Here is a 232371-nt window from a genome sequence, read left to right on the forward strand (position 1 = left end):
CAAAAGTACAGTTTTTGACAGATTTGTGGTTATGCAAAGATAAGACCTTTATGCTCTCTGTCGTTTTACAACCCCTGTAAAGTAAAAACATCCCAAAACAATATTTAATGTGATTCCTCTGTGATAATAACCAACCTTTGAACACAGTAAGGAACTGTATTTCACCTTGAACTGTTGTTTCAGCAACAGTGAGACTGATAATCAAAACTGCTTCAGTTTATAACAAATCTGCTACAGTCACAATGTATATACAAAATATTTATTGTGTTATATATACAAAATATAAATGTGTTATATAATATTTATATAAAGTTTCTGTTAATAAAATGAAAATTATGCTCATGGAAATGTTCACTGAGCAGTAATATTCATATTAATTTATTGCAAAAGAAATGGAGAACTCTTAGCTGCAGAGCTCGGGTATATAAAATTAGGATTATATCAAATTAGATCTATACCCCATTTTGGGAAAAAAACATGTCATATAGGCTATGACATATCTATCATAGCTTGAGCTGCTCTCTTTTTTCTTTTTTCTTTTTTGAACTACAAGGTGGTCCACAAGCTCTAGCCTGGTCAAGGTCAATCTTGACCCCACCATAGTGCAACTAATCCATTATCTAGCCTGGACTGACCTCATGTCTCTGCGATTGCAAATATATCATCAGGAAATCTCCAGGCTTTTGAATTACATGATTCATGGTAGTTTATTATTAATGACACAGAAAAAATATGTAAGCATGAACACATCCGCTATGGTGATATCAGTCAAATGGAAACATTTTCAGAATGACAAAGACAGTAAGAATGACTGTTACAGTTGTTTTTTCTGATATTTAACAGGCAATCAATTATGAAACCTATTTGTTCCATACGTCCTGCTATTGTGAACTCGCACAATAGTAAATTAGTCTGGGATTAAACCAATAGGCCTACTTTTTGTTAGATAGCAGACGTTTCGTCGTTGCTCCAAACAATTGGCCAAAAAGTGGGTCCAGCCTATATATCACAACCTATTATGGTGGTAATATATACGATATGGATAAATGTTATGTAGGCCTATTGATTTTTGTGCTGAATATGTGGTCATTATACTATATCCTACCCTAACAAACTGAAAGCCTGATCTGGGATTTGCGCGCACACGCGTTGCTGATGCAGGTGCACGCAATGAAGAAAGCGATAGGTTGGTTTGGTGACTCAATGCACTGCACAGCGACGCCCTCTGCTGGTCGATTTGCTGCACGAGCGACTCACTCTGAATTAAAAGGTATCGCTGGACGAACACATTTTAATGACACATTTTCGGACATATGTGGCACAAAACGTTTTTTCCCTTTCACTCTCTTTTTTTTAAACGAAATGAATACTCATACCCAACCAGCATTCGTTATAAATAATCAGCACCATTACAGAAAGACCTCTAGAGGGCAGTATTCACTAGGTAATGTACTGTTTGTTTGCGTCGTGTCTACCAGCTGAAGACGAATCACTAGACTGAATAACACCACATTTCTGTTCATTTATGTGAATTAGTTGTAGTGATTGAAACAAATGAGCAATGTTTGTTTAGAATAAAGCCTCTGCATGCCTACTAAAATATTATATACCATAGCCCTGCTAAAGAAAGCCTCCTGTGCAGGGGCGTAAATCACGGGGGGGACGGGGGGGACAGGACCCCCCCAATCTGAGGGCTGGCCCCCCCTAAAAACCATGCTGAGTATTGTAAATAATATAATGATATATACTTAAAATAAATGTGTAAGTAGTAAAACAATAAAAAAGCAAACGGGACAAAAAATGCGTTTAAGTTTAGAAACATTTTGAGTCCCCCCTCCCCCTTGCCCCACAGTGGTTTGATCCACCGCGCACCTCAACTAACGATACATAGAACATAAAAAACTACCACAAGTTTGGGGAGAGAACAAAGCTCTTCAGACAGCAGTTGTGAAACTCCAGTAAGCTGTCAATGCTATATTATTAACTTTAAACATCAGATGAAGTGACTCTTTTCTCTTTAATACAGATTAGGCAAAACCCTGTTAGCATCACTTGCCCACCGCGGCACCGCCCCGGGCCACCGTTGTTTTCATTTTTATAGTAATAAAATAATTTTGTTTAGTTAGAGAACAGACACAACAATTAAAAACTAAACGTGTCTGCATACAGCACGAGCCCAACGAGAGTCAGATTTCATTCATCACTAGAGCAAACAGCTGACAGACAAGATGATCGCGGAAGTTTTGGTTTCAAAGCGAAATGTAAAAGTGCCTATTTAAGGGAGTGTGTCATTGTACTGTTTTCTTGCTGTGTTTTTCATTAAGAATAATAGACTAATGAACCCATAATTCAAGCAACCCACCCTCGAATTGGCGCTAATTCTAAACCTAAAGTATATGCGCACGGCGCTCTGTCAGATCTGTGTTGGGTTTTGCTCAATATGATAATAAGTGGCAGATCAGACTTGCTGCAGTTGAATATCTAAAGATCTGAATATCATAGTATAAAATACTATGTGGAGGATGCAAGATAATTTTAAATAATATGACTGTGTGGTGAACCTTACTCATATTTAAACAACTATTGCTTTGTGTTGTTGGTCAGATAAAATGACAGAGAAAAGAAAAACGCACATTAGATCATTTTTCAGTGCACCAAAACGCCAAATAAGCACAATTATTTTTATTTTTTTATTTTTTGTGGTACACATATCCTTACAAGTACGATTTTGGCTATATTATTTGTGTCCCCTTCAAAAATTGCTCTTGAGAAATTTCATGTTTATCGTCCCCCCCTACTGTTAGATAAAATTTACGCCCCTGCTCCTGTGGTCTGCCAGAACATACAATTTTAAGATGGTTGGCTTTAGTCAAGAAATCACACTCTCTTAGTTTGGCCAGGCTATTTATTAATTTATTTGTTAGTATTTTATCATCATGTTATGTGAGTCTGTTGAAAGCCTGAGTCTCCAATGAGGTGGAGGTTTTGAAATGATTCAGCTGAGTGAGATCTCGTCTGGCTGTCTTATAAGGAAGAATGTTTTATCTGAGGAGAAAATGCTACCAGTGGGACAGATTTACAACTTTCCTGCTGGGAACTTGAAAATAACAAAATGTGTGTCCCAAATGGTTTGGGGACAGTGCTCAAAATAGTTGAAATTATGAATCATATGTTTTCTCACTTTTTTATTTCCACGAGGAGAATTAGGTCATGATGCTGTTCATATAATATTGCTACATAGTATATTTATTGGGACCTCAAAACAAGTTTGAAAGATTTTATTGGAACTATGTGCTATTTTTTTATAAGTCATTCCACAATGTTTGTTCAGAGCGCCCAGTGCAGTCATTCCCTATATCTAATAAGAAGTCTTGTTGAAGTGCTTGAGCAGTTTTGAGTCTAGAGTTCTCATAGCGCTGTAAATATGGCAAGCCATTTTGACTTTTATTAATTCCCAGGATTTAAATTCTTGATATCAACAATTGTATTTCAACGAGTAAAAATCTGTAATTGTATTTCACTATAGTGAAATGTCACCATAGGCCATTCAGCAAGCCGTTTTGACTTTTATTCATTCATGAATTCTTGATATCAACAATTACATTTTTACTAGTTAAAATGCAAATGATTGATATCAACAATTGAATTTCAACAACAACCCCAAATCAGAAAAAGTTGGGACAGTATGGAAAACGCAAATTAAAAAAAAGAAGTGATTTCTAAATTTACTTGTATTTCATTGCAGACAATATGAACACAAAATATTTCATGTTTTGTCTGGTCAACTTCATGTCATCTGTAAATATGCATCCTTTCCTTTCATTCAGACCTGCAACTTTTTTTTTTTTCAAAAAAAGTTGGGACAGGAGCAATTTAGGGCTAGTAATGAGGTAAAATGGTTCAATAATGATGTGATTTGAAACAGGTGATGTCAACAGGTGATTGTAATTATGATTTGGTACAAAAGCAGCATCCAAGAAAGGTCTAATTCTCTAGGAGCAAAGATGGGTCGAGGATCGCCAGTTTGCCAACAAATACGTGAGAAAATTATTGAAATGTTTAAAAACAATGTTCCTCAAAGAAAGATAGGAAGAGATTTGGATATTTCACATTCAACAGTGCATAACATAATTAAAAGATTCAAGGAATCTGGAGGAATTTCAGTGCGTAAAGGACAAGGGTGCAAGCCTAAGCTGAACAACCGTGATCTCCGATCCCGCAGGCGGCACTGCATCAAGAATCGTCATTCATCTATAAGCGATATCACCACATGGGCTCAGGACTACTTTGGCAAACTTTTGTCAAGTACCACAATATGTAGTTACATCCACAAATGCCAGTTAAAACTGTACTGTGCCAAAAGGAAGCCCTATGTTAACAGTGTCCAGAAGCGCCGTCGACTTCTCTGGGCTCTGAGGCATCTGGGATGGACCATCACACAGTGGAAACGTGTACTGTGGTCAGATGAATCAGTATTTGAGGTATTTTTTGGGAGGAATGGACGCCGTGTGCTCCGGACCAAAGAAGAAAAAGGATCATCCAGACTGTTACCAGCAACAAGTCCAAAAGCCAGGGTCTGTCATGGTATGGGGTTGTGTCAGTGCCCTTGGCAAAGGTAACTTGCACTTCTGTGAAGGCACCATTAATGCTGAAAAGTACATAGAGATTTTGGAGCATGATATGTTGCCTTCAAGAAGACATCTTTTCCAGGGACGTCCATGCCTATTTCAACAAGACAATGCAAAACCACATTCTGCACACATTACAAAGTCCTGGCTGCGGAGGAAGAGGGTACGGGTACTTGACTGGCCTGCCTGCAGTCCCGACCTGTCTCCAATAGAGAATGTGTGGCGCATTTTGAAGCGCAAAATGCGACAACGAAGACCCCGTACTGTTGCCCACCTTAAGACTTGTTTGCAGGAAGAATGGGACAAAATTACACCTGAAACACTTCATCACTTGGTGTCTTCAGTCCCTAAACGTCTTTTAAGTGTTGTGAAAAGGAATGGCAACATTACAAAGCGGTAAATGCTTTACTGTCCCAACTTTTTTTTAAATGTGTTGCAGGTCTGAATGACAGGAAAGGATGCATATTTACAAATGACATGTTGACCAGACAAAACATGAAATATTTTGTGTTCATATTGTCTGCAATGAAATACAAGTCAAAGTAAATTTAGAAATCACTTCTTTTTTTTTTTTTTTGCGTTTTCCATACTGTCCCAACTTTTTCTGATTTGGGGTTGTAGTAAAAACTCTAATTATTGAAATCAGTAATTGTGTAATCACTAGTAATCTAGTGAAATGTCACCATTGAAATTAAATTCTTGATATTAACAATTCAATTCCTGATATCAACAATTTGCATTTCTGATATCAAGAATTTAATTGTTGATATCAAGAATTTAATTCCTGAAATCAATATAGTTTCAGATATCTAAAATGGCTTTTTTACTATTATTCATGATATAAGAAATTAACATTGTCGTTGATATCAAGAATTCAATTCCTGATATCAAGAATTGAATTTGAATGGCAGCCTATAGGGACATTTCACTGGTGAAAATACAATTACTGATATCCAGATTTAGAGTTTTTACTAGTTAAAATTCAATTGTTGATATCAATAATGCATATCCTGTGAATGAATAAACGTTAAAATGACTTGCCATACTGCCATTCAAATTGAATTGTTGATATCAAGAATTCAATTGTTGATATCAATATAGTTTCAGATATCTAAAATGGCTTTTACTAGTAAACTTAACTAGTCTTACAATCATATTCATGACATCAGAAATTAACATTGTTAGTAGCAACTGAATTGTTGATATCAAGAATTGAATTTGAATGGCAGCCTATGGTGACATTTCACTTGTGAAAATACAATTACTGGTATCAAGAATTGTTTTTACTAGTTTACTAGTGATGTCAAGAATTCAAATCCTGTGAATGAAAAAAAGTCAAAAAGATCAGATTTTTCTGAATTGTTACAATGTCAGAATTCTTGACATATAATAAATAGTTTATTTTTAATCATCGGAGCCCTGTGGGGACAAAAGGAATGTACTTTGATCTGAAGGCCAAAGTCTAAGATAACTATTTTTAAGACAAATAGTCGGTGCGATTTTGTCAGAACTCTTTGACCCTGCCCTGGGGCGTCAGGGGAGTTTATTAACATATTTGGGGCTATTTGTATTTTCAGTGCTACCTTACTGGAAAAAGGTGGGCAAAAGCTATAATCTGTGGTAAATTAAGTCCACTCCATTGTCTCAGCTATAGGTGAGAGGTACAGATGTGGTTCCCCCCAACCCTGTTCCTGCTATTCCCTGCTCTCCCTCACAGAACACATGCAGCGTGGGAAGTGCGAGCAGAGGGGAAGACCACTCCATTAATGGGAATTGTACAGAGGAAGGTATGATAGGATTTCAAGTCATTCGGTTTTGTCACTGATTGCAGGAATGAGTTTTGGCAGACTCCCAAAGGCCCCGACATACCACCTCTGTTTTAGTGATTAATGAAGCTTCTTGCCACCGGGGGGCTATTTTCCTTGGGAAGGGACTCTGGCAGGGATTTACACATTGTTGAACAAGAAAAGCAAAATGGTCCCACTAGTAGAGAGCCTTTAATTAGATGCATGATGTTTTTCCTCAGAGATAATTTTAGCAGATGCCATTATAAGCTATGACCTACAAATTCACAATCCCATATTATACTAGGAAGGGATCAAACAAATCCTGGTAACAGGCTTTTATAGTTCTGGTATAGTTTATGACATTCAGTGTCTTTGTATACACTACCGTTCAAAAGTTTGGGGTCGGTAAGATTTTTTACACGTTTCTCACAATAAAACAGTAAGATTGTGAAATGTTGTTACAGTTTTAAATAACTGTTTTCTATTTGAATACCAAATTTTCAACGGAGAGAGAGAAGCATGTGAATGACCACTGCAGTCGGTGCGAAACTGTACGTTTATCTGCTTCTTGAACAGCGCCATTATTACCTCGCTAGTGAGAAATTTCATTTCTGAAATGTCAACTATTTTACTGATAAAATTGTCAGAGCAGGGCTAACAACACGTTTATGTGTGAGTGTGTGTCTGTACTGTTTGTGTGTGCATTTGAGTGGGTGAGAGAAAGAGAGTATGTGCTTTCTATACATAATAAAACGTAATTTTGTGGCAAAAACATAGACATAAATTGTCAGTGTCGTAGTGGGTTCTGATTCTTTTGCTGTTGTAGAAGGCTGGAAGGGCCTTTGAAATAACTGAAATCATTTGACGAAATTAAGACCTGCCTAGAACTATCATGTAGGAAGACACATCATGGCTATCTTCTGGGACCCAGGAATAGACTTTTGTCCTCTGTAGTGGACCTTATATTTAAGGGAATTTCTCTGACATCATACATGCCACAGTTTTTAGTCTGGATGTCCTGTAAAAAGCACATTCAGGCCTTTTCAGAGATACCAAATGTTTGGAGATTTCACCATAACAACAACAACAACTTCTCCTTTGTCTTTAAAATGACTGACATCAATTTGGTGATCAAATTTAGCACTGATATTTTCTAAATAATTACTGATCTTTTAAATCTGACATTTCAATTTCAGAAATCAACATCTCAGGAAAATGTTATGGGGTTTCTAATCAAAATATGACTGTTACAAAAAAGAGCATTGATTTCATACATGTTCACTGTAGAGGACACCGGGTTTATCAGGCATTTTGGGAGACACAACAAGTGAATAGGGAAAGAAATTATACTGAACAATTATAAATGCAACACTTTTGTTTTTGCCCCCATTTTTCATGTGCTGAACTCAAAGATCTAAGACTTTTACTATGTACACAAAAGGCCTATTTCTCTCAAATATTGTTCACAAATCTGTGTTAGTGGGCACTTCTCCTTTGCCGAGATAATCCATCCACCTCACAGGTGTGGCTTATCAAGATGCTGATTAGAGAGCATGATTATTGCACAGGTGTGCCTTAGGCTGGCCACAATAAAAGGCCACTCTAAAATGTGCAGTTTTAACACACAGCACAATGCCACAGATGTCGCAAGTTTTGAGGGAATGTGCAATTGGCATGCTGACTGTAGGAATGTCCACCAGAGCTGTTACCCAAAGGCGTTTCAGAGAATTTGGCCGTACGTCCAACCGCCTTACAACCGCAGACCACGTGTAACCACACCAGCCCAGGACCTCCACATCCAGCATCTTCTCCTCCAAGATCGTCTGAGACCAGCCACCCGGACAGCTGCTGCAACAATCGGTTTGCATAACCAAAGAATTGTTGCACAAACTGTCAGAAACCGTCTCAGAGAAGCTCATCTGCATGCTCGTCGTCCTCATCGGGGTTTCGACCTGACTGCAGTTGGACATCGAACTGCAAATGCACATTCGATGGCGTCTGGCACTTTGGAGAGGTGTTCTCTTCATGGATGAATCCCGTTTTTCACTATGCAGGGCAGGAATTGCCTGCGTGTATGGCGTTGTGTGGGTGAGCGGTTTGCCGAAGTCAACATTGTGGATCGAGTGGCCCATGGTGGCGGTGGGGTTATGGTATGGGCAGGCATATGTTATGGACAACGAACACAAGTGCATTTCATTGATTCATTTTGAATGCACAGAGATACCGTGATTCATCCACGACCATCACCTCATGTTGCATCATGATAATGCACAGCCCCATGTTGCAAGGATTTGTACACAAATCCTGGAAGCTGAAAACATCCCAGTTCTTGCATGGCCAGCATACTCACCGGACATGTCACCCATTGAGCATGTTTGGGATGCTCTGGATCGGCGTATACGACGGCGTGTTCCAGTTCCTGCCAATATCCAGCAACTTTGCTCAGCCACTGAAAAGGAGTGGACCAACATTCCACAGGCCACAATCAACAACCTGATCAACTCTATGTGAACGAGATGTGTTGCACTGCGTGAGGCAAATGGTGGTCACACCAGATACTGACTGAGTGGCCTTTTATTGTGGCCAGTCTAAGGCACACCTGTGCAATAATCATGCTCTCTAATCAGCATCTTGATATGCCACACCTGTGAGGTGGATGGATTATCTCAGCAAAGGAGAAGTGCCCACTAACACAGATTTAGATTAGTGAACAATAATGAACAAAACTGAAAGTTCAGCTCATGAAAAATTAGAAACATTGTACAGTGTATAGATACATTACCTACCCATTTATGGTCATTTTACCCACATATTGCATGCAAGTAAAATGGTACATCAACTCATTCCATTATATCTTTCACAACAGTTGAGAATCATCTTTATACAACATTTGTATAAAAAATCCTGAAACCTAAAAATTGATTGAATGAAAAAAACGAAATGTTTTTGCCTATACATGTAATTTCATGTATTTTTATCAAACAACCGAGTCCTGGTGTCCACTAGCATAAAATATCATCTTTTTTTTAATTTTTTTTATACTTTTTCCCCATTTGTTTCTTATGTTCTACAATGTAATGAGACGAAGAAATACTAAATAAATAAAAATCCCCCGTTTTAGGATATTCCAGGGTGACAATGAAAAGATTCATCAGGCTCAAATTGTGACAGAATGGTTGGTATGGAACATGAAGAATCTTTTTCACACATGAATTGGCACCCAAAGACTTTCAATGAATTTAAGATGAAATAAGAGGTGCCAAATCATGTGTGAAAACCTTGACATTGTCATCCTGGAATATGGCCATCATTTGTCTTTCTACATGGCTGTTTAAGAAATGAAAAGCTTCACCTGTTGCCAAACATATAACATGCTAGAAACATCATAATCATTGCAATAATCCAATCATAGACTCTTAAGCATTTGCCTATTTAAATCCAAACAGTGACCTTTTTTGGCCCAAATATATTTATGTATATGTATATGTATATATATATATATATATATATATATATATATATATATGTATATATATATATATATGTATATATATATATATATATATATGTATATATATATATATATATATATGTATATGTATATATATATATATATATATATGTATATATATATATATATATATATGTATATATATATATATATATATATATATGTATATATATATATATATATATGTATATATATATATATATATATGTATATATGTATATATATATATATATATATATGTATATATATATATATATATATGTATATATATATATATATATATATATGTATATATGTATATATATATATATATATATATATATATATATATATATATATATATATATATATAATTACACACACACACACACACACACATATATATAATCAGCACACAATGTATATACAAAATACTACTTAATTAAATGTGTTATATAATAACATGTTTCTATGTTAATAAAATGGAAATTATGCTCATGGAAATTATCACTGAGCAGTAATATTCATATTAATTTATTGCAAAGGAAATTGAGAACTCTTAGCTGCAGGAGACGGTATACTTCCTGTGAGTGTGGAAAAATATGAGGTGTGCGTGAATGTCGCGCTTGTGCTTGCAGCCAGATTATGATGACCCCTAACCCTCCCAACATCCTTCCCTTGTTTGTTTATAGTTTATATTCCTGAATAAGTTTACATGTCTCACAGCCTTCATTAACACACCACCAATCCACAATCAATAAAGTGAGCGTACTGTAAACACTGTACATCTCCACTGTGACAAGCAGAAACAGCTACAACATTCACCACTGGCATTTTAGTGCCAAAGCTGGGGGGCACTGTTGGCCCTTAGGAAGTTTAGTGTTTGGAGTCCTGTTGTGATGGGAATGATGGAGAAGCCCTTCCTTTTCTTGCTCACAGAGGTATTGTCCTGGTGACAGACAGACTGCCGTCACCTCGCCCCGCTCAGGAAATGGTGTCTCTGTGGCCAAGAAGCAGGCGGAAGAACACAGCCTAACCATCTCCACCAACAATCTTAGAATAGTTAGCAAAAACTTACTGGAAATACGTATAGACAAGACCGATTGGAAATTATGCTTAAGGAAGAAAACTACTATAGTGTCATTGAATTATTTCTGTGCATCTTTATTTATTAGATATATTAGCCATAAAATACAGGCATGTACTAGTACAAATGCAATCATGACTCTGAAAATGTGCTATATATAAATATATAGATCTTTATTTATGCTTGGTTAATATTAAAATACAGTTATAATACAAAAAATATATATATGTAGAAAATATCAGTGCATACAATTTTACTTCACAAATATCAGTCAACATAACATCATTATTGAAAGCATCATTTGGCAGTATATACATTTCATTATTTGGAAGACAGTTCATCAGCTAGGAATGTAATACTGGGACTTAAAAACAATAATTGTTAGCAATAATGGGTCTAACCACTTTTACAACTGTCAGTATAATCTGGTTTAACCAATACAATGATTTCCATCCCACAGTGTTGGTTTACTACTTGCATACAGACATTAAGAAGTTAATACTGATAGGACCTACATGTGTGCACATGCTTCTACTATAATTATCCATGTCCATTTATATAGTGGCTAGCCTGTTGAAAACATTATAGCCTGCCCTGCAAGCTTTAGTAGTATTTTAGCACAAAAAAACGACTGAATTAGTAACAGAACACCTTCCTCTGTTAATAGCTGCACAACATATTACGTGCTGTTATGTATACAGTAGTGTAAACAACATAAATATGGAAAGTACACAATGCAGTGTAACTATTGTTGAACAGAGCAGGGCCGTTTTATTGTGGTCCACATTTGATCAATAATTAACAGAATGTTTCCTATTAAATGTGCATGAATAATTGACTTGCTAAGGCTTTTGAAGCCCCTTTCACAGTGATAGACTGGATGTTAGGCCCCCATGAGCCATTCTGTCCTGTTATATGTAAGAAGCTTGACTAATTTCTTTAGAAAGAACCTGAATGAACGCTATGATCTTCTGCCAGATAAAAATACTATATGCGGGAACATAAGTGATTCATTTTAGCTTCATTGGGCAAGACTCAGGAAAACGGCCCTCAGACTGGCGCGACAGAACATGGAAACACAATGTGCATCCTAAGTGTTGATGATCAATGTGTCCTGCAATTTGAGATCGAGTTCTGGGAAAGAAAGACCGCACATTCAATTATTCATGATCTGTGGTCTTTGTTTGACAGTTTGTCTGACAGTTGCGTGAAATGCCAGTCAAATCTGTTCTAAAGAAAATATTTATTATCCTAAAAAAAGAAAAGAATGAGCTTTAGTGAGCTCTGAAATAATAATTTGAGCAAAATAAAAATACAATATCACATAACCAAAATTCCAGTTTTCATTTCAATAAAATATTTACCTAGAAATAAAATACGGATTGCCTTTGTCCTCTCCTTCTAACCACTGAACAAATGATTTCATAATTAGCCACCATTCTGTATGAGGAATGCCATTTCACTGGGAAAAACAGTGCCGTTATTGTAATAATAATGTTCACAGTAGACAGCAGGAATACCTGAGGCGGTCCGTTGCTGTATCTCAGACTGCCACAGTGATATGAGTGGCAGTCCACTGTACTCATGGACTCATACACTCCCTTGAAAAGGTGCACAGAAAGAGGAAATGGGGGGAAACTCTGAATGAGCATTCCAATATCAGAATAAAGTAATACAAAAATAGATAGAATGTGCACCCGAACAATCAGACTTCTGGTGGCATACAAGTGCAGACGGTGGCTACTCAGACGGGTGGTGTGGAGTAACGGACCACATAGTTATAGTCTGGAGGTGGGCTATGACATTCCAGCTCTGGGTCAAGAGACGAGTCCTCCAGACTCAGGTCTAGAGAGGGAACAAGCGCTGGGTATTTCTCCTTTTCACCCTCCAGCAGAACGGACTCCTTGCTTTTGCTCTTCATCCTGTGGGAGAAGCAAATGGGTTTTAATGTACCCAAATTGAAACGAGCATTTGAGATAGTTTTGTTGTGCTGTGTATGTAAACTTTGCTCTGTGTGTTGCTATGGGTTTCAATAACGTCTTCATCCGGGGTCATTGGGTCAGACACCCTGGAGGGAGTCTTTTAGTCTAAAGGGGTGATCATTAGCAGTAAATATCTATACGAAATAGATTGGCATGTATTGGGGTCTGTACACAGTGTGAAGCAGAGCTGTCAGTGCCAAGCACTCCACATATGTGCATACTAAATGTGGGAGTACCAGGTGGAATCCAGAGGCACAATGTGGAGGGAGACTCTTGGACAGCAGTAAATCTGTAGAAGGTCAAAGGTGACAATGATTGAGTGGGTCCTTGGCAGGGGCCGCCTCTTTACAATATATACATCATTCTCTACATACACTGAGTGGTTCTTTTTTTCCCATGGCTGTGACCATGGCAACCTGTGCATGGCTTCGCCAGCTGGTTGCAGGCTGTGCCCAGCTTTCTATCATATCGGGCTAGGATGTGGACGGCATTGGACATGGCAGGACGGGGGAGTGCTGACAGAGGCGAGACAGAGTGTTTTTAATGAAAACCTGTTGATTTTGTTCATTTGCAGTCAATCTTGGCTCATCAATCATAGAAAGAGACAAATCTTCCCTGCTGCTGTATTTATGTTGTAGGGGAGGTAGGGATGTGGTGTTATTCAAACTTATTACACAGTTCTCTGGAACAATCAATTCTGATTGGACGATCGCAGCATTCAACAGTCTGATACCTCATAATATTCGCTGATGTCCAGAGAAATGCTGTATATCAGTCCACTCATCTGAATAAAACTGGCACAACTTTTATGTTTCTCATTTCACACTATAGACTAGTGAAAATTAACTTTAGTATAAATATTACTGTGTTACAGTATTCATCTTGTTACTACAGTAGGCTGAAGGTTTTGTACATTTTAGTGGACATTTTTTTCTTTAAGCAGAAGCTTTAAGATAATATAATTATTAGGTAAGATTATAAAATAATAGCTCCTTGTCAAGGTTTTTTTTGTGACACTGACATTTTGACTTGGCATCATCAAAATCTCGTATTCACCAACTCAATAATATTATGACATTTTACAATTTAAAATAGTTTTTCTATTTTAATATATATATATATATATATCATTTGTGTATTGCTGTGATGGAAAAAAAATGTTTTACTGTCTCTTTAGTCCTTGCTGAATAAAAGTATGCATTTCTTTAAAATATAAAATAATATATATATACACATTACTGACCAAAAACTTTTATATAGATTTTAGATTATAGATGGTATAGATTTATTTTTAACATGATAAAGTAAGATCCTTTTTTAGATGAAGATCATATAATATAGCCTTGGCATTGTGGTGTTACCACTACCCAAGTACCCATATCTAATGCCGATCGCATGTTTAGACTGAACACTTCTGAACAGCATGGACAATTGGTTAACCACTTTGCCTCTCCAGGTCTGAGTCATAAACCTCCAATCAGTAAGAGATTACCACTGTTTGTCTAACCGCAATTGGTGGTGCAAACTGTTGCCCTCAAATATTAGGATGCTGTATAGTCTATGAGTCCCTGAATGCAATTTAGTGGATAACCTTTGTAGATTAACCCTGGCCTTTGCCACATTGGAAGACCATAAACGGCGTCTCAGATCTCAAACGGTTAAACAAAACCAAGGCTAATCCAGCCCAATGGCTTTCCATTAATAACTTAAAAGCCCCCCTTCGCTTTAGTTTTCAGCACCATTTGCCCTGGGGCCCTTTTATGAACAAGTCATGTTGTCTCAGACCCCAGCACACTTTAGTCTGTAGTTAATAAATTATTAGGCTGGTCGAGGACGAGAACTGACAACGTTTTAATCATCTATTTTTTTCATCAGTCAGTCAATATATTTAAGCTTTATACATTCTGTAGCAAAAATACCAGGACCCTAAAGGGAATATATTTCAGTTCCTAACACTACCAAGCACTCATTCTTTCAAATACTTCCTCAAATAAAATAAAGGCATAATTCAATGCGTATTATTGTTTAAAATGGCAAAATGCCATATCTGTTTCAGCGATGGAGTCAGAGGCCATTACAGCCCAGGCGGTACAAACAAAGATGCTAGTCACCAGACCTTACAGCCAGCTTTAACAAGTCACACGCCCAGCCCTGCTTTTGTTGTCTGGCTGTTGAGATTGTCACCTTAGGCAATATCTCTCCACTGTGCCATTGTTTGAGAGACTCTCGTGCAGGCACGTCTCTCAAAGTAAAGGGGTAGTGACTGGAGTCGTGTGGAGCTTGGGGGAGAAACTGTATGACAATTGTGTCATCTACATTCCAGCCCAGTGGGAGGGTCTCCAGGGCATACGCCGGCAGTCCTACCCATTCCTGTGGTTCTGGATGTGGCCAGGCAAAAGGTCTAAACAGGACTGAATGTACTGTACTCACGCTCGGGCCATGAAACTCCGCGGTCGGGCCAGTGACTCAAGGCGCTTCAGTGTCTTCAGGTCATCTGAAGATAGACCTATCCCACTGTCTGACTGCCCACCCTGTGAACAACCAAACATGACTTAACCACAGACACTATATTTTTTGCATTGTTTCGTAATGTGCAAATGAAGTGCCGTTTCTTAAGTGCGAAAAACAAGCTCTTCACCTCGTGGATCTTGTTGGTTCCATTCTCCAGGATTACTTCATCAAAGGTCTTCACACTTGCTGGGCGGACCTTGATGTTCCTGAAAGTATCAAATACTCCACATAAGAGAGTGGTGTGCGGTGGTGTTTTAAAATGAGGAAGCAAAGTCCTCACATTTTATATATATATATATATATATATATATATATATATATATATATATATATATATATATATATATATATATATATATATATATATATATATATATATATATATAACAAAAGTATTCATAGATACTAGGGTTTAAAAACTGTTGAAGTTGAAGTATCAACCTAAGCTTTTTACTCAAGTAAAAGTGTAAAAGTACTGGTTTCAAAGTATAAAAGTAAAAGTAATGTAAGGAAAAAATGCCATTAAGGAAAAAAGCTTAGGCCGTGCCACAGGGGTGGCATATAGTGAACTACCCCAACTCCTCAAAGAAACATTTCTCTAAAGGCCATAATGACTATAATGTTATATTAAAATGTTAATGTTGAAAAATTTGGGATGCACTAGGCTACCTGTTTCAGCTGCATATGCCAATTGAAAATGAACGCATTTTAGTACAATGAAAATACATTAAAGAACCATATATGTGTACTACTGAGCATTATCGTGTTTCATGGAGCGGAAGATATGATGACTAGTTGCCTATAAGTATCGTAATGGTGCAAAAAGTCAAGCTTCAGAGGCATGTTATCAATAACCTTTATTGGAATGCAAATGTACATCCAAGCTTAGCTGCAGGAATCTATGGGGGCAATGGACAAGAAAATAGGTGTACCCACTCGGAATGGTATATGTTTATACTTCTCATCCAACCACAATCAAATTCACTATCCGGATGGCGCTATTTATCTGGATAGTTTTTTTTGTTTTTTTGAATGATGACAAGCCGGAATGAAATCGGAGTAATGAGGCTATTTTTAAGTAGAACGTACAGATAATTGCGTGAAAATGTAAGGAGTAGAAGTAAAAAGTTGGCTGAAAAATAATGACTCTGGTAAAGTATAGATACCCAAAATTTCTACTTAAGTAAGGTAAAAAAGTATTTGCACTTCGTTACTTGACACGATTTTTACACTAACTATGTAATGTTCTATTTATTAAAACCAAGTGTAAATTTAATCAAGTTAGTGTTTGTATTCCAAAATAATAACTAAAGGGAGTAACAATTTAAACAATATATATTATTTGTGAAGTAATATTCAGCTTTTCTTTTTAATAGTCAAACTTATTTTCAGCAGTCATCAAGCTCTGTAAACACCGTCTGTCACAGACACGAAGATATAACTTCAGTTTCCCCAAGCTGATTGCTCAATAGAAACCCCGTAGTCATCATGAGAATGCGGTGAAATCTAAGTGACTGAGGGGTTTACTTACTTTTTAATTAGTCTTCCCATAACGGCATCATTTGCTTCATTCAGGCTGATTCGAGAATGAGCACGAAAACAAGAGGCGGGATTTATCGCACAAACCATAACTAATTATAACCAATCACAGCGTGATGGAGGCATTGCCTCCTCTCACGTGACTTTCCCCCATTCATTGGATCAGAGGAGGCACCTGCGGGTGTCACTGTTGGGCAGTGTTACTTCATTAAAACGAGCGACTTTTACATGTCACATTTTGTAAAATTAGCCTTGTTTTATTTTTGTAATATCGATTATTTTTGAGGAGACACTGCCTCCCTTGCCTCCTCGGAGGAAACGGCATAAGATCAGCACAGAAAGTTTCTCATGACATCATGTCTGGTAGATTCAAACAAATATATACTAGAATAATAGGGCGGTGTTCGGTATCACAGTTTCCAAGTAGAAGCTCAATACTGTGTTGAATAAAATACTTTTTAACAAAATTTTACGCAGCAGGGTAAATAGCTCTGTAGCATTAGGGATAACAGGGATAGCACCATTTCAATATTATTCTCTACAAATATACTTGAAGGACCCATGGAAACAAAAGAGTTAGATAAATATTATCTTAAGTAGGCATAAATCCTGAAACTGCATTTGTGGTACAAGAGGAAATTCCTTGAGGGGCCCTTAATGCTGCGAGGACTGTTCCTTATCAAGAAACAATTAGTGCTTTCCTTCACCCTTAAAACATTCAAATGAAGGCCATTGGGATGAAGTGTGGGAGCATGTTTGGTTGGAACAGGAAAATGTGCTGTACGGAAACCAGAAAATGGCAGAACTTTATCTACAAAATGCACATTTCTAAAAAGCTTAACATAGTCCTCATGAATAATGACATGCAGACTGTTTTTTAACAACAGAAATACAAATACAGGTCAGTCTGAGCATAACTGCTAAACGGATAAGATAGAGGTATCTTACCAAGCCATCCCAGAGTCTCTAAGAGAGACAGGTCTGGAGGAGGTCTCCTTTGTGGGACTTGGGTTTGAGGGGTCTGCTTTGGTCAACAGGGCTGTGTTGATTGGAATGTAATGCTTTCCCTCCTAAGAGATACAAAGTGTTTAAAAATGCAGCTCATTTTAAAACTGTGACATCACCCTGCATATGGTATTATAGGATTCTGGAGGAAACTGTACATAAATCTGCAGGGGAATGTGTGAATATGTTTTATGGAGATGATGTTATTAGGGACAGTCCAGGCAGTACACTAAGCTTGATTCCTTATGTGAGAGAGAGGCCGTTTGGATGGCTTCCAATTCAGATGGCTTAGAATATGTTTTGATCTCAGTGCTGTGCCTTTTACTGAGACCAAATCTTCTCTTCAAGCCATATTTTAAATCAAATCCATTCCTTACCTTTTCTTTTTGAACTAAGAAAAATGTATCAGAACATACTGTACTCAGAGTACACATAGAGTTTTACATTTGTTTTTGCTTGGATATCATGTTGATTAGTACAGGCATTGAATTTCACAATTTCAGCATTTAAATGTGCTTGGTCTATGAGATACAATTTGTATAATTTTCTAATTGAGAATACGGGATGTGCGTATGTAAATATCATATTTTCAAGTTTAGGTTTTTATTTGATGCACTACTTTTATTTTTGAAAGAAATTATATGCATTAAATTGATCTAAAGTGACAGTTAAGACACTTATAATGTTACAAACTGCAACATTGATAATAAGAAGAAATGATTCTTGAGCACCAAATCAGCATATTAGAATGATTCCTGAAGGATCATGTGACACTGAAGACTGGATTAATAAATAAATTACATTTTAAAATAAATTAAAGTAGAAAATGGTTCTTTTAAATTGCAATAATATTGCAGAATATTACGTTTTTTCTGTATTTGTGATCAAATAAATGCAGCACTGGAGAGCATAAAATATTTTTTTCAAAAACATAAAATCTTACCGTCACTCTGAATCACATTAATAACGTATTAATCTTTAATCTGTGACTAACTGTTAAAAGCTGGCATGGTTTTCCTGTGTAATGGTAGTGCATCTCCCATAAAAACCCTTGTGGTTTTGCTGTGGTCAGTCTTTAAACTTTTAAAAACAGTTTGTAGGAAAGACATACAAGGATAATAAAGTGAATGAGATTGTACCTGCTGCACACTAGCCTGGAGCAGATCTCCTAGCCTCTCTACCAGTTCCATGAATGTGGGCCTCTGGGATGGTTCTCCATGCCAACAGTCTAACATGGTTTGATATCTATGAAGAGAAACATGCACATGTTAAAGAGCTTCCTTTGAACTTTGTGTTCAATACGTCATCATCATAAATTGCAATTCTTCAGCAGCTACACAAACCCTCATGAATTACGCCCTTTGCCTTGACCTCTAGGTTAGTCTGCAAATCCGGCTTTATCCAATTATTTACACTCATCAATAATATTCTGTGCGTGACACGAGGAGTGAGGCTGAGTGTTTTCATTGCACCGTTCTCAGGGTGAGAGTTTGTGTTGAGAGGAACTTCCTCCTGCTTTACACGAGCTGTCAGCATCTCTCCCCACAAGGGACGTCTGGGGTCCTTTATTGGATTTTGCAGTGGTCTGTAATGGTGAAGTTTATCTGAAGGCTAAGGTTCAGTTGTGAAACACTGCGGCGTCAATGCACCAACCCGCCATTTGAGTAAATGATCACTGGCGATGATTGAGTTGTATCCTGTTTATACTGTGGTGTTGCACTCACAGGTCCTTATATAAATAAAGTCTGTTAACCATGAAACTCTCTGATCTCATCTGATTAGCACGACATTCGGCAATTTGGAGTATGGAAAAATTATTGTACTAGTCGATGACTCATTACTTCCTTACACTAATCACCATATATATTCATCAGGGTTTGAATTCGGTAGTCATCAGAGAGGTGGTATTCTTCTCGTGGGCTGCGTAGGAGATTAGCAGGAGGAAGCAGGACTTCTAAAATGGTTATTTTAATGAATCCAGATGGAGCGACTCCTTAAACTAACAGGAAGTCCAGAAAATTGGTGAATAGTGGTTCCTCTGAAATCAACGATACAACAGGATGTTCTATATCCCATCGAGCTGTGCTCAAACTATGGCATACTTTTCATGGAGATCAATGGGAAATACATTAATGAAAGCCAATGGCGTTTAGCTCAATGTATTGAATAGTTATGAGCCTGTGGGATAGTGGGGAACCAGTTCATCATTAAATGGGTGAATCAGTCTGGACGGATGATCTGGACAAACTCCTGAATTCTGAATTACATTCCTTTTCATCGTTCACAATAGAGAAGGTTGATTCAGGGTCAGGAATAAAGTAAAGTTTAACCTGAGAATAGTACATAACTTGATCAACATATCTGCTCTCTTGAAGAGCAGTGTTATCTGTGCTACCTCCTTCAAAACAACATTCAGGTGATACAGCATATTAAATTGACCCTTATCTGGAATGTTAGTTGACATGTTCTTTGAAGCTAAATGGACTTGGCACCAGAATGGCTGTATTTATGAGTGCTGCATTCAATTCAGGTCTGAGGTCTGGCCTGCATTTTGTAGGTCATCTCCAATCGCCATCTATCATGACCTCTTGTTATGTTCAATTAGCCAGACTTGGCGTGTGTGATTGCAAATTTGAGACTATTAAAAGTAAGTGCTCTGTTCAGGTTTCCACATGTTTAAGACGGAGGGTATAATACAGTTACAGAATATCAGGTATGAAAAATGACCATCCTGAAAGAGCCCGTAGTTTTAAAACAAAGATTGAGTGGAGCACTTCGTCGACAGCAGTAGGGGTTCTTATTGAGAACAGGCAGGGAATATTCTGTCTCAGATTGAGGGGATTCAGTTCTCTGCACCCATTTATAAGCAACACTAATCTGAAGTTGTCCACTTCACTTCCTTACCACATTTAAAACTGATACCATGACCCCTTCTCTCATATCTTGTTACATCTGAAAACTTTCTGATTTTGGTTTGGCTTACTCTCTAACCCTGTAACCACAATGGGAGTATCTTGACGGTGGGTTTGCCTGTCTGAAGCCCAGGGGTCCTGCCACTGTGTTTGGCCACCCCATGCTGCCTAGGTAGACCGAAGCCTTTAATGTGAGCTTGAGTTTCAGCTGCATTGGTGTAAGTTAGTAATGGATACCTAACACACATCAACTGCACTATAAACTATCTGCCAATCAGAAGCTGCTCCTTTTATTCTGCTCAGCGAATAATTGATCTGTTTCCATTTAAGGCTTCAGTCTCGTGTCAAAGCAATGAAATTAGATATTTCTGCTCTTTTCAACTGTATCGATAGGAAAGGATTTTTCTTCCCCAGAGTGCAGGTTCAGCTAATAACCCTGAAGAGTTTTGTAGGAATAAAGTCACTTCAAGTGTGTATAAAAGTCCAGGCGTCACACAGAAGGAATTTACTTAGAGAGATTTCATAAAATAAATACCTTAAAAGATGTATACGTTGGGTATAGTGGCATGTGCCAGAACAGATAACAGACATGCAAATAATATAATTAATATAATATAATATAATTAATTAATAGATATTTGATATGTTTATACTACATTCATTTAATAGTTTACCTAACATATTGAACATTTCTCACAACAAACACATTGTATTTGTGGCACTAATACTTGAAGTAATAACAATCGCATGCATAGTTAACAAATCCTTTTCACATTAGGACTGTCGGACAATAGTGACATTAGCAGAGCTATTCTTACATTTCAGAGGAGGAGTATTCAGGAGCTTTCATCCTGGTGCCCTCCTTCAGTCGGCAGCAGAATTCCTCATCAATGTGTAAGCCAGGGTAAGGGGAGGCACCTGGGGAGAAGAAAGAGAATAATGGGGTTATCAAGACTTTTCCATGAAATAGAGCTCGGGCCACTTCAAAGGGCCTGACAAGAAACTCACTAAACTGTGAAGTGGGTTGGGAGAGATCAATGGAAAGACCTTGGCATAATCGGCATTAGTGGGGCTGATGAGGACAGTCAACTAAACTTGGAAACTCTATGCAAAGCCGTTTTCTCAAAAACCACTAAATTATTGAGACAGTGTGAATTTGCAGACTGTTGGGACCTTGCTGCACACTTGCAAAAACCATGATTCATGAAACAATATTTTCATTTACTTGACTGAAATCCTTTGAATAATATCTGATAACCACTAAAATATGCAGATCATAACAATGAATCTCAGAAAGGGTCAATCTTTCATTAAACTATGATCTAAACCCCCTTCTGACATAGATTAGGTAGTCATTAAAAACAAATAAATTAACTGCACTCGAAATATCCTGCAACTTTGTAAATATAGTGCTGCAGATGTGGAGTGCCTAGAAAAACAGGGACAAGAAATTCAAATCCACAATACAAAACGTGAGAGTGTACTTTGGGTGCGGTGCAAACTTTTCTCCCATGGACACTATCAAGTAGCAATAATAATTTTTCTAAACTTTTCGTGTTAGTCTATTTGACACCAACTTAAGTCATTGCAGCTCAGTGGTAGTGACAGCTCAGAGTCCTATTCCTTAAATATCCCTGATAATTTATGATTTAAATTGTGTTTTCCTAAATGTTGCTTTATTTCATCGTGTGAAATGACGACCCACTATTTTCCCATCGGGTGAATTTACATTTGGGGATTTTTACTGTGTTCATTCAATATGCATTTCAAACTTAGGATAACAGGCAATTGAGCGCAGACAGGTAAACTTATAACATAAATAATTATTCAAGATTATGCCCCATTTTTGATTTCTGCATTATTACTGGCCAAATAAGCACAAGTACATGTAATGAACAATTTGATATTACATTTTTAATAGTGGTTATATAGTAGATATAAATATATATATAAATAATGTATAAATACATATATGAATGGTGACATTAAAATGGTTGGCTAAGCGCCTTTAACGACAAAGGGGCCACAGCTACTCTGTACAATATACCATTAAAGGTTATAGTACATTTGTGGGAGCAGACATTTACATTAAATGCTGCCTGGTAACTGTGGGTTTACATTCCTGCTTGGGAATGAAACCCGATCAAATGGAAGATGATTCTTCTGTTTTACGACCTCTATTTATTATTTAAAAACACAGTGTTGAAGTTCACAGATGTTGTTGCACTCGTGGAATGAAAATTGTTTTTTTTTTCAAGCTGACAACGCAATCCATTTTGTTCCCAAAGGAAAATTTAACAGCAGCTGACAGTTATTGCCCTCTACATCTGGAGGAGGTTGATAGCGCAGGGCACCTCATGAGCAGCCTGGTTTATGCCAGGTGTCTTTGATTGAGGACCCTTGAGTTCGTTTTATTTCCATTTGCATGGAGCACAGCATGTGCTGAGCGGCCTTCCTACTCCATGTGTTTAACTTGGTGGGTGCTGAATCCTGTCTGAGATTTTTGCTTTGGTGTAAAATGCACCGAACCAGTAAAGCAAACAAACAAAGTCTAAGAAACGTCTCTATAGAAGAAAGGAAGGGGAAAAATACACTTTGCTTCATGGAAAACCTCAGAGCAGAAAGCATTGTTCCAAGAACTGACGGCCTGAATTCATAAAAGCTTAATTTATTCTTTGATTGTTTCATAATCGAATCTCCCCAAAATATTAAATCAAGATAGTGATTTAAGGGGTTAAGGAGTTCAGGGGTCATTGTTTGTGATAACAGTCAAAAAGCAAAACAAAAGATTAGAAAGTATTTTAAACTATTCTAATTGCTACAGGTTCCTGAACTGTTGCAACAGTGCTGTGTGTGTCTCAAATGAATGGATGAATAAAGAGGATGTGAGTTATACTCTTAGGACAGCAATGCTATTTACCAAGGGAGAAGATCTCCCACATGAGCACTCCAAAAGACCACACGTCACTCTGAGTAGTATAGATCTTGTCAAATATCGCCTCTGGTGCCATCCACTTTAAGGGAAGTCTAGCCTGGGAAAAGATAAGCAGACCATGTTAGCGCCACTCTCACCTGTAAAGGAACGACTCACAATATTATTTCACATTCAAAAACGTGCAGCTTATAAAATGCTGTCTATTTGATTATACAATCTGTGTGACGTCTTGGCTCAAACTCGACCACAAGAAAACATCCTTTGACCAGAATAATATTATCAGGGCTTATAAAATGACTAACAGCACGCCAAAGACTCTTGGCATTAACAGAATTATTTTATCCTTTTCCAGATGAACATTCACAGTGTCAGTGGTTTTTGGACTGTTATCATTTGTGTCCATCACACTAAGTAGATTTGAAACACTGTGTGCATTATACAGACTCACAGCACCATGTATCCGTGGCCGATATGAAGTAATTGGATAATATTGCACACTTACGTCTCCTTTACGGACATAGTCTGGGTCCTTGTATACATCTCTTGCAAGTCCAAAATCACAAATCTTCACAACGTTGTTTTCAGACAACAGGATGTTTCGTGCGGCCAGATCACGGTGAATACACTTGGAGAAATAAAAGAGAGATCCTGTTAGATTATGTTCTACATACTTTATCAGTTTATTGTAATAGCAGGATATAACTATATGTGCTTTAAACTCTCTTGACCAGAGAAACGGGCTGTAGTGAAGATGCGTTTTGTGTCTTATTTGAACCATGTGTGGCATTGCGCTGTCAGATGGAGCAAATGATGGAAAGCTGTGATAATGTAAAACACGTGGAACTGCCATCGGGGAAACTCTGACCTGAGGTGAGATTAAACCACATACGCTAAACCGCATCTTTAGTATGTGGCAATTAATCTCATCTGCGAGATGTGTGTAAATGAGTGTGTTGGATCAATAAAGTAATTTGGGTTCTGGATTTTTGGACAAATCTTTTCAAAGAGTTGCCAAAATAAGGAGATTGATTACTACAATAAAACAAAAAGCCAAAGAATTATTTCAAAAGGAAATTTGTTTTAAAATGATCTGCCACAACAAACTAAGAATACAATGATTCGTTGCAAAGGTTAGAGCTACGGAATGAAATCCTGAGTAGAGAAAGCGTTACTCTTACTTTTCTCGAAGCCAAGAACTCCATGCCTTTAGCCACTTGAAAACTGTAGCAAATCAAGTCTTCCAATGTGAGCACTTTCTTATACAAATCCTCTTGCTCTGCAAGACAAGGGTAAAAGGCTATTAGCAGCTAAATCAAAACCATTGTTTTGTTATGCAATAAAGAACTAGAATTTCTAAGAATTTCTTCTACTACAAGTGTGTGCTGTATATCAAGTTTGATGTTCTCTTAATCTATTAATAACAGGTTTTTAAAGTCATAATTCTCCTGTTTACTACAGACACATCCGATAGGAAGACAATGAAACATGACTGCTTTTTTTAGAGCAGACTGCAACGTGCAGTTTGTCAATGATACTCAAGTGAGGGGCTTGTGGGTGGGTCATCCACCTGAGTAAACAGTTTATCAAACCAGAAATAACCGGCATGGGACAGCACGACCCAGTGTACCCACAGCGGATTAGTTCTGGTCTTTCGGCAGGAAATTAGAAAAAGCTCTGCGCACAGTAGGTGACAGTGGCTTGTGCAAAATATCAGTTGTATTTATGAATCCCTGAGGAAGCCACCTATCAGACTGAGGGGGAAAAAACAATCAGCGGAGCCTTGAGAGAAGAGAGGGTGGGGTGGAGGTGAGGCAGGGGTTGAGAGGGAGGAGGGGAGAGGGGAAGGAAGACACTCAGCCGTTACCTTCCTCCTCTTCCTCCGAGTCGCAGTAGCTCTTATCTTCAATGAAGCCGGAGCTGGCTGAACTTCCGGTGCTGGCCACGCTCTCCAACCTGCGCTTGATGAGCTCGCTCAGATCACACCCGGAGCTGGAACGCAGAGCCTTACCATCCTGAGACTGTGGATGTTATCATCACATGCTCCGGTCAATATCATGCATAATCATGTCAAATCACTGCGTAAATGAACAAGAGACAATACTGCTTACCTTGTAAACCACAAAGTCACCCCTCTTACTTCTCAAGTAGTTGGAAAGATTTCCATATTTGCAGAATTCCACGATTATCATTAGCGGACCTGAGCGTACACCAAATAAATGTAAAAACAGAGAAAAAGTCGCCATGGCTGAATTCTCTCGGTCAACTTCCTCTTACCTCCACGCTTTGTGCAGGCTCCAAGCAGATTGACCACATTAAGATGATGACCAATATGGATCAGAATCTTCAGTTCAGACATTAAAGCTTTCCACTCGTTATTTGTAGCTCCCGCTGTTGAGTGAAGAGGAAGAGGATAAGAGGAAAAAACGAATCAATGGAATGTCTTACATGGTCAGAAAGGATTTTTGTTTGAAATGTTAGGAAAATGTATGATTATGTGATCTCAAGCATGCTGTTGTATTTCCGGTCTCCTGTTCAAAGGCTGACGTTTCAATTACTGTTACTGTTGTTTCAAATGGATAAGAGATTTTTTATTAATGTCTTGACATAGTTGTCATTTTTGAAAATGAGTTTGAGCAGCACTTTGATAATCAGGATAAATATCAAGTTCACACACAGAAATCATTGGAAAGTATAAAATGAATGTTCAAAGCCTGTCATTGTGTTTAAAGGAACCTTAAACAGACAACATAATGCGCACCATAAATTATAGAGCACAGATCAACATCTGGAGGCAACATTGTTATAAACCTTCTAAAGTATTTGAACAGGAGAAAGAGCTCTTTTCCAGGTTCTCAGTAGTTTGTGCATCATTCTAGGGAAATATGTGGTCAGGAACATTATCCTGGTGACCTTTGGAGGTCATGGAGTCAGATGGGGAGGCTGTTGTTTTAACACGTCAGGTTTCCTGTGGTTTAGACCCATCAAAGTGACACAGGAGAGCTATGTTCAACGTTGAGCAGTAATTCGTACATGATTTATACCAAAGACACCTCACAGAGTCTTTTACTGAGAGGAATATTGGCGCTGCTTGTTTCAAAGTATGAGAAGCCAGCATGAAAAGTATTCATGATGTCAAACTGAGGACAGACACATTTTTCCTTTGCATTTTAGACATTTCAAGTTTTGGGTGATAAAAGCATACAAATAATGAAACAGTGTCTGCTTATCTAACAGGGTCATCATACTCTGGAAATAAAATGTGTGTAGGCTTCAGATTTAACCATTTAAAGGGATTCAAATAAAGGGGAACTGCTTTTTATTAAGAACTGACCTGTGGTGCATGAGGCGGCATCAGTCCTGCCTCTCATTCTATGATTAATGCGCAGGGAAGATTCATTTCGAGTGGCAATGTGTATCGACAGATCTATCATCATCAAGAACAGACAAAACACCACCACCAGAGCAGCGCTCATCACTCTACAAGAACGCACCATCACCAAACAAACGCTATACAAACAGTTGACCAAACGGGGAGAGTTTAGACAAATACAACTACAGGGCGAATACAGTCCTGCTAGACCAAAATATTTGTCTTACTTCAATGCATGAGAGTAATTCCGTGTGTTGATTCAAAATTGTTGCGTTATAGTTGACATTTTGGAAAGTGGCAATAGAACAATAACAAACATTAACCAATTACAGAAGGTGAACCGTGTTGGTTCTGGTTCAGAGCGATCTAAGAAACATCTGTTCAGGGGTCATTGCTAAACGCTACGTGAGTATTTGCACATTCAGTTCACTTACGTATGCTTTTGTCCAAGGTTTCATATCTGTGGACAATCACATAAATGCAGCATGCAATACCCTGAACAGCTGCTAATTATATTCATATGAACTCAAGAAACATGCACGAAAACCGAAAGATCCACATGGACAGGCTTCTGTTTTCAATCTCTGATTCACATTTGCATTCAATATATGGGATCGATGTATTCAATACTGCCATAAAAAGGCTAAGCATATCTGTTTAAAAGAGCAAATTTGTGATGTAATAAAACTTACAGGAATGTTGATTATATTCAACTAAGTACTTTCTGTTCTTGTACTGCATTTATGTTGATCTGATAGCATTATACAATGGGGTCTAAAAGTCTGAAACCACAATCAAAATCTGGGAATTAAAATAAACAGAGAGTTTAAAGCTAAAAAATGTAAAACAAAGAAATGCTATGGTGGTCTAGTCTATTTAGAAGTCATTCATCGAATAAGTAAATGATGTAAACGGTTAGATGTTTTTGTTTCCATTGAAGCACAAGATGCTTTTTGGATCACTCTCAAATCATGCCGAAGAACATGATCATAAGGTTTTAAGTTTATGATAACTCATTTATGATTTATAGTTTATAAAGACTTTTCGAGCCCACTAAAACACGTTACAGTTACCTTTCAGCATTTTCACAGCCACTGTTTTGCAAGTAGAAATCTTGTCGATGCCAAATGCAGAGGCCTCTACAACTTTTCCAAATGCTCCATGCCCCAAAGTTTTACCTGTCAGAGAGCGAGAGAGAGAGAGAGAGAGAGAGAGAGAGAGAGAGAGAGAGTGTCTACATGAGCTTGCTGTGTCCAAGGGGATCATAAATCAGGCAGGATGCCCTGTCAAGAAAGATGTGAGGCTGTAATTAAAACAGCCTGCTGAGGCTGACCCTCCAATGAGAATTCATGGAGCAGTTAAGACTGAACGACAGAAGCGGCTCACTAATATATAAAGGCATATTTTCTTTTCAAATCTTACACAACCCTGATGCCCACCATTCTAACAAAATAGGCCTGAGGATTAAGGAAATAAAAGAGAAGTAATGTTATTTGTTCAAAAGCATTTTAAGAGAAGAAAGTGAACTCATGAGCTCTAAAAGAGCAACCTCTGAGTTAGGTATGAATCGAATTTAATCTTGTTTACATCACATGCTTTGCTTTAATAGAAAAAACTGTTTTGGTTTACAAAAGAGAATGAAATGGATCTTTTAACAAACCAAGTCTGAGGCGGTCTCTAGGGAACTCCCATTTGTTGCTGTCATAGGGCAGACGATCACACTGCTCATCAAGGGGCATCTGGTCGGGGTCCATGATGATGGACAGGTACCCCGTCTTTAAATCTGCTGAACTTGGCTGGTGAAATAATTAAATATTTCTTAAATCAGAATAAATCAGAATTTCTAACTTTTTTTTTGGCTATGTAGCTGCATGACTGTTTGGGCCCTGATTAGATCATTTCACACACATTAGATCATTAAGAGTTTTGAGAGAAGACCATGAGTATGTGTTTGTCATAGAGTAACATAAATAAATCAGTTGAGCAAATCAAGACTGTAGGTAACTGTACATAAGCATTAGTGTGGACTGAAGCACATTAATACATTCTCAGAGTAAACATACCGTTCAAACTTTGGAGTCACTAAGATTTATACTTTTAACAAAATAATACTTTTATTTAGCAATGATACATAAAATTGACAGCTTAGACACTTATAATGGTTCTAAAGTCTTTGATTTTCAATAAAAGTTCTTTTGAACTTTCTATTCACCAAAGAATCCTGAAAAAATGTATTGTGGTTTCCACAAAATATTAAGCAACACAGCTAATAATAATGTTTCTTGAGCACCGAATCAGCATGAATGATCATGTGACACTGAAAACTAGAGTAAATTGCCATCACAGGAATAAATTACATTTTAAAATATATTCAAATAGAAAACAGTTATTTTAATTGTGACACTATTTCACAATATTGCAATATTTACAGTGTCCTTATTACACGTTACATGTACTTACTATAGTAAAAATGGTAAAAATATGCATAATTACATGCAACTAACCCTTAACCAAACCCTTTTCCAAATACTAACCCTATAGTAAGTGCATGTAGAATAATACTCAGTACTCAGTAACAAGGACAGCTTACATAAAAAGTGTAACCTAAAGTCCTTACTTTTCTTAATTTACGGATAAAGAGAATGAGCATTATCCACAGGAATGTTGCTGCTGCTCCAGTAGACACCAAGATGATCACTTCAATATTTGGCTTACCATCTTCTCCTGTGTGCAGAAACGGCATGTTTTCAATGAGAGAACCATCTGTACCACATTCATCACAAATCTTTGTCTAATAAATATAACCAATGGTATTTGTACATATAATCATGTTTTTAATGATATTTCTACATAATCACATACCAAGTATACCAAATACAAAACCACATTTCACAAAATATAAACTGGATTTGTCATGCAGTGCTGCTTTTTGCATTTCCCCTGAATTTGAGTCATTTCCATTTCTCATTTTTTCTGACAAATTGTGCACAAACAATGCAGTGTGCTTTCACATGTAGTGTATAAAGTGTTTCACTGGATAGGGTCTGGTTCAGTCATTCTCATTTATCATGTGCTCACTGAGTGGTTCCAAAACTGTTCAAAAGGTTGATTTCCAAAAGAGAAAGGAGAAAGAATTCAAAGCACACTCTGCTCTCCTTGAATGAATGTGTTTGGCTTGGGTTTGTTGGATCATGTCAAGCCCATGTTCTTTTCTTGTAAGAGGATATAGATTGTAACAGAATTTCACTATTGAAAGAGGGACAAGAATTGTTTTGGAAAGGATCTTCTTATTTTATCATTACACTTTCCTTAAAACCCTCTACTTCTTCAAAGAGATGTCTCTTCGATCATTAATACATGTCCTCAAAGACTATGTAGAGGTCAACTCCCTAGTGAGAGGACCCTGACTTTAACTCCCAGACCCCCATCAAAATCTGGAATTTGCATGGCATTCCTGGCAGCCTTAGTGTGTCGTTCTCATTTGATAGTTATTCAAAGTTCGGCCAAAAAAGGCTATTTGTCCTGTTTACATTACTATGGAAACTTTGAGAAACTTATCGGTGCTTTTGAGATTAATCTTTACAATGTCTGACTGGAAGTGAAAGTCCTGGCTAAAATAGGACAATCTTTATGGTTACTGTGCCCCATTTACAGTCAACTGCACAATTTACACCCATATAATATGAATGATGAAGAAAAGAATTAAAGGCAGACAAAGAGTTGGTCATCATCTAAGAACTCACCCACTACAGTAATGACCGCACTGGTTTTTGCTTCCCCTCCAGCATTGCTGGCACGACATTCATAAATGCCCTCATCATCCTTCTTCACCCGCTCAATGATCAGAGTGCCGTCAACTTTTAGAGTGATTCCTGAAAGCATCATATAGAAAGATGAATTAAAAACATACACCATAAAATACAGAACAGTTCCAGGTCTGATAGGAGGATCGCTTATCAATGCACACAACTTCTTTTAGTGCATTCTCACCTGGTCCTTCTGTGACAGGAGTCTCGTCTTTGTACCATGTGATATAGGGTGTCGGCACACCATAAGCCAAACAGGCCAGTGTCAGGGTGCTGCTGCTGTTCACATCCTGATTGGTCAGATTCTGCATCAGCCTGGGCCTTTTCCTCTCTGTGTCAGACACAGTACACATCACACTTCTATATCATTTTTTGATTGTAGATATCAATGTAAGCAATTCATGCATTAGAGTGAATTGCATGAAAACGTCCAAGATATTTCACCTCATTATTCTCATTACACTTTTATCAGCAGTCTACTTTAAAGCAAAAAACTCCCATTCTCAATACTGGAATACATACAAAAATTATATATTAATGTAATATATGTGCAAAACCTAAAGGACAAATTTAATATTTAAATTCTGAAGCACTTTTGTGAAGTACATCAGTACATTAAAGTATTTGTTTGTGATTAATTTAATTTACGCTAATTAATTAAAAAAATTGTGGCTGGACAGGATGATTTTCATTATTGTAGTAATGAGAATGAGATGTTTTCAAATTATAGTAATTGTGGGGTAAAATGTGTTTCATTGTCATGAAAACCATTTCAACAATAATTCCCAATAATAATGTTTATTTCTTAATTGTTTTATTATCAATTTGTATTTGATTGTTTATGTATTTATATATATAAAAAAATGGATTGTATTGCATTGCATTTACACTAATTAAGTATTTTGACAACAACAACAATAGTAGTAGTAGTAGTAGTACTAGTAATAATACTTTCCTATTGTATTATTTTTATTTTGCAGTGAAATGCAACCCAGATGCTTCTTCCTGAGATTTACGCATCAGTGCCATTTGATTCTTACTGATCAGTAACAGAAGCTGAATCTTATATATTACATAATAAGATGTAGGCTGGTTCTTACACAAAGACATAAAGATCTCTTGGTGCTTAGCAGATGAAACTCACCATCGATAGTTAAAACAGATGTTGTATTGACCAGTGTGTTGGAGTTCATGTTTAAAGCCTGGCATTCATAACCCAGTGTGTGGTTTCTGGAGACGTTGGGCAGCTTGATGGACAAAGATATGGTGTAGGGCTCGATCTGAAGAGTGGTTTCGCCTTTGGGCACCATGTGGCCCAGTGGATCATACCAGTTTAACCTATCGTAGAGATATCTTGTGCCTCTGCAGGTCAATGTAATGTCATCTCCTGCAACAGCTGTCGAGGGCTCAATCTCAAATGGCTGTGGGTGATCTAGTGAAGATAAAAGAAAAAAAGAATGACTCGCTTAAAGATTGTCACGATGCATGTTTTTATGCATAATCTATAAAAAACTCATAAAACATATGCCTCATAAGGGACCTGAAACTACGCTTTAGATGCACTGTTGAAAGACATCGTTGTACTCTGGCCCACACTACAAACACAAAACTGCACAGTGCCATGCCAGGAATGTCAAATTTGCAGTTATTTCCTGTTTCATCACTCCTAATTGGAAGCACGTTGTTGGCGAATGGCGACAGAGATGGCTGACCTGAAGCATTACAATAAGAACCAGGCTAAGGCCGGCCTCCAGGAAGCTGGTGAAACGCTTGTTTATTCACAGCAATATACGTCCCACCAGAGGAGACAGCTGTTATTACCATTTCATCCCTCTGACCAGCATTCCTGCGCACAAAGTCATGTTCACCTCTTGCATAGCACAGCATATTCTCTGGGGTTTTTTGTTCTTTTCTGGAGACGTGCCACTTGACATCCTCCATTTTATCTTCTGTCTCCATTTTTATTGTACAGTTCTGATTTTTCACGCTTCCCCAATCTCGGCTGCTGTTCATTCCAGATAATTTTTTTCTCATCATTCTAATCTAGGCAGCTCTGAATAGTCTGACAGCCGACACACTCTTCAGTACGTAACTTAGTAAATGGGTTTCTCACTTCAGAAACATTTGACCCTGGTCAGCAACATATAAAACTGATTCATTATAAAACAGAGATTGGCATTCCAGTACCATAGTCCATTCCAGAGTATGTGAGAGGAGCGGAAGCAGAACAGGGAGCGGAGATGCATGTTTTTGCCTAGAGGAGCTTTTTTTTCACTGCAAAATCGCTTCAATACTGCTCTTTCATAAGTATAACACATGTTAACAGCCCAGAATGCAGTAACAAGTCAGCCAGAATTCAACATTGAATAAAACACAGTATTAATAGACTATGAGCAAATAAAGAATAAAGATGGCATTTGGGAAATATTATTAGATAATTTAAAAATACAAAATGTGCTATGAAAATGAATGAGATTGATTATTGTGAGGACAACCAAAAAGTTTGTTTTAGAACTTAAAAATGTGTCAAGAAAGAAATAAAAAATGTCTTTCTATATGAAAAAAAAAAAAATCTAAACCTGGGTATTCTCAGAAATTTCGAAGTAGAATTTCTAATTTCACTAAATGCAAAATGGCCGACTTACCATCCACATAGAAAGGGATTCTCATGGTCCGGTTCCCAAGTGCATTCCTTGCTGTACACAAGTAGATCCCTGACACATTAGCTGTTTTCACCAGCAGGGTGCTTATAGTCTATGGGAGTGGACAAAGATCATAAATATTGAAACAAAATATTCTTTTAACAGGAATAACACAATATCATGTAACTCACTACTGACAACCTATAACGTTAAACTGAGATATTTATTTCCTAAAAGCAGGTGGGTCATAGGGCTCATTTACAACTGGACCTTTTGACACTCCTCAGCCTCACACATTGAGTAGACTACATCTGGCGTTTTGAGGCCAAATGCAGAGCTGAGAGTACAGCACAGAAGGTGTGCCTGTGTTCATTTCCTGATACACGTTTAAAATGCCGGGCTTAATCTTGTCATCATTCAAGTGGAACTCATTAATAGCCTATGTAGACATAATAATAATGCAGATTTTTGGCAAAAGACTAGATTCCAGAGCTCTGTTTTCAGTTTCAAACAGCATCTGTTTTCCTGGCCGTCACATCAAAGGTATGAAACATTCAGGGTGCATTTCTGGAGCAACATACCTATTTTTTCAGTTTACTTCCTGGGGTTCACAGACTGTTAATAAGACTTATTTGAAACTTAAGAAGCACCTTGGCTCTGAACAACAGGTATTTTATTTATTTTTTCTGTATAATTTGTAAAGAAAGAGATAGAACAGTCATCATTTTTACAAGGTTAGGATTTCTTTTGTACACAACATTACGCTGCTGGACAGACAGAAATGAGGTGTGGAGCTTGGTTAATGTAAATCTGTGGACTTGTTGTAGTGCAATGGCATGCCGTTGTTTAGTCTTACATGCAGCTGATTTTTATTGGCACATTGCACTAAAATATACCTGAGAAACTGGGCATGTTTCCACTCTATTTCCATTACTAATCCAGTTTACCTTGGCAATGAAATAGCACTCTGATGTACTTAAACTGATCTGCATGCATACTTTCCAATGCAAACACACTATTCTATGTTAATTAAAATCATTACAGGAAGAACATTATTCACACAATGTTATGGATAAACTGATGACCTGGATAAATCTGATGATCTAGTCAGAAATTCAGAGTGACCTTCCTACTTTGTCTTTTAACTGCTGTGACGGACCGTTCTCATTTTATGGTTACAAGGCACCATCTGAAATGGACTCTTACCAGCCTGTTATTCACAGAGCACTGAGAGCAGGGAAATTTATATGAGGTGACAGAAAGGAATTCACCCTAAACAAATCCCACCCTTTTAAACGGGGCCTTGTTATCACTGAAAGCTGTGCTTCACCCCTGCAAAGCATCATCTATTTGTCACAAGAGCCTGCAAATGCAGCAAACTTAAAAATGTACACCTATTCCATAGTGAGAACCAAACTCCTTGCACAAGGGAGGGCAGGCATGATTGGTTTTAAATGACATTCCTACTGTGAGAATTTACTGAGTCACAAAAATCTTGCTGTAAAGAAATATAGATTTCTACATTTTGGTAGTAACTAGAAATCCTTCATAGCTTATAGCTGATGGTTTGCATTGAGACTTATTGCTTGACCTCACTGTATAGTCACACTGAAGTGTAGAGGAATGCTACAAATAAAAAAACCTGCGCTTCATTAAGTTTTGGGTGAGTGGGTTTGGTAATAAGGCCTCCTGGAGTGCTTTTCATAATGTCTGCAGTGTTCACTGTAACATTTGGCAGCACAAGCAAAGAATGACAAAGTGACAGAGCTCTGACAAGTGACAAGCTCTGACTAAGCAAACAACTAGTGATACTCTAGCAGTCTGGATGAATCCCTGAGGTCATCCAGTCAAATTAAAACAGGGCCTTGGTGAACTGTATTGTGTTCCTTAGCTCTCTGTGGTTTTTCCCACACATTTTTATGTGACGTCAACACATTCGAGGGACCACAATCGCTGCCCTGTACATATATATAGCATTTAAAGTCATCTTATGCACTAGAAAACAGGCTTGAAACAATCAACATTCAATGCATGACTAGTCCTGGGAGAAAGTTCTGTTTATGAGGACTTTACTGGCATCAGTGCGCTCAGTAAGATGGACTGATATATCAGTATAAACTTAGTCCTGAGGCACCACTCAAAGCAGCAGCTGCCCTGTTTACTGGCCTCTGTTCTCCACTGAAGGTGACTGAAGCGTGACATAATTTACAGCAGAGCTAAATGAGCCTCAGCTATTAGTTCTATTAGGGGAGAACACACACATGGTCATTCACACACATTGAATGTCATTCCTCACAAATCTATTAGCACTTCAGTCAAATAGACTACTGATGCAGATTGAAACTGTCTGGAAACAATGCAGATTGTCGCTTTTATTTGTGGTTTTTATTATATTGGGAGCTATTTTCTCAAAATGATTTCTAAAAGGGCAATTTGGTGATGTGAATGTTCAATAGACTTTATGAGGTCTAAATGGAAGACAGATGTATGCAGTACATCAGATTTTGATTCTCTCCTTTCACTTTTAAATCAGCATTTTTGCAAGAGCATATAAACTGCAGTATTTTGAGGTCTTTTATTTTGGCCCAAAATGAAGCCGATAGAGTCATTAATCTGGATTAGCATTATATAAATCCTTGACTTGCAGGCCTTTAAATTAATATATTTCCAGTGAACTATTCGATCTACTATCAGATTGCACATTTTTAACTAACAAAAGTTTTTACATTTTTTAAAGGCAGACTCAGTATTTTTTATTTTGGCAATATGGCAGACATTTGGACAGTATGACTGATATGAGTAGTTTCTGGTTACTGATTCCACTGTGCGCCATTCTGAGAGCAATAACAGAAGTTGTTTACCAAGATAAAATAAGTAACATTTTGTCTGGTCATGTCATCTCAACATGACAGCAGATATGACACGACCTCTCCATGTAAAATTAAACACCTTTTCTTATTAGGATACTGAATCTCATGAAATATAAACATAATTTTAACATATTTTTCAAAAATATGATTCATTTCTTTATATTTAAAGCTTAATTAATGAGGGGAAATACCGAATGCATTTGTAAAGGCAAAAACCTTTTAAAAATAAATTACAAAATTGCACATAATACCCACCCTGTTTTTACTTTTTATTATTTCAACCTTGGTGTTGATGTCCTTATTCAGATTATGAGGATAATGGTTGTGTGATTCAGTGGCATCGTCAACAGGAAGAGGATCAGTGTAAAGTTTGCACCTATCAGACAAAAAACAACAACAACAAACACTTAGTGAAATCATATTTGTGAACCAGTAATTATATTATGAAATATTTCTGATACGTTAATGTCAGAAACTGCTCTGGAGTTTGCAGAGGAAGCTTTTGCCTTGTGACATCAAAGCAGGATGTACACAAGGAAATACCAAGGCTTACGGACATGGGATTTCAGTGAAGACCCTCTACTTTTAGTGAGAAACAGAAAACGGGTCTTCCTTTAAAAAATAATATGCATCTGTTGGGCAAATGAACTCTTTAGCCAATTTCTTTCAGATACGTTTATCTTTTGCCATTGACCGGTTTTCATGGACCCTGATGAATGTGTGTTTCTTTTATCTGTATTTGAGGACCATGTATCAAGTCATGTGTTTTATGTCTTTAAGCCACAGGAGACCAAAGACCTGTTTTGCATCAATCTGAGTGGAGGAACAATCGGATTAATGAGAGTCGAGGTCGGAGAGGAAACCGCAGCGTGACAGGAAGGGCTGAGTCATGCGTCACCGTTCAAAGGAAACACCCCCACTTTCTGGACGGCTGAGATAAGGCTGATCCCAGACCACCACGGTCAACAAGGAACAACTGATAACTTCTCACCTTCATGAGCGCAGTAATGAGAATTCAAACGATGGACCCTTCCAGCAAAACACTGATTTATGGACACTTAATGCCCATGTGCACATCGCAACTAAGTTGTGATCATATAGGGATTCTTTCCCACAACTCCCAAATCTTGCAGGGTGAACATGGCCACATTTTTCTTTTGGTCACTGCTCAAAAAAAATTATACATTTTACTGTTAAAATAAAAGAGGAATGGGTTTGTCATTTCTTCCAACTAGGGCATTTCAATTACCCTCCAATGTACCTCGCTCATTAGCTTTTGAAAATCAAGTCTACTCACTATCTATATTATGAGCTGTTGTGTTCTGCCATCACTGATTATATTTAAAATAGCCAAAATGGTATTTTGGCACTGTGGTACAAAGCCTGAAGTATTTTGTAACAAATTTGGCAGCACTTTGACAAATAATTACATTCAATTACTAGAAACTCTTATGACACACCAACTTCAGGAGACATCCGTAGCATTCATAAAGGTTCACTAAAAGGCTGGCATTTACACTGGGATACTCTTGCTTTCAACACAATGTAAGCTTGGGGAATGAGACCAATAAATTGTCCTCACATTTACAGAGCAGTGACTGCAAAATGTAGCTCTGGGGCTATTTTTCATCAATAAGCATACTTTATTTTGGACCAATGTCAAGGAAACGGATGCAGTTCATTTGAATAATGAAAGCTGTGGGTAAAGGCCAACATTCATCGTTGATGCTAACATCTCAGCAAGAGAAGAGATCTGCTCTGCAGGAGGGTGACAACTGTTTATGGAGCAATTTGTGGAAATAACAAGAAATATAGCCTATATTTCTCCTTTGACATTATGAATGGGACCTGAATGTGGAATTACTAATCAGAAGACCTGTTGATTCAAAGCATATCTGAATATGTGCATTTTTGTGTATTATTGACTTACTCTGTAAGACCAAGGCTGGGGTCACACGGCTGCCAAAACCAGGTAATGTTTGGCATGGGAATCCCAAATGCAGTGCAGGTGAGCTTGTGCTCCTGGCCATATATGTAAGTTTGGGGGCCCGCTAGAGCAACGTCCTCCTCATAGATCTTTGGCTTGACTGTGTGCATATGGACACAGAACATTAGTCATTTAAATGGTCAGTCCCAGAAAAGAATACAGATCATTTGCAGATCACTGGCTAATGTTAAAAAACTTTCACCTCATAACTCCAATATGGAAGAGTAAGAATATTCAAGTTCAAGTAAACTTCAATAAGAGAAGCTTATATTGCCTTTATAGACCTCACTGAAGTGCATCTGTGTTCATGAAGGAGAAAAACAGCATGTTTGAAGATTTAGCGTCAGGCGGATTTCAGCATTTGATGAATGATGACTAAAATAGTTTCTTAATTGCAACCAGAAATGTCTCAATTCTGTTTCCGTTGCTTTTGACCTTGGTTTTGCTTTTGGGTCTGTGATGATGTAATTTACTTCAGTTCAGGTCGAGGGCAGAGAAGCATTAAAATAAATATTTTATATTAGGCCAGAATAGGTTATTATACTTGTGTACATTGAGGGATGGAAGGTTTCCAAAATTTCAGGGTAAATCTGGGCAGCACATTACTATAATCTCAGCTCTGACAGCACATTCCAGAGCTCTTGGAAGAGAAGAGCACATACTTTTTTTTTAAACAATGCCCAATGCAATCAACAATTTGCTGAATCTGTTTGGCTTCACTCACATGTAAAAGCCATTTGATTCTTTAACTTCTATTTTGATTCCTAAGTTAATAAAATAATGAGATTTCCTTCAAACAATGTAGACATTTAAATCTATATGCCAAAGTATAAATAATATAAAAACAAAACAAAACCACAAATGAATAGTTGACAGCTAAAATTTCAATAATCTCATTAAAGTGATACTGCCCAAAAATGATCCCATAATTTACTCACCCTCAAGCCATCCTAGGTGTATATGTCATTCTATGTATATGTATATTCATACAATCGGAGTTATATTAAAAAAGCTTTATAATGGCTTCAAACCCAAAATTTGAAGACCAAAAAAGTGCATCCATCCATTATAAAAGTAATCCACACGGCTCCAGGGGGTTAATAAAGGCCTTCTGAAGCAAATAGATGGGTTTTTGTAAGAAAAATATCCATATTTAACACGTTATTAAGTAAAATATCTAGCTTCTGGCGGACTGCCTTCCGTATACAACTTACAAAGAAAATGTAGCATCTTTCGCAGTTCAAAATGCTTATCATTGTGCCAGTTATGTTTTTTTTTTATATAAAAAGGCGGTCTGCCGGAAGCTAGATGTTTTATTTTATAACATGTTATATATGGATATTTTCCTTACTAAACCCATTGATTCGCTTCAGACGGTCTTTATCGTCTGAAAGAAGAATGTCATAAACATTCATAAACAGTACAGACATGTGTCTGTTGGATATTTTTATCAGGGATTTTTATGTTTATGTATCTCACCCCTCTTTGGTTCAATATTGTTTGAAGTAGAGAAAACCATCAGATGTGCATTACCTCTGACTTCCAGCTTGTAGCTGAGGTTTCTGTAGAGACCCTTTTCCTGGTTTGACAGTGCGATAGTGAAGATCCCAGCATCCTTCTGCCTCACTTGTTTTATGGTAAGGTTGTAGCCCACAGTCTCATAACATGTAGAATTTTCTGAAATAGCAACTCCATCTTTGTACCTATACAAATCGGCAGCAGAAATAATAACTCAACTAACCAATACAATAATCGTACACTTGATCCATTACTAGTAGGATGCATTTAGTTGGTTATGACACATTACATTCTTCTTATGGCTTTTGAGTCACATCTCTTAGTTTTAAAATGCAAAGCATGAATTTACCACAACACTCTGTCAGGTGCAGGCAGGGCATTGACCCGTGGCTCAAACTGCACCTTTCTACCCTCTATAGCAGAGATGAATTTGCGTTTATTGTGGGTCACATTGAGGAATGGATGTTCTGTAGAGACAAACAGAGAAAAAAATCCATTAAATGAATTCAAACTGTTCAACAAAAGCATGAGAGTGTTAAGATAGTGGCACAACATCACATCCTCACCATATACAGTAACTTTAGTTGAAACATGAAGCCTTTTCTCTTCATTTGATGCTATACACACATAGGTGCCCTTGTCCTCCATTGTCACATTAGGCACGAATAATGCTTTAGTCATTACGATGATTTTGCCAGGTGGGTCCCTTGTCTTTTTCACTTGGTGAGTGCGATTGATCTAAAAACACAGACGGGAAGTTCAGAGGATTTCAGGCCAAAATTTAACATAACGCCAATTCAAATCAGGTAGTTGATCCGAATGTGTACAGTATTAATCAATTACCGCGTCTTTAGGTAAAACTCAAAAATATTTAGCAGGGCTCCTAATAACTCACCCTATTCTTATGGAACTGCCACTCAAATTCAATTCTGCCATTGTAAGTGGTCTCTGCAGAGCAGTTGAGGACCAGGGAGTCACCAACCAGTACTTTTGGCCGTTCTGGTTCGATGCCAATGTTTTTTAGCTCCAACGCTAGGCACAGAGAACAGGACATGAATCTAGGTTATGTCATGAAAAAAAGCTTTTGTAATTTTCAATGAATGATTTTCAAAAGGTAATTGTGTAACTGGGATTTTCTCCTTAGCTACCTTTGAGTTATGCATTTTAGCAATTAAAATGACTCACTTTGCCTTACGAGGAGGTAGAGTGATGAAAATTCTGTGTTATCCACCCTGGTCACACATGTAATCAGTTGGTAGCTGTCATAAGGTCTCAAGGGGATCTTGAAACCTATCTTTGGATCCCACTTCACCTCACTTTTTATATGATCTGCCATGGGATTCATCTGGAGAGCAAGAAGGGAGGATTTATTTAAAAGGCTATCTTTAAAAATAAGTGAAGGTCCTTTCTGTGAATGAAGGAAACAAGTTGTGTGAAGCTTTTACGGCCCATGATTAGTAGCCCATCCAGTAATGAGCAAAACAGGGCTAAGTTTGTCTGTGAGAAAATGATCATAGTTGAGCTGTGTACCCCGTTTAATTTCTTTTGTTTGTTCGTGGTCCAAATGACCTGCTAGGAAAGAAGGGAAGGAAGGAAACAGGAAGGACGAATGCCACAGATCTTCCAATGGCAGGAAGGTCACATAACTATCTGTGCCATCTGGCTTAGAAGTGTTTATCCATAGGACTGTGAGAAATAACCATAGACCCACTACATGAAAAAAAAACCCTACTGTTTAAGTTCGCAGCCAATGCAGTTTGCAGGACAGAATCTACTGGTTTCATGACTTGGAAGAGTAAGAATATTCAAGTTTACGCAAACTTTAACAAGAGGCTGCTTGCATGTATACATAAAATAAAATGTGGTGGTGGTCCATCAGATGTAACATAGAGAACTAAAGAAAAAATTATATAAAATTAAATAAATAATACAATTAAATAAAAGACAAAAGTTGGCTCTTTAGTCTTTTTTGGTTAGCTGGAACAGTTTTTTCCAACCTGGTCTTTATGGACCTAAAGCGTAATTTTTTTTTATTTATAGCCTGAGTTTCTATTCTGAGCGAAAAACAACAGTCTAACACTACCTTCCTGTTCTTACAGGAAGCAGACAGAGAGACTCCTCAGGCCTCCTTGAGCTTCCCTGAGTCTATGGCACACTGTCTCTATCTATATACGCATGCTCAGGGCTTAAATGGGTGTGAGAAATTCTAAGACGCCCATGGTCCAATGCATTCTTCAATGTCAGAACATACAAAACATCCTCTATTTTTCACGTCAAGGCTTTTGAGGCATGGAAAACCAGGTAAAACATTCACCTCCACCACATTTGGCCGTAAATTATGTGTGAATATATTTACATTCAGTGGGTTCAAAAACAGTGGCGCTAACATAAAATACTCACAGTATCAAGGATAACATGTTGGCTTGGGGACGTTGTCCTGCAGGGGACCACAAAAAAGGGTTCGTTCCGATACGCAAAAAGTGGGTTTGGTGAACTGTAAGCCTCCACAAAAGGATGATTGTGATCTGTGATTTAAAAATAAGCATGAAATAATACAGTAAGCACAAAATAATAACACTTTGTTTCACAGAAAGCTAATTAACCAATCACAAATACAATAATTCATCAATGCATGATCTTTATGAATTTCAATGCCTTTTTAAAAAAAAGCATTTACTCTTTTATTAATTAATTCTTGGACTTCTTCAGGCAATGTCAAGAGGAGCAATGAAATATCCCAGATAAAGTCAAAACAAAAAGTTTTCTTTTGAAACAGCAAACTGCCAAACAGACTGCTGGATGAAGACACAGAAACAGCTTGGCAGGAGGGGATGTTACTGTACAGCTATGCTGTGAGATTGTGTGATTAAAAAAACAAGATCTTGTGTGTGTTGACAGTGTTCATGTAATAAAATATGTTTTTTTTTAAAATAAACTTATCTCACATAAACAGTGGAATCACATAGTGAGATGAACCATGGGACTATCAGGTACTAAATTGGCTATATATGCAGCAGGCTGAAGTGGAAGAGGTCTGCTAAACAAAACAGCTGGTGAGCCAGAGACTTGGTGAGCTTTGTTGTCATTTTTACAGCTAAAGTTATCTCTGTCTTTTGCTATAGATAAAATGCAGATCAGATCCTTACACTACCATTCAAAAATTTGGGGTCAGTATGATTTATTTTTTATTTTTGAAAGAAGTCTTATGCTCACCAAGGCTGAATTGATTTGACCAAAAGAATACAGTAAATATATTATTATTATTATTTTACAATAAGAAATAACTTATTTACAATTGTAATATATTTCAAAATTTTATTTATTCCTGTAATGGCAAAGCTGAATTTTCAGCGGCCATTACTCCAGTCACCAGTGTCCATCAGAAATCTACATTTCTTCTTCTTATTATTATTAATGTTGAAATCAGTTGTGCAGCTTTATATTTTTGTGGAAACCATGAATCTTTTTTTTGCAGGATTATTTGATGAACAGAAAGTTCACCAGAACCAGTGTTGGGGAAAGTTACTTTGAAAAGTAATGCATTACAATATTGCGTTACTCCCTTAAAAACGAATTAAGTAACTTAGTTACTTTTTAAGAAAAGTAATGTGTTACGTTACTTTTGCATTACTTTTTCTCACCTGGGCTGGACTTGTTTTTTGTTGGCTTTTTAATAACAAAAAAGTTCTATTTTTGTGCAAATGTAAAGACCTCTTCATACCAAAATTTAAATAATAAGCCTCAGGCTGAGGTAAAAATGCTAATTCACGCATTAACAGTAGAGGGCGCAGCTCTGCTCTGCTGTGCTGCCATTCTGGATAATGGAAGAATAGGACGCAGGAGAAAAAAGTTACTTTACTAGTTACTTGAAAAAGTAATCTTATTACGTAACTCAAGTTACTTGTAATGTGTTACCCCCAACACTGAACAGAACAGCATTAATTTAAAAAAACTTTTGAACAGTAGTGTATCTTTTTGTGGCACATTCATAAAACTCTTCACTATCGCACTTGCTTAAAATGTTAACAGCTTAAACAGTTGTCGTTAGGCACAGGAAGACTCTAAGCATGATATAATATAAAGCCTTTCTTTTTGTGTCACTGATTTTCTATTTCCTAGTCTTAAGACAGTTTGGTTTTGTCTTGCAGATACGGTCCAGTCCTCTGTGATTCAATCCTTCTAAGTGAGTGCAGTCATAGCTGCATAGTTACTAGCTCCATTGCCTAGCTAACAGGTTTATGGCTTTGTTGTAGTTTTGGTGAGGTTTATAATGATGTGGGGGTTCTCATTACTTCATTTCTTTTTTAATCTAATGCTTTTCTAATGGCTTGGAGTATTTCCAGGTCTTGTTTCACACAGAAGACCTCAAATTTGTCTGCTGGCAAATAATTGGAAGCAAAGTGCCAAGTTTCTTGGTTCATCCAGTAGGGATCGGTCCATTTGTAACCAAAAACAGTGAAGTACATGTGTTAATTATGCCAAATAAATAGCTCTTTGGTCTGTTTATCCAAAGATAAGCTGTATTTTATGAAACCGTTTTTTTTTTTTTTTTTTTTACAATCTCTTGATCTATGATAAAATAATAGTAAGTATTCGTAATCTTACCTTTAACAAAAACATATGTGGACACCTCATGATCGCTGGACTTTTGGTGACTGCATGTGTAAAAGCCAGTATCGCTGTGCCTCAGGTTGTGTATGACCAGCTTGCTGCAGTGCTTGTGCATTCTCTCCTCACAAGACTCAATGCGTACCGATGACACATTTCTGTTAGCCAGCCTCCAGTCCAGCGAAGTTGATCCTCTATTGTAAGTCACACCATATAAACAAAACATCACCAACAATAAGTACAATTATTGTCCTTAATTATTGCTAAATCAAATAATCATTGTGTAGAGTGTCTGCTGCTATTTTAGCTATTCATCATAACATATATTACAAAACTTAAAAACAAAATCAGGAAAATTATACCACAAATGGATGGCATACAAACACATCCTGCAGCCTCTTTCAGTTTACTGTGAAATTACAAACATAATCCTAACAGTAATTCAACTACATCAACTGCAGATTTTTTTTACTGGCATCCTGAACTTTAGAATTATGCATAAGGAGGGTTTATACCAAAGAACCCAAGTATCCTTCATCGACTGATGCTTCTGCTGTTCCTGATCACATCTGTCTAAAAGGTTTCAAGAGTTCTTACTGAATGACTGAAAATGACTCTTGAGAGCACGTCAGATTCCTCAAACATATTCCCAGGATATTCAACTAGGTTCAGTTCAGTTTTAAACATTCAGTTAGTGTCCAACTTTCACATGGGAACAGGTATTTATTGGATGAAGTGTCCAAATGTCAAGTTTCAAACAGTGTTTGTTTACAGTGGGGCACATTAAAAGGATCCCAGTGGAGAATCAGACATATCTCACATACCACTGTTGCCTCTAGACTGATGGGTCATGCAACTTCACTCTTAAATCTCTGTCTAGAGCCAAAGACAGTATCAGCTTTTTGCTCACATGACCTTGTAGGGAAGCATTACATTAGTTAAGCTTCTTTAGGGTCAGCATTCCAGGCATGACTGCAATAGCATGAAATGCTCTGTTAAAGTCTAAAGGATGTGTATGTTTCAGAACCCCTGGTCCACTTTTCGTTCTGCAACAATTGGATACGATGGATGGCTGTTTTGGCCTATACTGATTTTCTGAGAGCCTCTCATCCCATGTTAAAGCAAAGCAAACGAATTTAGATTTGAAGAGTGATGGTGTGAGATTAGTTTGGATACATACCAGCTGCCACTCAAGTTCTTTAACAGTATTAAAGGAATAGTTCACCCAAAAATGAAAATAAACATATATATATATATATATATATATATATATATATATATATATATATATATATATATATATATATATATATATATATATATATATATATATATATATATATATATATATATATATATATATATATATATATATATATATGTCAAAGGTTTCCAGTGTTGTTTGGTTACCACTGTTCTTCAAAATATTATTTTATGTTCCACAGAAGAACATAAAATTGTCTTTTTGGGTGAACAGCATGTTGAGATTTGGATACTGGGCTTCAGTATGAGATTTTGGTGTTGACCAGGTTTCTTAACTAAACTAAACAGCAAAACTTACCTGATTAGTTTCACCAAAAAGACCATGATGGTTAATTTAGATAGTTAATTAGATTCACTGCACATTTCAAGTTACACATCCACAAGAGGCGCTATAAGTAATATGTTTTTCTCCAATGAAAAATTCTTTCTCTATTAGCAAAAGTGTAATGTCCAGTGACTAGCCCTACATAGCATGAAAATGAATTTAACATACCCTGAATTGAAATTAACATATTAAACCCTATCCTTAACCTACATATGTGCGATAAAAAAGTATTTGCTGAAAGAACCATGTCATTTTAGCTTTCTTCTAGGAGGTTTTGAGCTCTTTTGTGGAGCGTCTTGACTCATGTTACATGGGACTTGTACCCGTGTGCTCCACATCGCAAGTACAACAATGTAGAGTACCACTACCAGGTGAGCTACCGAGCAAGTTTACTACATCAAAAGGAACCATGCATCTTTATTAATGGATAAGCTGCCCTTGTAAACATAATTTGAGTGAAAGGGGGTGGGGGGGTGTTCATTTAATCTGGAAACTGCAGATGTATACAGGTACATCACCTATGGACAAAACATATGACCCACTAGTCAGATCAGCAATAAACCAGTACTAGTCCCTGTAAAAAGCTTGGACCAGCATGGGAATTAACATTGGTGTAAGCTGGTAAGCTGGTTTTCAAAAGGCTAACTGAAATTTTTTTTAGTTTTATATTATTTTGAATTGAGTTTAATTTATTCTGTCTGAATATTGGAATGCTTACTGGTATACTATAATATCAATACAATGTACATATTTTCTGGATGAGTAGTGTTCAAAGAAAAAAATTTAATTAAAATTAAAAATCTATAATTTTAGATGCAGAGAACATTCTGTGTATGTTTGTGTGAGATGGGACAGCAGATGGGCACAGTACCTGCAGATGAGCGTGAGTGTGCCACCAACATGCTGAAGGTGTGTGTCTCCGGCAGGAAGCAGCTGTGGATCAGGCAGACGAGATCCCTCTACCATCCCTACAGAAAACACAATACAGCACAACACACAGTCAATCAGAGACACGCTAACATCACAAGTAAATCACACACAAAGCATGGTGGCAACTTTTTTTAAGAGCATTCCAGTGTGATTTGGAGACTCTGATTCAGAATGTTATGCAACAGCCTTTCCGCTTCCATGTGGAGCTCCAGAATCAAGCTCAGTGCAGTCAAGTCTGTGCTGGACAGGTTTAAGCTGGCAGAGATGTGGAAACAGTGTGTCTGAGCATGTGTACACATTCTAGACAAGAGGAGGGAGGCCAGATGAACAGCTGTGCCCCCCACAGAGGGGTCACCTCTGTCAGCATGTGTGTGAGAGAACAAGGCAGACCCAGATGAATCAGATGTCCTTAAACACATCCTTCACATCAGTCAGTACTCTCTTTCAGTCCTCTGCATAATGCCACCTCTTTATACTCTGATGAAGAGCTTCATTTAACTCAGATCTCTTGAGATCTCTTCAGTGTGCTATTATTACAGTGAAGGTTCACTGCTGGTCTGAGGCCAGGTAAAGCTGATGATAGGAGCCATGAGTACGCTGCGGACAGGAAGTGGTATCATTCCCTCTGCTGCCCAGGACGGGTGACAGTCGTCTCATAAGTGATTTCCTTCTTTTGAACCTACTCCCTGACCGCTTTGTGCTGTGGCATTGTAATGCAGGTTATTTGTGTTGCCAGGCAAAACAGTTTTGTTTTGATTTTCCATTTTTTGAGTCTTCTGGGAAACCTCGCCTGACAAAAAGACCAAGTTAGGGTCTTTTGGTCCAGGCTGGTTTATGCTGGTCTAACTAGTGGACCAGCACAGCAATGTGGCAGCTTAAAAAACAAAGTGCTCATGCGTGAGACACACAAAAAAAGCAGATGTCTTTGAGGATATCTTGACTTTCAGTGCCTCAACACACAAGCGTCACTTTTTAAGTTGCCAAATTAAAAGTGGTGCGTACATCGCATAATAGTTTTGGTAAGTATTTGAGTAAGAATCTTATGTAGAACAGTCAGATTTTAATTTAAGATTTAGGATCGGAAAGTTTTGTAATACAGCATCAGCATCCCAAACACAAGCAGATCTTTTTAAAAGATTTGTGTTTCAATCAGGATGATAATGGCATTATATTCTTCTCATCTACACCCAAATTACTTACTTCATCTCAGATAAAACAGATTTACTAATAAAAACTGACAGTCATGTGCTCGTACCCATACCATGAAGTCATTATCAGTACATTATCTGATAGATAGCAAAATTTAGTTTTTATAAATGGCTTAAAACACAACTGTATTCCCGGAATGAACTTACCACACCAACACTGCCACTTAATATGAACTTCCTCTCAGTACAACATCATTGTCATTTCACAGTCTAAGGTTAGTTAAGGGGAGTGGATGTAGCAAGAGCTTTTCACGCAAAGTATACACCTCTATCAGCTTGATATTACCCCTCTGCCCAGACGAGACATAACCAGAAATAACCACAGTTGATACACACAGTTGAAATAACCTCCCCTATGATGACTCTCTTCTTCTTCTGCTTTTTTTTTTTTTTTTACACATCTGTTCTGTAGATATTTAGACATTTACACATGAAATAAAACACATAAAAAATGTCTTTGCTGTGATGTTGGTGTCTTTCATGAATCCTGACATAGATTCTAGACATGAGATTAAATGGAGTCAAAGACAGTAACTTTATGAAGGTCCACCTCCCGTCTCAGACACAATCCATCATGAAATGTGGACAAAATGTACAACATATGTTTTATGAGTCATCATCAGTCATTCTCGTCAGGATGTTTTTAGAAACAATGTACATCTTAATCTGTAACATCACAGTTGCAAGAAGATGCTGCTTCCACTGTACTGAAAGAGAGATATTAGTCAGAGTGGGTCTAACTGGTTTTCACCGCTCTGAAATGTGCGTTTACCACACAGAAGCTTTGGTCTGATGCCAAATATGTTTTTATGAGAATTATTAATTCCCGCTGACATCCACATATTCTTATTTTCCCTCGAAGCCTCATTCACAGATGTACGCCTGCACACAAACATGTATGGTGAATCACATCCTATAAAACCCAACAACTCTCGCTGTCTTCACAGCTGCCCTGTTCAGCAGGGGGCCCCAGCAGCCCACTTAAGAAGAACACTTTCTCATAAAAACCTCTTGTCTCTGTCCCTGTACACCCACGTATTCCCACAGCACACAGACCCCCACCTGCCCCTGATGTCTGCCCAGTGCTGACCTCAGTGCGACACTTTGCCCCCCTCTCCGACAGCTGTGTACTGCATTCCTACAGCACAGAGACTGAAAAATGCCAAAAATGAGGCTTGTTGTGGTGCTTCAAGAGGCCTGCGACCTGGTTTCCATTAAAGCCTATTAAAAATAAAAGACAACCATGGAAGCATGGGAAAAAAAACACAGCACTGATGCTACGTGGGTTGCCATATTCAACATGATTAGCCTACGTGCCTCTCGGGTGAACAAATAAAAGACATGTCACTGTCACAAGGCTGTGTTCCTCCTGACCTCCCACAATCCGTCAATCATGGCATCCTAATAGATGTTTGTGGTTTATTGAGGGAGAACAAGAGAATCTTCAAGTCCAAATGAGTAGAGGAACCTTCACAAAGATGATTGGTTTAAATGTTGAGTGTGAGATGGGAGGCACATATCACTCGAAATTAAATCAAAATGACGTGTGGGTTTTCCATGGAAAGCAGACTTCTGAAGCACTATAAAAAAAAAAATTACATTTAACTGTTCAGCAACCAAAATGTGTCATTGGTCCCTGGTTAATGTTACAAAACTGGAACTTTTTTTATACAGATGTAATTCAATTTACTTGTGTACTGTCTTTTATAGAGAGGAAATCCTGTCGCTGCCCAGTAAGCGTTGGTCATAATATGCGGAATTCCCTACTCTGTGGCTGGTACAAGACTGCCTGTGCTTCCCGTCCACCCATGTGATGTACAGTGCCAGTAAAGCGGTCTCTGAGGACAGGGCAGGGGGAATCTTTTTTGGGCTTACACAACAATAGTAATTCATTAATCCTTTAACCTTGCTGCAATATCCATTGTGATTTAAAAGCTTTACAAGCAACGAAGGCTTCTTGATACATAAAAAGAACGTCAGACAATAGTAGCATGTCCATGGGCACAGAACCGAACATCAGGCAACCGTTGAACGTGACCAATCGCACATTCATTTCTTTCCTGTCTTTTTCGGAAGAAGACAAAGCACTCTTTTGGGACATGTAAAAGTCCATAAGAAATGTCTATACAAGTCTATTTAAGCTGACTATGAGTTTTGACAAAAACAATGTTTTGTAACTGTTTTGTTCTGTGACTGTCATCCATGTTTATATCATAAATCATGTAATATGTCAGCTAGTCCTTACTGCCAAAATAAAACTAGACAGATCAGGACTTGTATTGTTTATTTTGCAGTAATAACTGTCCAGCTGTATGTTGTACCAATACAAAATTACACAAATGACCAAGTATTTCAGACAGCCGTGTAATACAATGCTATAATTTGTCTGCTTATAAATTGACTATAATTCGTGGTCAGACAAAGGTGATTATTCTGCCTCTATTACAAAGCTTTTACATAATGTTATTTGATGATTAATTATCATTGGTACAGACTGTCACACAAACAAGAGTAAAACAAATTCACATCCAAAAAGCAGACTCAAAAGTAAACTCTTCACAAAACTAAAGACCACCCACTAAAAAAAATTGCTACTACACCTCCAACTGTGCTGCCTGCCTTCTCATTCATTGAAGTGTTCTCTTATTGCAAGTCCCTCTGCTACAACTACTGCTCCCTGCCAAGCTGCTAGGTTAAGACAACAGCAATGGAGAATGCAGATTTTATTAGTTCCTGAATTGGTCTTTGGAAGGTGGAGTGAAAAACCCAACACACGTACACACAACATGTATGAAAAAAACAAGATGTTTAATTAAACAAGCAACATCTGGCTAGGCTGAGTGGTAATTCTGGTCATATTTGGCTTAATATTGAAGAAATAGAATATGACAAACCCTAGAAATAGTCTCCATAAGTGGATTTGAATCCCATAAGCTCCCACAATATGTTCTGGAGCTCAGGGGATTTTGCTGTTCCTAATGGAGATTCTCCTTGAAATTGCAATATAACACAACATGGGCAGCTATCACATTTGTGTGTCAAAGGGAAAAGACAACTTGGATGAAATACCCAATGACAAAAACACATGGAACAATAATGTCTCCAAAGCACACTGCCTGAAGTTCTTTGGTTGTCTTACTAATTCTGACAAGTTTGAGAGTAGAGAAACATATCAACTGTTTCATGAGGTTTGGCATGCAAGAAAGCATGTAAGGAAGAAAGCGAGAAGTCTGTGCACAGTCTATACACGTGCCCCACCCCACCGCTGTGGGATGAGTGGATGAGCTTGAATTGCACTTGGCTGACCCCTACCTACTGTATTCCTCCAAACGTGCACTGCTGCTGAACGGGTCTTCCTAAGCTTGGAAAATAAAATATAATCCAGGGAAAAAACTCACTTTAAGCAAGTTTAAACCAGGCACAAAAAAAGTGCCTGTAGTGCTAGTACATGTTCAGTTATTCTGCCACCAATATTCATAGTTTACAGTATTTACACTGCCTGTGTAAAAGCTCTGCGTAGCAAGGTGTAAGTAGTAGTTTTGATTCTGAACCTATTTTGACTGTATAGTGCACCGAACTAGCGCAGAAAAATAATTCAAAATGCACTATTAAAGGGATAGTTCATCCAAAAATGAAAATCAGCCCATGATTTACTTACCCTCAAGTCATCCTAGATGTATGACATTCTTCTTTCAGACGAATATGAATGTCCTGACTAATCGAAGCATTATAATGGCAGCCCAAAAAAGTGCATCCATCCATTATAAAAGTAATCAATACCACTCCGAGTGGTTAATAATGGCGTTATACTTTCTTCGTAAATTGAATACGGAATGTGGTCTGGCGGAAGCTCGATATTTTACTTTATATAGTGAACTATACCTTTAACATATTTCACTGTTCGACAATGTTGGTCAATGCCAGCCTTGATTCACACACTGTGCAGCTACAGTTTAGGTTTTAGATTAATTATCATTTAGATTCAAATGTGGTTCACTTTCCTTGTGCGAAAACAAAGACTGATATATCCTTGCTTGCAATCACATCATTCTCTATAAGGCACAGCTGATTGGTTCCTGCTGTATCGATAGCCAATGAGCTTACTGCTCAACCTTCACATACTTGGTCAGCATTTGCTGTAGCAGTTGCAGTGCGCCTTCAGAAACCCTCCACCTTTCCCAGCTCTACCTGTATAAATTTGCTATGGGTAATTTGTTATATCGTACAGCAGCAGCACGTCTTACTTGCTAGCAGCAGCGTATTGTGTATGTATTGGCAGTTTGCTATTATTTGCAAGCAATAATAGCAGCAGCATTGCAGATCTATTCCGATCAAACATATAGATATTGTCAAATCCATTACCATGTTAAACACTTTGTGATAGGTCTCAATGGCCAACAATTTATGGTCATTACAAGACTTTTATTTAGACCCATATATCTGTAATGCAGCATGACTACTTTCAGTCTGAAAGCAGAAAGTGAGCCTGAATTGCAGTTACTGTATGCTTTGCTTATGTGCTTATACATGCAATGTGAAATAATTTGTCATGCCAGTTATCAAATCTCTTTTTACTGTAAAGTTATGTAAAAGGAGCCAGCACGAGTGCGCTAGGATGTATTCAGTGTGCTCTGGAAAGTAATGATGAGGGTTCTCAGATGTGTAAAATTCCTGGAGTATTTTCACCTTTAAATGGTCCAGCAAATTTTGAAAACAGAGCCCTGGGCAATATCTGGATCGTTTCAAGATGTGTTATATCTACACAGTGGCATTATTGAATATTTATCTTGCTTAAAACAGACTTTCTTCTCATTCCTGTAAGTAACTTCTAACAGCCTAGTTAAGATGTGTTTCACTTCTCTAAACGTGTAAAGTCCAATTTATAGATTGAAATACGAGGTGAGTCAGAGCCACAAGTCAAACTCAGCACTAGAGTTTGACTAGTGACTTTGACTCACCTCATTTTATGCACTGTAATAGTTTAAATTTGATGGACTAGAAGGTTGAATCATTAACACTTAAGAAATGAAATGGATTTATTCACACAATTGAGCAAACAAAATGTGTGACTCAACCATCTGAAATGTAATAATCACAATGCACCACCACAAATCAGTTAACATGACAATGGCAACAGCTCATGTCTTCATGCCCTATTTCTGACTAATGGATTAACCATACACCCCTGACATATAAAATATAATGGCATGCTCTTCCGCTCCACCATTGTCTTGAGATGGGGCGACTGACACACATTTGGAGTAGAGGAGCAAGCAAGAAGTCTGGGGGAAGGAATCTTTACTCAGGTAGCGTGTCACATTTCCGTGACCTCTACTGCCAGAACAATTCCAGGGTGCCTCCTGCCTCTCCATCCGCTTCCTTCATGTGTCTTTCCCACGCTCGGCGTGAAGACAGCGAAGGAAATCTACTTGGAGACCTTGTAGACAAAGCTTGAAGACCCAAAAGTCATGGGGGGAGCAGTATTTCCTCTGTTTGGATCAGAGTAAGAGCTTGCTGTTTGTTTGGACAGCAAGAGGAAGACCTGTATCTGTAGTGCACAACTGCTATGTCACAATGAACAATGGCATCCACCTTTTACTATCCATCTTATTATAAGGAGGAGCAGCCAGAAAACCAAGTAGCCAAGAGTCAACAATATATTTTCTCATGTAAACACATATTCTCTTCTCAAACTCAACAACACTGGAACTGGAGATGTGCCCAAACTACCCATTCACAATAAAACACACACCTGATATTTCCATCACAATGTGCTCGTTCTTTGAATAACGCAACTAGTCCCAAATAATGGAAGAATGCAAAAAGTATACTCACTGACCTACTGTTTTTCCATAATAGCTGTGGACCATTTAACCAATTTGACCATATGATTGGGGTCCCCGCAAATGAGTTAATGTCAGTAAAACGATTTAAGCCCCAGCAAGGATAAAGCATCTCCTGCGTGTTAACTTCAGTTAACTGATGGTCGAGTCTCAAAACCCAGCTGCCTACCTATAGACAAAATTTGGGAACCCCAAACCGGTTCTTACGGTGCATTATTTAGCACATATGACCTCCAAAATGCTACACCAAAAGATCTATATGAAGGCAGCTTGTTAGGTTTTGAGAAATTATATAGACTACCTTATTTTAATAACTCATCATATGTTGATTCAATGATGAAAACTGTTTTCATACGTGTATCAACTTATTTGTCCCTATCTATTTAATGTCTTTCAATAAATGCAATTTCTACTAGATTACTTGCATTTGCAGAGTTTCTTAGTTCTCTTTAACCATAATTAAAGTCAAAATAGTTTAAAAAGTGCAATGAACTCATGGCTGCAGGTCAATGACATTTAAGTTTAAATAATAGACCATACTTTAATGAAGAAAGTTCTCATTTTGTAATATATCTTCTAAAATTAACTTTCAAATAACATCAAAACAAGCCATAAACCTAAATATTATTTCAATACCATAGGTGATGTAGTCTCATTTTCATCTTGCACAACAACTTTGAAATGTTTTCATCCGCATTTGTTTTTTATCCATTTACTTTTCATTAGGATGAGAACTGAACTTCAAACCGCATCTGTAAGTTACAACAGCAGCCCAAAGACAGCAAGAAATGATCGTGTGCAGCTTCAACTAAAGCGCAGTAAAAATGACAAAAAGCGCACACTTACCACTTGAGAAGAAATTAAAAAGCAGCTGAAAAGTGATGATGCCTTTGACTGAAGGTTGAACAGAAGTCATTTCGTCCGATAAAATAACTTTCCGAAAGATATTCCGTACTGTCACTTTATATTTGATGTGGTCGTAGGCTATAGTCCACCTGGACTGAAATGTCTCTTGATGTAGGCTAGAGTTATATGTGTATAGTTCCCGTTGATATGACAGAGTCAGAGATTGTTCTTTCAGTGATGGCTGTGTAATGAAAACACGTCTCGTAGTCTCTCAGTGACTGTAAAGGTATCCTATCGCATGGTACTGCGCCTGCCCCGGTACAAACACGAATGGAGCAACTCCAAACTACTCCCGAGGGCAGGTGCGACGTTTGCAATTCCTTCCTAAAACCGAGTGAATGAAAATGTCAAAAACTAGACTCTATAAAGAAGGTTTAACAATAATATAACTAATGCCAACCGACTGATAAACCATCCCACTGCCTTTGGCTTTTCTGCTGGGGTTTCCTCTCGAAGGCTTTATATGAGTGAAGCAAGGACGGAAGGACGCAACGTCACCATAGTAACTCTGCAGCGATACTCCTAGTGCACGCGCACCTTCCTGCCTCAACTTAAAATATAATGGGTTAATGATATCGATTAAGATATTCTGTATTGTATATTAAGTAAATTCATAAAATATATATTTCATCTCAGTGAAAGGTCCCACCCAATGGCTCTATGAATGTCAAGATGCTTTACTATTTCAACTACATTATTTTAAACCAAACTCTATCGACCAGGGAGTACCTAAAATATCTAGGTGCAAAGGTAAACAGGCATTGTCTGATAACATATCAGACAAAATACCTTGCAACAACATTTACAGGGTTTATTTTTAACTTCAGAAACAGGACGTGCAGCTAATTTTATATCAGAGTAAATAATCACGGGGCTTCTTTTCACCTTCCAACACCCCATGGTGAGTGGATGCACCACAGACTGTTTGTCTATTTGATGTTACACATGAGGACACACTCCCCGCAACGTATGGCAACACATTGTCCATTCATGTCCTTCCATCTGTATATCACTTCGAATGGATGGCCAATCCGTTAGAACAGAAATTAAAAAGTCTTGTGTCAGAATACAGTACATTCTAATACAGTTTGTTACTGGTGAGGTATAATGTTAATGAGACGTGGTTTTCTTCCTTCAATATTGATTGGAGGATGATGTGATTATAAAGGACACTGATAAAGCGAAGGGAGCTGTTAAAGCTACTTTTGATGAGGTGTGATGTCATTTATATTTCAGAAATAATTTTATTCTGCTTTATTTTATATTTAAAATATGATTTATTATTGTTAATATGTAATTAAAATGTAAATACCTGTATTTTTTAATTAAAATATATATGGAGGCCAGCTAGTAGTTGATGTGCGAGTAAACCTCACTCCTGACGCTAGAGGTTGCAGCCTTTAGCCCCCTTTGTTAGAGCGTGGAGCGGGCGTTTCGAACAGGAGGGGTATATATATATAACAGGAGGGGTATATATATATATATATATATATATATATATATATATATATATATATATATATATATATATATATATATATATATATATATATATATATATATATATATATATATATATATATATATATATATATCCCTCCTGTTATATATATACATATATATTATAATAATCTTTTCAATAAGTAGGCCTACTGAGGAAAATCTACTAGGCCAAGACATTTCTGGTGATGTTTTCTAGTTTGGCAGCAGAGATCTGATTTAGGTATTTCTTGAATCTACTACAAAAATAATATTTAGCAACTAATGAATTTTCTACCCAAGTAGAACTGTGGGACGAAGTATTTTTAAATCTGGCACGAATGTGTAAATATGTCTGTTTATTATGATTTTAATATTATTTATGTAGCAGACTTTAGGAAATCGTGTGTGCATCTCTCTGACCACATGTCATAAGGATCATGTTTGTTTTTTCTTTCTCCTGTGCAATCAGGCCTCCAGGACTGATCACACATTTCCCTCAGGCCAGCACGGTGGCTAGATAAGACTCAGGCAGAAACAATTGCTGGAAGCCACGCACTGAGAGGAGTGGGCTTTTAAGACATCTTATTTTTGAATCTAGTGCAGTGAACACAATAAGAGACTTCACAACCGATTCTGTGTGCGCAGCTTGAGCTCTTTCCTTCAGCTCAACAATGACCTCCCCTGTTAAAACAAAAAACCCAGCATTATCATCAATGCATGTTTTCTTTGGGGGGAATGAGGTTCTAACTACCAAAAGGTGATGAATATCATGCTTAAACAATGCTATTATACCATAAAGTCCAAACCTTTCAACAGGACAGAGTTGAGATTTCTAAATATATAGCAGCATGTACGCTTGAAAAGAGTAGTTCTTCAGTCATCTGAAATTTGAGAAGCATTTCCCTATGTTATATATTATTCGATTTTATTAAATAGCTTTATTGTTAGCAATGACAAGCTTTGATTTACCACGCCAATAAAATTGCTTTAAATCTGAATATGAAATATTTGAATGAGAGGTGAATTATACATACTCGTGTGTGAGACACCACCTTGTGGTCATACAGCAGAATTACATACTATTGGGGGACCTCGCGCGCGTTTTGGCGGTGGACGGTCGCGAGAGGCGCTTTGATTCTGTCAGTCACACAGAAACTACTGACAAAATCGTTTTATATTACGTTACTCGTCGTGTGTACACAAATACATAAAACTGACCGTATTATGGAGGAGTTTGCAGTCGACGTAAAAAGTAAGAATAGCTTATATTGTGTGGTAATAGGAAGATGGGTGGTAACGTTAGTTAGCCTATCTAACGTTATTATGCAGGTTTAAAAAATAATGAATCTCTTATTTTTAGTCATGTTAGTGTCCTTTGTTTGAATTATTTCAGCTTACCTTCTCATGAAGTGATTTAACACATTATGTGAAGCTGTTTAAATTGACTCGGTGTCTTTCACAGACCTGTCAGAGAAACTTCTCCACAGACAGATCGATTCAAATTCAGATGAGGTGATTGAGGCGCTCTATAAAGAAATTTTAACTCTAGATGGAGCAGCAAAACTACAGGATTCGCAGGTTTGCAAAACCAATCTCTTTTGGAATCTACGGAAGCCCTTAGAGATCATGTGTTACTGTTTTTTCTGTCTTGTATTATCCACTATCATGTCTTAATTTTCTCGACATTGCGTTTTTTTCTTCTTCTCTTTTTATGTAAGCAAATAGCTTCCATAGAAATCTAATAACTATGCTTAGATATTTAATTAAAAAATATATATATTTATTTGTAGTTGGGGGAAATCGCCATACAGTTGTGGAACTGGGCTGTGACCAAACATGTTGGCTCAACTATTACAGAAGAGCAAAAGGCCAAAGGTCTGTCTGTCTATTAGTAGTCTATAATTCTGTCTGTCTATTAATGCATCTGGGTGTCTGTCAATCAGTTGGTCTGTTTTCTGTCACTGATATTATTTACTCCCTAACATACTAAGACATTTAAAAAAAAAAAAGTGTATCTACAGATGTTTTCACAGTCAATTATTTGATACACAGTGCGTCATGTGGCATGCAGACTTCAGTATTCATGTGGGCCTGATAACCCATCAGAGAATATTGTTCGCAGGCAGATACTGGTTAGTCACTCACTATTTCCAGCCGTTTAATTTATATAGTTTATAATAATTTAAGCCAGTGATGAAGGGGTTCATGTCAAGGCATTGTAGATATGTTCATTTCCATTCTTTGTGCATGTTCCTGCCATATTTTATTGTATATCTATATCACCAAATATCTGAAATCTATGTTCCTCAGATGGCCAGTAAAACAGGGAGAACATGGCTTGATTGTAAACAACCCAAACTTGCTGATTTTTTTTTAAACATGGCTGTCAATGTACGTATGATGGCAAAGAAAAAATAGACACTACATGTATGCCAAAAATATAGTCATTGGATATTGGAACATTAAAAATACCCATAATATTGTTCACATTCATAGTGACTCTAAGAACAAGAAACAAAGAATATGCTACTTTTACAGAGCCTGGAGACTCTTTACAGCAGACTTACTTCCTATGGAGACTGTGCAGGAGATATAAACACACCAAAGGGAGACATAGAGAAAGACTTGCTGCGGGTTTTGTCTTATCAAGCTGAATCTGTGAGCAGAGATTGCTTAGCATGTGCAGTGACTATGAAGCCTAAAATTAATGTCTAGGTTTAGGGCAATTTTTCTTTACAATTTACACAAATATGTTTACCTATTTTTTTTTCTTTCTCAAATATAAGTTATCTTGTGTGTATTCTGTGTAGGCAGTTTCTCAAGAGCAACATCAGGAGGCAGTGTCGTGCATTCATCGATGTAAAGAAATGCTTCTCCGTCTCCCTAAAGAGGTGGACAAACTGTTGTCGTCAGCATGTTTAGTGGTTTATTCTGATTTAAGAGAGAGATTATTTAGAAAATACAGACTATAAAAAGGAAATAAAAACACTTTTTGTGAAATCTCCTTTAGACTGGCTATCTCTCTCTCATCTGTTACAACTTTGGGGTCAACACTTACAGTCAGGGAAAGCATGAAGAGAGCACGTTTTGGCTTAGGTAGGGATCTCTAATATACATTATCGTTCAAAAGTTTGGGATTGGTATGATTTTTTAAATATTTTGTAAAGAACTGAAGTATAAACCATATAAATACAGTGAAAAAAGAATAATATTGTGAAATATTACTACAATTTAAAATAACTCATGTGATGGCAAGCCAGAATTTTCAGCAGACTTCAGTGTAAGTATTAATTGACACAAAAAAATCTTACTGACCCCAAACTTTTATAATACTACAATATAATTAGTATTAATGTCATTGAAGTAGTGTAAAAGTATTTACAGTATTACAACATTTTTCCATGTTTTATAAGATTTCTTTCCACTTAACATGTATACTTATTCTGCATTTCAGCCAAAGTTATGATATAGGCAAGATGAATGTGAAATACTCACCAGGATCAGAGATGCAAGTAAGAAATGTTAGTCAAAACTAGTGCTGTGCAATCGATTAATCGCATACAAAATATTTGTGTTGTGTTTACATAATATATGTGTGTGTATAATTATTATGTATATATAAATACACACACATTCATGTATATATTTAAGGAAAAATATGTTATATTTATATATAAAATATTTATTTTTATATATAAGAATTATTATTTAAATATATATACATGCAAATATGTCTTAAATATATACATGAAGAATTGTGTATTTATATATACACATAATAATTACACACACACATATATTATGTAAACACAAACATTTATTTTGGATGCGATTAATCGATTGCACAGCACTAGTAAAAACCAATATACGCTGGGGTCAAAAAATCCACTAATGAAAATGTTGAATTTAGAATCATATTTACTCATTATTAATTATGTTTCAGTATTGTAAATTGAGTTTAAAAATGTTTAACTTACTAACTTATTCACAAACATTCACAGTTAATGTCCAAAACCTTTAACTGTCTGCTTATTTTTCAATATTTAAATTGAAATTTTCAGCGTGGTCTTTTTTTGTATTAACTGAATGCATTGTAATCTTATTTCCCATTCCTCCAGGCCAAAGTCTTGAGACTTCTTGCAACAGTTTATTTGGAGTGGGACTGTCAGAAGTACATGGAGAAAGCTATTCATGCCGTGAGCTTGGCTAATAAGGTAAAGCATTCTTAGTGCAACCAGATCTTGTCAAAGTAGACAACATTCGGCCATACTGTTTTTACATTTAGCCTGTTATTTTTTCTTTTCAGGAGCATATGCAGTTGTCAGGCCTCTACCTGAAGATCCGCATCTTAGTGAAAAGCTGTAGCCCGGATGATGCAGTAAAATCTGGTGAGCCCAGTTACTCTGTTGAAATCAGTTTGTGGATGGTATTTTTTCCACCCCACAAATGTTTCCCTTCCTTTCCCACGTCCCATCAGGGCTGTCAGAGCTACTGGACTGTGAGGTTCCACTGGAAGTGTGCTTGAGCACAGTAAAATTGCTTGTGGACGAGAAGAGGTATGATCTCTCATCTTTCTAAACACCAAAAAATCATCTTGAAATCTGTGCTTCAAAGACCAGGCATTACTTGAACATGTTGTTTTAGGGAAGCTCTGGCCTTTGACTTCCTAAAGAGGGTGTGTCAGCACTTTGAGTCGTCTCCTGAACTGGGCTCTGCTCTGCTTATGCATATAGAGCTGCTGCTGCAGCGGGACAAAGAACTGCTGGCCAAGCAGAAGATCGAAGATGCTATCACTGGTACTCAAAACTCATTATTTGAATGAGTAGTTTTCATTCTATGTTTGTCACCATAATGTGTTTCATGTTGTTATATTAAACAATTCTTACTGTTTACTTACTGTTTTCTAGGACATTACACTGGAAAACAACTAGAACCCCAGACTCTATCAACGCTCCACCTTCTGCTGTGGGATAGAGCTTCAAAACACTTTGAAGTATTACATAAACTTTTACATGTTAAATATGTAAACCTCCCCTCTCCCCGTGCAGTTCTTTATTTACTTTGCTTTGTTAAAATGGGATTTTGTATATAATGAATACATTCAAATAACTAGAACACTATTATCTCCATTTAAAGCATTTTACCATACAGTAACATTGAAAGTTTGGGGTCAGTAAAATATTTTTAAATGTTTTTAAAATAAGTCTCTTATGCTCACCAAGGCTGCATTTCTTCTATTATCAATGATGAAAACAGTTTTGCTGCTTAATATTTTTGTGGAAACCATGATACATGCTTTTTTATACAAGTCTTACTGAATCCAAACTTTTTTGTTAGTGTGTATAAAAAGATTTTTCCTCACAATCAGTATAAACTGAACTTTATACAGAAGAAAACTGAAGAACTTGAATGTGCGAGGCTTCCAGTGTCATTTGCTTGCAGTTATTTTACCTGCACAAAAACTGTCCATTATGCTGCTTCATATTTCAAACTTTTAAACGCAAATAGTTTTGCCATTTATTGCTTTTTTTGTTCTTATAGTTAGCGGCTAATGATTCTGAAGTCTCGCACATTCAAAGGAAATAGCTTACTTCTGTGCTATAAAAAATAAGGTGGATAGTACTGTATGGTTCCACCGTGAATCAAGTAGTTGTGAGTTCTGTGAAACAGCTGTCATGTTTGTTGTCTTCTTTCATAGGCCAAGAACTATTCTGAAGCTCTGGAGTGGTATAACTACTCTATGAGTTTCTACAAATCTGGTGAGTTGGATCAAAACCTCGCTAAACTGCATAGAAACCGATCCTCCTGTTTCCTGCACCTGCAACAACTTGACAAGGTAGTTGGCAAAATAATTAAGGACATCTCCTTACATGCACACAAGTCTGTGTACGGTCCTTTTACTACATGTTTGTTGTAAAAGTTAAAATCTTTTTGAAGGCCAAAGAGGCTGTAGAAGAGGCAGCAAGGATTGATCCAAACAACATTTTCACACAGTTCAACATCTACAAAATCGCTGTCCTGATGAACAATGCAGAGAAAGGTAATGGGGATGATGAAAAGTTCTTCAGTCTCAGGTGTCTCACAGTAAAATTCCCAGGGTTCAAATTATTAACACTTAAAATATCAGGGAGCTTTACAATTGTGATTTCCAGGCATGGAAAGGTTATGTCAATTAATACAATTAAAAATTCTTGTAGTTAATTGATCTGGTACATACTGACGACTTTGTACATGTGTAGAATGTTTTTTGTACAATAATACATATATATATATACAGTGGGGAGAACAAGTATTGGAAACACTGCCGATTTTGCAGGTTAGCCCACTTACAAAGCATGTAGAAGTCTGTAATTTTTATCATAGGTACTCTTCAACTGTGAGTGACGGAATCTAAAACAAAAATCCAGAAAATCACATTGTATGATTTTTAAGTAATTAATTAGCATTTTATTGCATGACAAGTATTTGATACATCAGAAAAGCAGAACTTAATATTTGGTACAGAAACCTTTGTTTGCAATTACAGAGATCATACGTTTCCTGTAGTTCTTGACCAGGTTTGCACACACTGCAGCAGGGATTTTGGCCAAAAATACAGACCATATTTGGGTCTGTATTTCATATTTCATACAGACCTTCTCCAGATCCTTCAGGTTTCGGGGCTGTCACTGGGCAATACGGACTTTCAGCTCCCTCCAAAGATTTTCTATTAGGTTCAGGTCTGGAGATTGGCTAGGCCACTCCAGGACCTTGAGATGCTTCTTACGGAGCCACTCCTTGGTTGCCCTGGCTGTGTGTTTCGGGTCGTTGTCATGCTGGAAGACTCAGCCACGACCCATCTTCAATGCTCTTACTGAGGAAAAGAGATTGTTGGCCAAGATCTCGTAATTCATGGCCCCATCCATCCTCCCCTCAATATGGTGCTGTCGTCCTGTCCCCTTTGCAAAAAAGCATCCCCAAAGAAGGATGTTTCCACCTCCATGCTTCACGGTTGGGATGGTGTTCTTGGGGTTCATCCTTCTTCTTCCTCCAAACAGCAAGTGGAGTTTAAACCAAAAAGCTCTATTTTTGTCTCATCTGACCATATGACCTTCTCCCATTCCTCCTCTGGATCATCCAGATGGTCATTGGCAAACTTCAGACGAGCCTGGACATGCGCTGGCTTGAGCAGGGGGACCTTGCGTGCGCTGCATGATTTTAATCCATGACGGCGTAGTGTGTTACTAATGGTTTTCTTTGAGACTGTGGTCCCAGCTCTCTTCAGGTCATTGACCAAGTCCTGCCACGTAGTTCTGGGCTGATCCCTCACCTTCCTCATGATCATTGATGCCCCACAAGGTGAGATCTTGCATGATGCCCCAGACCGAGGGAGATTGACCGTCATCTTGAACTTCTTCCATTTTCTAATAATTGCGCCAACAGTTGTTGCCTTCTCCCAAAGCTGCTTGCCTATTGTCCTGTAGCCCATCCCAGCCTTCTGCAGGTCTACAATTGTATCCCTGATGTCCTTACACAGCTCTCTGGTCTTGGCCATTGTGGAGAGGTTGGAGTCTGTTTGATTGAGTGTGTGGACAGGTGTCTTTTATACAGGTAACGAGTTCAAACAGGTAAAGTTAATACAGGTAATGAGTGGAGAACAGGAGGGCTTCTTAAAGAAAAACTAACAGGTCTGTGAGAGCTGGAATTCTTACTGGTTGGTAGGTGATCAAATACTTATGTCATGCAATAAAATGCAAATGAATTATTTAAAAATCATACAATGTGATTTTCTGGATTTTTGTGTTAGATTCCGTCTCTCACAGTTGAAGTGTACCTATGATAAAAATTACACCTCTACATGCTTTGTAAGTAGGAAAACCAGCAAAATCGGCAGTGTATCCAATACTTGTTCTCCCCACTGTATATATAACAATTTAAATGTATGAACTCCAAGGATTGGTACCCTACACGTCTGTCCATTTTTTATTTCAAACAAATGCTGCTCTTTTGATTTTATATTAATCAAAGAATCATGAAAAATCATGGTTTCAAACAAATATGAAGCAACACAACTGTTTTCAACATTTATAATAATAATAAAAGTTTGTTGAGCAGCAAATCATCTTATTAGAATGATTTCTGAAGGATCATGTGACACTAAAAACTGGAGTAATGATGTTTTGCCATAACAGTAAAAAATTACATTTCAAAAGATATTCAAATAGAAAATCCCACCCACCCCAAACATTTGAACAGTAGTGCATCAAAGGAAATCATCCCCAGAAATCACTATAAAATTATTTTTAAAAACAGATCTTTTGATATGAATGCCTGTCTGTTATGTGTGTGAATAAGCCGCTGTGGCTCTGAGAGAGATTGGCGCTCTGGCTCAGACTCCAGTCACCAATGAGGACAGACTGCTAGTGACTGAGAACGCTGCAGCGAACCTCCTCGGCCTGGCAGCGCAGGTCGCCCTCGAGGTGGGTTATACCAGATGCGTGTGACTTTTCTCTCACTATTATTCCTGTATATTCCTCCAAAATAATGGTTCAAGGCAGCAGTTTCTGTGTATTTGGGGAGGGTAATATGCCACGTAATTGTTGGTACCTCGGATGTACTTCAGCAGTGATTTTTCACCACAGCATGAGCAACAGGAAACAGCCATCAAAGCCCTAGAGAGTCTGTGTGAACACTCGCAAGATGTTGCGCAAATCCTCACTGCCTTGAGGTCAGTCACACATTCACTGTGAGCTTGTATCAGTGAGCACAACTATCAAGAAACATAATTTCTTCCCTAGGTGTTTAGTACGACTTGTTCTTTCAACAATGGAAAACATCAGTGAGGAAAACAGGTTAGTAGATCAATGGTGCAGAATTCTGACATTCAGTAAAATCTGCGTCTCTATAAGTCACTCACTTATCTGTTATTAAAACAGGATTGCCAACTTGGATACCCTCTTGTCGTACCTAAAGACAGGTATGTTTAACCATAATCTTTCTTTACACTCTGTTATTTTTCTCTGCTTTGATTTATGAATATTGTATTTACAGCTCTTCAGAAAGTATCACAAATCAGCCATAATCAAGGCCAGGGAGCAGATGAAGCCAACTGGTTTCGGAGAATCGGTGCTTATTCTTAAACCTCCTACTGTTGAGACACATTTACCTATTTGGTGGTTCTGTTTGATGGTTGTGCATGTGTTGTCTGTATAACTCTCAGCGTGGAACTCAGCCCTGCAGTGCGAGCACAGTCCTATGAGGATGAGGGATTTCTTTCTTCTCTGCTTCCAGGTAAGTTCAAGTACAGTTTCTCTTAGAAGACGAATCCACATGCTGATGCTGCAGCTTTAGTTGGGTGTAGCTAAAGTGAGATGTCTGATTTGCTGTCTGGCTGGGCAGCTGTCACAGATGTGCGCCCCAGACCGAGCTGGGTTGATGGGGCAGAAGACGTGTCTGCTGATGGCTGCTGCCGCCTCTCTGGAGATCTGCAGGAGCTCTGATCACACTGAGCAGCAGGTGGATCACACTTTCATTTTTAGCAGTTCATCATTTTTACCTGACTAAACATTAACCAGTAGGTAAGATGCTTTTTAAGGACATGATGGAGAATGAAGTCTGAAACTTAACACTACACAAATTCAGAATATGGACTGAAGTTGTATGTTAACATGCATGATAATATCAAAGGGTTAGTTCACCCAAAAATGAAAATTCTGTCATTAATTACTTACCCTCATGTTGTTCGACACCTGTAAAACCTCTGTTCATCTTCGGAACACAAATGAAGATATTTTAGTTGAAATCCAATGGCTCAGAAAGGCCTCCATTGGCACAATGCACTGTACACTCTCAAGACCCATAAAAGGTACTAAAGACGTCGTTACAAAGTCCATCTCACTACAGTGGTTCTACAATAACTTTATGAAGCGACGAGAATAGTTTTTGTGCGCAAAAAAACCTAAATAACGACTTATATAATGATGACCGATTTCAAAACACTGCATCATGAAGCTTCGAAGCGTTATGAATCAGTGAGTCGATTCAGCGGTTCGCCAAAGTCACGTGATTTCAGCAGTTTGACACACGATCCGAATCATGATTCGACTCACTGATTCATAACGCTTTGAAGCTTCATTATGCAGTGTTTTGATATCGGTCATCATGATATAAGTCGTTATTTAGGGTTTTTTTGCGCACAAAAACTATTCTTGTCGCTTTATAAAGTTATTGTAGAACCACTGTAGTGAGATGGACTTTGTAACGACGTCTTTAGAACCTTTTATGGGTCTTGAGAGTGTACAGTGCATTGTGCCAATGGAGGCCTTTCTGAGCCATTGGATTTCAACTAAAATATCTTCATTTGTGTTCCGAAGATGATCGGAGGTCTTACAGGTGTCGAACGACATGAGGGTAAGTAATTAATGACAGAATTTTCATTTTTGGGTGAACTAACCTTTTAAGGGTTTGGAAGCTTCTAAGTGAAATTTCTCTTTAATTGGCTTTTGCTTTTTTGGAGTAGTTTAACTTTAAAATGAAAATTAGCCCATGATTTACTAACCCTCAAGCCATAGGTGTATATATAAAATTTTATTTCTGATGAACACAATCAGAGTTATTTTAATAAATATCCTGACGCTTCCAAGCTTTATTATGGCAGTGACGGGTCCATTGAGTTATAAATATATTATTCTTACAAAACCCCATCGATTTGCTTCAGAAGGCCTTTATTAACCCCCGGAGCCGTGTGGAGTACGTTTATCATGGATGAATGAGCTTCAAACTCAATGGACCCCATCATTGCCATTATAAAGCTTGGAAGCATCAGGATATAAATATATTTATATATATATTTTTTTTAAGATTTATTTTTGCCTTTGTTGTGACAGGACAGTTAGTTGACAGGAAGCGAAGTTGGAGAGAGAGAGCGAGAGGGGGATGGGATCGGGATCAGGAAAGGTCCACGAGCCGGTACTCGAACTCGGGATGCCCAAAGCGCAAATGCACTATATGACGGCTCGTTGTCCACGAGGCGATTGTCGCCAACAGGATATTTATTAATATAACTCCGATTCTGTTCATCAGAAAGAAGAAAGTCATATACACCTAGGATGGCTTGAGGGTACATCATAGGGTAATTTTCATTTTAAAGTGAACTACTCCTTTAAGCTACTAACCCTCCACTAGGGTTAAACATTGTCCACAACAATATTCAAAGGACCTAGTTTCTATAAATAAAATGTAAGGGTGACAGTTTTAGTCGTAGTTTTTGGAGCTGAATATACTTGAAGGGTCCCACTCTTTTTAACCAGTGAATTATCTAGTTTTTCATGACATGATAAGGACTGGGAAAATAAGGATTTTTAAAAATATATTTTTTTACTCACGGTTTCTACCCAGTGGATTTATTCATTAATATGATTTTTTCCCCAGGTTTATAAATCACACTTTTAAAATTAGGCTAACGGGTATATTCTTTTATTTGATTCTTCTAAGAAAATAAAAACAGTTTTCGAGTAGGTGGATTAAAATATATTCGAATATTTTTAGTTGCTCTAGCTGATTTTAATGTTTAACTTTTTTTTTCCATAAATCTTGCAGCCCCCTTGGAATTGTTCTAGGGGGCGGGGCTGCAAAATTAAAATAGTTTTATATTATATTTAATATGTACATAAAAATAATACTCTTGATTATTTGAATATATTGACAGCTCTAGATTTTGTTCATGAAAACAAGCACTTTTGATATCATTTCAAGCAGAAACAGAAGAGCATTATGGGATACGGGAGTTGAAAAGCAATATGTTCTCCGATTGTTACCAATGCTAACCAGCAGAGGGCGCAGTGTATAATATCTGCTGTGCTTTCAGACTGAGCTGCTGACCCAGACTCTAGAGCACATCCAGCTCTGTAAAGAGATCTGGACGACCATCAAGGCATCAGGTGTCACATTTACTATTTTTAATCTTTTTAATCTTTTACAAAAGCTGTACCCGTTTTTCCAGAATAACAAGGTAACAACGTAAAAATGTTGGTACTTTTTTTTCCTTAATTAGGCACTTCCCCTCAAGACAAAACCGACACATTATTGCTGCTCTATGAGTTTGAAGCCCGGGCCAAATTAAATGATGCCAAGCTTGAATCTGTGCTCGAATCAGTTTTGGAACTGGATCACATTGAGACCAAGCTGTTAGAAATGATCGCAGGTCAGCTTCTCAAACCATAACCCCCTTTTTTTAAATAATTACATATTCAAATCACGTATGGGCGGTGATATTCTGACTGCATGTACAATACCTTCCAAAAGTTTGGGGTCAGTAAGTTTTTGTTTTTTTTTCTTAAGAAATTAATACTTGTATTCAGCAAGGATACATTAAATTGATACAAACTTTTATTATGATACAAAATGCTGTTCTTTCAAACTTTCTATTCATCAAAGAATCCTGAAAAAATGCATCGCAGTTTCCACAAAAATATGAAGCAGCACAAATGTTTTCAACAATGATAATAATACAAAATGTTTCTTGAGCATCAAATCAGCATTTTAGAATGATTTCTGAAGGGTCATGTGACACTGAACTGCTTGAAAATTCAGCTTTCCCATCACAGGAATAAATTACATTTTAAAATATATTGTAATAGAAAACAGTAATTTTAATTTGTAATAACATTTCACAAATTTACTGTGTTGTGATCAAATAAATGCAGCCTCGGTGAGCAGAATAGACTTCTTTCAAAAACATTAAAAAAAAATTCCGACCCCAAACTATGGAACGGTGTAGAACAAAAAGACAATAAAGCTCTGATGGTCCTGTACTTTGTGTCTGCAGTCCTGGCTATGGAGCCACCAGCCCATTTCCCCGTTCTGTGTAAGAAGGCACTGAGGATCGCCCTGTCTCTACACAGGAAACAACCACAGGTCGACCTCACACGCTGCAGGTCAGACTAGCTGAGTGTTTGTTACTTGTTACCTAACTTCTAGATAACAAAAAACATCAAATGGTTCCTCATGTGACACACACCGTATACATATTTGTGTCTTTGTTACAGTAACTGTTTACACAGCCTGATTCAGCTGACCCTGCCGAGCGGTGTGTCCGAGGTGCAGCCCTGCGTGTTGGAGGAAGTGTGGAGCTACTATGAGCAAGCTCTTTCCATCATAGCCACCGCAGTGAGTCGTTACGTTGACTCAGCAGCCGTCACATACGACCCGCTGCAGCTCAGCCCTGCAATTATCCCCATCTTTGAAAGAATCTCCTGTTTCTGTCAATGGGTTTTTAGTTATGCCTCAGTTAGCAGATGCTCCATTCACCAGCCTCTTCCTGCCAATTTGGATGCCAATTTGAAAATCTCGCCTGTATCCTTTATCTTGGACTAGTGATGCAGAAAACTTGCATAAGCAATTCTAAATGTGTGACCTTCACGACACCAATATAAGATTGCATTATATAATTTTGCTGCTATTAATGTAGCGTTTAAACTTAAATATCGGATTCGTCACAATCAGACAAGTCTTCTCATCTCACACAGCCCGAGGACTTTCCGGAGCTGGAGATCCTGTGGCTACTGACCCGAGCGTGGAATACGGGAATCCTGCTGTACAGTCTGGCCCAATACCCAGAGGCAGAGAGGTGGTGCGGGCTGGGAATGAGCTTCCTGCGGCACCTGGGCTCTCTGCAGGACAGCTATCAGACTCAGGTAACGCAGTAGGAGGCGGATGGGCCGCTCAACAGCTGTTTGAGCACTTGAACCAAGATGACGGATGTCATTTTCATTCTCTTCTTGCCTCAAGTCGGGGGTTTTTATCACCTCAGTTGGAGGTTTAACTCGGGTAGCAGGGGTCGTTAAAGCAGCATACGGGATAGGGAGGTTTAGTTCAGCTAGTTCAGTTTAAACGTGTCATTCGGCAATAATTGATTCAGCATCCGAGTTCCAGGAATTCACAAGATAATATTCATTTAAAACCTTTTGTTCATGTCGTTTGGTAAAAGAAAACGCAGCAAGGTGTGAATAAAATACATGAAATGTGACTCCCCAGATGGCGGGTCTGTACAGTGAGGTGTTGGACAGGCTGGATAAAGCAAAGAAGAATCTCATTATTGAGGAATGAATGATGGCAGCTTCAGTCGCAGATGGAGATCTCAGGTCTAACGGCACGTGTTTAATATGTAGCGTGAATTTCTGTGCATGTTTTTGACTACAAGCTAAGAGATGTACAATGCATCTGATGGTTTGTTCGTTCAGTTATGAAACGGTTCAAAAAATAGAATTTCTCGTATTCATTTAATCTGAAATATTTGTCTTTTGGGCAGTATTATTTTATGACCTGTCATTCGGTTATCTGTTTGAGCTGTCCTTGGTTGACTAGTTCAAGTCAAGACATCTGCATTGTGATACAAAAACAAATAAAAATGCATGCATTGAAATCGTAACAGAGTCACATAGTTTATTTCCAAACAAATAAACTCTTGTCCAGTCCAAAAAAAAGAAAGAAATAAAACTAAACAAAACAAAATTTGAATAATTGGTAGGACTGTGTTCCCTCCTGACCAGGATATAAAAGAGCGGTGTCCTTTTCCTTGTGTCCTGATAGGTTGAACCACCTGTAATCATGGGGAGGACACTACTGTACAATCAAAGGGTTCATTTTTGCAAGCACTTACTGCACAGGTGTGCTGTCACATCAAAAACTCATCACTCAAAAAGACAAACCAGACCCCCTTTCCCTCCCCATTTCACGCTCATGCCTTCCGGAGCAGAGACCCTCATTAGTGCCCCAGAGCTGCTCTGATTCAATCCACTTCATTAGAAATATAGTACAATGAATTAAAATTCTTTGGGCTTCACCTACACGGCTGACCAGCATCAGCCGCTTTTCTGCTAGTCACCTCGGAGGACCAGATCTATGCTAAATGAGTAATTTATGCTCCTGGTTTACTTTAATATCACTCTACGGGTTGCTGTCCGCATGTCTTTTTATATATATATATTTTTATATATATATTTTTACATTTGTTTTTCATCTATACACTCAGACAAGTTCCACAAGATATCACAAGTAGACAGGCCGTATTGTAGGGAAGCTGGTTCCCAACTCGCTAAAAAAAAAAAAAATTGTTCTGATAGGCAGCTGTAGATATTTTTTTTCTATAGAGAAATACCAACGTTACGGCACATTTGTATGGAAATTAATCTCAGAATAAATTCAAAGTTTACTTACCTGACATTTGTGATTTATAAAACATGTTTGTCCCAGTTGTATCACACATGCATGAAGCACAAGTGAGGGGGGATATTTACACTTTACAGCTATCATACCCAATAAAACAGTCTGTAAGCAGTTTATAAATGGCTCTGTTCCCTTCGATTATTCCCTGAACTCTGGTTTTGACACAGGTATGACAGCTGGCAGGTGAGCACACCCGTTTAGAAAATGAGAGTGGGCCCAGGAACATCCCTCGCTTTCCGCGGGATCCAGACTTCTCAATACAAAAAGAAAGAATCGCCTTCTCGAGGGAGTGAAGAGATCGAAGGAAGTACTGTACTTCTGTATCCTTGAGCACCGTCCCATTCCGTCACGATCCCGTTCTCGCCGGCTGAACCCAAGGGCAACCACAGACATAGCGCTTACAAAGTATTTCAAATAAAAAAAAGGACTAAATATTTAGAATACACAAGTATAATATATCAGCATGTCTGGGTGTTCAGTTAGAGAAGAGGAAATCATCCCTTCCAGTTCAAACTTGCTCTACTCGATCACAACATGATTTTGTCGCCTTAAAAAAAAAAAACTAAAAAAAAAAGTAGTTATCCATCAGATTCCTGAGCTCACCAAGCTCGCCCCAGCACAAGGCTCAACACAGTGGAGTAAACATCAGCCCGGAAATGAAGAAGAAGGAAAAAAAATCGTTTAAAAGCTGTCATAGCAAAGAACAGATTTAATCAAACCATCGTCGAGTTCTGGGGAAAACGGTCAACTTCAGGCTCCACTAACGCTTTAATATCAAGAAGGACATCCAATACAATTATTGTCTTGATTCTACCCGTTTTAAGGCTGCGATCCAGGGCAGCTAACAGGACAGTACCTTGTTACCGTTCAGTCTGAAGAGAATATAGTCATGGAAGGCAGAGGAAGTGCAAGTGGGCTGTCTGCTTTTCAACAACTCCAATGGCGGCCAAAATTGGATTTCGCTTAAGACAAAAGAAGATTCGCAAACAAGGATTTCACAGAGGTAAGACACTTAAGTCTATTGCACTCACAAGTTAGGCCTCCAATAGGACGATGGGAAACTCACAAATAGCACTAAAATGGAGTCTCCCGCTAAGCACTGGTAGGTTGAATGGTGTCATTCCCCCCACGATTGACAGGGATTTTACAGAAGCGTTTATTCATCGTAAGGCAGTTTGGTGCTCTGCAGAGAGCCCAGTTACACCTCTCTACCCCCATCTTTAATACAGAGCAGCAGAAACCACAAGAAAGAAACAACACAAAAACCCAAAGACAAGTAAATGAAATCTAACAGCCCTCCAAGTAGACAATTCTAGTGAAGTGTAAAATGTGTACCGTATCATTTTGTATTATGTAATAAAATCTCTCCGCAGGATTTTTATTTTCCATTTGATGTCGGTAATATAAATGTATAGACTCGAACCCCATTTTCCATTTTGTTCTGTCTCCGACCGCGTCGCCATACAAATGGCCAGGCAGCCGATCGAATAAAGCGAGCTGGTTTGTGAGTACTGAAGATCACCGTCAGTTTTGAAGTTTCTCCGCTTAACATGAGCAGTGACGGTACCATCAGCAGGCTTGATCTGTATCTAGTCCTTGTAGAAAACCTTGCACGGCATCCGCCAATGTCTTTTTCAATGAAACCGAATGAACATGTACAAGGTTTCCGATCATGTCACCATCTCCGACTCCCCGGATCCCCATTCTCGCTTCGTTAAGACATTCTCATCATCATCGTTAAGTCCGTCCGTCCGTCCGAAACTCATGAAAGGATTCGCTCAGGTTTCCCTTTTTTGTTTTACATGACAAAAAATTTCTTTAGGAATGGCATTTCCAATCTTGAATGGAATTGCTGAGAAACTCATGCAGGGGTGTGCACAGTCACAGTAATGATGATAAGACGTTTTTCATTTGAGGGTAACATAATGATGACATTAAAACTTGATATGAAACATATCAGTGAAAGGGAAGGAAAGGTGTCAGGTGGAAGTGGGTGTAGGGGGTCAGGCGGGGGGAGGGGCTCCATGGAGTCGGCAAGCTCAGAGCTTCTCTGCGGATGGGATCCAGATGTAAGGGCCTGACTGCTCCTCGATGATCAGCTTGATTTTATTATAGATCTCATCTAGTGAGTCACCCTGGACTATGGCTGTAGAGAGACAGAGAGCAATAATCATACTACTGTACACATAACTCTTGTTAAACAGTAACAGAGGGGCTGTACTAAAAGATTTGAGTACAGAGAAATCACATGATGGTGGTGGTGGAGGGGTTACCTGTGAAATACTCTCCAAACTCTTGTTCAAGCTTCATTGCCTTATCAAAGACTTTATTGGCTTGCTCATACGTCTGCCTCTTATTCATCTCCCTGTTAAACACAAAGATGTGCATAACTTATTTCACAATGCACAAGCACACACTGCAGTTCAGAATGGTGATGAAATATTATAGTTAAATGATGTATTCAATGATAAGACAAAATTATGATAAACTACCATTCAGAAGTCTGGAGTCAGTAATTTTTTTTCTGTTTTTTTTCAAGGGTGTCAATTTGATAAATACAGTAAAAACTAATATTGGATTACAATGTAAAAATACCTTCCTATTTAAACATTTTAAAATGTAATTTATTCCTGTGATATCAAAGCTGAATTTTCAGCTTCATTACTCCAGTCATTCTAATATGCTGATTTGCTGCTCAAAAACATTTCTTATTATTGTCAATGCTGTTTTTTAGGATTCTTTGATGAAAGTTCAAAAGAACCGCATTTATTCGGAAATCTTAATGGAAATCTTTACCATTATAAATAGGCTAGTGATGCACCAAAATGAAAATTCTGGGACAGAAAAGAAAATTCAAAAATGGCCGAAAACCAAAAATGACTTTTTCTCCCTCTTTTTACCAACCAGAAACCTCAACTGAGTCCGACTAGAGCCAACACACCAAAAAAAACTACTCCGACTGACGCTCAAAAACAGACAGTCGACTAGGTGTGCCCTAGCCTTTAGACAGTGGCTGTAATAATTTGCTTTCAAGACTAAAAAATAATAGACATCAAAAATAATGAAGACATCACTATCAGGTTAAGTAACAATATAACACATATGTAATACAGTGCATATATTTAGCAAAATGCTGCTCTCTGAATACATTTTTTCTAGTGAGTCATTGACTAACTAATGAGACATTGAGGGTGCGTTTACTCAACAATGATGTACTAAAAGCGGAAACGTTTTTTCTTTCCTTGGAAATGTTTGTCCATCGCATAACACCATCTTCAACCAATAACGGAAAAGTTTGTGTAAACAGCACCTGAATGGCTCTCTTGAGGTAAATGTAACATGGAACATACTGTGTTTTATTTGTAAAACATATTGAGATTACATGATGCATTTCAGTAAGTCGTTCTACATCTTTCAACTTATATTCTGATGTTCATTCATGTTTATTTAGTGCTATAACTAGAGGTAAAGAAAGAGATGATCGGTTTACTTCTGCTTGATAATGTTGCTTAAACTACTGCAAGTAGTTTCGTTACGCCGTGTTTATTTTTTATTTATTTTTAAAACCATGGAATTTGAGTCTTTGAGTTGAGACTTTGTTTAATATTGAAACTAACAAAGTACACAGCTTATATTGCAATTATTGGATGGCAGGCGCTACAAATGTTTAGTGAAGTTTTGTTCATGCATCAAAAGAAATAGCTTCAACTAAAAGGTTGATCTTGAGTTTTAATAATCCATATCAGTTTTGATTAAAATTGAGAAATCAATATTGTCAACCCAACCCTAAAAGACATTTCCTTACTGACCCTAAACTTTTGAATGGTAGTCTATACACATCATTTACGAAATCATACTTACATTAGGGCCTCCACAGATTTTGGCTTGATGAAAATGGCGATTGGATAGAGCTGTGCTTGCTGCAGTCGCTTTATGGCATTCCCAGACACATCCAGGATACAGTGTTTCCCCTACAAGAGGATTAAAGAAACCCTTTCATCATGTGTCACACTTTCACTGCACACAATAATTGCCACAGTGAAAATATTTAAGGATTAAACAGGAGTTCAGATCCTCTGGCATGTTTACACTAGGAAGTCACTGACCCTTTCAGCCACTGCCCGGACAGACAGGATGCTTGTCCCGTACAGATTCTCATTGAACTGGCCAGCCTCTATAAATTTGTTGTCCTGAATGTCCTTCTCCATTTGCTCCCTTGAACCCACAAAGTGGTAGTCCTGCCCGTCCATCTCATTCTCTCGCCGAGGGCGTGTTGTATCTGAGGAATCGGGCATATGTATTTACTTTCACAAGTATTGCCAAAATATTTCATGATGTTTTGCATGTAGCCAGTGTGGCCTTTTCTTATTATACTCACGTGGAACACAGGATCCAAACTTGTGAGGAAACTCCGAGATCAAGTCATCGTTTACTCTGTCCTTCATTGGACCCAGGATAATCACAGGCCTTGTGTAATGGACTGAAAGGAAAGCCAAATCAATGTTGGTCAAAAATTTCCAGCCTTGAGAATAATTTCTGGCTTTATGGAGGACATGTCATGGAGCAGCATTTTCCCATTCTCTTTTTAAATACAAGTGTTCTATGTACATAAAGCTTCTTTCCCCAGTCCACCCAGACCATTATGAAAACTAAACTACAAAGTAAACACGAGTCATTCAGAAATCGATCACTTTAACAGATGACGTACACATTTGTCTTTCACCTATTACCTACTGTTTATTCAACACCTTGACCCACCGTAATGACAGACAGTTTAAACTATGGCACATATACTTCTCGTTACTGCCACAACAAACACACTCAGGGCCAGATTTACTAACAGCTTGTGTCAGCACAAACGCTCTTTTTAAAAAAACTACTGTCAGGACTTACTAGATACGCAGTGAAAAGTTTGCGCTGAGAAGGTGTGGACACAGTTCATTTTTGTGGCTGACCTTATTGCATATGCATTTGTAGGAATTTCCCTTTCAGATGCAACATTTATGGGAGGAGAGTATTAAAACGAATGATGCAAGGTGATTTACTAAGCTTTGCACTAGTCAGTTTTCTGATATTTGCGGCATTATTTAATGCCCAAAAAAATGTCTTAAAACAGACGCTAATTTGCACTGCTCATGGTAGATTGTGTTGGTCATTATGGAAATGATCCGGCTGTGTCTGTGTTCTTTAATTTAAGCTTCGTCAGTAGATCATGCGCAGAACTTTCCACTCCCATCTGCGCTTTTTTGGAATTGCGCTTTCAAGCTAATTTGTCCTATTTGGTAAATCTGGCCCCATAGTATGTTTACATGTACATTTTTTTGAAACAATAATGTCTTCTTTTTTTTAACATGAGGGAAATTTTGTATGTAACTTTTGTATTATATTTTTGTACAGAGAAATGGACAATGTAGCTTGGCCACACGAAAACAAGATTATAACTGCACATGTAAAGCAGTGACTAATCCAGAAAAACATTACTGTTGGAATTTGGTGTGTTGTCATGTGAGTAGTGTAAACTAGGATTAAGGGTCAGAGTGAGACTGTGAAATGGTCATGTAAAACTAAATTAGAACCATTTCAAATATAAATGGAAAAGGGCAGAATGTTGTTTATGAATACTTACTCTCCTGTCGAATCACTGGCTCATATGATAGAATTGTGTCTTCCTGACCCTCTGCATAATGAGAAATTACAATTATCCATATGAAACAAGGTATCTATCAATTTTTGTTCAAGCACTAAAAGGTTAATGGCATGACACTGATCAAATGGAATGCTGCACCTTGGCAGAATATACTGGGACAGATTTAATACAGTAAGTAATGAAAAGCATAAGCTAATGGATGTTTAGAGCCACTTACTGGAGCTGCTTTCGCTGTCACTGGTGTTGGATGTCAAGCACTCTGTGGATATAAGATGAGGGAGGTTTAGAAATGTCACAATGCACACTTTAACCCATATGTAAGATTAATACTATATCCAGCACAGCTCAGGATGAAACTATACACCCCCCACCCCGTACCATCATGCCAAGAATAGAAAAGGCTGAGTGCAGAGAGGAAAACAAACAGAGAGAACTTTTGGGCACTTAAATGGCTGGCGTTTCCTTAGAAGGGAAATGGTAGGATGAGGCAGCAATAGGAAATTAAGTATTTCCTTTTCCTAAGACCCCAGTGATCTTAGATTCTGTGCTGAGCGTTTCCTATGACCTTGCCAGTGTTCAGTTCATCAGACAGTGATACTGCTCATCATGCCAAGGTAAACAAGCCAGTATTGGGTTCCTTACAAGAATCAAATAACAAACATCCCTTAGATACCGTGACAACATGATAGTGCTGGGATACTTAAAACATTAAACACACACTCATCCTACCCAGTATGAGCTGGCTCTTAAGACACTATGGGTCCCGAAGTCGTCTGCCATAGATTCACTCTCCCTTTAGTGTATCATATGGCAAACAGATCTTTGATTTAAGAATATTTTTGTGTCAATGATTTATGCGTTTAAAGTAGTGCTGTCAATCGATTCAATTTTTTTAACTAATTAAATCACATTTTTCTGTAATTAATAGTGATTAAGCATACCAACATCAACATTTTTTAAATATTTGTTTATTGTAAAAATTTCACAATTAATCTCCAAATTAATGTAGAAACAACTAAGACAGTAGCCTATGTTTTAAATATTTGTTTAAAGGCAAAATGATCAGAAATTGAATAAAGCTATCAGACACTTCACAGTCTTCACTGCATAAATTATATATTAAATGTAGATGAATCCTTATTAAAGCTACACATGTTATTCAGTCAAGGGCAGTGAGTGATTTTCTCTTGTTCTTTGATTAACATTAATGATTGACATCACTGCAGCAGGTTTATTAGGCTGCTGTCACTTTAAGACCTACTCACATGCTCAAAGCATCCCATTTTTTAACAACTCTATGTTCTTTTAAGACTTCATTTAAAGGATTAGTTCACCCCAAAATGAAAATTTTCAGATAATTTACTCACCCCCCTCTCATCCAAGATGTTCATGTCTTTCTTTCTTCAGTCGAAAAAGAAATTAAGAATTTTGAAGAAAACATTCCTGGATTTTTCATCATATAATGATTTTCAGTTGCAACCAAAATACTGAAGGTCCAAGTAAATGCAGTTTCAAAGCGCTACGATGGGCTCCAGAGCTCTGCGTGATCCCAGATGAGGAATAGGGTCTTATCTAGCGAAACGATCGCTCATTTTCAAAATTTTTTTAAAATGAATATACTTTTTAACCTAAATTGTTCATCTTGTGCAGCTCTGCGAGGTGCTAAGGATGAAGTAATCACGTCGGAACAGTCGTAGACGTAGGCAGAAGTACCGCCCCTGTTTACAAAGCACTCGTGTGTAGACTAATACAAACGTCCTTTACAAAAAAAAAAGGTAAAACAACGATATATCCCTAATTTTGAAGTTGAAAATTTAGTGTTTTTGGTAAAGGGTGTTTGGATAAGACCATATTCTCATCTGGGATCACGCAGAGCCTCTGAAGCCCATCGAAGCGCTTTGGAACTGCATTTATCTGGACCTTCAGTATTTTGGTTGCAACTGAAAAGCATTATATGATGAAAAACCCTGGAATGTTTTATTCAAAATACTTAATTTCTTTTCGACTGAAGAAAGAAAGACATGAACATCTTGGATGAGTAAATGATCAGGAAATGTTCTAATTTCTTAACTAATTTAAGACTGCTTGCGAGGATACTCAACAAAACTATGCATTTTGGGATAATTGTGTTTTTGTCCGTTGATGCGCTATCTGAAGCAGATTTCTGAGCGCAGTGTGTGTCACACAGACAGGAGACTCACAGATGCGCGTCAGTACCATACTGTATTGTCTTATCGTGCTTGAATGGTTTAAAAGCATTTGCAAGAATAAGAGCGTGATCATATAATGTAATGCTAGCCAAAGGTTGATAGAAAGAAACGGATGCTGTGTTAGTTGCGTTTAAATATTTTTAACAGGTTAAACTGAAAAAATTAATTGCATGCATAAACACGTTAATTTTGACAGCCCTAGTTTAAAGTCAATATGACATCAAAATGTATTTTACTTGAATTTACTTGTCTTTGTAATCTTTCAAAATGTAATTTTAAAAGTTTCTTTTTCCACTGATATCACTTAAGCCATACAGATCATTCGATTATGTTAACCAATAGATAATACCTATTAAAGCATGATTTTATCAAACTCACATTAGGTCTGGCCCCATAATGGTTTGTTACACCCACTTTTCACCTTCTAATCTATACTTCATAGATATAAATCAAGTACTACACTTTTAGTTGCAAAACATCCTGTTTTACTTGGAAATGCATCACTAAAATGAGTTGCAAACAGCAAATAACATTCCATTTTGAAAAAGTGGCAGATGATTCTTAAGGCAGAGAGGAGATTGAGTGAGAAAGACAGAGGGAGGAACAGAAAGTAAGAATAAAATGTGTGTGTGTGGTGTGTGGCACAGCCAGTTCAGTTAGCTCAGGGAACAGCTGCTTGACAAAAGGAACCACACACTTACTCAAACTCTTTGATCCATAAAAGTCATCGCTTAACCCTGGGAAGTCCTGAGCGTCCCGACAGGTGAAAGCAAGAACAAAGAGAGAGAGCAGAAAGGAAGAAGAAAGAGGTTAGTGAGAGGCTAGTAGAAGAGAGGTGTTGCCCTCTCGAGGGATGAAGGAATACTAACATCACCTTGCTGTGCGCTGAAAGATCTGGGTTGTCCGTTTGTAATTTAAAGCACAGGGGATTTCCATGCAGTCACGGTAACAAAATTTTAAGTCCAAATGCTGAAGGGAGCAGTTCTAAACAGCTCTGACACAGATGGATGTTTGAGCACAGCATTTGAGTGTTAGTGCATCCTCACACCTGTGAGAAGTGCTGAGGTCCCCCTCAGAGCAAGACAAAGGTCAGAGAGGCCCCGATTGACTCTGTTTTCTCACAGAAAGGTCAAGAGCCAATCAGAAGCCGTCTCCAGGGTGAGTGACAGTGACAGGATGAAGCATGAAGGACAGCATCAGAGCCTTTGTCATACGCTCATACTCACGTTCGGTCTCCACCAACTCCTGCACTATATTCTCCTTGCTCTTGTAAAACGGGAACTTGCGCGATAGGTTGAAGCTTTTTTTGCGCTTCACTTTGACTGGCTGCGTGGAGATGAGCCGATGGTAGGGAATGGGGATGAGGAATGAAACAAACACAAAAAAACAGAATGGGTTTCAATGTAATTCACAACACACATGCAAAAATAAAACCAAAGACGACATGTGGTTGCACAAACAATGTAAGTGGGGATAATGAATGTAAACGTAGCTCGGATGCAAAGCTACATTCAGAAAAAAGGTCTTTTTTAAATAAAGTTTTAACTCTGAATGTAACAAAAGGAATACACAAATGAACAATAAAAGAGAAAATCTGCAGCTAGAGATGCACCGGTCGACTGGCCATAAATCGGAAACGGACTTCTTTTTTTTTTCTCTATTCCAGACATGCACTCAAACTGCATTTCCAAAATGTCATTCATGTGGAAATATTACAAAGTCTGTAAACAGGACGTTAACACAGGCCAGACACGCTGAAGACGGATGCAAAGACAACACAGACACACCAACAGAGCAAATACTGTAACAGGCACAGCAAACTCACTGTCCGCAATGGCCAAAATATTGCATGAAAAATATAACTATTGAATTGGGGGTGGGGCGGGGGTTATTTGAATGTATCTTTGAATGGAACTGACTGTCTTTAGAAAAGTTTTGATGGCATTTTCTTTTCCTCTACCTCCATATAAAAGTAGTGTTTTTAAGCGCAGCGCTGCTTTGTGTTCAGCGGTACCCAAAGAAACCGCTGCTGTTACATAAGCGCCACCTACTGTCAGAGAGTGAATTTGAATTCAGTCTATTTGCTGTTTTTGTTTTATGCAAGTGACTTGTGTAGCATAATTTAACAAATCTAGAGTCAGACCATTCTGTTTTTGCTTTAAATCTTGAAATTATACAATCTAATTCAAATCAAAACAACTGCTCATGCTACATGGGAGTAGCATCTTTGTTTGGATTGTGATTAAAATGCAGTGGTTGCCTCTAATTTCAAAAGGCCAGTTTATCTGTTATTGAGCAAATAAAAAACAAATAAATTAGAATTGGCCCTGAAAAATCATGATCGGTGCATCACTAATTGCTGCAGAAAATCATGGGTAAAAAAAAGTAAAAGTGAAGTGTGTAATTTTAAAATACTTTTGTAAAAATGCGTTTTTGCCTCACTATTTAATGTGCAAACTATACTACCATTCACATATTTGGGGTCAGAAAGATTTTTTTTCTTTTTGATAAAAGCCACATATGCTCACCATGGCTGCATTTATTTGATTGAAAAATACAGTAAAAATAGTAATATTATTAAATATTATCACAACTTTAAAAAAAAACTGTTGTCTCTTTGAATACATTTTAAAATGTAGATTATTTCTGTGATGGCAAAATTGAATTTTTAGCAGCCATTACTCCAGTCTTTAGTTTCACATGATCCTTCAGAAATCATTCTAATATGCCGATTTGGTGCTCAGGAAACATTTCGTATTATTATCAATGTTGAAAACACTTGTGCTGCTTAATATTTTTGTAGAAACGTTTTCAAGATTCTTTGATGAATAGAAAGTTCAAAAGAACAGCTTTAATTTGAAATAGAAATATTTTGTAACATTATAAATGTCTTTACTGTCTTTATCTTATTGACCCCAAACCTTTGAACGGTAGTGTATAAGTACGGCATTTGTTGGTGCACACTGTGCACGTTCAAAACATTGCTGTTTGTTTGAGCATTCCGACCAGTCCATTACACACTTCACCCTCAAAAGGTCAGTTCACCCAAAAATTAAAATTTGGTCATTTACTTACCCGTATGTCGTTCATTCTGCCAAACATCTCCTTTTGTGTTCCATGAAAAAGAAAATCATACAAGTTTGGACAACATGAAGGTAAATAAATGACAATTGTCATTTTTGGGTGAACTATCCCTTTAGGTTATAATGAAAAGAGTGGGCATCTAAACATAAAAGTGTTTCTCAGTCCTGGGTCTGGATGGTCCCCAACAGCCAATTCAGGTTATGGAGTACTCTACTAATGAGCAGAGCAGTAGAATCAGGTGTGTGGTGAGGGAAACATCAGAAATGTGAAGTGTTGGGGGGCCTCCAGGACCAGGATTGAGGAGCATTGATCATACAATCACAGCTGATTATGATGGCACAGTGCATGTTTGTCACTGTGACGCCTTTGTTCGTGTGTCACTGTGAGATGCTCAGTAACAGGAGCCTCCAGGATACTGTGAGAAGCCACCAATTCCCACACTCAGGGGAAGTGGGGCAGCTCCCATGAGTCCTTCACAGAAGGAGGAGGACGACGATTTACTCACCCTGTTGGACTCGATCATGCCCGTCCTTGCATGGAACTTGACTGTTTTTAACCGTGCACGCTCTTTCTTTTCCACCCTGTGGATCAAAAAATAAAAATGTGTGATTGGCAGTGAACACAGTCCATTACTACAGGGGAAATGTTGTAATGTTATCTTGGCTTGTTGGCAGTACTGTACCTTTTCTTGCTTGGTATGACCCCAATTTGCTCACTCTCCCCATGGGGTGTAACCAGCCGTGCCTGCCACCACTCATCATCGGAGGCATTGATGACATGCAGGATGTCCCCATAGGAGAAACTCAGACCCTGGCTAGGGAGGCAACTGTCCCTGGTCCTGTCATAGTCAAAAAGAGCCCTGGGAAAAACAAATGAAACAATTCGACATCAGCAGTGTGCTAGTAGAGTGGATGCTCAGGTTTCATTGTAAAACATCTGTTGTGTTTGAGTAAATGGTGGGCGTGGGGATACACATACACCACTGGACATCTGCACCTTTTTTGTTGATAAAATTAGTTTAGCAGATGCTTCCTCATTGAAAGCAACTTACAGTAGACTTCTTACTAAAGACATAGAACCATTTGAGAAATATTTCGCGAGAATTTTTTTTAAATTATTTTAACAACTACTATTGAAAGATTTGGGGTCAGTACGAGGTTGTATTTATTTGCTCAAAAATACAGTAAAAATAGTAATATTGTTAAGCTAATACAATTTAAATTAAATTACTCCAGTCTTCAGTGTCACATGATCCTTCAGAAATCATTCTAATATGCTGATTTGCCGCTCCACAAACATTTCTTATTGTCAATGTTGAAAACAGTTGTGCTGCTTCTTCTTTTTGTGGAAATCGTGATACATTTGTGACCCGTGCTGGCAAAATGATTTGCAATGAGCAAATTTTCACAAATGAGTTATTGTTATTTTCACATTCTCTATTTAAAAAACCCCATCAAAATTATGTATGATTTGATTGAATTGGACAAAAAAAAAATGACAGAGCTACAACTGTTTGAAGTCGATAGAGTCAGCAAAGTCAATTTTGAGAAACATCGATTCCACAACACAATTCACCTAGCAACGATAATAGGGATGTCAATCTACACAAAATCTTTGTTTAAATTAATGATTAATTAATCGATTAATCATTAGCCTTAACACTGCAATACAGCAGTGGCATATAGCCGACAGCATCACAGGGTGTGCAAATGCTGCTCAAAACACCATGAGAGAAGGATTGAATGAGAAGGATTATTAATCTAAATAAAGGGCTATAGCAGGGGTTTTCAAATTGTGTGAATGTGAGCCTCCCCTTAGAGTAGGTAAGGACAGCCGAGCCCCCCCTTCCCCAAAATCCTGTCCGCCTCTTCTAACCCACACACGCCTCGGCAGTAAATGCCATCTTCTGTGTGTTCCTGGCAATGATGAGTTTCAATAACAACTAATAAAATGTAAATATTTTTTCATATTGTATTTTATTTCCTTTTTTTTTTAAGAAGTGCATTCATAAATCTTTGCAACAGCAAATAACTTCCAACTTTATGCAGGCCTATTTGAGGCTACTTTTAAAAATCACAGAACATCAGTAGGCCTAACCATAAGTCAACAAAACATGCTTAACATGTGAATGTTACAAGTGTGAAACTTGTGTCTGGGTCTTAAAGGGATAGTTCACTTTAAAATGAAAATTCTGTCATCATATACTCACCCTCAATTTGTTTCAAGCCTGTATGAATTTCTTCTGCTGCACACAAAGCAAGATATTTTGAAGAATGTCAGTAACCAAACAGTTAACTGGTCCCATTGACTTCCATAGTAAGAAAAAATATATATACTATGGAGGTCAATGGGACCAGTTAACTGTTTGGTTACTGACATTCTTCAAAATATCTTGCTTTGTGTTTAGCAGAAGAAAGAAATTCATACAGGCTTGAAACAAATTGAGGGTGAGTATATGATGACAGAATTTTCATTTTAAAGTGAACTATCTCTTTAAGCGCACATTTTAATGCACATCTTCTCGAACAAAATCAGCACAATGGACAGCTATCTGATCAATGAACGACAACGCTTTTTGTTCACAGCGCATAACACATAACAGTCAACTGCATTGAAGGCATGTTCAAAAAGATTTGCATTAGGCTACAATGTTTTTTGGCTAAAATTATTTATAATCATACATTCAGATTTAAACAATAAACAAAATGCACCATTCACGTCATTTGCACGTGTCATTCACGTCATTTGAATTTTAATTTTGAACTTTGAATAACCGCCCATATCAGTGGGAACAATGAGGACGCGCTTTTGACGCGCAGAGGTGTTCGATGCGGGGCTGCACTGCAGAGAGAAATAAACGCAAGTCGTCCTCCACCAGCAGCCTTGATCTGTATTTATTTTTAATCATGGTCAGTGCGGAAAACCCACACTCACACAAGTAAGTGGAGGTGAAGGGGATTAGGACTTGCATAGCCTTAGTGGAGATCTGAGGGAACTCGCTCTCCACAGACAACCAGAAACGCGTGATCGGCATTTAGTCTCTGCTTCAAGTCCCCATTCGAGCTGAATAAAATAAAAATTTAAAATAAAAAAGTTCGATTTCGTGCATTGATTTGTATTAGGCCTACACTAGTCTTTTCTGTCTGTGTCAGCTGCAAAAATTAAGTTGAAGATCGCCATCTCCGTATTGAAGAAGCCAAGCCTACAGAGAGAAATGCACATCATGGATTACATTGAGTAACGTTAGCTAGCCTATTTCTTTTCGTTTTGAATAGTTTCGTTTAAAGAAATGTAAAGCTTTCTTAAATATTCTATGAGGCATAAAATGAGTTTCGATTAATTTATAATAAAAAATTAAAGAGATATGAGATATGAATTTATGATGCTCTCCAGTTCACGCGTGCAATGCAATTGATCGCGGATATATTTGCTTCTTATTTATTAAATCCAGGCAATTTGTTGAATAAACATTTATTAAAATTAAGATACAATTTATACAAAACGAAATTCACTTTAAACTAAAGAAAGTCTTTCTACAAAACGAAACTTAATGAAGTGGTCATGTCTGACCCACTCCATGTCCCCGATGTATCCTATCTTACTCATGGTGTTCAGTTTTCATAATCAACATATAGATGGAAAAAAATAACATATAATATTTTAACATATGAAACTAAATGCGCTTATTTAATGGCTACAACACATAGGCTATTAGGCACATTCAAGTTAATTCTCCAATTAATTTTAAAATGATTGAAAAAAATAAACATAGCCTACCCCTTAAAAAAATAATTGTATTGCAGTTTTTTGAGCACCTGTGCACACGTTGAGCCAGAAGGAGCCATTGCTTAATCTGTCAGCATTACTACTTGTCAGTAATCAGTCAACTCGTTTGTACCACGACGCGAGTATCCCGCGTAGCTTTTACCCAGTATACCGCGACGCGAGTATATGGTTTATTTTTATTTTTTCTTCACGTCGCGCCTCCCCTGTGGCTCTTTGGCGCCCCCCATGGGAGGCGCGCCTCACCTATTGAAAACCGCTGGGCTATAGTATTGTAAAATGAGTTGATGTGACTGATCATTTAATTAAATTGCTTATTTAATAATCAAATATAACAACTAATACAATATGTCACCAATGCCACCTCAGATGCGTGCTGGTCAGAATGTGTGAATGCGCTCTTCCTGAAACAATGCACTGAACATGGCAACTAAACCCAATGAATTCACAACGATGTATTAAAATAGTGGTGTTCTCATTAATGTTATGTAATATGACAGTCCCAATCATAGTTATTATTAATTGTGCATTGCTGTTTGAGCTGTGCGCGCTGAATGAACACATTGAAGCTATTTGCTAGCGCGTTATTTAACTCAAAGACACGCATCCTATATGAGATTAAATCAGATATATACAAAATAATATTACAAATTATATCTGCACAAAATGAGGCGAATGTACAAGTGAACTTGAACTAAGTTCCGTGCGAGTTAGAATGCGTGACTCGTGTTTTGCACGCGCTCTTCCTGGAGCAACGTGATGAAACAGGCAACTAAACAAAAATAATTCACTATGTTTTACAACAATATTGCTTTTTTCCTTGTGTCCGTTTCGTGGTTCAGCGGCACGCATGTGCATGGCCCTGCTTAATCAACGGTCGATAAGTTTATTATATGATAAGTGTATTATTGACAATTAATCGATTAATCAATGACATCCCTAAACCCTACCTTAAAATCCCTAGTAATAACACCACATTTGACACAGCAAGTCAACACCAAATATCTTATATATACATTATTACAAAAAAATCTTATATATATATATATATATATATATATATATATATATATATATATATATATATATATATATATATATATATATATATATATATATATATATATATATATATATATATATATATATACACACATACAACCATGATACCACAATTGTTTGATTAACATTAATGAGACAGACAGCCTATATATTAAGAACTACTGTAACGCACAGATATAAAATAATTTAACACATCAAAAACACGTTTTCCCCCAACAGTTAACCAAACGTTCATTTAAGACATAACAGATAATGTTTGCGTGAATACTCGCCAAGACAAATATTTTGAAATACTGTAATTCTGTGTATGTGTGTATATCGGGATCTCACGCGGTCTGAGGCGTCTTGGTGTGTACGAGGAGCTACTCATCTCAGAAAACGTACAAGTAAAGATACTTTTAGATGTTTAAATGCTATTTGGAGCATTGGGATCGCTAGACAAGGGCTTGATGAAAAAAATTGTGTGATTAATTACTTTTGCAAGTAGCTTGAAATTATCCTGTGCACGTTATGACTCCTTTTGCCAGCCCGGGTCACATTTTTTCAGGATTCTTAGAAGTATAGGAAGTACAAAAGAACTGCTTTTATTTTAAATAAAAATATTTTGTAACATTATAAGTGTATTTGCAATCATTTTTAATAAATGTATTCCTTGTTGAATAAAAGGACTCCTTTTTAAAAAAAAGCCTTTTTTAAAACTAAACTTTTAAACAAATTGTAACATATTTTATTAAATGTATATTAACTAAGGTAAAAATGTAATGTTTAAAACAACAACTTTTACATGCCAATGGTGAGCAACCTACAAATGTCACTTTTTTGTCCTCCAAACTTTTAATTTTCCAAATTAGGTATATCTATTGGGCAAATGGTACGTCACATAATTAATATTTATGAGCCAATATTTATAATAGTCCCCCTATTTTTCATATTGTTGCTTGCTATGTCCTTCACAGTCAGTCCCCCTGGATCAATCTGTTGTTAAGCACTCAAGGCCACAGTTGTGATAGAGGATCCCAGTATCATCATGAGAGGGAAACCAGATGGCAGATGACGTTGAGTATAGAAACACAGTCAGGCATTGTGTTCAAAGCTGAATGTCTTTACCTTGTCAGACAGGTAAATCCAAATGAAAGGAGAAAAACCAGTGGAGCAGGCCTTCCTGTTTCTCAACATACCTCTCTCCTAGGAAACACTAATTATAAGCCCACTGAGACACACAAACACATAGTTTGCTTTGCTGCACAGCTAAATCGAGGACAACATCAAGACTCTGTTTTAAGATAAAACAGTGCAGGGTGGGATCAGTGTTGACTGACATGCCTGTACCATTTTGACACATTATCTCATCTCTGCATTAACAGGAATGTGAAAATGCCTTGAGATCTCACACTTATCATTAACACGTCCGGTCAGCTGACTCCAAAACACAGCAGCTGAATGCTTCGTTAAGCACAGCTCACTTAAGGTGTAAGTTACCATTAGAAGTAAGCCACATATTCATTCGGCAGACTATATTTAATACACACTAGGCATGTGCCGGTATCAAATTTTCATGTTGCGATTAATTGCTGAAGCTTTTATCACGGTATACGGTATTATCACGATATTGAAATAAGTTGCAAAAAAAGTGTTGTCATACTACAACAGGTTAAATCACTTTCTTATAACAAAAGAACCAAACATTTAAATACAATAAAGCAATACACAAAAATGTATAAAGTAAATAAATATTTAACAGATTAAAGTGCAAAAGAATTATAAAGAACAATAGGTATGCTGAAATGTACATTTAACATAGATTAATACATGCTTTAGAAGTATTTTTCATTGTCAGCTTGTTAATGAAGGAACTAATGTTAAATACTGGAGCCTTGTAAAGTGTGTGATTGAACAACAGTCAGAACATATTCAAACAATATCTAGGGCATGTAATTTAGTCCAGATTAAAATATAAAATGCAAGTTTGAAAATGAATAGCCTTAAGTCTTTAAGTATTATGTATTAGGTTATGTGATTACTGGGGAAACGACTGCATTTCTGCTGTTGCGTCAGAGCCCTCTGCTGTCAAAGAATGAATGTGCACTTCAGGGCGTCTCCTCATTCCGCCATGTGCTCGGCTCATGCACGGTCTATGGTAAATGGTAAATGGTAAATGGTAATGGTAAATGGACTGCATTTATATAGCGCTTTTAACAGACCAATGGCCATCCAAAGCGCTTTGAATTTATTTATTTGGTCTATTTATATCATTGCACGTTCCTCTTGGTCTATTTACATCAGTGCGCGTTCCTCTTTGACGTGTTGTTCATTTTAAACGGTTGATGGGTAAAGTATTCTTAAAATTCATTCTAAAAATCGGAATAATTCGTAATAAATAATTATTCACGGTATTTTGAAGTGCCCACGATAACTATATTGTGCATGTTCATTATTGCGGTATATTGTATTACCGTTTACCGGCACATGTCTAATACACACATAATCAGACTGTCACAATTTCTATTGAAAATATCAAAACCACACATAATTTTTAATACGAGATCTTGCTACTAAAGCGGACCATGATGCAATTACACGTCCAAAAACATTAGTGCCCTTTCACCTCTTTTCATTAAAAAAAAACTATTCAATTTCTTTTAAAGCTGCAGTCCGTAACTTTTTCTGGTTAAAAATTATCCTAAATCAATTTTAGCAAGTACACAACAAGCCAGTATTCAAAACTATCTCCTTACCTTAGCCCCATTCACAACGGTAAATTTATAATAATGTGTTGTAATTAGAGTGGTATGGAGTCCGTCTAGTAGTAGTAACGCACGTGAGCATGTATACCGCATGTTCTTCAGCGGATCATTTATAGCCTTTTCTCACAGCAGCTGGAGTAATTAAATGTATAATTTTGATGGCGGATTGTAATCCAGAAAGGCCCAAATGACAGTGACAACTGGAGATTCACTCGTAGTCAAAAGCAAAATATTAGTCTGTATGGAAATCTATGGTCATTGAAATCTACAGGTAACGCTAATAGACACTAAATACACGTAGTCATGCAATGCTAATGCTGTTAACATTAACAATTTGAGAACAAGGTATAACAATAATAATAATTTGCAGGGTTTGATGTTATATGAGCGATCGTTAGATTTAAACACCATTGGTAGCACGATTTATTGTAATGTTTTGTTCCCAAAAGTGGCAGACTTGCTTACTTGTTCAGATGACATTGTCCGGTGAAAATTCTTATTTAGGTTATATTTACAGTATCCACAGGTGCTGTGTCTGACAGCAAAGCCGCACATACTCCTCAAAACAATAGATTCATCCACTCTGAGGAGCCGCGCTGGCGCACAACTCGCGTACAGATGATAACTCCGCAAATAACTGAAATTGCAGGTTTCAAACAGAGATGGCAACAGAGGCAAAACCGATACTTGCGATTTTTACATGTATCGGCCGATACAAGGCTGCTGCGTTCGCCGATATTTTTTCCCCTGCATTATTTACAGACAGGCGTCCACAGGCAGCTCTCACCATCTTCAAACTGTCTTGCTCTCCCTCCCTCCCTCGCGCATATTAATCAAAATCAATTGAGAATTGACACGATGGTAAAAGGTCGAAAGACTGAAGTTTCACGTGGAGCATTGGGAGATTTTTTTTCCTGAATCACCGCTGGTGTTGCTCTACAAGACATTAAATTAAGTGCACCTACACTCTAAAAATTGCTGGGTTAAAAATAACCCAAGTTGGGTTGAAAATGGACTAACCCATCAATTGGGTTGTTTTAAGCAAACATTTAACCCAACCACTGGGTCAAAACAACCCAATTGCTGGGTTAGTCCATATTCAACACAACTTGGGTTATTTTTAACCTAGCATTTTTTAGAGTGTAACCATTAAATGACTAGGTTGTAAATAGTATTAAAATTAAGTACAGTACAGTCAGTGTGCACTTTATTATGCTGCTTGCTTGTTGATACTGTGTGCAATAGTGTAATTATTTTATTTATGCTTAAATATTTATTTTCAGAATTTATTTTCACCACTGAACTCTTTTTTTTCTTGTTCTACCTCACCTGTTTTTACTATTTGTTAAAAATGTTTTTTTTTTAGTTCAATAAATGTTCCTTTTTTAAATTGTTATCATCATGATCATCGTGTCATTTTTATGATGTAAATTGAGGGAGCAAAAGCAGTATCGGCTACAAATATCAGCTCAAGAAAATCGGCAGCCCGTATCGGTCATCGGCTAAGGCCGATGAAAAAAAAATCGGTATCGGCACTAAAAAATCCATATCGGTCGACCCCTAGTTGAAATTGCCATGAAGTATTTTGAAATCCCAATTCTTTATTTCATATCTATATTATGGAACTAAATATTCGGATTTTAATAATAAAACAAACAATCTAATATTTTAAAGGACACTCTTTGGAAGAAAATACTGCAACAACATGCTTTTTGTATATTTAAATAAGATTCCTGCATTTCTCAACTAGTGGTTTGGGCCAAACCGAATTGCTCCAGTTCTCTCGTCCTGATGGATGACTTCACCCAACAATTAGTTTCAGTACTTTTATCAGATGTTCAATTGCATTCAAACCCAGGCTCATAAGCAGCCTTTCCACTGCCCACAACATTCAGACACGACTGTCGGAATTCGCCACCTAGGGACTGTCATAATGAACTTTCATTATGATCTTATGCGGCAACACTGGGAAGCTTGTTCTCACTGCTTCATAAGTCTGGTGATGCTCACAAAGTTGTGTCCCCCGAAACAGGTAGTGTTTTACCTACACTGACTTATATTTCTGACCGCAATATTTTTTTTGCATCTCCAGTAAAGGAGTGCAACAGCAAGAGCCTTTATCCTCCAAACATTTACCATGGTGGAATGAATGAATAAATGAATGAATGCAAACAATAAACAGCTATGCATATAGATTAAATCATCCGCCAATACATTTGGAGGGAACATATGGAGACATTAAAAATAATAAAATATAAATATTAAATAAAATAATTTATGACTCCTCAATAACCATGCATTTTTAAAAGTGTCAAGTGTTTCTGATAAAGTATTAATACATGAATACATTTTCACCTTGTGTACAGTGATTTGATTGAAATTCATCACATTTGGTCAGCATATTGTCTATTCAATACAAAGCTCAAATCGGATATGAAAATTTCGTATTCACAGATGATCGGGACCCCATGCAGCCCCTGTCCGAATCTCTTTTTTAAATGAATGTCTTCCACTTGTTGCGTACAGTGGAAAGGCAGCTAGAGAAGGCCACGACCTGTGACTGAAGAATAAATCGCTAACACCAGGGCCAGTGTTGCCACAGTTACTTTGAAAAAGTAACTTAGTTACTTTACAGATTACTTGATTTTAAAAGTAACTAAGTTACTTTACAGATTACTTGATTTTAAAAGTAACTAAGTTAGATTACAAGTTACCTTATTAGTTACATTCATCAGTTGCCGACAACACCTCTGCAGCCTCAACATAAAAATGACAACCGTTTTTGCCAACACTAAACATAAAACATGTTACACTATACTAAACATAAAACACTAAACATAAAACCCTAAACATGTTAATGAAAAGGTACAAATTATTTTGTTTTTATTAAATACATTTATGAAAAACAATTTATATTTAATTTTTAATTTATATTTATATATGAATGTAAATAATTATATGGGCCTACACAAATAATATAAAATTACAAGATTTATATTTTATTGTAAACGTAATGTGCAGCTCTGTAAAGGGACAACAAATATATGATCGATCCGTGAGAACAATATATTTTTTAATAATCTTTAAGTGCACAAAACTATGAAAATATATGAAACGCTTCAAAACAGAGCGGCAACAAAGCGCTTATGCGCATCCCGGGTGCAGAATGATGCGCTTAAAGCAACATGGAATCAGTGTGTGCAGTGCAGCGCGAGTGCACATTGAAAAGTCCACGGCATAAAGAGAAGATGAGCGTCGAGCCCACAAATCCTAGTCTACTATGTAGCCTATCGGTCCAAACATTCACTGATTATTTGTTTCTTCACAGTTTTTAATTCCGGTTATTGTGCGTGTGAGGCTAATTAATAGTCCTTGTGTTGTCACCTGAGTAGCGAGCACAACATCTTTCAGAAACCGCAAGATAAACTCCAGGAAGATAAATTATTTTATCAACATATCAAGTATTATAACGGGAATATATCATATGGAGTGAGCTTTACCGTGCTGCTGCTGACTGGAACCGAACGACGCGCAGTTTGAATGCTGAACGGAGAATGACAGAGCAGCGGAGGAAAGACATTCAGCTATGGAATGGCTTTAGATGACTTTGTAGGCTACTAGCAAATAATAATATACTAATAATGATTGCTGAAGGATAATGTGACAACTATATATTTCTGATGATTATTTAATTATCACGACATGCCTAATCTGAACAAGTGACTGCCTGTCTTGAGTTTTGTCGACAGACGGAGCGGCCGCCTCGTAATTCTCTATGCAGGAAAAACCCTGCTGAGACTAAACAAGAAAGCAAAAATATATATTTTTACTAAGGAAAATGACAAAAAAAAAGTAACTCACAGTGACTTGGATAAGTTACTTTAATCTGATTACTGGTTTGGAAATAGTAACGCGTTAGATTACTCGTTACTGGAAAAAGTGGTCAAATTAGAGTAGTAACGCGTTACTGGCATCACTGACCAGGGCTAAACTTTCTGCTCCACAATGACTTGATAGATCTCTGATTTGATGGTGCCATTCAAAGATTCAAGGTACCCAGTGCCAGAGACAGCATCACAGACACCAAAACAAGAGTCTTCTGGCATTTTCTGCCATAGAGATATTTTCATTCAGACAGTTACATGTGCTTGGACTCTAAACTGTTGCACCTTGAGCTAGATGTCGGCTTGGATCGGTTTTGTAGATTCTCTTGGTTCTCCCTCTACCCATTTGCACAATCTTTCGTTGTTCTTAAATTAATTTTCCTCTCATTGCCATATCCAGGGACACTGGTTACAGTCCCATGGACTCTAAACTTCTTTATAATATAATACAGTATGCCTCAAAACAGCAGAGCAAGCACTTGTCTTCATTTAAACTGACTGAATGAGTATGGAATACGTACAATAATGTTGAAAACACTGGTAAAACTTTTTAGGGTAATTTTATCAATACAAATATTTCCGACGGTTACTGATAATATTATAAGATGTCTTTGCACTACAAAAATGTAGTTCACTGATTTAAGTCTCACTGCAAACAAAATGCATGTGTTGATGACAAAGATACATCATTTAACACTTTTTAGAAATAAATGATGCATTATTGGAATTTAATGCCAGACAGCTGATACTCAAATTCAAACATGCCTTGATTATTTGAACTAGAATTTTACACCAAACATTTTGAATGGACTACTATGGCTCTTTGATCGAAATGAAGGTTGCTCTGATTGGAAAAGCACTGAAAAAAAATATAATAAGTATCAGTACAACTGAATGAAGGAATCTGAGGATGAAGAAGATACCTGACGTAGAGGGAGCGTTTCTCACTGGTGCGGAGGGAGCCGGAGCCAGAGCTCATGCTGCTGTTCATCATTTGCTCCCTCAAGTCGTGGATCTTGGACTCAAAACGACTGTATTCTGGAAAGAGATAAGGCACACAATCCGTCAGCAACACCTATATTTACAGTAATATTCAGGGCTTTGTTCCAGGTTTTATGAGTGGAAGTGCTTGTAGAGCAGGGCAGAGAAGGAAAGCTCAGCAGCTTATTGAGAACTGATTAATGACCCGGAGAACAGATGGATATTAATCATGTGTAGCTATAAGCTAATATCTCCTGCCAGATAATTAATTATGCATATTAATTAAGTAGAACATGCACTATTCAGTATAACGGAATGAAAGCCTCCAACAAACGTCGGACTGTAATCATTTTTCATAGTGAACAAGGCTTTCGTTTCTGAAGCAGCACTGAAGCATGATGGCTGATTGTATAGTGGCCTTTTAATTAAACGTGCACACCTCTGCTGCAGTGTGGTCGGGCAACTCACAAGCTTAGCAACCGGATCACACGGACATGCAAACAGCGAAATGCATGGGCAAACAAGGATAACATAGCCGAGGAAAGACTATTGTTTTCTTAGCACTGGGATTTACCTTGGAAGTCTAATATAGATCATCCATAACAAAGACTTCATGATTTTCAACCTGCTCCGTAACCTTGTATCCGAGGTAGGGCTGTAATCAACCAAAGAAAATCTTGGTCGACTGAAGTCCTGAAATTTTCGACTAAAAATCGACTAAAAATGACGTTAGGGAAAAAAACGTTAAATTAATTAGCTGCGCACTGTGCGCAGTACTTGGTAGCCTTGTTGTCTGCATAAATTAATTATAAATAAACATAAAAAACTAGTAGGCTATTTGCAGTATATTAAATAGTTTTTGAGCTGATTATTTTGCACTGAAATGAGTCTGACACACGAGTCTGTGTCAGCTCTGACAGCGGTGCATCACGTGCACCTGCGCAATATCATAGCCTATGATTTCCCAAAATATAGTACTATTGTCAGCTAGATATCATCACAATAACTTTTGAGGAATATGCAACATAATTTAGACAATTGTTTTTGTCATATGTATTATAATAACTGACAGACAGTACAATTTCAGCCGCACTGTGCAGCTCGAACAGGAGCTGAGCTCAGCTTCGCGGCTGAGACACGAATAGACTATTAACTTAAAGTTTTTACTCTTAAACACAAAAGGCACGTCCACTTTAATAAAAAAATGAATATTTATTAAACAAGCCAGATCAAGAGCAGAAAAAACGCTCTCACAATTAAATAAATAATATAAGTTACAGAAAACTAGCCTTCTTCAATCTGTCTCTCTTCTCCAGTGGGTTGGGCTAATCCAAAAGTGAAAACAATGGGGGTGTTTTGAAGACAGACTGTTACCTGTGAAACAGGGGTGCTCTGAAAACACCCCCATTAGCAATTAGTGCTTTCCACCTGATGAAATGAACGCGGCGCGGCAAAACTGATGAAATGAACGCGGCAAAACTGATGAAATGAACGCTGCAAAACGGACAGTACAGATCCACTTTTGCGGCACGACTGAAGCGTGGTGTTGTGACGCTGTATGTTGATGGGCGTTCCTCAAGTTTACCGCTATGGGTGTGCGTTTGAGCCAGCGGGGAATGAAAAACAAAGGACGGGCGAGAGACTTCTCTTCGCCAGTTGGTTGGGCTAATCCAAAAGAAGTGAAAACAATGGGGGTGTTCTGAAGGCAGACTGATACCAGTGAAACAGGGGTGCTCTGAAAACACCCCCATTAGCAATTAGTGCTTTCCACCTGATTAAATGAACGCGGCGCAGCAAAACTGATTAAATGAACGCGGCAAAAACTAATTAAATGAACGCTGAAAAAAAATCGACCAATCAAAATTTTGGTCGAGCCAGAACGTATCGACCAATAATCGACTAATCGACTGGGAGATTACAGCCCTAATCCGAGGATCAAAAGACAACCTTCCAAATCTGAGCTTCCAAAAAAACAGAACCTGAGGCAGGAATTTCAATTTTATGAGAACATGAGAACTTGAAAACTCATAACGGTATTAACTCCAAGTCTAAAGTTCAATGCAAAGCCGAAACTTTGACTTCAATGTTAGCACAAACCACGCCTGCAGGGAGCTCTTCTGTAAACGCCCTGTCTGTCACAAAGGGGTTAACAACATGCTGGAATGACAGGGCAAGGTAAAGTAACCTGACACCACCTGCCTGTAACCAGGGGAACACCTCAATGGAGAGGTGGGAGGAAACAGCTAGAAAAACTTGTTGAAAAAACAATTATAGTGAAAAAAGGAGAAGCTAAAAGGTAAAGAGCCTTGTGATAAAGTCTGCAATATAAAGGTTAGTATGCTAATTACAGACATCAGAAGCTTCAAAATCCACTGCACTCATCTTATACAGAATAAACAGAGAGTAATTCACCCCACTGGTCAGAAAGTCTATGGGTAATACAATACACCTGTGATAGACGACACAGACAGCTGGGTTCTCTCAGCCTGTCAGACACACAGTTCCCAACATACAAAGGCTAATGCTAAAACGCAAGGTCTTCGTTAAGTGTGACCCGTCAACATAAGACCTGGGGAGAATCTGGGGCAGCTCTGCCTCACACTCACATGGCCCCACTTGCCTTCATTATGTGCAGGGCTTTTATTTTTGGGCAGTGGGGATTGGCTGCAGCCTGGCTCTTTGTCAAAGCAGTTATATAATATTGCAGCCATGTGCTTTCAACTTGAAAGCATGTATAGGGGCTAGGTTATGATTAGCACAGCACTCTCAACAGGCATGCAGCTTAGTGCCACATAAAGAATGTATTTACTCCATCTTTTGATTTAATCTCATTAATCTCATGAGTCCCATCTCATGAAAATAGTCTTTATTATAAATGTACTATCTACAAAAAAAATGCATATTCATTTTCTAATTCGTACAAGATTAGATTTAATAGTGTTATCTAATTAGTCGTTTATATATATATATATATATATATATATATATATATATATATATATATATATATATATATATATATATATATATATATTATATATAACTTTAAATAAGTGTTAGATGCAAAGGTAATCTAAATGTAAAAATATGGAAACACATGCACTAAATATCCATTTCAACCAATACTCATAATACTCATTGATAAAAATATAATATCAGCCAGCTCAGTAGTCAACTTGGCACAAATATACTGTAAATCCCTAAAAAAATACATCCTTTTTTTTAAATTAGAAAAAAGAAAGAAAAAAAACTGTCTCCAACTACCTGAAACATTTATTTTATCAGGCCAAAAACATTACAAAAGTCAGTGCAAATGAAGTACAAATACAAAAATAGAGTGCAAATAAAGTAAATGTTTCACAGAACTGGAGACTGAGTGCCTTTTTTATAATTTTTTCCTTATTTTGGTGTCCTGATCTTTTTTTTTAACCAAGGTATTATTCTTCAATGTTTTTTTGTTTTGTTTCTACATGGAACTATAACAGCTAAATTTCAAACACTATGCAGTTGCGAAGATGCTCATTGTGTGTTCATTAAGTGCATTGATATGCAGTTGCTAGGGTGTTCTGGATCTTTGCTTAGCAAGTCAAATGAGCCCATCCCCATGATATTCTATGGTTTGGGTCCGTCCTTCAATTTAAGATTGTGTTCACATTTATAGTTTGGTTCACTTGGTTCATTTGGTCCGGACAAAAAAAAAAAAAAAAAAAAATTTACACTTTAGTCCTAGTCCACTTAGCATTCACAGAGACATTTTAACACCAAACTTTAGGCCTTAGGGATATGTTCACAACCCAATTGGTCGGCTTTTATTACGTACATTTCATGACGGAACTTACAGAACATCCAAAACAATGCTGTATGCTGGGCTAAATACGCTTGTTGTATGTGCGTAGCCTACATATGATGGTATTTTGACCAGCTGCAAACTAATGAAGAGCTTATAAAGTGTGTAATGGAGTCAAAACAGGGTCACACGCACAAACAAAGATCTGCTGCGAGGAGACACAGTTCTGAAGCATCACAAATGCAGCGTCATGCATCTATGACAAGAAAAAAAACTGGTATTTCGAGCATTCTGTCCTTTTTAGGCTCACATATTGTGACGTCCTGTTTTTGGTTCATTTACACGTCTTTGGTCGGTGTTGAGTCCATATTTCATTCAAACTGCACCCGAGTTTGTTTAGAAGTGGACAGAGACCCATCTTTTCATCTGTCTCGTTTCGCTTGTTTGGTGTGCACCAGGGTTTGGATGGTGGCGTTCACACTTATTCAAATGAACCACACTAACAGAGCAATAACACCAGGGTTTGTTTTAATCGAAGTCTAAGTTTTACCGTCTGACAGGCAAATATTGCAAGTCTAATCACTTAGAAAAATAACATCACACCTCTCCATTCAAAAGCAGTGATGCTTAACTTGTTGTGTATTATAAGCTATGTATATTACAAATTAGTTTCTTCCATAGGGATGCACCGATATGGAAATCTTGTCTTGAGATATATATTGGTCAATATGACCAAAATCTTATGGAAAAAAAAAAATCTACTACTGCCCTACAAAAAAAAAGCCTAAATAATGCAAACATGTCATTGGACAACATCACTTCTGTATAAAGATTCAAAATGCATGTGTCATGAATAAATAAAATGGAATAGCCCATGAACAAACAATAATTAAATGATTTTCATTAAAGCATATTGTTGATGAAAATAATACGAGAAATGTGCTAGCCTAGTTATTACTAATAGGCTAATGCATCAATGTTTTTATTTAAAAAGAAACATCTAAAATGAATTTTACTGTTTCGAATAACAGCATTGTTTAAACGGTGTGTGCCAAAGCTGAAGAGTAAAGTGAAGCGCTTTGCCAGCGGGTTAACTCAACAAAACACAACTTATATGATTAATCAGATACTATGCAACATAAACATAATATTACAACTTATTTCTGCACAAAAAAAAAGACACAAATGCACTAAGTTATGTGCTTTTCAGAATGTTTAACTCCTGTTGTGGATGCTGAAACAGCAACTAAACCCAAAGAATTCACAACATTTTACAATATTGTTCTCATTATAATGTTACACAAGTATGCGCTGAAGCTAAAGATGATCACTAAAGTACACTGAAGGGCTTTACTACCATGTTAATCAACTTAACCAAACGCTTCCTATATGAGATAAATCAGATACAGGGCTCGACATTAACTTTTTTGCTCACCAGCCACTATGGCTAGTGGTTTTCCAAAGTTACTAGCCACTCAGCCTTTTCACATCGATACCATGGGGAAAAACTACCATATAGATATTTTTTATATTCTCTCATAATTTGGCAGCAAGGTATATCAGGCTGCTGTCCCTTTAATACCTGATGCACGGATGTATTATACTGTTACAAATGTGTTTTCTTTCTCAACTGTTTACGTTCACTTAAAACATAACTGTGTTTACATAAACACTCACCAAGACTGGCATTTTTACATTATTTTGTGTGTATTTGACTGTTTAAGAGCAGCGAAAAAGAACTCAATTTAGTACCGAGTGGGGGCTTTATATGCACACACTTTGGGTGTGAGCACAAAATCTGAAAGAATGAGTCAAATTACGCGCAATCCCAGGCCGAAATTCCTTTTATAGACATTCCTTTTAATATAGACTTTAAAATATATAACATGTCATTCAAGTGTAAATGCGGAATGCAAGGACAAATAAAAGAATGTGTTGTGAACGTTTCTCCATGCTGGACACAAACACTTCACAGTTCAAGTTCAAATCACTGCCCCAAGTTAATGTATGACATGAGGAGTTCAAATTTTAACAGAAGCCAGTCTACAAATAGACCGTCTCTTTCTTACATACACATACACACACACACACACACACACACACACACACACACACACACACACACACACACACACACACACACACACACACACACAAGAAACAAGCAATAATGTCTTTCATAGTGCTGGTTCCCAATCCCACCTAATTCAATGAGCTATTCTGGCACAAATTAATGTGTCACTTCTATTTCTATGTAGACGTAAGGGCCCTTGGGAGGGAGAGGCAGTCCAAAATACATCAGGAGCGTCTGACTAAGGAGGAATATGGGGGAGAGCGTGCCGAAACAGATAACTTACACTGCAACATTCCTGTCATTGCTCACATAGACACCAGAGAATGAACTATGCATTGAAAAAAAAATTCATTTTCAAGTTACAAGTTACAAGTTTACAAGTTACAATGACTGTTAGTGCACTTCAAATCTTGTCAAGGACTATTGATTTCCTATACTCTGTGCCAGTCAAATGTGTCCACGTCTTCCATTTAGTGTTTACAGCTAGTTAACACCACCTTTGACTTTGACATGATATTCTTGGTCTAGGGAAATTATTTGACATTCGTCAAATCATAAGCAGAAGCAGCAACACATTTAATATATAAAAAAAACATTTAACAAGGTATTATTTTAAATGACATGTTTAAGATTGTTTTAGGCAAACAATCTGACTTCCTGAATAAGCCCTTCCCTGCACCTGTCCTGAGCTCTGCAGGAAGCTCCATAAAGCATTAAACAAACATGACGGTGAAGCGTCAGGCCTCAAAGTGCAAAATATCCCGGATAATTTTGACAGAACTGAAGTTCAGTTCAAAGGTGAACTAACGTTACCCTACTCTTCATACAGAATGAAAACACCATTTTGAATATGATAATATCCCATATGAAGCACTAAATATCTTGCTACTTTGTTTTGTCGTGTTTATGGCTTCAATATTTCTCACGAAATCCTCGAGCAAACAGTTTACCTGTGTCGCGCAGCAACACAAACAGTCTAGGCTAGAAACAATATTCGTGACGTCAACCCAACGGCTGAGCAGCTTAATAAATTGTTTAACTTAAATGGTTTTCATGACTTTCATTAATCTTTCAACGCACTACACTTGGTTTAACATGCAACTGCTGATATAATCTATTGTGAACAGCGTCGCTTTCCTTCTCACCACAGCGTACTAAAGAATATAAAGCAATTAAATAGACAATGTACCGTAGATGTACATCCCATTGATGGTTTTCAAGTCACTTACTTTACACAGATCTTTCCTGTAAATGCTTTATGAATATTAGTTGAAGTAATCTTACCCGGGGCGGCTAAAGTGCTGTGTTCAGCTCAACCTCTCGTTGTCCAACTCACTCGAAAACATTTTAGGTAACTTAACGTTAAGTTAAGAGAAAACAATAGATAACAAACTAGTGAATGCCGCACCGCGGCGTGAGAGGAAAATACCGTTTCCTTTCGTTTCAAATCGACACGAAAGGTAAATAAATAGTAAAGAGTTTAATGAAAATGTTTCGGTCTGTCCTGCTTTGCTCCTCCCATTCCTACAGCGGCACCTTCTTCTTTAAAAATGAGTCTCATTCGCGCTCGAGACGCGGGATTTCAATCCGCCCCACTCACGCGACCAGCGCGCGCTTATTCCATATCTTTCGTCAGAGAGACTTTCATAGTGATCCAGCAGATGAAAGCTAACCTTGCGCCAGAAATAAGCTTTCAATCTGTAAAGTCAAGCGCTTCTTCCACTCTGTGGTTTTAGTCCATTTAGTTCTTTCCCCCCTTTTTCCTCTCAGGTTGATCCCTCCCACTTCTGGCACAGTTTCTTCCCAGAGCTTTCATTCACTTTTGTTGGGAATTCGGACTCATTTCTGCGAATCGGTTCTTTTGAACAGTTCGCTTCAAAGAACCGGATTATTTAACGCCTATCCCAGTTTCACCAACAAGTCACGTTATACTGGAAGATGTTATATAGTCATAACTTCACACCACGATGGAACAATAGAGTTAGGAGCAAATCACTGTATGACAAGGACTGGGTGGAGAAAGGTATTTGGTCAGTGTCACATTTAATTGATAGTAGGCTAGCTAATAGTGGTAATTTCTGTGTTAAATATAATTTAATTTGCAAGCGGGCCAAATTCGAATCTATTACTCAAGCCATCCCTAACTCTGTTATTTGTCTAATTAAAGAAATTATCTCTTATTCTAGGCTATATCTCTCATTCTATCCCCATAACCCATTTCCCACCACTTTCAATTGAAGGATGATATTTTAAAGGAAGTCAACTTTCAAACAAAATTATTAGAAATAGATTTAATAATAGTTCTTATACTATATAGCTTATAAAAACTAAATTTCACATAATTTCTCAAAAGGTACCATTCACATACTTGGAACTAAATAGGCCTATTTTAAATTCCCTTTACCTCCCAAAATGAAAGAAATTCACTTTAAAAATAATGTAAATGTTATCCATCCAGTGAATACTTACGACTTAGATTTGGATTGGACTCTAATAAATGTATATTTTGTGATGATTTTGAAACCATGGCACGGATCTTCTATTTTTTCATTGTATATACACTATGTGGAGGCTTTATGGTCTGATTTTTATGACTGCTTTTCCCAAAGGTACCTCACCTTGGAGACTTCACTGTAAAGGATAGATTATCTATGGACTTGTAATGAACAATAACAAAGATAACTTCCTGGTTAACAGCATCCATATGCTGGGAAAATTGTATATACACAAATCTAAGTACTTGAAGGTGAAATCAATGTTTTGTACATTTCATAATGCGTTTATTTTTTATACAAAAGCCCTCAAAGTGATGAAAAAAATGCAATCAATCTTTTTTTTCCATTATAGAAGAAAATGATTTTTTTTAAACCCTAGCCCCTTTAATGTTTTTGTTTGTTTGATTGTTTTTCATTATTATATTACTATTATGTTTTTTCCTGCTGTATTTGTATTTCACCTGTTGTGTATATTCGAATGCAAAGATGTACTGAAATTGCCATGTTTGTACATGAATAATTGTTTAATAAAAAATCAATGCCATCGCATGGTCCCTGACACACAGTGTGGCACATTTCTGATCAAGATTAGTTCAGCTAATAAACAAGTTTGTTGTAATTTCAGTTTTTTTTTCCAGTTCAGTATGTTGAAACCAGAATTCATCTCATAAAAGTAATTTAGTACCTAACTATTATTTGCTGCAATTAATTGTTGAAACTGGTATTGTGAACCGGTTCAAGTGATTCTTTAAAAAGATCCAACTCAAACAAACGATTCATTCAAATCAATTCAGTGAAACTACAGTTGCAGTCGGGCTGCTTCTCCATGCATTGTTTTGAATAGCCTACAGCTTTATTATTGAAGGCTTCACTTAAAAATGAGTGTCTGCCCCACTTAATTCTACAAAAGCTAAACAACGATCAGTCACTGAATGTCCTCATTTGCAAATAAGGATTCTTTCTCGTGAAACTAGGTGAGGCCAAGTTCACCTTTTTAAGGGGATATAGGCTACAGTAGTACTCTATGGCAGGCACTGTGATGGAGTGATTACAGAAACAGGCAAGACACAACAGGCACAACACATGGGTGTGTGAAGAAAGCGAGAGCAGTTTGGGGTCTTGATGCAATAATCCCACATAATGGTGATCTTTTCATAGAAATGCTGTCCTACAAAAAATCTACTCACATTCATTCTCCTAGGGAGCACAATTTCTTTTGCAGTGACAAACATCACGAATACGCAATGAAAGAGCCACTCTACCTTCTGGTCTGTACTGGGCAATGATGGTCACCGTCTGTCCGGCCCTCTTCAGTGCAGCAGCAGCCTGCTCATGGGTAGCATTGCGCAGGTTTACACCATTCACCTGGGACAAAACCATGGTAACAGAATAAAGCAACAACCCCCACACGCCACACACTAATGCAAATCACATGATGCAATGTCAGCTCTAAGACTTCATAACAATTTTAAGAGGAGAAATCATGAAAAAAATGAATTCCTCTTTCATTTAATTTAATATACACTACCGTTCAAAAGTGTATATTTTTATTCAGCAAGGATGCATTATATTGATCGAGAGTAAGAGTAAAGAAATGTATAATGTTACACAAGGTTTCTAACAAACGTTGCTGTTAAACTTTCCATGTATCAAATAATCCTGAAAAAATATTAAGCAGCACAACAGTTTTCAACATTGATAATAATAAGAAATGTTTCTTTAGCAGCATATTAGAATATTATTTCATGTGAAGGATCATGTGACAAATAAATAAAAGGTTATTTTAAATTGTAATATTTCACAATATTGTTTTCACTGTATTTTTTTAATCAAATAAATGCTTGGTGAGCATATGACTTCTTTAAAAAGAAAAAATATAAAATATTATTATTGACCCCAAACATTTGAATGGTGGTATATATATTTATTATGCTGTTGAGTGTCACAGACAGTTACTGACCGACAGGATGCGGTCTCCTCTCCTCAGCTCTCCGCTCAGGTCAGCTGGCCCTCCTGCCAAGATGAAAGACACGAAGATCCCCTCTCCGTCCTCCCCGCCCACAATGTTGAATCCCAAACCTGTGGAACCCTTGTGCAGCAGGATCTTCCGCGGCTCCCTGCCAAGCAGAACGACAGTGTCACAGATCAGGATAAACTCGGATCACCACAGCAGCAGGGAGGGGACGGAAGACAGAGATATAGTCATGGTCAGAATTATTGCCACTCCTGGTAAATATAATCAAAGATGGCTGTAAAATTGACCTTTCTTACCTTTCATTGAAGTAAAATAATTGAAAGTGTGTGTGTGTGTGTGGGGGGGGGGGGTCGCATTATGAAATCAATTCTCCAAAACACGTTGGCCACAATTATTGGCACCCCTAGAATTTTTTACGGGTAAAATATCTCTAAAGTATATTCCCATTCATTTACCTTTTTTTTAGCACGCCAGGGTGACTAGAAGCATGACATTGTCCAGCTATGACATTTTGTTTCATAGGAGTATAAATATGAGGAAACACAATGGCCAAATTCCCTTAATCATTCATCACAATGAGTAAAACCAAAGAATATAGTTCTGTGGCTGTATTCACAAAACATTTTATCTTAGCACTAACAGTTCTCCTAAATAGCAGTAAAAGTTATTTTATCTTAAAACATCCCAACGCTGCTGAGACCAACTTTTACTAAGGAATAGAGTGAAGTCTTAAGCTAAGAGTAAGGGCGGGGTTGACCTCGTTGCTCTGGATGATGTCATCACGCTTACACTATGCACCATAGGCTGTAAAAAAAAATAGCTATACACACAATGATTGGCTGATGGGGGAGGAGTCTCTGTCAGTGATATAAATATTGTAGAACGTATCATGTTGCTATATTCGAATAAAGATTCTAAACAGTAGGCTAAGTGTCACTAATTAAACAAGTATATGTTCAGCTAATTATCAGCAGAATTCAAGCGACTAATTATGTTTTATATATGGAACTCTGCACTAAGTTAATCAGCTTGAGAGGAGACATATATACAGTAAACACAGCCGAATCACCTAGTTACCTTGACAGTTTTCTGCATCCCTCCACCAAATGGACTCCTCACTCTTGGCCCAGACGGAGATATAAGGGAGAATATAGGGGTTTGGGCTAAATTCCCAGCCCAGAGCCCTCGATCCTCTCGGACAACACGGCAAATACGCTTATTTTATCATTTGTAAGTGTAAACTCGTGAAACAACTGCCACAGGTAATCAGACATTATTATAATAATTAATATTGATTATTTTTGCCATTTTTGTTATAATAGGACAGTGGAGAAAGGTCTGCAACATCCATTAGGATTGTTTGTGATTTGGTCTTAGCGACTTAGGAGTCCTCTTGACTACTCCTAACGTTTCGCAGATTTAGGAGCTGGTTTTAGCGCTAAATGAAAATGAAATACTCTTAGAGCAAAGATTTAGGAATCCTAAAATTAGGACTGACACGCCCATTATTTTTAAGAGTTTCTCCTAAATAGGCTAGTTAGGAGCCACCTTTAGCCTTAAGATGTTTTGTGAATACAGCCCCTGATGTGCAGCAAAAGTTTGTTGAGCTTCACAAAATACAAAGTGGCAGTAAAAAAAATAGCTAAAGCATTGACAATTCCCATTTCCACCATCAGGGCAATAATTAATAACTAAAATAAAGATGTTATGAATCTGCCTGGAAGTGGATGTGTCTATATTGTCCTAATGCACAGTGAGGAGGAGAGTTTGAGTGGACAAACACTCTCCAAGGATAACAGATGAGATTAGTTGAGTCTTGGGGTCAGAAAGCCTTTAAAAAAAAAATCTAACAACCCCTATAAATCACCACATGTTTTTTGGGATGCTTTCAAGAAAAATCCTCTTGCTCATCCAAAAACAAACTCCAGTATATTCAGTTGTCAGACAAGACATGGAACTTCAAATGGGACCTGGATCTGTGGTCAGATGAAACTAAAAAAGGAGCTTTTTAGAAGCAAACCCACCAGATGTGTTTGGTGCAAACAGGGATTAAAAGTACCCCATGAACACAGTTAAATATACCGCTGGATCTTTAATGTCGTGGGCCTATTTTTTTGCTGGAGGTCCTGGACATCTTGTTCAGATACATGGTATCATGGATTCTAGCAAATACCAACAGATAAAAAATCTAAACCTGATGGCCTCTACAAGAAATAATAATGGACCTTGGTTGGATCTTCCATCAGGACAATGATCCAAAGCAAACATCAAAATCAACACAAAAATGGGTCACTGAACACAAATTGAAGCTTCTGTATGGCCATACCCTGACCTGAACCATATAGAAAATGAGAAGTATTTGTTAAAAAAAATGTATTTAATAAAAGGGTGCCAAAAATTCTGGCCAACGTGTTTTGGAGAAAACATTTCTTCCTTAAAGATATTTTACTTCAAAGAAAGGTTAGATTTTTGTAATAATAATCATAAAAAAAAGATCAAAAGGATTAACAATGCAAATGTATTTTTACAGGCTTAGTGGAAAAAACACATTAAGACATTATGAGCATCAAAAAACAATATTAATTCATGGGGTAAAGGAACAATTATAATGTTTCAGTCTCGCCAGAAGTTAAATTATTATATTTCATTTTCCTCCTGTCATTTACAGAGAGAGGAAATCGAGGAGAACAGATCCATGAGAAAACACAACGCTCTAGTCACGACTAGAGGAGACTGGCAAAATTTCATCCAAAGCTAAACAACAAGTGTTCCAGATTTGTTCCAGAAATGAGCGCTAACACATACACACCAATAACTAACTTTCCCACACCAAACACATTCACACATTGAGCTCATTCCTGCCTTGTGCAGGACTGCAGTACTGTTTTAGCAGCCGTGATTCATCTGCAGGCAGAGAAGCATCCCAGAGCTGGCACACCAGCGAGACTCGAACTACATTCAGGGGCCGTCAAAAACCCTTTCTGAATGTACTGCAGAATAACACACCATAGTTCCCAACCAAAAATGCAACACACATTTATAGTAACACGTCCTTGCTTTCAGCAGGGCAGTACGCATGTTTCTCAGTACTCACTACCACAGAACTTGGCTAGCTTTCGACAGCCATGACACTGAAAACATCACTTATATGTGACCGGGCAAGTTGTGCTTTTAGTAAGTGTTTGGTCCATATATGAAATATGATGATACATACTTACACAAACTGACTGTGGTGAACTTTGTGTGATCTACTGGTGTACTGGAGTGTGAATCAGTTTATTGAGAACCTTATTACCATACATTTAATGCAAGTGGTTTTGCAAAACAGTTTTTTAATCCCCTTTTTAACCTCTGTTTATTACATGACACATATTAAAACCATCACCTGGACACCAGTTCCCTGTTTTCTGGCTCTCTTGTACACAACATTATTTATTAGTTCCTCTCTTTTGCAATCTATCCTGCTCTAAGTTGACAAATTGCAAAAGCTCACACACGCTCATGCTATGCTAAACAACTGTGGTTGATTAACCTGTTAAAACCATATAGATATACCAGAAAGGGTTGTGCATGATTAAGAGTTCAAGGAGTTGAATTGAATTGCAATTAAAAGACATTCAACATAGATAATGGGTTTTGGGAAATTAACTGTTCTGCCAAACTGGTATTACCATCAAGCCATAAACACTCAAACCTTTAAGCTTTTTTTCGAACAAACTTTCTCAAGCCAACATTCAAAGTTTGTCTTCACAAACATCATAAAATAGTCTCATCAATTAATTTAGTTTTAATTCCTTTTAATTCTATTTAAATTTTAATTTAAGTTCAAAGTGCAATTTCACATCGTGTTTGCTACCTCAAATTAAATTAAATTAATTTCTGAATGGCCCACAACCCTGATGCTTTGTTAATTAAACATTAAGATCAGTTTGATTAAATGATAATCAAAAGTATTAAAATGAATGAAAACAGAAGCAAATGAAAATGATTTTGTTAATTAAATGCCTAGCGTAGGTCAAACACTCATTACTGTAGGTCTAGAGAAAATTTAGTTTTGTACTAAATCATGTGAATATGCTGATTTTTTCAAGATCCACTGGGAGATATGTACAAGGAATTTATTTAAAATTCACCTTTTATTAAAATAGTACCAAAGCAAATTAAAGAAATTAACAGCAAATCTGTTGCTATTGCAGAGCTGTACAATTCAAAGCAAGATGAAGCAGTTATCGGATGCAAGCAGTCACTCACTCACTCACTCACTCAAACCTGCACCTACTTTACCTGTTCATGAGGGTGATGCTTGTCCGACCTCGTCTCTCTACATTGGCCTTTACCATTGGCAAGGAAGACGAGATGTTAACTGTGAACATGGCGCCTGCCGCTATAACTATCCGGCAGGGATATGAAGAACATTTTTTCCAGGACTCTGTCTCTTGCTCCAGACAGGCTGTGAAGTTCTGTATGTGTACAGTATATGTGCACTTTCTCTAAGTGAAAGGGGAGTGATGGGAAACAGCACCACATCGCCTGTCACACATCACCCCTGCTGGGACAGCGTAAGACTTAACTCTTACCCAGCCACATGAACTGCTGTCCACCACAATAAAACATCCTCAATTTAGATTTTTTTTATCGATTATAAATTGTACCTGAATGTAAAACAATGGCTAAGTAGCTATTGCATTGGCTGAAATTATGCAGTGGCCTAAGTGATGTCAACGGACAAGGAAAGTTGTTTCAGAGGAAGTTACTTTAGTTTAATGAAAGATTTCAAAGACAGGTTTAATCATTTGTATTAAGACCAAAACATGTATTAAGAGAGTAAAATGTATCCATTTTGTAGATGATAAGGCACCCAACCAACTTTTGTGCAGTGCAGTGTTTATCACTCTTTCTGTATTAATCTCTATGGCATATTGCCCCCCCCCCCCCCCCCCCCCCCCCCCCCCCGATCACCATCAACCTACTGTTGTGGCACATGCTGAAATTTCCTGACTCTTCTGAAGGATGACTATAAGGCTCAGAGGTTTTCAGGGTTGCAATGCCCCAATGCTGTCTGTCTGCTTCTTTTTCCACTCTAAGTAATTGGCACTGATTGGGTGATTAATGGTGGACAGTGGATGCTGCTCTCCAGAAACACGCAGAGACATAATTCTCCATGGAAAACATGTTCTCTTTGGCAGGATCACATGGCTTTCATGACTGCTGTGGGCTGCTCTGTCTTCCTCTTTCTCTGAATGCTTTCAAAGCTCTGGGTGAAAACCACCGATCTCTTCCTCAGAACACACTTCAGTCCCATTTGATTTCACGCCAAGAGACATTCAAGATATTTCCAGCCTCTCCGAGCAGCTAAGAATAAACCAAGTGTGTCAACAGTTTACAATCAGGTGCGTCACTGAGTAAAGCTGCCAAAAACCAGCTTCAATTATATTTGATCCTGCCTATTTGCACAGTATAAACGAAACCTAATGACAAATGAGTGACTTGACTTATCGTGTTGCTTTATTGACAATGAAGATTTAGATTCTAAATTGTCAATTGCACTAGCAAATGCAAGCATAGTTACTCGATGAGGGAACGGTTGCTTCTGCTGTAAGTTAAAACTTATGCTGCATGCCTGCGTCCAAAATCACTTACTGTCTGAGTAGGTCATTCATACCATCCATATAGTATGAATAGTATAAATGAAATTCGGACATACTCGATTTCAGATGCAGCGTTAGCCTTAAACTGGTGTAGCTTAAAGGGTTAGTTCACCCAAAAATGAAAATTCTGTCATTAATTACTCACCCTCATGTCGTTCGACACCCGTAAGTCCTCCGTTCATATTCGGAACACAAATGAAGATATTTTTGTTGAAAGCTGATGGCTGAGAAAGGCTTCAGACAGGCCTCCATTGGCATTCAGTACATTAATACTCCCAAGACCCAGAAAAGGCACTTAAAACGTCGTTACAAAGTCCATCTCACCACAGTGACTCTACAATCATTTTACGATGCGACGACAATAGTTTTTGTGCGCAAAAAAAAATCTAAATAACACCTTTATCCAACTTGTTATTGCCTTCCGTGTGTGCCTCCACGACGCATGCGCGAGAATTTGACGTAGCGCCGGGGTTCGGGAATCCATGAAATGCACACTTTAGTCCCATTTTGAGAACTACGCCGAGACCTAAAGCACGATCAATGTAGAATCCAACAGCTTAGACACGCGTCTTCCTCTGCTTGTAAACAAATCGCTTCTGGTTCATCTGTCCGAACGCCGGATCTGCGTAATATTCTCGCGCATGCGTCGTGGAGGCACACACGGAAGGCAATAACAAGTTGGATAAAGGTGTTATTTGGATTTTTTTTTGCGCACAAAAACTATTGTCGTCGCATCGTAAAATGATTGTAGAGTCACTGTGGTGAGATGGACTTTGTAACGACGTTTTAAGTGCCTTTTCTGGGTCTTGGGAGTGTAAATGTACTGAATGCCAATGGAGGCCTATCTGAAGCCTTTCTCAGCCATCAGCTTTCAACAAAAATATCTTAATTTGTGTTCCGAATATGAACGGAGGTCTTACGGGTGTCGAACGACATAAGGGTGAGTAATTAATGACAGAATTTTCATTTTTGGGTGAACTAACCCTTTAAATGAGTGCAAAGTTACTACTTATGCACTCGAAATGTTTGAGCATTGCACCGTAAGTTTAAGTATTTGAGCATTGCACAGTTAAACTAAACATAAACACACATAAACCAAATATTTCCTGAAGTATCTGAGTAGGAATTATGGTTGAAATAACATGGCAGACAGATTTAATTACCCATGCTCAAATGCTCAACCTTCTTCTGTCACCGAAACAAATTTCTTGTGTGTTCAAACATACTTGGCAATAAAGCTCTTTCTGATTCTTCAGTCTTTTAGACATAAACAAGGTTGACATGTACACTTGTTTATACACAAACGTTCAATGTTTGGGGTTGGTAAAAAATGTTTAATGTTTTTTTAATCAAAGTCTCTTATGCTCAGCAAGGCTGCATTTGTTTGATCAAATATACTGTAAAACAGTAAATATATATAAATGTGGAAAACAGTTGTGCTGCTTCATATTTTTATGGAAACCATGATACATTTTCTTTCAGGATTCTTTCACGAATAAAAAGATAGCAGCATTTATTTGAAATACAACTTTTTGGTAAAACTATTTAGTAGTAGTTCAAAGTATTAAAATCTTCAAAAAAAATCTTACTGAACTGTATTATTTTAACTGTAGTGTATTTTTATATATTAAAGATTGAACATTGTGTTCAGCATGAAACTGGTGAATGTTGCCCCGCTTCACTTGTGTATGTCAAGAGTAAAAATGTCTGTACATATTAAATAAAGTTGAAGTTAAAGTTAAAAAAATATAAATTAACCATTCTTGAATATTTGTTATTTACATATTTAAATACACAAGCAATTTTATTTCATATTTTTTATATATAGAGTTTCAGTGGATATTCAATTTATATCCTTTTTTAGTTTGAAACATCAACCATGAACCTGCATTGCACAAATATTCAACACAATTTACAAAATACTTCAAGATATTATAAAGATATATACACACACACACACACACACACACACACACACACACACACACACACACACACACACACACACACACACACACACACACACACACACACACACACACACACATACATACATTCACCTAAAGGATTATTAGGAACACCATACTAATACTGTGACCTTCACCTTCAGAACTGCCTTAATTAATTCTATGTGGCATTGATTCAACAAGGTGCTGAAAGCATTCTTTAGAAATGTTGGCCCATATTGATAGGATAGCATCTTGCAGTTGATGGAGATTTGTGAGATGCACATCCAGGGCACGAAGCTCCCGCACCACATCCCAAAGATGCTCTATTGGGTTGAGATCTGGTGACTGTGGGGGCCATTTTAGTACAGTGAACTCATTGTCATGTTCAAGAATGTCTGAAACCAATTTGAAATGATTCAAGCTTTGTGACATGGTGCATTATCCTGCTGGAAGTAGCCATCAGAGGATGGGTACATGGTGGTCATAAAGGGATGGACATGGTCAGAAACAATGCACAGGTAGGCCGTGGCATTTAAACGATGCCCAATTGGCACTAAGGGGCCTAAAGTGTGCCAAGAAAACATCCCCCACACCATTACACCACCACCACCAGCCTGCACAGTGGTAACAAGACATGATGGATCCATGTTCTCATTCTGTTTACGCCAAATTCTGACTCTACCATCTGAATGTCTCAACAGAAATCAAGACTCATCAGACCAGGCAACATTTTTCGAGTCTTCAACTGTCCAATTTTGGTGAGCTCATGCAAATTGTAGCCTCTTTTTTTTATTTGTAGTGGAGATGAGTGGTACCTGGTGGGGTCTTCTGCTGTTGTAGCCCATCCGCCTCAAGGTTGTGCGTGTTGTGGCTTCACAAATGCTTTGCTGCATACCTCGGTTGTAACGAGTGGTTATTTCAGTCAAAGTTGCTCTTCTATCAGCTTGAATCAGTCGGCCCATTCTCCTCTGACCTCTAGCATCAATGTATAAAAGGCTCTGACATTTCAGGGTGCCTTCCCCTTTAAGACTCTTATTCTGTGGTGACGGAAGAGAAATGTGTGGTTAGCGTCAGATATAGCGGGTATGGAAACGAGTTCAAGTTTAACGACATCATTTAGCCTACGTATCTGTGCTGTGCAGCTTCCTTAGTCCCTACTGAACAATCCAGCTTCCAATGTTCATGCGTTGAGTTAATGACGGAAAGTAAGTGACTGCTACTTTGCTGTGTTAATGTTTCTATTGTAGAAATTATTATGCATTATCATGTGCCAGCGTGATGAGTGAGATTTATAGTGATAGAACAATGTTTATGTTGTAAAACACTGTAGGAAATAATAAGTTAACTAGTGTGAGCCTTCTGATATATAAGTTTCATCGTTACGTTTATAATATTGAGTTAAGGGAATTAATATCGTGCTCACGAGACCATGTGCAGACGCTGTTTGAGTAGTAGCCTTGTCTGGCCAGAAGATGTCGCCATTGCTCCTTTTGTAAACCTTTTCTAATACAGTTTAATGTGAACTGGTCAGTGAAATAGGTGAAGCGCTTTATATTTCTCCAAGCAGTAATATTCATGTTTATGTAATTGTAGATTATGTTCTAAGGGGCATATTAATGTTTATTGAGATATTTATGTTAGATGAACCTGATTTGTATTATATGTGTGGATATATTCTTTACGTTGCATAGAAATGTATGTACTGTAACTGTTTAGATGGCAGTACCTAATGGTGATTTATTTGTTTTATTATCAGACTATAATGACAATACTGGATATTGGAATGTTCTGATGAGCACTGCTGAAGTCCAATACAATCTAAAGAAGAAAGAATATCTCCTCGTCTTTATTCCTGTATTCTGACCGATACACCATCCTGTTTATTGCCTGAAACCCTAGATGAACTAGCCCTACTAGATTACCTCTTTTACATTGGTCCTTCGAGCCGGATACAGTATTCAGGATGGAGGCAGATGAAGAGATGTATCCTGATGTGAGACCTAAACGTCAAATACGTCGACCTGTCAGACTTCAGGACTTCGAAGTGGACTATATGGGATATAGTCAAAGAGATCAGTTAAAATGGGATCTGTCATCCCCTGCATTGGATAGGAGGGTGTTCCCCACTCGGGAGGGTCCAGACCAGATGACCCCTTTCCAGACAGCCCACTCTCACTCTGGGGGTTTCCCTGGGAATGCTGCTCACCCTGAGATTTATCAGTTAGTCTCAGACCACGGCCAGAGGAGAGATTTGGATGGGTTTATTCAGCCTGCGCGAACACCCTCATCCCATCAGAGCCCATATCTGGATTCTCGTTTCTCGGAGGAAATTAGAGCTATTCGGGAGGAGAATATTAAGCTGCTCCAAACACAACAGGCCTTCCAGACTGGCATAAAGGAACTCAATGAAGCACGGCATGAGATGAAAGAGCTGTTGGAAGTAGCCCGCTCGCTGAGGGAAAACCTGGCCCAAGTTAATAGTCCAGCCGCAAACTACAGCAACCCCACATCTCCACAGGCCGGTGCTGTGGCCTCAAGAAGTTTCACTGATGCAGCACACTCGAAGGAAATGGAGGATGAGGACTGGCCTGATCCTCCACCCTGGCCTGAACCTGATGAGAACCTGACGGGAGGCATGTGCAATCTCAGGGTCGAAGAACAAGGGCTAGACCGTAACCAGCTCGACCTTTCCCCCGGAGGTAGAGTATGTATGCCTTGTAAGCCTCCACTGCATCCTCAGTACCCCGCTCCTGCTTCTGATAGAGGGATATCATCATACCACTCTAAACGGCCCTCTCAGTTGCTCACACACCCTGCCCCAGCTCATGCACCTGTAATGAAATCGGCACCTGCCCGTGCCTACCATCCCTTAGAGGCCAGATACGGAGCGGTACATGGTATGCCGCCATCTAACCCGTTTATGCAGCCGCTGGGGAATGAACAAGTGTATCGAGGGCCTCAACCCACAATCCCAAGGTTCATTCACCCGGATCCCAGTGAGTTCGCACGGCTTCGCATAGCTTTAGAAAACCTACTCCCATCCACGGCTACAGAACTCTTCAAGTATCAGATACTTGTAGATCATTTAAAGCTGGAGGAAGCCAAGCTGATAGCTGATGCTTATCTAAACTCACCCACCCCTTATAGTGACACTATGTCAGCCCTCCATGACAAATTCGGGCAGCCTCATCAACTTGCCTTAAAGAAGATAGCGAACGTCCTGGAGACTCCCGAGGTGAGGCGAGGTGATACTATGGCATTCCAGAAATTCTCTCTCCAGATACAATCTTTAGTGGGTTTATTGCAGACTCTGGGACCTGAAGGGGAAATTGAACTCAACTGCGGATCACATGTTGCTCGTCTGCTGAGTAAGCTCCCTCCGGAGCAGCGAGCTGATTTCCGTCGACATCAGTTCAAGCAGTTAGGGGCGACCCACACTTTACATGATTTGTCAGAATGGCTCCGCTATGAATCATGGTGTCAGGGCTTCGACAGTCAGGCTACTGGACGCAGCATAAAGGAAAGGCAGAACATGAAGACTGATGGTCGTCCTGGTAGACAGACGGTGACTGTCCTTCATGGAGCTGGTGAGTCGGCAGAGACAGCTTCTTCGTATCTTAAAGAGAGTTCAACTAACCGAGGAGCCAAGAGTAAAGCCTACTGTGCCTACTGTGAGAGTACTGAACATTATCTTAGTCAATGCAGTGCTGTCACCAAACTCTCTAGAGACCAGCTTAGGGAATGGATCCGGGTTAACAAACGGTGCTGGCGCTGCGCACGAACTCATCAAGCTGCTCAGTGCACATTGAAGAAACCTTGCAACATCTGTCAGGGAAAGCACCTACTGGCTCTTCACGAGATAAATACAAGAGCAGAGAGGGGCAATAAAGATGTAGCTGCTAAAGAAGAGAGCTGCTTAACTAGCTCTGCGGCTGATTCGCTCTACCTGGACAGACCTGGAGCCGGGAATCGAGTCATGTTGAAGGTCGTCCCGGTGCTTGTACATTATGGAGATCGGACGCTGGACACCTTTGCGATCCTCGATGATGGGTCAGAGAGGACCATGTTGTTGCCAGCAGCAGCTAAGTTTCTTGGCCTAAAGGGCAAACCCGAAGCGCTTCCTTTGCGTACAGTCCGACAGGACATCCAGATCCTCCATGGCCACACAGTGTCTTTCAGCGTCTCACCAGTGGCGAACCCTCACATAAGCTATAAGATCAAGGGGGCCTTCACAGCTGGCCGCCTCAGCCTAGCACAGCATACTTACCCCATTGACCGCCTGAAGAGAAAATACAAATACCTAAGTGGTATTCCCCTACCTGCCTTAAGAGATGCTCAGCCAACACTCCTTGTAGGATCTGATAACCCTCAGCTGATAACACCTGTTGAGCCAGTCAGACTTGGTCCATCAGGTGGCCCAGCCGCAGTCCGCACCCGGCTTGGGTGGACTCTTCAGGGCCCCACCCCATTCATGGGGCGGCCTATCCAACCTGCACAGTGCCTGTATACTTCATATGCGCCATCAATGGATGAGCTTTACAAGCATGTTGAGAGGCTCTGGCAAGTAGACACTGTACCTTACCGACCAGAAAGAGAGGTGACTCGGTCAAAGCAGGATCAACAGGCTGTAGCATTGCTTGAATCCAAGACTGTCCGTACTAATGTGGATGGAATTCTTAGGTACGCCACATCATTGCTGCGACAGGCAAGCATGCCACCATTGCACTCGCCAAAGGAGGCAGTTATGCCCATGTTACGTAGTACTGAGAAGCGACTTTTAAAGGACCCCAGGCTGGCGGATGCATACAGGAAGGAAATGCAGAAGCTCATTGAAGCAGGTGCTGTGAGGGAAATCACTGAGGATACCTCAACCAAAGAAGGATGGTATATCTCACATCATCTCGTCAGCCACAACGGGAAACCCCGCCTGGTCTTTAACTGCTCTCACCAGTACCTTGGGCAGACCCTGAACCAGTACCTGTTACCGGGCCCTACTCTTGGTGCCCCTTTGCTGGGAGTTTTACTGAGATTTCGTGAACACCCCATCGCGGTTAGTGGAGACATCAAGGGGATGTTCCATCAAGTCCGCCTCATCCCTGAAGATCGCCGCCTTCTAAGGTTCCTGTGGCGGGACCTGAAGGTGGAAGAGCCCCCAAGAACATTTGAGTGGCAAGTTTTGCCTTTCGGCGCAACCTGTAGCCCGTGCTGTGCGACATATGCCTTACAGCGCCATGTTGTTGACCACTGCGGGCCTGACGATGACCTGAAATTCTCGGTTGAGAACTGCTTTTATGTGGATAATTGCCTGCAGAGCATGGGTACATCGGGTGAGGCCAAACGACTTGTTGATCGACTCAGGGATCTTCTGATATCTGCAGGTTTTGAGTTGCGCCAATGGGCTTGCAACGATCCAAGCGTCCTGCGTCACTTGCCTCAAGAGGCCAGATCGGAAAGCCTGGACCTGTGGCTGGCACAGGATAAGTCCAACCCTCTCGAGTCAACACTTGGTCTCAGCTGGAATTGGGCAACCGACTCCTTGGGCTACAAACATAGGCCTGTGTCCTACGAGGAACCAACCTTGAGGAACATCTACAGAGTTCTAGCTACACAATATGATCCCCTGGGTTATATGTTACCTTTCTCCACCCGAGCAAAGCTCATCATCAGGCAGCTGTGGGATAAGAAGCGAGGATGGGATGACTCGAACTTACCCGCCGACCTCCTGCAGGCCTGGTTCAGCTGGGAGGCTGAACTTGAGTCCTTACCTCTACTTACATTCCCACGTGCATATGTTCCGGCGGACGTTAACCTTGCGGGTGCCACACGTGAGGTGCACATCTTTGCAGACGCCTCTGAGCAAGCATATGGAGCCGTAGCCTACATGAGAACCGAAGACAAGGAAGGACAGGTCCACCTGTCTTTTATCCTTGCTCGTTCACGAGTAGCTCCAAGACGTCTGCATTCTATCCCACGCCTGGAGCTTTGCGGAGCTCTGGTTGCAGCACAGCTGGCTCGCGTTCTCGAGAGGGAACTTACTTTGACAGTGGCTCGAACTGTGATGTGGTCCGACTCCACTACTGTACTGACCTGGCTACACTCTCAGTCTTGTCGATACAAGGTCTTCGTGGGCGCCAGAATAGCTGAGATCCAGGAGTTAACGGAGAAGTGCACTTGGCGCTACGTGGACTCTGCAAATAATCCCGCTGACGATCTGACGAGAGGGAAGACCCTGGAGGCCTTAATAGATCCCAACCGATGGTCTCAAGGACCTCCCTTCCTTCTCCAGAACCCAGCTATTTGGCCAGAAAGACCCAGCACCGAACCATTTGAGGATAAAGCGGAACTCCGGAAGACCACCTTCTGTGGAGTAACGATTACCTCACCAATGTCAATCAGCAGGGATGACAAGCTGTACCGAAACTGGCAGGAGCTCATAGATGCCACTGCTCAAGAAATCCTAGGACAAACCCCTTCTAGTTTCCCACCGAGTGCTGAAGAGTACCAAAAGGCGGAGATGATAGTTCTCCAGCGAGCCCAACAACAGTCTTTCCCAGAGGACTACAAACTCCTTGCAGTAGGGAAGCCTGTCGCACATGGGAGTCGGTTACTCACCTTGGCTCCAGAGTTGGACAAATCCACGGACCTTATAAGAGTAGGAGGTCGGCTGCGACGTTTGGAAGGTCAAGACGACTTGACATTGCACCCTGTGGTTTTGGATGCCTCACACCCCTTTACACGCTTGCTTATCCAAAAGTATGATAGCGACCTGCATCATCCTGGTCCAGAGCGAGTCTTTGCGGAGATGCGGCGGTCATTCTGGATAATCCGTGGGAGGGAGGCAATTCGCAGACACCAGCATTCTTGTGCCGATTGTCAGCGTTGGAGAGCTCAACCCTCCATTCCCCGAATGGCGGACCTTCCCGTTGCTCGTCTCCGATTACACAAACCAGCCTTCCACTCCACTGGCGTGGATTGTTTTGGGCCCATGTTAGTGAAGATAGGCAGACGTCAGGAGAAACGCTGGGGGATAATATTTAAGTGTTTAACAACCAGGGCGGTACACTTGGATCTCCTCAGAAATATGGATGCGGATGCTTATTTGATGGCCCTGAGACGGTTCATCGCCAGAAGGGGGACACCTGCAGAGTTGTTGTCAGATCAGGGAACCAATTTTAAAGGAGGAGAACGGGAAATAAGAGAGGCTTTTGCCAGTATGGAGCCAACCTTGCAGAAACAACTCGCGCGACAGAGGATTAAGTTCCAGTTCAACCCTCCCGCAGCTCCACACTTCGGTGGAGTGTGGGAAAGAGAGGTCCGCTCTGTCAAGTCTGCACTTTACACCTGTGTGGGGGCCCAACCTGTTCATGAGGACGTCCTGCTCACTGTTCTCCTGGAAGTTGAGGCAATTCTCAATTCCAAACCATTGGGTTACGTATCTGCCGACATCGCGGATATCGACCCCGTGACACCCAATAGTCTGCTTATGGGGCGGCCTGATGGATCTCTTCCCCAAGTGGTTTATCCTGAGACGGAGCTCCTGAGCCGTAGACGCTGGAGGCATTCACAGGTTCTCGCTGATCAGTTCTGGTCCAGATTCATCAGGGAATATCTCCCTGGGCTGCAAACTAGACAGAAATGGCACTCCTCTTCCCCTGAACTACTGGAAAAGGCTGTTGTCATGCTGGTGGACCCGCAGCTACCTCGAGCCTTGTGGCCCATTGGGCATGTAATCAAGAGTCACCGCAGCGACGATGGACGCATTAGATCTGCCGATGTGGACATCAAAGGACATGTGTACACCCGACCGGTAGCTCGGTTGGTGATGTTGCCAGCTCTCCCGTCGGGGATGGACGATGCCTCTGTGAGCCCCTCACAGCCTGACTGATAAGCCTTTTAAAGGGAGCAAATGTGCTTGCACATTTGGGGGCGGCTGTATAAAAGGCTCTGACATTTCAGGGTGCCTTCCCCTTTAAGACTCTTATTCTGTGGTGACGGAAGAGAAATGTGTGGTTAGCGTCAGATATAGCGGGTATGGAAACGAGTTCAAGTTTAACGACATCATTTAGCCTACGTATCTGTGCTGTGCAGCTTCCTTAGTCCCTACTGAACAATCCAGCTTCCAATGTTCATGCGTTGAGTTAATGACGGAAAGTAAGTGACTGCTACTTTGCTGTGTTAATGTTTCTATTGTAGAAATTATTATGCATTATCATGTGCCAGCGTGATGAGTGAGATTTATAGTGATAGAACAATGTTTATGTTGTAAAACACTGTAGGAAATAATAAGTTAACTAGTGTGAGCCTTCTGATATATAAGTTTCATCGTTACGTTTATAATATTGAGTTAAGGGAATTAATATCGTGCTCACGAGACCATGTGCAGACGCTGTTTGAGTAGTAGCCTTGTCTGGCCAGAAGATGTCGCCATTGCTCCTTTTGTAAACCTTTTCTAATACAGTTTAATGTGAACTGGTCAGTGAAATAGGTGAAGCGCTTTATATTTCTCCAAGCAGTAATATTCATGTTTATGTAATTGTAGATTATGTTCTAAGGGGCATATTAATGTTTATTGAGATATTTATGTTAGATGAACCTGATTTGTATTATATGTGTGGATATATTCTTTACGTTGCATAGAAATGTATGTACTGTAACTGTTTAGATGGCAGTACCTAATGGTGATTTATTTGTTTTATTATCAGACTATAATGACAATACTGGATATTGGAATGTTCTGATGAGCACTGCTGAAGTCCAATACAATCTAAAGAAGAAAGAATATCTCCTCGTCTTTATTCCTGTATTCTGACCGATACACCATCCTGTTTATTGCCTGAAACCCTAGATGAACTAGCCCTACTAGATTACCTCTTTTACAATCAACAAGGCATTTTCGCCCACAGGACTGCCGCATACTGAATGTTTTTCCCTTTTCACACCATTCTTTGTAAACCCTAGAAATGGTTGTACGTGAAAATCCCAGTAACTGAGCAGATTGTGAAATACTCAGACCGGCCCGGCCGTCTGGCACCAACAACCATGCAACGCTCAAAATTGCTTAAATCACGTTTCTTTCCCATTCTGACATTCAGTTTGGAGTTCAGGAGATTGTCTTGACCAGGACCACACCCCTAAATGCATTGAAGCAACTGCCATGTGATTGGTTGATTAGATAATTGCATTAATGAGAAATTGAAAAGGTGTTCCTAATAATCCTTTAGATGAGTGTATATATTTGTATGTATTTTATATACAAAGTATTTTAAGTATTCTCTACATAGTCAATGCAATTGCTTTGCACAATCAATTATCTGTGTCAAATAAACACAATGTAACACAAATAGACAAACATTATCAGTAGTATATTCAAATTTCCCCTATTTCCCCAGTTATGTAGCAGTCTGAATTACAAGTGATGTAATGCACTGAATGGAAAAACAAACTCCATGAGTTATGAAAGGAAGCCATTTTTGATAACCATTATCAAATATAGTCACGTATGACCTGAATTTACAATGTAAGATTTGTGTGATTATACACATCTCTGTCTGGTTATATAAATGTATGTCCATCATTTGTTAGCATGGGTGCGCAAGCAGATTGTCATAGGCCTGTTCGATTGGCGGCACGGCCGATTATGTTTTGCAATCCGAAGGGTGGGTGGGAGATCTCCCCCGAATCTCCATAATGTATTCAGCTGGTAAAGAAGCCAGGGGGCCGTTAGTGTGTACTGGGTCAGATGGAGGGATCTAAATGTGTCTGTGACTGCCGTGCTAGTGTGGGGGAAGCACAGATGGGCAGAGGGCCTATCTGAGTCTCTCCTGTGACTCAGTCATGTACACACACACACACACACACACTGGCAGAGTCCTCCAGGAGTGAACTGTCACTGTACACCAACACAAAGTATATGTGCCTGTAAACAACTTTTATTAGCCTCTGGGGAGACCTCCAGGGTGATTGTGATAAGGTTCAGACTTACTTTGACAGCTTAGTTTGGGCACAGTGAAGTGCAAAGTGGGATAATAAACACTATTTATGTACTTTGGTAGGTGTAGCCCTGTGTAGGTTTAAATATTGTGTCTCATTCTGTATGTGTGTGTGTGTGTGTGTGTGTGTATGTTTGGGCTACGTGTCAAAGGGAGTGCGTGTTCATGTCAGCACATTATGACAGACTGTCTAAGTGTATCTATGTGTGTGATGGGCATTGGCAGAGCACACTGTGTGTGTGTGTGTGCCCTGCTTTCCCCCGTTCAAATGAATCATGACAGCTTCAGGAATGTGCGCCACTACTCATTTGTAGTCTGACTGCAGAATCAACCTCTCACTTCCCTATACATTTATGGTAAGAGCAGGCCCTACTGTTTATATTTACATAACTACAACAGAAGCCAAAACACTCCTGCGTTGGATGGTACCATGAGTGTGTATTTATGTGTTTGGAGAATAATAAATCTTTGGTGACCACTCCAGTCTTTGTCACACCTACCGCAATGCTAGTATACAAACTGATGAACATATAAACGTATTGTATATGTCAAGACTACAAAAGGTGGGACACACACGCGCACACACACACACACACACACACACACACACACACACACACACACACACACACACACACACACACACACACACACACACACACACACACACACACACACACACACACACACACAAACACACGCACACACTTTTGGGCACCTTGTGGAAGAATATATATCTGTATATTAAGTAATCCTACATCCAATCCCATCCTGCACATGTAATATTTTGTTTTATTACAATTTCTGAATAAAATGTGTGCGTTACTTGCACATGTAAAAGGGCAAGGCATTGCTATGCAGTTGATAGAATGTTAAGGTTGTCAGGATATTGCTATGTGCTTGCTAGGGTGTTGCTAGGTAGTTCTGGGTGGTTGCTTACTGGCCCAAGGCAAAAACCAATAGTGTCTTTGATGGTCTCTATATAGAGCTTTAGTATTTCAATGTAATCTATGGATTCTACCAGCCGAACATTGTAAGTCCAACTTCCAATAGCACACACTCTTCAATAAACTGCAAAAAGTATCATATCATTCATGTCATGATAAACTGTTGACTAGTTATGTGCTAAAGGTTAATATGTAGAGTGAGGGTTGTTGAAAGTGAATTGAATAACTGTAGAGCCTGTACTACAGTACAGTGAGTATGCAAGGTTTAAGCAACAATCACTGACATATAGTGGTACGTAAAGTAGATGATACCCATCCCAGACAGCCAGTCACAGTACATCACTCAGAGTAAGACTGCTTCAGAGAGCACACAAAACAACAGGACATTATATGGGCTGGTTAGGGATGATGGCTTAGGTTTAAACTCACATACTATAGAGATTGAACATAGATACAAAATGGGCATGGTGTGAATTAGGGGCGAGTTTGGGGGTGCAGAACCCCCCATTTGGTTTTTCAAACCAAAACTAAAGGCTGCAGGCTTCTGAAGTGTGTTTTAAAAGAATTTTCAGACTTTCAATAACAAAATTAAAAAAGGGGCATTATTTATCACCTTATTGTAGATGTACATATAACAAATACATCCTAAAATGGTTAACTGTTTTGAAAACAAAACATCTTTAAATGTCCATTAAATAATAATTCTGCCATCATTTACTCACGTGACTTTCTTTTGTGGAGCACAAAAAAAAAGATATTTTGAAAGTCAAACAACATTTGACCCCATTGACTTTCATTGTATGGAGACTTTAAAAATATCTTTTTATGTTCCATACAGGTTTGAAAAGACATGAAGTGAGTAAATGATGACAGAAATAAAAATTTTGGGTAAACTATCCCTTTAAACCCGAAGAGTCTGTGCTCCGAATGAACTGACAGAAAAAATGAAACCCTCCTAAATAATGAAAACGCGATAGGCATGGTTAAACCAGGTTAGAAAGTATAAATCCCTCATTTCTCTATTGACTCTAAAGGTGCCTAAAGCCCTGTTCACACCAAGACAAATATTTGGTTAAAAATTCTGTGCGATTTTAATTTGAATGAGCGGCTGTTAGCGCACCCGATCAGACCAACACGAATATTTGCATGCTGTCAATGCCATCTCTTTTTCATCACACTGTGAATAAAACTGGCCAACCGACAGAATTCATGCTTTTAATCACATGCCCAGAGTTATTATTATTGCTGTTGCATAAAACGACAACTTGTTAGGGCTGTCACGATTACTGAAATATTGTAATACCCCGAAACTGACAAGCCAACCTTTTGTTTCTTTTTCATAAGGCTATGCCCTTCTTGTTTTACACTGCATGCATGTATATTGAATGTTAAATAAGTTATATATAATGATTTTTTTACTTAATTAAGAGAGAGAGAAAGAGAGAGAGAGCGAGAGAGAGCTCAACTGAGCGTGTGCAATTACCTGCATCTGTTTTCAGGTCAAGTCATATATCCGTGAAAAAAAAAAAAGTATACCATATCAGAAGAGGAGAGCGATCTTCGTCGTAGGATCGTGGCGCTCACAAACAGAGTATTTTGCTAAGTAACAGCAAATAGCTGAGGAAGAATCTCTGCACTTATTGTTTGACAAACACCATAGCGAACACAAAAATCTGAACGGCAGTTTAAAAACATGTGAATACCGTTTGAACTCCTTTCTTCTCCAGGGAATTTCTGTTTTTCTTAAGAGTGAATGTCAATTTTCATTCAGCTCAGGTCTGAACAGACAAATCACATGTAAAAATTGGACCAATTTTTGTGCAGAACATTCGTGTTGGTGTGAACAGGCCTTGAGGAGTTTAATACCACAAGCTAAAAATGCGTGGCATCTCCTGTACACTGCAGAGGTGTACAAGGCTCGAGGCAGGGAGCTATTTGCCTCAAGACCTTACCTGTGCCACACTGCAGGTTGAGCTGAGGAAGGGGGTAGAATGGTGGCCGTGTGGGGCGGGCGGGGGGGTAACTATTAGGTTAACTAGGCTATGCTATGCTAAGCCAGGCAGAGCGAGAAGCATTGGTTAGTACCTGCCGGTGTACGGGACCAGGCTTTGACACAGAGCAGGCGGGGCGGGGCTGCAGCCCACGTCCCCAGACCCCCTGCTGCACAGATGGGGGGAGGGAGGGCTGGTGTCCCCATGAGGTTTGTGGATGGCACTGTAAATGGGCTCGGCCCTATTGGGGGTACAGAAATCACACAGTAAATGGGGCGCTTTCAGACACACAGAGACAGCAGACACAGAGACATACTGTATGAAGACACATACGGCACACACATGCACACAGACAGAGACAAACACACACATGCAGAAGTGAGGATGCCTTCAGCTGGATGGCTAGAGAGGGACGAGTCAGCTCTGGGGCCTGGGGTGACTCACAGGCTCCAGGGAGTCCATGCTGGGAGAGGTAAAACCCATCTCATGTCCAGGCAACAGTGGCCGTGACTTCAAGACATTTGACCCCATGCCAGAAGCATCACTTATACCCAGAGTGTTTGTTTGCTGTGTTGGGATTTGTGTTGGAGACCAGTCATGTTGAGTTAAAGCAATGTTCACAAACACACCACCACAGAGAGGCATTACACACCTCGTAGACGTTCTTCAGCCCACACTCGACACCTACTTAAAATCATTTTTCTTTGTTCTATCTTAGCCCAGTTACATCATAAAATGTGAACAGTATTGCCAAAAAGAAATCAAACAACTAAAGCTGAAGAACTGTAGCACAGATTGTGGGGAAAAAATGTACACCTCTAATCAAATATATATATTTATATGGACATGCAAGTGTTGCTTTTTTTGTCATTTGTGCATGAGTGCACTTGAAAAGTGACATCTGAGTGAGTGACAGAGTTCCCACATTTTTTGACCAATACATTTTCATGATTTTTCCCGTTGCTTTCCAGGAAATCTTTGCTTGTTTTACAATTTGTATTATTAAAATTGCAATCACAATTTCTAGATGATTCAATATTTTAGAGCTGAAGTATTACCTGTATACATTTCTATTTGTATGACTTTTCCAGTCCTGGAAATGTATAAATTCCCCAATATTTCCAGGTTTTTCATGGCCGTGGGAACCCTGGAGTGAAGAAGTGAGTGACCGTAAGTGAATAGATGATTAATTTCTTGACTCTGACCTGGTGAAGTCCTCCTCCCCCAGCATGTGCCGTGGAACTGGGGAGTACCTCGAGGGGGTGACTTGGGGTGGCTGGTACACTGGTTTAGGCTCCATGCCCCCCATGTAGGCCATGCTGGAGTTGTGTCCGACGTGGTTGTCTACCATGGTGGGAAAGGCTGGAGGGAGGCCGAGACCAGTAAAGGGAAAAAAGGCAGATGATTTCACCAGGTAACTACAGAGGACCGGTTCATCTCTAAGATAAGCATAAATCCATATTTTTTGATTATTGATACAGGACAACACAATCTATGAGGCCTGGGCAAAAGCTAGTTATCAGGCATCACAGCTGCCAAAAAGCATGCCTGATTGTGATGTGCATATATACAAGCATTCAAAATTTTGGAATTGGAAAGTTTTTTTTGTTTTTGAAGGAAGTCTCTTATGTTCAGTGTCACATGATCCTTCAGAAATCATTCTAATATGCTTATTTGGTGCTCAGGAAACATTTCTTGTTAAAAACAGTTGTGCAGCTTAATATGTTTCTGGAAAGTCTGATAAACTTTTTCAAAAGTTCAAAAGAACAGCATTTATTTGAAATGGAAGTCTTTTGCCACATTATACAGTAAATGCTTTTTTACAATTTTGTGGTCAAGTTTCCTTACTGAATAAAAGTATTTTTTCTTTAAAAAACATATTCTCTTAATATTCTCTAATATCTTTTATTATCTAATCAAAAATAAAATAATTATTGCTGGTTTTATTTACAAATTATAAGGATAAGGATTCATGCTGATATTATCCATAATCTCACTTTGTCTTTTGGAGGGCACTGTATGTGCAATATTCCTGGATTATACCGCCAAAAACGATTGACTGAGAAACAGTATCATAGTTGCACTTTTGAACGGCTGAGACTTCTATTGAGAGACTGACTCATCTCATATATGACATAAATATGCAAGTAAAAAACAGCTAAATAATCTCATTGTCAAAAATATATTTTTAATTAAAATGCAAAATACAGTTTCATGGCCAATAAGAGATATTCAGGCAGGTATGGCAAAAAGTTGATTTTGGCCGCTGTGTGTGCAATTGTGCAGGTGGATTGTGTGAAAGCCTCGTCTCTCAGTGGGAGGGAAGGATCGGTGCCGTGATGGGAGCAGCAGTGTGTGTGGGTGTCTGAAAACAGCGCCCACTGCTACACCACAGTGCTGTAACAAAACTCCACAGCATTCACTCTCTGCACCACTTGGTTTCATTACAGGGTTAAGGATAAAAGCAGATAGGGATGTAGGTTATATTTGAATTGACCTAACCACAAAGTAATTTTCACGTTTATCATGCAGTATGTGCATGTGCTTGGGCTATAAAATAAACAGTTTAGGAATGTTTTTAAGCTAGTAAGGGCATAGGGTTGGTTGATGGAGATCAGCAAAAGAAGGTACGTACTGCTGGAGTAGTCTGGTGGGGCGTACATGTCGTTGAGATGTACTGGTCCTGGCTTGGCCACTTTCAGATAGACCATGTCTGAAGTATTCTTCAGGGCGGCCACAGCCTCCTCATGACGCACATCCTGAAGTATAATGTTATTCACCTGCGAAGGCAGACACACACACACGCATGTTACATCGGCTGGTCTCTGAAGCGTGACTCAGAATGTTCACGACAGCACATTTGAAGATGTAGGAAGGAAGCGACTGGAGCGGAGGCTGGATGGCCCCACACTCGGCGACGGCATTCCATTCCCCAGCTCTCAGCCGTCCGGTCACAAAAGGAAGGATGAGAGGGAGGGGAAGCTGGAAAGGCGTAGTCCTTTTTATTTTGGAAGCTTTAGGGCACCTACACACTATAGAAAGCTAAGTGCTTGACAGATAGAAATGTGTCCAATTTGTTCTAAGGGAGTGGAAGGATTGTGAGTATATAGCGAATTAGACTCGCAACTGCCTCTCTGATATATTCACTGGTCAATAGACACCAACGGATTGGTCAAATTTCAGTTGTATGACCATAGAGACATTTTTTTTCTTTATTACACCTCTGCAAATAACTAGCACACATTATTACTGTTAAACACACCCACAATAAATCCAAGCATAATAAATAAATAATAAATACCAAAATATAAAGGCATTTGTAAATGTTAATTATTTAGAGATTTATAAGGAATTCCTTTTTCTCATTTTCTCATTTGCTTTAAATACACATTTAAAAAATGTCGCTAAACTTGGAGCAATCAAAAAATAAAAAAATCTACATTTGTGACCGGAGTCCAAATTCTAATTTGAATGTAAGCAAGCAAAGTTTAATTTAAATTAAATACAAAAAGTCATAAAACTTCTGCTTTTCAGTTACCAATACCAAGATGATAGGTAACATGATACACCCATAACATATGGGGTTTAATATTAAAAATCAGTGTTTGAAAGTGCGCATCTAGAACTTTTAAGTATTAAACTATTTAACTATTTAATTGATATATATTATTATAAAAATATATTTATGCATTTTATTTAATAAAGTAAAAAATTTTACGCAACTTTAAAACAAAACAACACAATGCATAGTTAAATGTTATACTTGAACACCTAAAATAGAATAAAAGGGAGATTAATTTTGCCTCACAACTGCTTTTTTTGTCCACAACCTCCTAATGCACCCCCCCCCCCCCCCCCAAAAAAAAGAGATGCAGTATCAAATCTAGTTTATACACATTCTAACTTTACACACAAAAACAGCAACTCTAGGCACTCTGTCCTCAAAATCAAGCTCCCTGACTGAATCAAAAAGAAAGAAAGGGATGTAAAGACACACTTTACATTTCTGCAGTTATGGCTGCCATGATTGATGCATAGCCTTTTAATTATGACATTTATGACCACGTCAAAGCCTGCGCAGTCCCTGGCACTTGTGTGCCATGCAAGTGTTTCTCCTTATCGCAAATGTGTCCTTGTTTGAGTTTGCGCTCATCTTCACATCAATCACACTGTGGCCCATAAACCTTCACACATGAGATATATTGTCTACAATATGACACAATAGCCTACAACACTGTCTGTGGTCATTGAAGCATAAAGAAATTCACTGAAAAAATAGGTCTTGCAAAGATATGCAATGTTCCAATGCATGCAGCCAGGTTGCCTATATGTGCTGGCTCTACATATAGTAAAGTACACAGGTGTATATGTGAAATCTTACAGCTAGTAGGCGATCGCCTGTCTGCAGACGTCCATCTTTCTGTGCCGCCCCACCCTCGATGATCTTTGTGATGTAGATACTGTTGTCACCCGGGATGTGCTGGTTGCCTATACCTCCAGCAATACTGAAGCCAAGACCTTGAATAAATGGAATGGAGTTACATTTTTAACCAGATCTTTTGAGGTTGAAGTCAACATGAAATGACACTCACAACCCATTTTATTTCCTTAATGCGGCATATTTCCAACAGAAACAAGCATTTCAATGAGAATAAATGAAAATAAATTAAATGTTAGGAAACTTTTCACTAGTAAAGTAAATAGGGGTGATAATAGCGATATTATGAATAACAGCAATTTCTATTGTGCTCCTCTAACCTTTAGGCCCTTTGAGTAGGTTGACCTCCAAAATGGTCTCCGGAGGAGCCTGTCTTCTGCGTACCAGCAACCTGACAACTGGGCCGGCCTCCTTCAAAGCCTCTACAGCCTTGCTGTGCACAACCTCTGACACGTCCACATCATTCACCCGCAGAACACAGTCATTTACCCTTAGACACAAGAAGAGACTCAAAGTCAACACAGCAATAACATAATCAATGAATTAATGTATCATCCTAATTACTAACTGCCCAATTTTGAACACACAAAAAAGTCCAATGTTCACCCTCGGAAGTCACTTTCAAACTTATTTCCTTATTATTAACCTTATTTCGCCCTTCACCCAAAATTCCTTTTTGTGTGGATGTTGCTAAGCTGACATTGTTAGTTAGTTGCTAAGCTACTACTCTAATAGGATAAAATGCTTAGCAAAACAATCGATTTTTAACTACAATGAACTTTTATTAGATACCTTTCATAATTTAAGTTTCTCTCGTCATGTCCGCCATCTTGAATTTATTTTTCACCAAGCTCATCCTAAATGATTGCCTTCTCCGGTAAAGAATACATGCGATGGTGCCTTAGAATTTGGCCAAACTAGACAGCATAATTAGGATGTATAACTGTTGGAACAGCCTATGAGTGGGGAGCCCGCCTATAATGTCTTAAAATACTGCCTATGTAGGCAGCTCACTTGGTTTTGGAACAGAGCAAGAGATGCTCAAAATGAACATTAGACCCTGAGAGACAGATCACTCACCCTAGTCTCCCATCCATGGCAGCGGCACCTCCTGGGATGATCTTTGTGATGAAGATTCCTGGATCATCAGGAATGTGTGGATTATCCACACCTCCAGCAATGCTGAACCCAAGGCCAGAGTTGCCCTATTGATGACATACATGAGTAGAATATTATAGACAAGGAAATTCAGATGTTTCACAAAGATTTGTGGATAAGATCTGCATCTGCTTTTTGCACGACACCTGGCTCTCGATACTTTGTAAACACCAGCAAGGCATGGACAGTATTATGCTGCTAAATATAGGAATTTGTGGTGCACATTTCAAGAATCCAAAAGTCCTATCCGCTTCCGCCTATTTCCTCCCTCCATACTTCATCACCTCTTACTCTGCTGTTTTCATTCCAGTGCCAAAAAGCTGAGACAGGCTGGTCTGTCTGACAGTCACATCTCAAAAGACAGGCCCTAAAGCAGACAGCTGAGAAAAGACCTCACTTTATTATTTTCTATAATTAATGAGCGACGGTCGCAGCAAATTAGTACAGAGTGGAGCTAAGACATCCCAGTGAGCCTTCCATGCTCCAGAGCCACTGCGAGAGCTCCAACTAAAGAAGCGTGCACACCCACAGACCTTTTAACGTGTGAGATCTTAACATAGTTTATTTAGGCCTCAGCGTACAGAAATGCCACTTAGAGAACAGCCCTGCAATTATGCTGAAAGCTCAGAGATGCACCCAAATCCAACATCTACTGCTGTTTAATGAATGGCCTTTGCAGATAGATTTAGATTCATTTGCATTGAACAAACTTCAAGTAAGAAAAGACTTTGCATTTAGTACATATGATAGCTCAAGAACTTTTTGTTTTTGTAGATAAAAACAGCACCTGTACTTAAATAAATTGCATGGTATTTTCAAAACTTTTCAAGTAGTATGTAAATATACCCAAAACGCATGTTTAAAAAAAAAAAAAAAGATTAAGTATTATTCTCGACTGACTTGAGAATAATAATGTAACTTTTTCACTTCGCCTATTATGTGTTTGATCTAAACAGGCCTTTCAAAGTTCAAAAGTTACTGCAGTCAGTGTAATACTTTTTTTATTAGCATCTGTTTTCCTTGCATATCAATACATTTAATTCAACTGTCATTTAGACCTACTGATTTAATGGTAATCTACAAAGAATTGAATATATCTAGATTTTCATCAGGATTGATCGTTATATGTGTTTCTAAACTGTTCTAAACATTTTTGGTGATTCAATCAAATTATTATTATTTTTTTTTTTTATAATTTAAAACCCTTATGTTTTGTGATCAGTTTTGATAATGTACCACAGCTGTAAATTACATTGCCTGAAGTTCAATTGCAGGCATCTAGCTCAACATTTACTGCCATCTAGTGTCCAGGTCTTCATAGGTAGCATTGGTGGATGAGAATATTGGTAAGTTATACAAGACACCCTAAAATAACAGACATATAAAACAGCTGAATTACTGATATTTACCCTCTCGAGAATGATTTCTTCATATTTATACATGCCATCACTCCCGTTCACCTGTAATAGACAAAAGAAAAATTGTGTAACATAGACTCATAAACTGAATCATTAGACATGAAGTAATGTCAACAAATTACGCACAAGAAGGTCACAACTATCATTAATTATGTAAAAGCAGAATCGCTATAAACTCAGCGCAATAAAAATGAGAGGTATGAATCACGTACAAGGCACAGGGCTGATAAACACAGTCAAAGACTACTCATTATAACGGTTAAATAATAATTGCACTCTGCATTAAAGCCACATCTGCTGTGATTTAATCTCTGCATATTTTTATTGTTATTATCTCATGTACAACGGGAAAGGTTTGGCCGGGCTGAGGGGGATAATTCCACGTGGCAGGCAGTCAGGCAGGCAGGCGCTACTGGAGGTGCTGAGAGCATGAAGCAGATACTTACATAAGGGCCTGCATCCAGTGAGTCTGCGTTCACAATGATGGGGGGAGGGTTTGCCTGTGAGATGAAGAGATGCACATTACCTCAGTGTGTGAGGCTGGCGGCTCACACGTATGCACGCGCACGCACACACACACACACACACACACACACATACACGCAGTCATGAGGAGACAGTAAATGCATGCCATGGGAACAGTGGGTCTCAACAGAGCATGGTACATCATCGCCATGATGTGACGCTTCAGGGGGAAGAGTGAGGACAGGACTGGAGGTGTGAAGATTACAGACGGCCTGCGGTCTGCCACTGAAAGAGAAATGCAGTCGAGCCGAGGAGAGACAGTACTATGAGTGTTATTCGCCTCCGGCTAGTTTCATTTTTCATGTTTAAGCAATATCAAATGAAATCAGCATGGATATGATTACACTACCACATTTAAACGTTTGGGGTCAGTCAGATTATTATTATTATTATTTTGAATTAAAGCTTTTATTCATTAAGAATGCATTAAATTGATCAAAAGTGAGAGTAAATACATTTACGGTGTTACAAACCATTTCTATATCAAATAAATACTGATCTTTTGAACATTTTATTCATCACAGAATTATGAAAATAAATGTATCAACAGTTTTTTGGAAAATATTAAACATCAATGTTGAACAACATTGATAATAATAAGAAATGTTTATAAATATATATAAAAATATAAAACTGTTATTTAAAATAATATTTCACAATATTACTTTTGTTTTTAATGTATTTTTGATCAACAAAAATAGTTCTAAAGTGGGATAATGTCCTTCCAAACCCAAATGATTTGTTTTTCTTTATAGTAACACAAAAGGAGAAAAAAAGGAGGCAATGAAAGACATAGACCAGGGGCTGTCAAGCTCTAAAAAAGGTCAAAAGTACCATAAAAGCACCATAAGAGTACTTCATATGATTTGTGCACACGGGACATGTTACCACAACTTAAATAAATGCATGGTTGCAAGTTTAAAAAAAATCTAATTTATTGTTTTAATTAAACCTTTTAAGTTGCAAATATTATTTTGATGAGTTCTGTTGGCATACTAATGTTGATCATTACATTAACTTAATATTGTGTGTAATTTAAACTCAAATTTCTGTATTAATTGATACACATATATTTTTAAATTAGGTTGTAGTAACTTAATGGGCCCTATTTTAACAATCTGAGCGCATGGTCTAAAGCGCACGGCGCAGGTGCACTTAGGGCATGTCCGAATCCACTTTTGCTAGTTTAAAGACGGGAAAAATGGTCGGCGTGCCAGGCGCATGGTCTAAAAGGGTTGTCCCTATTCTCTTAATAAATTATGGGTGTGTTTTGGGTGTAACGGGCAATAAACCAATCAGAGTCTCTTCCTCCAATTCCCCTTAAAAGCCAGTTGCGCTCACGCCATGGTGGAATTTTCTAGTGGAAAAACTGAACGCTTCTCCAGAGAGGAATCATTTTATTTTTAATATGCAAAAATGTTTGTGTGCAGCTGCGCGTCTCTGTGTGTATAATAAGCAGAGTGTGCGCATGTTGTCCACCCGCCTATAGGCTCATATTAACACGCTCAACAGGTTTCAGTTGGTCAATGGCGCAGTCGTTTTCCGTTCTTCAAAATAGCAACGCACCAAAATTGCATCTGAACACACCTCGTTTTCAGACCAGCACGTCCATGGGCGAACAGATGGGCGCAAGAGCATTTACTATTTAAACAACGTGGCGCTGGACGTGAAAATGATAACTGCGTCGGGCTGAAACTAGCAAAAAAAAAAACACTTAAGCCTGGCGCTGCATTGTGCCAGGTGTATGATAGGGCCCAATGAAATTGTCTTGATAACTTGAAATTGTTCATGTTCCATGGCTACAACTCAATTTACCTTTTTTTTTTTTAAGTAATCAACTTAAACATATTATTATTAAGTTCCTTTAACTAAATGTAGCTTGTTGGTTGAATGTAATTTCACTCAAAGTTTTCATGTGCTATATTTCAAGTCTGTAGTTGGAGAAAGAAAATTAGGGGTTCGTGCTTTTGAGAGTTTGACAGTCACTGTCTACATTCATATACAGAAGAGCAGCTTGAACATTCGGCAGAATATTCTCATTTTGTGTTTCACAAAAGAAAGCAAATAACACAGGTTCCAAATGACATGGGGGAAATTACAGACTTTTTCCGTAAACTATTCCTTTACGTATAACAAAGAGGTGGGAATGTACAAATTCATGTCATCCTGTAATTTTAGGTATTACCCATAGAATAGTCCATGCTGTTAAAACATATGAATGAACTGAGGCAGTGAACCAACTGACATTCATGGCCTTTCACATGCAAACCTTGTTGTGTTTGTGAGTATTGATCTGATTGATCTGTGGTGAGGTGATGCTGACAGGGCCGCTGGCTGACCAGTATAGAGGAGATGGTCACTACCTCTCCACCCCCTTCAGTACTTGAGGAGTGAAACACTAGATTATCACTCCAATTGATACTAAATCCCATAGAACTCTTGTAATCAAGCCACACGCATTACCAACGAATCATTGTTTATCTTGTTTTCCAGTAAAAATATAAACATTCTTAAAATGAGAAACAAGATAACAGAATATAATGACTTTTTTTTTTTTACCCAATCAGCATATTATTTTTGATATGTTCTTTTCAGTGTTGTTATTGTTAACTAAAACTCAAAACAAAAACTAGTAGAAATTGTGGTAACACTTTACATTATGTAGTTATGAAGGTATATATATATATATGTACGTTATAATGCATTATATCTTTTCATAAATAATTGTAACTACAGTTCAAATGCATTATAATTTACGCAGACTCCGTTACATCTGAAATTGGTAGTTTGTTGTGTTTTAATGAATTATACTTCCTAAAGTTGTATTATAATGTATTATAACTGTGGTTACAATTATTCACAAGACCATACAATGCATTATAAGGCATAATTAATGCATTAAAAATACTTTTATAATGCATTATACACAGAAACTTTAAGTAAAGTGTTACTGAAATTGTTTCCAGTAATTGAAATGAAGCGGTTTAAAAAAAAAAAAAAAAAAAAAAAATATATATATATATATATATATATATATATATATATATATATATATATATATATATATATATATATATATATATATATATATATATATATATAAATAGATGAAAAACTTAAACTTGGTGTCATGTCATCTAACTGAAATAATTAAGTTCAAGTAGAAATACTACAATAGTATTTAAATAATACTAAAATAAGACCTCATACACAATTTTAATCCTGAACGAATTTAGCTTTCTATAAGGATGCTTTGATATTTTTACTGGGAAACTGCAAGAAAAAAAGATTTTGCCATACTTGTGCAATTTACCTCTTTTAGTAGCCTTGGCATAATCCACATACATATACAGCCGCGAAACACATTTTTAATATTACTTGTGTAACACATGTTTAAGATCACTTTGACTGCTAAATGTACATTGCGTGCATGGGCAGAACTACTGCAGACAGTTTTATATAACATTCAGCTATATTGCACAGATATTCACCCCCCTCACATTCCCTCTGGCTGTCACAGCAGCTGTGGCTGATTGCGTTTCGGTTGCAGACCCTGAATAATTTCTGCGCCTCTCTTAGTCAGTAAAGACCTGAAAAGACCATTTGAGTTACAAGAACATATTCTAAAAGAGTTTCCTACGTCACCACCTCTATTTTCACCTGACACTTCCATCCTTGTGACAGGTCCTCACAGGTGCAGACAGCACTCAGGTACAGCTAGCTATCCAGTATGAGAGGTTAGCGCCGCGTCAGCTCCATCTAGACCTAGAGTATGCACACTGGCTAAAGACCTGCTCTAAGAGTTCGCTCTCTAGAAGAATCCGCAATGGTGAGCATATGCACAATTACAAGACTTCTGCTTTTGCATCACTTATGTGTGCACAAGCATCAGACAGCATTTTGAGTAAAAACTATTGAAAATCTGGTTGTGGGTAATCTCATTATTATTGCATCTCAAATGATGTACTATACACTTTGTACTTACTGTGCACAACACTATGTACTCGGCCAGAGTGAATGGCTTTTTGAAGGGTAGTGCCATCTTAAATAGAACAGTTAATGTTTTATCCATTTGAAGGAAATGATGTTTCAAACCCACTGATTTGTTGCTTTACCACATAGACAAAAACAACAGAAAAATTCTTCAAAATATAGAAGACAAGGTCATACAAGTTTGGAATGCAAATGATGACGGACATTTAATTTCTGAGTGAAGTATTTTTGAACAGATCAATTCAGTCTTGTGAGGTAACGTTTTGTTAAGATTTTTTAAATGTTTATGAAAGCATCTTGTTCACCAAGGCAGATTTTATTTGATCAAAAATAGAGTAAAAATAGTATTATTGTGAAATAATATGATTTAAAATAACTATTCTAAGTTTTTATTATATTTTAAAATGTTATTTATTCGTGTGATGCATTTTCAGCATCATTACTCCAGTCTTCCGTGTCACATGATCCTTCAGAAATCATTCTAAAATGCTGATTTGCTGCTCAAGAAACATTTCTTATCATTATCAATGCTGAAAACAGTTGTGCTGCATTTTTGTGGAAACATTTGATTCCAGGATTCTTCAATCAATAGAAGAATAACATTTATTTTAAATAGAATTACTTTGTAACATTATAAATGTCTTTACTGTCACTTTTCACCAATTAAATACATCCTTGTTCAGTATTCATTTATTTAAAATGAAAAATGTAATGGTAGTGTACGCAGTAAGTGGTGCCAGTTCTTGTCCATTCTCAGATGAATCCAACACATCAAGGTATGTGGGCTAATAAAATCGCACGTTCACACTTTAAACATCTTTTCTATCATTACCATTAACTCATTCAAAGTCTACACATCACACCACAGCCCAGGTTTCTCACTATTTGCTATTGCTAATTGAATCAACACAGTTTCAAAAAGACATTAGAGCCCTTTGACAAAAATAGACACCCAAACATAAACCGGGAGCAAAATTACAATAATAAAACAAATCACTTTATCTTCAGCATTGTGTTTTCAGTCAAACATCATTTTGATTTGTTTGTAAAAAGGCTTCTGACAAGTGCAATGCTCCCTTGTATAGTTGCAAAAAAGCATAACACAAGGGCAAAACGTCTGCATAATGTGCCTGTACACCATGTAAGAACATCTTGGACAATGAATTATACTTATACGCAGCAGCATATTGGCACGTTTGAGCACACAGTTGCCAAAGACAAGGCCGAAGCGTATTTTAAAATCAGTGCCACCTTCTTCTCTCATCCACTGAGACGTTCCAGCACAGAGAATGCGATGCAAGGAAACAGGTGAATATACAGCCTGCCATACAGTACCATTAACTCTCCAGATGCTAATTAAGCATAAAATGTGTTGCTGTAATAACACAACAGACCTCCTACGTTATCGGGCCTTTAAACCCATCAGCAAAAGCCATCGTCGTGGTCTAGGGGATATGAACAGTAATCGCTATGTTTCTATCCTACAACATAAGCGAATGAGATAAAGAAGGATGATAATTTCAGATGCATAATCCGGGATGCTGCGGCTGTCTTTGGAGGAGCCGGTGGATGAATGTGCAGCAGTATCAATGAGCTATGTGACAGCGATATGTGACCTGAAGTGTACATGTCCTGAAGAGAGGCTTATACCATCACTGCTCATAACTCTCTATCCCAGATTAAAAAGCAGAGGGATGACGGAGAGGTGAGGTGGTGGAGTCACATAGGGGCGTCACCAGCCCTGGGCTTTCTGGGATAAAGTCATACAGAATTTTGGTTTCTAGCCTCTAATCTTTTTTTTCACCCTACACAACTGCAGCTGCCCATTGTTATGCAGTGAGATTTTCAAAACAACATCCAGCCCGCTATATAAACAAAGGTTTTTCAGTTTAAAAAAGCACAACTATGAGAAGCACGATGGAGCAGCAGTAGTGACAGTCTCTTAATGCTCTGAGCAGACCGGGTCTGAAGGTTCATCTGAGCCAGCCAAATCGCTGTGACAGGGGCAGGTGAGCAAGTGATGCCACAGCTGGCGGAGGCTAGCCACAGCTAATCATACAGCTTACATTCACCTCAAAGTTCAAAAAGAAACTTCTGCCATCATTTACTCACACTCTTAGAAGAAAAGGGTATGTTTTAGGGGTTCCATCATGGGATCATTTTATGGATTTAGTTTTAAATAATTAATTTTGTTTTCATTCACATTTTTTAATGACATTTTATGAATTAAGCATTTGTAAACAAACTGTATCACTAACCTGTTAAACATGAAAGTATTATGCAATCATTTGAGACAATTCTCTGTAAATAGAATCTTTTTAGCATAAAGCGTTCTTTAAAATAGAGACAAGATCGCTAGGATTTTATATAGAACCCCATTGAACCTAGAGTGTTCCAAACAAGACACAAAAGAAAACATTTTGAAGAATGTTATTGTCCATGTTTTGACATTCTTTAAATTGTCTTCTTCATATTCCACAGAAGAAAGAAAGTCATACAGGTTTGGAACAACATGAGGGTGAGGAAATAATTTTCATTTCATGAAATATCCCTTTAAGGATATTTAAGGATCAATACAAACATTAAACATGGGTGGCTAACTTAATTTTTGTTTCTTTCAGTCAAATTATTAATGGCATAAAGTTGACATGATATCAAAACAAATTATATTTACTTCCTTTAATGCACATTTGTGCTCTTTTTGTGAATGATTTATCAATGCTATGGCAAACTGTCTGCATTAAATTTCTTTTTAATGTAAATGTAAAGACAAATTCTAACCATCTGGCTCAATTCTAGTACATAATGCCCACTTTTCACAATCCAATCAATTACGGATGGATAAAATCAAGTCCCCCGTGTCTGATAAGAGAAATAAAAGGGTTGCAAATCTAATTTGAAGCCACTTAGTCACTTAAAAGAGTCTTTTAACATATTAAAGAGAATAAAATGAAAATTGTGCCCCTCAAAATGATCACCCTTATATTGTTGCAAACCTGTGACTTTTCTTTCTTCTGTGGAACATAAAATAAAACATTTTTGGTCCATTAAATGTCAATGGTAAGCAAACATCATTCTCCCGATTTCTTATTTTGTGTTCCACAGAAGAAAGAAAGTTTAGAACTACACGAAGGTGAGTAAATCATGACAGATTTTTCGTGGGGATTATTCCCCTGAACAAGAATCCTGACTGATTCCAGACGCTTACAAGACCTCTAAACGCTTCTGTCACATACGACTGGCTCCAGAGAAATGAGAATAGAGAAACGGTAGGAAGAAAGAGTAGTAAAGTAGCACAAGGCTGGAGGGTGTCCAGATGTGGCAGAAGGGAAAGTCTAAAGGGTACGAGAGGGATTAGACAAATCTGGATTAGATTACAATTAATCCCATAATTTCCTTTTAATTCAATGTCTAATCATTTAAGGCTGTTTCTATCAGCCAGCTGTCACTGCACACAAACTTTATCTCCAGCTGCAACACACACAAACACACACACACGCGTACGCGTAATCAAGCAAGCATGTCGTGTCTGAACATCCGCTCCAAGCACTGTAAACACAATTTGACTTTCCTCTACTTTTTCAAACTCTGTCTTTTGTTTTCTCACGCTGGCTTCTCGTCTTTTTCTTAACAAACCTCTGTAACATCTACAGAACTGCTGTCAAATTGTAATATCTCCATGTGTGTCCACTGATGGCTCATCTGCCAGATCTGTCTCCATCTGTTGCAACCTAGGAAAATCAATGAATAAACATGTCTCTGTATCTCGAGTCAATACTCTGGATAGGCAGCTCATTTATTGTAACTGTTGCTGTAGCTTCAGTTTGCTCATTAGAGGAGTGAATTTGCATTAGCTCTCTGCGCAATTGCCCCTGTCAGGCTTTCCTAATTGGACTTGGCCAGAGACCCTTGGGACCGCAATCCGACAAAGGCTCTCACTGAATCAAGGCAAGCACCGGGGCAAGCGCTTCATCCAAATTGTTAAATAATCAATGTGTTACTATGGAAACAGCTACTCTGGCCTCTGCATTGACTGGAAGGAGCGGGCAGAGTCCGCCCTCCCTCGCTCATCTCTCTCAGGACATACAGTGGCAACGACGCCATGACAGTGGTCCGTTCTAGCCACAAAGTGCGATTAACATGCCCACCCAGGCACATTCCATTCTGTTCTAATCACACAGCATAGGTGCCGGGTATCGTCAATTACACTGTTTTGCAAGCCTCAACAATCACACCATTCAGCGCCACACCATTCAGTTTTTGGGTGAGACCATGTTGGTATCAGTACACTCTTGACATTTTAAACCATATTAACTTCATTTCTAAACATAATCCTCTAAATAAAGGAGAGCTCTTGTTTCATAAAGAGTATACAGGGCGGGATAATTACAGGAAAAAAACATGCTTTGCAGCACTAAATGCTTTGCAGCACTAATACAACTATTTTTATTTTTTTATTACATTGTCAGTAAATTTTCATGTTTTTATTACATTTACACCTGTTGACCCCGGGATCATCACTGATGACGTGTCCAAGTAGCACCAGACGGTGTATGGTAGAACAATAGTATATATACAGTATGTACTGTATATGTATATGTATATGTGTATATATATATATATATATATATATATATGTATATGTGTGTATATATATATATATATATATATATATATATATATATATATATATATATATATATATATATATATATATATATATATATATATACACTCTAAAAAAAAAGTCTCGTAATCATAAGGGAACCTTTTTGGTGCTTCAGCGGTTCTTCAGCGGTGCTATATAGCACCTTAGTCAAAGAACCGGTGAAGAACCTCTGAAGAACCGGTGAAGAACCTCTGAAGAACCGCTGAAGAACCACTGAAGCACCAAAAATGGTGCTATATAGCACTAAAAAAGGTTCCCCTATGATTACGAGCCAAGAACTATTTTTGGTGCCATATAGAACCTTTTTTTTTTAGAGTGTATATATATATATATATATTTACAATATGCAGTAATATATTTTTTATTAAAATAGCTACTTACTATACTATTAATTTCTAATTTTGGTTAAAATCTGGTTATTTATTACACTGAACAAATTATAAACGCAACACTTCTGTTTTTACCATCATTTTTCATGAGCTGAACTCAAAGATCTAAGACTTGTTCGATGTACACAAAAGGCCTATTTCTCTCAAATATTGTTCACAAATCTGTCTAAATCTGTGATAGTGAGCACTTCTCCTTTGCTGAGATAATCCATCTTAGGCTGGCCACAATAAAAGGCCAATCTAAAATGTGCCGTTTTACTGTATGGGGGGGGGGGGGGGGGGGGGGGGGGGGTTGTGTTTTGATGCCGATGTAGGATCGTAAAGCCATGTGCATCAATAGTAACGCAAACGTTCGTCATTGTTGATGGAAGGCTTGTTCGAGATGCATCGGTGCTGTGCAGACCAATCACCGTATGACAACGAGAGCAGACGACTCCTTATGCTTTTGATTCACTCACGCTGTGTTTTGATATCATACGCTGATCGTCTGCGCAGCGTCGATGCATCTCGAACAAGCCTGGTGTGTTTGTGTTTCCTGCTGCCTCGCTAGCGTTGCTGAGAAAGATGAGATGTATACAGTGACGTAAGACCTGGCTCTGTGCTAGCTCTCTAGCATGTGGAAAGGCAAATCGGTTCTTAGAAGGCACGTCAGTCGAACCAACTAAGAACTAGCACTAGCTCTGAACTAGCACTAGTTCATTCTGGTGGAAAAGGGGTATCTGTGCATTCAAAATGTCATCAATAAAATGCACCTGTGTTCGTTGTCCATAACATATGCCTGCCCATACCATAACCCCACCGCCAACATGGGCCACTCGATCCACAACGTTGACATCAGCAAACCGCTCACCCACACGACGCCATACATGCTGTCTGCCATCTGCCCTGTATAGTGAAAACCGGGATTCATCCGTGAAGAGAACACCTCTCAAAAATGCCAGACGCCATAGAATGTGAGCATTTGCCCACTCAAGTCGGTTACGATGTCGAACTGCAGTCAGGTCGAAACCCCGATGAGGACGACGAGCATGCAGATGAGCTTCTGAGACAGTTTCTGACAGTTTGTGCAACAATTCTTTGGTTATGCAAACCGATTGTTGCAGCAGCTGTTCGGGTGGCTGGTCTCAGACGATCTTGGAGGTGAAGATGCTGGATGTGGAGGTCCTGGGCTGGTGTGGTTACACGTGGTCTGCGGTTGTGAGGCCGGTTGGATGTACTGCCAAATTCTCTGAAACGCCTTTGGAGATGGCTTATGATAGAGGAATGAACATTCAATTCACGGGTAACAGCTCTGGTGGACGCTCCCTCAAAACTTGCGACATCTGTGGCATTGTGCTGTGTGATAAAACTGCAAATTTTAGGCCCTTCTCACACGAAGACAGATGCTTTCCCTATCCAATCTTTTTTTTCCCTCGTTTCAAGAAATATTTGCATACACACGAGAGCACTGAAACTGACTCAAAACGATGTAGTAACATGCCAGGCCAGTATGTGGCGCTGTAATTCTGCCACAGAAATAAACTAAAAATGGAGAAGAAGAGTTGTGGCTAAAAGGGGTCAAAGGGGTAATCCAGTCCCCGGAAAGCGTACCTTCCATAGGGGCAGCCATTGCTAACCAAGCCATCACTTGCTGTTAGCATCCCATCGACTCCCATTCATTTTGGCCTCACTTTGACAGCGAATATCTTTACATCTGGGGCGTTTAAAGACTCCATTTGTCCATTGTTTATTTCTAAACAAACACGACAATGTATAAAATGCTCCATTACCTTGTATCTTTCACTATCGCACCGTAGAAGCAGTTTTTGTAAAAAATAGGCTAACGATTGCATCATAATGCTATACCGTATAGACCCGAGGTGAAGCTCGCAGGCAATCTTTTACTGTCTATGAGGCAATCAGGGGGAGGGGGGGGCATAAACGCCGATAGAGATGTCGCAAATCCTGCTTCATTCATCAAAAGTTACTCCTGCTCACTCTCTCTGTCTCTGCAAGATTCAGTGATTCAGATTTCACTTTGCACAACTACTAGAAGACTTACAACTGTCAGACAGGTTGTCACGTCACATCTACGTCGTCAAGCTCAGTGTGAGGCTGCGCAGTACGCTCAGCCATCAGGAAGAGAGTGCTTCTAACTGACTTCAATTTTCTCCGTTGAAGTCTATGGGGTCGCTGTGTCCATTTCTTTTAATGTCTATGGAAGGGGTACAGCAATGGTAGGAAGTGAGGAAAAATCTCACAATAAAATAACAATAAATAAACTTGCTACTTACCAGATGTGTTTTATTAACACCTACACCTACCCCAACCCTACACCTACCCTTACAATAATGTAAATACAGTAATTAAATGACGCAATATTGATGTGCGCATGCCCAGTGCCCATAGTTGTATCCCTTCTAATCTTTACCTGTGTGGGACATGGTGTGATGACATCACCGTTTTACAAAATATACATATTGGCTGTACACACGAAAACGCAAGGGTGTTGTTTTCAGATTTATCCACTCTGGGACCAGGTTTCATACTCCCAAAACGGTGGATCCGTGTGGACGAAACGCTGAGAGGGTACAACATTTTTACATATGTGTCTCCGTGTGGACGGGGCATTATAGTGGCCTTTTATTGTGGCCAGCCTAAGGCACACCTGTGCAATAATCATGCTGTCTAATCAACATCTTTATAGGCCACACCTGTGAGGTGGATGGATTATCTCGGCAAAGGAGAAGTGCTCACTAACAGATTTAGACAGATTTGTGAAAAATATTTGAAAGAAATAGGCCTTTTGTGTACATAGTATATATATATATATATATATATATATATATATATATATATATATATATATATATATATATATATATATACAGTGAGGAAAATAAGTATTTGAACACCCTGCTATTTTGCAAGTTCTCCCACTTAGAAATCATGGAGGGGTCTGAAATTGTCATCGTAGGTGCATGTCCACTGTGAGAGACTTAATCTAAAAAAAAAATCCAGAAATCACAATGTATGATTTTTTAACTATTTATTTGTATGATACAGCTGCAAATAAGTATTTGAACACCAGTCTATCAGCTAGAATTCTGACCCTCAAAGACCTGTTAATCTGCCTTTAAAATGTCCACCTCCACTCCATTTATTATCCTAAATTAGATGCACCTGTTTGAGGTTGTTAGCTGCATAAAGACACCTGTCCACCCCATACAATCAGTAAGAATCCAACTACTAACATGGCCAAGACCAAAGAGCTGTCCAAAGACACTAGAGACAAAATTTTACACCTCCACAAGGCTGGAAAGGGCTACGGGGAAATTGCCAAGCAGCTTGATGAAAAAAGGTCCACTGTTGGAGCAATCATTAGAAAATGGAAGAAGCTAAACATGACTGTCAATCTCCCTCGGACTGGGGCTCCATGCAAGATCTCACCTCGTGGGGTCTCAATGATCCTAAGAAAGGTGAGAAATCAGCCCAGAACTACATGGGAGGAGCTGGTCAATGACCTGAAAAGAGCTGGGACCACCGTTTCCAAGGTTACTGTTGGTAATACACTAAGACATCATGGTTTGAAATCATGCATGGCACGGAAGGTTCCCCTGCTTAAACCAGCACATGTCCAGGCCCGTCTTAAGTTTGCCAATGACCATTTGGATGATCCAGAGGAGTCATGGGAGAAAGTCATGTGGTCAGATGAGACCAAAATAGAACTTTTTGGTCATAATTCCACTAAACGTGTTTGGAGGAAGAAGAATGATGAGTACCATCCCAAGAACACCATCCCTACTGTGAAGCATGGGGGGGGGGGGGGTAGCATCATGCTTTGGGGGTGTTTTTCTGCACATGGGACAGGGCGACTGCACTGTATTAAGGAGAGGATGACCGGAGCCATGTATTGCGAGATTTTGGGGAACAACCTCCTTCCCTCAGTTAGAGCATTGAAAATGGGTCGAGGCTGGGTCTTCCAACATGACAATGACCCGAAGCACACAGCCAGGATAACCAAGGAGTGGCTCTGTAAGAAGCATATCAAGGTTCTGGCGTGGCCTAGCCAGTCTCCAGACCTAAACCCAATAGAGAATCTTTGGAGGGAGCTCAAACTCCGTGTTTCTCAGCGACAGGCCAGAAACCTGACTGATCTAGAGAAGATCTGTGTGGAGGAGTGGGCCAAAATCCCTCCTGCAGTGTGTTCAAACCTGGTGAAAAACTACAGGAAACGTTTGACCTCTGTATTTGCAAACAAATGCTACTGTACCAAATATTAACATTGATTTTCACAGGTGTTCAAATACTTATTTGCAGCTGTATCATACAAATAAATAGTTAAAAAATCAAACATTGTGATTTCTGGATTTTTTTTATTTTGTCTCTCACAGTGTCTCTCACAGTGGACATGCACCTACGATGACAATTTCAGACCCCTCCATGATTTCTAAGTGGGAGAACTTGCAAAATAGCAGGGTGTTCAAATACTTATTTTCCTCACTGTATATATATATATATCCCATCATGAAGGCAGTTCTGTTAGATACTGTATGCTCATGTGTGCTCTGTGCTTCAAATCATCCTTCTTTATATAGAGGCAAAATATACCGGGGGAGAAATCCTTTTTGGAGAGTGAATAACTCACATGCTTCATGAACTAGAAACTACAGCAGACATTGGAGGGTCTAGATCAGAAGTTCCCAACTGCTGGGTTGGAACCCACAAATAAAAGAAAAAAGAAAACAGTGCTAAATACAAATAATGTAGTGCAACTTTTCCCATTTCTACATATAAAGCTGCTTACAGGTTTGGGTCACTATACTTGATGTCCTGAAGCCAATCAAGCACTCTAGATGAGATGTAAAGTGTTTTATATAGAGAACATATAGAGAGGAAAATAAGACAGAAGAGTAACTACTCTTAGATCCTCTCTAGTTGAGCCTCAATGGGTTGTATAAGCCACGCTGCAATTCAATCAATAAGACTTAATTACCATGCACCCAACATTGCGCTAGGGTACAGGTGCTCAGGGACACCAGAAGGGGAAAGTCAGAGACACTGGAATGTACGTGGTAGAGATGAAAGATGGACATCAAAAAGACCTTTTGTTTCTTCTATAACAAGAAGAAACATGTTGCAGGTGCTATAACACATCTGGGAAAATGGGGCAATCAAGTCAAGACAGGTCTTAAAATGGCAATTCATTTTGTTTACCCTAGCACCGAACGTAAATAAAAGGATAGTTTGGCCAAAAAATATGAACATTTGTATTTCTCACCCTCATGTTGGTCTGTTTGGCTTCAAAAAATATGTATGGACTACTTTGTTGTATATGTTATAGTCCTCTTTACAGCATGATGTATGGCAATAATTATAATAATCCTCTGAAAATGTCTATTTTGCATTTCATAAAGAAAAAAAAAACAGCATACGGGTTTGGAATGCCAGTAAATAATGACAGATTTTTCATTTTGTGTTGAACTAACCCTTTAAAATTGTAATTATTGTGACGGTATGGGTCCTTACGCAGTCAGCAGTTTTTTTCTCCATCCTTTTTTCAAAGTTACTGAAGCATGTCCTGGCTTGTGTGTTCTGATTGGTCATGGTGAGCTGATCCAAATGAGCCTCAGCGAGGTCACCAATCTGACCTTCAGATAGCGCTAAATGATGATATTAAATATTACATGCTCTATAAATAAACCGAGTTAGCCCGAGAGTACAAACAACTGTGCCTTTAACGTCTCCGGTATGTGATATATGCAGCGTCAGTCTGACTAGCGGGTGCCGGTTAGCGAGGAGCACATCAGCAGAATACGGGTTAATAATTCAATCTACCCTGCCCTGTCTGATCACACTGTTGCCAGGTTACGTGAACCACTGCCGCAGCAGTGCTGTAATCATCTCTATCATTACACTGTGAACACAGCCTCAGTCACCATTGAGATGAGAAGTCAGAGTGCTCTGCATTCTATCACAACAGGCTGATAGAGACTCTAATGCAGGGATGTGATACGCCACTGCGTCTGCTATGGAGATTTATACTAACGTGTAACTCTACCTAATTACATTCATATAGAATGAATGAAACGAATAACAAGTGCTGTTTTGAGTCACTTCTTCACTGCTACTGGCTGGTTGCTACCCCTTGTTGCTAAGCTGTGCCCACTCCTCTGCGTGTGATGTCCTGTGCCAAGAACAAGGAATAAACTCAAACTGATTTTTTTCCCCTTTTTCATTTGAAATCAGTGTTGTCTAGGTATTATTATGAGAAATGTGACTTCAGGACTTGTGCTCTCTTCACCAAAAAAAAGCAAAATCATTTAGTCATATTGTTCCAAACCTAAATGACTTTCTTTCATCCAAGAAAAACAAAAAGAGACATTTTGATGAATGTTCACACTTCTTTTTTCCATACAATGAAAAAGGGACCAGGGACTGCCAAACTTAAAAAAAGGACTAACTTCATAAAATGAATTAATTAATATACTATAATATATAGTTAATTGGATACTATAATCTTGCTATTATGAAACCTATATGGTTTGTGAGTGTGTTTATTATATTATTATTATTATTACTATTATATTTCAAATTATAACCATATACATTTATATTAATACTATTCATATTTTAATAAGATTATTAAAAAAACTTAAATAAATAAAACTATTATTGATAAACTGTATCTATGTATGTTTGTATGTATTTTCCAGTAAAATACAAATACATTTGGCAAGAAAACTTGCCTTGGACATTAAAATAAACTAAAGAATGCTTTTTAAATTAAGTTAAGCTGTTTTTGCTAGTTTTGAGCGTTAGTTCATTTTACATAGGTAGTGAATCATTTACAAATGTTTGTAGTGTTACAGGTTTCAAAAGACATGAGGGTGAGTAAATTATGATTACCCCTTTATGAAACGCAATAGTGACTGTAATGTTCCTGTGATACATCAGCTTTGCTCTAGCAGGCCTTATCCTCTCAGATCATGACCTTGCTGCATGTTGCTTCTCCAGCAGTCACTCTGGCAATCCATAACGCTCTGTGCAGCAGGCAAAAGTGCAGCAGACGTGATTCACAGGCTCAGACATTACTGTCTCTGTAAGCTTATCCTGCGAGCAGCTCGGGCCACCTGAAGGCAGCACAGAGACGAGCACAGACACAGTTGGCACCGGAGCGCATAGCAGCGGCGTCGAGGTCACAGTGAACGCTGTAAAATCCTTTGAGAGCTGTGGTTAAAACAACAAGCACAGATGACAGAGGGCACCTCTGACAGACTCCATGTTCCTCTCATTCATTCTCCATCTCTCTCTCCCCTCTTCTGAAGTCCTGACTATGGAATCAGGACTATAAGTTCATCACGCCCACATCGCTTCATTCACTTCGTGTGCCTGCCTTCAGTTTGGCTGACCAATTTGTGTAGGTGTCGAATGTGAAGAATTACAGTAAGTAGGACAACAGCAAGAACGACAGTAGAAAAACAAGTGCTGTGCCACTACTTTCTGTGCGCAATTATGAATACATTCATGAGGACGTTTATCCATATGCTGGTGTATTTACTGCCAAATAGCAGTGAAAACAGGCTTTGTTTTAAATGCTTGTATCACATCAGGAATTGCCAAAACAATCTGCCTCCCACGGAGGGGCCAGATTTGCAGTCTCTCTTGCACACCTTGGACAGGAGACAGAGAATTTCAGAGCTTAAGCCCCATAGCGAAGATCTCCACTGTGACCATCACTGACTTTCATGGGTTTTTTTTTTTCACAGCCACTGATCTGACGACACACAGACCATTCACAATCAGAAGAGAAGGAACTATTCACATTCAACATATTGTGAATATGATTCAGTCCATCAGTAAGGTGACAAGGTGACATGGACCGAATGTTATGTTTAGATAAATGGAAAGTATACAGTGACCCAGAATTTCAATAGAGTTCTAATATGAGCATATTTCATGCATATCATAGAGGCACGTTTAAAGTAATTTACAGTATTCTCCATCTACTTCTGTTATGCAATAACCTGGTCCATTTGGAGAAAGCACAAAACTCAACACATTTCCACACAAACTCCCCTTGTGTTTTCATTTTTGGCTTATTCGATTATGCCTTTATACCACTTTTAAAGAGGCCGCATGCTGCACAATATTTGCCAAAAAATCAGCATAGAAATGCCAAAACAGTGATCAAAAGTGAGAGGAAAAGTCATTTAAATGTTACAAAAGTTTTTTATTTCTAAATACATGCTGTTTTTTTTTTTACTTTCTATTACTCAAAACCCTGAAATAAAATGTGTCATGGTTTCCACAAACATACTAAGCACAACTGTTTTCAACATTGATAATGATAAGAAATGTTTCTTGGCCAGCAAATCAGCATATTAGAATGATTTCTGAAGGATCATGTGAGACTGAAGACTGCAGTAATGCTGAAAATTTAGCCTCGCCATCACAGAAATAAATTACATTTTAAAACATATTAATGAAGACCTGATCATATTAATCAGGCTTTATGACTTTCTACCTCAGAGAACCAAGCAAGTTAGGATCACACTAAAAACACTAAAATTAAGCCAATCGAAACAGCAAAGGATTTACGATTTAAAGGACAGGAGCAGGACATTACGAAGCTGACTAGAAATGTATACCAGAAACATGAAAGATGGGATTCTGCCTGTCATGAGCAAACAAGAAAAAAATATCTATATTATCTCTACAGGGATCAAATACCTCGAAGGACCAATCAAAAACAATCAGACTAATTTCTACATGTGCACACAGGTCACTTTTTCAACAGATCCAATGCCAAACTGTTTTATTCAACAACCCTACGCTAACAACCCTTCTATATTGTTCCAAGACGTTTTACTTGGGTTTGAGCTTTATTTAATAACTCATAACCAAAAGTAATTACATAAATTACTCTTGCTCATTACTCCATATTCTCAGTGGACGGTTTGACGAGAGAATGCTCAGAGGATGTAAATTGTATTTAGAGCTGTCAAGCAATCAGCCTTTTTAAACAGACACATGCTGAGAGGTTCATACATTCCCCATAATCCATGTCATTAATCACCTTTCCTTTCATTGAACAGTTAAAGAAAACGCGAAGTGCTGCTCTTTTTCAGGGCTGTGTCGGGAGGTTCAAAATGTCACGGTGGCCTCATGTCCCCTGAGGTTTAAGCATTAAAAATGTGGCATGCTGTCACCGGGGTGTCACGAGGGATGCTCTGTGAATAACCACACACAGTCAGATGCACACCGATGGCAAAACATTTTTTATAGAGTTCACGGTAAGTGGACCTCTGTTGCGTCACTTTCTCAGGTTCAACCGCTGGCCCTTGCCATCACGAGCTCTGCAGCGATTCTGATGAGAATTTGCAGTGTTTGGATTTGGCTGATTATGTAATTGGAATTTTAATGTGGAATATTAATCCACTGAGGGCCCACATTCAGTTTTATAAGCTGGCTGATCAGGATCTACTACACAAACTCCAGCAGCCTATTCAAAGCTCAGTGTCTCTCTGTGTTACACAAGCAACACTCCTGTAAGCTGGTACATTAAAATAACACAAACCAGCCCATAAATATATATGTATAGTGGCATTCCCAAATATTATTATAGGGGTTAACATACAGCGTGATTATCCTGCAATGTACTAAAGAGCTTACGTAAGTGGGTGTACTTGTATGCGTTTTTGTGTGTATGGGTCAGGTTTTAGCATCATAGTGGGAAGATTTAAATCACCTACATTTTTGGGAGCAGTCAAGTGCCTCCACGAAGAAAACTGCCTAATAAACATACTAAAATAATGTAAATATTTCCATGTAAAGGCTAACCTCTAATAAATGGATACTAAAATGCTTTAAAATTTGGTCTAAATATTTTTTAATAAACAATATAAATGACATAATGCACAAAAGTAAAATTGAATATTCATTTTCCGATTTGCTAAAGATTTAATTTAACAGTGTAACATTATAATTGTTTTTAAAGATTTAAAAGTAATAATGTTAACTGCAATCTTTAAGTGATTATTAAATGAAGGTAATCTAAATGTCAAAAATCAACATGGAAAGTCCCCACCATGATAGAAGTACATGCCAAATGACCTTTGGTTCAAGTAACTAATACATTTAATATGTGTAACAATTAACCATGTTATATTAATCAAACAAGATTAATATAACCTCAGAGCTAATAGAGGGAATAAAGGCCTTAACCAGCCTTAATGGGTGCCTAAGTTTTCTTTCATTTTGTTTTCCTGTACACTGTCACGAAGTCATGATGACTAATGTAAAATAATAAAGCATTGTAGGTCTGCAAGAAAAAATACAGCAGAAGCATCTAGAGCAGGGATGGGCAAACTCGGTCTTCGAGGGCCACTGCCCTGCAGAGTTTAGTTCCAACCCTAATCAAACACACCTGAACCAGCTAATCAATGCCTTCAGGATTACTAGAAAGCTACAGGCAGGTGAGTTTGATCATGGTTGGAACTAAACTCTGAGTTTGCCCAGAGTGTGCTTTAGCATGTCACAAGTTTCTATGGCTTTTGCAAATGTAATGACTTCATACAGAACCTGTCGAAAGTTTGGAAACATAACATTTAAAAAAAAAGACTCTTATGCTCACCAAGGCTGCATTTATTTATAGCCACAATATGTAATTTTTAGCAGCTAAAGGTCGCTTATTGAAAACAAAGGCGTAGCTTGATGAAGCCTTGATTTCGCTGAGATTTATTACGCCGCAGACGAGCGCTTCCACTTTTTCTAGCCATGCGTATGTGGGCGCAGCACTGTTTCATCATATTACACACACTCTAAAAAAAAGGTTCTATATGGCACCAAAAATGGTTCTTGGCTCGTATTCATAGGGGAACCTTTTTAAGTGATATATAGCACCAATTTTGGTGCTTCAGTGGTTCTTCAGCAGTTCTTCAGAGGTTCTTCACCGGTTCTTTGCCTAAGGTGCTATATAGCACCGCTACCATATACAGAACATGTTAAGATATGGTGCTATATAGCACCAAAAGTGGTTCCTCTATGATTACGACGAAGAACCATTTTTGGAGTTTTAGAGTTTTTTTTTTTTAGAGTGTACATTTGAGTGTGTTGAAAGTTATGTTATAATGCTACTGTGTGCGTAGTTTGATGTCGATGAATGTATTTGCTCACCTGTCTAATAAAACACACAATATGTTAAAACACAATATTTTAAAACAGGAACTCGAGGGTAACGAGGGTATGATGTCATTGATAGGCGACGCACGGACACGGTCCGTGTCCTGGTTAAAATAGCTTATTTCTCTGGATTTAAACATTCTTGGAAACATTTAGCATAATGTAAGTACACAAGTCAACAAAATATATAACATTGTTCTAATGGTTTTTGGATATTTGAATAAAAGAATCTTACATATTGTGCCTTTAATCAAAACTGTATGAAGACGGTAAAGAGTGATATGTTAGAGATTTTTAGATGTTTTTTTTTTTTTATTTCTGTAGCCTTTAAATAATTGAATGTTGATTAATTAAAATTAATGTTCATTTAATGTTGTAATGTGAAGTTTTTACTTCACATTACAACAACATTTTTTGCCAATAATATCCAAGATGTTTTCATGTTTTCAATCAAGCATTTCCTTGAAAGTATATTGGCAATCAACCTACAGATATCAGCACTCTACCTACAGCTTCTACTTGAGGTGTAAATGAAATAAAACAAGCCCTCCGTACAAACTCAAGTGTTAAATCAAACACAGATGCACTGCCTGCAAACCATGTAACGGCGGGCCGATAATCCAGAACGTTATCTGTACAGGCTCGGCACAACCCTCTAGTAGCTGTGGCCTGAGGCAGCTGGGACTCTCAGATATCAAGGATGTTCTGCTTGATTTGTATCTCTCTAGAGAGGAAGAGTGAGTGAGCAAGTCTGTGTGTTGTGTGCAAGGGGAATGTATACATGCAAACCGTTATTATTCTATCAAGCCAATGTCCAATGAAGCCAATGAAATGTGTTAGGAAAAAAAACAACAGCTTCAACCTCTAGAGGAACAAAGATTTGATTAAAGGCTGGATTACATTAGTGTGCCCTCCCTGACATCACTATGGGAAGCATGTAGCCTGAACGTGCACTCCCAATTTGACAGCCAAATAAGACATAGCGGAATAAACGTTGCATATGAAAACACACACACTTGCACTATGGATATGAATTGAAAGATGCCTCAAATCATGCAGTTTGTTAATGAGAGATGTGCTATTACTTTTCTCAGTCACTTAAAAAAAAAAAAAAAAATTTGCAGCCTGTTGAATGATTCTGTGCTATGTCTAGGGATCACGGCTGCTTCGAAAATACTTCCCTACTATATAGTAGGGGAAACACGGTGTGTGACAAAAGTAGCATGTCCAAATTCAACAAACTCAGATGACCCAGATGACCTAATTCTTCCAGCGAGAATCTGAAGTGTACATACGATGGACACTTTACTATCCCATGAGGCCACAGGAGAGAATTTGTGAATGGAAGTGGATCGACGTAACTGAAGCTGGTACTGTAGGTCACATGATAATGACAACATGGAAAATGCAGAACGTCTGGATTACATTCATACTACACACATTCATGTAGAACATACTTTTTTAGAGGCCACAAAGTACTCATTCAAAATAAGTACCTAGAAATCTGAACGTACTTCACGTATTCTCTTCCATTAAATGCACTGTGATGCCAGGATTTGTTCTAATGAATGCAAATGCTTGATCAGAATATATTTCTCATAAATTGGCTATACTGGGCATCTGCAAGAGGAAGCATTAAGGCAAGTACCTCAAGAAAGTATGCGATTTCAGATGCAGCCCAGGATTTGAGCAAGTAAGCAACAACCTAACAACCAACCAGCCTACCCTAGCAACCACCCAAGGGATCCTAACAATTGCATAACAGAACATTCAGAACACCTCAGCAACCACCTATTCCACAATGTCTTCAGAAAATGTTAAAACGCATGTACCTTATATAACAATTAACATTAGATAATACACATTAAAATAGAAATACTACCATACTTGGCATATTTTCATATCTATTCCTAATGATCTAAGCATTATATAATGTTTGCTAATGATTTATAAGTGAAAGTTACTAAAAATAAACTGATAATGAACCTAAAGGCTGTTTTACTGTTGTGCTAAAAGAGTCTACACAATGTGTTTTAATGGAGCTAGGCTTATCAACACTTCGCTTGAGTAAAACTGTGCAAACAGTTGTTCTTTGTGCCTTAGAATAGTGGTATATTGACAGAATCAATTACAGAGCTTTAAATAAATGGACAGTTCAACAGCACTCCAGCTGCTAATGTAAATATTTGATCCAGCGGATTTTAACGGCAAAATATGGAAGTATTTTACTTTAATTTCCCTGCCAGATCAGATACTACAAACACAACACTTTTAATTGGTTGAATATAAAATATGTAGTTTGTGCATATGACACATTTAGCATAAAAAAGAAACTGCATTTGGACAAATATGTGCATATTCATATTCAAACCTTATACAGATGACTTCACTCTGGCACACACTAAAGATATTAATTAATTAAATATTAAATAAAATATTTAATAAAAGGTTCATGCTAAACTTTCAATCAAGCTCAGAATGAACTACAAATAAAACAAAGGTTTTTGTGGTGATTTTTAAAAGTGCAAGAGGGATGATGTAATTAAAGCTGCTTTTTATGCACATCCTTTCAGAGAGAAATAGAGACGAACAACTAATTGCATTAGAAAACAGTGTTAAAGCAATGTGAAATGTGAATAGGCGTTCTCTGAAAAAAAAAGCTATTTTGGAGGCTGTGAAAAAACATTTAAGGGGAAAAGGAGATTGAAAAAAAAGATGTGTAAAACGCTATGAAAATCTCTACAAGAAATGCTCTTTACTGGCAGTCTCCTTCTCATGTTGCTTATCTGAGGGGATGAAAGTGCATATTAATTTGCATATACGTATCAAATGTTTCTTTATGAACTGTTAAAAGTGGTAACCTGTAATTGCAAGCTATTTCTGTTCTAAACCTTAAATTGTGTCACCCCGAGAGTGGTTGGCTCCCAAACAAAACCCACACAAAGTTCTCCCTTACACTTCAATCTTACAATTAGGCTAACTATGCTAAACAATAACCAAAAGTATTTGTAATTGTTTTCATTAATTATTGTACCTTTAAATACAACAACATTTTATTCTGAATCTATATATTTAACTACACATTTCCATATGTACAGTGAGTGACACAGTCTGTGTAAGTATCACAAACCTACCCAACAGTGCGGACTAGTGATGGTTCTCGCATTTCAAATATGAATAATCAACATTGACTTGCTGTTTACTGAGTGATAATAATTTTAATAGATTACTAGCGATTCATGAATCTGTTTTGTGAAACATTTGTTCACAAAATGGACATCACGGGTCATGCTGTGCAGAACACACTGGCCTGTACTCTAAAGATATAATTAACCAATGCCTCATCGCTAAATCAAATCTGATAAAAGGGCATATCGGAACAAATATAGTTTTCCCCACTGAAAGTTAATTATGTTTTAATTTATTGCTGTAGTGTTTAGTCTCAGGTTGGAGCCCATGCACAATGTAAATGGTGGAAATTAATAAAAGGCAATGGATGCAAACAATCTTGCATATAGAATATTCTTGGTCTGCAATCGCTGTACGCTCGCAAGTGAGTCCACAGGAGAGGTAAAAGCCAAAAAAGGTCTAAAATTACAAGCACCGGAAAGCTCAAAAGCTCTGTTAAAAGCACCCACAGACTCCCACAACACAGAGAGAGTCAGAGGCTCGTGGATCAGCACTCACCAGTTATTGATTGTGATGCATGCAGATTCTATGATCTTGTGTGGGAGTTTTAACGGCGGCCGGAGCAAAATGCAGCCACTGATAGTTGAAGCATCACACGGGGAGAGGGGCAGAGTAATAGCACAAAAGAGGGAATGACTGTGCAAGCTCTCTAAAAAATAGGCTCTAAAATTCATTGGGATGTTAGCTCTTAAACTGAAGCAGGGTTTTATGACAATACTGCAATAGCAAGTTGCACTTTTTCCGTGGCTCTCTGTGGCATGTGTACATGTCTGCTTTCCTTGTCAGCATGGTGGATGCATCCAGAACTGAATAAGATGAGTAAGCTGACTGCTATTCTTCTGTTTTCCAGAACAGTCACCACTGCGATCAGCAAAAACAAGAAATGAAACAAAGCAGGTGAGCAAACAAATAAACAGCCCTCTCTACTCCCCATCCCACGTGTGGCACTGAGCGGAGCAGGGGAGCTGCGATCCAACAGGGACGCCAGCTGAGAGCATATGGCTGACAGGTCAATGGCCATGAGCAATACAGTCACTAGCATTAACACCCACACAAACGTATTTTTATGGGGAAATATCACAATGTATAAAGCTCACGCAGTGGGCTAGTGCACAGAAAATTACCTAACATCCTGCTGAAAAATCACTTAATAACTCAATAGCATGTATAATTTTTCATTACAAGATCCAAAGATCAACAGAAAAGCAAGTTCTTCAATGCTGCAAATGTCATAAGCAAGCTTAGGGCTCGACAATAATGGCCCGATGGCTTGGAGACAGTGTGAGACAGTTTTGGGCCGGCTGACAGAAATGGCACTTGCCCTTATCAGGTCAGTGCAGCGTTGCCACTACTTCATTCATTTGTTGATCATATTCATATACTTTGTCAAGCAATCTTACTCAGCTGTAAATTCTGCCAAATTAGATATGAATAATCTACACAAATGATATTTTATAATTAGAAAAAAAAAGATATATATATATATATATATATATATATAAATACACACACTCATTCATGTATATATTTAATAAATATTTGCATGTGTATACTGCATACATATTTATATAATGTATATTATATATAAATATAAATATTTTATATATAAATATTTAAAAAAAATTATCGATTTGACAGCACTAATATATAAGCAACATTATTAAGGTTTTTTTATTACTTAATTTCAAACTGCTGTTGAGCTCATTTAACTGATTAAATTGGAGTACAAATAAAAATCTGACATAATAATAGAACTAACTGTCACATCTCTGTTTGGTCTTTCTGATGTGTTTTGATTTTGTTATGTTCCTTTGTCTAAGTTTCCTGCCACTTGTCTGTTTCCTTGGTTACCCTTGTTAGTTAAGTTCTGTTCAGCTGTGTTTAGTTTATTATCTTGTTTCTGTCTGCTATTTAAGTTCCTCTTGTTCACTCAGTCTTTGTCCGGTCAGCGTTATGATAGTGTGTTGTGCTTTTGCCTGTCTTTAGTTTATTTGAGATAAAAAATACTATTTGAACAGTATCTGCCCGTCTTCGTCTTCCTGCCTGCACAAACCTGTGACACTAACAAGCCACTGTTTAAAATATATTTAGCTTTTACTTAAAAACAGTCTACCTTTTTACAGAAATATGTTTCCTTCCCTGTCACTGAACTTACGGATGACATGCATTTAAACAGAGCAGCTTTACTATTAGTTCATCAACAGTAGTACTGAGTGGTTTCTCTCATTTGATGAATAAAGGAGAAACACAGGTAAGCAGAAAGAGATGGAGCAATAATGGCCAATTGAGGTGAGATTGTGTAAGAACATGCATATACAATGGTAGACTTACGGATCAAACCAAACTTTTTTATTATATCACATATTATATAATTGTATTATATATATATTTTATTAAACAGTCAACCATCTCTTTTAAGTTTTCTCGGTAACACATCCTTTACCCTTTCTTGGTGTATAAAAGCCAACTCTAAAAGTATGCATAAATATTGCAGTGTACCTTCTCCCCCGTTTTATAGTGCATTTGAAGTGATTTTCTATGCGCTCCATCGTTTTTTTTTTTATGGGCTGAGAACATTTTGTTTTAAGAACAGGTTTATATTGCATGATGTGTGTGCACTCCAGTGCCAAATAGTTTTGAATAGTATGATGGATTGCATTCAGTATCCTTGAACCTTCTGACAACTGATACTGCAGCAACGCACTCTAACAATCACTTACTAAGCAAATGTGGTAAACTACCTCTAAAATCAATAACATAATGCTGTAAATGAAAAGAGCTACCGGTATATGATGTGGTCATCTTCCTTTCCAGGCCAGCTGCTGAATAGCTGGATATGTGTGTGTAGAGTAGCCTACTGTGATATAGTGGGCTAATAGTGGGCCCTCTCAAAACAGACTGCACAGATAATATCGGTGAAATCTAGATCAATGCATGCACAATGCAGTAAAAAAAAGTTCTGCACGTCAAGGTAACTGCAGCGTCAGCAAATAAAAATGCTGCGATGAAGATGCACGATCATGTCTGCAAAATGCCACTGAATTCAGCTCTCTCTCGGGCAGCAGTATTTCTAGCCTTTTTTTGTCGCTATGGCAACACCTAAAGTTAATTGGGTACCTATGCAGTGTTGGGTAGAATCAAACACCGTTCTCCTGCAAGACCATGATTCTGTTTGAAGTAACATACACTTTGATAGTGAAATGTGGCATGTCTTATCTCATTTAACAAATGTGCTGTACCATATAAAGTAAAAGCATGTGACAATGTCAAGATTTTTTATTTTATTTACATGATCATTGTTTTGCCTGTTAATATCCAGCACTAGGTTGGGGAGTTTTTCTTTGTACATACAGTACCATGAACAATATTTATTGTACTATATGTTTATCTAATAACTACAAAGTAAATGTAAAATATTTTCAGATACATCCAGTAGGATTTACCTTAGAATAAAGTATTAAAATAGTATATTTGTGAAATCAGATATGACATTTATGATTTATTGAGATAAATTTGATCACGTAAGCATACAGCGATTTCAAGCGTTTTCACAAGCAACAGGGTCTAAGAAAAATTTTGTTGCTGTAAATATTAGTTTATTGTACGGCCACATATATGTGAAGAAAAATTACAAGAATAATTAAAAAAAAGTATAAACTATATATTGCACGTTTATTTTCTCATTTAATCTTCTAGTATTTTGTCTTCACATGTGTGGCTACAATAAATTCTCAGTTCTCCAGAAGGACATATATTGAATTTGGTGGAAAGAAGAGGGTCTCGTGGGACCCACCCTAAACTGGTCCCATCTGGAATGGATGAGGTAAACCTTATCTTCCTCCACAACATTACCACCAACCCCCACTCCATTTCCTTTCTGCAACCCAAAACCCCATCGTTACAAATGAAAATCCAATTTGTTAAAATCTCTCACAAACCCAGCCTCCTCTCAGATGAATATATGAATGTCTATGGTGGTGATGTCTCAAGCTAGTGATCCATCCGTAAGCGCTCACACAGGCTAGCTCTGCCCCTGATTTATGTCATACATAATCAACTGGGGAACTTGGCTTACTGCTGAGATCACAAGAGCACAGAATATCACCTCTGATATAGCAGGATGCACCATTAATGAGATGCTTTACCAAAAAAAAAAAAGACAAGAAATCTGAACGTACTTCACGTATTCTCTTCCATTAAATGCACTGTGATGCCAGGATTTGTTCTAATGAATGCAAATGCTTGATTAGAATATATTTCTCATAAATTGGCTATACTGGGCATCTGCAAGAGGAAGCATTAAGGCAAGCACATCACCTAAATCTATTAAATATGACTCTCTAGATGTTCTGTTAATCCATCAACTGCTAGGAGCCTGTGTGCACAACTTGTGTGTATGATGAAAATGTAGTTATGTAGTTAAATACGTAAACTGAATTTTTATATTCAGGAAATACTCATATAGTCTTTATTTATTTATTTTTCCCTCAAAAGATATTTTATTTTGTGCTGTTTAAAGAAAAGACCATATATATATGTGTGTGTAATGGTTAATTGCTGTTGAAAGAAAGACCAAAGATAGAGTTTGGTTAGAGATAGAGATAGAGAGTTTAGATAATATTCAAGCAAATTGACTATCATAATCTCGCAATTCTAAATGTCCTGTATACTGGACAAATCTTTGACATTTTGACAGTTTTTCTTGACATATTACAAGAGTTATGCTGTAAGGTTATCTTTTAAGTGCTTCTACATAACTCATAGAACAAACTGGTAATTACACAGTTAGTCGTCTTAAAAATAAAATGTGATTATTTAAATATTTTTACTATTTATAAAAAATATATTATAAGCCACAATATGAAAATGATTTTATACAAATTGAAAATAAAGACTTTCTACAGTGTCCATATTACCCACGATATGACAATTACAACAGGACTAACAAAACCAGTAAATAATTACATATTAAATGTATGTTGGTCAATAATATTATTCACTACTTACTCACGCACTGTAATGCAAGAGGTAATAAATCATTATCTTTATTTGTTCAATTTATATTTTTGTATCTAATAAATCTGGTAGTCCAAAAAAAAAGCAGTAGATGCAAAAAAAAAAAAAAAAAAACGCTATGCTTGCTTTACTATAGCTACACTGATAAAAATAAACATTTTATTTTATCAGAATAATATTTGATTTCACATTTCAGCATACTGGGATGGGAACTAAATATTATGGTTCCCCTGCTATTTAATTTGCAGCATTTAACATGATTTATTTGTAAAGTTTTATATCTCAGGAGGACTGAGGAAGATAATGATCGATGAATCATCTCTATAGTAATGGTTGGCCTTATGAATGAGCATGAGCAGTTAAAAAACAGCTTCCATTTGCCTTTTTGAATCTCTCTAATTCTAATGCAGCCAGAACACATATTGTCACATACATTTCAATCTCACTTGCATCAGTTTTAGCCTGGTCCATATGCTTTACAAGGATGAGCTAACAAGAAAAAATCCTTCTTGATATGATGCAGATGCTTCTTCTCTAAGATGGAGGCTGTCTGTATCGCAGCTTGGGCTGAGCGCTGAGGACAGTAAGTCTCTCTTAAAATCTACTCCTTCATCCCCAAAGATTTCTTCAAGTACACTTTAACATATGTGATGCACACAGGTCCTGAGCACATGCACACAGATGGACATGCAACTGATAGGGTGGACATGGACTGTATTTTTGTACATATCAAGTTAATAATGTTTTTAGAATCATGACAGAAAAGCATCCAGCACTAGCAACAACACCCACAGATACCTTCAATCACTTAGACCAGCACATATATTTTAAATATATCCAATGAAATTGTCACAATTTCACAAGTAACATCTTGTGATAAATGATGCAAGGACAATAGGTTATTTAACACTAATAATCATAAGACTTGACATAAAGCTCAAGATCACAAAATGATAAATTGGTGCCTGGAGACAAATGGCTCATTCTGAAGATGACTAGTTCTTCCACACACATCCCTACTTACTTTGATGAAGAAATGTTCTCGTCCTCCTACAGCTGACCATGTAATTTGAGACCATCCCATCCATCAAATATCTACTGAATTAATGCAGAGAACAATCTTAGTCTAACATGGAATCAAAATCGATCCTATTAACTTCTCTAATACATGCTTCCTGTGCACGATTCACCACTGCACATCATTCCAAAGAAAAAAATGCCTGTCTTCATAATCTCTAATGTTTTAAACCGCACTTGTCCAATCTCCTGGTCCCATTCTGTTAAGTAATGTCCACTTTTTCACAATCCAATCAAATTCAGATTAATAAAAAAAGAAGTATAGATGAACCAAACAAATCTTGCCCTACATTTTTTTTCATTCACTATCCAGTTTCACTCAGAAAATACATCAAATTCTGATTCTCTGTTAATCAATACTTACATGATGAATAGGTAATACAGCCTCATAGGTGAACTGCATGATTTTTTTTTTAACATGCATCTTTCAACGTTATTTGTCTGAGCACAGCTACATTAGCTCAACCAATGGCATGGGTTTGGGGGCTATCTATTTGGCTGGCTTCCCAATGGAAGACAGAGAGTGCTCGGGAAACCTGTTAGAAAACAGTAATTTTTCTGTTTGCTGATGCTAGTGGTGCAAAAACTACACACTTCACCATTAAAGAGTTGAAGTGATGGGGTGATGCGATTTGGTCACAGCAACAGATCTGTCTTTTACACAAAACAAACAAGAAGCTTCTACATGATTTCAACTGCGATGAATATTATGTGTTCTGCAGACATGACTGTGTTGTATATGGCCATACAGAAAGTATGGGGCAAACGATAGCTCACAGATTCATGGCTTCTCTTTCAAAGTATCTCCTCTTGCAGCTCCACCAACTGCCTTCTCTTATGTAACCCACTCTGCTTCCTCAGCCCGCCTGTCTTTATTGGCTGATTTCTCTCTTTTCCACATTAGCACTTTCACCTCTATTACCACCACTATCATGTGTCTTTGTGATGATTGCTAAAAATGGCAAACAGTTTTCGTCCTTTTTACTGCTCAACCTTCTTTTAGACAAAATTCATATTTATCTCAGAAGCAATAGACTTTGCAAATGAAAAACAACCATAAGGCCTTCAAAGATAACTAAAGCCTCTTTAATAATCTTGACAGGTAACAGCCTGGCCAGAGGAGGAGAAACCAGCAAGATGATCCATGGTCTCCTCCTCACATTCGAGAAGCTTTAATAGTGTCATTGTCCTATATACCTCTGTTAAACAATTTCCTTCTCATTAATTAAACATAGACTCCATCAATATGCCCTAGGAGTGCTCGTGCCAGGTATTGCATGCGGCGCACAAGAGAAGATATATGCTTGATTTATTTCACATTGCTGCATGTCATACATCAAAACGAGAAGGAAATTATCGCAGAAACAGAGAATAAGCAGGATATGCCACATCTTAAGGGTCCATTTATTTGGTTTAGAGCAAATGCTGCCAAGAACACATGCATAATTCATTATTAAAACAAAAGCGAATGAGTGAAAAACCGCACTGCTTTTGACTGATGCCTCTCCCATCCTCTGAACAGAGGCAGAATTAGTCAGCTCCTTGCTCACGCCTTCCCTCCCTGCGCTTGGTGAAATTTCACCCTCACAGCCACTGAGATCTCACCCTCCATTTTCTCTGCGTCTCCGCCAGTCTCTCTGCATTCTCTCTCCCTCGGCTATGCACAAATACCAATAAAAACCTGTGCACTCACACACACCCCCACATCGTAGACATGCACACACATCGAAGGCACAGAGCATGCATGTGGGCTTGTTCTCACACGAGAGCCTGCTTCCTCCATTTTATACATTCAGAGCGACCCTTCCCCCACCCCTGCTGCCACTTACACACACACACACCTCACTTAATTACAGCTTCTGTTCCCTGGTTCGGTTTGATATGCTCTGCTCTATGAGGTTCAAATCTAGCTGAAATGGTCATGGACAAGAAGTGTTCATTATACTTCATAAGGCGCTTCACCTCTGGTTGTATCTCAATCAGCAACTACAACAACAGACTTGAAATAAATAAGAAAATGCACACACATCGTCAGATCCATTAAACATCCACATCTTCATCTCACAAATCTAGAATACGAATCTATTACTCGTTGGTTATTACATTTGATGATGTGTTTTGCCTGGTCAGCAGCATTGGCAGGTCACTGCCATCCTTGGATTAAATTGGCGGAGCTACATTCACTTGTTGCGTGGTCACAGCGGCCCTGTCAATCCCTGTCAGATGACGGTTTAGATAAGTATGTACGTAGGGGATTGATGAAGCCATAAAGCACTGATGGAGCTGTAAATACATGAAGATTAAACTCCTTCTCTGCGAGAATCAATCTTGACGGGCATACTGTAAGATTACAGCACATGCAATATGAAAGGATCAACACTGGATGAATCCCTTAAAAAATTATGCATCTTCTAGAAGCTACAGGGGAGCTTGCTGATTCTACTTAGTTTCAACCTAGCAACCACATACACCAACTGCCCACCGCCTGCTGCCTACTCTCAATGCCCCAGCGGCCCAGAAACGGCATTTACCTGGTCGTACCAGTCCCGGTTGGAACAGGTGCACTCGGGCCACCATCCTCCTTGCCCTCCTGAGTTGTTACCGTTCACCTTGGGGGCGCCCTTGGATTGGCTCTTGGGGTTGGGGCCTCCAGGACCCCCAGCTGACATCATTTTCCCTTTACTTCTCCCCAAAGTGCCCCCTCCACCCATTCCCCCTCCTCCACCCGAGGTTTGGGGCGGTAAGGTCTGGCCGCCCCCATAGCCGGCTGGGTATCCGTAGGGTTCAGGCTGCCAGTCTCCATATGCCGGGGCATCCATCCTGCGCAGGGCGGCCATGCGGGTCACTTCATAGCATTCTGGGCACTTGCAGCAGTGATGATGTTTGTGCATGCTGGCTAGTTCACACGGTGCGGCGCTCTCTGTCTCTTTCTATCTCACTGCTGCTGCTGCTGCCTGCTCAGATCAAATACAGCACGCAGTGCCACTCGGCTCACGGAATGGTAGCACAAATGGCAGGAATCTTCACAAACCCTGTTATCCTCCTCTTTGTTCCTCCCGATCCAGAAAAAGAGATGAGGAGGTAGCAACAGGGCGATGAAAAATAGAAAAAGATTGGTAGTCTTCCTCCGGTCGATGCAAAAGGTTTGGAAAAATAATGCTAAAAATAGTGTGTATGATCTCGTAATCAGAGACCAGCCCCGATGGTCGAGTTCTCTTCCTGCTTCTGTTGGTTCACAGTGATATGTATATAAATTCATAGATATATATTCATTTGTTTATATATGTATATATTTACACACACACAAATACATATAAAAATATCAATATAAACAGACAAGCACAAATACAGTTATATACAGGTATATATGTATACATATATATTTCTATAAATATTGATATGCGTGTGTACAAATATATATATATATAGATAGATAGATAGATATAAACAATTTCTATATATATAAATGATATCCGTGATCAAATCTTCCTTTGTATGTCTCTGCTTGCCAGATTTCTTCCTTCTGCGTTTCCTCCTGCTTTGGGAAGCGTTTTCTTGCCTTCTTTCTCTCACTCTTTTCCCAGCCTGCAGAGAGGAGCTGAGCACTGGATTGACTCTCAGCCTGCTTGCCCTAGATGTGGATTATACGAAAGGATGCAAGCAAGAGAGAGAGGGAGGGAGGGAGGGAGGGAGGGAGAGGGAGAGAGGGAGAGAGAGAGAGAGAGAGAGAGAGAGAGAGAGAGAGAGAGAGAGAGATGCGTAGCAGCATCCCTCCAGCACCTCAGCCCTGACAGCCACAGCCAATCAACTCACAGCACAGCCATCAGCAGCAGCACCAACACAGGACTGACTGCTTAAGTGACTGCTCTTAAAGGGCCAGCGCACTCGAAAATCAGCCAGCACACAGAGCCTGCATGGAGATGCAGAAAGCACATTATTCAGCTCCACAGTTTCTCTGTAAGAAAGACTGAAGACCTGACTTGAGGGTTTTTACCGGAGACTTACTACAGTACATAAGGGGCTGACGGAAGCTTTACTGACGGATTTTTTAATCTATTTGTGTATAAAATTCCTTTTTCACGTCACTGTAGGATTAACTAAACCACTCAATTTCGACACAACAAACTAGCTATGAAAGAAATTTAAAATGCTTGATGTTAAAGTCCAAGAAATAGAGCATACATCAAAGACAGAAGCAGATTTTACTTCAAAGAACAAAACAATACATTGAAATATTGATAACATTTGATTATGACCATTATATTTTTAACTTAATATTGCCAAATCTGAAAAATTGTGCTCCATATTTTCAAAGACGGTGCACTCACAGTACTTATGAATGGGGAAAAAGTGCAACATGCAAAATGGCAGAATAAATCCCACCTTATAAATAAAAGAGCCAATCGAAAGTGGTTAAGTCATTGCATCACTGCAGCTGCCATTAGAAGCTCTGGTTACTAGAGAACAGTCAGTGTCCTGAGAACTGCACAATAAAAGCTTTTTTAACACTGTTAGAACCTAAGAAACTCCATTTATGCAACAGTTCATGTCAGATTTTGTTGCTGATTTTAAACATGTTATTTATTAATGTGAGTGTGACAACCAGTTTTTGAGATTTCAGGATTTCCCCATTCAAGTAGGAAGGACTTGGTCTTGGATGCCCAAAATAGCTGCCCAAAAGTATTGCAAATATGGCCACAGAGTGAACAAACTTTACTCGAAAGAGAGCTTAGTTTTCAGTGATATTTCCTGTTAGTTTTGCTTAGTAGAGTTTTGTTATATTTTGATGATTTGTTATTCATCTTTAAGGTACAGTGATTTGGTTATTACTTTGTGTAATTTTTTCTGTTAATACAACATTTTCTTCAATCAGCATGGAATGTGTATATACAGTAAAGTAATCAATCCAGAAATTCCTTCATCAAATTAACTGCACCATTTTTAGAAAGTTGCTTATTGAAAACCTTGGTAGCCACAGAGTCTAATAGACTCTTGATTTGCACTTGATTGTTTCCTTGTACTATTGTTTCTTTATGTATAGAGAAGACATTACTGAATTTATTGACAGTGGAAATGAAGATCTGCATACATAAAAGGCAGTATTTTCTCAGCATTAAAGTGCCCCTATTATGGATTTTTGGAAATTACCTTTCATGTGAGTAGCATAGTTCTAAGGGAATGAAAAAATTCTGTAAAGTTTTGAATCTGAAAGTGCACCATATATAAGGTTATTGTCTCTCAAAAGTAAGAGTTGACTCTGAGTCAATTAAACAAATCATTTTTTAAACGAAATACAAGCCATTTCATTGTGACGTCAAGACGAAACATTAGCATATTTCCCGTCCACTTATTGCGCGCACAGACACCAGGGAAAACTTGAACCCCCTCAAACACTACAGCAGACGCTGGATAGCATCATGTCGAGAAGACGCTGTACTCTACAATGTGTTTATTGTGTTTCACATTGTGTAGGTATCTGGCTAACCGGCTAACTCACGTTATTACTGTCTTACTGAAATTCTACTGTAAATCAGCTGTGGGCTGCAGTTAGAGTTGTTCCGATTCCGATACTAGTATCGGAAATATCACCGATACCACAACAAATTCTGGCATCGGTATCGGCGAGTACTTGAACCCATGTACCGATCCGATACCATTTTCTTAAACAAGACCTAGTTATTATGACCGCTAGCTTTGCCTAACCACTGCGCGGTTCTTCTTCGCTGCTCAGAATGCATTGCAAACACAGGAAGTTGTGCTGTGTTGCCACAAGCAACCCCTGTTTAGAGTAGCGAAGAAGAAATGAAAATGCGTTAGCAGTATGTCCGCTGTTTAGCAGTATTTAAGATTGGACCAACCAGACAGTAAAACGGCGACTAGGGATGTCACAAGTACAAGCACTTCAGTACCAAGTCGGTGCTGAAATTAAAAAAATGTGATGATACCACATTTCTGTAGTACCGGTAGTAAGTTACAGACTCCTGAGTAGGCTATATTCGGTACCCACAGCTGCGTTCAGTCGCTTCCGTCTTAATCTAAGCGCAGGGCTCCAGACTATAGCCGAATATATACTATTGTCTGTGAATATTAAACTCTCTCGCTGTCTTTGTAGTCTCTGCCGTGTGTCCCTTTATGAGGACACGAACGCATAAACCGTCACTTCATGAGAATTAACCGTTTCATTTGAGAAAACTGTCATATCATGAACAGACACTCAAAGATCTTCACGGCAACCCGTCAAAATAAAAGTTTGGTTTAACGTGAATAAATTGTTGTAGCCTACAGTAGATTTAGCTATGTCTCTATGTACAACCCCAAATCAGAAAAAGTTGGGACAGTATGGAAAACGCAAATAAAAAATAAAAAAAGTGATTTTTATTTTGTGACTAAATTTACTTTGACTTGTATTTCATTGCAGACAATATGAACAAAAAATATTTCATGTTTTGTCTGGTCAACTTCATGTCATTTGTAAATATGCATCCTTTCCTGTCATTCAGACCTGCAACACATTTCAAAAAAAGTTGGGACAGTAAAGCATTTATCACTTTGTAATGTTGCCATTCCTTTTCACAACACTTAAAAGACGTTTAGGGACTGAAGACACCAAGTGATGTAGTGTTTCAGGTGTAATTTTGTCCCATTCTTCCTGCAAACAAATCTTAAGGTGGGCAACAGTACGGTGTCTTCATTGTCGCATTTTGCGCTTCAAAATGCACCACACATTCTCTATTGGAGACAGGTCGGGACTGCAGACAGGCCAGTCAAGTACCCGTACCCTCTTCCTCCGCAGCCAGGACTTTGTAATGTGTGCAGAATGTGGTTTTGCATTGTCTTGTTGAAATAGGCATGGACGTCCCTGGAAAAGATGTCTTCTTGAAGGCAACATATTATGCTCCAAAATCTCTATGTACTTTTCAGCATTAATGGTGCCTTCACAGAAGTGCAAGTTACCTTTGCCAAGGGCACTGACACAACCCCATACCATGACAGACCCTGGCTTTTGGACTTGTTGCTGGTAACAGTCTGGATGATCCTTTTCTTCTTTGGTCCGGAGCACACGGCGTCCATTCCTCCCAAAAAATACCTCAAATACTGATTCATCTGACCACAGTACACGTTTCCACTGTGTGATGGTCCATCCCAGATGCCTCCGAGCACAGAGAAGTCGACGGCGCTTCTGGACACTGTTAACATAGGGCTTCCTTTTGGCACAGTACAGTTTTAACTGGCATTTGTGGATGTAACTACGTATTGTGTTACTTGACAAAGGTTTGCCAAAGTAGTCCTGAGCCCATGTGGTGATATCGCTTATAGATGAATGACGATTCTTGATGCAGTGCCGCCTGAGGGATCGGAGATTACGGTTGTTCAGCTTAGGCTTGCGCCCTTGTCCTTTACGCACTGAAATTCCTCCAGATTTATTGAATCTTTTAATTATGTTATGCACTGTTGAATGTGAAATATCCAAATCTCTTCCTATCTTTCTTTGAGGAACATTGTTTTTAAACATTTCAATAATTTTCTCACGTATTTGTTGGCAAACTGGCGATCCTCGGCCCATCTTTGCTCCTAAAGGAATAGACCTTTCTTGGATGTTGCTTTTGTACCAAATCATAATTACAATCATCTGTCGACATCACCTGTTTCAAATCACATCATTATTTAACCATTTTACCTCATTACTAGCCCTAAATTGCTCCTGTCCCAACTTTTTTTTAAATGTGTTGCAGGTCTGAATGACAGGAAAGGATGCATATTTACAAATGACATGAAGTTGACCAGACAAAACATGAAATATTTTGTGTTCATATTGTCTGCAATGAAATACAAGTCAAAGTAAATTTAGAAATCACTTCTTTTTTTTTTATTTGCGTTTTCCATACTGTCCCAACTTTTTCTGATTTGGGGTTGTAATAATAATACGTCCCTATTAATAATAATAATTATTATGCCTAGACGGTTGCTTATTTTTTACTTGTTTTGTTGTAAAGAGATTATTTTCTGATTAATTTATCATTTTTTATAATCCTAGACTTATTTGTTGCACAGTTTTTTATACAGTTATATTGTAAAACTAAAATTTATTTTTTAGTTTGCGGTGTTAGATTTGTGGATGCATTTGAAGTTCTTTTTCGCTTAAGAAAAATAAATCATATTACTGTCAAATATGTCAGATAATAAAAATACTGTAATAAATACAGTAGTTCAATGTATGAATTTGTTCATGTTTTATTAAGGGAGAAGTCTGAAGCACACCATAAAATAATTCTAGAAATTCATACAGGGCTAGAAATATACAGATACACACCCAGGTATCGGATCAGTACTCGGTATCGGCCAATACCCTGAGCCCAGGTATCGGAATTGGTATCGGGAAGGGAAAAAGGGAAAAAATTCTTAACTACTTTGAATAAAAATAAAGGATGGAGCAAGATTTGTTTTGCAAACTTTAATGTTCCATCAGTCATTCACGTTAGTGCTGGGCTAATGTATGCGCTGTTACTGATACGGTTCCTGCATGTGCACTGCAATAAATTAGCAACACGCACACACACACACACACACACACACACACACACACACACACACACACACACACACACACACACACATACACACCCTTATTAATGCTGATGGTGAAAAATTACAGTTGAAACATCTCATAATGTACCTCAAACTGAGTAGCATCACTGAGAAATGTCCTGCTCAAGGTTCGGGTTGAATAACTAGTTCTTCCATTGTTTCATCATCAATTCGGACTCATGCTGGGATTGATGTAAAACCGACGTCATCATTGCTGTCTTTACAGTGTGTACTATCACTGAGCACAGAAAGGAGGGATTTAGAGAGACTGATTCATCCATTGAGTCTTTTGAGAATCATTGAACATTGTGGTGCTGTGCAACATATATTATGAGAAACATGTAAACCTGTTGTTGGAGACCTCCAAAACAATATTAGGAAACTTTAAAATAGCATAATAGGGGCACTTTAAAAAAAGGGGCACTTTAAAAAATCCATACTAATTTGATTAAAAGGTACCCAGGTGACCCACCTTTTGAGGGTATTGAAAGGGTTTCTGATATTACACATTTTCATAGCTGAATAAAAACAGATGCTGGTCTTTTAGACTGTTATACCATCAATTGTGCTAGAGAATGAACATTAGAAACCAACTGAGTGTTTTCTAATGCGACTATGCACGTATGGGCATTTTGTGTGTGTGTTTCTCTGTTTATGCACGTGTGAATTCGCTTGTTTTTGTGGCTGAGTCAGTTCTAATAAGCACTGCACACTATTCTATTCCGACCCCACCAGGAGGCACAAACAGCAGGCTCAGCCACACTTAATTATATGCAATGGTAACTCACTTCATTACCACAATACTATTCCGGCAAACTTTCCGATTTCCAGGAGGAAGGCCAATCAGAGATCAGAATAGTGTGAGAAGCACACACAAGCATTGCCAAAGCCAATGTGGGTGGTGCTTGGTGGCTGAAAAAAGGCAATGCAAGCATATTCATCACAGCACACATGACTGGGCACATGTTGCATGCGACCACCCTGCTCCCTCTGCTCCCATTGTCTATACAGCACATTCTTATATAGGATGCAGACTTCCATGGTCTCCGTAGAGGAATTTTTTATGTAGCTGCCCAAGGATGAAGAGGAAAGCGGAAGGCAGGGAAGCAGAGCGTGCTTATAAGCGTGCATTACGTGCTTGCATTATGCCATGTGTTTGTGTCGCCAGCTTCCAAAGTGTGAGTGCATGTGGGCGTTTCTAGTACCTCTATGGGAAAACGCGGCTCCTTAAAGAATTACATAATATCAAATCTTTAAAAAAAACACAAAAAAACAGTCACAGCCAATCAATGGCCAAGTCTGTCAATATTAGCTAGGATATCAGTGCACTCAACACAAAGAATGATCCAAACCTTGAACCACAACCGCTGCCAAAAATGCTTATAATTTAATGCATGTAAAGGGGCCATGTGTTGCGAGTAACATTTAGGCGACTCTTAAATGTCATCTAAGACGTTCTTGCTACAATAATTACATGTGCAAATGTAAATCCAACGCATAAATGCTATAAATATTTTTAGATTTAAAGCTGGTACAGCATGTTTTATTAGGCTGAGATATGCATTTAAAACTGTTAAACTGTTAAATTAATTTCTATATGCAGCCTTATTCTCTCTTGCAAACGACCACATAGAGAGAGAGAGAGTGTGATGGTAGAGACAGATGAATCCTCCCAGGCTGAATGAAGAACAGTACTACAGATGGATGGTTAAAAAAAGAGACAATTTAAGAATGCACCTTCTATCTTCTTGACAATTTAGATTTCAGAGTCTTCTTAGTTTAAAAATAAATTTGCAAATATTATATATAGTATTCTATACTGCATGTCTCAGTGAATTGGCACATATTTCCTGGAGAACGAAAATCCACCTGACCTACTCTTGAGAAATTGGAAGGAAGCCTATTGTTGATTTATGAAATAAATGAGGATGATTGTGTGATGGTTTAACAAAAGGATTCTACTTGATTACACACAGCATATCTCATATATGACAGCCTCATTGTAAGTTTCTGCATTCCCACATTATATAAACCCCCCCAGCTGGCCTCACAACCCCCACATATTCTCTCGCATCGAAGGTATCTATAGAAAATTTCTGGAATTTCTGTGCATTCTCATAGCAGCCCATGTGACTGTACTCTTGTCACCTGACAGGATGTATGTCCAAATAAGGCGAGATGAGACACAGGCAGTCTTAAAGGGACAGTTACATTCTTGAAGGTTTCCTTTGAATGAACCACAGAGAATCGCTGTAAGAAACAGGTGCAGAGCAGCCTTTGAAAGACAGTGATTATAGTCAGGGGAATTTATTTTTCTGAATAAGCAACCTGATCCAATAATTATTAATGCATGACATACATGCAACCACTATAGATTTCGGCTTACAATGCATGTGCATGCACCAGTCATTCATAACACCGCTGCAAGGCAAGAAAGGGTTTTGGGTTCTCACCTAAATGCTCATAACTCATTGAGTCGTTGCTCCTTCACACTGACACAATAAAATAAAGTGCCTGTGAAGGCTGTGACTCCTATTAATAGGCCTGGTGACAGAAAACAGCTGCTGCACCAAACACCGCACATCCGACTGACAGCGTAATGATAAGGGAAATGAGAGAAGGAGAGAGAGGAAAAGAGAGAAAAGGAATATGAGATGCTTGCGAAATGACTGGAGAACTGAGAGGTCTTGAAGAGAAGAGAGGGTCTGATAAGTGCCACATGCACACTGCAAGGTGGGAGAGTGATGGCCGCATTAAACAAATCCCCTAATTGATCATTCTCTGAGGCTCACAGAGGCAGTGTTTGGGATTGACGACCGTGTTGAATTGTCCTGTTCACACAATAGAAGCAGATCGAATAATGTCTGTATGAACGAAAAATACAAAGTGAAGTCAAGCCCCTTTCTATCCTCAAGATAGTCGTGATTAATGTCGTGATATGGCTTAGTCCGATTATCAAATTGCAAAGGCTGCGATTTAATTATGTAAATATATCCACTGCATGTTTGAGAATGAAGGGCAGCACTGTGTTCTTTTGCATGTAAGCAGCTCACGAATTTTTAGCAATTCAAAAGTTGACAGTAAATGCTGCTCCACATGAACTCATCTTTACATGTGCTCTGAGTTTGGCTCACTTATAGTGTGCGTGTATCAAAGTTAAAGGCTCAGGAAAGAAGGAGGCTGGAACCAGCAAACATTGAATGTAAAGTTTTACTCACAAAACAAACAACGAAATGAAAGTAAGCGGCCTCATAACCGACTGTAGCATACACACGTAAACAAAAACTACATAAATGTCCCAGGCCTAGTCCTCTCTCTCCCTCCACTGTCATTGCTTATTATTAATATTTTTTAGTTATATTGATATACAATGACAAAATATAAAAAAATTATATATTTTTTAAAAAACATCCCAATATTTATCAGAAACATTGCAAATCGATTTTTTTTTTCTCCCACTTCCAGGCAAAATAACCTTGAATTTGGTTACATGTCGTTTTTGACTAAATAACCTGCGAGATGTATATTCCATCATGTAAGCAAAGTCAACAGTGACTACAAGGTGTTTGGTTTCATTTCTTTGACATGTTCATGGTCTAGAAGATGACTAGTCTATTCTTGGGCTATGGTTTCACTGAGAGCCCTAGACGTCAAGTCTGTGTTTGCATGGCTATTAGACATCTTTTAAACCCACAATTGCTTGCTGGGTAGTGAGAGTGTCTACAAATAAAGATGGTGACTTGCATAACACACCTGAAAGCCTTGTCACAATTAACACATCGTTATGTAATATCCAATTGAGCAATGCATTCATTTGACAAATCTTACTTAAATCAACAGCAAATGTGAATTATTTTTTTGTATACAAAAGTTGTGAGTGTGGTTACCGCTCTTGTTTAACCGAACAGTGTATGGTGTGCATAACTATATTTAGTTCTCTGCTTTTAAATACGTCATCAACAACTTCTTGTTCAGTTTGGATCCCACTACTTTGTTCAGAGTAAATTTGGTCATAAAATGTGGTTGTCACTCGCCTAAACAAGCTGTATGTGTACAAAACAGATTTAAGCGCTCAGAAGAGGAGTGACATCTGTATTTAGCTGCATTGTGTGCGTGGTGAGGTGCTGTATGTGTTGAGAAGAGGAATGAGTAAAAGAAGCATGCATGGGCCCAGAGAGCAGAATAAACAGAGAAGAGCAAAGTAAAAAGAAAAGAGGGAATGCAACCATGTTAAAGATATGACTGGACTGAAAATGACTCTGGGGGAGGGTAACTCAATAAATGTTTGCTGATGAACAACTGGGAATGAGAAAACATGATCATAGAATGCAGAGAGAGATTCCTTTGTGTTGTCAAATACACATTTAGCATTGTTAATTATGCATTGTCTAGCGTTCATCCATCTCAAGCGTTGCATAAACATCCTGTCGGATACACACATTTTTGCCATGTTATGCGGCCGAATGCATATGAGAGATGCAGAAAGATGCAACAGAGACAGGAAAACAGCGACAGAGAGAGCAGGCGTGAGAGAGGCAGCCAGTCTGTAGGGATGCAAGTAGGGGGAGGAATCTGGTTTCCATGGCAACATGCGGAAGGCTGAGCTCTAGGTGTCCGTTCCAGCTCTAACTGCGTTGCACTGCACCGGCCCTCGCCTCGCTCCCCCCATCCTCCCCCACTCGCTTTCCCTCTGCAGCTCTCTCTTCATCCCTCCCTTCCACCTCATACCCCTCCTAATGTGAGGAAGACACGACACCACATTCAGCTCAGCATCAGCCAGCCCTGCTGTCAACAGAACGCTGCTGCCTTGCAGAGAGCCTGTGCTTTGATGTAGACAATGGAGGCTCTCTGTTCTCAACGCAGCAGTCCCACGCTCTTCAGCCATGACCTGAGACCACACCCACACTGCCATCTCCACCTTATGCCCCATCCCTCGCACTACATCTCCGCTCATCTGAAACGGCAGTGCCCGCAGGCACTGTGCCGCCACATGCCGCTTGGGGTGCTGTGATTGGGAGGACATGAAAATGAGAACTGCCATGATATAGTAGAACCTGATTGTTGAGAGTATTTGAAAAACTGTGATTACAGCGTCATCATGGCTTATTTCACTGCAGCCTAGCTACAATCTACATATGTTGACACAACTGCACTGCAACCATCCATATGTATTAACTATGAATATGCATCATGAGAAACATCTCGAAATGAGCTTGTAGTCAAAATCTAGCCAATGGAAATGTGTTTTATGATTGCATCATTCTGTAGGTATTAAATTGCACAGCACTGAGCCCAACAATAAAGATGTCTATTTGCCATCTTGATATTTTCAGAGGCCCAGATTTTATTCTATTTTTTATTTGTGACAAATTTTAATATGTTAGAGGGAATTTTACTTATACTTTTCATTACACTTTATAAAAAATAATGTATTAGGTTTTTAATTTGTAATAACATCTGGAAATGATGATACTATAATTAAACGCAATGACTGTAATAAACTGAAACACTGGAAAAGCCCAGCCCATTCTAACTGATGCAAAACCTAGGGTGACCAAACGTCCTGTTTTCCCAGGACATGTCCTGTCCTGGCCCTAATATAACAATTTTCTATCCATACAGAGGGGGCATACATTAAATGTATTGAAATGAATAAGGAATCTTTGAGTAAACTTTGAGTATCATTTGAGTATCTCATTGCCGAGCCGAGTCTCCTGGTTTTCGGTAATCAAAATATGGCCACCATAGCAAAACCTCATCATTTTTTGATCAGCAATCATATTGTAAACATATTTTCTAAATCAGCAGAATCTGCCACAACAATGTTCAGTAGATCACACAAAACTATATTTTACATTTGCAACACATACTGGTAGGTTGTTCATACAGCAACAGTGTTGCTTTTCCATTCATTTAACTTCAGATGACGTCTAAAAACGCAAAACTCATGCAAAGACACTGAAAATAGAGATGTGTCAGAATGGTTAAATATGTCCTTATAGTCTATTTTTACATAGACAACCGATTAAAAAGCAGCGGAGTGCAATGTGTTGTGTGAACAACTGACAGTTTTGCCAAAAGGGCTGATACTTTCTCACACACACTGATCCTAGGCCATCAGACCATCCTTAAATGTTAATTGCTGAGCACTGACACATGATGAGATGTACTAGACATCAAAGCATAAACAAATCCCTATGCCAGATTAGACCTCATGCGGCATGTAATACGTTACAAATGTTCTATTTTTGTAAAAAGTTGTATTCCTGATTTAGCAGCCACTAACCTTTGGTGCCTCCACATGGGAGCGGCTTACTAGTCCAGCCACTCTCTCCACCTTCTGAGAGCTCCTCCTGCTGGTCACACGCACACGTGACACACCCTCTTCACCCGAAGTCTGCAAGTACAAATCACACAGAATCAGTAGATTGCATGGACCAAAAACAGAAGGGAAAAAATAGAAATATTCAAGATAAGGGGTTTCATTTGGTAAAATACAAATATAGTAATTTGAAAACTTGAGTGCACTGATACAAACATGCCAAACATACTGAAACAAACACATACACACTAAAACATACCTTTTGACCACTATCCACAACTATAAAATCTGTCAGTGAAAAGCTGTCATTATATAGCATTTTAGACCAAAAGATGCACAACCAGGGCCAAACCTTGATTAGATTAGTTCCTACCTGTTTATCATAATTTATGCCGCAGTCACAGGTCACAGGCAGCAGAGGGCAGCCTTTGGAAAAGGCCATGACAGCAGATGGAACAAAGACTCTCACTTTCCCTTCCAAAATGGTAACAAACTCAACTCTAGAATGTTCTTTTAGGATCTGTCCTATTCTGACTCTCATAGCGATGTGTGTTCATATAAACACAAACACACAGATGCATGCAGGTTTGCAGCATTAGGCCAAGCCACACCCATTTAAGCACAAATAAAGTCACATCTAAAATCATTTAAAAAAAGAAACCTGCTATCAAGTAACAAACAACAAAACACAAAGCAAATTTACCGTTTTTAACATTGCCTTCATTGGACAACCATGAGCTGAATTGAAAAATGGTTGCCAAGCCCCAGTTTTGCCATCATATTATCATCAGCTCAGCTACGAGATGAACACTGCAGCTGAGAACATGCAGGATTGCTGCAGTCTCAAACCCAGAGAGGAACATGAGGGCGCTGCTGGTGTCCAGTGCCATTGAATCACTGCTGACACATGACATACTGCTCGCAATACTGGGGCTGGATTATGTACAGCTTGTTACATTTAACTAAACATTTTAGCCAATATTCACAGATATAAAACTGACACCAAATATGTATTATTATTATCAAGTAACACTGTTATATTACTGACTGTAACTGTAGCTAATATAAAAAAAATGAAAGGGAAGACACACTGCCCTATGCTGTTTAACACAAAGGCTTTGTAATGATTGTGCTTTAAATTATTCCAGGGACTTTTTTTCCTTCCTTCTGCACCAAATCGGGGAATTTGCAGACTCATTTCATTTAACGTCTCAGGTGACCGCACGCTATGAATGCTAATGAAGCCTGAGCTGGACATTCCCTCAGAACCAGCTCTCTCAGAGAACAGGGCTGTGCCTGGACACACACTCACACTGAGGCCTGTGACACTCTCCACCACACATCATATAGTGACCCCTGCAGTATTTTTGTGGAACATGTGTCACAATAGGATGGTACTTTGGAAAGAGCCAGTTGGGGATTTAAAATTGAACAGATTATACTCCCAGAGTTTATAAGAATGTCCACTTTTCATTTGTTTCGTTAATGAAAAGCAAAATTAAAAAAATTATCAATCATTGCTTGGTTTTTGCCTGAGCATCTACCACAACCAATTTACAACCTGAATAAATATATAACATTTAAATGATATGTATATATACACACACACACTCACCGGCAACTTTATTAGGTACACATGTTTAACTGCTCATTAATGCAAATATCTAATCAGCCAATCACATGGCAGCAACTAAATGCATTTAGGCAAGTAGACGTGGCTGAATCCAAAATCGCCCCCTATACCCTCAGATAGGGCATTATTTGAGGGGACAGACATTTGTAGTGGTGTCTGAAACCATAGTGGACATCGAGGGCACTCATTCAATCCCACATTGCACCGCTTTAACAAGTGTACAGCCGTTCCCTTTCGTTCAGTCACTCCGAGTAACGTCAGTGACTGATGAATGGGGGTTTCGCTTAGAAGCCAATGGCAATCATCTTCGAGAATTGTGGAAAACGCCCAATGGCAGTGCCAATACCATGGGCATGCAGAATTTGCATGCGTAACTCCGCCCCACCGCGTGGGTATATAAGGAAGTACGCTGGCAACATCGCATTATGTTTCTGCTTTGGAGCCAAGAGCATCTCTTCACTCCTGCAAGCCTGAATTCAGAAGTCCTCTCTTCAGTCTTCGAGACTAGCGGTTCTCCAGGGTGTTGGTGTGACGGCGCGTTCCAGCGATCTCACATTGCCTGCATCAGCTGTGTGTGTTTTCCCTGGGCACTTCGGCACTCTGCAGAGCTTTCCTCCCACAAAAAGAGCTTGCGCGTGGCACGTCTTTTTCAAGACGGTTCGCCCGTGCACTTCCGGGTGCGATCGAGCTCCGTTGCTGTCTATGGGCACAATCACTGTTCGATGCGTTTGGGCTTCAGCACGTTTGGGCAGTGTTTGTGGATGTGTCATGTTCCCACTGTGGGAACATGACCATCGCGATGTCGCGGTCGAGACTCAGTGACCACCGTAAGGAGAGTGAGTCCCCTCTGCCACACCCCAATCTACCGTCTCCGAGAGAGATGGTACTTTGGCTGGTGGCCAGGGTGACCTGAGGGCGGTGCTGTGGTATTAAGAACCCCGACGATACATTCCTCAGGCCACGCCCCCTCTCGCACACCACTACCCGCGAGTGCCTGGACTGAAGCGGCGGGACCGTCTCTGATGCCCCGTTCATTTCGTTCACACTCCAGAAAGCAACGAGATGTCGATCGCCGCATCTCAAGGTGGGCTAGAGTCTTTTTGGGATGACGATTCGGCTGTGCTCCGCCTTCAGGTGTGCCAGCACTGCTCGGATCCGACCTAGAGTTGACAACCATGTTATCTCGGGCAGCCACGAGCCTCGGGCTGGTGTGGAACTCCGCCCTGTCATGAGCGCTCGCGGTTGGGCGATTGGTTTTTGCCAATCTCCTCTTCGCTCCCGAGGAGCATGAGGAGATCACGCGTTCCTGGAAGTGCTTCCCGTGACCGTTCGGTGGCCTCATCCACCTTCTCTGCCCTCGAGGGGGCCGCGGCCAAGGGTACACCGGGGTCCCCCCACTGTTGAACACTCTGTTGCGCACTACGGTGTCCACGGAGGGCTTCGACGTGGCGTGGCTATCCTAAGCGCCCTCCCAAGCCTGTGGGCTCATCTACTACGGTGGCAAGGTTCTGCAGAGCTACGGGGCAGGCCGCCGCCCCTTTGCACATGCACGAGGGTAGAGCCGACCCAGGGCTCTTCAATGAGCTGCGTGCCACTACTGTACTCTCGCCAGCCTCCTCTCAGAGCAGACCCTAGTGGAACGTGCGTCCTTCCCTGGTCTCCTCTGTCAGGACGCAGCTAATGACTTTGCCCCCACACCGGGACGCTACGCCTCCCACGTCTGGGCCAGTCACGCTGCCTCGCTGCCCCACCCGGGGTACGTCTGTGGTCCGAGTGACCCTACCGGTGCAGTTCCTGGGAGCCTGGCTACAGCTTCCGGGACTGTCCGCTGTGTCTTGAAGACCATCAGGCTCGGCTACGCGATTCAGTTCGCGTAGGCTCCTCCCCGCTTCCGGGGCGTCCGCTACACCATGGTGGCGCCCAATTCCCCAGTCATGCGTGCAGAGGTTGCCACCCTACTGGCGAAGGGTGCGATCGAGCCTGTCCCTCCAGCTGAAATGAAGTCTGGCTTCCTCAGCCCCTACTTCATTGTACCCAAGAAAACCAGTGGGTTACGGCCAATCCTGGATCTGCCCATCCTGAACCGATCCCTTCACAGGCTTCCGTTCAGGAGGTTGGCAGCGAACGCCTTCTCGAATGTGTTCGTCCAGCAGATTGGTTTGCAGCGATCGAAGGACGCATACTTCCATGTCTCTATCCTACCTCGACACAGACCGTTCCTACGGTTTGCTTTCGAGGGGCGGGCATTTCAGTACGCGGTCCTCCCATTCGGGCTAGCTCTGTCCCCTTGCGACTTCACAAAGTCTGTCGAGGCAGCCCTTGCGCCACTCAGGCAGCACGGGGTTCGCATCCTGAACTACCTCGACGACTGGCTCATACTGAGTCACTCTCGAGAGCTGGGTGCGAACACAGAGACCTAGTGCTCCAGCCCTTAGCCCATCTGGGCCTTCGGGTCAACTGGGAGAAGAGCAAACTCTGCCCCGTGCAGATGATCTCTTTTCTCTGTATGGTTTTCGACTCGGTCGCCATGTGCACGCAGCTTACCAGCGAGCCCGCGCAGTCACTGCTGACTTACCTCCGTTAAATCGAGAGCAAGTGTGCGGTTCCACTGAAGTTATTTCAGAGGCTCCTGGGGCATATGGCATCTGCAGCCACGGTAACGCCGCTCGGATTGCTTCTTTTGAGACCGCTTCAGCACTGGCTTCGCGATCGAGTCCCGAGATGGGTATGGCAGTCCGGCACGCTCCGGGTCCCAGTGACTCGGGCCTGCCTTCAGACTCTCACCCCGTGGTCGAACCTCAGCTTTCTATGGCCAGGTGTGCCCTTAGAACGAGTTTCCAGGCATGTTGTTGTATCAACAGATGCCTCCACCTCGGGCTGGGGTGCCATGTGCAATGGGCATGCTGCCGCGGGCTCCTGGACAGGACCCCAGCGCCTCCTGCATGTCAATTGCCTCGAGTTGCTGGCAGTATGGTTCGCCCTGCACCGCTTCCGAGCGTTGCTGAAGGGTCAACATGTACTTGTCCGATCAGACAACACGGTCAGTAGCGTACATCAACCACCAGGGTGGTCTACGCTCCTGCCGTATGTCTCAACTCGCCCGCCATCTCGTCTTATGGAGTCAGAAGCATCTGAGGTCCCTTCGTGCTGTCCAAATCCAAGGAGAACTGAACCTTGTAGCCGACCGTATTGGGCTCCGTCAAGAGGGTAGGGGACCTGCAGGCATTTTTGGTTGACGCAGGCATTTTTGGTTGACGAAGTGTGCCTGGAGTTCGGGCCGGCTAACTCTCACGTGATCCTGAGACCCCGGCCCGGATATGTGCCCAAAGTTCCCACCACTCCGTTCAGGGACCAGGTGGTGAACCTGCAAGTGCTGCCCTTGGAGGGGGTAGACCCAGCCTTGGCACTGCTCTGTCCAGTACGCGCTCTCCGCGCCTACGTAGACATGACGCAGTGTTTCAGGACCTCAGACCAGCTCTTTGTCTGTTATTGTGGGAAGCTGAAAGCAAAGGCTGTCTCACTGGATAGTGGACACAATTGTTTTGGCATACCAGCAGAAGGGTCGTCCATGCCCCCTTGGGGTCAGGGCACACTCCACTCGGTGTGGCCTCCTCTTGGGCTTTAGCGCATGGCGCCTCGCTAACAGACATCTGCAGAGCTGCAGGCTGGGCGACACCGAACACATTCGCAAGATTCTACAATCTCCGATTGGAGCCCGTGTCCGACTATGTACTCGCCTCCACTAATGGCCGGTAATGGACTAGGCTCAGGTATCTTCGCTTGCTCGCCATTCCACTCCACAGACTGGATACGTGCGATATTTCCTCAGGTGAGCTTCCCGAAAGCCCTGAGCTCCTCCAGCACTGTTTACGCCGACACCAGAAGTCTGCCCTTTCGAGCCCAGACCCTCGTGTCAGGCCAGATGCCTCCGTGTGCATGGTTCCCCTCCGGCGACCCCCACACGTGTATTTCCACCGTAAGCCTCCTTGAGAAGGTGTCTTTCCCTTGGCAAGCCCTTGCCACCCTGGGGTTATAAATCCACCTTCGGCTGGTTCCCCAGAGTTCTCCATATGCAGCCCATAGCGGGTCATATGTGTACTCTCTAAGTCCTCCCTACGGGTAGGTGTCTTGGCATATCTCCACCTGGAATATGCTTCCCAGTGTACCTTGGTATTCCTGTGATAAGTGGGAGTCCTTCGTCCATTCTAGTCTTACGACAGGGCACTCGCACTTACGCAGGGTACTGGAAGACAGCCGAGTGGCGTTTTTACATTGGGACCCCCATTCGTCAGTCACTGACGTTACTCGGAGTGACTGAACGAAAGGGAACGTCTCGGTTACGTATGTAACTCTCGTTCCCTGAGCAGGGAACGGAGACGTAACGTCCCTCTGCCACATCCGCTGTCCCGCTAGAACGGCCGGGAGTTCAGTCTTGGCTCCTCAGCAGGTAAACATAATGCGATGTTGCCAGCGTACTTCCTTATATACCCACATGGTGGGGCGGACTTACGCATGCAAATTCCGCATGCCCATGGCATTGGCACTGCCATTGGGCGTTTTCTAAATTCTCGAAGATGATTGGCTTCTAAGCGAAACGTCTCGGTTACGGATGTAACCCTCGTTCCCTGAGGAGGGAACGGAGACGTAACGTTAGTGACTAACGAATGGGGGTTTCGCTTAGAAGCCTATCAACTTCGAGTTTTGAGAAAACGCCCAATGGCGTGCCAATGCCATGGGGCATGCGGAATTTGCATACGTAGCTCCGCCTCACTGCGTGAGTATATAAGGAAGTACGAGGCAATATCGCATTATGTTACCTGCTTGAGGAGCCAAGACTGAACTCCTGCGTTCCAGGTAGCACAGCTCGAAGTGGCAAGGGGACGTTACGTCTCCGTTCCCTCCTCAGGGAACGAGGGTTACATCCGTAACCGAGACGTTCCCTTTCGTTCAGTCACTACGACGTAACGTTAGTGACTAACGAATGGGGGTCCCAATATAATCCCGCCACTCAGCTATCTTCCAGTGCCCTGCGTAAGTGTGAGTACCCTGTCGTAAGACTAGTACGGACGAAGGACTCCCACTTAACACAGGAATACCAAGGTACACTGGGAAGCATATCCCAGTGAGGGAATGCCAAAGATGCCTACCCGTGGGGAGGACTTAAGAGACACATATGACCCGGAGAGGGTTGCATATGGAAGATCTCTAGGGTACCAGCCGAAGGTGGATTTTTAACCCTAGGGGTGGCGGGGACACGCCAAGGGAAGAAACCCGCTCACTGCGGAGACTTACGGTGAAATACACATGTGGGGGTCGCCGGAGGGAACCATGCACATGGGGCACCTGGCCGGACATGAGGGTCTGGGCTCGAAAGGGCAGACAGAACTGATGTCGGCGTCGACAGTGCTGGAGGAGCTCAGGGCTCTCGGGGAGCTCACCTGAGGAAAATATCGCACGTATCCAGTCCGTGGAGTGGAGTGGCGAGCAAGCGAAGACACCTGAGCCTGGCCCATCACCGGCCCCTCGGGGGGGCGAGTACGTAGTCGGACACTGGCTCCACTTGGAGATTGTAGAATCTGGCGAATGTGTTGGGTGTCGCCCAGCCTGCAGCTCTGCAGATGTCTGCTAGCGAGGCGCCATGCGCTAGAGCCCAAGAGGAGGCCACACTCCGGGTGGAGTGTGCCCTCACACCAAGGGGACATGGTCGGCCTTGCTGCTGGTAAGCCAAAGCAATGGTGTCCACTATCCAGTGAGACAGCCTTTGCTTTGAGAGAGCACTTCCCTTCCGCTCTCCACCATAACAGACAAAGAGCTGGTCTGAGGTCCTGAAACACTGCGTCATGTCTACGTAGGCGCGAAGGGCGCGTACTGGACAGAGCAATGCCAAGGCTGGGTCTGCCTCCTCCAAAGGCAGCGCTTGCAGGTTCACCACCTGGTCCTTAAACGGAGTGGTGGGAACCTTGGGCACATATCCAAGCCGGGGTCTCAGGATCACGTGAGAGTTAGTCGGCCCGAATTCCAGGCACGCTTCGTCAACCGAAAATGCCTGCAGGTCCCCGACCCTCTTGACTGAGGCCAATGCGGTCAGCAGAGCCGTCTTCATAGACAGAAACTTAATATCAACCGACCGCAAAGGCTCAAAGGGAGGTCTCTGCAGAGCAGTTAACACTACTGCGAGGTCCCAAGAGGGTACGAGAGGAGAGCGAGGAGGATTCAGTCTCCTAGCTCCCCTCAGGAACCTGATGACCAGGTCGTGCTGACTTACCTTTTTGTTCTCCAAGAGATCGTGGTGGGCAGATATTGCGGCCACATATACCTTGAGGGTGGAGGGAGACAGCCTTCGCTCCAGCCCCTCTTGGAGAAACTCAAGCACGGACCTGATCGGGCATTTCCAGGGGTCTTCTTGGCGGGAAGAGCACCAGGTGACGAAGAGGTTCCACTTCAACGCATAGGCATGCCGAGTGGACTCTGCCCTAGCGGAAGTGATGGTGGCGACCACCGTAGGTGGTAGGCCACTCAAACCTGCCGGGTCCCGTCTAGGAGCCACACGTGGAGGCTCCAAAGGTCGGGACGCGGGTGCCAAAGGGTGCCCCGTCTCTGAGTAAGGAGGTCCGGTCTCAGAGGAATAGGCCAGGGAGGGGCTGTCGCAGGGAGAATGAGTTCGGGGAACCAGGTCCGGCCGTGCCAGTACGGGGCGACCAAAAGGACCTGCTCCTTGTCCTCCCTGATCTTGCACAGAAGCTGTGCGAGTAGGCTCACTGGGGGGAACGCATATTTGCGTAGGACCCGCGGCCAGCTGTGCGCCAGTGCATCCGTGCCGAGCGTGCCCTCGGTCAGGGAATAATACAGGCTGCAGTGGGAAGAGTCGTGGGAGGCAAACAGGTCTACCTGTGCGTCGCCGAACTGTTCCCAAATCAGCTGAACCGTCCGGGGATGGAGTCTCCATTCTCCCGGGAGAGGCTGAAACCGCGAGAGCTCGTCGGCTGCGTGGTTCAGGACTCCCGGAATATGGACAGCACGAAGGGACCTCAGGCGCTTCTGACTCCATAGGATGAGATGGCGGGCGAGTTGAGACATGCGGCGGGAGCGTAGACCGCCCTGGTGGTTGATGTACGCTACTACGGCCGTGTTGTCTGTCCGGACAAGCACATGTTGGCCCTTCAGCAACGCTCGGAAGAGGTGCAGGGCGAACCGTACTGCCAGCAACTCGAGGCAATTGACATGCAGGAGGCGCTGGGGTCCTGTCCAGGAGCCCGCGGCTGCTTGTCCATTGCACATGGCACCCCAGCCCGTGGCAGAGGCATCCGTTGATACGACAACATGCCTGGAAACTCGTTCTAAGGGCACACCGGCCCATAGAAAGCTGAGGTTCGACCACGGGGTGAGTGTCTGTAAGCAGGCCCGAGTCACTTGGACCCGGAGCGTGCCAGACTGCCATGCCCATCTCGGGACTCGATCGCGAAGCCAGTGCTGAAGCGGTCTCATATGAAGCAATCCGAGCGGCGTTACCGCGGCTGCAGATGCCATATGCCCCAGGAGCCTCTGAAATAGTTTCAGTGGAACCGCATTCTTGCTCTCGATTTGTCGGAGGCAAGTCAGCAGAGACTGCGCGCGCTCGCTCGAAAGCTGCGAGTACATGGCGACCGAGGCACGGGGCAAAGTTTGCTCTTCTCCCAGTTGACCCGAAGGCCCAGACGGGTTAAGTGGTGGAGAACCAGATCTCTGTGTCCGCAAACCTGCTCTCGAGAGTGGCCTAGTATGAGCCAGTCGTCGAGGTAGTTCAGGATGCGGACCCCGTGCTGCCAAAGGGGCGCAAGGGCTGCCTCGGCGATCTTCGTGAAGACGCGAGGGGACAGAGATAACCCGAATGGGAGAACTGCGTACTGGTATGCCCGCCCCTCGAAAGCAAACCGTAGGAACGGTCTGTGTCGAGGAAGGATGGAGACATGGAAGTAGGCGTCCTTCAGGTCGATCGCTGCAAACCAATCGTACGGACGAACGCATTAGAAAAGGCGTTTCGCAGTCAACATCTTGAACGGAACCCGGTGAAGGGATCGGTTCAAGATGCGAAGGTCCAGGATTGGCCGTAACCCACCGGTTTTCTTGGGTACAATGAAGTAGGGGCTGTAGAACCCCGACCTCATTTCGGCTGGAGGGACAGGCTCGATCGCACCCTTCGCCAGTAGAGTGGCCATCTCTGCACGCATGACGGGGGCATGGGCCCCGGTCATGGTATAGCGGACTCCCCTGTAACGGGGAGGAGCCTGCGCGAACTGAATCGCGTAGCCGAGCCTGATGGTCCGGGCAACCCAGCGGGACAGCCCCGGAAGCTGAAGCCAGGCTTCCAGAGACTGCACCAACGGGGTCATACGGACGACAGACGTACCCTGGGTGGGGCAGCGAGGCAGCGTTACCGGCGCGGACAGGGGAGGCTGTTGGGCGTCCCCGGGTCGGAGCACGGTTAACGGCTGCGCCCTGACAGAGGAGACCAGGGAAGGACTCGCGTTCCACTGGGGTCTGCTCTGCCAGGGGGCTGGCGACAGAGAGGGACGAGAGTGGCGAGACCCGAGGGTGGCGCGCACTGCCGTCACCGATCTCTGGGGGCTCAGGGATGGGGTTGTCAGTTCTTTCTTTAACCACATTAGGGTGCTGCTGACCCGGGGGCCAGCAGCTGAACAAAAGATTCTCCCCCGGCCCTCCACCGGGGGAAGGAGCGGCCCTGCCGCCGTCTCCTGGAAAGAACTGCCCATCCCTGAGCCGTCTGCATCAGGAGCGCCGCTTAGCCTGGCGTTTCTTCGCGGGCTGCGGGGCTGGAGCGGACTGGGACGCCTTCCTGCGGCTGCCTCTTAGCGGCCCGGGTGGAGGCTGCTGCTTGGGTGGCGCAGAGGCGGAGGAAGCCGCGGGAGGGCGTCCTCGGCGGCGAGCAGGCTGAGGCACCTGCGCGGGCGGTGGGGTGGAGGCAGCAGCTGACCGCCGGGGCAGGATGTATTTTATTGCCTCAGTCTGCTTCTGAGCGGCCGAGAACTGTTGGGCGAAGCTCTCGACCGCTCCGCCGAATAGCCCATCCTGCGATATGGGGGCGTTGAGGAAACGTGTTCGCTCAGCGTCGCGCATATCAGACAGGTTGAGCCATAGGTGTCTCTCCTGGACCACATTTGTGGACATCACCTGACCCAGGGAGCGTGCGGTCACCTTCGTCGCCCGGAGAGCGAGGTCGGTGGCGGCACGCAACTCATTGCTGAGTCCTGGATCAGCCCCTCTCTCGTGCATATCACACAGCAACTTGGCTTGGTAAGCCTGAAGAGTTGCCATGGTATGCAAAGAAGCGGCGGCCTGCCCCGCAGCTCTATAGGACTTCGCCACCAGGGATGACGAAAACCTACAGGCTTTGGAGGGGTGCTTTGGGTCACCACGCCAGGACGAAGCGCTCTGAGGACACAGTTGCATCGCAACAGAACGTTCGACTGGGGGGACCCCAGTGTACCCATGAGCCGCGGCTCCATCAAGAGAGGTGAAGGCGGAAGAGGCCGCCAAACGTTCACGGGAAGACAACGGGGCCTTCCAGGAACGCGCGACCTCTTCATGCACCTCGGGGAAGAAAGGTATTGGAGGAGCGGCCGGACGGGTGTCCGAACGCGCCGCCCCCAAAAACCAATCATCCAACCGCGAACGCTCGGGCTGAGGCGGAGGGTTCCACTCCAGTCCAAGCACTGCGTCGGCCCGAGATAGCATGGCTGTCAACTCTGGGTCCGACTCGGGCAATGCTGGCGCACCCGAAGGTGGCAGCACAGCCGAATCATCATCCTCAGATGACTCCAGCCCACCTTGTGATGCGGCGATAGACATCACTTCCTCTTCCGCCGCGCCAAACGCCACAGTCGGGACAGCAGGAGCCGGCCCCGATGTAGACGCCTGAGCGCGGACCGGGTCAAGTGCCTGAGAGGGGGGTGTGGGCCGAGGAACTAGCGTCGGAGCTTTGTTCCACACCGTCACCCTCAGATCACCCTGGTCACCAGCCAAAGTGCCGCCTCCAGAGGAGACCGTGGCATGGTTTTGAACGTGGCATGGTTGTTGGTGGTCTGAGTATTTCAGAAACTGCAGATACTTCCAGCAGGATAATGCGCCATGTCAAAAGCTCAAATCATCTCAAACTGGTTTCTTGAACATGACAATGAGTTCATTATACTCAAATCACCTCCACAGTCACCAGATCTCAATCCAATACAGCAACTGTGTGATGCTATCATGTTAATATGGACCAGTTTATACATACAGTGGGGAGAACAACAGTGAGAGCCGGAATTCTTACTGGTTGCTAGGTGATCAAATACTTACAGTATGTCATACAATAAAATGCTAATTAATTACTTACAAATCATACAATGTGATTTTATGGATTTTTGTTTTAGATTCTGTCACTCACAGTTGAAGAGTACCAGTGTTGGGGGTAACGAGTTACAAAATAACGGATTACAGTAACGATATTACTTTTTTGGGTAACGAAGTAAAGTAACGCATTACACTAAAAATATTGGTAACTACACTACTTTACTAGACTATAGGAACGCGCTTTCCTGCGTTACTCAAGCCGCGTTTGCCTGTGTGTAAAGATCTGATATGTTTTAAGTGCTGCGTGCACCGTTGCCATAGAGCAGTGTTTCCCAACCGAGGTGCCGTCTGACAAGAGCAGGGGTGCCGTGTAAAAGTCCTTCAAATTCTCTCTTTGTAAACTTTGTTCAATTCATGCGAGTGCTGTCGTATGTTTGAATAAGACCACTCATTTTCGCTGTCATCACAAATGACAAGTCACGCGCGCTGTGAGAAGATTTTGTGTCTGTACTGCACTCATCCGAAAGCAAAATATTAAGTTCTCTTTCAAGTTTTGCTCTTGAACGGACAAACACACAAAAACTATGTCAACATGCCCATCTTGATGAGTATCCTAGCAGACATAGTCTGTATATGCCTTAAAACGACGCATATCCGAGCATTAGGTCCAGGATTAGGTCTTAAAGGGGCAGTAGGATTAGGTCTTAAAGGGGCAGTAGCCTTTACTGCTGTCTGTTTAATGTCAAACAACAAAAGACAAGGACATCACTCACTGCTCTTGATTGAATAGATTTTGTAAATTTAATAGGATTAATCTTTAATTTATACAGTCAAATATGCAATGTTATTTTACATTTGATCAATTTCTGTACCTGAAAACTAATGTTAGACGTACCTAAAAAACCTGAAAAGCATTGTTTATTTTATTAGTGTCTTTGCTCAATAGTATTTATTTGTGCTGCTGCTTGTATTTAAATCATTTGTTCTTATTATTTTCTTTATCTTTATTTGACAGTAGTCCTTTTTTTTGGTTTGGGGAAACACTGCATAGAGCCATATGATATTTGTCCATATATCTACACGGTAAATTAAGAAATGGGAAAGTAAAGTAATAAGTAGTGAAGTTACTTTTCAAAGACAGTAACTAGTAAAGTAATCTCATTACAATTTACAGATGTAACTAGTAACTAATAACTAATTACTTTTTTTGAGTAACTACCCCAACACTGAAGAGTACCTATGATAAAAATTACAGACTTACTTCTACATGTTTTGTAAGTGCAAACCTGCAAAATTGGCAGTGTATCAAATACACTAAGAGAGAGAGAGATTTTTTATATATAATTCACTGATTCTTGAGATAAGGGACAAAACATGTCCCAAACACAAATGCCCAATTTATATTAAAACGTAAGAATATCAACACAATAAAAATACTTAAAAAGTTACATCTAGTATTTTTTAAAAGTATACTCTATACTTGGAAACACATGTCATCTAACCTGTCCTCAGCATTAGGTCACAATGTAAAACTGCCAAACAAAGTGTTTAAAAATGCAACAAATTAAAAAATACACAGTTACATTAAAAGGTGGAGATATTTTAGATATCAAACAATACAAATTGTCAAACAATACAAAAAATACATTGGATTATATTTTCCATTAAAAAATTGCTATAAAAGTTGTGTCCTCACTTTACATCAACTCAGGCAGTGTCATGGGCAGCTTTAACTCTGAAGAGCACTTACTATTTCCTGCTCATTGTGGATCTCACAGTAAGACACAAAGACAAACAATATCAGAGTCTCTGCGGTCACAGCCTTAACATGTCAATTATGTTTATTAAGGTAGCTACAACCGAGGAAAAAAACTAAATTGCTGGAGGAAAAAAAAAAGGTTGGAAAAAATTATATTTTGTCAACTCCGTCAGACGTCAACTTCGTCATGTTTTATGTCTGATGATTGACAAGTGCTCTCAAAAAGTCTGTATAATGTGATTAAATTTTTAATTTTTTTTTGCATATGGGGAATTCTTCTAATGCTGTGTCATGATTCTATTTACATATCCTGTATATTTGGCCTATGCTCGACCTTTGTCAACACCGTCAGTATTTGTCAACTCCACCAGTATTTTAAGGTTTTTGTTAATTTTGAAAGAAATGTCTTATTCTTTTTTCAATTTATTGTGTAAAAATGTTAAAACATCAATGGAACTACATGATATTATGTCTTAATTACCTAAGAACATTGGTGATGATATGTGTTTAATATTAAAAGGAGGGAGGAGAATAAGGAATTTAGAAACTGGGTTGTTCATTAATAGTGTTAAAACAAAGACAAAATAAACAGAAAATGTATTTTATGACTTAGCTCCTTTACTGAACACCACTATTACATAACTGAAGACTTGACATTGTTTTTGGATAGTTTAAATTAAATTAGCATGCTTTTCAGTGTGTCTGACGGAGTTGACACGAATTAATTTTGAGTGAATAAATATAATTTTTTTAAAAAAATATTTAGAAATAAGCCTGTTCCCTGGTTCCTTATCTGAGATAATGTAGTGTTAGTTTTTATTTTTTAACATCTAAAACATGTTTTGTCCCTTATCTCAAGAATCAGTGAATTATAATTTAATTATCAAACTTCTGAAAAAGACAAAAGGAGAATGGTGTCCATGCTCTTTTCCAATTAATTGCAATGAATAGGGGTTGAAGCTAACTGCCACTAAACTAAAACAACTAAAAAAATCTTGCTTTGGTAAATCATAATTATGACAAGTCGAAATGATGAGATACTAAGTCATAATTAATTATGATATCAAACTGATGATATCAAACTAGTTTTCAAGCTGTTATTTATGTGAACATTCCTAAGCATCCTTTGACCAAGCAAGCAAAAAGCAAGCAAAGAAAGGATCTGTCTTTTATGGGATGTTTAGGTATTTTTTAATGTTTAGGTATTTTTTAATGAAAAATCAAGACAAAAATACTGATTAAGTCAATTTTTTTTAAAGTGTGGATCACTAATTTGAACTAACTTATCCATCCAGTGCAATCTTGTGATTACTGACATCTTCAGAGCACATTCTAGATTTGACAGAGTTCAGACTTAAAAACACATTGCAATTACATTTTTAGCAATTTCAAGATATAAAACTATATTTTGGATGTAATTGTAAAAATTGTACCCTGATATTCTACCCTTATTTTCTATGATCAATCACTAAACAATGTGCACTTAAAAGAAGCAGTAGAAAATTGCTTTCTTCCCTGTTGAAATAAAATAAAATGAAAATAAACAGTTTAGACCTGTACAAGTTTCCTTGATGGTCCAGAGTAGTTACAGATGGACTGGTGCAGCTTACCAGCAAAGTGAGTTACACCAAAAATGTAATAATGCCACAGAAATTAGACAAAAATTCCCCCCAATTATGGATTGTCTCGAACCATGGAGGGAATGGAAAAATTCATTCTATCATCTTTTAAAACATCAGTCACAGGGCGCTTTTGTAGACTATTTTAGTCAAACCCGAGTGTATGTTTGTGTGTACCCTCAGAGAGACCACAGAGTGATCCTCCCTCACTGCAGTTGCTTTTAACAGAATCCAGACAGAAGTTGAGGTTATTTTTTGTACTTTCCCTATAAATACTTTGCAAGGTCACGTGACTGCAGACACTTGTAACGAAAGGTCCCGGTGACATCATCACACAGCCCACTGAGGAGCACTTGGTGTTATCACTGCAGTGCTTTCTAGATATGACTAATGTTCTGTAGCGTCTGTAACTTCCACACGCTCTCTCTTTCTTTTTCTCCCTCTTTTTCTATTTTTTGTCCAGCATTTCTCTGTAAACTTCCCTTCAGTTTTTTTCTAAACCTTTGTCTGTGCTAATTACTGTTATTGTTGGGGACAGAAAAAAGTATTGGTGACACATGTAAATGCACCATAAAAGTATCATAAAAATGGCCCATATGACTTTTGTGCTACATTGCTTAAACCACACCATAACTTTGCACAAATAACAGGCTAAATTTAAGATATTCACTGATAATCTTCACCTGCTGTGACTGGATCAAGTCATTTATTTGAACTTGAGGACTAGACAGGTCAGATAACAAAGATTTAAGGGTTTGGAACAACATGGGGGTGAGTAAATAATGACATGTAATAAAAAAGGCTGCCCTTTCTCTGGGGCTCTTACCTCCCATGTGTCCACAGAGCTGCTGTCTTTAACTCCATTTTGTGCTGCATTCATTTGCAGGGTTACTTCGTAGCATTCCTGAATATCTGAGAATAATGGAATAGCGATGTCATTGAATGAATGCATTTAAATAATGCAGGTATTTACACTGAAATATGTAATGCCTCCATTACATTTTTAGATTGATGGCAGATGTATGCAAGGTTGCAAGGTTGCTGTTGGCACTATGATATTATTTGAATACGATTCTGGATAAAATTTAACTAATAATACAATTAAATTAAAATGTGTAGTATAAATAATGTTGGCATTCTAACATTTATTCTAAAGGATTAAATAACCCAAAAACGAAATTTCCCATTTACAATTGTCATTTATATGCCCTCATGCTGCTATAACCCTCTATGACATACTTTCCACAGTGAAACATCTTTTAGCAGAATATCCAAATTTCTCTCTTTCGCACAATGAAAGCGGATGGAGACCAAAGACTCTCAAAAGGACAAAAAAATACATCATTAAAGAATACTATAAATTTCTCATTTTGTGTTTCATAAAGAAAGTCATATGCTTTTGGAAGACATGTGTGGAGTCCCTAAAAGAACATGATGAAAAGAAAAACATGAAATGGGAGGGAAAATTATTTCAGTGTTCTCTTGCAAAACTTTTGCTTTCCCCTGAGAAACTTTGCGTTCACTCTGAAATCTTTTTTTTTTTTTTTTCAGAGAAATACTGTTTTGTGAGAGAATGCAAAAGCATTGAATACAGACGATTATTTTCACTTGGGAGAAATCGTGTGGAAATCGGTGATGCTCGCATGGTTGCGGCTCGCATGGTCACGGCTTGCAGTGTGTGAGAGGAATTATGAGACAAGCCAAGTACGAGCACCTTTGGGGAATTTGGGGAATTGGCCCGATTTTCACCAGCGTATAGGCTGTCCCCTATTCCCAAATCATAATCAAACACTGTTACACGATGAGTATTATTAAGCTATAGCTCAGTGGCTGCAACCATAACAATGTGCGCAGACTGGTAAAAAATATGGATGTAGTGTCCGTGATGTCACCCATAGGATTCTGAAGAGCAGTTTTGAAGCATAAAGTAGGGTCGAGCTGGCCATTGCCATCTTGGCCATCACTGCACGTCACTCCCAGATAACAGAAAATGGGCAAAGAGGCAGGACGTGGGTGGAGCTGAGGTGACGTGATGACTAACACAGCAGACAAAAGACAGTCACTCAAAGTGGCCACGTCCTTAATTATGCAGGACTTTAAGGCTTTATATAATGTAAACGAATGAGTTAGAGATTCTTTTTCCTATCAAAGCTAGCCTATAGCTGCAACATAGAAAGCTCCAGTCTCTGTGTTTAGCACGAAAGCTCACGTGATTGCTGCCAGCTTGGCGTACAGTCCTGTATCAGCTGCTTTGACACGATCATCTGGTAAACTGACTTGTAACATGTGCAATATCTCACAACCTCCCAAGTGTCCAAACTCACACAGTGTACGCCCGCCTTTATAGGCTCCATAGACATAAGAATTATGCCAGAATTAAACTTTTTTGGTATCCTGAGAGTTTATGGCTTAATGCTACAGGAATGGTTTGCGTGAGCCGGTGTCTGAAGCACGTGTTTACACAAGGCATGATGTAGCGACGTAGCATACGTCACCGAAACCACAAATAGACGCCATGCCAGCGTGTTGCCAGATTCTAATTGTCTAAAGAAGACACGCAGTTGTGGCCGGAGGCATGGCAGCCCGACATAGCAACTGGACAGTGCCTGCCCCACAAAGCTGTGTTCCTGCATAGACAATTGTAAGCATGGGCTGAGCGCAAATAAGCCCTGAAAGACCTGAGACCCTGGGGTTGAATCCGTATGCAGACTGTAGAACCTGATGAATGTGTGCGGAGAGGACAAGCCTGCTGCAGCACAAACATCCTGCAATGGTGCACCCCTAGCAAGAGCTCTCGAAGACTCAACACTCCTAGTGGAGCGGGCCCTAACTCCTAGAGGTGAAGCTATTATGCGCTGCTTGGTGACCACATTCCCTCTATTGCGGCCCCCAAACCAGACCAGAAGCAGAGAGGACTTATGCCACTGGCCTGAGCGGTGGACATAGATATTGAAACCAGAAGGAACTAACAAGTGCAGACTTTCTTTTTCTTGTATCTAATGAGGCGGAGAGCAGAAAGCCTACAAAACAACTGGCTGACCAGTCTTATATGGAACGTTTGGAATATAGTCCATTCTATGATGCAGTATAGCTTTGACATCACCTGAAGCAAAGGCTAGGCAGGAAGAGGCAAACTGACAGGGCCACCTTGAGGGTCAGTATTTTCTCTGAAACTGATTCCAAATGCTCAAATGTAATTTCTGCTAACACATCCAGAACCAATACTAGGTCCCAGGACAGAACTCGTGACCGGCAGATAGGCTGCAGTCGTCTGGCACTGTGCAAGAACTGAGACACCAGAGGATGTCTCTCAACAGAAACTCCTTTTAAAGCTTTTAAATCCTGTGCAGAACAACACATGCTAGCCTCTAAGGAGTGGTAGGAAGTGTTTCAGTGTTAGGAACACTGCCCCCCTTTCTAGGCAATTTATGTTCTAGTGAAGATGAAGGTCCCCCCCAAATCCCTCTGGCTGGACAAGCACGAGAACTGCACCCCATCAAGTAAGGGAAGCGTCCCTCGTTAGAGTCTTGCGACGGCAAGGAGACCTGTCAGCCTGGCCCTTGTTCAGAAACCATGGATCCTTCCAAAGTCATAGAGCACATAGCCCGTGGTGCGTGACCCTTACGACCCGGGTGAGATGACTCAGAGGATAGAATCCCCTGCTCTTGAGCCACAATGGTGGAATGGTCTCATGTGCAGTGGGTCTAGTGGTAGCAGTTGGCCACTGCTGCCATGAGATCTAACAGCCTCTGAACTTGAAGAACTGAGAGCTCCTGACCTAGCTTGATCTTTCATAGCATTTGGGAATCGATTTTACACGTAAAGGAGATGGCCGTGCTTGCATCATGGTCGGGTCCCAAACCACACCAAGAAAACCCCACTCTTTTTGGCGTTCAGTCTCAAGCCCAACTTCTTCATGTGAGCGAGCACAACATCCACATGCCGCCAAATCTTTTGATGTGTCCATCACACATCGTACGGATTCTTCAAAGACCTAGACACCTCATTCTGGAAAGAAGGTCAGGGAAGCACGGAAGTTGGCGGCGGGGAGGTTGCTCTCGGCCAGATGTCAAATAGCAGTCATCTAGTTTGGACCGTGTACATTTTCTCTTTTCATCAGGCCACTCCAGGTTTAACTTGGCCACAGTATGAGTAACAACCTCGAGATGCTCCTCAAACGCTACTGACTGAGAGGGTTGCTCACACATATGGCTTCTGAAGATAAATAAGCTGGTGACCAGTGATGCCAGTACTCAGTAACGCGTTACTCTAATCTGACTACTTTTTTCCAGTAACGAGTAATCTAACGCGTTACTATTTCCAAACCAGTAATCAGATTAAAGTAACTTATCCAAGTCACTGTGAGTTACTATTTTTGTCATTTTCCTTAGTAAAAATATGTATTTTTGCTTTCTTGTTTAGTCTCAGCAGGGTTTTTCCTTCATAGAGAATAACGAGGCGGCCGCCTTTGTCAAATTTCGTGCCGCCTCCGTCTGTCGACAAAACTCAAAAGGGCAGTCACTTACTCAGATTATGCATGTCGTGATAATTAAATAATCATTAGAAATATATATTGTCACATTATCCTTCATCATTATTACTATATTATGATTTGTAAGTACAACGTCATCCAAAGCCATTCCATAGCTGGCTTTAGATGAATGTCTTTCCTCCGCTGTCAATCATTCTCCTTTCAGCATTCAAGCGCGCGTCGCGTTCGGTTCCAGTCAGCAGCACGGTAAAGCTCACTCCAATATGATATATTCCCGTTATAATACTTGATATGTTGATAAAATACTGTATCTTCCTGGAGTTTATCTAGCGGTTTCTGAAAGATGTTGTGCTCGCTACACAGGTGACAACACAAGGACTATTAATTAGCATCACACGCACAATAATCGGAATTTAAAACTGTCAAGAAACAAATAATCAGTGAATGTTTGGACCGATATACATAGTAGACTAGGATTTGTGCGCTCAACGCTCATCTTCTCTTTATGCTTTGAACTTTTCAATGTGCACTCGTGCTGCACTGCACTCTGATTCCATGTTGCTTTAAGCGCATCATTCTGCACCCGGGATGCGCATTTAAGCGCTTTGTTGCCTCCTTGTTTTTAAGCGTTTCATATATTTTCATAGTTTTGTGCACTTAAAGATTATTAAAAAATATATTGTTCTCACGTATATCATATATTTGTTGTCCCATTACTGAGCTGCACATTACGTTTACAATAAACTATAAATCTTGTAATTTTATATTATTTTTGTAGACCCATATAATTATTTACATTCATATATAAATATAAATAAAAAAATTAATATAAATTGTTTTTCATAAATGTATTTAATAAGAACGCAAAGTAATTTGTACCTTTTCATTAACATGTTTATATTTTATCAAATTAGTCAAAAGATTTTTTTGGAGATACAATTTCAGGAGATACATTGTTGATGTTACTGTTAAAAATGCACTTCCAATAAAGTGTTGGCAAAAACGGTTGTCATTTTTATGTTGAGGCTGCAGAGGTGTTGTCGGCAACTGATGAATGTAACTAACAAAGGAACTTGTAATCTAACTTAGTTACTTTTACAATCAAGTAATCTGTAAAGTAACTTAGTTACTTTTAAAATCAAGTAATCTGTAAAGTAACTAAGTTACTTTTTCAAAGTAACTGTGGCAACACTGCTGGTGACACGCTGGCATGGTGTCTATTTATGGTTTCGGTGACATACTACGCTACGTCACTCATGCTCAGCCAAACGCCGATTGGTGTGTGTAAACACCTGCTTTAGACACCAGCTCACGCTAAACGTTCCCATAGTATCAAGCCATGAAGCGGTGTTGAGTTCCACTCAAAAGGAGAACTCTCCTTTAATGGTCCTCAACAATTGATTAGTAAGTCTTTAAGCCATGCCAAAAAGCACAGGTGCACAGTCTTCACAAGTCAAGCGAGCAAGGTCAAGAGCAATGTCAACTTTTGGCTCAACTTGAGCATCGTTCCCACTATTGTGGATCTCTATAAATATCATCCAGGGGGCCTCATCCAAAATTCCTGTCCATACTGGGTTTAGAGAGCCGGAGCAATCACACTCACTTCGAGAGGCTTTTAATGTGACTTACTCATGACAGCACAGTGCCTGCAGACATTATCAGAGGTAACATTGGATCTGGTGTTGAAGCCCAAAGCTGTTGAAATATGTTAATATGTAAAAACATGATAAAATCATCAGTATAGCATAGCTGTGGGATTATAACTATTCAGAATAAAACCAGTGCACAAGAAACTTGGTTAGATCACTCAAATCAAACAAGTGAAAATTGTTTTGCAGAGGTAGTAGCAGCAAATTGTTGGGCTTACCTAAAGTATTGGACAAGAAAAATACCATAAAGCATTGGACAAAAATACTTATAACACATAAATCAAGTCCTCAAAGTGGTTGGCTCCTCTTCTGTATCCATAATACTGTATATGCACATTCAAGTTGCAAAAGCAAGCAAATAAAAGCTGTGGACATATATTTACTATTTCTTGGCGAATACCAGTCATTTTAATAGGAATCCACACACAAAGTTCCCAATAAATTGCTTGTGTTCAAATTTGTCTCTCGAATACACCATGTTGGCCTACAGAAAGTTGCTTGGTTTGAAAGTGACTCCTGTAACAGCAGACAATAGAGGGTATGCATGCGATGTCACCATCAGCCAGAGTGACTGCGGTTACGCACACTGAGTGGCAAAAAGAAGCAGCATTGGTTTTCAGCATGAATGCCGCGAAAAACACATCTAAAATAGGAAAAATTGACTGTACAAATAGTATATATTTAGGTATAATAGGTATATTTTTTTTACAGACTGCCAAAAGCTACAGAAAAGAGAAGCATATAGGTCGCTGCAATTCACAGAAACAACTGGACTCTGGGCAGCGAAACATGGATTTGTAGTTATCATTTTGTATCAATATGTTGAATTTGGGGGTAAAATAATATCCTATATATTGTATTGTTTTATATTGTATTGACAACTCATCAATTCAATGTTTAGCATTTTATAATTGGAGGTTTTTAAATAAACAGTCAAAAACTATAGAAGTTTTTAGGGCTAGACTATATGACGATTTTGTATAAAGTGTTCACAGCCAAATTTGCTTTACAGTATGTATTTCACCAGCATCGAAATCAGGCACATATAAATGTCAGGAAACACGGAGGGAATTATATTGATTATTAAATTGATTACCAAATATCAAAGATCAAATATCCATGGATCACTGGATCTTTGGTAAGTTTTAAGGAACACTATACTGTCCAACCTTTAGGTTAAACTGATAATCACATTTTTGCTGTTTCCCCAATCAAATCCCGTCATGCAGCAGGCTCTTTTGCCACTCAGTCCGGCTGAGGGGGCATGTTCCCGGCGGGAAAGTGACGTCAATACATACCCTCAATTGGCCTGTTTTGCCCAGAATTACAATGTTACTAGTTACTATGGACACTCATGCCATCAACACACCTGTTTGTCATTTAGTTCACTATCACTGTATTTAAGTTCCTCCTTATGTTCTGTTCATTGTCCGGTATTGTTGTGTGATATACACGGTTACGCTGCCTTCTTGCATATCGATTACCTGAGTTTGTTTTATCAATAAATCTTTTGCTCAATGGAACGTTTTTGACTCGTCTTCATCATCATCTGGACTAAATTATGATATATGCCAAAAGTATTGGGACACCCCTCCACAAATCATTGAATTCAGGTCTGCCAATCACTTCCATGGCCACAGGTGTATAAAATCAAGTACCTAGGCTTGCAGACGCTTCTACAGACATTTGTGAAAGAATGGGTCACTCTCAGGAGCTCAGTGAATTCAAGCGTGGTACCGTGATAGGTTGCCCCCTGTGCAATATCATAATCGTTCTAGTGGTCTGAATATCAGAATTGCTGTAATTTTTTGAACAACAGTATTCTTGCTCATGTGATATTGCTTTAAGTCACCATGAAATCAGATTTGACAATTATTATCTTCTATGAAATATTGCGGTATTTATTAGAGATGATTTATCACACCAATATTTTTAACAATTAATTTGCCCTTGTAATCTTTGATTAAATTAACTCACTCTCCCTCCAGCAACTCTCTTCTCTGGTGACTTGTTTCCGCCTGCGAGGGCAGGAAAACCTGTCACTCACATGGGACCACAGCATAAACTGACAACAACAAAACATTTTTAACAACAAAAATTTCCGACTTCATGCCAACTTTAAAAATGTGTTCATTGCTATGTTTTTTTGTTTAAACTTCTGTTACATCAATGCCAGACTGCTACCGTCCTATTAGTGCCCTTAAAGGTAGGCAATGTTTTCATTTTCATTAACACTTTTTGTTATACTGGTTGAAACTCTGTTCACATCCTGCTTGCAATCAAAAAAAAAGTGGTATAAATATAATTTTTTTTTACATATATCTTCTGTGGAAGTTTTGGGACCAAAACATGTTTGTCCAATCATTGCATTCGGTCCGAATGTGTTTTGAAGGAGGCGTTGCTTTGGAGTGAGGGTGGGATCTTATGCTTTCAAAGCTAGCTTGCTATTGCTGGCCCCTCCGAAATTGCCTACCCTACTTTCAAACCATCTCTTCCCCCATCAAACCAGAATGACTTTTTTCTTTACCCCACTCTCCTACCCTCTATACGTCTTACCTCATTACCTCTCAGGTCACTAACTGCCGTGGCCTGTGGTCACCAACAGAGGGGCGACCAGCTGATGAGAATGGAGGGAGACAATATTGCTGATGTCACCCACACTCCCACACTGGCCCACAGCCTGAACTAACAACATAATGAGATGCTTGTTACCTCACTGTGCCTTTGAAGCATAACACTCTGGGCCCCCTTTGCACTGGAAGAAACGAGCTAGTCTTTTTTTAAGACGGAAGAAGAAAGAGCTAGAGAGAAAAGCACTTTTTTTTGGAGAGATAGGCAGTGAACTTGGAATGGCAGCACATGCGGACGGTGTACGTGTCTGCGTGGGGGCTGTTAGGGGCAGTAATGGAGTCCCACTGGGGTGCAGCGAGAAAGGCAGTGGAAGAATGGGGCTATGTGACTCATCTGTGTCTGTGTGAGCCTGTGTGAGTGGGAGGAGAACAGTGTGTGGGAAGCGGTTTCATCGCCTGGCTGGCCAGAGCCAGATGAGAAAGTGAGAGGGTAGAGAAAAGAGAGTGACGGAGAAAGTAAACTAAAGCGTTGAGTCTTACACTAAATGGTGTATGATTATAAAACATGCAGCTGTATGATGAATGGAAATGTATAAGTGTGTCGGACGGAAACACCTCCTCGTTTAGTAAAGCTGCCTTGAATGGCTTTGAAGATGTGTAAGTATGAATTATTTCTTCATCAAGGAGACCTTTCCCCTCAAAGGCATTATTGAGTGAAATTTAGCAAGAAACATCAATGATTGATCATATCTAGGGCTACTTTCTCTCAGCATTAAATCACATGGATGTAACAGATTGTGTGTGCACTAAAATCATTTTGCAGATGAATGTAGACAATCGGTTCTGTAAAACATTCTAACATACTTTGATACACGGGCACATTTATTTCAGACAATGTCCTGGTTAAAATGATTAAATGATATACCCCTAAAACACCAATACATTCCTGGCCACTCAACAGAAAGCACAAAGTCCTTTTACTTTACTGCACAGTCCTCTCCACAGTATCATTTTTACACAACTGCTATCCTCTTCACTATAGGTTTAAATCTTTTCAATGTCAGTATTAAGTTCACACATATTTGATTGGTTAAAAACTGAGTTTTAAAACTTAGCTGGTATTAAAAACATCCCACAATCAGTTGATGTCATATACAGAATCTAAACTAGTTTAAAACATCCTTTATTACAAAACTTTAATGTACAAATGACACATATTACCTGTTAAATCTAATATTGCAGAGATTTATAAAATAAAAAAAATACCCCTTTTATCCTCTCCGGGTACCTTGTGTCACTAAGTTTAGTAAGATTTTTTTTTTTTTTAAAGAAATTAATACTTTTATTCAGCAAGGCTGCACTAAATTGATCAAAAAAGACAGTTAAGACATTTATATTACAAAAAATATTTATATAAAATAAATGTTCTTTTAAAATCCAGCACAACTTTTCAACATTGATAATAAGAAATGTTTATTGATCGATTACTGTAATGATGCTGAAAATTCAGCTTTGCCGTCACATGAATAAATTGCATTATAAATTTTGTTAAAATAGAAGAGTTATTTTAAATTGTAATAATTTTTCACAATATTACTGTTTCTACTGTATTGTTAATCAAATAAACACAGCCTTGGTGTTCAAAATTACAGCCTTCTTTCAAAATGATTTAAAAAATGTTACTGACCCTAAACTTTTAAGTTTGCCTCATAAAGGACTGACTATTTCTTAGTGAGGAATCAATTGACAGGCTTTTACTATAGCGGTTTTACATTGTTTTTCTATTAAAATTATGGAAAAAGTACAGTGTAGAATTAGAAATGTGGTTATAAAGCATTCGTTATTAAGTGAAAAGGAAGTTGGACATACTTGTTATAGGAAGAACTACAGTTTTTGTTGTAGCATGAACTAGTTTAACTTGGAAGTGCTGGGGAATTATGTCAGTTTTCCCCAGCAATGAAAATAGTCCTGCCTTGATATTGGGTCATATTTGGGCACACAACCTGTGTGATCCCTATTCAGTTTGTGTGTTTGGAAACAAAGAGATGAGTGTGCAGTTAGGAAAACCTTTGTTCGAAATTGTGCAATCATGCAGACAACCAAACAAATCTTCCACCCTTCCAAAGTGCAACACAGGACTGAATTGTTACAGCCTCATTGTATCCCCAATATATTCGATGATCACTTTTTCTTTGGTGCCACATAAAACAAAAAGAACACTTCAATTATGTGAATGATCTATAAACCCAATTTTAAATGCTAAAATTGCTACACTATAACAAAATGTAATATAAAATAACAATACTATAATTAATATAAAAATAAGTATTAAACTTTGTGCTAAATAATCTATCCTCAATCCTCCTCATTTTTGGTAGAATTCATATTGTATTCCCTTTTTAACTCTGGCCAACACCCAAGAGGCTGGAGAGATGATTGAAACCACATGTTGCTCAACTCAGCCTTACATGACCCTTCTCCTCAGTACCTGAGAGAGAATGGGCCGTCCTGTGTAAAGAGTAACACTCTGCCTAATCTTGCCTGAGGTCAGAAGGAGTACAACACTGTGGCCAAGATCTGTTTGTTTATCAATCTACCTACATGTTATCCCACATTCCCGCTAATGATCCAGCCTTTTTCTGGAATGTGTGGAATCCTTATCCGCTTATGTGCTATGCCAGTTTCAAACTGGGACTCTTATGACTGATTCAAAGTGAGATAAATGAGAGCATTTGCAACATCTGTTTGGTCTGCTATAGTTAAAAAGCTGCGTTCGAAGCACAGAAAAGCACATAAACCTAAATGCCAGCAGCAGGAGCCATGTTTCTTTCAGAAAATGATCTAAAACCCTAGCCCTAAATCACAAAGTTCACCACTATGAAAAATAAATATGAATATTTAAGTGACTGACACTTTCTGTAATACCAGAGACATTATAATAAAAAGGTAAATGCACTCAACAATCTCCAAAACAAGAAAACTAATTTTACAACAAAAAAAAAGGTTAAAAAAAAACAAACAAAAAAACAACAGATTAAAGTGCCCTTATTGATCGAATATTCCCTTTCATGCAGTGTGTAAAATAGCTGTTTGTGATTGCAAACGTTCTGCAAAGTTTTAAAGTCAAAAGAGTATGATAAATAAATGTCGACTCTATAATAAATCGACTCTGAATTGCCTAAACAAGTCGTCTCGAATCCCACTACGGTTCTTACATCACTAGATAAGACATTTGCATAATGCCCACCTATGTTGTACGTTGTCCACCCACGAAAAACTTGACCAGCCCTCAAATGTAATTTTACTGACGACTGCTTCAAATCTCAGAGTTCAACACGGGATTCACAAAACGCTTGCTCTTAAAAGATGGGTCAGTACCCAGTTTATTTGGACCAGCATGCTCCTCAGAATCACAACCTGTAAGTATGAATAATTATTGATGTATATATTTTTCTACTGGGTGTTCAAAATAGTTTTGTGTTTTATATTGTGTAGGTCTCCGGCTAACCGGCTAATTCGCATTATTACTGTCTTCCTGAAATAAGCAGCTGTGGGCCACTATTACCTAAAACTGTGTCTATTAGTGCAGATTTCCAGTCGTTCTAACTACTTTGAGTAAAGATAAAGGATGGAGCAAGATTTGTTATTCAAAATGTTATGTTCCATCATTCAGTTTGATGAACATACACTTGTTAATACTGATGTAGAGGAATTACAGTTGCAACATCTCATAATGTCCCTCAAAATGAGTAGTGTCTCACTGAAAAACGGGCTCAAGTCATCCTTGCGATGGAGGTTCTGGTTGAACTTGAATTGCTAATACTTTCAATGTTTCATCATCGGACTCCACTCGGACTGATATGGTTAAATTGACGCCATCGTTACTGTAGTTACAGTATGTACAATCGCTGAGCTTTAAGCCTCCGGGTGGAGCTGAAGTTCAGTTATGATAATGAGCGTTTAGGTTCCAAACAAGTGCTGTAAGTGGTAGACCAATCACAACAGACTTGGCCATCTGGCCAATCAGAGCAGAACAGGCTCACGGAAAGGAGGGCTTTAGAGAGACCAATTCATCCGACGAGTCGTTTGAGAATCAATGAAAAATGTGGTGATGTGAAATGTATTTTATGAGAAAATTTGTTTTTTGACCTTTGATGCATGTAAACCAGTCGTAGGAGACCTCCAAAATAAAATTAGGAACCTTTAAGATAGCATAATAGAGGCACTTTAATAATTTTATTCAGCAAGGATGATTTGAACTATTCAAAAATTACAGTAAAGATTTGATATATAGAAAACATTTAAATAATATGCTATTCACCGAAGCATCCGGGCATTTTTTTAACCAGTTTTCACAAAAATATTAAAGGAATAGTTTACCCAAAAATTAAAATTCTGTCATCATTTACTCAGGTTGTTCCAAAACTATATGAATTTCTTTCTTCTGCTGAACACAAAAGAAGATATTTTGAAGAATGTTTGTTACCAAACAGTTGATGGACCCCATTGACTTACACAGTATTTTCCCCCTACTATGGAAGTCAATGGGGTCCATCAACTGTTTAGTTCCCCATATTCTTCAAAATATCTTCTTTTCAGCAGAAGAAAGGAATGTCTCCAGGTTTGGAAGAACTTGACTAAATGATGACGGAATTTTCATTTTTTGGTGAACTATCCCTTTAAGCAGCACAACTGTTTTCAACATTGATAATAATAAGAAATCCTTCTTGAGCTGCAAATCAGCATATTAGAATGATTTCTAAAATGTCATGTGACATGAGTAATGGCTATAAAATGTACCCTATAACTATAAAGTTATAAAGTTAATTTTCTATGCCAGCTCTTTATAGAATGACCAACACATGCATAACAATATCATATTTACTACATAATATAAGCCTATCATCCCCACTGGCATTTGAGAAAACTCCTGAGTTAATATCAGGGGGAAAGCTGTCCCTCTCCTCACTACAGTCCCATGGCAACGTAACCCCATGTCTTGGTCACGGCCCCTGTGGTCCTACTCTTCTGCATCACAGCAACAGCAGCACCAGGCATGCCTCATTAAACCCTGGGCCTGGTAATTAAGATAACCACTCAACCGTTTCATAATGGGACTAATTTGTTTCCTTTGCAGGACAAAAACTAAAAATAAGTTAGGAAATCTCTTATTTTAGTTGCATTTTAGTTATTTTAGATGCATCTCGCATTACAGTGATATCTATTATTTCTTATTCTGACTGTTGTGAGACATCATTAAAAAATGTCAGAACATATCCACAGCATTGCTAAATCAGTTGGGGTTGTGAAAGTCTGATTCGTTGTGTAACATGAGAACAGTGACACAAACCTTGGTAAACATTTTGTAATTTACTGTATAAGTTGAGTTCTTATCCATGCAAAAGATCAAGCCATTGGAGACAACAGCAATGGCTCATTTAATACGTTTTTATTTAAAAAAAAATGACAACCTTTTGTTGTTATTCTGAAATAACCTAGCCTGACGTCGTCATACTCAATTCTAGTCAGAATATGAGTCTGAGACTGCTCCGTTGGGCTGTGGTTATGGGGCGTGTTTCAACCGAACCAGGAAAGACCTCAATTGGATAGACCTACAACCAATCAGAGCAACGGAGCGACGCATAACGTTAGTTGTCAAATGTCAACAGAACTCAACTGCACTGTGTTGCCAAGTCCGCGGGTTGAAGCGACCCCAATTATGTGATATACAGACCCAGGAATGCGATTTTTAGCTGCCAGCCCTGCCAAAATAACACATATTTTACCCCCCAAATGCCTTTTTTTCCCCGGAGAACCCCCCCTGGAAAGCTATTGGGCTTGTTTTTGGCTAGTTTTGAGGAACGTTAGCAATTGGGCGGGTTTTGTTGTAAAAACTTGGCAACCCTTTCTGCACGCACGCTGGAATAAGTAGCCTAACGTTAGAAGAACAAGATTAGTGTAAACGATCTTTCCCGGTATTGTAAAAAAATAATTTAAGGATACACAGAGTACTTACCAACACGATCATCATTTCTGAGAGAAATAGTAAAGGTGAATGCATACGAACAAGTTCTCCGTTTAGGATTAGAACAAACTCAACCCAAGCGCCTTTGATGACGTAGATGATTACGTTACTGTTTATCATCTGTCCATCACCGTCTAAAGCCCGCCCTGATGATTTCATTGGTCCGAACAGTTTCTGTTCGGGCATAATTACTCCTCTACCGATCAATTCCAGACCGAACTGCCCGAGTAAAAATGTTGTGGGCGGGGCTAAGTTCGGCTGGCATCCAGGCTAGAAATAACCTATTTTTGTGACTTAATCTAAAAAAATCAAAACTTAAAGGGTTAGTTCACCCAAAAATGAAAATTCTGTCATTAATTACTCACCCTCATGTCGTTCGACACCCGTAAGACCTCCGTTCATATTCGGAACACAAATTAAGATATTTTTGTTGAAAGCTGATGGTTGAGAAAGGCTTCAGACAGGCCTCCATTGGCATTCAGTACATTTACACTCCCAAGACCCATAAAAGGCACTTAAAACGTCGTTACAAAGTCCATCTCACCACAGTGACTCTACAATCATTTTACGATGCGACGACAATAGTTTTTGTGCGCAAAAAAAATCAAAATAACACCTTTATCCAACTTGTTCTTATCTTCCGTGTGTGCCTCCACGACGCATGCGCGAGAATATTACGCAGATCCGGCGTCCGGACACATGACCCAGAAGCGATTTGTTTACAAGCAGAGGAAGACGAGCGTGTCTAAGCTGTTGAATTCTACATTGATCGTGCTTTAGGTCTCGGCGGAGTTCTCAAAATGGGGTTAAAGTGTGCATTTCATGGATTCCCGAACCCCGGCGCTACGTCATATTCTCGCGCATGCGTCGTGGAGGCACACACGGAAGACAAGAAGCGGTTGGATAAAGGTGTTATTTTGATTTTTTTTTGCGCACAAAAACTATTGTCGTCGCATCGTAAAATGATTGTAGAGTCACTGTGGTGAGATGGACTTTGTAACGACGTTTTAAGTGCCTTTTATGGGTCTTGGGAGTGTAAATGTACTGAATGCCAATGGAGGCCTATCTGAAGCCTTTCTCAACCATCAGCTTTCAACAAAAATATCTTCATTTGTGTTCCGAATATGAACGGAGGTCTTACGGGTGTCGAACGACATGAGGGTGAGTAATTAATGACAGAATTTTCATTTTTGGGTGAACTAACCCTTTAATGTCACATCTAAATGAGTGTAAAAGATGAGCAAGTTCCAATAGGTATTTTATAAGGTAATAATGTGTTGGTTTACTGGGCAAAACAACAACATACTAAAGTCATTGTTAATGTAAAGGAGGACATTGAGAGATTTGGTCCACGGACAAAAAAAACCCAGATGTACCATTTAGAAACCCATCAGCAGTGTTTTAGTAAAGCTGAACAAACTGAACTAAGGCTTCTTGGAACAATTTTGCTCAGCATGGAATGTGCTGGAATCAAGTGGTATGGCCTTAAATAATGAGAGTTAATCATTATTTTTTTTAGATCCATTACAGTTTACACAGAAACAAACCTCACCCAGCAGGGCCTGAAACAGATGACTGCCAAAGATGGTGGAGACCTTTTCCACACTGGTCTTCAGGGCCTGCTCCTCCGGGCTAGTCAAACTTGCCTGGTACTGTTTTAGTAGCCCGACTGCTCTTTTAGTATCTGAAATAAAAGAAAGGACAAGCTTTACTATTTGAAGACATTTTTAGACATTCAAACTGTATGCCTAACTCTGAAAAGGCATTGCTCAATGCTAGACGCTTGAAATTTGACATTAGTTGCCTGTAATTATAAGAACCCCTTGAAGGGGTGCGAAGCCAGATGTTCAATTCAACCAGGGCTGTCTAACAACAATTTTTCAACTAAAAGCTAAAAATAGATTAATGATTTAATCTTGTGTAGTAGCTTAAGTGTCTTATAGTGAGTTATTCTTATGGAGTCACAGAGACCATACAGTCACCTCAAAAATACTTGGACAACTAAGTCACACTTAAAATGCATTAGAAAACAAATAACGTTGACTTTATTCAGCCATTTTCACAATTAAATAGTTTGATATCCCCTTGTTCACACAGGTATAGTTCATCACATTAACTTTGGGCATGAAAGTTCATCTATAGCTATGTCTACTGTATACAATGAACAATACCATAAAAACGTACGTTTTATTAAAAATCAAACAAACTTGTTAAAAGGGTGCTTGTGTATTATCTTACTTTACAGTAAGGTTTCAGTTGTTAACATTAGTTATTAATTAACGTGAACTAACAATGAGCAATACATTTGTTACTGTATTAGTTAATCTTTGTTAATGTTAGTTAGGGTTATGGTTTATGGTTAAAAAATATAGATGTTCATTGTTTGTTCATGTTATTTCACAGTGCATTAACTAATGTTAGCAAATACAACATTTGATAATGATAATTGATTTAATAATGTATCAGTAAATGTTGAAATTAACTAACAAAGATGAATAAATGCTGTAGAAATGCAGTTCATTATTAGTTCATGTTAACTAATGCTAATGAAACTTATTGAAAAGTGTTACCTATTTTTCTTTTAAATAAATACTTATTAGTTTTCATTTTTGGTATGTAATGTATCGATATTGTGGGGGGTCTCACTTTTTGATGCTGGTTCAAGGGAAGAGGAGGTTAGTAGAGGTATAGGATAAATAAACATCACAGTTTGTGAATCGTGATGGGTTAAACCGGGTCATGGTGTCGCCTATACACTTGTCATTCTTCTGTAAAGAATAGCGGATTTTTATTAAAAGTTACATAACCCCACTTCAGACTGTTTCCCATGTGGGGTTAAAAGAAATTCCTACTTGAAAATACACGATATCGACACCGAGAAAAAAGTAACTTATAAAAGAACTAAAAACTGTAATCACTGTCTACCTTCAAAATAAGATGTCGGCTTCTTATAACGACTAAAGTTGACTGTTAACGGAACTTACCATATTTATGTACCATGATGTGAAGATTGTTGCAGTTAGTTAGAAAACTGGTCCTGTTAATCCAAAACGTTTCGACTAGTTGAATAACAACGCTTTAAAATCCTTCTCAGGGCCAGCTGTCCCTTTCTAGTTGTCTCCGAACAGACTTTTAAAAGTTTTGCAGTCTTTTTTTCCCACAGTGAAGATATTGTTTCTTTGGGAAGTAGTTGTAGTATTAACGACGAGAATGAGTTGTCAGGAGATGCGTGTTGTGGTAGTGAGAGTGTGAAGCGCCGTTGCTTCCCGTTATCTGCCTTTGGCTCCTGCATTGGGAAGTTTTGAGGGGAACTGGAGGGCGGTCTGCAGTAACAGGGTCTTACTCATCCTTCATCCAAATGTAAACTGTGGATAAATAATACTGGAGCTCATCAATGAGCGTGTCTTTATGGTGGGAAAACATGCAGCTTTATGGTATAACGGCGAACGCTAATCATGTGAACTTGTGGCTAGCAAAGAAAAAAGGAAGGGGGGGAAGTAGGTTATAAATGACCACATTAACTGTACCTGAAATTTATTTCGTCAGCATTTCGGAAAACACCCTGTTTACCATGAAGGGGTGATGCAAGTTTGACCATGGAATATTTTTATTCCTAAGTGTCGTATGCCACCTAGTGGAGAAAGAGTAAACCTACAAAGATGCTGGTCTGTCGTAGCAAAACAAATTACCCTTTTTCTTTTTTAGAAAAAAAGACAGATTCAAAAAACAAAAAAAAGGGAAAAAACATTATAGAAATTACCAGCGTGATTAGGCAGGAGCCTCACGTTTTCCCACAGCTTTTTTAAGTTTTCTCTTGCCTCTATGAATGCTTTAGGCAAATGAAAATCCCGGAGTGGAGTTCATTTCTTCTGTCGCTCCGCTCCAGACGTTCAGGCTGTGCTTTTCTTGGTGACACGAAGCTTGACGTTTGCTTTATCACATTTCATCACATAGAACGATTTAATTACTAAACTGCAACAACTTCTCTCATTTTTATACAAGGCATTCACATTTTAAAAAAGTGTGGCATTCAGTGGAAACGGTTGATTGGCCAACTTTTTATAATTTGATGAAGTTTTATTTTCTTCTTCATTTGATAAAGATATCATATTCAATGTCACAAAATATAAATTTCCTTTAAAACAATCACGCCTGAAGTTATGTTGTGCCAATAGGTACTGGGTACAGTGTTAAAAGACAGCTTAATAAAAGGACGCAACAAATAAAGATAAACATTTATTTTAAACCAAACTAACACAACTTAACAAATTTGCTGGCTATTATTTTATGATGAATATGATTTAGCCTATGAAATGATATTCATTTTCACACTCTTTTAAATAATCAGTAGGCAGATGGTTATTTAAAATGTAGATGTTTTGCTCCTAATTTGCCTGCTTTTATAATGCCATTCATATATACAGGGCTAGGGGAAACAAATGTAATATTTCAAGAATCAATCATTGAAATTCCCATGTTGATTGACAGATAACTTGCACTTACATTAAATGTAAATTATGTTAGCAAGGCAGCATAATTTATCACATTTGTTGTTGTACAACAAATTAAAAACGGTTGCCAACCCCAACATTCATATGTTTTGAATATCACTTTCTCTTCTTTTTTTTATAACATTTTTATCTAGTAATTTTTGCTTTGGCATAGATATGTTGGTAGAATCAATGAATGTAGGTCAGGAGGGCAAACACTCATTTTTATGACCTCAAAATAAACCCTGTACCAGTGAACTGTTATAGCCAACCAGCCTTGATCTCCCATACATTTTTAAACATATACACACACTCTTAAAATTACACAAATTACTTCTGAATTTGTTTGCAAATGCCCATATTTACTAAAATAAAAAAATCAATAAAAAGTGCACAAATCTTTAAAAATATAGCCATATATACACATTTCTATAAACATTTTAACCCTGCTTTATATTAGGTGTCTAACTATGTACTTTTAAAACAAATTATTGGAATGGGATACAGTAAAAGTTCGGGGTTTAGTGGTATTGTTAGGTTAAAGGGTGGGTCAAGTGGTAGGGTTAAGGTCAGTGTAATGACTACAGAAATGAATTACAGATGTGATTCTATTCAGGTATTTTTATATATAGCTACCATGTAAAACAATAAGTGTATGGTCTCAGATGGTTAATTTAAATGAAGTTCATAGTAGTTAAAGAATATAAAGTGGGTTCAACATTCAAAATCTTTCTTAAAAAACAACAACACCTGCTTCATACACCTATACACATTATACACCTGCTTTGTTCATAAAAATATTGTCATTTAAAATGAAAAGTTACAGTTCCGGTTTCAAAGACGAGGCTTAAGCCTAGTCCTAGATTAAAATGCAAATTTGAGCCGTTTTAACCGAAAGCAACTTGCACTGATCTTTAAACATCTCATTGTTTATACACGTTTATAAAAGCTACTTGAATGTCCTAAATTAACTAAGGCTTAATCCTGGTTTAATCTAAGCCCTGTCTGTGAAACCACGCCCTGGTGTTGCGAAACACATATTGTCAATGGGTGGCAGCATTGCACAATTTGCTGCCTGAATAAAGAAATTAGATCAAATATATCAATTCTCATCCCAACTGATTAATACCTTGAACTAAATAAAAGTACAAATATTATGTTAATTTTCTGCATTATACATTTAATATGATGTGATTATATTGTTGATAACCATATACAATCCTTCAAAAAGTGAAACAATGCTCTTTCATGATAAGGATGGCATCCTTCAGAGATTAAGCAGGGGGACACTTCTCTCTTCTTCATATTGACAAGAAACACGCTTTCTTCTCCTGTTCACAAGCAAAGAGAAACATTTCCATTATAATCTGTTGTTGAGCAGACCGATGGACTTGCACGGCACTGCTCCATCAACATAATTTGAGTAACTCTTCAATTAGGGGCAAATTTGACTACTTGGACTTTTTATTATTATTATTAACATTTGTTAAATGCCCTGGAATAAAGAATACATTTTAAAAAAATCAATAGCCTTCAAGTAGGTTTGTATTTTTTTGTATTTTGTGTGGTGGGAGGAATTTTGACATTGTGTATGATGGACATTTTAAGGATAAGGTTAAGCCTTTGAGTTCGTAAGTTAGCCATTTATATTTATAAAATAACTGATGGTTTCTGGTTTAATAATTTTAATACATTTTATACATTAATTATAGAGTGAAAATTTAAAATAGAAATTCTGTTAAATACACTATTAACATTAAAAAATATATAGAAAAACAAAATGACAAATCATGAAATCAAACATGACAATTCTTACTTTTGCATGGAATATTGCAGCATTTATCATAAATGATTTATCTGTGCTCATCATTGTTTTGTTTTTTATTCATGTCACCTTATATTCTTTAATTGAAATAACTTCCTCTCCCAAGACAACCTGTAATAATAATTATACTATGAAGTGCAACATCTTTATAGGTTTAAAGCTATTATAATCTATCAGTTAAAACTTGCATTATCCCCACAAGAATGTAATGTAACTATATGTGCTTAGTTTCATTGCTTACCTTTGCCAAAGAAACATCCCAACCATCAACAGCAATGATATAACATCAGCCGAGATCCATATTCCCATGTACTTATTTGGCTCCTTTTATTGTTACATGCATACACGCATACGCAAACACACAAAGGATTCCAGAGTTGTTACATATTCAGACAAGCCCATGTGAATTATAAGGTAAAAACAGCTTCTATTTAATGGCACAATAGATTGGGATAGGTGAAAATATTTACCAGATGCCAATCAGGCTTAGACATGTTTTTGAAGATATGGCAGGCATTGGTGGTCACTGAACTGGCCCCAGAGCACCACAGTAATGAGAATAGCCAGCGTTCATTCACAACCCACAGATTCACGGACACATTTTCTTTCCGCAGCTCACTGTCCAGCGAAATAAACAAAAATGTATGTCAAAACAAAAACAGATACAAATCTTCTCTCTATTCATCTGCTTCCATATCAGCGACCTTTTCGACAGGTCGTAACAAGCCAGTTTTCAACACAATAGACAGGAGTGGCAGGGCCGTTTTAACGTGCAGTCTTATTCATCAGTCAAGCTTTTCTTGTTCAATTTTATTGTTTCTTTATCTTTACTGTCAGGTAAAATTATAAAATGACAGGTGCACCCAACCGGACAAAATACTGTCTGGAAAAGGCCTCATCAATCTTCATGTGTTGAACTTTGCAAATCAGCATTCCTGCTACTATAATCATTATTAGACACATTTGTAGGTTTAAGCTATAGATCGGCACAGCCTTTCTGTCATCTTTGTAAGAAAATAAAACCATGCGAGAATGATCCCTAAGGCTGTGAGATCATACCAGCGGCAGCATCATGTCTCTGCATGTCAGATAAGCTGCACCAATCCTCCTACACTTACCTTATTTCACGAGTGCTCATACTATATTTCACGTTCAGGAAGCTTCCACCATCCGTTTTCATTTCTTTTACCACATTATACACCTGCCTGTACCCAGGTGAAATATTTCTCACATTTTGTCTGTATTCTTTAGGAAGCCACCATATCTGAAAGTGATACACAATATTAAAATTATAGTTAATGGTGCACACAAAATAATAGCATTTGGACTGAGATTTTTATAATGACATGTAACATTAATAAAAGCCATGTTTTTCTCTAGGGCCTTTAACATTGTAAAACTAAACAAAAAAACTAAAAACTAGTTGCCTATTTATCTGAAATAAAATAAGTTTATGTTGAAGTACTAAAATTACTAAAACTAAACTGAAATAAATATACAGAACGGAAATATAAAAAAATAAATAAAAGAAAGCTAAAAACATAAAAGCTAATGTAATATATTAATAAATACTATAGTATATAAATAATACTGTTATAAATTTAAAACAAAAAGGGATGCTAAGAAATTATGACAGCTTAATGGAAAAAATATATTAAATTAGAAAATTGTCACAGAACCATTTTCACAAATGGTGACAATACCTTGTCTGGTGAGATGCCTGACTGTTTTATAGTGTCAATGGTGTAGTAGGAGTTGCTGTTTTGGAATCCTGTTGAGTTGTTCTCATTTTTTAGGTCAAATATGAGGGAGACATTATGATTTTTGGCCATGTCCAAGAGCTCAGAAAGAGATGGCACTGTCTGGTTGGCCGCCTCCCTCTTCTCTTCCTCTGAGAGAGATGACACTGACTGAAATGGATCTGTCTGTATTCGAAAAACAAAAGATCTCATTTTTAACAAATTTGTCATTACACTAAAAAAGACCGTCTGAACATCAAATGCGAAGTGGAGGAATTTTTTTGTATCTGCTCAAACTGGATAAAGTTACAATCTCAGTTCAGTTCAAGGTAATCTTGAACCAAAACATACTCCTTTTTCTTCTCATGGTGCCTGTGAGATATTGTGCTGCTTGATGTATTTTTTGCAACTGCACATGAGCTGCCTTTAAATAAATGTTAATATAATATAATTAATATAATATAATATACATTTATATTTCTACTATTGTATAACAGCAACTACTGGATCAAATGTGTTATAAATCTATATATAACGACAAACTTAAATAATATAAAATGTCATAAAAATAAATCTTTGTCCTCACTCTTAAAAACCATTCGCCTGCATTTAACGTCTGTAACTCTTGCGATGTGAAGTTAGCGTGTGTGTCGCCATCTCGACCTGGAAATTTCTTCTTCACATCAGTTGTTCGTAGTAGAAATGTATCATGCATTAGAAAAGGCTTCATGTCCTTGCTGAAAAAAAGATCAGGACAAGTGTATTAAAACACGCACACACGCACACACAGTAGTAGCAAGTGTCAATAGTGCTTCTGAACAGAATCTGAATCCGTTACCTGAGTTGCACATCTGTTTCAAATGCCACCACGCCACACTCCACACTCTTCCTGAAAGACATCATGGTATTCTCTGGAGCCAGCTAAATACATAATTAATATAATACACATATAAATAAAACATTTTAATTTTTTTTTTAAAAGGACAAAAGAAATCACTTTTTGCCAGAAAGAACCATTATTTTATTACATAAATATGTTCAGGTTTCCATGTCCTGTATAAATAAAAACGAATTCAAAGCTGTAGCATCTGTGTTCTTCACACGCCTCTGTTTTTATTCACAGTTAACCTCCAGTCTCCTGGTGAGCGCAGGAAGATCAAACCTACAGAGCTTCAGATGTCAAAACACCTCCTCCACCTTCCATGCCAGTGGAATTTAACAGGCCGTGTTTAAATTGCAGACTGTCAGCCATTAAAAATTATTTCTGGATGAGGACTACATGTTTTGTAATAACTGTATACGTTTTATTGTATCTATAAATTGCTTATGCTCGATAAATATTCCAACATTTATGAGCAGATTGACATGCTAATGAAATGCATAGATAGTTTACAACCTGGGAACAATGCCATAATCATCATAATCCAAAATGGATTCAGAAACTACAGCAGAGGATTCATCCTGTGGCATGTCTAATTTATTCTAATAAAACAATGTTAAAATTATCCTGCAGTTCAGCACCGACGTGAACGAGCAGCAAAAACAAGACATTGATGGGCACACCAGTGTAAACATGAGCTAACACACGTTTTAACAAAGGGAAGGAATGTCTCAAAATGAAAGTTACACTTACCATTGGAGCGCCACGATGTCCAACGAGGGAGGGTTTTGGGGGAAGATTATTGGTAATGCACGGAGAGCAGATTGCAAGAGGACACAGAAACACAGCAGCGGACACTGCCAGGAAGGTCATCATTATAAAAGCCTTAGCTACACAGGCAAAAACACACAAAAATATTCAGTACAACATTTTGGAAATAAAGCATAATCAACTGTAACAGTTAACTTTCACATTTACACCGAATACCTGATAATACCTTTCATTAAAATGTCATCAGCAAATATATAATGCTTTATTGCACAGCTCTCTGGTTAATTGATTAATTCAGAGGTCTGATATTTTCCTAATATCTGCTGTCATCCATGGCAACACTGTCACTCTGTCACAAACCCCCCTCCCAGGAAATGATTTCAAGGGGGCCCACAACAACAACCGGGGCCCCGGATACCCCAGATACGGCCGTTTTGGAGCCACTACTGACCAGCTGTTTGAGCAGTATGATAACTCTTGAACACGAGCCAGCTGATCAAGGTCAATGCTACCACAGCACCCAGCTGCAGGAAAGGAGCCGTGGCCTAAATGGGAAACCAAAGAGGGGATTTTCATACTCTATAGTACAACAATAGTGGTGTAACCTGAGTGTCAGTTCTTTGATAAATACAGCGTAATGTAACATTATGTTGAGAGATAAGTTTGCTCTCGGTGTAAAATATTACACTGCCATTTTAATTTAAAAGCTAACATGAAATACAATGCGAACCAGCTGCAAAGACGTGAAAGACAGACAAAGCACCAATATTGAAATGTTGAATGGCTGATGGCTGAAGGCTGGTTTCGACTACATACCTGAAATGACATATGGACAGTTTGCCACTCATATTTCCATTTTATACAAAATCCAGCTGTGCCAACAGTAACAGTGAGGAGACCCAAAAACAGAAACACCTGAACAGAGAACAGAAAAATATTAACATTTTCTGATCATTCATTAACATGCAGTTAACTTCCTCTATGTACTTAAAGCTTAATAACAGTGATATGTTACCAAACTTTTCAAAGGTTACCAATATGAATTTGTTTCCTTAACTATGGGCACTTTTGGTTCTGAGTCTTTTTAAAGCAAAATAGTATAGTAAGCATTTTATTTGTCCAAATAATTAACAAAACACAGCTAACTAAACATACTTTACAAATACATGTATAAGGAGCTAAATTGTTTGTTTTTGTGAAAATGAGCTCAGGAACAGCAATACTTAAATTAAATTCAAATGTAAAAATGTTTAATTACTTTAAAATAAAAGTTGAAAAATATATATATTTTTTTATTATCATTTAATATTGTTTTAATAATATTTTCATACTTGATTTTAAGTTGGACAGCCTGTGAGACAAGGCTACCTATGCATAATACATAAAAGGGATTTCAGAAGTAGCAAAAAATAATTAAGACATGGCTAAAGTCTTAACCCTTAAACGCATACCTCAGGTCTTTAGTGACCCGGGACGTCATTCACTGTCCTCCTCCTCATTATTTTTTTTAAAGTTAGACTTCAACCTTCTTAGTATTCCGCAAGCAATTCATTGTAAACAATATAACAATAATAAAATAATTGTTTTCCCATACATTTTTTGTAAAAATTGTATAGGGTCGCAAATGACCCGAGGTGTGTAACAGTTGTATATTTTTTCCGCACAGCAATAATTGCATCTTTGATGACTGAATAATTGCAATTCACCTTTATTCCACAAGGTGTCATACACAATGATGAAGTGATGTTTCACTCATAGTTGCCGGAGGCAGAAAACAAAAGAATAGAAAGTATCATCAGCAAAACTTAAAATGGCTCAGCGATTTACTGCAGAGCAAGTACTGAACGCAATCAAATATTAGTGTCACAGTCACTTGATGGTGGATCTGGCGAAAACAAAATAGGATTAATTTATGTTTTAAATTAACTCTCTCATCCAATGATATTTGAGTTGGCCATCTAGGGATTGAAGCTGGAGATCTAAGGCTTCTGGGAATAAAGGACCTGTGACTTCACCTGAGGGCGTGGCCTGAACAGGAAGTGACTGAGTCTTTTGACCTGTTCATATTTTGAAAGAGTGTGTATAAAATGAAATATAACCCACAATGTTATGAATAATTTTGTGGGTGTTTTTGGTTTTAGGTTCAATGGATGGGAAACCCATGATCAGATAAACATGTCTAAACAAAAAGTGCCTTAAGTGCTAAAGGCAATAGTGAGGTGAGGGTTAGCACAACAGGAAGGGGAAAATCAAACTGGAACAAAAATATAAATAAAATACTTCTGTGTAGAAGTATTTTACACTTGTAATGTACAAATGACAGTCAAAACTTTGATAATAGATACGATCTTTTATCAACATTGATAATAGATAAGAAATTATTTAATTTGACACTGAAGATTGGAGTAATGGCTACTTTGGCTAAATTCAGCTTTGCCATCACAGAATAAAATCACATTTTAAAATAACAGATTGATTCAATCCACTTTATATCTTCTCAATCCTTTATTTTCTTGAGATTTAGATTTTTTTAGACTTTGTACATTCTTACTTTTTTGTACTAATTATTATTTCGGTTCGGAAAACCTTTTTTTTTGCTGTGGTCAATGGATTTCCACAAAAGATGTGGAAAATTATAGTTTTGAGATGATGTTTGAGATCGCAAATATGAGCCAGATGTTAAGTGTACAGTGAAATGAGCTCAGACGAGGACAGTGATGACGTAAAAAACATCTGCTCAAGCTAAATCCTTCTTCTGTAATTGTTATTCTAATATCAGGAGAGTTTTATATTATCGTGACAGGTAGAGATCCTTCCGTGTTAGATGTAGATCCGGGTCGCTAAAGACTCGAATATGTAATAATGATTGGTGAAACATTCTTGCATTTAAGGGTTAATGTGACTTTCATACAACAGTACCTTATGCAACCAGTGCAAATTCAAGGGCTCTCCAATTGCGAAATGTAGTAATCCAAATACCTGAAGAATGAAATAAATGAAGAATGATTTAACTAGAACAGCCATGATTTACAAATAGCCTACTACTCACTGAGCAATCTGGTTCATATTACTCCCTTCTTCTTACCAGTAGAAGGAGACAGTAAGTGGCTAGCACAGCAGAAATGATCATCACTATCATGTACCAGTTCACCCATGTTTTCAAATTTTCGAAGGCAAGGCTGCAGGAGGAAAATGAAGCAAAATGACACAATCAGTTATTGCTGTACATTTAAACTAGAAAGCAACATGCCAATGGATTTACAATTATAATCATATTGTGCATATTGTGTTTGTGCTTACTCGTTTACATCAGTGTGGTCGTTGAAGGCAATAAAGCAAACATACATCCAACTCAGGGCAAGTATGGACACAAAAGACAGAAAAGAGAACCAGCAGCATGGCCTCTACAAACAAAGACAAAACAAGACTGCAAACTTCAAAAACATTTCTCTTTCTGCAAGTCAGTAAGCTCTTCTCTTTGTCCCGTTAAAAAAAGAAAGAAAAGAGCTTAAATAGTAGTTTTCCCTGATCACTCCACCTGTTTACGTATGATGTTTCAAAGTGATGATTTAGCAACAAATGAGAGCCCGGGGGCATCGTCTTCCCACGTCGAGTTTCGCCTACTGGTTCGAATATTCAAAGTGGGGCCAACCTCTAAACCGAGTGGTTATTTTTGTAGCTGATTATTACTAGTCTATCTCACACAGAAATCTCTGAATGCAGCGATAACTGTTTCTGACACAAATCAAAATAATTGAGAGCCTTGCTTTTGTATTCAGGCTGCTAATTAACATACTTTTCTGCCTGTCGTGATCATCATCAGTCTTTGTACTCACTTAAAAGGGAAGAACATTTACATGATAATTGTTCATTAAGGAGGCACTCAATGACAACAATTTTCTTTGATTCTGTTCTACATTTATTATGGTAAACTATTCCACATCTCTCAACTGATTGTGTGAAGAAGAGTAAAAAAAATGTAAAACCAATTGAAAAGATGTCTGCAAATCATAGTAATAGCGAATGGGTGCATCCTCGAGGTGCAACTTCTTTGGGGAAAAACGTGATTAGAAAATGCAAAGTGTCAAGGAAAATGGTTGTTTATGTGAATAAAATCTCACGTTTTGTTTTGTATTATCACTGTTCCAATGACAACCGTAGATCCCTCTGAGGCAGGCTTTGGCAATCGAGATCATTGTGTTTTTTACACATCAAATGACTCCAGTTGAAAGTACACAGATGGATGGGTTTCTTGTCAGGTGAGGTTAACCCTCATATATACTGGTGCAGGCGTTTGATATCAATGACTCACTCCGTCACACCTGAACCTGTGTATGAGAGAAGAGAAGAGAATACAAGATGGGAACCTGTTCTTTAGCTCAAAACAGAACTAAGCTCACACTGCCTGGCTTAGCTAGTCAGGAAAAGTAAAAGCTGTCCCCTAATAACGATATTTTTGAGAGAGAAAGAGCGTGAGTGTATAGTTGATATGACTCCAGTCACACATGACAGAGCACGTATGGAAAGGTTAAATGTAATTATTAAGGAGTGGCATGCTTTGAAAAGCCCTGAAGCAGAAAACTACAAGAAAACATGTGAGAAAGAGCTAATATCAATCACTCAATTCTAATAAAAGATGGAATGTTCTAACCCAACTTAAGTTCACTGCTGCAGTTGTGCAAATGATAAATACTATGTATTAAATATAACACATTCATATTTTAACTATATCCTATAATCAAATGTTTCCTAACGGAACGCTTAAACACAGCAATTTAAATTTGTCCTACTGTAAATTAAATTGACATGAGACATTAAAGATTATTCTGAGCGAGTAAAAAGGACCTTGTTCATATTTTGACAGGGTGTGTATAAAATGAAATATAACCCACAATGTTATGAAGAATTTTGTGCTGTAGGGTTTTTTTTATATATTAGGTTCAATGGATGTGAAACCCAGGATCAGATAAACATGTCTAAACAAAAAGTGCCTTAAGTGCTAAAGGCAACAGTGAGGTGAGGGTTAGCACAACAGGAAGGGCAAAATCAAACTGGAACATATAAATGAAATACTTCTATGTTCTTGTGTAGAATTATTTTACACTTGTAATGTACAAATGACAGTCAAAACATTGATAATAGATAAGAAATTATTTAATTTGACACTGAAGACTGGAGTAATGGCTAATTTGGCTAAATTCAGCTTTGCCATCACAGAATTAAATCACATTTTAAAATATATTAAATTAGAAAAAAATTTAAATGTAATAAGATTTCCCAATATTACATTTTTTTACTGTATTTTTGATCAGGACACAATTTGATCAGGGCGTGCTGGTCTGAAAACGAGGTGTGTTCAGGCGCATTGTTGGAGCTTTGCCATTTTTAGGCACCTGAACACGACTGCGCCATTGACCAACAAAACCTGGTCTAAAGTCGCAGTATTTTTTGTTATTTAAAGGGCGCGTTAGTAATATGCGCCTATAGGCAGGTGAACAACGCATTTACACTTACACACACAGGGATGCGCAGCAGCAAACAAACATGCCAAATATTAAAATAAAAGGATTCCTCTCGGGAGAAGCGTTCAGTCTTTCCGCTTGCAAATTCCGCCATGTAAATTGCAAATTCACCATGGTGCAAGCGCAAATGGCTTTTAAAGGGAATTGGAGATGAGACTCTGATTGGTATATAGCATGTTACGGCCAAAACACACCCCTTTTGGATTATGGGCCTGGCGTGCTGACTGTTTTTTCCGTTGCTCAACTAGCAAAAGTGGATTCAGACACACCCTAAGTGCACCTGCGCCATGCGCTTCAGACCATGCACTCAGATTGTTAAAATAGGGCCCAATATGTCCATTATTGCTTTTCAAATGTAATAATAGCAAATTGTTTTTTGGGGGTTTGGAAAAGGAATGCTGACAATAACATGCAATAACACTGAAAATAACACACATAAGACTAGATTCATTTTCACAGCAAACTTTGCAGTGCAATGTATCTCAATTCACTCTTCCATCAGGAATATTGTCTATCAGCCAGGTAAACTCCACAAATGCATAAATATTACACTATCAAAAAGCAAAGTGGAAGAGGGTGATGTTGTGGTCCATAAGCCATGACTAAACATTTCCAATGCAACTGTCAGATCTGACTCACTGATATACATAAAGGTGTATTCAAGATTCAAGATTCAAGAGTTTTATTTGTCACATACACAGTTATATACACAATATACAACTGGCAGTGAAATGTAAACAGGTCCGCTCCATGGACAGTGCAAATAACAGTTACAAGAAACACAAGGGGAAATTGAAATAGAAATAGAATAAAATTAGAATAAAAAGTATTAACATAAGTAGAATTATAAATAAATCAAGTAAAAGATAAAAATAGGAGTATCAGTGCATCAGGGTCAGTGCAATTCCTGCTATTAGCGCATTAGCCTGTATTCCAGCATTAAGGATACAAATCTACCATAGTAAATGAATTACAAAAGGCAGTGCCAAATTTGAAAGTACATCACACACTGTAACCACAGTCATGTGCCGCAGTTTCTTGCCAAGTATAAGCAGCCGTTTTGCTAACAGTGACAAACTTCATAAAACTTGAGGCAAGAAGTGTTCTTCTGGCTTGACAAAGAAAGAAAGGAAGCTTGTCAACAGTTGATGTCCTTGCTCTGAAGACAGGTATGGCAGCACTTTTAAAAAGTCACTTAACCCCATTTAAGATCAGACACCAAGTACTTTGCCAACTGCAGCGGTTTATGATTAAATTACCTGTTTCAACAGTTTGTACAACACTAAAAACCATCCTGCATTGGGACAATTCATGGATGACAGTCTCAACATCACACCACATTTCTTAGAACATGGTGAAAACTCCTTTGTCATGTTTATGGCCTAAGTTTTTATTTGTTTCAAATTATCTTTTGTTGCAATATGAACTGACCTCTAGGAATTATTAATCAAAAGGAGTCTTACAAAAAATATTTCTTACTTCCTGAAATGTCTAAAAAAAAAAAAAAGATCTGGGGAATTGCCTGGCTACAGGTAATGATCTCAGAGCCACTTCATTATCCCTCTTGCCTTGTGACATGGTGCTCCATCATGTTGGCAAATGCACTGATCATCACCAAATTGCTCCTGGATCGTTGGGAAAAGTTGCTCATGCAGGACTTTTTGATACCATTCTTCATTTATGGCCAGAATTGTGAGAGCCTACCTTGGATGAAAAGCAACCTCACATGTTAGTCATTACAGATGGCCTTAGGATGCTTCATTATTGGCACAACACAGGACTCATGGTAGTGGTCACCTTTTATTCTCAGGATAATTGTTTTTCCAGAAATCACAAACAGTTGGAAGGGGGCTTTGCACCAGTCTTCTGCTGTCCAATCGTTGTTTTTTTTGTTTTTTTGAAAGAAGTGGCTTCTTGACACTAGCCCATTGTCCAAAAGTATTGGCCTCACTGTGTGTGCAGATGCATCATACCCAATGACTGCTAATACTGAGCAGCTCTGCACTGGTGGTGACACGATTCTGTATCCAACTCCTGGTGCTGGTCCTGGCGCTTGCTGGGCACTCTGGGCCATCCTAAAGCCTTCTTCACTGCATTTTAACCTCTCTACTTGAAGTTCTTTATGATTTGGTAAAATGTTATTTCAAGTGCAATATTCTTTGTAGCAATTTCCTTGCATGTTAGGCCATTTTGCCAAGCGATGATGGCTTCCTTTCATAGCAATCAGACTGCTCTTATAATCCAATCAGAATGATAGAGTGATTCCACCAGACTCGAGCCATGTGCTGATGATATGATTAGTGAAATGTTAGCTGATCATTTTGAAATCCAAGGGGTTTTTTTGGCCAATGAAGCTTTTTGCAATTATTTAAATGTGATCACTCAGCACAATAATCTAAAAATAATGGACTGGTTTTACAGACAGGGTTTAGGTTAAGCCTTCGTTCAATTAGGACATTTAAGTAGCTTTAATAAACATGCCTTATAAAATGGCAACATGACATACTGGTGTGCATCTTGAAACAAAATAATGGCACTGACATATTTTAAAATAAGTCAGTGCAAGTTGCTTTCAGTTAAAACAGCTCAAACACACATTTTATTCTGGGACTAGGCTTAAGCCTTATCTGTGACACCGGGGATATGTGAAGGAACACCACAACAACTGATGCAGTAAACTTTGTGAAACAAAATGTGTCACTGCCAATACCTTTGGCCATGGCTGTAAATTAACTACTAAAAACCACACAAAGAGTGTTACAGAGGATTTGTCATTCACATCTCTGTTATCATCCATCATTTTGTGAAAAATCTATTTTTGTGATATCAACAACTTATTTGATTATCAATAAGAAATTCAGTGGTGTTCAACTTTAACAGGGTCCTCAATACATGAATGATACACATACGACATAAGATAAGTTTGCTTGGATAGACTTGAGGACAAATTGTGATATTTGTGAATGTGAGATTTCTATAACAATATTTTTAGGTACAACTGGAGCACAGCTTGAAGCAGCTTGAAGACAACGCAAATATTTGCAGTTGCTAAGATTATTACCCCTGTGCAGACAGGTATAACAGGACTTCCAAAAAAGACTATAAATCACATTTTCAACAGGGTCAAAAAAGAAATCCTTTTCACATGTGGACAAACTATGCATTATTTTCACACACTAAATATTCAACTACTGATCAGCTAATTTCAATTATCATAAATTCATAATTAAGAGATAAACTGTTGAAAATATGATTTTAAATGTCCTCATTATTAGATAAAAAGTCAAAAAATATGATTTTAAAAGTCATAATAGTGAGAAAAATAGTTGAAAATACGACATGCTAAGTCATAATTATAAGATAAAATGTTGAAAATATGATTTTAAAAGTCCTCATTATTAGATAAAATGTTAAAAAATATGACATGCTAAGTCATTGTGAGATAAACAGTTGAAATTAGGACTAAAGTCTAAATTATGACCAAAACACACACTAACACATTTAAGAGATGAAATAATGCTTATTTTTTTAATGCTCTTTTATTTTTTTTCACACTTATAATAATAATATTTACATTATTGTTTTTATTTTGTACAATATATTTTTAAATGCGTTTTTACAATAGAAATGAATCAATCAAAAACCTAGCTTTTCATCTAAAACAAAATTCCTTTCCTATCATCACTGTAAAGCTGCTTTGAAACAATCGGTGTTGTGAAAAGCACTATCGAAATAAAGATGACTTGACTTGACAGCCATTGAGATCTTAGAAAAACACAGAAGAAACACATTACAACTTTCTCACAGTTCAGCAAATACACTCTATCGTCAGGCTTTTACTGTATGTGCTTAAATCATTAGAAAAGCAAAACTAATAAAAAAAATATCAGACCTTTGATGACTGTACATATTTAACATCACATGTCTAGGTATGCACCTCTTTTATTTAAGTGTTTCAGTGCATGCAAACTTTTTTTATTTAAAGAAATGTTTATATTAAATGTGAAAAAAATATTTAATAATATATTTTTTTAAATATGGTTGCGAGAAAGAAAATGAAAGGAAAACAGCCTTTGCAAAGCTTAATGTAAAACCTGCACATGACAAATCCAACGACCAAAGCAAATGTTGTTGAACACAGTGTGTTGTGAAATAACCAGTTAAAGATAATTGTCTTAAAGTCCCTAAAGGACCAAAGCAAATGTTGTTGAACACAGTGTGTTGTGACATAACCAGTTAAAGATAATTGTCTTAAAGTCCCTGTAAAGTCAAAAGTAAATATGTGTTCTGAGTTTGTCACAACACAGACAAATGTGTTATTAACCACCCAGCCACATTTGAATCATAAAAAAATCAGCTAAGTAAATGAAATAGCTTATCAAAATCTTGAAAAAATAAGCAGCATTTTCTGCTCTCAAACGCTGGGGGCGTGTCCGCTGTCAGCGCCGAAACCACGCCCACTCGCGGGAACGCTGCCGTAAGCACACACGAGTAAACAACAGTAGTACCGTTACTCACGTACTGCTCACGACAGCACCAGATGTCGGTGTGACGGGAGGATGAAAGCCGGGCGGCAGATAGTCGGTTCGGCCCCATTCTGCACGGATTATCAATTGTGTCTGATGAACGTTTGTAAAACTATCCGGTGTATAGTCACCAGTGATGTAACTTAGTAATGCGTTACTCTAATCTGACTACTTTTTTCCAGTAAAGAGTAATCTAACGCGTTACTATTTCCAAACCAGTAATCAGATTAAAGTAACTTATCCAAGTCACTGTGAGTTACTATTTTTGTCATTTTCGTTAGTAAAAATATAAATTTTTTTGCTTTCTTCTTGCGTCTCGGGGAGAGTATTAACATAAATGTTAAGTGAAGTCAAGAAAGACATTTTTCATACGGTTTTTTTTCAGGAATGTTTTTTTATTTCAACTTAAAATGTCAGGAGATACATTTTTGAACGTTACTGTTAAAAATGCACTTCCAATAAAGTGAGTGTTGGCAAAAATGGTTGTCATTTTTATGTTGAGGCGGCAGGGGTGTTGTCGGCAACTGCTGAATGTAATTAATAAAGTAACTTGTAATCTAACTTAGACTTTTAAAATCAAGTAATCTGTAAAGTAACTAAGTTACTTTTTAAAGGAGTAATCAGTAATCAGATTACTTTTTCAAAGTAACTGTGGCAACACTGATAGTCACTGCAAGGCAGGTGTTGGTGGTGATCCTCAGCTCGCCATCAAGGCAGCTGTTCACAAAATTAATCCACCTCTTCTTGATATCATCGTTTTTGTTTTGTAAATTGTAAGCTGCTGCTGTTGTAACTAACGATACTGACAGTAACTCGCGATCAAACTGTTGCGAATGTGCTCTAGTTATGATCGTGTTAGGGGAGGAGCCAGGCTCGGTGGCTCCAGTGCGTCATCGAACCACCGTTTTAGCCCGGCCTAAAAAATCCTGAACACAGCAATAGTGAAAAACTGTTTAACGGTCTAACTCCACAGTTCAGTACTACACAGTTCACAGTCTTTGTAATGTGTTTCAGCAATACATTTATAACATAATGTGTTTAGAAACAAATCTCAGAATTGCCTTCCAGGGACTTTAATAATTTCACTTCCTTTATTTCAGAGGCGGACAGTAGTTAAGTATTTTTACATTCTACTCAAGTAGGCTACATATTTCAAGTATATGTATCACTGTTTTCCTTTGGAAAACGTTTACATCACTACATTCCAAAGCATAATGTCATACTTTTTACTGCACTACATTTCATAAATTAAAGTGTTTTTTTTTAACCTTTAATACTTAATTACATTAAAAATGTAGTACTTTCTTACTTGTCCTCAAGTAAAACTTTAAATTACTTTTACTTGAGTAAAAGTATACAGTACTACATTTTTAATGTAGCTAAATAAGTATTAAATGACATTCAATATGAAACGTAGTGCAGTAAAATTACAATATTATGTTTTGGAATGTTGTGAAGTAAAAGTTTTCCAAAGAAGAACACTGATAAAGTACATATAGGCTACTTGAAAAATAAAATTACATGGAAAGTAAAAATACTTCACTACTGTCCACCTCTGCGATACAGACATCTGTTCAATTTGCAAATATTACAAACTATACACAAGCTCTAGTTTTTGTCGCCCCACTTAATTTTCTTAAAGTATAATCGTATGGGCTGTGAGAGCTTTCAACCCATTTTAAAATGTATCCACAAAGACAGATCTTGATCTGCAGTTCAGTGACATCATGGGGGAGTTTTGTGTCATTTTTTTACTCAAGGGTATTAAAATGTAGTTAAGGGTCAAATGTAGTTTAACACAACAACCACATACCACATACCACATAGGGAAAAAAATTCTCAACAATCTGCAACATCAAAGTATTTGTCAAAAAAAAGTTAATATTTAACCGAATCAAACATTTCCCCTTAAACATGGTCTAATCTCTTGATAATATTCACAAAAAAACTTTTGTTTTTGTATAAATGTTAATTGTTAATAGCAGCATTGATCAATTAAATCTTTTTTTTTCTCGTATTAGGATGATATTAGCACCTGTAATGACACTCTTAAGTTGACACACCTGACGATATTTAGCTCACACGTTTTTAATAACATTGGATCAGAACAGATATAGTCCGAAAGAATAAACTGAGTTTAAATAGTACCATACCTTGCTGAAAAAGTAACACAAAGGTGAAAGTGGCATCCAAATCAGGCTCTCAAACTTCAGCACTTTTCAACAGTCTCTGCACGCGAAATCATGATGAGACTTTGCTTAAACCCCTCGGATTGAATATTAATGAGGCGCTAACAATGAATGAGCTTCACATTTCTTGTCGCTTTTGTGTGGAGCGCCACCAAATCAGTGAGAGCAGTGATTTTTCTTTTTCCATTTTTCTCCAACAGAGGGCACACAAAGAGCGACATTCATTTGTAACCATTTAAATCTGTTAGAAGCAAGAGATGCTACCTGACACACAAATGAATAATTTTCGCCTGTATAATATATAGTTAGTGTATTGTGAACTGCTGCAAATGCCCATGCCAGAGCTCCTATTAAAAAAGAGTCCCTGGTATAATCTTAGACCAGAGAGCACAATAGGCCTACATCTCGGAGATGTCTATTTGATGTCTGCATTTACATCTTTTTATAGTGTTTTCTCATTTGCAATACGTATAGGACGTCTATATCCTATTAGATGTCATATAGACATTTAGAAAACGTCTTTAAGATGCTTAAGATTTTGAATTTAAGACTGCTTTTTTGATCTTTTATGTTTGTTTTTGCACAGGAGATGCTTTGCATGAACATCGCACAGATGTACCTGTACTCAGATTAATAATATTTTTCCTCCCCTTATTTACATTTACATAGGTATAACAGCATGCATAAGCAGCAAACACAAAATCAGTAGTAGAAATAAAAAAATAAATAAAAAAAGAGCATTTATATAAACTGAAATGAAACGAGAACTTTCAAATGTCATAGATTCTATTAATTTATGGGTTCTTTTGTACATTTCAATATAGGCTACCAGATTAAAGTGAAATGTAAACTAAATGTAGTGTAATGCAAATGTTTTTTTTTATGCTGTTCACATTTTGTGGATGTACAAATAATATTTATTTATAGAATATGAATAATTAATAGAGATTTTATTAAATATATATATATTTTTCAAATAAGCATGCCATGCTTCAAAGTATAACAAGACATTGTATATTTTATCAATTTATTGTTTTATTGAAATGTGACATGCAGCTTAAAGTCTTGCCAAGAACAGGTAGCCCAGATGATGGGGAGAAAAAGGAACAGATGTAGCTTACTATATTGAAATATTGCAGAACGTGCATTATCCACCTGCTTGGCTGTATAAACACTGGGTTGCTAATGTCACATATAGTTAATTATTACTCTTTTCTTACACACATATAGCCTAAGCTGATTAACTGAAGCCACTGATTATGTTTCTACAAAAACTGACAAGACGACAATAGAGGAAACTGTTTAGATTCAAAGTTTGTTGACATTTTTTCCTACTCCATTGATTTTTTTCAGGGTTAATATTTTAGCTATTACTGATTGGGCACATACCTGAAAGTCTTACCAACAAAAGTTGCTGAACATATCCTTGAAGTCCATTTTGTTCAAATGTAAATAATAAAAAAGAAATTGTCAGGATGCTCTTGAAATTGAGCAACGGGACAGGAAGGGCAGTTGTCAGAGATGACCGAGGCCACAACAACATTTCAGGATGAATTGCGAGAAACTGTCCTAATAACAATATTTTCTTTAGCTCATAATAATTTTTGTTGACCAAAAAAAAAAAAAAAAAAAGCTGGTCACTTGATTTCTAAAAGGGCGGGGCTAATGGTTCTCTCGAAGAGTTCTTGGTGAGTCTAGACTCAAAATCATTTGCACCAATAGTAGTAATATCCCCAATTCCACCTTGGATACTAGCACAACCAGAAATTGACATAAAATTACATGAGAACAGAAGTGAAATGGATGAAGTTGTTAGTATAAACAAATATGTTACTGAGTATATAAATAACTCGCACTATTAATTTCTTCAAATATATACAGACGGTTCGAAGAGTACAGAGACTGGAAGAACAGGGACTGCATTCTATGTTCCAGAGTTTAAGGTGAGGAAGGCTGGAAGGATAACAGATGGCACATCATTATATACAGCTGAGATGACAGCTATTCTAATGGCACTAGACTAGAGTGGGTTTATGAAGTTAGACCTGATAAAGTAATAATATGCTCTGATTCAATGGCAGTTCTTGGGAGTTTGCAATCATTGGAAACAAATAGAACTGACATTTTAACAGAAATCATGATCAGGTTATACAGTTTACGACAGGTGAGAATAATAATTCGGTTTATGTGGGATCCAGCACATGTGGGAATTCAAGGTAATGAGGAAGCAGACAAAATAGCCAAGGAATCATTAAAAATGAAGGAGCCAAATATAAATAGTTCACTTAGTAGATCAGAAGGTAAGCATTTTATTTTAAAAAC

At 38.8% G+C, this 232371-nt stretch overlaps 4 protein-coding genes across 11 annotated transcripts; 1 reads left to right on the top strand and 3 right to left on the bottom strand.

Annotated features, from left to right (window-relative positions):
• Positions 1 to 11144: 11144 nt before the first annotated feature.
• kdrl (kinase insert domain receptor like) lies at positions 11145 to 55621 on the bottom strand. Its single transcript, XM_079839798.1, has 30 exons — positions 55093 to 55621; positions 47137 to 47233; positions 44675 to 44871; positions 42470 to 42594; positions 41255 to 41414; positions 40965 to 41101; positions 40636 to 40807; positions 40419 to 40536; positions 40085 to 40254; positions 38495 to 38651; positions 36820 to 36940; positions 33698 to 33806; positions 32197 to 32484; positions 31237 to 31383; positions 30990 to 31118; positions 29864 to 29970; positions 28907 to 29042; positions 28320 to 28424; positions 26151 to 26264; positions 25985 to 26073; positions 25741 to 25894; positions 25055 to 25152; positions 24379 to 24501; positions 23862 to 23973; positions 21760 to 21859; positions 19169 to 19274; positions 17973 to 18094; positions 15613 to 15691; positions 15405 to 15505; positions 11145 to 12914 (listed from the first exon to the last, which is right to left on the bottom strand). Exons 1-30 carry the CDS (start codon positions 55160 to 55162, stop codon positions 12737 to 12739), a joined length of 3921 nt encoding a protein of 1306 aa, XP_079695924.1. The 5' UTR covers positions 55163 to 55621; the 3' UTR covers positions 11145 to 12736.
• tex11 (testis expressed 11) lies at positions 55391 to 70922 on the top strand (the record flags this gene model as incomplete). Its single annotated transcript, XM_079839261.1, has 29 exons — positions 55391 to 55454; positions 58097 to 58212; positions 58425 to 58509; positions 58687 to 58766; positions 58945 to 59025; positions 59173 to 59292; positions 59445 to 59525; positions 59645 to 59730; positions 60089 to 60146; positions 60753 to 60848; positions 60941 to 61022; positions 61112 to 61190; positions 61279 to 61430; positions 61542 to 61627; positions 62333 to 62470; positions 62572 to 62674; positions 64969 to 65093; positions 65256 to 65341; positions 65412 to 65465; positions 65550 to 65590; positions 65665 to 65739; positions 65834 to 65904; positions 66013 to 66129; positions 68480 to 68552; positions 68666 to 68815; positions 69440 to 69548; positions 69660 to 69780; positions 70140 to 70307; positions 70648 to 70922. The coding sequence occupies 29 exons, from the start codon at positions 55391 to 55393 to the stop codon at positions 70717 to 70719; spliced, it is 2769 nt and encodes a 922-aa protein (XP_079695387.1). The 3' UTR covers positions 70720 to 70922.
• Positions 70923 to 71041: 119 nt separating this feature from the next.
• On the bottom strand, positions 71042 to 211476 carry dlg3 (discs, large homolog 3). 6 transcript variants are annotated; one of them, XM_079838595.1, is made up of 26 exons: positions 211092 to 211446; positions 209660 to 209791; positions 194198 to 194283; positions 177996 to 178106; positions 133549 to 133602; positions 133094 to 133144; positions 131607 to 131731; positions 130847 to 131016; positions 130470 to 130606; positions 128724 to 128868; positions 127294 to 127450; positions 126183 to 126329; positions 105550 to 105706; positions 104852 to 104954; positions 95176 to 95290; positions 83462 to 83638; positions 83285 to 83360; positions 82771 to 82800; positions 80922 to 81021; positions 77703 to 77744; positions 77465 to 77515; positions 76217 to 76318; positions 75945 to 76117; positions 75700 to 75809; positions 74112 to 74203; positions 71042 to 73984 (listed from the first exon to the last, which is right to left on the bottom strand). In XM_079838595.1, the coding sequence occupies exons 1-26, from the start codon at positions 211105 to 211107 to the stop codon at positions 73878 to 73880; spliced, it is 2766 nt and encodes a 921-aa protein (XP_079694721.1). In that variant the 5' UTR covers positions 211108 to 211446; the 3' UTR covers positions 71042 to 73877. The 6 variants fall into 6 exon arrangements, with proteins under 6 accessions (XP_079694721.1, XP_079694718.1, XP_079694720.1 ...); XM_079838592.1 differs by lacking the exon at positions 126183 to 126329 and having other exon boundaries at positions 211092 to 211476; XM_079838594.1 differs by lacking the exons at positions 82771 to 82800; positions 126183 to 126329.
• Positions 211477 to 212169: 693 nt separating this feature from the next.
• Positions 212170 to 230241, bottom strand: gdpd2 (glycerophosphodiester phosphodiesterase domain containing 2). 3 transcript variants are annotated; one of them, XM_079839111.1, is made up of 15 exons: positions 230014 to 230241; positions 221934 to 222140; positions 221113 to 221216; positions 220898 to 220991; positions 220732 to 220791; positions 218629 to 218727; positions 218264 to 218357; positions 217795 to 217931; positions 217000 to 217082; positions 216748 to 216898; positions 216126 to 216347; positions 215541 to 215686; positions 214893 to 215040; positions 214664 to 214746; positions 212170 to 213928 (listed from the first exon to the last, which is right to left on the bottom strand). In XM_079839111.1, exons 2-15 carry the CDS (start codon positions 222006 to 222008, stop codon positions 213865 to 213867), a joined length of 1560 nt encoding a protein of 519 aa, XP_079695237.1. In that variant the 5' UTR covers positions 222009 to 222140; positions 230014 to 230241; the 3' UTR covers positions 212170 to 213864. The 3 variants fall into 3 exon arrangements, with proteins under 3 accessions (XP_079695237.1, XP_079695239.1, XP_079695238.1); XM_079839112.1 differs by having other exon boundaries at positions 213765 to 214533; XM_079839113.1 differs by lacking the exons at positions 221934 to 222140; positions 230014 to 230241 and adding an exon at positions 221351 to 221461 and having other exon boundaries at positions 212332 to 213928.
• Between the last annotated feature and the right edge of the window lie 2130 nt (positions 230242 to 232371).

Source organism: Gobio gobio (assembly GCF_949357685.1).
Source record: "Gobio gobio genome assembly, chromosome: 16".
Classification (NCBI taxonomy): Eukaryota; Metazoa; Chordata; class Actinopteri; order Cypriniformes; family Gobionidae; genus Gobio; species Gobio gobio.

What these genes read in the sequence shown, in the direction of transcription:
- kdrl (XM_079839798.1), bottom strand. Translation starts at nt 55,162, where the DNA reads ATGACTTCTGTTCAACCTTCAGTCAAAGGCATCATCACTTTTCAGCTG. An exon ending in CACATATGTTTTTGTTAAAG is followed by an intron (nt 42,595 to 44,674) that starts GTAAGATTACGA and finishes TTTAAATCACAG; the next exon opens with ATCACAATCATCCTTTTGTG. An exon ending in GGCAGTTCCATAAGAATAGG is followed by an intron (nt 40,808 to 40,964) that starts GTGAGTTATTAG and finishes CTGTGTTTTTAG; the next exon opens with ATCAATCGCACTCACCAAGT.
- dlg3 (XM_079838595.1), bottom strand. An exon ending in AAGAAATCATTCTCGAGAGG is followed by an intron (nt 131,732 to 133,093) that starts GTAAATATCAGT and finishes TGTCATCAATAG; the next exon opens with GGCAACTCTGGCCTTGGGTT. An exon ending in GGAGTTGGTGGAGACCGAAC is followed by an intron (nt 77,745 to 80,921) that starts GTGAGTATGAGC and finishes TTATATCCACAG; the next exon opens with AGTGCTTGACATCCAACACC.
- gdpd2 (XM_079839111.1), bottom strand. Translation starts at nt 222,008, where the DNA reads ATGATCTCGATTGCCAAAGCCTGCCTCAGAGGGATCTACGGTTGTCAT. An exon ending in GACATCGTGGCGCTCCAATG is followed by an intron (nt 217,083 to 217,794) that starts GTAAGTGTAACT and finishes TTATGTATTTAG; the next exon opens with CTGGCTCCAGAGAATACCAT. An exon ending in GAAACAGATGTGCAACTCAG is followed by an intron (nt 216,899 to 216,999) that starts GTAACGGATTCA and finishes TCTTTTTTTCAG; the next exon opens with CAAGGACATGAAGCCTTTTC.